Below are 221,723 nucleotides of genomic sequence, written 5' to 3'. Positions count from 1 at the left end.
TCATTGTACTTACATAAATACAATATCAACCTATTAAGTATCCTCCTCCCTTCCTTTTTTTTTTTTTTTTTTTTTTGAGGTAGGGTTTCATTCTTCTAGCCCAGGCTGACCTGGAGTTCACTATGTATTTTTAGGGTGGCCTCGAAATCATGGTGCTCATCCTACCTCTGCCTCCCAAGTGCTGGGATTAAAGTCATGCGTCGTAACACCCAGCTCTAATTTATTCATTTATGAGAGAGAGAGAAACAGGCAGATAGAGTGAGAATGGGCACATCAGGGCCACTAGCCACTGCAAACAAATTTCAGATGCATGTACCACCTTGTGCGTCTGGCTTTATGTGGGTACTGGGGAAGTGAACTCAGATCCTTAGGCTTTGCAGACAAGTGCCTTAACTGCTGAGCCATCTCTCCAGCCTCCAATCTGCCTTTTTATTTATTTATTTTTTCGAGGTAGGGTCTCGCTGTCGCCTAGGCTGACCTGGAACTCACTATGTAGTCTCAGGCTGGCGTCAAACTCATGGCGATCCTTCTACCTCTGCCTCTGCTGAGTACTAGGATTAAAGATGTGTGCCACCTCACCCAGATTTTCATCCACTTAAATGTTTTTTTACTTTTAAAATATTTGTTATGCTTTTTAAATTTTTTATTTATTAGAGACACAGAGAGAGAGAATTGGCATGCCAGGGCCTTCAGTCACTGTACACGAACTCCAGATGCATGCACCACTTTGTGCATCTGGCCTATGTGGGTCTTGGGGAATTGAACTTGGACCCTTTGGCTTTGTAGGCAAGTGCCTTAACCACTAAACCATCCCTGTGGCCCAAAGTCAAAGTTTTATTTATTTTTCTTTTTTTTTCATTCGAGAGGGGGTGAGAGAGAGAAAATATGGGCATGCCAGGGCTTCCGGCCACTGCAAATGAACTCCAGATGCATGCACCACCGTATGCATCTGGCTTACGTGGGTCCTGGGGCATTGAACTTGGGTCCTTTGGCTTTGCAGGCAGGTGCCTTAACCATTAAGCCATCATCTCCATCCCTATTTATTTATTTGGCTTTTTTTTTCAAGTAGGGTCTCACTGTAGCTCAGGCTGGTGTGTATGGAGGTCAGAGGGCAACCTTGGGGCTTCTGTCCTTGCTGTTCACCTGTATGAGACACCTTCTCCTTTGTTCACCACTACAATAGCTCGCAACTTTGGGATTCTTCTGACTCTGCCTCCTATTGCTGCACAAATGACAAATGTTTAGGGTCTCAGACCACGCATTAATTGTATCTGGCTTCATGTGGGTTCATGGGATCTGAACCCTGATCATTAGGCCTGCACAGTAAGCTACTTTTTTTTTTTTTTTTTTTTTTTTTTTGAGGCAAGGTCACACACTAGCCCAGGCTGACCTGGAATTCACTTTGTAGTCTAAGGGTGGCCTCAAACTCATGGTGATCCTCCTGCCTCTGCCTCCCAAGTGCTGGGATTAAAAGCGTGTGCTACCATGCCTGGCTGTTTTTTTTTTTTTTTTTAGCTAGAGTCTAACTCTAGCTCAGGCTGACCTGGAATTCACTCTATAGTCTCAGGGTGGCCTCAAACTCATGGCAATCCTCTGCCTTGTAAGTGCTAGGATTAAAGGCATGAACCAACATGTCTGGATAGTTTTTTTTTGTTGTTGTTGTTGTTTTAATGAGAGAGATGGCTTAGAGGTTAAGGCATTTACCTGCAAAGTCTAAGGACCCAGGTTCAATTCTCTAGGTTCCATGTAAGCCAGATGTATAAGGGGGCACATGCATCTGGAGTTCATTTACCCATTTTCTCTCTCTCTCTCTCTCTCTTTATCCTCCCTCCCTCTGTCTCAAATAAATAAAAATAAAATAAATAAATGAGAGGGAGAGAGAATTGCCATACCAGGGCCTCCAGCTACTGATCGAACTCCAGGCACGTGTGTCACCTTGTACACATGCATCTGGCTTTTGTAGGACCTGGAGAGTTGAACATGGGTCCTTGGGCTTCTCAGACAAGTGCCTTAACTGCTAAACCATCTCTCTAGCCCACATTTCCCTCTTTTGGGATAGAGAGACTGAAGGAGATAGGACTGAGCTAAGACTGGGCTGGGCAGATAGAGATTAGTAAAGACAATGACTGTGTTATAGAACTACATGGAGGTGGACAGAGAGGGAGTCTGAGATAAAGAAATATGAACTTTGTGGTTCAGCGCCTGGAGCCAACTGGGGTTGTAGGAGCCACAGTTTTCTCCACTGAGCTGGCCAGTCTGGACTTCAAGCTTTGCTACACCACAGGGCCACAAGAGGGCGCTCTGAGCCCTCGTACAGCCCCAAGAACAATGTGAAGACCTGCAAACAAGGAAGTTAACACAAAGGAGTTAGGATACACAAGTCTAGCTGGACACTGGCCTCAGTAAAAGGATGACAACATGAAGCTTCACTCCCTGGTCCTGCCCAGCCTGGTACTCATCTATCCATGCCATCCCATGTGGTAGTATTGCAGCTACCCTCTTAGTCTGCTCTGCTTCACAGGGGATAGTCAGCAAGTTTCAGGACCTGCAGACCTGGATTCAAATCTCAGTTCTTACAGATCTAACCGAGTAGCCTGGTAATCTTGATTTCCCTGAGACTTGTAGTCATTATCTGATGAATGAGGATAAATATGTACTGCAGGGTAGTCCTGAAGAATACTGATAAGGGTGGAGGCCATCTGATCCACTGATAGGCTGTTTTAACTGGGTGGAACACTGACATCTGGAAACCAACAGGCATGTATTTATTTGCATCTGTATGTGTATGAGGGTGCCAAGGCCTCTTGCCACTACAAACACACACCCTGGACTCTTGTGCCACATTCTGCATCTATCTGGCTTAGGGTAGGTGGCTCAAGAACAGAACCTGGGTAAGCAGACTTTGCAAACAAGCACTTTTAACTGATGAGGCATTGTTTTCAGTCCAAAGCCAACAGATCTTTAACATTTCTTTTCTTTTTTTTGAGGTAGGGTCTCACTTTCGCCCAGGCTGACCTGGAGTTCACTATGGAGTCTCAGAGTAGTTTGGAATTCACGGCCATCCTCCTACCTCTGCGTCCTGAGTACTGGGATTAAAGGTTAGCACCACCATACCCAGCTTAAAAGATGTTTTTGTTGGGCGTGGTGGTGCACGCCTTTAATCCCAGCACTCAGGAGGCAGAGGTAGGAAGATTGCCATGTGTTTGAGGCCACCCTGAGACTCCATAGTGAATTCCAGGTCAGCCTGGGCTACAGTGAGACCCTACCTTGAAAAAAAAAAAAGGTTTTATTCATTTATTTGTGTGTGTGTGTGTGTGTGTGTGTGTGTGTGTGTGGTGGGTGTGTCATCTCTTGCCACTGCAATTGAACTCCAGATGTATGCTCCACTTTGTCCATCTGGCTTTATGTGGGTACTGGAGAATCAAATCTAGGTCAGCAGGCTTTGCAAGCAAGCACTTTTAAGCACTGAGCCATCTCTCCAGTGCTCAGCAGGCTATTTATTTATTTATTTATTTAATTTGAGAGCGACAGACAGAGAGAGAAAGAGGCAGATAGAGAGAATGGGTGCGTCAGGGCCTCCAGCCACTGCAAATGAACTCCAGATGCGTGTGCCCCCTTGTGCATCTGGCTAACGTGGGTCCTGGGGAATCAAGCCTCAAACTGGGATCCTTAGGCTTCACAGGCAAGCACTTAACTGCTAAGCCATTTCTCCAGCTTTATTTATTTATTTATGTTGCAGCAGGTTTATTTTTTATGTTATTTTATTAGCAACTTCTATGATTGTAAACAATATCCTATGGTAATGCCCTCTCTCTCCCCCCTTTGAAACTCCATTCTCCATCATATCCTCTCCCCCTCTCAATCAGTCTCTCTTATTTTGATGTCATGATCTTTTCCTCCTCTTATGATGGTCTTGTGTAGGTGGTGTCAGGCACTATGAGGTCATGGATATCCAGGCCATTTTGTGTCGGGGGAGCACGCTGTAAGGAGTCCTACCCTTCCTTTGGCTCTTAGATTCTTTCTGCCACCTTTTCTGCATTAGAACCTGAGCCTTGGAAGGTGTGATAGAGATATTGCAGTGCTGAGCACTCCTGTCACTTCTTTCCAGCACGCCTTCTGAGTCATCCCAAGGTCACTGCCATCTGAAAAGAGAAGATTCTCCACCAAAAGTGAGAGTAGCATTAATACAAGGGTATGAACACTAAGAGAAGTGCTTACTGGGCAGTTTGATAAGCATAATATATTCATTTAGCCAGACAGCAGCAGACGTTACACTCCTAGGGCTCATGACTGCCCCTGCTTTAAGTTTTCATTATCAGGGATGTATTCCCTCCCATGGAGCAGGCTTCCAGTCCAATTAGAGGGCAGTTGGTTTCCACTATGACAGATGTGCCACTATTGCACCCATTGGCTCACTTGGCCTGGCTGGCCAAATATAAGGCTTGTAGTGTCCACTGTTGAGTATCTTCACTGGTGTTTTCTCTCTCTCCCATTGAACTGCATGCCTACTGGCTTCTTCCAGCTTTCTGTCAGCTTTTCATGGAGGTTTTCAGTTCAGTTCCAGCAGGATTTCTCAGTGGCCTTGCAGCCCAAGTATGTGGAGTTTTCAGCACTAGGGTTTTACCATCTATTCCTCTATTCCTGGTGGGAAACCAAGGGCCTTGGCAACGGCCTGTAATGTTTTTGGGGCACCAGGGACCTCCCTGGCCAACAACTCACTGGAAGGTATCCCATCCCTGGCACTGAAAATTTTCTAGTAACAATCTATGGCTACTGAGAGTTCCATTGTCCAAAAAAGTAGGTTCCATATGGTTTATTTATATCCTCTTAGATTTTTTTTTTTTTTCCAAGGTAGGGTCTCACTCTGGCCCAGGCTGACCTGGAATTCACTATGTAGTCTCAGGGTGGCCTCGAACTCATGAAGATCCTCCTACCTCTGCCTCCCAAGTGCTGGGATTAAAGGTGTGTGCCACCATGCCCTGCTTTCCTTTTAGATTTTGATTAGCCCTCCCTTGCAGCAGGTTTTTATGCAGCTCTTACAAGAACCAGTGGACTCTCTACCACTGAATGGCACAAGCATTAAGCTGGAGAGACCAGAAGAGCTGACCTAAATACATACATATACTCATTTATACTTAAGGGACGATGTTCCAAGCAGTTGACACAACCAAATTAGCACTAGTGATGACTCCTCAAGGATCATTTCAGGGCTTATAGGGAGGATGGACAGATTTTTAGAAGATATTTGAAGCCATTCCAGTGTGGACTTAAAAAAAAAAATTGTTTATTTGAGAGAGAGAGAGAAGAGGCAGAAAGAAAGAGAGAATGGGCGCGCTGGGACCTGGAGCCACCACAAACAACTCCAGACACATGCACCCCTCGTACATCTAGCTTACCTGGGTCCTGGGGAATCGAATCAGGGTACTTAGGCTTCACAGGCAAACACCTTAACTGCAAAACCATTTCTCCAGCGGCCCCCTCCCTCCAGTATGGATTTTAGGAGCATCTCATACCCTGTGGGGATAGGTCAGAGGAAGCAGGAAAGGTATTGGGAAGGTACTGCAGTTCAGGAGAAGTAATCCATAGTATTCAGGCCCTGGGGAAAGGTTTGGTGCTGTGCATTCCTGTGCATAGAGTGGATAGAGGGGGAGCAAGAATTTGGGAGTGGTTTGAAACCATTGTGCAGTTGTACACAGAGGACCTGGAGAAATGTCTGGAAGTCAGTCAGTGGTGAAATATGGGCAGGAAGGTAAGAGGGAGGGTCCGGGGTTATCTGGTTCAGTAGGTCCTCCTAGATAGAACCTCAGACCACCCAGAGGAAAAGATGTCCTAAAAGGAGGTAGAGGAGGAGCAACCAGAAGGAAAGAAGACAGAAAAATTCCTCTCCAAGAAGGGGTGTCAACCGGGTCAGTGGGGCAAGTCCTGGACAAACCCCAGGAAGGCCCGGGGTGGTTAAGGGAGCAGGTAGTTGCTTGCGAGAGCTGAAAGTGAGAACAAATCCTAAGCGTTTGTGTTTCTTCCTGGCCTCCTGGAGTCAGAGCTCTTTATGTGAAATATCGGGGGTCCTCCTGGGTATGGAGCCACCGACCAAGGCTCTGAAGGCAACCGAGCATGGGGCCCCCTTTAGAGCTCCACGTTGGGGAGCATCCCCTTTGTGGAGGCTCCATGTGACTGCGTCTAGAGGCAGGGAGTGGCCATGCCCTGAGGGTGCGGGTGACCGGGCCCGGGTCACGGTCCTCTGGGCCGCGGCTTTCCGTTGCTCGGGATGCACGCGTTTAGGCGGGCCCCGATGCCCTGAGCCCGGGTCTTCCGGGGTTTTAGTTTTTGGAGCCTGGAGGCCGCGGGCAGCCCCCGGCGCCCAGCCCTGGTCCCCTGCGCGGCGCGCGCGGTGGCGATCCGGTGGCGATCGGGTGGCGAATGACGTGGCGTGGGCGGAGCCTGAGCGGCCGGGCGCCGGCGGCGGCAGCGCGAGCGAGCATCCTGGCAGCGCCCGGGTCGCCGGGAGGTAACCGGCGGGGTCGCGGGCCGGCGGGCGGGCGGGCGGGCGGGCGGGCGGGCGCGGGCGCCGCGCGGGGTCCGGGCCGGTCCGGTGGGCTGCAGGCCGCACGGTGCGCGGCCGACGCCGGCGGAGGCCGCCGCGTGCCGCAGATGCGGGCCGGAAACGGCGCGGGGCGGCCGGCAGGGCGGGGGAGCCGCCGCCGGGGACGGGGACGCGGACGCCGACGCCGGATCGCGGAGAGCCCGAGTGAGCGTGTGAGTGTGAGAGCGAGCGCGACGGCCGGACGTGGCTGTGAGCACGCAGGAGCCTGCGTGTGCAAGGGGACGGGGTGTGAAAGAGGGGAAACCCCCGGCTGCGAGGCCCTGGGCGTGCGGGCGACTGAACGTGCAAGCCCCCCGGTGCGGGGCTGCCGTGTGGTCCAGGAAGCCTGGGAGGTGCGGCTGCCGCTCGGTGTGGGACCCCGCGGGGGCTGGGCACCGTGGAGACTGAGTGTAAGACCTGGAGACTTGAGTCTCCAAGCGGGCACGATGGCTCCAACCTTTGATCCCCAGCACTCAGGAGCCCGGGGAAGGAGGAATTCTGGAGTTCGAGGCCACCCTGAGACTACATAGCGAGCTCCAGATCAGCCTGAGCTACAGTGAGACCGTACCTCGGGGAAAACAATTTTTTTTTAAAGACAGCCTTCCGGAGGTTGAGACTATGTGAGGCTCAGGGAGCTACTCCCACGATGAGACCTTGATTGTGAAAAAAAGAACCTGTGATGTGTGTGTGAAACATTCTGAAAATGCTTAACTGAGTGCTAAGCCAAATGTCTGGTCACCATGTTGTATAATTATGATGGGCAGTATGTATAGAAATCAACATCTAATCTAAGGTGGTGTCTTAGAGTACCTCTGGTGAGCCCTAGACTATGTTCTTGGTGCCACAGTTAAAAAGAATCGGTTTCTTAGCCGGGCGTGGTGGCGCACGCCTTTAATCCCAGCACTTGGGAGGCAGAGGTAGGAGGATGGCCGAGAGTTCGAGGCCACCCTGAGACTACATAGTGAATTCCAGGTCAGCCTGAGCCAGAGTGAGACACTACCTCCAAAAACCACCAAAAAAAAAAAAAAAAAAAAGAAAGAAAAAGAATCGGTTTCTGGGCTGGAGAGATGGCTTCGTGGTTAAGGTTCTTGCCTGCAAAGCTAAAGGACTTCAGTTCAATCCCCCAGGACCCACGTTAGGCAGATGCACAAGGTGGCACATGCAGCCCTGGTGTACCTATTCTCACACTCTCCCTCTCTCAAATAAATAAATAATCAGTTTCTGCTTTAGGGGAGAAACCTCAGCCGTGGCCAGTTAGTCTAGCGGGCTTTTTTTTATTTTTTTGTGCCTTATTTCTGAGAGCTACTTCCTGCTTTGAAGATTTCAGAGGAGCGGACATAAAGTTTGCAACTGCTTCCTGAGGTCATACTTTTACCTGTTTGACTGGTGAGGCATATCAGGAAACTGCCCAGTCTGCATTACTGTGGTCCCATTGTGGGATACTAATGACTTTTGCTTCCCAACTTTGGTCTCAGTCTGTTACTTGAATTGTTATATTTGATTTTCCTTCCTGGCGAGTAATGTGGAAATTCACAGTCCTGCTGGAGACATAACTCAATGGAACAGTACTGACTACTATTCACAAAACCCTGGCCTTTACTTCTAGCATCACAGATAAGAAAAGAAAGAATGGAAAAGGGGAAAAAGGAAAACCACAGTCCTGATTTTCTCCTACCTGCTTCATCTCTACTTCCTTATTTGAATGTGAACCTATTTCTTCTTCCTTTTTTTTTTTTCCTGGTTTTTTGAAGGAGGGTCTCACTCTAGTCCAGGCTGACCTGGAGTTCACTATGTAGTCTCAGGGTGGCCTCAAAATCATGATAATCCTACCTCTGCCTTCCAAGTGCTGGGATTAAAGGTGAGTGCCACCACGCCCGACTTAGACCTACTTCTTTTTTTTTTAAATTATGTTTTACTGACAGCTTCCATAATTGTAAACAATATTATTTCTTTTGTAAATTAATTATTTATTTATTTCATTAGAGAGAGAGAGAATGGACACACCAGGGCCTTCAGCCACTGCAAGGGAACTCCAGATGCATGTGCCATTTAGTGCATCTGCCTTTTGTGGGTACTGGAGAATCAAACAAGGGTCCTTAGGCTTCACAGGCAAGTGCCTTAACTGCTAAGCCATCTCTCCAGCCTCTATGTTATTTTATTTTATTTTTATTTGGATTTTTGAGGTAGGGTCTCACTCTGGCCCAGGCTGACCTGAAATTAACTATGTATTATTAACTATGGCCTTGAACTCATGGTGATACTCCTACCTCTGACTCCCAAGTGCTGGGATTAAAGTTGTGTGCCACCACGCCCAGCTATGTTAATATATTTTTTAAAATTTTAATTAAAAAAATTCTAATTTTATTTATTTGACAGAGAGAGAGAGAATGGGCATGCCAGGGCCTCCAGCCACTGCATACAAACTCTAGACACATGCGCCACCTTGTGCATCTGGCTAATGTGGGTCTTGGGGAATTGAACCTGGGTCCTTTGGCTATGCAGGCAAATGCCTTAACCACTAAGTGATCCCTCTGGCCCTCAAAGTTTATTTTATTTAAAAAAATAATTTTTTTGTTTATTTTTATTCATTTATTTGAGAGTGAGAGAGAGAGAGAGAGAGAGAGAGAGAGAGAGAGAGAGAGAATGAGTGCACCAGGACTTCCAGCCACTGCAAATGAACCCCAGATGCATGCGCCCCCTTGTGCATCTGGCTTATGTGGGTCCTGGGGAGTGGAGCCTCAAACTGGGGTCCTTAGGCTTCATAGGCAAGCACTTAACTGCTAAGCCATCTCTCCAGCCCTAGTTTAGTTTTTTTAATGATAACTTCCATGGTAATTCCCTCCCTTCCCCCACTTTCCCCTTTGGAACTCCACTCTCCATTATACTCTTTCTCCCTCTCAATCAATTTCTCTTTTATTTTGATGCCTCATCTTTTCCTCCTATTATGATAGTCTTGTGTAGGTAATGTCAGGTGCTATGAGGTTATGGATATCCAGACCATTTTGTGTTTGGAGGAGCACGTTGTAAGGAGTCCTACCCTTCCTTTGGCTCTTACATTCTTTTTGCCATCTCTCTGTGACAGAGATATTTCAGTGCTGAACACTCCTTTGTCACTTCTTCTCAGCACCATGGTGCCTTCTGAGTCATCCCAAGGTCACTGCCATCTGAGCCCAAAGAGCAGCTTCTCTAACTACAAGTGAGAATAGCATTAATATATGGGTATGAGTATGAACATTAAGAGAAGTGCTTACTGGGCAGTTTGGTGAGCATAGTATATACATTTAGCTAGACAGCAGTAGACATTACACCCGTAGGGCTCATGACTACCCCTGTTGTAGGTTTTCAGTATCAGGATGTATTCCTTCCATGGATCAGGCCTCCAGTCCAATTAGAGAGTGGTTGGTTTTGCCCATAACAGACGTGCCACTATTGCACCTGTTGGCTCATTTGGCCTGTTTGGCCAAATTCAAGGCTTGCATTGTCCACTGTTGAGTATCTCCACTGGTGATTTCTTTCTCTCCCATCGAACTGCATGCAACATAGCTTTCTCCAGCTTTCTATCAGCTGGTCTACATGAAGGAGGTTTTCAGCTCAGCTCCAGCAGGATTTCTCAGTAATCTTGCAGCCCAAGTATGTGGAGTCTTCAGCAATAGGGTCTTACCATCTATTCCTAGTGGGAAACCAAGAGCCTCGGTAATGGCCTGTAATGTTTTGGGGGAATCTGGGATCTCCCTGGCTAACAACTCACTGGAAGGTATCCCATCCCTAGCACTGAAAAATTTCTAGTAACAATCTATGGCTTCTAAGTGTTCCATTGTCCAAAAAAGTAGATTTATGTATGACTTATTTATATCCTCTTAGATTTTGATTAGCCATCCCTTGCCCTTTCCTTTTCTCAATCTCTTCACCTGACCTCACTAAGGCCCTTTCACCCCCATTAATCTGTCCTACTTACATATATACAATCCCATCCTATTAAGTCTCCCCCTCCCTCCCTTTCTAGTCCCTTTTTAGCTTACTGGCCTCTGCTACTTTGTTTTATTCTTATTCACATAGATGTCCTGTCATTTGTAGCTAGGATTCACAAATGAGAGAGAACATATGATATTTGGCTTTCTGGGCCTGGGTTACCTCACTAAGTATAATCGTTTCCAGATCCATCCTTTTTTTTTTTTTTTTTTTTGGTTTTTCAAGGTAGGGCCTAACTGTAGCCCAGGCTGACCTGGAATTCACTATGTAGTCTCAGGGTGGTGTCGAACTCACGGTGATCCTCCTACCTCTGCCTCCCGAGTGCTGGGATTAAAGGTGTGCGCCACCACGCCCGGCTTCCATCCATTTTCTTGCCAATTTCATAACTTCAGTTTTCTTTTATTTCTTTTGATTTTTTGAGGTAGGGTCTCCCTCTAGCCCAGGCTTACTTGGAATTCACTATGTAGTCTCAGGGTGGCCTCGAACTCATACGGATCCTCCTACCTCTGCCTCCCAAGTGCTGGGATTAAAGGTGTGCGCAACGATGTCCAGCTATATCTTCATTATTCTTTACTGCTGAGTAGAAATAAATGTGCAACATCTTCACTATCCACTCATCAGTTGACAGACATCTAGGCTGGTTCCATTTCCTAGTTATTGTGAATAGAGCAACAGTAAACATGGTTGAGCAAGTATCTCTAAGGTAGTGAGACAAGTCGTTAGGATATATGCCTAGGAATGCTATAGCTGGGTTATATGGTAGATCTATTTTTAGCTGTTTTAGGAACCTCCACACTGATTTCCACAATGGCTGGACCAGATTGCTTTCCTGCCAGCAGTGTAGAAGGGTTCCTCTTTTTTGGTATCCTTGTCAGCATTTATGGTCATTTGTTTTCATGATGGTAGCAATTCTGATAGGAGTGAGATGGAATCTCAACATAGTTTTAACCTGCATTTCTCTGATGGGTAGGGGGATGTAGAACATTGTTATAGATGCTTAAATGCCATATGTATTTCTTCTTTTGAGAACTCTCTAGTTCCATAGCCTTTTTTTTTTTGTTTTTGTTTTTGTTTTTTTGAGGTAGGGTCTTGCTCTAGCCCAGGCTGACCTAGAATTCACTATGTAGTCTCAGGGTGGCTTCAAACTACTTATGGCGATCCTCCTACCTCTGCCTCCTAAGTGCTGGGATTAAAGGCATGTGCCACCACGCCCAGCTCCATAGCCCACTTTTTAATGGGGTTGTTTGATTTCTTATTATATAACTTTTGAGTTCTTTGTATATCCTAGATATTAATCCTCTATCAGATGTGTAACTGGCAAAGATTTTCTCCCATTCTGTAGGTTGCCTCTTTGCTCTATTCACAGTGTCCTTTGCTGTACAAAATCCTTGTAATTTCATGAGGTCCCAGTGGTTGATCTGTGGTTTTATTTCTTGAGCAACTGGGGTTATATTTAGAAAGTCTTTACCAAGACCAGTATGTTGAAAGAGTTTCCCCTACTTTTTCCTCTAGCAGTTTCAGAGTTTCAGGTCTGATATTAAGGTCTTTGATCCATTTGAACTTAATTCTTGTGCATGGAGAGAGGTAAGGATCTATTTTCATCCTTCTACAGGTACATATCCAGTTTTCCCAGCAGCATTTGCTGGAAAGGCTGTCTTTTCTCCAATGAGTATTTTTGGCATTTTTATCGAACAGGCTGTAGCTACTTGGACTTACATCTGGGTCCTCTATTCTACTTCATTGATCTACATGTCTGCTTTTGTGCCAGTACCATGCTGTTTTTGTTACTATGGCTCTGTAATATAGGTTAAAATCAGGTATGGTGATACCACCAGCCTTATTTTTATTGCTCAAAATTGTTTTAGATATTCGAGATGTTTTGTGCTTACAAATGAATTTCTGGGCTGTTTTTTTCTATTTCTGTAAAGAATGCCATTGGAATTTTGATGGGGATTGCATCAAATGTGTAGATTGCTTTTGGTAAGATTGCCATTTTCACAATATTGATTCTTCTGATCCAGGAACAAAGGATGTCTTTCCTACTGCCTTCTGCAATTTTTGCTTGAGTGTTTTAAAGTTTTTGTTATAGAGATCCTTCACTTCCTTGATTAGATTTATTCCAGGGTACTTTATTTATTTATTTTATTTTATTTTTGTTGATTTTTGTTCATTTATTTGAGAGCGACAGACAAAAAGAGGCAGATAGAGAGAGAAAATAGGAATGCCAGGGCCTCCAGCCACTGCAAACGAACTCCAGATGCATGCGCCCCAAGTGTCTGTCAGCTCTAACAGTTTCCTGGTAGAGTCTTTAGGGTCCTTTACATATAGAATTATATCATCTGCAAATAATGATGACTTGATCTCTTCCTTTCCTTTTCCTTTTGTATCCTTTTATGTGTGTCTTATTGTTATTGCTAAGAGGTTTTTTTTTTTTTTTTTGTTTTCCAAGGTAGGATCTTGCTGTAGCCCAGGCTGACCTGGAATTCACTAGGTAGTCTCAGGGTGGCCTTGAACTCATGGCAATCCTCCTACCTCTGCCTCTGGAGTGCTGGTAATAAAGGCATGTGCCACCATGCCCGGCTTCCAGTACTAGATTAAATAAAAGCGGGATAGTAGACACTCTTGTCTTGTTCCTGATTTTAGTGGAAAAGATTCAAGTTTTTCTCCATTTAGTATTATGTTGGCTGTAGGTTTGTCATAAATAGCCTTTATTATGTTGAGCTATATTCCTTCTATTCCCAGTTTCTGTAGGAGTTTTATTTTATTTATTTATTTTTGCTTATTTTTTCTTATTTGAGAATGGCAGAGAGAGAGAGAAAGAGGCAGATAGAAAGAGAGAATGGGTGCGCCAGGGCTTCCAGCCACTGCAAACCGAACTCCAGACACGTGAGCCCCCTTGTGCATCTGGCTAACGTGGGTCCTAGAGAATCGAGCCTCGAACTGGGGTCCTCAGGTTTCACAGGCAAGCGCTTAACCACTAAGCCACCTCTCTAGTCCAGGAGTTTTATTATGAAGAGATTTGGGATTTTGTCAAATGCTTTTTCTGCATCAAATGAGATGATCATGTGATTTTTGTCTTTCAGTCCATTTATATAACATATTACATTTATTGATTTATATATGTTGAACCATCCCTGCATCTCTGGGATAAAGCCTACTTGGCCAGGGTGGATGATCTTTCTGATAGAGACATTGGGACACAATAAAGGCAGTCCTAAGAGGGAATTTATAGCTTTAAGTACCTATAGTAAGAAATTAGAAAGGTTGCAAGTAAACAACTTAATGCTTTACCTTTAGGCCTTGGAAAAAGAAGAACAAGGCAAACCAAAAATCAGTAGACAAGAAGAAATAATAAAGATTAGGGCAGAAATTAACGAAATAGAACCCCCCCCCCAAAAAAATCCAACAAATCAATGAAACAAAGGGTTGTTTCTTTGAAAGGATAAACAAGATTGAACCCGTAGCAAATCTGACCAAAAGAAAGAGAGAAGAGACACAAATTAATAAAATTAGAGATGAAAAAGGCAGCATCACAACAGATACCAGAGAAATTCAAAAATCATAGGGATATACTATAAGAACATATACTCCACTAAGTTTGAAAATCTGAAAGAAATGGATGATTTCCTTGATTTATATGTACGTTTTTGATATCACTTATTATTTTTTGTTGCAGAGATTAAATGGCCAATAAAACAGAAGGGGAACTGGTTCTTGTAATGAATTCATTCTCTTGGTACCTGACTGGTTTTTAATGAAACTGCTTATAGACGTGTGACTTTTGCTTATTTTGTGACAGGTGAGTATTGTTTCTCTGTTCTTTATTAGCTTTCTTTGGTCTTTGTGATCTATAGAAAGCAATATTAGGCAGGTGTGGTGGCGCACTACTTTAATCCCAGCACTTGGGAGGCAAAGGTAGAAGGATTGCCATGAGTTTGAGGCCACCCTGAGACTACACAGTGAGTTCCAAGTCAGCCTGGGCTAGAGTGAAACTCTACCTTGAAAAACCAAAAAAAAAAAAAAAAAAAAAAAAACCAACCAAAAAAAAGCCATGTTTAGTTATTTGCATATGATGTCAATATGATACTAATAAACAGTGGCTTACAAATTATCAGTTCTTTTAGTATCGCATATTATGGAACAATTATTATGTATTTGTATTACATTATGTCTCTAAAGAATAATTCTGGTAGCTGACCTGGAATTCATTCTGTAGTCTCAGGATGGCCTTGAACTCACATCAATTCTCCTATCTCTGCTGAGATGAAAGGCATGTGCCACCATGTCTAGCCTTATTTATTTATTTGCAAGTACAGAGAGAGAAAGAGAGACAGAGAGAGTAAGGGCATGTCAGGACCTTGTGCCTGCTACAAATGAACTCCAGATGCTTGCGCCACTTTGTGTATCTAGTTTTATGTGGATACTAGGGAATTCAGCCTGGGTCAGTAGGTTTTGCAAGTAAGTACCTTTAACTGCGGAGCCATCTCTTCAGTTCTACATTGAATGATTTAATAGAAATTTTCAACAGTGGTTTTAGAGATTTTAGTTTGTTAGAGACTGAAACTGGCAACTGTATCCGTATATTAATACCTCTTTATTATTGTAAAAAATTGAAGGCAAATAGTCATCAACTCAGAAGGGTGATTTGGAAGAATTTTGGTGACCAGAGATTCTCATCCCATTGTCACAAAGGATCTGCAGGTCTACTCTGGTGGACAAGATAGACAATGCCTCTCACACAGGTATGGACTCTTAGGGACATATGTAGTACTGTTGTGACTGATTAAATTCAAACGAATGCAAAACTATTAGCTGTTACCATAGTAGCTGTTTTTCTTTCTTTCATTCATTAGCTTTTACTTGTACATACAAGTACTGTGACAGAAAATGTCAAATGTTAATACCAGCCTGGCCTGTATACTGAGTTCTAGGACAGTGTGTGCGTGTGTGTGTGTGTGTGTGTGTGTGTGCGCGCGCGCGCGCGCGGATGCGCGCGCATGTGAGTATGCACTGCAGCTTTCTTTTGTTTTGTTCAGTTTACTTTGGTTTTGAAACATGGTCTTATTGCTTTGCTAAGGCTGGCCTTTAGATTATTCTGCATTGTTCTCTAGTGTGCGATTGTAGGTGCGCACTGAATTTATATGGTGCTGGGGATCAGACCTGCCCCTTCCTGCTTACAAGACAAGCTCTTCATCAATTCAGCTCCATTTTCAGACTGGCTTACTTTTGTTTTTGAGACAGAGAGAGAGGAAGAGAAAGAGAGAGGTTGAGAGAGAGGAAGAGAAAGAGAGAGATTGAGAGAGAGGGAGAGAGAGAGAGAATGGGCACACCCAGGCCTCTAGCCACTGCAAACAAACTCCAGTTACATGAGCCACCTTGTGCATCTGGCTTATGTGGGAACTGGAGAGTGGAACCTGGTTCCTTAGGCTTCACAGGCAAGTATCTTAACTGCTAAGCCATCTTTCCAGTCCCTGATTTACTGTTGATCCTTTGAGCAGAAGCTTATTTATATCTGTATATTTGAGGTAGATTTCTTATAGACTGTATGTTGGGATTTGCTTTTGTATACAATCTGACAAGGTCTTTTACTTGGTCTGTTTAGATCATTTATATAAAATGTAAACGGAAGTTGTATTAAAGTCTGCCATGTCACCTGGATGTGAGGATGCACACTTGTAATCCCAGTGGATGTAGAAGCAGGCAGATTGCTACAAATTCAAGGTCAGCCTGGTGTACAATGTGAGTTTCAGGCTGGCCAGGGCCATTTATTGTGACCCTGTCTCAAGAAACAAAAACAAAGCTGGCCGTGGTGGTGTACTTCTTTAATCCCAGCACTTGGGAGCTAGAGGTAGGAGGATCACCGTGAGTTCAAGCCACCCTGAGACTCCATAGTGAATTTCAGGTCAGCCTGGGCTAGAGTGAGACCCTACCTCAAAAAAACAAAAAAACAACAAACAAACAAACAAACAAAAGAAACAAAAACAAGTAATATGATCTTTGTTTCTTTTTCTGCTTACTTTGGGATTGTTTTTCATGATCCTGCTTTTTTGTTGTTTGTTTTTCAAGGCAGGGTCTCTAACCCAGGCTGGCCTGGAACTCACTGTAGTCCCAGGCTAATCTTGAACTCACACTGATCCTCCTACTTCTGCCTCCCAGTGCTGGAGTCAAAGGTGTGTGTCACCATGCCTGGCTTTTTCTTATTTTGAGATAGGGGCTTGTTGTGTTACTTAGGGCTCAAGTGAACCTCCTGCCTCAGGATTTGGAATAGCTGTGACCACAGGCATGTGCCAATGCATGTGGCTCTCCATCTTACTTTAAATAAATTTTTTGTTTATTTACTTATATTTGAGAGCGACAGACATAGAAAGAGGCAGAGAGAGAGAGAATGGGTGCGCCAGGGCTTCCAGCCACTGCAAAAAACTCCAGACGCATGCACCCCCTTGTGCATCTGGCTAACGTGGGTCCTGAGGTACCAAGCCTTGAACCGGGGTTGTTAGGCTTCACAGGCAAGCGCTTAACTGCTAAGCTATGTCTCTAGCCCTGTACTTACTTTATTTATTTATTTATTTAATTTTTTTAATTTTCGAGGTAGGGTCTCACTCTGGTCCAGGCTGACCTGGAATTAACTGTCATCTCAGGGTGGCCTTGAACTCATGGCAATCCTCCTACCTGTGCCTCCCGAGTGCTGGGATTAAAGGTGTGCACCACCATGCCCGGCTCCTGTACTTGCTTTAAATTGATGTTGCCAGCATCTGGGTGATCTCTTGAGTCTGGTCCTGTTTATTACCTTGCCTCTTGAGGATGGGTTGTTTTTCTTTTCTTTTCTGTTTTGTTGTGTTGTGTTTTGGTTTTTCAAGGTAGGGTCTCGCTCTAGCCCAGGCTGACCTGGAATTCACTTTGTAGTCTCAGGGTGGTCTTGAACTCTACCTGTGATCCTTCTGCCTCTGGGTTTAAAGGCATGTGCCACCATTCCCAGTGATGGATTGTTTTTCTCCCTCTGTTTGTTTGCTTGTTTTGCTTGTAATTTGCTGATTGGCAGGCATGGTAGGTAAACCAGCAGAGAACTAAAGTATAAAGAAGTTACTTTGCACAGTGGGTTTGTTTGTTTGTTTCTTTCTTTTTTTTTTTTTTTTTTTTTTTTTGCAGGGTTGTTGGTAGAGGAGCTTGGATCAGTTATTTAGGAGAATTGTGTTTTGTTGTTGCTGTTGATGCTATGGTTGCCCTAGGTAACCCTGCTTCCAATTCCTCTGGTGTTTGCTTGTGCTTGGGGTTGGTTTGTTGCGCTGGAGACGTTGAGAGTTTGTGCTCTATGCTCAGCTGCAGCTCTCCTCAGTGCCTAGGCCGCCACACTCTTGGTGGCACGTTGTTGTTCCTGGGTGCTTGTGAACCTTACATTAGGGTCAGGGGAGGTCTCTGTTGTCCTGGCAACACACACCTGTCTGTAATCCTGTTACTTCAAAGGCCGAGGCAGAAGCAGAATTGCCACAAGTTAGAGACCAGCCTGGTCTACATAACGAGTTCTAGGACAGCCAGGGCTACAGAATAAGACAGTGTTTCAAGCAAACAACATGCTTAAAATCTTCTTATCCACCTATAATAGCCTTTTTTCCCTACTGCCACAGTGAGCCAAACCTTGTATTTCTTCTCGTGCTTGTTTTTCCTTCAAGTTCAGTCTAGTTGGGTGTCTTTAACTTCAGTTTTCTGATAGCTTCAAGAAAAATTATGGTTTTATAGTCAAACAGTTTTTTCTTATAACTGAAATAAGAACAATGGTTTCCCCAGCTTTCTGTAGCCCAAGTGGACGTTAGCAGCTGAGAGCTTCCCATCTCTCGCTAAGGTTAATGTCCAATTGAAATGGACCTCTCTCACTCTTCTTTCCTCCTGGTGTTAAGGAAACCTTCACGTTTTATTGAAAAGTTTCATATTGTCTAGTTTGTTACTCAGAAGAGGTTAAGGAGACTGAGAAGAACTTCTGGGGCTGTGAAGAAGGCTCAAGCACTCAAAGTGCTTGTTTGTACACCTGTGGCCTGGGTTCACTTCCCAAGCCACCTATGTAAGCCAGACACAAAACGTGGCACAAGTGTCTTATATTCCCTCACAGGGGCAATAGGCTACACACACACACACACACACACACACACACTGCAAACAAATAAGTAATTAAAAAAATAAAAAGAGAAACTGGCTGGGTGTGGTGGCGCATGCCTTCGATCCCAGCACTCGGGAGGCAGAGGTAGGAGTTTCAGGAGGATGGATAGCTATGAGTTCGAGGCCAGCCTGAGACTACAGGGTCAGTTCCAGGTAAGCCTGGGCTAGAGTGGGACCCGACCTGGGGCTAGGGGAGGGGCCCAGCTGCAGGCTGGAGAAGAGGGAGGCACATGTGACCTAACTGTGGGACTTCTCATCTTCCGTCTTTCTCATGGTGATGCTGCTGTGTTGTCCACTTGTTCTGTGAGGACTTGCTCCATGTCTGTGCCAGGTTTATTCATGGCTGTGTCTCAGACACTGTAGGTGCTGGGCCGGTTTTGTAGGATCATGTGAGTTGAGGTTTCATAGAGAGGAGAGGTACGTAGTGGCTTTGGGGTTTTGTGGCCATCTGCTCTGATGGAACTTGCTGTGTTTGCTTTGCAACTCTGCTGTTGAGCACAAACAGATAGGGACCTTCAATACTTGGGCCAAGATCAGGCTCCTAGTGACAGGTTTTGTTATTGAATGAAGAAAAAGAAGCCTCAGCTGTGGTCCCTTGTGCACGATTCTGCCTGTTTTCTCCGCTTGAAGGAGAAATCTTTCTTAAACTCTAACGTAGTCTTTGGCCCTCGATCAGGTGTTGGGACTCAGACGTCCTGAGGCTGTGACTGACTGTACCCTACCCCTCCACCACAGCTGGTAATAAGCCACATCAGGCACACTAGTACTGGGTTGTACATGTACCTTGTAGCCCCGGCTCCTCACTATCAACTGGATCAGATGCAATAGAGGAAGCTGAAGTGGTCACCAGGACCAGGCTTTGCTGCTTGTCTCTGTGTTGAGTGAGGAAGCAAAGGCAACCTGCGTCTCTTTGTGCCTGACTTTTACATGAGAATGTAGGCTCCCAGCTGTTTACTGGATTTTGTTCCCATAGAAGCCTGGGCTCACCTGACAGACACGTGAAAGCAAATATGCTCCCACATGCCTGCACAGAGGAGCCTGCATAGCTTTGTGCCAAGAGCGAAAGAGAAGTGCTGTCTGGAAGCCTAGCCTAGTTAAAGCAGGTGTAGGGAGGCTGGCGCAAGTCCCCTGAGGCCGGGAGAGGCTGCACATGGCCCACAAGAGCTTTTTCACTCGGGCTGAGCTCCAGAGTCTGGGAAGGTGCTGCAGGTGGGTAAGATGGGAACTGTGGAGATTTGAATCGGCCCTGGGATCTTTTCACCCTCAAGTAACTATGCTTTCTTTGCTCTGAGCTCCCTGAAGCCAGGATCTGTCACATTCATTCTTTTCTCTTGTCTGTTTGATCTGGCATATCCATTCTCTTTTATTTTTTTCCTTCCCTGTCTCCCTACCCTTTCTCTCCCTCCTTCCTTCCTTTCACCTTCTTCTCCCTTTCTTTTCTTTTCTTTTTTTTTTTTAGGGGGGGTCTCAACATAGGATCTTACTCTAGTCCAGGTTGTAGAATTCACTAGTCTCAGCGTGATTTAAAACTCCTGGCAATCCTCCTACCTCTGATTCCCAAATGCCCTTTTTTTTTTTTTCACTTTATTTTTGCGCATGCGGTGTGTGTGTTCTTATGTGTGTCCAAATTGTTAGAATCAGAATGTCTCCATTTTTTGAACTATGATCTCCATTTTACAATGTTTAAGCTTCTGGTTCCCAGAAGTGACATAGGCCATCTATCTAAATTGCAAATGAATGTCATTTCCCTGAAATGGCCCTAATCACCTAATTATCATGTCCCTGAGGTAGCCCAGGCCCCCTAGGCAAGGCTAAATTCCAATGACTTGCACTGCCCTGCTAAACATCTAGCCGGGAAGTGAGGTAGCTCCTGGCCTGCCTGGCCTAGAGCCCTTCCCAGTCAAGCCTGTCTCAGCTGTGGAGCTGAGTCTTTTGTTTCATTTTCCACTTTTTTCCTAACACACGTGTGTGCATGTGTGTGTAAAGCCAGAGGTCGCTACACCGCTATGCCTGGCTTTTTACGTGGGCACTGGGAATGTGGACTCAAGCCCTCGTGCTTGGGGGGCAAGTACTTTACCCACTGGATCATCTCTCTAACCCTTTTATTTATCTATTTATTTGAGAGAGAGGCAGATAGAGAATGGATACACCAGGATCTCTGGCCACTGCAAACGAACTACATGGGCCACCTTGTGCATCTGTCTTACGTGGGGCTACTGGGGAATCAAACGTGGGTCCTTAGGCTTCATAGGCGAGTGCCTTAACCGTCTTCATCTTTCCAGACTCAACCCTTTCTTTTTCTTTTCTTTTCTTTTCTTTTTTTTTTTTTTGAGGTAGGATCTCAACTCTAGCCCCAGGCTGACCTGGAATTCACTGTGGAGTCTCAGGGTGGCCTCGAACTCGCGGCAATCCTACCTCTGCCTCCCAAGTGCTGGGATTAAAGGCGTGCGCCACCACGCCCAGCACAACCCCTTTCTTTTTGAGACAGGGTCTCACTTTGTAGTTCAGGCTGGACTTTGAACCTGTGATCTCCTTATCTCAGCCTCCCTAGTATGGGATTACAGGTGTAAACCACCATGCATCTTCCTTGAGTGGAGGAAGGCTTCTGGAAAGATAATGTATTGATCCCATTCTTATCTCTGGAAGTTATTCTTGTGCCATTTAAGGACTGACTTCTGGGTAGTAATTACATGGCCCACCACACTCCTTCCCCTAGAAGATGAGGTAGGTCCAGCCTGACTCATGAGCCACACAGGAGTTGAGGGAGGGAGAAGGCCACTCTGGGTGCAGGCTCAAGGGAGTTGCTTGTCTTCTTCTGAAGGAACCTTCTTAGGTAGGTTAGTGTAGAATCCCACTTCCCTGGGCATGGTTCAACTCTAATTCAAAAGTGCTGTTTGTAAAGGTGGGGTGCGTGTGTATATACCCATTTCTCTACAGGATGTTTTCCAGTACCAAATCAGTGGTTCAGAGAAGCCTAGGGCTTTGGTTGCATAGCAAGCCTTCTGGGTTCTGTTCTGGGAGAACTCTTTGCGGCCTCATAGGGTAGTGAGGAGTATGCTGAGGAGGAAAGCAAATAAGCCACTGGCAAGTGAGCCCCAAGTCAGAGAGCCTCCGGGGTGTTCTTCCTCCCTCTAGGCTTCTAATCTTGTTACCTTTTTCTTTTGGTTACTTGGAAAAAGGAAGATGTTGACTCGGCAGGCAGCAATGAGAGGCAGTAAGGTGGCGGGTGCTGTGGACACGGTGGCATATCCGTGCATGTTTTCATTATGTTCTTCTTGGCCCAGTGTGCAGTACTGATACATTCTCTCTCCTTTTCCTTTTTTAAAATATATTTTATTTATTTGAGAGAGAGAAAGAGACAGAGAGAGAATGGCTGTGCTAGGGCCTCCAGCCGCTGTAAACGAACTCCAGACACATGCGCCCCCTTGTGCATCTGGCCTACGTGGGTCCTGGGGACTCAAACTTGGGTCCTTTGGCTTTGCAGGCAAATGCCTGCATCTCAGGCTCCCCTGGAACTCATGTTCCTACTGCCTTGACCTCTTGAGTACTGGAATTAGAGGGTGCTCTGCCACACCTGGCTGACTTGGACTCTTCTCTCAGCACGGTTTTAGCCCTTCCTTCCACTAATGAGTTTTCACTAATGAGTTTTGCCCACCTGAGAGTAGATGCAGACCTTCCCACACATGTGACTGAACACCGAGTGGTGAAGTCCCTTTTCATGTAGAGCTGAGTGGGCGGAACTGCTGTTGGAATAACAAGAGGTCTTTCAGACCAATGAGGGCTGCCTGTCTGCTGTGGTACTCTGATTTTCTTTGAAGGGTGTGCTTGTGGGTCTTGTTTTTTGTTTTGTTTTGTAGAGGGTCTCACTCCAGTCCAGACTGACCTGGAACTTACTCTGTGGTTACAGGCTGGCCTTGAACTCATGTGTTTATAGTTTTTTTTTTTTTTTGGACATATCTTTTTATTTATTCATAAGAGAGAGAGAGAGAATGGGTACTCCAGGGCCTCCAGCCACTGCTAGACAAACTCCAGTTGCATGACCACCTTGTGCATCTGGCTTACATAGGTCCTAGGGAATTGAATCTGGGTCTTTTGGCTTTGTAGGCAAATGCCTTAACCACTAAGCCATCTCTCCAGCCCATCTTTTTTTTTTTTGTTTGTTTGTTTGGTGTTTCAAGGTAGGGTCTCACTGTGGTCCAGGCTGACCTGGAATTAACTCTGTAGTCTCAGGGTGGCCTCGAACTCATGGCGATCCTCCTACCTCTGCCTCCCGAGTGCTGGGATTAAAAGCGTGCGCCACCACGCCTGGCTTTCCAGCCCATCTTATATGGGTTTTAAGTTGGTAAGAATAGAGCAAAACCAGAGAGAATTAGTGGCATGGCCAAACACACTGCCAGCCTAACCTAGGAAACAAGACAGGTCTTTTGTAGGAAGTTGAAGTTACCATTAGGTCAGGTTTGAGCTCTCATATATCTTTCTCAGGAGCAGTGGAGGTCTGACTACCTCCATTTCTCTTTGTTGTGTATTGGAATCTGAGACAAGCTTTATTGAATTGTATGTATAGATGCTGGTCAGGGAAGTTGGCCAGCCTTGAAGGGCTAAATCAGCCTCATTGGCTCCTGCTCTAGATTTGATACACTTGTTTTCTTTGCCAGGCCTCAGTAAACACAGGTGTCAAGGAACCATTTATAATGGAAGACAGGGAGCTTGGGAATCCCCCATCCACCTACCGCCTCCTGCCTGAGTCCAGCCAGCACCAGTTAAAAGAAGATGTCAGCTTATCACCTCAAGGGTCTCCAGAAACTATGCAGCTGAAAAAGGAGATCTCCCTGCTGAATGGGGTCAGCCTGGTGGTGGGCAACATGATTGGCTCAGGGATCTTTGTCTCGCCCAAGGGGGTGCTGAAGCACACCGCCTCCTATGGATTGTCACTAGTCGTGTGGACCATCGGCGGGCTCTTCTCGGTCGTGGGTGCCCTTTGTTATGCGGAGCTGGGGACCACCATCACCAAATCTGGAGCCAGCTATGCTTATATTCTAGAGGCCTTTGGGGGCTTCATTGCCTTCATCCGCCTGTGGTCCTCACTACTAATTGTTGAGCCTACCAGTCAGGCCATCATCGCCATTACCTTCGCCAACTACATCATCCAGCCCTCTTTCCCCACCTGTAACCCCCCCTATGTGGCCTGCCGTCTTCTTGCTGCTGCCTGCATATGTAAGTATGGGGGCAGGGTGGGGAGGATATGTGGGCGTTGGGTGTACTATATTAATTGTATGGCAGGGGAGACGGCATCTGATCCTTTTGTTTGTTTTTTTTTTTTTTTTTTTTTTAAGTTTCTATTTATTTATTAGAATGGGCATGCTAGGGCCTCTAACCACTGCAAATGAACTCCAGATGCATGTACCACCATGTGCATCTGGATTACATGGGACCTGGAGAGTCGAACCTGGGTCCTTAGGCTTCATAGGCAAGCACCTTAACTGCTAAGCCATCTATCTCTCCAGCCCAGTGTTTTTGTTTGTTTTGGAGACATGGTCTGTTCTGTAGCCCAGGTTGACCTGGAACTCACTTTAGCCCAGGCTAGTCTCAAACTCAGAGATCCTCCTACCTCAGCCTCCCTAGTGCTGGAATTAAAGGTGTGTGTCACCATGCCCAGCTCCTATCATCATTTTTTAAAAAATAATTTTTAGTTTTATTTATTTATTTGAAAGAGAGAAAGAGGGGGGGGGAAGAGAGAGAGAGAGTATGGGTGCGCCTGGGCCTCCAGCCACTGCAAACAAACTCCAGACACATGCGCCCCCTTGTGCATCTGGCTTACATGGGTCCTGGGGAATCAAACCTGTGTCCTTTGGCTTTGCAGGCAGGCGCCTTAACTGCTAAGCCATCTCTCCAGCCCCCCATCTTATCTTTTAAAAAAGTAATTTCTCCAGTTATTTGATCCTGAGAGATAAGTAAACATGAAGGATGTGGAGGGTAGTTCAGATCTGTTAATGTCTTTTGGGGCCTCATGTTCCTCTTAGCCATCCCATATTCCTGTTTCTGTTCTACATGACAGGTTGATTTATGTCTTGTCTTATCAGGTGCTTTGTTGTTGTTTTTTTTAAAATAACACATTATTATTTGTAGCAACTCAAGAAAGTCAGAGTTGGTTTTATTTTGTTTCATGGCTTTATTAGAAACCAGTTTAAAGGCTCCAGTGAGGAAGTGGGCTCTTTCTCTAGACAGCAGGGTTCTGAGGTCTACCCAGGTTCACAGGACACCCTCCTTCCTGCCTCTGCCACTCTTTGTGGCCTTTCTGAGTAGCAGGCACCACACCAAAATGGCCCTTTTCCATTGGTGTGTCAGATTTCTGTACACTGACTTTGTCAACAAGGTCTTGGCTGCTGCTACTGAGAGAAAGATAACTTCCCATCATGCATTTAGCTTTTGACAGCAGAGCCTGAGAGACTCCTGGGAATATCTTTTTATTTTCTTTACTCTCTTATGGGGTGGTTAAGAGGGATTCTCTGTGAAGTAACTGGAAGGAGTGAAGATTACTATGAATTTATCAAGCCGTGCAGAGCTAGTGCTTTAGCTACCCAGAGTTCCCTTTGTTCCTTAGCACTGTGCTGCCAGAAGTACCGTTCTTTCTTAATTCTGCTTGCGAAAACTTTGGCTGAATATGTGGTTTATCCACAGTGTTGAAAATAGACCTCTTGCAGAGCATGATGACAAACACCTTTAATCCCAGCCCTTGGGAGGCAGAGGTAGGAGGATCACTATGAGTCTGAGGCCACTCTGAGACTACATAGTCAATTCCAGGTCAGCCTGGGCTAGAGTGAAACCCTATCTCAAAAAAAGAAGACCTCTTTGGCTGTAGAGATGGCTCAGCGATTAAGGCACTTACTTGCCTGCAAAGCCTAACGACCCAGGTTCGATTCCCTAGTACCCACTTAAAGCCAGATGTACAAAGTGGCACATGCATCTGGAGTTAGTTTGTAGCAGCTGGAGGCCCTGGTGCACTCATTCTCTCCCTCTGTCTCTCTTTTCTCTGCTTGCAAAGAAATCAATAAAAATATAAAACAATAAAAAAATTTGACCAAGAGTACCTTGGAGTTAGCAGTAAAGTATTATACAGTATACCATGGCTCCTGACCTTAAGCCAAATAGTAAAGGTATCTCTGGGAGGAGGAAAGAATGTGAAAATTCAGCTATGTGTCTAATAGGCTTTGACCAGAGCTTCTGGCTTGAGGGTTTTTTTTTCTTTTTTCTTCCCCCGCCCCCCGCCCCACCCTGAGATGGGGTGTCACTGTAGCCCAGGCTGACCTGGAACTCACTCTATAGTCCCAGACTGGCCTCAAACTCACAGCAATCCTCCTACCTCTGCCTCCCAAGTACTGGGACTAAAGGCATGAGGCACCACACCCAGCTTTTTTTAAAAAATATTTTTATTTTAATTATTTATTTGTAAGCAGGGAGAGAGACAGAGACAGACCTACAGATGAATAGTGTGGTCTCACTGGGGCCACTGGCTGCTGCAAATTAACTTCAGTTGCATACGCCACTTTGTGCATCTGGCTTCATGTGGGTACTGGGGAGAGCCTGGGCTTGCAGGTTTTGCAAACAAGCACCTTTATCTTTCTAGCCCCTAACTGAGATCTTGTAAAGACAATAATTTTATGAGCCAAGCATGATGGCTCAAGCCTATAATCTTAGCCCTTTTTTGCATGAGGACACAAGTTTGAGGTTATCTTGGGCTATATAGCAAGTACCAGCCAGGGCTACATAGTGAGATCCTGTCTCTGAAAAACAAATTAGAATGCCTGCATATTTCTTAGGATAGAATTCTATAGTGGAAAGTGTATGTCTAAAGGAATGACCATTTCAGGGTTCCCTGCCCATCTCCTCTTCTTTATCCCCTCTCCCATGCATATAACTATTTCTTCAGTTGTTTATTTTTTAAATATTTTGTATTTATTTGTGTGTGTGAGAAAGAGGCATGGGCACACCAGGGCCTCTAGCCACTACAAACCAACTCTCGATACATGTACCACTTTGTGCATTTGGCTTACATGGGTCCTGGAGAATTGAACATGGGTTGTTAGGCATCCTAACCATCAAGCCATCGCTCCAGCTCCCATATAATGTTTTTTTTTGGGGGGGGGGTAGGGTCTCACTGTATCCCAGGCTGACCTGGAATTTACTTATGTGGTCTCAGGGTGGCCTCAAACTCATGGTGATCCCCCTACCCCTGCCTCCCAAGTGTTGGGATTAAAGGCGTACACCACCACACCTGGCTCTTTTTTTATTCCATATAACTTAAAAAAAATATATAATATATATATATGTGTGTATATATATATATATATATATATATATATATATTATATATATTTACTTATTTATTTGTTTATTTTATATGAGAGAGACAGAGAGGTAGATAGAATGGGAACACCAGGACCTCTAGCCTCTGCAGATGAACTCCAGATGCATGTGCCACCTTGTGTATCTGGCTTTACATGGGTACTGAAGAATTGAACCAGGGTTCTTAGGCTTTGTAGGTCAGTGCCTTAACCACTGAGCCATCACTCCAGCCTGCATGCATATAACTTTTATATTTTTTCCAATGCAGAGTCTCACTTTCTAGCCCCAGCTGACCTGGGATTCGCTATATCGTTTCAGGGTGGCCTCAAACTCACTGCAAGCCACCTGATTTTGCCTCCTGGGTGCCGAAATTAAAGGCATGTGTCTCCACTACACCTGGCTTCTTTTTTTTTTTTCTTTTGAGATAGGGTCTCGCTTTAGCCCTTGCTGACCTGGAGTTCACTATGTAGTCTCAGGGTGGCCTTGAATTCATGCGATCCTCCTACTTCTGCTTCTGGGATTAAAGGCATGTGTTACCATGCCCAGCTGCATATAACTTTTGACACACATATTTTTATTTTGATTTGTTAAGTCTTTTTTTCTCTCTCTCCTTTATGATTTTTCCCATGTTTTGTATTTAGAAAGCCCATCCTTTTATCAGGAACTCGACTTTTTGATTAAAGGAGTGACCTCACCTCTTACAAATGCAGCCATGGGTTTTCCTGGTCTCTAATTTGCCATGTACTTTTTTTTTTTTTTTTGGTTTTTCGAGGTAAGGTCTCATTCTAGCCCAGGCTGACCTGGAATTTACTATGGAGTCTCAGGGTGGCCTTGAGCCCACAGCGATCCTCCTACCTCTGCCTCCCAAGCGCTGGGATTAAAGGTATGTGCCACCACGCCCAGCTGTCATGTACTTTTACCCACATTTTCTGGGATTGGAATTCTTGCCCAACCCTTATTCTAGAATTCAGGTGGGAGAGCAGATGTCAGGCCAGGTCATAAAACTGAAGCTTAGAGAGGCTATCTACCATTCCCAAGTTCAGGTCACTCCACACCCATTCCTATCCAAACCTGATACTTCTCTTCTTTGTCTAACTGGCCAGCAATATTTTTAGCGAACTGGGATCCAGACTATGATACTTGATTTAACTGCAAAAGAATGCTGTTTCTGGATTTGTATATTAGCATATTTATTTATTTTTTTAATTTTTTGTTTTTTCAAGGTACCTTTGCCTCCTGAGTGCTAGGATTAAAGGCATGTGCCACCACACCCAGCTAGTACATTTACTTTTGAAGTTTTTTTTTCAGTCTTGTCGGTATTTAGCTTTAGATGGAGTTTACCACCAGCTTTGGGCTGCATTCCCAAGCAACCCGACTCCTGGAAGACCTGGACTGGCGTACTTGGGGGTCCCGCTACCAGTCTCCCACCATACCCAGGCCACACTGGTGGAAGTGCCCACTTACCCTCCCCATCACCTCCACCAGGGAAGTTTTTTTTTTTTTTTTTAAATTTATTCATTTTATTTATTTGAGAGAGAATGAGGAAGAGGCAGATAGAATAGGTGCGCCAGGACCTTCAGTCACTGCAAACGAACTCCAGATGCATGCGCCACATTGTGCATCTGGCTTACGTGAGTCCTGGGGAATTGAACCTGGGTCCTTTGGCTTTGTAGACAAGTGCCTTAACTACTAAGCCATTTCTCCAGCCCTGTTTTTGAAGTTTTGTCCTAGGAATCCTGCCTGTTAGGTAGACATTACTTGACTCCAGACACATGTGCCACTTTAAACATCTGGCTTTCTGTTGGTACTGGCAGGCTTTGCAAAAAAAAGCACCTTTAACCTTTTAACCCTTGAGCCATCTCCCCAGCCAAGGACTTTAAAATTTTTATTTTTATTTTTTTTAGGAGAGAGGCAGACAAAGGGAGAAAGAGGCAGAGAACAAGAGGGAGAGAGAGAGTCGTTACGCCAGAGCTTTTCAGCCAATGTGAATGAATTCTAGCCATGTACACCTGCTTGAGTGTATGTGCAACATTGCATGCTTGCATTACTTTTTTTTTTGTGTGTGTGTGTGTGTCTGGCTATCCATGGGACCTGGAGATTTGAACAAACATTCTTAGGCTTTACAGGCAAGCGCCTTAACCTCTAAGCCATCTCTCCAACCCTATTTGTTTGTTTTTGAGGTAGGGTCTCATTCTAGCCCAGGCTAACCTGGAATTCACTTGATAGTCCCAGACTGGCATTGAACTCACAGCTATCCTTCTACCTAAGCCTAGTGAATGTTGGGATTAAAGGTGTGTGTCACCATGCATGGCTAAGTTTTTTGTTTTTTTTTTTTTTTTTATTTTTACTGGGCTGGAGAGATGGCTTAGCAGTTAAGGTGCTTGCCTGCAAATCCTAATGACCTGGGTTTGATTCCCTAGTACCCATGTAAAGCCAGATGCACAGTAGCACATGCATCTGGAGTTTGCAGCAGCTAGAGCCCTGGCGTACCCATTCTTTCTCTGTCTCTCGTCTATCTATCTCTCTCTGCTTAGAAATGAATAAATAAAAATATTGAAAACCGCCACAACAAAACCTGTGCTATAATCCCAGTGTACTTGTAGTCAGAGACAGGAGAATTTCCCAGAAACAGCGAGGGGTGCTTCTTCAAAACCACATGGAAGACCAACCTGAACATTGTATTCTGACCTCTACATGTACTGTGGTGTATGTGTCTGGCACATCGTACACACTAAATAAACCTTAAATAAACCTTTTTTTATTTTAATATAATTTATTTATTTATTTGATACAGAGAAAGAGGCAGAGAGAGAGGGAGAGAATGAGCATGCCAGGGCCTTCAGCCACCGTAAGCGAACTCCAGATGCGTGCGCCCCCTTATGCATCTGGCTTATGTGGGTCCTGGAGAATCGAACTGGGATCCTTTGAATTTTGCAGGCAAACGCTTTATCCATCTCTCCAGCCAAAACCTTTTTGTTTTGTTTGTTTTTTCCAGGTAGTCCAGGCTGACCTATGATTCATTATGTAGCCTTGAACTCATGTCAGTCCTCCTCCCTCTGCCTCCCGAGTGCTGGGATTAAAGGCATGCGCCCCCACACCCAGCTAAACCATTTTTTTTAACGGGTGATCTAGTAGGACAAGTTAAAAAATGTTTTAGGGAACGCATTTCTTTGCTTCCGTATCACTGACTGTTCCTCAGTCTGTGATTTCTGGCCAGGGCCAAGGACGGTTCCTCAAGCTCCGGCTGTCATGTCTGCATTGGAGCTGGCAGGAAGGACAAAGGCACGCTTTCCCTTTAGAGATACTTCCTGAAATCTCATATGAAACATCTGCTCTCATCTTTAGGGCACACTTAGTTTCCTGGCCAGGTCTACCTGTGGTAGTAGCTGGGAAAAAGTCCTTTTGAGGTAGCCATGACTTTAACTAAAATTTCTATTAAGGAAAAAGGGGGAAACAGAAACTGAAAGATGACTGTAAGTCTCCGCCACAGAGTGATTTGGGGAAGTTGGTGCTGACTTGATGCTAGGTGTGAATCTGCAGTCAGATCTTAGCAACAGGTTCTCAGAAGGCCTGGGGACATGACTTAGTGGCAGAACACTTGCATAGTATGTATAAGGCTCTGGGTTTGATCCCCAGCACCACAAAACCAAACTGAAAACAAGCTTCCAGAGAGCCTTGAAGACCCCTGCTCACTGATGTTAGCCAGCTTGTCCATCACAGAAATAGACCAGAAGAAGGAAGTCTGGGAGGTTTGAATTGCGACTGTGGAATCTGAGCACCTTGCCTCTAGGCTTAGTTCACTTAGCTAGATGGGGTTTCGAGACCTGGGAGGCATGCAGGGGTGTGGATCAGGTGATAAAATTTTGCTTTTTTTTTTTTTTTTTTTCCTTTTGGTTTTTCAGGGTAGGGTCTCACTCTAGTCCAGGTTGACCTGACCTGGAATTCAGTCTGTATTCTCAGGGTGGCCCCCTACCTCTGCCTCCCGAGTGCTGGGATTAAAGGTGTGCACCACCTACCCAGCAAAATTTTGCTTCTTAATTAGAAGCTGGAAAGCAATCAAAGGCTTGGCCTCTCCTTGGTAGACTGTTCTCTGGCATAGTTGAGATGGTGACGCAGCTGGGTGCCTAGGGCCAGCCTCTAAGGAGATACTCACTCCGGGGTTCCAGGAAGGCTGGGTGTGGTGGCACAAACCTTTAATCCCAGCACTCAAGAAGCAGAGGTAGGAGGATTGCCATGAGTTTGAGGCCACCCTGAGACTACATTGAATTCCAGGTCAGCCTGAGCTATAGCAAGACCCTACCTTGATAAACCAAAAAGAAAACAAAATTATATATATAGATAGATAATACCGGGCACGGTGACGCTCATCTTTAATCTCAGCATTTGAGAGGCAGAGGTAGGAGGGTCACCTTGAATTCCAGGTCAGCCTGGACTAGAGCAAGACCCTACCTTGAACAACAAAAAATACCCCCCCCCCAAAATATATATATAATGTGTATGTATGGCTAGATAGACCGACAGACTGATTGACCAAAGAAAAAGTCTCTCTCCCTTCCTCTCCAGCTCTTTAGCCTCCCTCCCAGAGTCAGCCTTTCTGACCAGGTACTTTTCTATCTCTCCAGCTGGCCTTTTGGGCTGGGCTCCTCAGGGACTTCTGTGAAGATTGCCTTCATTGATTACTTTAGCACAGTCATTGAATTTCCACTGTGTGTTGTATTTACTTATGTGCAGAGAGGACAGAGCCTACAAGAAGTGGCACAACTCTGAGACCTAGTGCTTGGCATGTGGGCCAAGGAGTGAGTCTCATTCTCTTCCCCAACCTGAGGCTACAAACTCAGTGGGCCCAGCCAGGATATTATCAGTCTCTCCCTGTGGATGTCTGTTCTTTGTCTCTCTTCTTTTGTCCCCTTTTTCCATCTCTCTCCTTGTTTTTGTCTTTCTGTGTCCATTTTCTGTGCATTTCTTCGATTTTTCTGTGTCACAATGCAGGCCCTCTTGCTTTTGTTTCTTTTTGTAGTTTTGCTTCCTTCTTCCGCTTACTTGTGGCTTTTGTTCTGCTCTTACTAAGGGCTTCCCCTTACTGTGGGTCTTGACTCTTCGAGAAGCTTTCGACTGTGAGATTCATTCTTTTGGCATCCTGGCTCCATGTTCCTTAGCAGTAGACAGTGAGCAATGCTGTGAAGTGAGAATGTGAATGGGAGAGGGAACTCAGGGCCTGCCTGATATATTTGGGGAAGGTTTTCAGATGGACTGGGAGCTGAACTGGGTGTTGCTGGTGCCTGTGGCAGGAGGAGGGGAAGACATTTCTGTGTGTCCCTCATAGATAGGGAAGAGTCTGGCTAAGGGGGAGAGTGCAGAATGGGGAGAAGTACATGGAAGTGGCCTAGGGCATGAGCCTGAAGGGTTTGTGTTCCCATGAGAGATGCACATTTAAGTGTTACTTAGAGGTGCCCCTGTGTTCCTTCTTACTGTAGAAGCCCTTTTGTATTCTTCCGATGGTTATTTAGGGACAAAGTTGCCTCTGTTTTTAAGCCTGGATAACAGGTAACCATTGGTAAACTACAAGGCCCATATGTCGCTGTGCTAAGTGAAGAGCTGGAGCTGAAAGGACACAGGGCTGACTTGGACCTAGGAAGCCCTCAGGCAGGAATTGGGAAGTTTTGGGCCGGGCGTGGTGGCGCACGCCTTCAATCCCAGCCCTTGGGAGGTAGAGGTGGGAGGATCACATGAGTTGGAGGCCACCCTGAGACTACATAGAGAATTTCAGGTCAGCCTGGGGTAGAGTGATACCCTACCTTGAAAAATCAAGGCACAAAAGAAAAAGAATTGGGAAGTTTAGATAGGAATGGGAGTAAGGCAGTCATTTGAGCTTGGAAATGGTAGTCTTCCTGAGCCTCGGTTTACTCATCTATAAAATGGGAGTAAATATATCTGCATTTTAGGGAGCTGTGAGAATGATTGAGAATGTATATGAAATCATCAGGGACATAATAGACTTTTTTATACTTACATGCAAAAAATTGTCTCTAATCCTTTGGTCGACCTGTCATATGTATTGATATTTACCTTATTTATTGATGGTTCCCCTCTTGTCCCTACCGACTAATGTGCCTCTTGCAGAGTCTGAGTGGGGAAGAGAGGGTGAGGTGGTCATCCATTTTGGAGTTGGAGAAAATTTTCACAAATGGTTCTATCAGTCAGAACATAGGAATATGTGTTCCTACAAGCTTTGAATATCAGCAGTGTTGTGACATTCTTAGGTGCTTAGCTGGGGCCGGTGCCGGGTGTCTCCCTGTTTGCCTGTTCTGCTTATTACTGGAGGTCACTCCCTCTAACCTAGACAGGACGGGCAGAAGTAATGCTCTTTGTAGAGAGCTTGGAACTTGTGCCCTCAGCTCAAGCCTGCCAGTGATGTTGTGGTTTTCCTTCTAGGTCTGCTGACATTTGTGAACTGTGCCTATGTCAAGTGGGGCACACGTGTACAGGACACGTTCACTTATGCCAAGATCCTGGCGCTCATTGCCATCATTGTCATGAGCATTGTTAAACTGTGCCAGGGTAAGAGGGGCCTGAGGTGGGAAGAAGGGTGGATGTCTCCAGGAGTCCCTCTGGTTCCCCGAGGAGGACATGGAGACCGCTAGCTTTACTGCATGTTCCATGTCCATGCTAGAACATGTGCCAGTGAATGTCATCCTGGGCTTTGTGGGCCAGGCTGGCTTGGCCAACTGGACATGTCAGTCCCTTCTCAGGGCTTCTGTGGAGGCTGAGCGCATTGCAGGAAGCCAGCCAAAGGCCTAAGAGCTCTTGAAACTTGGGTCATAATTGGGTCACAAAAGTCCTCTGTGGGGATAGAGTGGCTCTTGATTTTGGTCTGTGACTGCTAGGCAGTGAATATGAAAACTTGGCTGTCCTGGAGAGGGGCAGTAGGGTATGTGGGTATGCTGGGCAGGGGCTGAGGTACTCAAATGCATGGCTGGTTGGCATCCTTTATTTTTAATCTTGGCTCATGTTCAGCATTCCTCCCAAAGCCAGCTCTCAGCGAATCGTTAGAATATGGGAAATTGGGAGTGTCTGGCCTACCTTGGCTTGCTTATTTATTTACTTAATTTCTTATTTTCTCTTGTGGTTGTGGTGCTAGAGATGGGACCAGGGCCTTGTGCATTGCACATGTTCTGCCACTCAGCTATATCGCCAGTCCTTTTTTCCTTTTCTTCTCTCTCTTTTTCTTTTTTTTCTTTTGTGGCAGGGTCTCACTCTAGCTGACCAGGACCTCACTTTGTAGCCCTAGGTTGGCCTCAGATTCATAGCTGTCCTCCTACCTCAGCTTCCCAAGTACTGGGACTAAAGGCATGTGCCACTATGCCTAGTTCTTTTTTTTAAAGACAGGGTCTCACTTTGGCTCAGTCTGACCTGGAACTTACCCTGTAGCCCAGGCTGTCCTCGAACTCACAGCCATACTACTTTAGCCTTCCAAGTGCTAGGATTATAGGTATCCTCCACCACATCCAGCCAGCCCTCAATTTTTCTGAGATACACTTTCTATACATATTACAGGCTGGCTTTTAATTCATCATGTAGCCTAGGGCAGGCTTGAGTTTATGACCTTACTGCCACAGGCTCCTGAGTGCTGGGATTACAGTCATGTACCTCCATACCCACCTACAGATTGGTTCTTGAAAGCTTTTCATTTCTGGATCAGAACAGATTGACAGTGAGGGTGACAGGCCGCAGGTATAGCCCCTCATTTAACAGTGTTTACAGTCACCTGGGGAGCCAAGCCCTTCATCTCAGATGACACTCTGGCTTTATTTATTTATTGGTGCTGAGGATCAAACCCAGGGCTTCCTGCATGCTAGAAATTGCTTTGCCACTGAGCTACACACTCGGCCCAGAGCCATTGTATGAAGTGCTATAATCTGGACCTTTTGTGCACCCGAGTGTATTCAGCCATCTGAATGGCCCTGAATCTCAGGAGCCAGATTGGGTGTTGAGGAATCCTTCCTCCAAGTGTGAGCCTCAGAGCACCACTGCTGGACACAGTGACTGATAGCCCTGGAGAATAGGGGTCTGTATTTACCTTCTCCTTGCACAACCATCCAGCCCTTTTTACCACGTTGAGAGCTGGAGCCAGGTTTTCTTCAGGTGGGTGAGGACAAACTCCCCAGGGTGTTTAAATCAGATGGCAGTTGGGTGGCTGTCTCCTGAGCTTTCAGGCCTGTGGTCTCTAGAAGCTCCAGGGATGATAATCAGTGCCTTGGCCTGTGGTGGCAGGCGCTCTGAAGGGTGAGGTTAGCCCAGAGAGAGATAAGAAGAGTCCCTATAGTCCTGATTCCAGCCCCAGGCAACCACCCCCATTGCAAGTAGATTAGCAGAATTTTTTCTACCAGACTGATAAACCCCCATGACCAAAATGGTGTAGGATTGGCACCTTCTGCTTGAAGTTAATTCTGTTAGTGGAAAACGAGTCCTTTGTGCAAAATGATTAGTGATAAGAGAAATTGGAAGAAGAGGATGGGTCAAGTACTTGCCGTGCAAGCTTGAGGCCCCGCATTTGGATCCCTAGCACCCACATGCATGCTAGGTGGTATGATCGCCACTTACAAACCCAGCTAGGTAGAAGGTGGAGACAGGATACCAGGGCAAGCAGGCTTGCTAGAGTAGCTTGATTTGCAAGCTTCTGGTGGACAGTAAGCAAGGAAGACAGTTGACATGGATCTGCAGCCTCCATCTCTACAAACTGGTACACATGCGTCCACACGCATGCACACACACACACAGAAGAGCTGTGGCCTGCTGTGAAGTCACTTGCAGGAAATGGCAATTCCTTAGGGTCTTGGAAGGAATGTTGTCACATCTGAGTGCAGCGAGAAGTGCCTGTGTTTTTCTGAGATCATCCAGTTGTACCTAAGCAACTTAAGCTCACCTGGGGTGGGGGGTGGTTATGGGTGGTAAAGTGCAGGGAGTTGGTGGTTATTGTTCCTTTGGTATTAAATGATGTTTTTCTTTCTCCCCCCTGTTGTTTTTCCTTCGTTTTGTTGTCTGTCCTTCTATCATCCTCTCCTTTTTTTTCTGTTTTCATTTTCCCTTTTTAAATTCTTTCTTTGTATCTTTCTCCTGCATAAACCCTCCATCGCTCGTCTCCACTGTTCCTTCCCGCCATTTCCTTCTCCTTGAGCCCCATTTTCTTTTGCTCCCACAGGACACACTGAGAACTTTAAAGATGCCTTTAAGGATTCCTCCTGGGACGTGGGAAACCTCTCTCTTGCCCTCTTCTCTGCCCTCTTCTCTTACTCAGGTTGGGACACCCTTAATTTTGTAACAGAAGAAATCAAAAACCCAGAAAGGTAAAGGCGAGATCACACTCTCCCGCTTGGCTGGAACTCTAGATAGTGGACACACCCGCCTCTTCCCGCACCTCCTCCCTCTGCCTCTACCCGCTCCCCTGCTCCAGTTAGGAGAGATGGGGGCTTGGATGGGAGTGAGTGAATGTAGGAAGGCCCCTGGCTCTCACTCTCATGTCCTTCACTCTGGAGAGGCCCTGTGTCCTTCCTAAAGAAGTCTTCAGTTGGCAGCAGCACCAGCTGGGGCTCAGGTGGCAGGACCTTGCGCTGAGGAGCCTGTGCTGCTTTTGGCCTTCCAGGTCCCCAGCCTGGCCTCTGGTACGCAGAGGACACCACTCCTTGCATTTGTCCTGAGATCATAGATGCGGGAAGGCAGTAAAACCCCATGTGACTCATTGGGCCTCCTGTGGTGAGGATAACATATTATCATGAGCTGTCTTCCCAAGTAAAGTGCTCTTCTTCCTCATGAGGAAGAGCCCAGGGGCATAGGATGTCTATTTACCTAGGGCACAAGGGGAAGAGGAGCCCACTTCAGAGACCTGATGGGCAGTGAACTGTTCAAATGTTAGGAAAATTCCTGTGGGTACTTGATTCCCAGGAGAAGTTGGTTCTAGGTAGTCCTGTCTCACTTGTCCTGACAGAAATTTGCCCTTGGCCATTGGAATTTCTATGCCAATTGTGACACTCATCTACATCCTGACCAACGTGGCTTATTACACAGTACTGAGCATTTCAGATGTTCTTAACAGTGCCGCTGTGGCTGTGGTAAGTCTCTTGGGATCTTCCTTTGTTCCTGATCCTCATCTGATATTTCCTTCCTTGAATGGTCCTCTCTCTTATCTGCAGCTTCTCTAGTTCTGCAATATGCAGGATGGGTCTAGGACAGAGGGTGGTCAGTCTGCAGTCACTGTCTGGATTATGACATCTTGTCCTGTACTGAATGCTCCTGCTGTGTTTTCTCCTTAGACGTTTGCTGACCAGACATTTGGCATGTTCAGCTGGACCATCCCCATTGCTGTTGCCCTGTCCTGCTTTGGAGGTCTCAATGCATCTATTTTTGCTTCATCAAGGTACTTTGGCTTTGGTGACAGTAGGCTGTAACCTCTCTCCCTCCTCCCCCCCTTTTTCTTTCTGTCTCTCAGGGTCTTGCTACATTAGCCTAGGGTGGCCTGAAACTGACTGTGTAGCTCAAGATGTCCTCAAACTTCTGATTCCCTTGCCTCAGCTTCCTCGGTGCTGGGATGACAAGTATGTGCCCTACACCTGGTCTGACAGGTTTTTCTTTTCTTTTTTTTTTTTTTTTGAGGGGGTGGGGTGAGCAGAGGACAATGTCTTACCGTGTAGTCCTGTCTGACCTGGTACCTTGGTACATTATATGTAGCCCATACTGGCCTCAAATTCATGGCACCCTTCCTGCCTCAGCCTCCCAGGTGAAAACCTAGCTAACATAATAACTTTATTTATTTTTAAAATTTTTATTTATTTGAGAGAAAGTGAGAGAGGAGACAGAGAGAGAATATGAATGGACATACCAGGGCCTCCAGCCACTGCAAACGAACTCCAGATGCATGTGCCACCTTGTGCATCTGGCTTACATGGGTACTGGAGAATTGAACCTGGATCCTTATGTTTCTCAGGCAAGTGCCTTAACCACTAAACCATCTCTCCAGTTCCCATAATAACTTGAAAAAATTAAAAAAATTTTTTTCTTTCTGCTTATTTGCAAGCAGAGAATGAGAGAGATAGAGAGAAGAGAGACAGACAGAGAATGGGCACGCCAGACCTATAGCCCCTGCAAATGAACTCCAGATGCATGTGTCCCTTGTGCATCTTGCTTACATGGGTCCTGGGGAATTAACCTGGGTCCTGTGGCTTTGCAGGCAAATGCCTTAATTGCTAAGCCAGCTCTCCAGCCCCTTAAAATTTTTTTATTTACTTGAAAAAGAGAGGGTGTGTCAGGATCTTTAGCCACTGTAAATGAACTCCATACATATGTGCCACCTTGTGTATCTGGCTTACATGAGTCCTGGGGGATTAAACCTAGGTCCTTTGGCTTTACTGGCAATGCCTTAATCACTAAGCCATCTCTCTAGCCCCATAATGACTTGTTTTTGGAGGTAGGGTCTCTCTCTAGCTCAGGCTGACCTGGTGACCTGGAACTCACTATGTATTCACAGGCTGGCCTCAAACTCATGGTGATCCTCTTACCCCTGCCTCCCATGTGCTGGGATTAAAGGCGTGTGCCATCATACCTGTTTTTTTGTTTTGTTTTGTTTTGTTTTGTTTTTTTGAGGTAGGGTCTCTTTCTAACCAAGACTGACCTGGGATTCACTATGTGGTCTCAGGGTGGCCCTGTACTCAAGGCAATCCTCCTACCTCTGCCTCCCAAATTCTGGGATTATAGGCATACACCACCATGCCTGGCTCCATAATGACTTAAAAAAATTTTTTTTTAAAAATGTTTAGAGAGAGCAAGACAGACAGAGGGAGACACACAGAGAAAAAAATTGGCACACTGGGGTCTCAGCCACTGAAATTGAACTCCAGATGCTTGTGCCACCTAGTGGGCATGTGTGACCTTGTGCTTACCTCACCTTTGTGTGTCTGGCTTATGTGGGATCTGGAGAGTTGAACATGGGTCCTTAGGCTTTGTAGGCAAGCATCTTAACCACCAACTCATCTCTCTAGCCTCATAGTAGCTTTTTTTTTTTTTTTTGAGGTAGTATTTCACTCTAATGCAGGCTGATCTGGAATTCACTATGTAGTCTCAGGGTGGCCTCGAACTCTTGGTGATCCTCCTACCTCTGCCTCCTGAGTGCCCCATAGTAACTTTTTAAAGAAGGGCTGTGTGTAATCCCAGCTGAGACAGTAGGATCATGAGTTTGAGGTCAACCTGGGCTACATAATGTAACCCTGTCTCAAAAGAAAAGAAATGCCATGTGGTAGCTGTGAGTCTGTAACATGACAGAGCGGATGGGGGATGGATTAGAGTCCTAGAGATGATGGCAGGGTGCAGCATCTGTGGGATGTTGTTGAGGTATCAGTGGTTGAGAAGTGGAAGAACTGGGGGGGGAGATGGTGGATGGTATTGCTGAAGGATGGGTGATCAGTGTGTAGAAAAGTCAGTGAAGCAGTCTTGGGTAGTGGTGAGTTGCTAATAGTTAAAGAAGATGGTGAAGCCGGGCGTGGTGGCACACACCTTTAATCCCAGCACTTGGGAGGCAGAGGTGGGAGGATCACTGTGAGTTCGAGGCCACCCTGATACTCCATAGTTAATTCCAAGTCAGGTATTATAAGTAGTGGTCTGGAAATGCATGGAGCTTGAGAGACCATTCCTTCCTTTTTTCTGGGTCTCTGAGCTTACTTTGAGAGAGTAATGTGGCTGAATAAAAAGATGCTACTGACAAATTTCATATACTTTACAGGTTGTTTTTTGTGGGCTCCCGTGAGGGCCACCTCCCGGACCTTCTGTCTATGATCCACATGGAGCGCTTTACACCTGTCCCTGCTCTGTTGTTCAATGTAAGTTCTACTGGGAGAGTATGGGGCTTGGCATGGCTGTGTAGGGATCCTTCTAATGTGTACAAAATGTTCGTGGTTTTTTTTTCAAGGTAGGGTCCCACCCTAGCTCAGGCTGAACCTGGAACTCACTCTAGCCCCAGGCTGGTCTTGAACTCACTGCTCAGCATCCCAAGTGCAGGGATCAAAGGTGTGCACCAGCAAAAGTGTTTTTTGTTTTTTTTTTAATATACTTTATTTATTTATTTGAGAGAGAGAGAAAGAGGGAAAGAGAGAATGGGCATGCCAGTGCCTCCAGCCACTACAAACAAACTCCACATGTTTGTGCCCACTTGTACATCTGGCTTATATGGGTCCTAGAGCGTCAAACCAGGATCATTTGGTTTTGCGGGCAAATGCCTTAACTGCTAAACCATCTCTCCATCCTTTTTTTTTTTCCTTTTAATATTTGAGAGAGGGGGAGAAAATAGGCATGCTAGAGCCTTCAATCACTGCAAACTCCAGATATATGTGCCTCCTTGTACATCTAGCTTAATGTGGGTACTTAGGGATGGAACCTGGGACCTTATGCTTTTGTTTGTTTGTTTGAAGTAAGGTCTCATTCTTGCCTAGGATGACCTGGAATTCACTATGTAGTCTCAGGGTGGCCTTGAGCTCACACCAATCCTCCTATCTCTGCCTCCTGAGTGCTGGGACTAAAGGTGTGCACCACCACTCCTGGCCGCAAGGTGTTCTTTAATATTATTATTCCAAGATTTGAAGAATAGTTCATTACATTTTTTTTTGTAGCGCTAGGGATGGAACCCAGCGTTACTTATGCGTGTTAGGAAGCATTCCAATACTGAGTTATATATTTACAGTCTACTATTCTCTCCCACTTACAGACAGGGCCTTTCTATGTAGGCCAGGCTGGCTTTGAGCTTGAGATCCTCCTGCCTCAGCCTCCTGTCTGCAGAATGGGCTCCTTTTGTTTTAATCCTGTGTTGGTAACTTGGAATGAAAAGATGGGGAGAATTGTATATTCTTGAAATTTAAGCAAGTCTGACCTTGACCTAGGACTCTCTCCCATGACTCCTATTCTGTTGGATTCTTTCATGCTAGAATGCAAATGTTGCCATACATCTCAGGGGACATTGATCCATCTTACTTCCTCCCTTGCAAAAGCCCCAGATCGCTGAGGTTCTGGCGGCATTTCTTCCATTTGTATGGCAGGTGGTCGGGATCCAGATGTAAGGAGCCCCCAGGGCAGCAGTGATTCGTGTGTGTGTGTGTGTGTGTGTGTGTGTGTGTGTGTGTGTTTGTGTGTGTTGGCGGGAGTGGGGAGGTTCACTGAAGATACCGTGTTGAGGCTGCACCAGATCTAACCAACTGTAAAATGGTGGCATGTCTGCTCACTTCTCTTCCCTGTCACCTTTGCCACAGTGCACCATGACGCTCATCTACCTCATTGTGGAGGATGTTTTCAAGCTCATCAACTATTTCAGCTTCAGCTACTGGTTCTTCGTGGGCCTGTCTGTTGTTGGCCAGCTCTACCTTCGCTGGAAGAAACCAGATTGGCCCCGACCTCTCAAGGTCAGCACATATTTTTCTTTAAAATACTTACTTGTATTTATTTATTTTGTGTTTTCAAGGTAGGGGTTCACTGTAGCCCAGGCTGACCTGGAATTCACTTTGTCACTATGTAGTATCAGGGTGGCCTTGAGGTCACAGCGATCCTCCTACCTCTGCCTCCCAAGCACTGGGACTAAAGGCGTGTTCCCCATGCCTGACTTTTTCTTTTTTTTTCTTTTTGAGGTAAGGTCTCACTGTAGCTCAGGCTGATCTGGATTTTGCTATGGTAGCCTTGAACTCATGGTGATCCTCTTACCCCTGCCTCCCAAGTGTTGGGATTAAAGGCATGCACCACCATACCCAGCTCCATGCCTAGCGTTTTTGAAAAACAAACAAACGAACAAACAAAAAACAAAAAACTGTATTTATTTATTTGTTTGAAAGAGAAAAAAGAGGCAGTTAGAGAATGAGAATGGGCACACCTGCACCTCTAGCCACTGTAAAAGAACTCCAGACGCATGCCCCACCTTCTGCATCTGGCTTTACGTGGGTGTTAGAGAATAGAACCCAGGTCGTTAGGCTTTGTAGGCAAGTGCCTTAACTGCTGAGCATCATTTTTCCAGTCCCTCCCCTGCTTTTTTTTTTTTTTTAATATTTTTTGCTCATTTATTTATTTATTTATTTGAGAGCGACAGCCACAGGGAGAAAGACAGATAGAGGGAGAGAGAGAGAATGGGAGCGCCAGGGCTTCCAGCCTCTGCAGACGAACTCCAGACGTGTGCGCCCCCTTGTGCATCTGGCTAACGTGGGACCTGGGGAACCCAGCCTTGAACCGGGGTCCTTAGGCTTCACAGGCAAGCGCTTAACCGTTAAGCCATCTCTCCAGCCTCCTCCCCCGCTTTTTGTTTGCGACAGCACCTCATGCAGCCCAGCCTGGTCTTGAGCTTACTGTGTAGCTGAGGATGGCTTAAGATCAGCAGCTCTGGGTGGAGTAGGTGGTGGTCCTCTTCTTGCCCCTGTCCCATTCCTTCATCCCACCCTGCTTAATCTCATCTCCTTCCATTTCAGCTGAGCCTGTTTTTTCCCATTGTGTTCTGCATATGCTCTGTGTTTCTGGTGATTGTGCCCCTCTTCAGTGACACCATCAATTCCCTCATTGGCATTGGGATTGCCCTTTCTGGGGTCCCAGTCTACTTCATGGGTGTGTACCTGCCAGAGTCCCGGAGGCCACTCTTTATTCGAAATGCTCTGGGTGAGTTTCTCTGTCCCCTTCGGTACTGGCTGTACACACACACTCACAGGTGCCTCCAAAGGCTGACAACTCCCCTCCCTATTGTGATTTGCTAGAGAGTAAGATCTGACCATCCCCATACTTCTCTTTTTATCGTGACACCATCACATTAGCTATAATTTACACACTATCTTTTTTTGGCTTTTCAAGGTAAGTTCCCACTCTAGCCTAGGAATTCACTGTGTAGTCTCAGGCTGGCCTCACGCTATCCTCCTGCCTGTGCCTCTGCCTCGTCAGGGCTGGGATTAAAGGCATGCACCACCACACCCAGTTTAAGCAGTATATATAGTGTGACCCACCTGGGCAGAAAAGAAGTCATGCCTCAGGCTCTGGCTGGGTGGCCAGGTTTGTTGGGAGTGAGGGCTGGCAAAGGCCAGGCTTAGTGTGCCCAAGAGATAAATTGGAAGGGAATCACAGAAATAGCCTTCAGCCTTCTCGTGTTCAGGTTGGTACTGTACTTCAATGTGGGTGTTAAATCCTTGCTTCTCTTATTTTCATTTAGCTACTGTCACCAGAGTCATCCAGAAGCTTTGCTTTTGCGTCCTGACTGAGCTAGATGTAGCTGAAGAGAAAAAGATTGAGAGGAAAACTGACTAGAGGACAGAAGGACATTCCCTGAAGCCTGGAAGGCTGTGGCTACAGCCTCCAAAGTCCAACTCCTAACCCTCTGAATTAAAGGCACCCATGGGCCACATTCTGTAAGGGAGCTCAGGGCCAGTGCTCACTCATTGGTAAGCTATGGAAGGATACTCAGGGATCAGGCCAGCCTGAAGATGGGGTGCTCTGTGGGGAGGGAGGTTTGAGGACAGGGGAGTGGTGTAGTTTGTTCCTGGTGGGTAGGTGTAGTCCCGACACTGACTTGGCAAGCTGCAGTGGGAAAGGAGTCCTACCTAGGTTAATAGCTAAGGCTCGTGTTCACAGCTATTGCAGCTTGAACCGGGAGAGACTCCACAGGGAGGCTCTAACCAAATCCAACCACCTGAAACTTTAAGCCTGAAATGCACCATTTCTTCTTGTGGATCAAAATTCTCGCCTGGGGAGAGTATTGTATTCCCTTTTTTATTTGTTGGGTGGCATGAACAAGACATTATTGAACTGCTGCATCCTCTCTTTCCTGAACTCCTGGAAAGGAAAACCATTCCTAGCCTTGGAGCTTCACCCTCAAGCAAACAAACTTGAGAAATCTTTTCAGGATTTCAGCTGTGCCCACTGCAGGTCCTTTCCCGCTCATTTGCAGTGTGTCTGTATAGCCAGATCTCACTGTGTTCACATTAACCGTCTCCTTGAGAACTGCCTACCTGTCTAACTTTGCTTAGATCATATTTGCACGTATGAGTGAAATCCTTAGGAAAGGAGGTGAGCCTCTGGTGAGTTAGTCTTGGCCACCAAATTGCATCCTTTCTAGCTGGAGCCATGGTGCTATTGTGGAGGCTATGGTCCTGAAAGAAGGCTGGGAAAACCTTGCTTGAAAGGGAATAGCTCTCTGCTACCTGTACATGCTGTTGCTACCATCAAAATCCAAATCCTGTTCCGTTATTTATTTATATTTAATCTAGGACACCATTAACAGTTGTGTGTCTACAAGATTCAATAATTGTGTTTAAAAAAAAAAACAACTCAAAATGCTGGGCATGGTGGCACATGCCTTTAATCTCAGCACTTGGGAGGCAGAGGTAGGAGGATCACTATGTGTTGAGGCCAGCCTGGGACTACAAAGTGAGTTCCAGGTTCAGCCTGGGCTACAGTGAGACTCTACCTTGAAAAACAAAACAAAATACCCAACCTCAAATTACCTTAGCTAAGTGTGGTGGTGCACATGTATAATCTCAGCACTTGGGAAGCTGAGGCAGAATGACTGGAAATTTGACCTGAGCTACATAGTGAGTTCCAGGCCACCCTGGACTATACATCAGGACATTGCCAAAAACAATAAGAAACTCCAAAATTGAATGTGAACCTGCCCAGAGCTATCTCAGTATGGTGGTAGGTCCAATTCCAACAACAGGTTTTTATGCTCAGTTTCACACAATCTTCTCTTGACTTACCCATGAAGGTGAAGCTTAAGGATTTTTAGAGCTGGGCATGGTGGCACACACCTGTAATTCGATCTCTTGGGAGGCTGAGGCAGGAGGACTGCTGAAAGTTCAGAGCCAGCCTGAACTGCTTAGTGAGTATTAGACTAGCCAGTCTTACATAAGAGCCTGACTCAAAACTAAAAAACAAAGGACTTTTTTCCCCCATTTTTCTTTTTTCAAGGTAGGTTCTCGCTCCAGCCCAGGTTGACCTAAAGTTTACTGTGTAGTCTCAGGGTGGCTTCGAATTCATGGCAATCTTACCTTTGCCTCCCAAGTGGTGGGATTAAAGGCATGCACCACCACACCTGGCAAAACAAAACAAATACATATATACATACACCTATATAGAGTAGCCTGGCTCAGGTCCAGCAAGGACAGATGAAAAATTTCATGAGTCACAAGTCTGGTAATACATTTTGAAGGATAATGCTATTTTATTGAGACCTTAAGTCTTTGTTCTAGCTAGTATGAACTTTAAGAGGGCTGAAATGCTCTGGAAGTGGATCATGAGTTTTCAATTGTCAGTGAATCTCATGGACCTGAGTCATCAAATAGCTTGTTCTCTGTAACGGCCTGTTGTGCAAACTTAAGCAAGCCCACCGCAGTGCTGGCAATAGTCATTTTTCTTTCCTTGAAACCTGCCACTAGGCTGCATTCGCTCTTCTGTCCCCGCCACCAGGCTCTGTTTACATCCTGAACCACCTTGGTGTGGGCCATGGGGTAGTGACACTTCTCTTCTGCCTGTCTTTCCTTGTCCAAGGTGTGGTGGGCCCGGTCTCAAGAAGTGCTTTGTACTTGATAATCTTTTATTTTCTCCTTGTGGAATTAGTGACTGCAAAAGTGTGGAAGCAACTATTTCTGGTGCTCAGGTTTGGCCTAATCAGATCTTCATTCAAGAACAGGAAGGCCACATTGGATTGCACAACTATTCCGCAATGCCCCCAGACACTGTCATATTGGGCATAAAAAAATCTATTTGTCTTGCCACATACCCCACGGATATCTTGTTTTTGGGTTTTGGAATTGGTCACTAGTAAAGACAAAAGCTGAGGCAACCTCATCTTCTAGCCACTTTTCTTAACCAAATTGGCTGTAGTTGCAAAAGGGCAATCTTGGATGTTACTTGTTCAATAAAGATTTTGGGGACTTGGTCACGGTGGCTCACACTTTTAAGAAGTTGTGGTAGGAGCCGGGTGTGGTGGTTCACACCTTTAATCCCAGCACTCGGGAGCAGAGGTAGGAGAATCGCCGTGAGTTCAAGGCCATCCTAAGACTACATAGTGAATTCCAGGTCAGCCTGAGCTAGAGTGAGACCCTACCTCGAAAAACAAAACAAAAAAAATTGAGGCAGGGTTGGAGGGATGGTTTAGTGGCTAAGGCATTTGCCTGTGAAGCCTAAGGACCCAGGTTTGATTCTTCAGGTCCCATGTAAGCCAGATGTACATGATGTCACATGTATCTGGAGTTCGTTTGCAGTGGCTAGAGGTGCTGGCATGCCCATTCTTACCCTCTCTAATAAATAAAAAAAATCTTACAAAAAAAAGTTATGAGTTCAAGGCCAGCTTGGGCTAGATAGAGTGAGTTCCAGGTTAGCCTGGGCTAAAGGTAGACTGTGCCTCAAAAATAAATACTGATTTAGGGAAAAATGATCCGTTTGGGCCAAGTCATGCAACTGGGACATGAGGGGACATTCCTACTGTCATGGGTTTGGGGATTTGTAGAGCAAATTCCTCCCAGATGACAAGCAATCTTATACAAAGGCTGACTTGCCTAAGCTATATAAACATGATTAATGTCTCAGCCAAGCTGGCACCCATCTCAAGGCTCCTCTGGTGCTAATCCTTTAAGCAGTGTGTGCTTGACTGGGAGGGTCCCTGACTTTGGCTCCAGGTTTTCTCTGCCTGATAACCAAGTAATCCTAGGAATTTGCTGCCCTCCAGTGGTTTCTGGGAGAAGCAAGCACCTCACAGCAGGTTACCCTAGTACAGTATTTGCCTACTGAGCCATGCTATCCTCATTACTGGACTGTGACAGCATTCTTTCCCTCTGAGCTGAGCACAGCTTCTCATAGGAACCCTTATGTGGGACGGAAGCCAGACTTTCTACAGAACTCAAGCTTCATAGTGGAATTCCTTCCCACCAGGGTTTTGTCTCCTTAAATCCATCTCCTGGTGTGCTAATCCTGTTTGCATAGTTTGTACCCCTTTTGCAGTGGGTAGTTTGTGAAGCTGTTGGCCTTTATTGTTGATAACCTAACAGTGAGCATGTTATATTGCCAGATTGGCTTTTAATCCTGCTTATATGCCTAAACAAGACCAAGATGACCAGATTTTAAGATACCACATTGCTGCTTATTATTTACAACACACAGTTGTACCTTTGAGGGTACTCAGAATTCAAAAACTGGTAAATTTTGCTAGTGTAGTGGTTTATGTCTTTAATCCCAGAACTCAAGAGGCCAAGGTAGGAGGACTGCTGTGAGTTCCAAGGCCAGCCTGAGACTACAGTGAATTACAGGTCAGCCTGGGCTAAAGCGAGACCCTACCTCAGGAAAACACCACAAAAAAAACCCGATAGTATTAATACTTTAATTAGCTACAGTAGTAGAGTCTGAATATAAAGGGTCTTCATACCTTGGCAGGCTTAATAACTCCATGTAGACAGGAACTAATGTAGGCAAAGACTTACAAAATAGACATAATGTGGAAAAAGAAAAAAAAAAAAAAGCAGGGCTTTTTAAATTTTAAGAGGTGGGAAGGAAACATCTTCATGTTCAAATCACTTTCTCATGTGACCAAACTGTCACAAAACAAGAGGGGATTTGTTGAAGGTTCTGAATGTTGTTTCCTTAGACCTGTGCACACTGTCTGCTATGGCAATTACTGGACACATGAAGCTAAATTAAATTCAGCAAGGCGTGGTGGCTCACATCTGAAATACCAGCACGTGGGAGACTGAGGCATGTGTCTGTGGCAAATTTGAGGCCAGTCTGGGCTAGAATGACACCATCTCAAAAACACCAAAATAAGGGCCAGAGAGATGGCTCAGCCATGAAAGGCGTTTGCTCATGAAGCCTGATGGCCGAGGTTCCCCAACACCCATGTAAAACGAGATACACAAAGTGGCACATGGGTCTGCAGTTCATTTGTAGTGGCAAGAGGCCCTGGTGCACCCATTTTCTCTACCTCTCTCTGCTTGCAAACAAGGAAATAAAAAATATTTTTAGCCAGGCATGGTGGTGCACGCCTTTAATTCCAGCTCTTGGGAAGCAAAGGAAGGAGGATTGCCGTGAGTTCAAGGCCACCCTGAGACTACAATAGTGAATTTCAGGTCAGCCTGGGGTAGAGTGAGACCCTAACTCGAAAAACCAAAAAGAAAAAAATTATTATTTTTTAAATACAGAACACCAGCCAGGTGTGGTGGCACATGTCTTTAATCTCAGCACTCAGGAGGCAGAGGTAGGAGGATGGCTGTGAGACTACCTAGTGAATTGCAAGTCAGCATGGCCTAGAGTGAGTCACCTCTTCAAAGAAGAAAACACAAAAATAAGTGTAACACTAGAACAAACATAAGCTTAAGAGTTAAGGTATCTGGAGTATGAAGGTACAGGGAGCTTACAAGAGATACAAGTTCTGGTAATAAAATTGGTTCTGATGACAGTACAATTGGCCCTCCATATACGTGGGTTCTGTGTCCAGGTAATCAACTTTTGTCTATATTGATTATGTACACTTACTAAAAATCATTTCCCAAATAGCATAAACAACTTACATTTTATAATTTGATGATCAAAATACATACATATGTATAGATTACATGCACATACTGAGTCTCTATATAAGGAGCTTGAAAGTGTATGGGTCTGGTATCCATAGTTCTGGACCCAATCACTCACAAAGCACAGGAGACAACTATAATTTTTGAGTGAGTTGTGAATAATAAACAGTTCTCAGCAGAAGTTATCTTTGGGATATGCTTATTTTTCTTCCCTTGCCTTAATCAGCACATAAAGTTAATAGTGAAACTCAGTTTCACTCACGTCCCTTTTCTGTGAAGAAAACTCCCAAGTTGATAATCAGATTTTAAAATGTCTTAAAGGAATTGCTTGCATTCACGTTAAAAGCTGGTTTTGAGCTAGATGTGGTAGCACACCCACCTTTAATCCCAGCACTTGGGAGGCAGAGGTAAGAGGATCATTGTGAGTTTGAGGCCACCCTATCAAATTTACATAGTAAATTCCATGTCAACCTGAGCTAGAGTGAAACCCTACCTCAAGAAAGAAAAAAAAGTTGTTTTGGGGGCTGGCGAGATGGCAGTTAAAGGCACTTGCTTGCAAAGCCTGGGCTCCATTCCCTGGCACCCATGCACTAAGTGGCACATACATGTGGAATTCATTTGCAGTGGCAGGAAGCCCTGATGCACCTATACTTAACTGTCTTCCTCTTTCTGTCTCTTTTTTTCCAAGGTAGGGTCTCACTCCAGCTCAGGATGACCTAGAATTCACTATGTAGTCTCAGGGTGGCCTTGAGCTCACAGCGATCCTCCTGCCTCTGCTTCCCAAGTGTTGGGAGCTCCTGTCTTTTTTTTAGGGGGGGGGGTTGTTGAGGTAGGGTCTCACTCTAGCCCAGGCTGACCTGGAATTCACTATGTAGTGTCAGGGTGGCCTTGAACTCCTACCTCTGCCTCCTGAGTGCTGGGATCAAAGGCGTGTGTGCACCACCACACCTGACTCTGTCTCTCTTAAATATACATATGTATAAATAAATTTTTTAGTTTTTTTCGAGGTAGGCTCTCACTCTAGCTCAGACTCACCTGAAATTCAGTATGTAGTCTCAAGGTGGCAATCCTCCTACACCTGCCTCCTAAGTGCTAGGATTAAGGGCATGTGCCACCACGCTCAGCTCTTTAAATATTTTTAAAAGCCAGTTTTTACTGGGCTGGAGAGATGGCTTAGTGGTTAAGGTGCTTGCCCGCAAAGCCAAAGGATCCCAGTTCAACTCCCCAGGACCCACGTAAGCCAGATGCACGAAGGGGGGGGGCATGCATGTGGAGTTTGTTTGCAGTGGCTGGTGGTGGCCCTTGGTGTGCCCATTCTCTCTCAAATAACAAACAAATATATTAAAAAAGAAATTTAAAAAATTAGTTTTTATTAAGAAGATCATATTCACACACTGTTCCTCGGGATCACTGCCAAAGGAGAAGAGCAATCTTTACAACCATTATCACAGCCCCAAACAAGAAAACCCCACAGCTCAGATTCTAGTTTCTGCCTAATAGCCACTGCTGTCCAGGCTGTGGTACTGCAAGGGACCCACTGTTGCCATTCTAGATGGCCTCTATCAAAGGGAACAAGCTTTCACTAGAGGCAGGCATTTCTGGTGGTAGAAGTAAAACCTTACTGCTGATGAGACGAAACAGGAACCTCTCCCCACACTTCTCCCTCAGGCCTGAGCACAGGAGAAGCAGGATACCAGGAAAAATGCCTGTGTTGGAAGTGAAAGGAATTTTTATTCATAGCATATATTTTTTTTTTTCACGCTGTAGGATCACTTACTGCTCAACTGTTTTGTTTTTATGAGGCAGGGTCTTACTCTTTAGTCCAAGCTGGCCCAGCTTATATCTATATATGCAGCCCAGACTGGCTTTGAGTTTTAGTGATCCTCCTGCTTCAGTCTTCTAAGTACTGGGATTACAGGCATGAACCAGCATGCCCACCTTCATTGGCCACTTTTCATTGAGGCCAAGGAGCCTTGCTGTGAGTGGAAGAGACTCCTTGAACTTAAACTCTCATTGTGCTGAGATGTTAGTTTTTCCTTCCACATGTTCAGTTAGAAATCCTAACCTGTGGGCATCACAAGACCATCAGTCTGAATCCAGATCATGGGGATTGTCATAGCCAAACTCTTTCTGTACATCGGAAGGGTACTTGCTCCATACTAGTCGTCTGCTGCCTCCTTCCTCCTCACTGAGGCTGTTGTATTCTTCAGAGTCTGGAAGGAAATAAGATTTGTTATTTTTGGGCTGGGCCAATGGCTTAGTGGTTAAGGTGTTTGCCTGTGAAGCCTAAGGACCATGGTTTGATTCCCCAGGACCCATGTAAGCTCGTTTGCAGTGGCTAGAGCCCCTGGTGTGCCCATCCTCTCTTTCAATAAATAAGAATACATTAAAAAAAAAGTCTCGGGCTGGAGAGATTGCTTAGTGGTTAAGGCATTTGCCTGCAAAGCCTAGGGACCCAGGTTTAATTCTCCAGGTCCCATGTAAGCCAGATGCACATGGTGGTGCATACATCTGGAGTTTATTTGCAATGGCTAGAGGCCCTGGCATGCCCATTCTCACTCACTATCTCTCTCTATCTCTAATAAGTAAAAATAAATAAACAAACATCTTTTTAAAAAGTCTCAAAAAGATGTTATTTTGTTCAATAAAATAATTGCTCAATAAAATTTATAATATAGAAGTTTTATTGCAATCACATTCTTGCCATCTATTCTAAATCCCTTAATACTGTACTATTGTCATGTATACGTGTTTATGTTGATGAGTGTGCATGTTTCACTCAGGCGTTAACACTGGTTTACCTTCCTCTACTCCGGGTCCATCTCTCACTTGAACCCAGAGTCCGCTGTTTGGACTAGTCTAGCTAACCACCTTGCCCCCTGGATCCTCTGTCTACCTAAGTGCTAGAATTACAGGCAGGTTATCATGCCCATTTGGCATTTATGTGGGTGCCGGGAGGTATGAACTGCAGCCCTCACGCTTTCATGGCAAGCACTTTACTGAATGAATCACCCCCTCCACATTTGTGTGTGTTTTGGTTTTCCGAGGTAGGGTCTCACTCTAGCTCAGGCTGACCTGGATTCACTATGTAGTCTCAGGCTGGCCTCAAATTCACAGTGATCCTCCTACCTCTGCCTCCTGAGTGCTGGGATTAAGGCGTGTGCCACCACGCCTGCCATCTTGTTTTTGAGGATGGCCTTGAACTCAGCAATTCTATCTTCGTCTCCCAAGTGTTGGGATTAAAGGTGTGCACCACCACACTCAGCAATATTTTTATTTATTTGCAAAAGAGTGAGCAATTGTGCAAAAACATGGGCGGCACCAAAGCCTCTTGCCACTGCAAATGAACTACAGATGCATGTGCCACTTTTGCATCTGACTTTATATGGGGACTGGGGAATCAAATCTGGACCAGGAAGCTTTGTAATCAAGTACCTTTAACAACTAAACCATCTCTCTACCTTTTTTTTTTTTTTTTTTTTTTTTTGAGACAGTCTAGGTATTCTAGGCTGTCCTGGAATTCACTGTCTTCATGCCTCAATTGCCTGAGTGCTGAGATTACAGGTGTGTTGCACCATATCTATATACTTTCTTTTCTTTTTTTAAAATATTTTTTTGTTCATTTATTTATTTATTTGAGAGCGACAGACACAGAGAGAAAGACAGATAGAGGGAGAGAATGGGCGCGCCAAGGCCTCCAGCCTCTGCAAACGAACTCCAGACGTGTGCACCCCCTTGTGCATCTGGCTAACGTGGGACCTGGGGAACCGAGCCTTGAACCGGGGTCCTTAGGCTTCACAGGAAAGCGCTTAACCGCCATCTCTCCAGCCCTCTTTTCTTTTTTCCCTTTGGTTTTTTGAGGGTCTCATTCTAGCCCAGGCTGACTTGGAATTCACCATGTAGTCTAAGGGTGGCCTCAAACTCACAGTGATTCTACTTCTGCCCTCCCCCCCCCCCGAGTATGGGATTAATGGCATGTGTCGTCATGCCTGGCAATACTTTCTTGGTGGGAGTAGAAAAAGGGACAAACAGCTAGACATTTTACTGAGTGCCAAACAATGAAGTTGGTTAGCACTACCTCATTTCCTAGAAGAAAGTAAAGCTCAGGGAACTTAAGTAGTTTGCCTTAAACTTGTACCTAGGCAGTGACAACTAAGGATCTGATCCCAGGTCTGACTGATACTACACTTCAGTTCCCTGGAAACACTGCTTAATGATAGAGAAGGAAGGCCAGGTGCAATACACCTATCAATTATGCCTTCATCCCAGTCTTGGATTGTGCCAGGACCTCCCAATCTTGGCTGCCACTTACCTCTGGAATCGTCTCCATCACTGCTCTCTTCCTCTGGGTACTCATTACGCCAATTATTCTCACTGTTCTCATCATCTTCATCTTCATCTTCACAAATGTCTTCTGGTTGCTGATCATCATTCACCTGCACATCTCAACAAAAACATGAGTTTAAGCCCCAAGCCTCTAAGATGATGCTAGCTTGGGAAGATTGAGGTGGAAAGGGCAGGCTAGGAGTTAGTTTGACTCTGCTTCACAAAACACTGTGTAAGCTTAGCCTATGAGGGGTGGTAATAGCCTTCCTTCACTCAGTTCAGTTCCAACAACACAGTCTAACTTCATCAGAGAAGAATGAAGAATAGTCAAGTTCCTGAAGGGCAGCTAATTGTGGGTGATGCCAAAGGTTAGGACCAAAACCTAAGAATTAGAGGTACAGGAAAGTGGGAGTAGAAACGACACAGTGGTCCCAGGCAGGTGCTTGACTACAAAACTGGTTACAGTGTAGAGCCAGGATGAAGTGCTTTCTTCACAATGTAGTGACAGGTTCTATCTCCGCTTTTCTCATGGATCATGTTAGAATTTAGGAATAATGGCATTGGGATATTCAGGAGGGTTTCTTTTTTAAGATACAATTAAAACTGCTTTTGTTCTCATTCATGTTAATGTCTGGTTTCATTTTATTTTATCATCATGAGCACTGACACACATTACTCCCAAGAACAGGATACTATAAACAGGTATATACTATGAACAAAACTTACCAATGTAGGTGATTTTTTTTCTCTCCAAATTCCATACATTAAATACAGGTTTCTAAAAGGCATTTAGAATAAATGTTTCCTTTTAAGCAAGAAGAATTAAGAACAATACTGACTATTTTAAAAAAGGAGTCTACAGCCAGGCACAGTGGCACAAAGGAGTCATACTCTGGTATGTGGCACATCACTGTAGCCCTAGCACCTGAGAGGCTGAAGCAGGAGGCTGCAAAGAGTTAAAGTCAACCTGGGCTACAAAGTGACACCCTGTCTCAAAAATAAGAGTGGAGCCCAAGGAAGCAAAGCACCCCATCCTCATGAACCCCCTCTCCTTACCAGCTCCCACTCCTGGCTGTAGGGCTGCACAGACAGGATGTTCTCTATCCACCCTGACGCGGCCATCTCTATGCAGTAAATGTCGTACACGTAGTCATCGTACTTGGGCTCCTCCTGGTGCCTGACTCCTGGTCCATCCTCAGACACAGTCAGCCTCTCACGGATCAACTGTACAGAGTTGCAGAGGATCACATCCGGGTCAGAGGGCTGTAAAGAGAACAGATGGCACAGACGCGACGCCGGTGGTGCTACGGGGACAGAGAGGCCTGCCGGCGCTCTGCCGTCAGGATTCCTACCCTCCACGCACTACTGCTCTTTTTTCTTTTCTTCTTGAGGTAGAGTCTCACTCTAGCCCACACTGACCTAGAACTCACTTTGTAGCTCCAGGCTGGCCTCGAACTCACTGCATTCCTCCTACCTCTGCCTCCTGAATGCTGGGAATTAAAGACATGCGCCACCACACCTGGCACTACTAGTCTTTAACTAGCTGCAAAATTAAGAAATCAAGACTATCTTAAAAGGCCAGGTGTGGGGGCTCATGCCTTTTGTCCCAGCACTTAGAAGACTGAGATGGGAGGATCACCATGAGCTTAAGGCCAACCTGGAGCTAGAGTTCCAGGTCAGCATGGGTTCAAAAAGAAGTATAGTCCTTTTTCAGACACAACTCTACAAAATAGTTTCCTGTTCTTTTGTGCACTAGACAATCTTGCTTTGGTTCGAGCCTGCTTCTACAGGTCTCCTTTGAGTTCCTTTAATTCTCTTTCCTTAGGGACCCATAGATCCACAGCAGTACTTTTATGGCTGACCCTAAAATAAGCTGTCATTTTGTGGGACTTTGTAGCAGTTACCTTTTTGTTGCTGGACAAAACATCCAACCAGAAACAGCTTATGGGAGGGAAGGGTTTATTTTGGCTTACGGTTTTAAGAGGAAGTTCCCTCATGGCACGGAAGTGTGACAGACCAGATAGCCAAGGCATCACCTGGTGGGCTAGACTAATAAACTTCAAGGTCTGTCCCCAGTGACAACCCTCTTCCACTAGCTAGCTTAATTACAAACACATGAGGCTAACGGGGGCACTTAACATTCAAATTACTACAGGCCTGGTGACTCCTACTGCAATCCATCATTTTGGCTTGCTCTAACAGACATCCTGCTTTTAGTGACAAATTAGGCCCACTTATAATTTTTTGCTATAAAGAGTATTTTTTGTTGTTGTTGCTGCTGTTGTTTCAAGATGGGGTCTTGCTCTAACCCAGGCTGACCTGGAAGTCACTGCCTGGCAGTAAAATTCGTTTTCCTATCTCTGACTCTCAAATGCTGAGATTAAAGCCATGTGCCACCCAGTTTAGAGAGAATATCTTGAAAGGGAAAAAGTTCCAGAATAGAACTGGCTCAGTCTATATCTGGGTGCGGTGGCTCACGCCTTTAATCCCAGCACTAGGGAGGCAGAGGTAGAAGGATCACCATGAGTTTGAGGCCACCCTGAGACTACGTAGTTAATTCTAGGTCAGCCAGGCCACAGTGAGACCCTACCTCGAAAAAGAAAGAAAAAAGTGTTCTCATAAGACCTAATTAAAATTTTATATAACTTGTTCTAAGTTTAATGAAACTTGGGAAAGGTTCCGCTGGGCATGGTGGCACACGCCTTTAATCTTAGAAGGAAGAAGTAGGAGGATAGGAGGATCATGGTGAGTTTGAGGTCACCCTGAGACTACATAGTGAATTCCAAGTCAGCCTGGGCTAGAGCAAGACCCTACCTTAAAAAAAAAAAAAAGCTAATAAATTTGCATGAAAATAGAATAAACCTCCATTACTCTAGTTAGTTACTTTTGGTTGGGGCTAAACTGTCTGATCTCCCCCTGCCCCAACACTTACTGCTAAAGATAGAATCTGTGGCCTTTTACATGTTAGGGAAACTGAACATTGAGCTATACCCTCAAACCTTCATTTTACTTTTGGGTTGCTATGTTTTATTTTCAAATTTCCTATCATGAACATACATGCTTTCTTAACAGAATCTCTATTTTGTTGGCCTGGAACTCACTATTGTAGTCCATACTAACTTTTAACTCATGGCAATCCTACCTCAGGCTCCCAAATCTTAGGATTATAGGCATGAGCTCCCATGCCTGGCAGTAAAATTCATTTTCCTAAGTATTTTATTATTTATTTATTTGAGAGAGAAAGACATCAGAGAGGCACACCAGGGCCTCCAGCTACTGCAAACAGACTTCAGACACATGCGCCACCCTCAGCATCTGGCTTATGTGGATCCTAGGGAATCAAACCTGGGTCCTTTGGCTTTGTAGGCAAGGGCCTTAAAGGTTAAGCTGTCTCTTCAGCCCTAAAATTAATGTTTTATATACACAATATACCTTGATCATAGACCCCTCCCATTACCCTCTTTTGGACTCCCCTCCCCTAGAAAGATTATGTTTCCTTTTTAGTACTGCAGGGGATTAAACCTGGATCCTTTGGTTTTATAGGAAAGCACCTTAACTGCTAAGCCATCTCTCCAGCCTGGAATCAAAATTTAAAATGAGCAGGGCATGGTGGCATACACCTTTAATCCCAGCATCCAGGAGGCAGAGGTAGGAGGATTGCTGTGAGTTCAAGGCCACCCTGAGACTTCATAGGGAATTCCAGGTTAGTCTGGGCTACAGTGAGACTTTACCTTGAATACACACACACACACACACACACACACAAACACAAATTTTGAGGGTGGCCTCAAACTCTTGGCAATCCTACTACCTGTGCCTTCTGAGTGCTGGGATTAAAGACATGCGCCACCACACGGGCTAAAAATTTTTATTAAATTATTTATTTATTTATTTAATGCCAGAGAGAGAATTAGTACGCCAGGGCCTCCAGTCACTGCAGTCAAACTCCAGACGTATGCAATACCTTGTATGCTTGTGTCACAGTGTGTCTGGCTCATGTGGTACCTGGAGGGTCAATCATGGGGCCTCAAGCTTCACAGGCAAGCACCTTAACAGCTAAGCCATCTCTCTAGCCCTTAAAATATTTTTTAAGACAAGCTCTCATACCCAGACTAGTCTCAAACTCCAGGTAGAGCCAGGGCTACTCTTGAATTCTTGATCCTCTTACCTCTACCTTGCAAGTGCAAGACACCATGCCTGTCCAAAAGTCAAATTGTAATAAATGATCCCCCCCACCCTTGAGACAGGGTCTTGCTACATAGCTTAGGCTGGCCTGTAATGACCTTGTCACTGCCTTCATTGTCCTGGGGCAGGTATGTGCCACCACACCTAGCAGACCTCTACATTTTACATCTAAATTTGCCTCAAAACTTCCTATGTTACCCAGGTCTAGTTCCTTAATCTTTCTTTGATACATTTTCCCATCTGTTCCATATCTACTTTGCATCAGTGGTTCACAAACACATCTCGGAATGAAAGGCAGTGTCATTACAGTTACCTCCAGAGTGCAGAAAAGCACCTGACCCCCAATTCCTTACTGTACACTCAGCTTGCTGGACTCCAGCCACACTGGCCTTGCAAACACCAAACTGCATGATGGCCTTTGCAGGTTCTCTGCCTCTTCCCAAATTATCCCCAGTGCCCTGCATTCACTTTCATGTTTGCACATACACAGAAACAGTCTCACTCCATAGCCCAGGTTGACCTTCAGCGCCAAGAAATCCTCCTGCCTCAGCCTCCTCATCACACTTGACATATGAATGTCAGTTCTTCATTGCTGCATCCATATAATGTAACAATATGTGACAAAGAGAAGGCAGGAGCCGGGCGTGGTGGCACATGCCTTTAATCCCAGCACTTGGGAGGCAGAGGTAGGTGGAGCACCATGCGTTCAAGGCTACCCTGAGACTACTTAGTGAGTTCCAGGTCAGACTGGACTAGAGTGAGACCCTACTTAAAAAGAAAAAAAAGAGAGAGAAGGCGGGGCTGGAGGGATGGCTATGGCTTAGTGGTTAAGGCACTTGCCTGCAAAGCCAAAGGACCTAGGTTAGACTCCTCAGGACCCATGTAAGCCAGGTGCACAAGGGTGCGCACGCGTCTGAAGTTCCTATGCAGTGGCTGGTGCGCCTATTCTCTTTCTCTCTCTCTCTCTACCTGCCTATTTCTGTACCCCCCCTCAAATAAATAAAAAATAATAAAATATTTAACAAAAAGAGAGAAGGCGCTCACTGGACACATACAGTGAAAAACATCACAGGCGGTATGGTGCTGCATGTCTGTAATCCCAGCACTCAAGAGGCTGAGGCAGGACTGTCGTTGAGTTGGAGGCCAGTCTAATCTGCATAGGGAGTACCAGGTAGCAGAACTCTCTCAAACCAAACAGCAAGACCCAAATCGGGAAACTGAGGCCTTCCTGCTGGATAGACCATTCACCCCTAAGATGAAGCTGTGCACTATCTTAACTGTGTTGCTTTGCAAAGCCCCCAGCACTCTAGTTCGGAGACGCCCACCCACTCACACTGGGACGCTTACTTCGCAGCAGTCCGTGGCAGCGGCGTCCGGGTCTCCCTCTTCGTGGACCAGGTCCAACAACTGGAAGCCCGAGTCCCCGACGGCTTCTTCGTTCCCCGACGCGCACTCAGACTCCAGGCTGCCAGAGGTCCCTGAGGCCCGGTGGCTGGAGACGACCCGGTAGCGGCCCTCCTTCCTGAGCTCTCGAACCGAGGCGCGGGCATCGCGGCGGATGCGCTGCTGGCTGCTTCGGGGCGGGCACAGGGCGGCCCGCACGAGCGGCTGGATGGGCTCCTCCTGAGGGCCGGGCAGGAGAGGGGAGACGGCGCTCAGCATGGGTTTTCAAGGGGTTTGGGGATGTGGTTTCAGTGCAGCGGCTCCCAGATCCCTACCACCCAGACCCCATCCCGGCCCCATACCTGCGAGCGCACGGTAGCAACCAACTGGAAGACATTTTTCTCCGCCGCTCTCTCCGGACCCTCCGGCGTCTTCTGGGAGGACGACTCGACCTCGCCGCTCCGAAGGCGTTTGCAAGCCAGCACTAGAGCCTCGGCGGGCTCGGCGCTGCGCTTCCGCCTCACGCGCAGCACCGCAGCCCTGCCAGCCTCCATAGCGGCCGGCGCGGAGCACTGCGGGAAAGCGCCGGGTGCAGCCGGGAAAACCTTCCGTTCCGCCCGGCGCTCCGCCTCCCACCCCCCACCCCCCCGGCACGTGGTGCCGGCCCGCCGAGGTTCCGCCCCGCGCGCGGGCTGCGGCGGGGTAGCTGAGATGCTGTGCGGAGCTCTCCCTACCGTAAGCGGGTGAGCTCTCGGGCGTGCTGCGAAACTGGGGTGGTGGCCAGCGTCCCGTCCCGACCGCTCTCCTAGGGCTCGGGTGGGGGAGCCTAGGGTGGGTATATGCAGACCCTTTCAGAGTCCGCGGGAGGCCCCCCTCGGTCACCGGACACTGGCTTCCAGGTCAGCCCAGGCTCAGCTGTCTAGTTAGGTGATCGTCCTGACTCGGACCCTGGTGGAGCATTGACTTGGGGTCTAGGTCACAGCCCCGGCGCCTGGCGCCTCCCTTAACTCACAAAACCCTGGACCTCAGTCGTCGGCAGCTCCAGCCTTCGCACCCCAAACCCTAGCCCACCGTTCTGTGAATCAGGAATACACCACGTTGGACTCTGCCACCTCCCTAAGACAGCTGATTAAACTCTACATTTCTAAAAGTAATATGCTACTTAATTTTATCCCTCGCAGCATCACAGGAAAGAAAAGAATTCCAGTGACCAAAGTTGTTGTTTTTTTTTTTTTCTCCCTGGTACTGGAAATTGAACCTAGAGCCTCACACTTGATAGATATCCCAGTAGACCAAAGTTCTTTACTCGAGCCCTTTTTGTAGTACTGGGGATTGAACCTAGAGCCTTACAACTAGGCAAGCACATTACCACCATAGTATATCTCCAGCCCCCAAAAGAGGAAATACATTGGCGTGAATATATATATATTTTGTTTTTCAAGGTAGGGTGTTGCTCTAGCCCAGGCTGACCTGGAATTCACTATGTAGTCTCAGACTGGCCTCGAACACACAGTGATCCTGCAACCTCTCAGCCTCCTGAGTGGGATTAAAGGCCTACACCACACCGCCTGGCTTTTAAAATTTTTTTACTTGTGTGTTTATGGCCATTTCAGAGTCGCTTGCTACTAAATTCAGAACACCAGACACTTGCATCACTTATTGCATCCAGCTTTGTGTGGGTGGCTAGTGATTTGAACCCAGGCTAGCAAGCTTTGCAAGCAAGCACCTGTAACTGCTGATCCAACTCCCCAGCCCTTCAAATTTTACTTTTTTTAAAAAAAATGTTTTATTTATTCGAAAGAGAGAGAGAGAACGGTCACACCAGGGCCTCCAGCACTGTGAGAGCATCTGGCTTATGTGGGTCCTGGGGAATCAAGCTTGGGTCTTTTGGCTTTTCTGGCAAGTGCCTTAACTGCTAAGCTATCTCCCCATCCCAAATTTTACTTTTATGAACAATTTTTAAAAATCTTTATCTAGGGGCTGGGGAGATAGCTCAGTGGATAAAGCACTTGCCATGCAAGCAAGGCCTGAGTTTGGATTCCCACAGCACACATAAAGTCAGATGTGGCAGCACAGACATCTGTAATCCCAGCATTTGTATGGCAGTATGGGAAACCCACACAGAATCTGCAGGAGTTGGGAGCCAGCTAGCCCAGTGTATGAAGCAGTGAACAAGATTAATCAAACAAGGTGGAAGGCAAGAACCCATACCTGATGTCCTCCGACTTCCACACATGTGCCATGACATATGCCCACACGTATACATACACATGAATTTCTTTGTAAGATAGTTTTACTATGTAGCCCACGCAGGTCCTTCCAACTCACTCTGAGTTTGAGGCTAACCTGAGGGCTTCAGAGAAACTGAGGCCCTACATCAAGCATCCCCCTCCACAAAAGTACTACTATAATACTGTGTCTATTATGCTAATATTTATCTAGAACTATCAGAATCTAATGTGCTTTAGAATACTGTGTCTAACACTAGGCATGGTGACAAACACCTATAATAAAAATAAAGCCAATTTTTTAAATGTAAAATTTAAGCCAGGCATGCTGGCTCATGCCTTTAATCCCAGCATTCAGAAGTCAGAGGTAGTAGGATCAGTGTGAGTTTGAGGCCACCCTGAGACTACATAGTGAATTCCAGGTCAGCCTGGGCTAGAGTGAGATGCTACCTTGAAGAAACAAATGAAAAAAAGTAAAATTTAAAAGACAACTTTAGGGGTTATCCCCAGGAGCACTGTCCACCTGTTTTTCAGACAGGGTCTGTCCTTGGCCTTGAAACTCACCAAATTAGACCAGATTGGGGCTGGAGAGATGGCTTAGCGGTTAAGCGCTTGCCTGTGAAGCCTAAGGACCCCGGTTCGAGGCTCGGTTCCCCAGGTCCCACGTTAGCCAGATGCACAAGGGGGCACACGCGTCTGGAGTTCGTTTGCAGAGGCTGGAAGCCCTGGCGCGCCCATTCTCTCTCTCTTCCTCTATCTGTCTTTCTCTCTGCGTCTGTCGCTCGCAAATAAATAAATAAAAAATAAAAAAATATTTAAAAAAAAAATTAGACCAGATTGGCTACCTAGCAAGCTGCAGGGATCCTCCTGTCTCTACATCTCCAGTGCTCAATTTTATTTTTTCATTTTTATTTATTTATATATTTCAAAAATATTTTATTTTTGTTTATGTATTTGAAAGAGGGAAATAGGCAGAGAAAGAGAGAATGGGCAAGCCGCTGCAAACGAAATCCAGATGTGTGCGCCCTGTTGTGCATTTGGCTTATGTGGATCCTGGGGAATCGAACCTGGGTCTTTTGGCTTTACAGGCAAGTGCCTTAACCACTGAGCCATTTCTCTAGCCCTCAATTTTTAAAAATATTTTTTATGTATGTTAGGGAGAGAATGGGCATGCCAGGGACCCTTGCCATTGCAAACAAACTCCAGATGCATACCCCATCTGGCTTTATGTAGGTGCGGGGGAGTGGAACTAAGGCTGACAGGCTTTGTAAACAAGTGCCTTTAACCATTGAGCCATCTCCCATCACTCAATTAAAAAAAAAGAATGGTATTCCTATTTTTGAAATGTATTGTGTAGGCCTCCTTGATCCCATTTCCCCCCTTAATTCATGGGAGTAAGCAGTATCTTTATGGCTGTGATGCTGTTTAGTGTGTTTCCTGAAGAGCACTCTGTGTGTGTGTGTGTGTGTGTGTGTGTGTGTGTGTGTGTGTGTGTGTTTCATTTTGCATGCTGTCTATGTCATATAAATGGAATCTATTGTATGATTTGCTTACCCCTACAACAGTGTATTCCTGAGATTAACCATATGTGTTAATGGCTATGACTTACTATCTAGATGAAAATTTCCCTAGTTTGACTTATTTTAAGTACATGTTTAATATACTATGGTATCACCAATTCCATGTCTTCTTGCTGTCTTCCAACTAGCCCATTGCTTGGTTTTCTTGCTCTTTTCACCTGCCTTCACCTAAGAGCTGCTCCTAGATGAACCTTTGAGACTCATTTGACCCTGTTGGAATCTTTGAAGAGTACTAGTTTCCAGGAAGCTTTATACATTTATATTTTTTTTGTTATTTATTTATTTATTTGAGAGTGACAGACAGAGAGAGAAGGAGGCAGATAGAGAGAGAATGGGGGAGCCAGGTCCTGTAGCCACTGCAAATGAACTCCAGACATGCGCACCTCCTTGTGCATCTAGCTAATGTGGGTCCTGGGGAATTGAGCCTCGAACTGGGGACCTTAGGCTTCACGTGCAAGCGCTTAACTGCTAAGCCATCTCTCCAGCCCACTTTATACATTTTTAATGGGATTTTTATTTTGTTTTTGTTTGTTTTGAGATGTGTCTTACTGTGTAAACCAGGCTGGCATCAAACTTGAGATCTTTTTGCCTTAGCCTTCTAAGTGCTGGGATTAGAAGCATGTACTGTCTCACCAACATTTTTTTTTTAATGAAAGAGAGAGAATTGGCACACCAGGGCCTCTAGCTACTACAGTCAAACTCATGCATCATGTGATGTGCATGCATGACCTTGTGCATCTGGCTTGGACTCTAGGGAGTCGAACCTGGGTTCTTAGGCTTTGCAGACAAGCGCCTTAACTTCTAAACCATCTCGCTAGCCATGTCTTGCCAACTTTTGTTATAGTTTTTAAATTTTTTAAATATTTTTTGTATTTTAAAAATATATATATTTTTGAGAGAGTGAGTGTGAAAGAGAAAGTGAGGGAATATGGGCATGAAAGGACTTCTGGTCACTGCAAACAAGCTCCAGGTGCTTGTGCCACTTTACGCGGGTACCAGAGAATCAAACCCATGCTGTTAGGCTTTGCAGGCAAGCACCTTTAACTGCTGAGCCATTTCCCAAGATTTTTTTTTTTTTAGTGGCAATATGTCAGCATATGCAGTATGGCATTATGTGTGGCATACGTGCATGTGTGCGTTCTGTGTGCATACCTGTGGAGGCCAGAGGAGGATGTCAGGTGTTCTGTCACTCTTAGGTATTATTTACTTGAGATCAGCTTGCTCACTCAACCTGGATCTGCTGTTTGCCATCAGACTGGCCTCACCTGTTTGTGTGCCCCTCAGGACTGAGGTAATAGTACATGGCCCTATCCAACATTTTATTTACATGGGTGCTGGGGATCGAGCTCAGGCTGGCTCAGGCCCTCATGCTTGGGCAACAAGTGCTCTTACTTGCTGAGCCATCTTCCCATCCCCTGTAACAGTTGCGTAAATGTGTGTGTGTTTTCAGTTTTTTGGTAGAGTCTTGCTCTAGTCCAGGCTGACCTAGAATTCACTATGTAGTCTCAGGGTGGCCTCAAACTCACAGCCTCTTACCTCTCCCTCCAGAATGCTGGGATTAAAGGCATATGCCACTACACCCAGCTATTTTTTTAATTACTTTTTGTGAGAGCGAGACAGACAGACTGTGCACTCCATTGCCTCTAGCCACTGCAAACAAACTGCAGACACCTACACCACTATGTGCATCTGGTTTATGTGGATTTTGGGGAGTCAAGCCTGGGTCCTTAGGCTTTGCAGGCAAGTATGTGAACCGCTAAGCCATCTCTCCAGACCTTTTTTTTTTTCTTTTTTTCTTTTTTTGGGCAGAGTCTAACTGTAGTCCAGGCTGGCCTGGGACTCACTTTGTAGCCTAGGCTGGCCTTGAACTCATAATGGTCCTATCTTTGCCTCCACAGTACTGAGATTAAAGATGTGCACGAGGGCTGGAGAGATGGCTTAGTGGTTAAGCGCTTGTCTGTGAAGCCTAAGGACCCCGGTTCGAGGCTCAGTTCCCCAGGTCCCACGTTAGCCAGATGTACAAGGGGGCGCATGCGTCTGGAGTTCGTTTGCAGAGGCTGGAAGCCCTGGCGCACCCATTCTTTCTCTCTCCCTCTATCTGTCTTTCTCTGTCTGTCGTTCTAAAATAAATAAATTAAAAAATTAAAAAAAAAAAAGATGTGCATGACCATGCCCAGCCTTGTAGTACATACAGTTTTTGATAGCACATTTTGTATATAAAATCAATCGTTCTTGCTAGAAGTAATAAAAGGCTGATTAACAAATTCATTTCAGTGACTGACATTTTTGTCTATTTCCTCATTTTTTCCCCCCTTTTGTTTTCTTGTCTCCTGCCACCACTGTTGGGAATCATTGAATAGATTTCTGGGAACCAAACCCTGTTCCTAAGAAGTAAACTGCCAAGGCTACTTTCTGTCCAAACACCAAGGAGCCAGTTGGTACCATGAAGGTCTTCTGTGGGCGGGCCAACCCGACCACTGGCTCTGTGGAGTGGCTGGAGGAGGATGAGCACTACGATTGCCACCAGGAGATTGCCAGGTAACAAGGGTTGCGTCCCAGTCAGCTGCAGGTGTGTGGGGCTCAGCAATACCACTTGGTATCTGAAGATTTAGACATTAGTTTTTGGATACTGTAGTTCTAAACAGAAGAGAGAGGATTAGATTGTATCAGGACACTTGCTACAGCAATAAGGGAAGTGAGTTAGGGTAAAGGGGGATGGGTGGCAATTGTCATCTAAGCAGCGGTAGTAGAGATGGAAGGGGAAAAAGCGTGGAGGATGCTGGGTGTGGTGGGGTACACCTTTAATCCCAGCACTCAGGAGGCTAAGGTGGGAGGATCAGTATGAGTTGAAGGCCAACGTAGAGCTACAGGGTAAGGGCCAGGTCAGCCTGAGCTAGAGTGAGACCCTACTTTGAAAAACACAAAAATAAAACATTTTCAACAATAGTTTTTTCCTAGATTGAAAATGTCTTTGCTTTTTGTTTGTTTTTGTTTTTTGAGGTAAGGTTTCACTGTAGGTCAGGCTCACCTGGAATTCACTATGTAGTCTCAGGGTGACCTTGAACTCACAGCAGTCCTCCTACCTTCGCCTCCCAAGTGCTGGGATTCAAAGTGTGTGCTACCACGCCTGGCAAACTTCTTTATTCTTGACAAGATTGAGTTTATTATTCTCAGTCAGCATAGCAAAAGATTAGAAACCACATGAATATCTGTCAACAGGTTGGGTAAATTTATATCTCCACACAGTGGAGGACAATAGAACTATTAAAAAAAAAAAGAATGGTGAAGGGCTGGAGAGATGGCTTAGCTTGACTCTGTAGATCCCATGTCAGCCAGATGCACAAAGGTGAGGCAAGCGGGTCACACATGCCCACTAGGTGGCGCAAGAGTCTGAAGTTTGATTTTAGTGGCTGAGGCCCTGGTGCACCAATTATCTCTCCCTCTGTCTCTCTCTCTCTCTCTAAAATAAAATTAAAAAAAAAATTAGCCTGCCATGGTGGCGCATGCCTTTAATCCCAGTACTTGGGAGGCAGAAGTAGGAGGATTGCCATGAGTTTGAGGTCACCCTGAGAGCACATAGTGAATTCCATGTGAGCCTGGGCTAGAGCAAGGCCCTACCTTGAGAAACTAGAAAAAAAAAGCGGGTAGTGGGAAGTTAATATGATTAAAATATGTCAGATACAGGGATTGGAAAGATGGCTCAGCAGGTTAAGGTATTTACCTACAAAAGCTAAGGACCTAGGTTCAGTTCCCCAGAACTGACATGAAGCACAAGGTGTCACATGCACCTGGATTTCGTTTGCAGTGGCTAGAGGCTTTGTCATGCTCATATTCTCTCTCACAGATAAATATTTTAAATATTTTTGGTTTTTTCTTTTTAAAAATTATTTATTTGAGAGAGAGAGAGGGAGAGAGAGAGACAGACACAGATAGAGAATGGGTATGCCAGGGCATTTAGCCACTGCAAACAAACTCGAGATCCATGCACCTCCCTATATAGTCTCAGGGTGGTATTCAACTCGTGGCAATCCTCCTACCTCTGCCTGCCAAGTGCTGGAATTAAGTGTGTGCACCACCATGCCCAGCTCGGCCCAAATATACGCACGCGTGCACGCGCGCGTGTGTGTGTGTGTGTGTGTGTGTGTGTGTGTGTGTGTGTGTATACATACATATATATATGTGTGTATGTGTGTGTGTGTGTGTATATATATATATATTTATTTTGGTTTTTCAAAGTAGAGTCTCTCTCTAGACCAGGCTGACCTGGAATTCACTATGTAGTCTCAGGGTGGTCTCAAACTCATGGTGATTCTCCTACCTCTGCCTCCTGAGTACTGGGATTAAAGGCGTGCACCACCACACCGGGCTCCCCCAATATACATACATATATATATATATATATATATATATATATGCATGTGTGTGTGTGTGTGTATATATATATATATATGTATATATATATATATATATTTTTTTTTTTGGTGAGACCAAGTTTTATGGGGTAGAAAGAAAGAAAAAGAGGAAAGCTGGCATGCCAGGTCTGCAGCTGAGTTTGGGATCTCAAGATGCAGCCCCCCAAATTTTTATTTAATTATGAAAGAGAGGGGAAGGGGATGGCATACCAAGGCCTCTATCTAGCCACTACAGACAAATCCCAGACGTATGTGCCACTCTGTGGCTTACATGGGATCTGGGGAATCAAACCTGGGTCCTTAGGCTTTGCAGACAAGTACCTTAATTGCTAAGCCACCTCTCCCACCCTAAAATATGTATTTTTTTAAAATATGCCATATACATGTATGAAATAGTCAGAAGTGAAGTTTAAAAAGAAGCACTGGAGCTGGAGAGATTGCTTAGAGGTTAAGGCTATATAGCTCAGGTTAGTCTTGAACTCCCCATCCTCTTTCCTCAGCTTTCCAAGTGCTACTGAGGATTGCAGGCTTGGGCAAGAACACTCTGCTTTTTGTTTGTTTGTTTGTTTGTTTGTTTGTTTTTGTTTCTTCGAGATAGGGTCTCACTCTAGCCCAAGCTCTGCTATTAAAACATAAAAATAACTCTGGCCGGGCGTGGTGGCACATGCCTTTAATCCCAGCACTCAGGAGACAGAGGTAAGAGGATCACCATGAGTTTGAGGCCACCCTGAAATTACATAGCGTATTCCAGGTCAGCTTGGGCAAGAGTGAGACCCTACTTCAAAAAAAAAAAAAGAAAGAGAAAGAAAAAAAAATGTCGAGCGGGGGGGGGGGAATTAAAAGTGGATGGTAGCATGCTTGTTCCATCTAGTTGAAGAATTCATTTACATATGTGAATACTTTCATGTAGCAATGTGTCATTATTAACAAAGGTTTCTGATGTAACTTTTTTGATTTTAGGTCATCCTATGCAGATATGCTACATGATAAAGACAGAGTAAGTATGTGGAAACGTGTATACATTGTGAAATGATTAAATCAAGTTTGTTAACGTGTCTGTCACTTTCAGATGAGAACCTTCAAAATCTGCTCTCAATAGTGTTCAAGTATATATTATTATTTAACTATAGTCAGCATGTTGTACCATAGATCTCCAGAACTTGCTTATCCTGTGTGTCTGAAACTTTGTCCCCTTTGACCCAAACCCACTCATCTTCTAGTATTCACCATTCTCTGTACTTCTATGAGCTCAGGGTCTTTTTTTTTTATTTAAGATTCTGCATATGATTCACATCATGTTATATTTGTTTCTCTGTCTGGCTTATTTCATTTAACATACTGCCCCTTAGGCCCATCAGTGTTAGCACACTGACAACATTCACTTCATTTTCTTTTTTTAAAAAATGTATATTTGTTTATTTTTATTTATTTATTTGAGAGCAACAGAAAGAGAAAGAGGCAGAGAGAGAGAGGGAGAGAGAATGGGCATGCCAGGGCCTCCAGCCTCTGCAGACAAACTCCAGATGCATGCACCCCCTTGTGCATCTGGCTAACATGGGTCCTGGGGAATCAAGCCTCAAAGCGGGGTCCTTAGGCTTCACAGGCAAGCGCTTAGCTGCTAAGCCATCTCTCCAGCCCTAATTTTTTTTTTTTTTATTAACAACTTCCATGATTGTAAACAATATCCCATGGTAATGCCCTCCCTTCCCCCCTTTCCCCTTTGAAACTCCATTCTCCATCATATCCCCTCCCCCTCTCAATCAGACTCTCTTTTATTTTGATGTCATGATCTTTTCCTCCTATTGTGATGGTCTTGTGTAGGTAGTGTCAGGCACTGTGAGGTCATGGGTATCCAGGCCATTTTGTATCTGGGGGGACATTTCCTTCATTTTCAAGGTTGCTTGGCATTTCCATTTAGGAAATTTATTTTCTTTATTCATTTGTTCATATTAATGCTACCATTGATCTGTGACCTGGGTGGGGGGGGATATGTGGATCTTGCTTACTTAGTTTTATTTGCCAGGCATGATGATGCACATCTTTTTTTAAAAAACTATTTTAGGGCTGGAGAGATGGCTTAGCGGTTAAGCGCTTGCCTGTGAAGCCTAAGGACCCCAGTTCGAGGCTCGGTTCCCCAGGTCCCACGTTAGCCAGATGCACAAGGGGGCGCACGCGTCTGGAGTTCGTTTGCAGTGGCTGGAAGCCCTGGCGCGCCCATTCTCTCTCTCTCCCTCTATGTGTCTTTCTCTCTGTGTCTGTAGCTCTCAAATAAATAAATAAATAATGAATGACAACAAAAAAAAATTAAAAAAGACTATTTTGTTTATTTATTTGAGAGAAAGAGGCAGATAGAAGCAAAGAATGGGCACTCCAGGGCCTCCGGCCACTGCAGCGAACTCCAGATGCATGCTCCACCTTGTGCATCTGGCTTATGTGGGTACTGGGGAATCAATCCTAGGTTCTTAGGCTTCATAGGCAAATGCCATAACCACTAAGCCATCTCTCTAGCGCCTTACGTAGTTTCAAAATGAATATAGTATACCAGGAAAAATTCTTCTTTGTTTTTTTTTCTTTTTTTCTGGCCTAAACCTCTCAGCAGTCCTACTTCTGCCTCCCAAGTGCTGGGACTAATGGCTTCTGCCATCTTTTGTTGGGAGTTCCTCAGAATCATTTTTATGCTATAGATCAGATTATATCACTCTATTATTTGAAGTCTTCCAGTACCTTCCCATTGGGTTTAGGATAAAGCCTAAACTCTTTTTAATTTTTTTTTGTTTGTTTGTTTCAGAGAGAGAGAGAGAGAATTGGAATACCAAGAGTTCAGACGCTGCAATTGAACCCCAGACACTTGCGCCACCCAGTGGGCATATGCGAACTTGTGCTTGCCTCCCCTTTGTGTCTGGCTAGTGTGGGATCTGGAGAGTTGAACATGGGTCCTTAGGCTTTGCAGGCCAGTACCTTAACCACCAAGCCATCTCTCCAGCCCAGAAAAATTCTTTATGAGTACATAAAATCATATTTCTGGAGAACACATATTGCAGAGCACATCTGGCCTTCATTACATCATTACTTCTCAGGTTTTCTGTTTCACATTTGTGTGTTATTTGAGGATTTTTTGTTCTTTTGAAGTAGGGTCTCATTCTAGCTCAGGCTGACCTGGAATTCACTATGTGGTCTCAGGGTGGCCTTGAACCCATGGTGATCCTCCTACCTCTGCCTCCCAAGTGCTGAGATTAAAGGCGTGCGCCACCATGCCTGGCTTAAAAAAATTTTTTTTTTTGTTTTTATTTTTATTTATTTATTTGAAAGCAACAGACAGAGAAAGAGGCAAATAGAAAGAAATAGAGAGAATGGGCATGCCAGGGCCTCTAGCCACTGCAAACGAACTCCAGATGCGTGTGCCCTCTTGTGCATTTGGCTAATGTGTGTCCTGGGGAAAGGAGCCTCGAACTAGGGTCCTTAGGCTTCACAGGCAAGCGCTTAACTACTAAGCCATCTCTCTAGCCCTTTTTTTGTCTTTTGAGGTAGAGTCTCACTCTAGCCCAGGCTGACCTGGAATTTACTATGTAGTCTCAGGGTGGCCTTGAACTCACTGCGATTCTCCGACCACTGCCTGGGATTAAAGGCACGCACCACCATGCCCAGCTTGAGGATATTTTATTGTTATTGTTACTGGTGGTGGTCATTGTTTTGTCTTTTTGTTTGTTTGTTTGAATTGTAGACTAGTAGTTCTGATTTTAAGATGGTTAGCAACCAGGAATTTTTTAGCCTTGAAGAAGGGGAAAATATGAACAAGGATGTTTCATAATGAAATAAATTTTTTTTTTTTTTTTTTTTTTTTTATTTTTTTTTTTTTTTTTTTTTTATTTTATTTTTTTATTTTTTTATTTTTTTATTTTATTTTATTTTTTTTTTTTGAGCTGTATCTTTTTTTTTTTTTTTTTTTTAATTTTTATTAACATTTTCCATGATTATAAAATATATCCCATGGTAATTCCCTCCCTCCCCACCCCCACACTTTCCCGTTTGAAATTCCATTCTCAATCATATTACCTCCCCATTACAATCATTGTAATTACATATATACAATATCAACCTATTAAGTATCCTCCTCCCTTCCTTTCTCCACCCTTTATGTCTCCTTTTCAACTTACTGGCCTCTGCTACTAAGTATTTTCATTCTCACACAGAAGCCCAGTCATCTGTAGCTAGGATCCCCATATGAGGGAGAACATGTGGCGCTTGGCTTTCTGGGCCTGGGTTACCTGACTTAGTATAATACTTTCCAGGTCCATCCATTTTTCTGCAAATTTCATAACTTCATTTTTCTTAACCGCTGAGTAGAACTCCATTGTATAAATGTACCACATCTTCATTATCCACTCATCTGTTGAGGGACATCTAGGCTGGTTCCATTTCCCAGCTATTATAAATTGAGCAGCAATAAACATGGTTGAGCATGTACTTCTAAGGAAATGAGATGAGTCCTTTGGATATATGCCTAGGAGTGCTATAGCTGGGTCATATGGTAGATCAATCTCTAGCTGCTTTAGGAACCTCCACACTGTTTTCCACAATGGCTGGACCAGATTGCATTCCCACCAGCAGTGCAGAAGGGTTCCTTTTTTTCCACATCCCCGCCAACATTTATGATCATTTGTTTTCATGATGGTGGCCAATCTGACAGGAGTGAGATGGAATCTCAATGTAGTTTTAATCTGCATTTCCCTGATGACTAGTGACGTAGAACATTTTTTTAGGTGCTTATATGCCATTCGTATTTCTTCCTTTGAGAACTCTCTATTTAGCTCCTTAGCCCATTTTTTGATTGGCCTGTTTGATTCCTTATTAGTTAACTTTTTGAGTTCTTTGTATATCCTAGATATTAATCCTTTATCAGATATATAGCTGGCGAAGATTTTTTCCCATTCTGTAGGTTGCCTCTTTGCTTTTTTCACTGTGTCCTTTGCGGTGCAAAATCTTTGTAATTTCATTAGGTCCCAGTGGTTAATCTGTGGTTTTATTGCCTGAGCAATTGGGGTTGTATTTAGAAAGTCTTTGCCAAGACCAATATGTTGGAGGGTTTCCCCTACTTTTTCCTCTAGCAGTTTCAAAGTTTCCGGTCTGATGTTAAGGTCTTTAATCCATTTGGACTTAATTCTTGTGCATGGCGAGAGAGAAGAATCTATTTTCATCCTTCTGCAGATATTTATCCAGTTTTCAAAACACCATTTGTTGAAGAGGCTGTCTCTTCTCCAATGAGTATTTTTGGCATTTTTATCGAATATCAGGTGGCTATAGCTACTTGGGCTTACATCTGGGTCCTCTATTCTGTTCCACTGATCTACATGTCTGTTTTTGTGCCAGTACCATGCTGTTTTTGTTACTATGGCTCTGTAGTATAGGTTAAAATCAGGTATGGTGATACCACCAGCCTCTTTTTTGTTGCTCAGTATTATTTTAGATATTCGAGGTTTTTTATGATTCCAAATGAATTTTTGGATTGTTTTTTCTATTTCCATGAAGAAAGCCTTTGGAATTTTGATAGGGATTGCATTAAATGTGTAGATTGCTTTAGGTAAGATTGCCATTTTCACGATATTGATTCTCCCAAGCCAGGAACAAGGGATGTTTCTCCACTTTCTAGTGTCTTCTGCAATTTCTCGCTTGAGTGTCTTAAAGTTCTCATTGTATAGATTCTTTACTTCCTTAGTTAGGTTTATTCCAAGGTATTTTATTTTTTTTGATGCAATTGTGAATGGGAGTGATTCTCTGATTTCATCCTCTGTGTGTTTGTTGTTAGCATATATGAAGGCTACTGATTTCTGTGTATTTATTTTGTATCCTGCTACATTGCTGTAGGTTTTGATTAGCTCTAACAGCTTGCTAGTAGAGTCTTTAGGGTCCTTTATGTATAGAATCATGTCATCTGCAAATAGTGATAACTTGATTTCTTCCTTTCCAATTTGTATCCCTTTTATGTGTGTCTCTTGCCTTATTGCTATGGCTAAGACTTCCAAAACTATATTAAATAGAAGTGGAGACAGTGGACACCCTTGTCTTGTTCCTGATTTTAGTGGAAAAGCTTCCAGTTTTTCCCCATTTAGTAATATGTTGGCTGTAGGCTTGTCATAAATAGCCTTTATTATATTGAGATATGTTCCTTCTATTCCCAGTCTCTGTAGGACTTTTATCATGAAGGGATGTTGGATTTTGTCAAATGCTTTCTCTGCATCTAATGAGATGATCATGTGATTTTTGTCCTTCAACCCATTTATGTAATGTATTACATTTATAGATTTGCGTATGTTGAACCATCCCTGCATCTCTGGGATAAAGCCTACTTGGTCAGGGTGAATGATCTTTTTGATATACTCTTGTATTCTGTTTGCCAATATTTTGTTGAGAATTTTTGCATCTATGTTCATGAGGGAGATTGGTCTGTAATTTTCTTTTTTTGTTCTATCTTTGCCTGGTTTTGGTATCAGGGTGATGCTGGCCTCATAGAAGGAGTTTGGTAGGATTCCTTCTTTTTCTATTTCCTGGAAAAGCTTAAGAAGCAATGGTGTTAGCTCTTCCTTAAAAGTCTGGTAAAATTCAGCAGTGAATCCATCCGGGCCTGGGCTTTTTTTAGTTGGGAGATTATTGATAACTGCTCGGATCTCCATGTTTGTTATAGGTCTATTTAAGTGATTAATCTCATTTTGATTTAATTTAGGTAGGTCATATAGATCAAGGAAATCATCCATTTCTTTCAGATTTTCATACTTTGTGGAGTATATGCTTTTATAGTATGTCCCTATAATTTTTTGAATTTCTCTGGAATCTGTTGTGATGTTACCTTGTTCATCTCTGATTTTATTAATTTGTGTCTCTTCTCTCTTTCTTTTGGTCAGATTTGCTAAGGGTTTATCAATCTTGTTTATCCTTTCAAAGAACCAACTCTTTGTTTCATTAATTCTTTGGATTGTTCTTTTTGTTTCTATTTCATTAATTTCTGCCCTAATCTTTATTATTTCTTCCCGTCTACTACTTTTTGGTTTGCCTTGTTCTTCTTTTTCCAAGGCTTTAAGGCGAAGCATTAGGTCGTTTACTTGCGACCTTTCTAATTTCTTAATATAGGCACTTAAGGCTATAAATTTACCTCTTAGAACTGCCTTCATTGTGTCCCAGAGATTTTGGTATGTTGTGTTCTCATTATCATTTGACTCTATAAATTTTTTGATTTCCTTTTTGATTTCTTCATTGACCCACTCATCATTTAGTAGTGTATTGTTTAGCTTCCATGATTTTGTGTATGCTCTATAGCCTTTCTTGCTACTGATTTGTAGTTTAATTCCATTGTGGTCAGATAGAATGCAAGGAATTATTTCAATTTTCCTGAATTTGTTAAGATTTGCTTTGTGTCCTAATATATGGTCTATTTTAGAGAATGTTCCATGTGCTGCTGAAAAGAATGTATATTCTGCAGCCTTTGGATGAAATGTCCTGTATATATCTGTTAGGTCCATATCTTCTATGACCTCATTTAGTCCAGATGCCTCTCTGTTTATTCTTTCCCTGGATGACCTGTCAATTGATGAGAGTGGGGTGTTAAAGTCACCCACCACCACCGTGTTTGGTGTTATCTGTGACCTTAGTTCTAATAGTGTTTGTTTGACGAATTTGGGAGCCCCCATGTTAGGTGCATATATGTTTAGGATTGTAATGTCCTCCTGTTGGAGTGTGCCCTTAATCAATATAAAGTGACCTTCCTTATCTTTTTTGACTAACTTCGGACTAAAGTCCACCCTGTCTGATATTAGGATAGCAACCCCTGCTTGTTTTCTAGGCCCATTTGCTTGAAACACCGTCTTCCAACCTTTCACCCTAAGATAATGTCTATCCTTTGTAGAAAGGTGAGTTTCTTGAAGACAACAAATTGTAGGATCCTGCTTTTTAACCCAGTCTGCAAATCTATGTCTTTTCGTTGGGGCATTGAGACCGTTGATATTAAGAGATATTATTGAAAGGTGTGTATTTATGTTTGCCATTTGTGTGTGTGTGTGTGTGTTACTTGTTCTACCTGTGCTCTCTTCTGTTAACTGGTATTTGAGTATGGCTGGTTTTTTCTAGGTTCCTTATATGTGTGCTTTTCCTTTTGTTCAGCATGGAGGATTCTATCAAGTATTTTCTGTAGAGCTGGTTTTGTCTTCAGATATTCCTTTAACCTGCTTTTGTCATGGAATGTCTTTATTTCTCCATCTATTTGGATGGATAACTTTGCAGGATAAAGTAACCTTGGTTGACAGTTGTTATCTTTCAGAACTTGGAATATATCACTCCAGGCCCTTCTGGCTTTAAAAGTTTGTGTTGAATAATCTGCTGTAATCCTGATGGGCTTGCTTTTGTAGGTAACTTGATTTTTCTCTCTAACTGCTTTCAATATTTTTTCTTTGGTTTGTGTGTTTGGAAGTTTGAGTATAATGTGGCGAGGAGAGTTTCTTTCTGGGTTTTGTCTGGCTGGGGTTCTAAAGGCTTCCTGTATCTGTATTGGCACCTCTTTCCCAATTTGGGGAAAATTTTCCTCTATGATTTTGTTGAAGATGCCTACTATGCCTCTGGAGTGGAATTCTTCTCCTTCTACTATGCCCTGAATTCTTATATTGGATCTTTTCATAGTGTCCCGAATATCTTGAAATTCCCACTCGTACTTTTCTATAAGTTTGTCTTTCTCTTTGTTGGACTGCATTAGGTCTGCCACCTGATCTTCTAGCTTAGATATTCTGTCCTCTCCCTCATCCATCCTACTGGTGAGATTTTCTACAGAGTTTTTTATTTCATTAACTGTGTTCTTCATTGCTAATAATTCTGACTGGTTTTTCTTTATTATTTCTATTTCTCTATTTATGTCTTGTATTGCCTTCTTTATTTCATTAAATTGGTGTCCTGCCTCTTCTTTGATTCCTTTGATTTCCTCTTTGATTTCCTCTTTGATTTCTTCTTTGGTTGTATTCATGTGTTCTTTGACCTCTTTGAACATATTTATAATTATTCTTTTGAACTCTTTCTCAGGCATTTCCTCTAACTCTTTCTCACTGGAGGACATTTCTGATGCATTAATACTTTTAGGTGGATTTATATCGTCTTGCTTTTTAGTGTTTCTTGTGTTATAATGTATATATTTTTGCATCTTGGATTAAGTTAATGCTTGGATTTTCTAGCTAGCTGTGTATTCTTAGCTGTATCAATTGATTTGGTGTAAAATATTTTCAGGGTAGGACCTTAAGGTATTAGGTGTGGCTCTTAAGACTCTCAGAGTATCTACAAAGATGTTCTTAGGGGTTGAGTTTCCCTGCTATAGGAGTATTCAAGCAGGCTGAGTGGAATAATATACTGGTAGATTCTAAAATTTAGCTAAACACTGTACCCATTCCATCAACAACAGCCCCGAGTATGTATGCAAGAGTAGTTATTATAATGACCAGATCCTCTATCAACAAAGAGGTTTAGATTTCTGGTCTGTTGAGGTATCCAAGTCAGCTTGTGACCAGGTGAGACCCTTCCCTGGTGCAATCCCAGTTACCTTGGGTGATTGTGGTCTCAGTCAAGTTGCTGCCTGGGTCGTCGGGCTGCTGTTCTGATTTCTGGAGCTGGGCACTTGCTTTTCCTACGGGGCAAACTGAGCCGCTGCCGCCTCTGCAGCTGTTGTAGGTGTCTCCGCCGGAGCCCCCACCACTGCTGAAGCTGCCGTTGTCGTGTCCACCGCTGCTGCTCACCCCGAAGCCACTGCTGTCCTGGGTCCGCTGCTGCTGGGGCCACTGGTACCGGTGCTGGAGCCGCTGAAGTTGCTGCCAAATTCTGCTCCTGCTTGGGTCCCGCCGTCAGCCCAAGTTGGCGTGGCCGGGTCCCGGGCCGCTGCTGTGTTCGCTGGAGCTGGGTTCAGGCGGCAGGGGAGGGGAGGGAGCCGCGGCTGTTCTGGTTGTATCGTGTGCTTTTACCTCGCGGTCTGCTCCTCCCTCCGTTGCTCGCTGCCGCTCTCCCCTCACGTTTCCCGAGTTGCGGAGAGCGCGGTGTGAGGGGAAAATCCCGCACCTGGCTTGTCCTGCGGCTCGAGTCGAGAGACCGGCGGTTTTCTGCCGCTCCGCGGTTGCGGCGGGTAGCTGAGCCGCCCCGGAGCCGCTGTTCCCGGCTGTGCAGGCTCTGGATGCTCTATAACTCTTCCACTTCTCCGCTGCCGCCTCAACTTCCTATACACCTCACTTTTTAGTAAAAGTGTGTATTTTGCTGAGTTTATTTTGGTCTTTCCCCCCCAGGCTGTTTTGGCGTGGTACCTACGCCGCCATCTTAACCGGAAGTCCCGAAATAAATATTTTTTAAAAAAGATAGCACAGTGTTCTTACTTGAAGAGTAAAATAGAGCCAGACATAGTGCCACGTGCCTGTAATCTTGGCACTTAGCTGAGAGTAAGATCACACATTGGAGGCCAGATTGGGCTATGAGACCCTGTCAGAAAATTCTAACTCAGGCTGGCCTGGAATTAAGTCTTTGGCTGGCCTCGAACTTATAGCTATCCTCCTACCTCAGCCTCCCAAGCACTGGGATTAAAGGCATGTGCCACCACGCCTGGCTGAAGTCTAGGATTTCTAGAACTCAGAAGCTGGCAAAGGGCCTATAGACTGGGACTCTCACCTCCATAAGGGATTGATGCTTGGGTGATAGCCCTGCTCTGAGGGGCCAGAGAAAAAGAGCCTCCTAACGGGGATGGTGGGAGATGTGGAGCTGGAAACAACTGCTGTTCTGGAGGAGCTAGACCAGAGTAGCATTCCTACAGCAGGAAGCAAGCTTTGCCCTGCTCCTACCTGCCGGGCCCCTCTCATTTCCACTGTCGGCCATACCTGATACCTGGAAAGCAGAATAGAAGAGTAAGTGTGAAAGAGAGGGCTTGCCCTACATTAAGGCAACAATCTCGGATTCTTGTAGTACCAGTCTAGCTCTGCTGGTGAGAACTGTTCATGTAGGAGCTTGAAAAGGCCAGAGGGCCCTGGCTTAAACTGGTGCTGCTAGCCATGACTCTCAAACTCTACAAAACTCTATGAAGCACTTCTTCATTCAGTTATGATAACTGATGTGAAATGACGGCTATTTCTTCCTTTCTTGTAGAATGTAAAATATTACGAGGGTATCCGCGCTGCTGTTAGCAGAGTGAAAGACAGAGGACAGAAGGCCTTGGTTCTTGACATTGGCACTGGCACTGGACTCCTGTCAATGATGGCAGTCACAGCAGGTGCTGACTTTTGCTATGCCATTGAGGTAAGGTATAGTATCTGGTTGTTTTTTGTTTTTTTAAGTTTTAATTTATTTATTTGCATGTTTGTGTATGCATGTGTCAGGGTCTTTTCCCATTACATGGGTGGCTGGGAAATTGAACTTGGGCCAGCTGCTTTGAAACAAGGACTCTTAACTGTTAAACCATCTCCCCAACCCACTTAAAAAATATTTTATTTATTTATTTGAGAGAAGGAGAGAGATAAAGAGAGAATGGGCATGCCAGGGCTGCCAGCCACTGCAAATGAACTGCAGACGCATGTTCCACCCTGTGTATCTGGCTTATGTGGGTCCTGGGAAATCGAACCTGGGTCATTTGGCTTTGCAGGGAAGCATCTTAACCACTAAGTCATCTCTCCAGCCCCCACTATTTTTTTATTTTTTAAGACAGGCTCTCTTGTAGCTCAGGCTGACCTTAAACTTACTATGTAGCCAAGGTTGTCCTTGAACTTCTAATCCTCCTGCTTCCATCATCCAAGTGCTAGGGATTGCAGGCCAACATCACCATGCTCAGCTTCAAGCTGGGTTTGATTTGGCAGGGGTGGGGGCCGCAAGGGAGGGTTCAGGCTTGCCTGTGACTACTAGATAGGTGTGTGGCTGAGCATGGTCATGGGTGGGAAAGGGAAGATGGCTGTGAGGGAAGGGTATAGTGCTCTACATTCTGGAGGGTCCTAAGTACTATAGGAAAATAAAGACTGTGTTCTGCTAGAAGTAGGGGCCTGGAACAGTTTTGAGCATAAAAGTGACCTGTTCATACATATAACATTGTTACAATCTTACCTGTGGAGAGTAAGCTACACGTCTCCATGTTTGTGGGACCTTGCTACTCTGTCCTGTCTGTGATGTGGGCATGGCACACTGCCTTACTACATAGTGCAGTGTCCTCTTCTGTATTCTTTGCTCAGCCTGATTTGTGATGGTAACTTTTTTTTTTAAACTCATGGGGTTCCCCCCTCTTGGTTTTCCCTTTCTTTGTTTATTTTTATTTATTTATTTGAGAGCCACAGACAGACAGAGAAAGAGGCAGAGAGACAGAGAATGGGCACACCAGGGCCTCCAGCCACTGCAAACAAACTTCAGAAACTCCAGACGCGTGCGCCCCCTTGTGCATCTGGCTAACGTGGGTCCTGGGGAATTGAGTCTAGAACCGGGGTCCTTAGGCCTCACAGGCAAGTGCTTAACCGCTAAGCCATCTCTCCAGCCTGTGATGATAACTTTTGACAGAACCTTAAACTTGAGTCTTCATCTCTCTTTTGGTAGTAGTGGGGAGGTATGTTGAGACAGGGTCTCTCACTCTGTATCCCAAGCTACCTTGGAACTCACTCTGTAACTCATGTTGATTTTGGAATTCAGAATTATCCTGCCTAAGCCCTCCAAATTCTGGGATTACAGGTGTGATTTACCACACTCAACTCTGAATCTCATTTTTCTTTTTTTTTTTCTTTTTTTGTTTTTGAGGTAGGGTCTCACTCTAGCTCAGGCTGACCTGAAATTCACTATGTAGTCTCAAGGTGGCCTTGAACTCAGGGCAATCCTCCTACCTCTGCCTCCCGAGTGCTGGGATTAAAGGCATGTGCCACCACGCCTGGCTGAATCTCATTTTTGGGGGGAGGGAGATTCTGAGGTAGGGTCTCACTGTAGTCCAGGCTGACCTGGAACTCACTCTGTACTCCTAGGCTAGTCTTGAACTCACAGCAGTCCTCCTACCTCTGCTCCCAAGTGCTAGGATTAAAGGCAAACACTATCATATCCAGCTGAATCTCATCCTTTTTTTTTTTTTTTAAGTATTTTTATTTATTAATTTGCAAGCAGAGAGAGAGAAGAGAGACAGAGAGAATGGGTACACCAGGTCCTCTAGCCACTGCACACAAACTCCAAAGGCATGTACCACTTTGTGCATCTGGCTTTATGCGGGCACTGGGAAATCAAACCCGGGTCATTAGGCTTTGGAAGCAAGCACATTAACCATTGAGCAATCTCTTTAGCCCTGAATCTGATCCTTTTATGCTCATTTGCATGGCACCCATTTGGGGAATAAAACATTTTGAAATCTTGGGACTAGATTGCTGACCTTGAGCAGGTATATTTTTTAACTTATTATGGATTTTTTTTTTTTTTTTTTTTGGCTGTGCTGTCCAGGTTTTTAAGCCTATGGCTGATGCTGCTGTGAAGATTGTGGAGAAGAATGGCTTCAGTGATAAGATTAAAGTTATCAACAAGCATTCCACGGAAGTGACTGTTGGGCCAGGTAAGAGCTATGCATCCTGCATGGAGGGCTTAACTTGCCCTTATGAGAGTGGAAAAGGAGGGTTCCAGCTACTCAGCACAAATCTGGTACTGTACATGATGGCTTTAACTGTAAGCACTTGGCTTTTCTACTAGTTAAAAACAAGTCAGCCACGTGTAAACCAGAGCTAATCCAATGTAACAGCAGCCACACAAAGGATAGCACTTTTTCCTTTAAACATATTAGAATTCTTTTTAAAAAATATTTTATTTTTATTTATTAGTGAGAGGGAGTGATAATAGATGTGCCAGGGCTTCCAGCCACTGCAGTTGAACTCCAGACACGTGTGCCACCTCATGCATCTGGCTTATGTGGCATCTGAAGGATTGAATTGAGGTCCTTAGGCTTTGTGGGCAAGTGCCTTAACCGCTAAACCATCTCTCCAGTCCCGTGGAATTCTTTTTTTTTTTTTTTAATATTTAATTTAATTAATTTATTTATTTTTGGTTTTTCAAGATAGGGTCTCGCTCTAGCCCAGGAATTCACTATGTAGCTTCAGGGTGACCTTGAATTCATGGTGATCCTCCTACCTCTGCCTCCTGAGTGCTGGGATTAAAGGCGTGCGCCACCACACCCGGCTATTTTACTTATTTATTTGAGAGAGAGAGAGACAAAAAAAAAGAAGCAGGTAGAGAGAGAGCGATAGAGAAAGAAGCAAAGAGAGAGAGAGAGAGAGAATGGGCATGCTAGGGCCTATAGCCCTGCAAATGAACTCCAGATACATGCACCACCTTGTGCATCTGGCTTAAGTGGGTTCTGGGGAATTGAACCTGGGTCCTTTGGCTTTGCAGGCAAGAACTTTAATCACTCTCCATCTCTCCAGCCCTGTGGAATTTTTAAGTAGAACAGTTTAGGTGCAACCTAAGGTAGCAACAAAGGGTGTTTTTTTTTTAATTTTTTTTTTTTTGTTCATCTTTATTTATTTATTTGAGAGCGACAGAGAGAGAGAGAAAGGGGCAGATAGAGAGAGAATGGGCACACCCTCCAGCCACTGCAAACAAACTCCAGATGTGTGCGCCCCCTTGTGCATCAGGCTAACGTGGGACCTGGGGAATCAAGCCTCGAACTGGGGTCTTTAGGCTTTACAGGCAAGTGCTTAACTGCTAAGCCATCTCTCTAGCCCAACAAAGAGGTTTTATAGTCAAGAGTGTGACTGAAATGGCTAGATTTCACATGCCCTGTCATACTTGAAGAGTTGGGGGATTTCGGGGAAAGCTGTGGTTGGTTATAGATATCACCAGTAAGCATCTACTTAAAGTCAATACTTTATTTTATCTTTTTGCTTTTGTTTGTTTATTTTCAGGCAGGGTCTCAGTCTAGCCCAAGCTGGCCTGGAGCTCACTATGTAGCCTCAGAGTATCTCTCTGATCACAAATGAAATAAAAATATTAAAAAAATTAATTGGATTAGCCAGGCATGGTGACATATGCCTCTAATCCCAGCACTCAGGAGGCAGAGGTAGGAGGATCACTGTGAGTTCAGGGCCAGCCTAGGACTGCTGAGTGAGTTTCAGGTCAGCCTGGACTAGAGTGAGACTCTACCTGGGGACCCCACCAAATATAAATATATATGAAATAGTGCTAAAGTTTGGGTTGGAGAGATGGCTTAGCAGATAAGGCAATTCCCCAGGACCCACATAAAGAGATACACGTGGTGGTGCATGTGTCTGGAGTTTGTTTGCAGTAGCTGAAGGCCTGGCATACCCATTTTCTTTCTCTCTATTTGTCTGTTTCTCTTTCTCAAATAAATAAAAAAAATTTTAAAGAGAGAGGGATAGAAGGGCTGGAGATATGGCTTAGTCATCAAGGTGCTTGCTTGCCTGCGAAGCCAAAGGACCCAGGTTTAATACTCCAGTACTCATGTAAGACAGATGTACAAGGTGGCTCATGCATCTGGAGATAGTGTGCAGAGGCTGGAGGCCTGGTGTACCCATTCATTCTCACTCTCTGCCGCTTTCTCTGTCTCTGAAATAAATAAATAAAGATAAAATATTAAAAAGAAAAAGTTTAAAAAAATATTGCTGAAATTCTTTTAAATAGCATCAGTTAAATGCTGACATCTAAAAAAGAAAATAAAGTGAGTCTATTCAAAAGGAACTCACTATCTTACTGCTCACACCTTGGTACTTAGTAGTACCCTATCTCGTTGCCCAAGCCTGAAAGAAGGCAGGCAGTCATCTTTATGTGTCCCTCTGTCTTCATTTCCTGCTTTTTCAGCACTATTGATTGTACTTCCCGAGTATCTTTTCCTCATCTCCCCTACCCTGTCATAGCTCAAGTTCTCTTATCTTACCCAGGCTATTACCACTGTTGCCCTGGGCTGGGGAGATGGTTCCATGCTTAAAGGCACTTGCTTGCAAAGCCTGCTGGTCTGGGTTTGATTCCCCAGTACCCATGCAAAGCCAAAATCGTCTGGTGTTTGTCTACAGCAGCAAGGAACGTTGACCCTCCCCCGCCCTCCCACCCCCACACACATGCAAATAAATAAATATTGGAAAAAAACAACAAGCTGTTGCCCTAACTACAGGCCCATAAACCTACAGCACTTCCCCCCCTCCCCCACCCACCTCAAGATAGGGTCTCGTTCTAGCCCAGGCTGACCTGGAATTTACTATGTAATCTCAGGCTGGCCTCCAATTCACAGCAATCTTCCTACCTCTCCCTCCCAAGTGCTGGGATTAAAGGTGCGTGTTATAACACTCAGCCTAGAGCATTCCCCCCCCCCACCCCGTTTTCTGAAGTAGGGTCTCACGCTAGCTCAGGCTGACCTGGAATTCACTATGTAGTCTCAGGGTGGCCTCGAACTCTTGTCGATCCTCCTACCTCTGTCTGGGATTAAAGTGCTGAGATTAAAGGCATGTGCCACCATGCCTGGCTCTTTTTTTTTTTTTTTTTTAAGTTTTTGTTTTTATTTATTTATTAGGGAGAGGGAGAGAATGGGTGAGCCAGGGCCTCTAGCTACTGCAAATGAACTCCAGACGTGTGTACCACTATGTGCATGTGGCTTACACAGGACCTGGAGAATCAAACCTGGGTCCTTAACTGCTAAGCCATCTTTCCAGCCCTAGGGCATTCTTTTTGCTAGGAATTTTTTTTTTTTTTTTTCCAAGGTAGGGTCTCGCTCTGGCTCAGGCTGACCTGGATTCACTATGTAGTCTCAGGGTGGCCTCAAACTCATAGCAGTTCTTCTACCTCTGCCTCCCAAGTGCTGGGATTAAAGGCGTGTGTTGCCACGCCCGGCTAGGAATTTTTTTTTTTGAACGTGATCATGCTGCCTTTTCTAATTAAAATGCTTCAAGGTCCCCATCTAAAATCAGAAGTCCCTTTGCAGCACCTTCTCATCTGCTGCTGTCTTTGTCTTCTCTCTTGCCATTTGACCCACCACCTACACCAGACACATGGGGGTTGTTTTTCAACCCCAGTGCCTTTGCCCCCATCCTTCGTCAAGGAGTGCTTTTTCCCTTGTAGCCCGTCTAACCCACTCTAGTCACACTTGTCTTGATCGAAGCAAGATCAAAAGTATAACATACCAGCAAAGGGTCTCGTATCTCATGCCACCTTCAGCATCGCTCTCCCTTTGCCCTCACTACTTTTTGTAATTATCACCTCTAAATAACCGAAAATTCTGTTAATAGTTTGCACACTTCTTACCTTCCCAACATTGTATGATTTTAGGGGACAAAATGGATGTTTCATTCTCAGCTTGGCTGAGCACCTAACAGTTTCCCAAGCACTTTTTGACAGTAGCACAATGCTTTCGGGGTTCATCCACATTGTTCTGTGTCTCTAGAGTTCACTGGATGTCTCTGGAGGAACCCTTTGTTGTCTGTACTACAGTTCATTCAGACAGTTCATTTCTGATACTGTTTTTAAGAAATATTTTCCCATTGGCCCTGAATCAAGGCCGGCAGTTGGCTGAAGCTGTTGGTTTCAAGCAGGAGCCTAAAGAAATGTCTTCCTATGGTCTGTTGGCCATTTCAGAAATTTGGAAATGCAATGGTCAATTCATTAGAAAGAAACACCTGGCTGGGTGTGGTCACCCATCTCTGTGATCCAGCACTTGTAAGGCTGAGGCAGGGATTGAGAGTTTGAGGATCGTCTGGGCTATATACTGAGACCCTGCCTCAGCAAAATAGCCAAAGAAACAACAGAGTTGTGGGTGATAAATGTGGGTCAATAAATTAAAGTTTAATTTTATTTATTTGCAAGCAGAGAGAGATAGAAGTGAGAGGGAGAGAGGGAGAGAGAGAGAAGAAAGGAAGGGCATGCTAGGGCCGCTAGCTGCTGCAAATAAACTTGAATGCATGCTAAAAAAAGAAAAGTATTTTCCATTTGTTTATCAGAGATAGAGAAAAAACAGAAAGAAAGAATGAGCATAGGTGTACCAAGGCCTCTAGCCACTGCAAACAAACTCCAGATACATGTGCCACTTTGTGCATCTGGCTTTATGTGGGAACTGGGGAATCGAATCCATGCTGTTAGGCTTTTAGGCTTTGTTAGCAAGTGTCTTTAACTACTGAGCTATCTCTCTAGTCCCTGATAGTGGTGTTTTTTCTTTCTTTTTTTTAGGTTTTTTTTTTTTTTTCAAGGTAAGGTCTTACTCTAGCTCAGGCTAACCTAAATCTTGTACTGTAGTCATAGGCTGGCCTTGAACTCACACCAATCCTCTTACCTCTGCCTCCAAAGTGCTAAGATTAAAGGTGTACACCACTAAGTCCAGCCTGTTTTTATTTTTAAATTGTATTTTCACTTTATTGTATTCTAATGGTTTGCTCTACTAGTTATATTTCTTCAATTAAATAATAGATTCCATGGACAAGTTCTTTATTTTTCTTTCTCCCACAGTACTTAGCCTAGCTGGCACAGAAAAAAATTATTAACTTCTTTTTTTTCAAAAATTTTTTAAAACTTATTTATTTGAGAGCCACAGACAGAGAGAGAAAGAGGCAGAGAGAGAGAGAGAGAATGGGCACACCAGGGCCTCCAGCCACTGCAAATGAACTCCAGACTCATGCCTGGGGAATCAAGCCTCGAACCAGGGTCCTTAGGCTTCACAGGCAAATGCTTAACCACTAAGCCATCTCTCCAGCCCTTTTTCCAAATTTTTATTAACAACTTCCATGATTATAAAAAATACCCCATGGTAATAACCTACCTCCCCCCCACACTTACCCCTTTGAAACTCCACTCTCCATCATATCCCCTCCCCATCTCAATCAGTCTCTCTTTTAATTTTGGTGTCATGATCTTTTCCTCCTCTTATGATGGTCTTGTGCAGGTAGTGTCAGGCACTGTGAGGCCATGGATATCCAGGCCATTTTGTGTCTGGAAGGAGCACGTTGTATGGAGTCCTACCCGTTTTTTGGTTCTTACATTCTTTCCGCCACCTCTTCCTTATTAGACCCTGAGCCTTGGAAGGTGTAATAGAGATATTACAGTACTGAGCACTGCGGTCAGTTCTTTCCAGCACCATGATACCTTCTGAGCCTTCCCAAGGTCACTGCCATCTGAAAAGAGAAGGTTCTCTACCAAAAGTGAGAGTAGCATTAATATAAGAGTATGAACATTAAGAGAAGTGCTTACTGGGCAGTTTGATAAGCACAGTATATAAATTTAGCCAGACAGCAGCAGATGTTATACCTCTAGGGCTCATGACTACCCCTATTTTAAGTTTTCCATATTAGGGATGAATTCCCTCTCATGGAGCGGGCCTCCAGTCCAAATTGAGGGCAGTTGGTTTCCACCATGATAGACTGCCACTATTGTACCCATTGGCTCATTTGGTGTGGCCGGCCAAATATAAGGCTTGCAGAGGCCACTGTTGAGTATCTTCACTGGTGATTTCTCTTTCTCCCATGGAACTGCATGCAGAATGGCTTCTTCCAGCTTTCTGTCAGCTGGTCTACATGGGGGAGGTTTTCAGCTCAGCTCCAGTAGGATTTCTCAGTGGCCTTGCAGCCCAAGTATATGGAGTCTTCAGCAATAGGGTCTTACCATCTATTCCTGGTGGGAAGCCAAGGGCCTCGGCAATGGCCTATAATGTTTTGAGGACATCATGGACCTCCCTGGCCAACAACTCACTGTGAGGTATCCCATCCCTGGCACTGAAAATTTTCTAGCAACATCCTATGGCTTCTGAGTGTTTCATTGTTCAAAAAAGTTGGATTCCATATGATTTATTTATATATTATTAACTTCTTGCTATTTTTTAAAATTTTTATTAGCATTTTCCATGATTATAAAAAAAATATCCCATGGTAATTCCCTCCCTCTCCCCACACTTTCCCCTTTGAAATTACATTCTCCATCATATTACCTCCCCATCTCAATCATTGTACTTACATATATACAATATCAACCTATTGAGTACCCTCCTCCCTTCCTTTCTCTTCCCTTTATGTCTCCGTTTTAACTTATTGGCCTCTGCTACTAAGTATTTTCATTCTTGGGCTGGAGAGATGGCTTAGCGGTTAAAGCGCTTGCCTGTGAAGCCTAAGGACCTCGGTTCTAGGCTCGGTTCCCCAGGTCCCATGTTGGCCAGATGCACAAGGGGGCGCACGCGTCTGGAGTTTGTTTGCAGTGGCTGGAGGCCCTGGCGCGCCCATTCTCTCTCTCTCCCTCTATCTGTCTTTCTCTCTGTGTCTGTCGCTCTCAAATAAATAAATAAAAATTTTTAAAAAATAGTATTTTCATTCTCATGCAGAAGCCCAATCATCTGTAGCTAGGATCCACATATGAGAGAGAACATGTGGCACTTGGCTTAACTTCTTGCTATTTTTGAAGCCTTTTTAAAATTAATTTATTTGCTACAAGAAAGAGAATAATGGGTGGCTGTCTTTTTGTTATTGTTATTATTTATTATTATTATTATTATTATTAAGGGGGTGAGGTAGGGTCTCACTATAGCCCAAGCTGACGTGGAATTCACTATGTAGTCTCAGAGTGGCCTGGAACTTGTGGCAGTCCTCCTATCTCTGCCTCCCAAGTGGTGGGATTAAAGGTGTGCACCACCATTTTTATTTTTATTTATTTGAGAGAAAGGGGCAGATGGAGAGAGTGGGAGAATTGGGTGTGCCAGGGCCTCTAGCTTCTACAAACAAACTCCAGATGCATGTGCCACCTGTCCATCTTACTTACATGGGTACTGGGGAATTGAACCTGGGTCCTTTGGCTTTGTTAAGGCAGGTGCCTTAACCACTAAGCCATTTCTCCAGGCTGTTTTGTTTTGTTTTTTAAAGCAGGATCTTACTCTGTATCCAGACTGGCCTTGAACTCATGGAGATCCTCCTCCCAAGTGCTGGGATTATAAGCATTGAGCTACTATGGCCAAACAGAGTTTTTTTTTTTTTTTCTTTCATAAAATATTTATTGCATACCACCTATATGCTAAGATTTATGTTAAAGACTTTGGTTCATTTTTCTAAGTGGAATAAGCCAAGCACAGAAAGACAAATATATCATGATTGCATCATACAAAGAACCAAAAAAAAAAAAAAAAATTAGTCTCTTGCAAATAGAGAAAAAGAATGGTAGTTACCCGGGAAATTGATTGCTTGAAGGGAAGATGTTTGTTAAAAGATACATTACTACAGAGAAAAAGAATAAGTTAGAGAAAAAGAATAAGTTCTTTAAATTTTATTCTATAACATGGTGACTATAACAGAGTTTGTTATATATCTCTGTTTTACTTCCTACTGACATGGAGCCCAAGTGTGCTTCACAGGAAAGGTACTTTTTTACCTTTGCTGTTCTGGTCCTCGTTTTATAGTTGAGGCAACTGATGGTCAGACCCAAGGCCTCAGGCTGGGTAGTGGGATCCAGGCCAGGTCTGTAGAACTCCAGACTCAATTGCTCCTTTTTTAAAAAGTTAAATATTTTATTTATTTATTAGAGAGAGAGAGAGAGAGAGAGAGAATATGAATATGGGCACACCAGGGCCTCTAGCTGCTGCAAATGAACTCCAGACACATGAGCCCACCTTGTGTATCTGGCTTATATGGGTCCTGGGGACCTGAACCTGGGTCCTGTGGCCTTGCAGGCAAGTGCCTTAACCACTAAGCCCCTCAGTTGCTCCTTCCTATGCCCATCTCTGAACAACTGTTCTTTTGTTTTGTTTTGTTTTGTTTTTGTTTTTTTGAGGTAGGGTCTCACTCTAGCCCAGGCTCACCTGGAATTCACTATGGAATCTCAGGGTGGCCTTGAACTCACGGTGATCCTCCTACCTCTGCCTGGCAAGTGCTGGGATTAAAGGCGTGGGCCACCACGCCCAACTCTACTGTTCTTCTTTTCTAGTATCAACTGTGAGACTTTTCCTCTGTTTAGGGAAGATGAGTGGGCTTTGTCAAATTGTAATTCATGAGCCTTTAGAAATGTTTACAGTCAATTTTCCATGATGAATAGCCAATTCCAAAGTGTATTTTCTCTCTTGACTCATTAAGAATTATAATTATAGAAGTGACATTACATTATGAAGGGGTAGAAAGCAGTTAAGCAGCCTCCAAAACCTACTTTGCTAAGGCAGCTGCTATTTGGGAGATTATTTGGTGGCCAGACAGCAGCTTAATTAAGAAGATTGAGTAGAAGGAATCTGGCGCTTCTTAATCATGGATCGCAATCTTGGCAGGCTTGTTGAACTCACGGTGGCTGCAGGGTTATCAGACAAGCTCCTTCTCTTGCTTTGCTTTTCTCTCCTTTCTGTAGCCTAGAAGTATTGGGAATACCCACGTTCAGTTTTTGAGTTCTGAATATATTTTGTTAGTAAGCATGGGAAATCTTTCTATATATTTGACCTATGTTTTTCTTTGTAACTATATATTCCCCCCCCCTCCATTTTTTATTCTTATTTTTTGGGTGTTTATAGTGTTCTGATGATTTTTCCAAGTCCCCTCTTGTAGTCTAAACACAGATTAAAAGAGGAAGTGTAGAGAGCACCCATTTTTCTTGATCTTATTGTCATTTTGCCATACATTACCCATTATATTTACAGACTATTTTTGCTGAACCATTGGAAAGTCAATCGCAGAGATAATATTCAGCTATTTCCATCTATGTATCTGTTTTCAATGGCATGACCTTTTGGCCAGGTACCTTTCATATATTTACCATAAATACTTTTCCGAGTCCGTTGTTTACTGCTGATCTCTTTTGTGTCTCGTGTTTTTCAGACGGTGACATGCCGTGCCGTGCCAACATCCTGGTCACAGAGCTATTTGACACAGAACTAATTGGGGAGGGAGCACTGCCCTCTTACGAACATGCTCATAGGCATCTTGTGCAGGTACTGGGCCCAGGGTCTCCATTGGGAGCACTGCCACCAGCATGGCCCTCTGCTGCTCCATGCTCAGCACGGCCTGCATTATCTACGCAGACACCCTGGGTATCCCTCCATTCCTGGCTCGTGAGGCATTAGTGCTGTGGTAGAGGAGCTTTTCCTTGTACTTCCCTGTTCTAGCAGCTGTGAGGATCCTCTTCACCGCTGGGTCTCCAGGGCCTGGCGGGTGGACTAGAGGATGCGGAGTGGAAGAAGAAAATAATAAGGAAGGTAGGGCCCCCAAACAAGCAGCTAGAGCCACGGTCACGGAAGGAGGGTGGTTTGTGGTGCCTGGTGAAGCCAGCAGGCCAGGGCACATGTGAGTGGGGTTGAGCTCTGCAGTGAGAAGGTTCTGGTCCTATGGTGCCAGGCTAGAGCTCTGCAGAACGGACGCTGTGAGCCCAGGCCCAGGATGGCTCCTTGGTTGGAAGATGTGGACTCACTTCCAAGTCCCTGGGAGTTCATCAGCATGGTGATAATTTGGATCCGTTTTTAAAGTATTTAATAGTATCTGGTAGCTAGGATTTTTAAACCATCCTAGTACTCAATAGGCTGAGACAAGAGGACTTCAAGTTTGAGGTCAGCCTGAACTATGTGACTAAATAACACCCAGCCTGGTGTGATGTTTAATCCCAGCACTCAGGAGGCAGAGGTAGGAGGATCACTATGAGTTTAAAGCTACCCTGGGACTGTAGAGTGAGTTCTAGAAAACAACAACAAAAATAAAAATCATTTTAGGCATAATATGTATTCTTTTTGTTCCCCAAAGGTCGTAGGGCTGAAAAACCCATTATCCTGACAGTGGGAAGGGTTAGTTGACAAATTGGCCCAATACGAAAGGCCTTTGATCAATAGGAATTACCAAAATAACTGGATTTGTTATTGTTGCTTTTTGTTTTGTTTGTTTTTGCTATAAACCTAGGAAAATTGTGAGGCAGTACCTCACAAAGCAACTGTCTATGCCCAGCTGGTAGAGTCCCGAAGGATGTGGTCATGGAACAAGCTGTTTCCTGTTCGTGTTCAGACCAGCCTGGGAGAGCGGGTCATCACTCCCCCATCAGAACTGGAGCGGTGCCCAGGTGCGCCCTCTGTGTATGACGTTCAGCTGAACCAGGTGTCATCTGCTGACTTCACTGTCCTCAGTGATGTGCTGCCTATGTTCAGGTACCAAGGAAGCTCCCTGGGTGACAGTCCTTCCAGACATTTAGAGGAATTTGGGTTTTTAGAACATTTTTTTTGTATGGAAAGGAAAGCTAGCTGAGTCTTTTCTGGCCAAGTACCGTTGTTGATGAGGTCACCATAGAAGCTTAGCAGTGCATTGTATCAGGCTAAATTAAGTTCCTTTCCTGAATATTCTTCCACAGTGTGGACTTCAGCAAGCAAGTCAGTAGCTCAGCAGCCTACCATAGCAGGCAGTTTGAACCTCTGGCATCGGGCCAAGCTCAGGTGGTTCTCTCCTGGTGGGACATTGAAATGGACCCTGAAGGGAAGATCAAGTGCACCATGGCACCCTTTTGGGCACATCCGGACCCGCAGGGACTCCAGGTAAGAGGCAAGGCTAAACATATTTTCATGTGGGTCAGGAAACTTGTCTGTTTTCTCTTCTGTTGGCCCCTAGATCACAGTAATTTTAGAGACAGAAGTAACTCTCAAAGACAAAGAAGAGTTTTACTTTCAGGGGAAAAGTAAACACACTGGGCTGGGAATGTGGCTCAGGGGGAGGCACTATGCTATCTGCATGATCTCTAGCACTATAAAGAAAAGTTATAATAAAATATAAGGAGTTGGGATGATGGCTTAGTGGTTAAAGGCACTTGCTTCGAAAGCCTGTTGGCCTGAGTTCAATTCCCTAGAACCTATGTAAAGCCAGATGCACAAAATGGTACATACATCTGGAATTTCTTTGCAGGGGCAAGAGGCCCTGGCATACCCATACTCACATACACATACACACAAAATCTCTGCTCACAAATGAATAAATAAAAGAATTTTTAAAAATATATAAAATTAGGGGCTGGGGAAATGGCTCAGTGGTTAAACATGCTTGCTTACAAAGCTTGCTGACCTGGGTTTCGTTTCAGAGCCTACATAAGGTAGATGCAAAAGTGGCTGGTGCTCATTTGCAGTGGAAGAGGCCCTGGTGCACCCATTCACACATGTGTACACCCTGCTCACACAAAGAAAAAAATTTATTTTTTAATTTGAAAGAGAGATGCAGATAGGGAGAGAGAGAAAGAGAATGGGTATGTCAGGGCCTCCAGCTGCTGCAAATGAACTCCAGACACATGTGTCACCTTGTACATCTGGCTTTATGTGGGTCCTGGGGACTTGAACCTGGGTCCTTTGGCTTTGCAGGCAGGTACGCTAACCGCTAAGCCGTCTCTCAGCCCTCTTTTCAGAAACCATTCAAAAAAAATGAGGAGGCATAGTCTAGTTGTAGGACAGCAGCTCCCTCAGTGTAAGTTCATAATCAGCACGGGTACTCCGCGAGCAGCAGTGAAGTCTTCGTGAGTGAGTCCTGTCACTTGCCCTCATGCTGGCATGCCGCTCTCTCACGCCTTCCTGCCACAGAACATTCTAGGGCGCTCACATCGGCTCGGAACAGAGGACTGTAGATGCACTTTCTGCAGCTCAAAATCTCCCTTCTTCTACTCATTGGAAAGTGAACTTATATATATATGTGTGTGTGTGTGTGTTCATATATATATATAGAAAGAGGGCTGGGTGTGGTGGTGCACTCCTTTAATCCCAGCTCTAGGGAGGTAGAGGTAGGAGGATCGCCATGAGTTAGAGGCCACCCTCAGACTACATTGGTGAATTCCAGGTCAGTGTGACCTAGAGTAAAACCCTACCTAGAAAAAGAAAAAGAAAAAAAAAAGAACTATAAAAAGAAGAAGAAGAAGTCAGGTGTGGTGGCACATGCCTTTAATTCCAGCACTTGGGAGGCAGAGGTAGGAGGATCACTGTGAGTTCAAGGCCACCCTGAGACTACATAGTGAATTTCAGTCAGCCTGGGCTAGAGTGAGAGCCTACCTTGTAAAAAAATAAAGAAAGAAAGAAAGAAAAACAAAACAGTGTAAAGTAAAGGCCACCTGCAAGAACTATCTAAGCCATTAGCCCATGTCCTTTCAGGGAACAGGGTAGTTCTGTAGTCACTGAGGTTGAACAATCTACAGGGTACAGAGTGTATTGCTACTTTCCTTTTTGGTAACAAGGATTAAATCTAGGGCCTTAAGTATGCTGGGCGAGCACACTACCACCACTGAATTATACCCCTTGTCCCTTCCTCCTTTTTGAGACCAGATCTTGCCATTAGCTCAGGCCAGCGCTGAAACGTGCTGTCACCCACCGCGCGCTGAGATTACAGGCATGTGCTACCGTGCCCAGCTGCCAGCCCATTTTCAACTTTTTTTTTTTTTTTTTTTTAAGAGAGGTGAATTAGTTACCTTTTTCTTTGTTGAGGAAAAATGCCTGAGAAATCAATTTCAGGGGGAAGGGCTTATTTCCATTTACAGTTTGACGTTACAGTCCATGGCAGGGAAAGAAAGCATGGTAGCAAGAGTGTGTCGCAGGTGATCCTGTTTGGTGAGTAGTCAGGAGGCAGAGGCCAGGGGACACTGTCACTCAGCCAGTTCAGACCCCCCAGCCTGTTGAACGGCACTCCTCACAACTCGTGAGCCTTCCTGTCTCATTTAACCCTGTCTTGATCATTCTTCACAGGCGTTCCCAGGTCACCCCAGGTTCCATGACGTTGACAGTGTGAACCATCAGGCAGGGTCTCATGTATCCCAGGTTAGCCTTCAAGTTGCTGTGTAGCAGAAGATGATCTTTTTCTTTTTTGTTTGTTTTCTGTTTTGTTTTGTTTTGTTTGAGGTAGGGTCTCACTTTAGCTCAGGCTGACCTGGAATTTACTATGTAGCCTGATCCTCCTACCTCTGCCTCCCAAGTGCTGGGATTAAAGGCGTGCGCCACCATGCCCGGCCAGAGGATGATCTTTAATTTCCCATCCTTTTGGCTTCCACCTCCCAAGTGCTGTGACCATGGCTGTGCACCACTACTTCCGGTTTTTGTGCCAGGTCTCAAACCTAGGGCTTCTTGAAATATGTTAAGCAATGATAATACCAACTGAACTCCGTTCTCATTGCTTTTTTGTGTTTTTGGTCTTGATCTTCTGATCACCTCCTGCCACTATCTCCCAAGTACTGGGGTTACAGGTGTGCACCACCATGCCCAGCTGTGACCATAGTTAAGTTCTTTTTTATGGGCTTTGTTCTCTTTTGAGATAAGATCTCAAGTAGCCCGGGATGACCTTGAATTTGTTATGTAATTGTGGGTGACCTTGAACTCCATCTTTCAAGTGCTGGGATTATTCAGGCACTATACCCTTTAACTTTTAATTTTTTAGCTTATTTTTTGTTTTTTCAAGGGAGGGTCCCGCTCTAGCCCAGGCTGGCCTGGAATTCACTGTGTATTCTCAGGGTGGCCTTGAACTCATGGCAATCCTCCTACCTCAGCCTCCCGAGTGCTGAGACTAAAGGCGTGTGCCACCACACCGGCTTTTTTTCTTTAATGTTTAGTTTTTTTGGTTTTTCAAGGTAGGGTCTTCTGTAGTCCAGGCTGACCTGGAATTCACTATATAGTCTCAGGGTGGCCTTGAACTCACAGCGATCCTCCTACCTTTGCTTCCCAAGTTCTGTGCCACCATGCCTAGTTCTAACTTTTATTTTGAGACAAGGTTTTACTAAGTTGGCCTGGCTGGTCTTGAAGTCACTCTGTTGTGGGCAGGCCTGAACTTTGAGTCTTCCTGCCTCCCAAGTAGCTGGGAATACAGGCCTATACCACCAGCTCCAGCTTCTTGGTATGTCTTGTTGATTCAAGAAGCAAAAATTTGTAGCAGCTCTCCTACCCTGGCCCCTGGCTTACTGTTTATTGTTATTATTAATTATTATTATTATTATTATTTATTTGGAGAGAGGGAAGGTGGGAAGGTGAGTGGGCCAGGGCATCCTGACACAGAGCACAGAGAGACTTGGCTAGAATTCAGAAGAAAGGGAATTGAACCCAGGCCATCGGGCTTTGCAAGCAGTCTCTTCAGCCCTTTTTCTATTTTTATTTATTTGCATGTGTGTGTGTGTGTATGTGTATGGTTGCCAGATGTGGAGGTCAGAGGACAGAGGACATCCTGAAAGTGTTTCTCCTCCTCGTCCACCCTTTTTTTTTTTCTAGCTCAGGCTGACCTGGACTTCAATTTGTAGTCTCAGGTTGGCCTCAAATTCATGGCAACCATCCTACCTCTGCCTCCCAAGTGCTGGGATTAAAGGCGTGCATCACCACACCCAGCCTTTTTTTTTTTTTTTTTTGTCGTCCACCTTCTTATTTATTTGCATGTGTGTGTGTGTGTAGGTGCACTGGGGTCTCATCACTGCAAATGAATCCCCATTGAACTTTATGTGAGTGGCTGGATATTTGAACCTGGGCCAGCAAACTTTGTAAGCAAGCACCTTTAACAACTAACCCATCTCCCCATCCCCTAGTGATAACTGTTATACTGTTCGGTATTTAAAAGCTGAATTAATCTCTGTGACGACTTCACAAAACTACGTTGATCCCATTTAGCTTATCTTACCTTGGGACAGGTTCTGCCACTAGCTCTTTATGAAGACTTGGAAAAGCCAGGCATGGTGGCACATGCCTTTAATCCCAGCACTCGGGAGGCAGAGGTAGGAGGATTGCCATGAGTTTGAGGCCACCCTGAGAATACACAGTGAATTCCAGGTCAGCCTGGGCTAGAACAAGACCCTGTGTGAAAAACCAAAAAAAAATTCCGCAGTACCCATGTAAAGCCAGATGCATAGAGTGGTGCATGTACCGAGTCCATTTGCAGTGGCAGGAGACCTGGTGCGCCCCTCCTATCTCTCTCCGTCTCTGTCTCTCACAAATAATAAATAAATTCTAAAAAGAAAAGGAATTATGGGAAGACATGTTGACAGGGCAGTACTGCAGAGCGCACAGGGTTAGGGAAGCTTCTGGTTTTAGATAAATTTGGATAGTGTGAGAAAGAATAATAAGTATATCAGAATCTATTTGTTCTCAGAACATATCTGGTTGGATTATTGCTCTTTAGCTGTCATATCCAAACAGACATCTTAGGTAGTAGGTAGGTGATGTCTCAGACAAGTGGGGCAGGCCTTTTTTTCATTTGCTTTTATGCTTTTAGTCTCATAACACTCAGTTTCTTTAGTTCCTAAAGATTAACAAAGAGAAAAAAAAAACACAGGTAGTTATCACATCAGAGTTGAGCTAGGCATCTACTTTTTTTCCACTTCAAAAATAGGGTCTTGTTTGTAGCAAGATAACCCAAACTTAGCTGGTGTTAAACTCGTGATCCTTCTGCCTCAACTTCCTGAGTGCTGGGATTACAGGTGTGCACCATCACAACCAGTTTATGCAGTCCTTTTTTTTTTTTTCCAAAAAAGAAAAAAAAACCCTTTTTGACCAGGTGTGGTGACACATGTGAGTTTAAGACCAGCCTAGGTCTGCAGAGTGAGTTCTAGGTCAGCCTGGGCTAGAATGAGACCCTACCTCAAAAAGAAAAAGAAAGAAAGAAAGAAAAAAGCCTTGTTGTTACCAGCATTTAATATTCAGTGTCACTACCCACAGCTACCAGTCCCATGCCATAGCTTCTCTGTGCTTTTGTCTTGGGATCCAAGTTGATACATTGGTCCTTGGTCTAGAGTAAAAATCTGATGTGTAGATACACAGTGCCTGTTTAGGGTGTGGCCGAGTTTGCTTCATCACTACAACAGAGTGCATCCTTGGGAAGCTCCATGGTGGCAGGGGAAAGCATGGCATGAGCAGAGACTGGGCATCACCTCTCCCACAGCAGGTAGAAGACACCAGCAAGGGAGTGAGCTGGACTCTGGCAAGTGGGAGCTGGCTTGAATGCCCCTAAGCCTGCAATTTTTATACATGTATAAAATGCATTTTGATCATAATTCCCTCTCATTGCCTTCTCTTGACCTTCCCCCTCTATCCCTCTTCCACTGATCCCTTCTTTCCAGCTAGTTCCTTATCTACCTTGATGTCTTTATAGTACAGTTTCTTATTTATTTATGTGAGAGAGAGAAAGAAGCAGATAGAGAGAGAACACATACACCAGGCTCCAGACACATGAACTACCTTGTGCCTCTGGCTTGTGTGTGTCCTGGGGAATCACACCTGGGTACTTTGGCTTTGCAGGCAAGTGCCTTAACTGCCCAGCCATCTCTCCAGCCCCAGTTTCTTTTTAATTTTTTTCTTTTAAAAGATATTTCAAATATTTATTTATTTATTTATTAAATTTTATTTATTTGGGAGAGAGAGAGAAAGAAAGAGGTGGGGTGTGGGGGTGGGAGAGAATGGACATGACAGGGCCTCTAGCCACTGTAAACAAATTCCAGATGTATGTGCCACCTTGTGCAGCTGGCTTATCTGGGTCCTGGGGAAATGAACCTGGGTCCTTTGGCTTTGAAGGCAAGTGCCTGGACCACTAAGCCATATTTCTAGTCCCCTTTCTTTCTTTCTTTCTTTCTTTCTTTCTTTCTTTCTTTCTTTCTGTCTGTCTGTCTGTCTGTCTCTGCCTCTCTCTCTCTCTCTCTCTCTTTCTTTCTTTCTTTCTTTTTCTTTTTTCTCACTCTAGCCCAGGCTGACCTGGAACTCACTATGTAGTCTCAGGGTGGCCTTGAACTCATAGTGATCCTCCTACCTCTGCCTCCTGAGTGCTGGGAGTAAAGGCGTGCGCCACCATGCCCGGCTTCCTTTTTTGTTTTAAATTTTAATTTATTTTTTTTTTATTTATTTGAGAGAGAAAGAGAAAGAAAGAGAGAAAAAATGTTTTGTTTTATTTATTTATTTTTGTTTGTCAAGGCAGGGTCTCTCTCTAGCTCAGCCTGACCTGGAATTTACTATGTAGTCTCAGGGTGGCCTCAAACTCACAGCAATCCTACCTCTGCCTCCCAAGTGCTGGGATTAAAGATGTGCGCCACCACGCCCAGCTAGAATCTTTTATTTTCCACCGCAAACGAACTCTAGTCGCATGTCCCACCTTGTGCATCTGGCTTACATGGGTCCTGGGAATGGAACCTGGGTCCTTTGGTTTTTCATGTAAGTGCCTTAACTGCTAAGCCATCTCTCCAGCCTTCTTCTTTTTTTTTTTTTTTTTTTTTAACTTTTTGCAGTAGGATCTTGCTCAAGCCCAGGCTAAACTGACATTCACTCTGTAGTCTTTTTTTTTGTTTGCTTTTGAGGTAGAGTTTAGTCCAGGCTGAACTGGAATTCACCATGTAGTCTCAAGGTGGCCTTGAACTCATGGTGATCCTCCTACCTCAGCCTACCAAGTGCTGAGACTAAAGGTGTGTGCCACCACACCCAGCCTAACTTTTTTTTAAATGCCAGCACCTTATTTGAAAAAAAGAAACTTATAGGTTATAAGAATAATGTACCTCCTTTTCTAAAACAGAAGTGTGTAAAAATTCACATGTAGTCCTTATATCCTAAATAACTACCTTTCTTGGATCTCTTTTCAAATGTGAATTCATGCCAATGCTTTCTAGCCTTTCTCATGGTGTATTATAGTCTGTCATTTTAAATAGCTGTGAGTATTCTATATAAGGACTCATTGGTCCATTTTTGAGGTAGACATTTGTGTTGGTTCCAGTTTTGTTAGTATAAATAATTCTGGAATGTACATATATTTATGTGCATATGGTTTCTTTTTTAATTCTTTTTTCTTATTAACAGCTTCCATGATTGTAGACAATATCCCATGGTAATGCCCTCCATTCCCCAACTTTTCCCTTTGAAACTCCATTCTCCACCATATCCCCTCAATCAGTTTCTCAATCAGTCTCTCTTTTATTTTAATGTCATGATCTTTTCCTCCTATTATAATGGTCTTATATAGGTACTGTCAGGCACTGTGAGGTCATGGTTATCCAGGCCATTTTGTGTCTAGGGGGAGCACGTTGTAAGGACTCCTACCCTTCCTTTGGCTCTTACATTCTTTCTGCCACCTCTTCTGCATTAGACCCTGAGCCTTGGAAGGTGTGATAGAGATATTGCAGTGCTGAGCCCTCCTGTCACTTCTTTCCAGCACCATGATGCCTTGTGAGTCATCCCAAGGTCACTGCCATCTGAAAAGAGAAGATTCTCTACCAAAAGTGAGAGTAGCATTAATATAAGGGTATGACATTAACAGAAGTGCTTACCAGGCAGTTTGATCAGCATAGTATATACATTTAGCCAGACAGCAGCAGACGTTACTCCCCTAGGGCTCATGACTACCCCTGTTTTAAGTTTTCAGTATCAGGGATGTATTCCCTCCCATGGAGCGGGCCTCCAGACCAATTAGAGGGCAGCTGGTTTCTACCATGACAGATGTGCCACTATTGTACTTGTTGGCTTATTTGGCCTGGCTGGCCAAACTCAAGGCTTACAGTGTCCACTGTGGAGTATCTTCACTGGTGATTTCTCTTTCTCCCATTGAACTGCATGCCTAATGGCTTCTTCCAGCTTTCTGTCAGCTGGTCTACACGGAGGAGGTTATCAGCTCAGTTCCAGCAGGATTTCTCAGTGGCCTTGCAGCCCAAGTATGTGGAGTTTTCAGCAGTAGGGTCTTACCATCTATTCCTGGTGGGAAACCAAGAGCCTCGGCAATGACCTTGTTTTTCTTATTCTTTATGTAGGATTTGTAGTAAGAACTAACAATTTAGTGAAGGGTTCATTGGGACTCAGGTATGGCTCGGTTTGATGCATGGGGGTGGTGAAGAACTTTCAAATACACTGTAAACTATGTTTCACAATTTAGAATATTCAAGTTCTTTCAAAACACCACTTAATTTAAAGGATTAACAACAACAACAACAACCAAAAAAAAACCTTTATGTGTGTTTTTCTCCACTTCTTGATTTGAAAAATCTACTGGGTAAGCAAAGTGCACAGTGATGTTATTACCATACTTCACTTCAGCTTGCCTCATTTGCTTTGTCTCTCCATTCTCTCTTCCTTCTTGCCTCTTCCTTTCATTTCTAATTGCACACACGTACAGTTTACTCCTAAATCACTTAACAGTCTGTTTCAGATATTTGATACTTTACTCTTTACTACTTCATGTAAAACTATTTTCAGTGGGGCATGACGGTGCACATCTCAGCACTCGGGAGGCTGAGGTACGAGGGTCTCTGTGAGTTCGAGGTCAGCCTGAGACTACAGAGTGCATTCCAGCTCAGCCTGGGCTAGAGCAAGACCCTACCTTGAAAAAACAAAAGTAAATAAAACCATTTTCAACATAAGCAAAATACCATAGTCACACCTAACACAATTAACACCAATTCCATAATATCATGTAACATGGTTAAAAATAAAATTTCCTGCCAGGAGTGGTGGCACACGCCTTTAATCCCAGCACTCAGAGGCAGAGGTAGGAGGATTGCCATGAGTTCAAGGCCACCCTGAGACTACATGGTGAATTCCAGGTCAGCCTGGACTAGAGCGAGACCGTACTTCAAAAAAACCAAAACAATAAAAATAAAATAAAATTTCCTTAATTGTTGCCACATGTCTTCTTTAATAGCTTGTTTCCCCAGTCTAAGATCCAGTTAGATTTTATGCATTGTTTGTGTGCTTTGAAACCACTTAGGAGACAAAAGGAGATTCTGAGTCTGTCAAAGCCGTGTAATTGTGCTCTTCAGAGAGGGTTTCCTCCAGACCACTAGGTTAGCCTTGGTTGAGAGCCAGGAAATTTTTTCTTCAAATGAAATCTGACTCCTAGCTCAACAGACTGAAGGCAGAGCATTAGTGCTGCTCTGCGGGTAGACAGGAGCCTGTCCCCTGTCCCCTCTTCTGAGCCATTCCAGAAGACCCCTCCCCTTGACTACATTTGTCTTCCTAAATTGATTCTGGCAAGCTTTCGGACCTCTGGCTTCTCTGATTAGAAGAATTTGTCCTTATCTTTAGGGCCATAGTAGCCAAGTGTCTATGCCATCACGCTGGTAGTTGGATTGGCTTTGGGCCGCTGGATTAGAAGCATTACTATTGTAGCTTGGTGATCGCTGGCTGTGCTCTTCATTTCAGTGGCGGGATCACTGGATGCAGTGTGTGTACTTCCTGCCACAAGAGAAGCCTGTTGTACAGGGCACCCCCTGCTGCCTGGTAGCCCACCACGATGATTACTGTGTATGGTACAGCCTTCAGGGACCCAGGTATTCCTGTGCCTTATGGGGGTGGAAGACGGGGCCTTGATGACTGCAATTAATGTAAATTTCCCATGTACAGACCTTGTAGAGACTCAGTGGGCAAATTTGTATTGGAACAGAATAAAATCAGAGTAAAAAAAAAAAATTTTTATTTTCTTTTTTTAGCTTTTCTTGAGGTAGGGTATTGCTCTAGCACAGGCTGACCTGGCTAGTACTCACTCTGTAGTCCCAGACTGGCCTTGAACTCAACGACAATCCTACCTCTGCCTCCCCACTGCTGGGATTAAAGGCACATGCCACCGTGCCTGGCATAAACTTACTTTTTGTTCTGTTTTGTTTGGTAAGCAAAAGATTTAATTTTTTAAAATTTATAAGCTAGGCGTGGTGGTGCACACCATTATTCCTAGGACTTGGGAGGCAGAGGTAGGAGGATTGCTGTTAGTTCAAGGCCAGCCTGGGACTACAGAGTGAGTTCTAGGTCAGCCTGAGCTAGAGTGAGACTGTACCTTGGGAAAAAAAAAAATTATTTATGCTGGGTATGATGGTATACACTTTTAATCCCAGCATGAGAGGCCATGATAGGAGAATCACTGTGAGTTCCAGGCCAGCCTGAAGCTACATAGTGAATTTCAGGTCAGCCTAGGCTAGACCCAGATCCTACCTCAAAAAAAATAAAATGTGTGTGTGTGTGTGTCTGTGTGTGTGTGTGTCTGTGTCTGTATATGGGCACGCCAGGGCCTCTTGCTGCTGCAAACAACTTGCCACTTTTTGTGCCTGGCTTTATGTGGGTGTCTTAGAAGTTGAACCTAGACCCGCAGGCTTTGCAAGCAAGTATCTTTAAGTGCTGAGCCATCTTCCCAGCCCAGAGCAAAAGATTTCGAGAAGACACATCAATGCCCGTTTGTGTGCACTCAGAATAGGCTGTCATGGGTTTTTGAGTATCACTTAAAGCAGATATGAGAAAGTATATGTGGTGGTGCACACCTGTAACCCAGCACTCAGGAGCTGGTGGCAAGAGCACCAGAAGCTCAAGACCATTCTCAGCTACATAGTGAGTTCGTAGCCTGGGACACATGAGGTTCTGTCTCAAAAGAAAAGAAACAGAAGGAGATAGGTATATGAGCAAAGTATCAAGTCAGAGGGCTGTGTAACCACCAGTGCCTATTTGAGAGCTGGTGTCCAGACTCATGCTCCCTGGCACATGACAGGTCGTTTTTAATTGTGTCTGCCTTTTCATCTCCCACCCCAGCCCTGATGAGAATGAGAGAGTCCACCAGATGCGCCCTGTATGTGACTGCCAGGCTCACCTGCTCTGGAACAGACCTAGGTTTGGGGAGATCAATGATCAGGACAGAACTGATCAGTATGCTCAAGCCCTGAGAACAGTAAGTGCCTTTCCCCTTGGGTGTGGGTCCAGCCCTCTGCTTGTGATTGGCTAATTATATTGTCTGCCTTCCGTCAATGAATGCCTTCAGTTGGATTTATCTGGAATAGGTGCTAAAGAGCTTGTTCTGGATTTCTAAGAAGCTTGTTCTTGGCTCCTGTGCAAACTCTCTAGGGTGTTCTCTGTTTCCATAAGCACTCCCCTGGGAACCTTCCTCTAGTTGTGCAGGATGCCTTTGTTTTTGGTCACAACGATGGGTGTGGGTGAGCCCAGTGACTTCAGTCATACCCCCCTTTTCATCTGTTGCATCTTTCTAAAATGTTCTAGCCAGGCGGGGGGAGGGGGGGGGCGCACACCTTTAATCCTAGCTCTTGGGAGGCAGAGGTAGGAGGATGTCTGTGGAGTTCGAGGTCACCCTGAGACTAATTCCAGGTCAGCCTGAGCTAGAGTGAGACCCTACCTCGAAAAATCCAGGAAAAAAACAACTAAAATGTTCTAAAATGTAAATTTGACCATGGAACTCTCTAGCCTAAAAACCTTTGTTCTTGTTGCCTGTAGCAGAGGGCTGAACCTTGGGTTCCCAGGTAGGGTTTTGGGAGGGGTCTTCTGGCCTTCGTAGAATTGTGTACAGAAATATGTGTGCAAATGCATTCATTTTGTGAGAAAGAAGGAAATGAGCTGTCTGAAGATCATCACCAAGGGATCTATGACCCATAAAGGCACTCTTGTTTTGAGGAATTACTCGGAGCACATGGGCCAGATGTTAAGAGTTGGGTTCTTTTATAAGTGGAGCAAACCTTAAGCTAGGCTTTCTGGTTGATCTGAAGAGGGTCTTTTTGGCAATGGGTACTAGTGGGGTGATTGGGGATAAATCAGTTACTTTTTCATTTTTGGTTTTTCAAGTTAGGGTCTCACTCTAGCCCAGGCTGGTCTGGAATTCACTCTGTAGTCTCAGGGTGGCCTCAAACTCATGATGATCCTCCTACCTCTGCCTCCCGAGTGCTGGGATTAAAGGCATGCGCCACGATGTCCAGCTCCTCAGTTACTTTTTCATTGCTGGGACAAGGTACCTGACTAGAAACAACTTATGGAAGAAAAGAATTCCAGAGGATACATCAGTCGATCATGGTATGGCAGGAGCAGGCAACCATTGTCACGTGGTCACATCAGCAGGAGGGAAGGAGAGACAGAGATTGAACAAAACATGCAGGCCAGGCTGTATTATTACCTCAAGGCCCAACCCAGTATCACATTTCCTCCAACAAGGCTCCACCTGTTAAAAGTTCCACAGCCTTCCCAAATAGCTAGGGACCAAGCGTTCAAGTACACCGGCCTGTGGAGGGGAGAGGGCGTTATACATCCAAACCATCACAGAGCGCCAGTACTGGTGACTGCATGGGCCCAGAAGGCAGGCATGGCCGAGCGTACGGCAGGCGTGGCACTGGGGAGGTGGGAGGAGATCAGATTGACTCCAGAGTCTAGGTGGAGTATGGAAGAAGGAGGCATTTCTGTCAGTCTGCCAGGAGGAAGCTCCTGGTGAACTGAAGCCACCTGGGCCGACCTGCTCTCTACCCACAGGTGCTGACAGCAGACAGCGTCTGTCTTTGTGTCAGCGACGGCAGTCTGCTCTCCATGCTGGCCCATCACTTCGGGGCGGAGCAGGTACTGGGCACATGCCTTTCTCTCAGCTCCATGCGAGTTGTTCCGTTCTCTTATGTTTCACTTAGTCTCTCTTTTGTATTGTTGTTTTCCCCTTTTGTGTCACAGCGCGTGTGCTGCCGTGCGTGCGTTTGTGCGCGTGCAGGTATGTGTGCCACAGTGCACCATGGAGGCCAAAGGGCACCCTTGGGTGTCCATGCCTTGCCTTCCACCTCGTTCAGGGCAAGGTCTCTTGCTCGCTGTTGGGCACGACAGGTTCCCAGGCACCCTGCTCTCGGCGCCCCCTGTCTTGCTGCAGGAGTACTGCGGCTGCGGAGGCATGCTGCTTTGTCTAGTTTTGCTCGAATCTTTGGGATCTGAACTCAGGTACTCGTGCTTGTGTGCCAAGTGGTTTTACCCACTGAGCCATCTCCTCTGCCCATGTTTTTCACTTAAAAAAGAAAACACGCACACACACTTTTTTATTTATTTGTTTGCAAGTAGAGAGAGAGGGGAGGGGAAGGAGGAAGAGAGAGAGAGAGAGAGATGGGCACACTAGGGCCTTTTGGCACTACAAATGAACGCTGATGCATGTGCCACTTTGCTGGAGAACTGAACCCAGGCCATCAGGCTTTGCAAGCAGTCACCTTTAACTGCTGAGCCATCTCTTCAGCCCTGATTTTTGCTTTTTAAAGATCAGCTTACGTTTTTTTAAATTTACTTATTTTATTACAATCATGGAAGTTGTTAATTATTTTTTAAAAATTAAAAAGATTAAAAAATTATTTATTTTAGAGAAAGAAAGAAGGGGGAGAGAATATGGGCATGCCAGGGCCTCTTGCCATTGCAAATAAACTTCAGACATGTGAACCACTTATTGCATCTGGCTTTGTGTGATTCCTGGGGAATTGAACCCAGGCTGGCAGACTTTGCAAGCAAGTGCCTTGAACCCCTGAGCTATCTCCTCAGCCCCTAAGATAAACCCTTGAGTTGGTGCAGTGCCTGCTCCCAGCAGGTGATTCTGTGACGAGAGCCCTTGGCAAATGCAGCTGTTGTCTGTGGGTGGAGTGGCCTTCGTTTGGGGCCAGAGGGATTTTACTGTTTCTGTGTGTGGTCAAAAGTCAGGCAATGGCCAGTGCCACATCACTGCAGCTCAGGGTTCTGAGTCAGCCACTTTGCCAGGGTCAGTACCCAGTGTAGGCACTGTCCCAGGGGGGTTGTTTACATAAATTTGAGTATTTTCTCCTTCCAGGGCATCTTTCATAGCTCATCTCCTGGTGTTCTCTTTAGGTATTTACAGTTGAGAGTTCAGCAGCTTCCCATAAACTGATGAAAAAGGTAAGTGACAGTTGTTACTGAATTAACCAAGTGACCTGTGAAGCCTCTTTTCCTGAGTTTGCGATGGATGGTTGCGTTTGCAGCAATAATATTGAAATAGAGGAGCTGGCAGAGCAGCCGCTGCATTGAGATCTCTGCTTTGTGGCTGTCTCCTGCCTGGAGAACTGGCCTGGAAGTTCTTGTGAGCTGGCATCCGCTTAGAAGGAGATGTTGCCGGGCATGGTGGCACATGCCTTTAAGGAGGCAGAGATAGGAGGATCTCTGTAAGCTCAAGGCTAGCCTGGGACTACAGAGTGAGTTCCAGGTCAGCCTGGGCTAGAGTGAGACCATACCTTGAAAAAACAAAAACAACAACAAAAGAAGTAGTGCATGTTTGCCCTTTGCTTTGGTTTTTGTGGTTTAAGATGTTTCCGTTTTTGTTTGTCTGTTTCACTTAAAGCTAAGAAAACTAACATCTGTAGTCGTAGAACTGAGTGATTTTTTTCCCTCAGCATCACTGCCCGGGGAAGTCTCTGCTGGCAGCAGAGGGCACTTCTCATTCCCTGGCAATGATTCGTTTGATTTCCTCTCTGGAAGGTGACTACAAGACTGGTGCCAGGTCCTGCCTGCCGGAAATGTCTTTTGTTCTTGACCTTGCCCATGGTCTGTAGGAAGCCCTTTGGGAGGAGTTTTCACAAGCAGATGAAGTGGTGCTTTAGAGCCATTTACCCAGAAAACAGCAGAGAAGGCAACTGTGAGAGGTGTTCGGTTTTTCTCTCATTTTGTTTGTGATGCTGGAGATTTAACCCATGTCTCCAGCACGTGAGACAGACACTATTCAGTGGACTTTGCCTTCAAGTAGGAAGTGGTTGTTTTCTAAACTGGTCCAAATGCTGCTTTTTCTTCCCCCTAAGATCTTCAAGGCTAACCACTTGGAAGACAAAATTAGTATCATTGAGAAACGGCCTGAGTCGCTAACATCTGCAGACCTGGAGGGGAAGAAGGTGAGTAGCTCACCCTGATCCCTGGGCCTCGCAGTATGCGCTGTCTCCCATGTCACCTGCCAGCTGAGACCTTACCACAATGAGCTGGGTGAGGCATTTGTGAGCATACAGCTGCATTGGGGCTCCCACGCCTCTCTGACAAAGATGGAATAGTTTGTTGGGATTAAGGAGCATGGTGTAGATTCTCTTCATTTTCCCTGTACAGTTTTTTTCCCTTCACCCCATCTTTGAAGGCTTCCTCCAGCTCACATCCTCCCGCCATAATCGCTGTCTGACTGGGACCCTTGGAGTTACCAAGCACCATCTCCTTACACACTTCCACTCCTCTTTAGACTGCTCTTACCTTTTTGGCTGCTGCTTCCGAGTTGCCTTTGTGGGGGTGTCCTCCCCTCAGTTCCTGTTCCTCCCTCATGCTCTTCCTTTACACTGGCCCTGCGTCCCTTTTCCCTCCCATCGTGTCTCCTTTCCCTGGAGTCCTGTCTCTTCTCGCGTGTGAACCAGGGACTGGGAGCTTCGCTGTCGGCAGACCTCTTCTCTTTTTGGATGCAGATCTCATGTCCAGCTGCCAACCTGTTGATCACCTTTCCTTGAAAATTCTAGAAACTGGACTCTGGCTTCTGTTTCTATATATTTGCCCTTTCTGGACATTTTTGCAGAAGTAAAATAGCACTTGCTATCTGTGATTTTATTTGATTTTTTTGCATCAGGTTTCTGTCTGAGCATAAGATTCTTTTAGGTTCTCTGTGTTGTGGGATATGTGGGTATTTTGTTCCTTTTTATTTAATCTAATTTAATTTATTTATTTATTTTTGGTTTGTCAAGGTAGGTTCTTGTTTGTTAGTTTTTCAAGGTAGGGTCTCACTCTAGCCCAGGCTAACCTGAAATTTACTATGTAGTCTCAGGCTGGCCTTGAACTCGCAGCGATTCTCATACCTCTGTCTCCCAAGTGCTGAGATTAAAGGCTTGCGTCACACACCCGGCTTATTTTGTTCCTTGTAATGTTAAATAATGTTCCATTATATAGTTGTGCTACACTTTCTGTTCAGCTGGTGGTGAGTTTTTGGATTGTTTCTAGGTTTTGACTATTTTGAATAAGTCTGCTATGAATATTGGTGTAGAAATCTTTTTTTAAGATGTGTCTTCAGGTACCTAGACCTGGAATTACTAAGTCATGTGATAGTTATGCTTAACTTCTTAAGAAACTTCTGGCTAGGTGTGGTGACACATGCCTTTAGTCCCAGCACTTGGGAAGCAGAGGTAGGAGAATCGTGAGTTCGGGGCCACCCTGAGACTACATAGTAAATTTCAGGTCAGCCTGGACTACATCGAGACCCTACCTCAAAATAAAACAAACAAACAACAACAAAAAACAAAACAAAACCCTACATCCCTCGTATGCTATGGAAGGTTTGTTTTAGCTATTTACAAGTCTTGTTTGAATATCTGTTCAAGTCTATTGCCCATTTTCCCTTAGACAGTTTAAAAAATAACAGCTTGAGATACAATTCACATGGTATACGATTCACTTATTTAAAGTGGTCAGTTCAGTTAGTTTGTATTTAGTAAGGTCATGCAACCATCACCAGATTAATTTTAGGACTTTCTTTTTTTTTAAGAATTTATTTTTATTTTTATTTATTTATTTATTTGAGAGCAACAGACACAGAGAGAAAGACAGATAGAGGGAGAGAGAATGGGCGCGCCAGGGCTTCCAGCCTCTGCAAACGAACTCCAGACGCGTGCGCCCCCTTGTGCATCTGGCTAACGTGGGACCTGGGGAACCGAGCCTCGAACCAGGGTCCTTAGGCTTCACTGGCAAGCGCTTAACCGCTAAGCCATCTCTCCAGCCCAGGACTTTCTTATCAAACTTTTTTTTCCCCCATTTTTGGAGGTAGGGTTTCACTGTAGCTTAGGCTAACCTGGAATTCACTGTATAGTTAGGGTGGCCTCGAACTCACAGCAGTCCTCCTACCCCTGTCTCCCAAGTGCTTGGAATAAGGCGTGTGCCACCATGCCTGGCTTGTTCCTATTTTTTGTTATTATAAATAGTGCTACTATGAGCATGAAGGTACAAGTTATTCCCCCGCCCCCTTTAGATGAGGGTTTGGAAGATAAAGTTGTCATTCATTTCTCTAGTGTGCTGGCCAGGCTCCAGGTCCCTCTGTTGAGTGGAAGTGATAAGCTATTACTGGCAGGGATGAAGGGCGGGAAAGTATTCAGAGTCCCCCCTGTTCTGGCTTTCATCTCCCCTGCTTACCATCCAGTGGGGTTTTGGCCCTAGGGAGCCTTCTCGGATTGTCCCAGTTTCCTTCCCTTTCTGTACTTGGGCTGAATGTTGTAGCACTCACCTGAGGCACCCTGTGCACAGGTCCACCTGCAGAGCTGTCCCCATGTACTTCATGGGGCTCAGAAGGATTTATTTAATTTTTTATTTATTTATTTTTTTTTCCAAAGCAAGGTTTCAGTCTAGTCCAGGCTGACCTGGAACTTAGTCTATAGTCCCAGGCTGGCCTTAAACTCACAGTAGTCCTCCTACCTCTGCCTCCTGAGTGCTGGGATGAAAAGCTCACAGCACAACGCCTGGCTTACTCAAATTCCGAATTGACCCTGCCCATCCCTCTGGCTTTTCTGACTCCTAGGATGCATCTGTTTGTTTATTCACATGTCTCCTGAGCCTATGCTTTGTCAAGCACATGCTCCCAGTGTCCCCAGCTGTGTGGTATTCAAGCCCAGTGGCTTTGATGCGGAGTTCAAGCAGTGCTGATAACACTGGGGTGAGGCAGCTTTAAATGTGGATTGGCAGGTACCATTCTGGAAGCTCTTCCTGGATTCCCTGTATGCATTCCTTGTGTCTTTCACATGAGAACCACTCCTACCCTTGCCTGTGATTATCTTTTCCTCTTCAACAGAGGGCAGGACTTTTGTCTTTTTCTTTGTATCTTCAGGGGCAGGTACCAAGCAGGCATGCTCATTTGTTGAATGAGTGAGTGAGTGAGTGAATGAATGAATGAATAAGTAAGTAAATAAATGGCCTGCCACTTCTGTGTTCCTGTGGAACTGCTTCACTGGCCGGCTGAGCACTTCTGACATTTAGATCCTCCTTCCTACCCTGGTTGCTAGGTCTCCCTCCTCCTGGGCGAGCCTTTCTTCACCACCAGCCTGCTACCATGGCACAACCTGTACTTCTGGTATGTCCGCACCGCCGTAGACCAGCACCTGGCACCTGGCGCCATTGTGATGCCCCAGAGTGCCTCATTGCACGCTGTGATCGTGGAGTTCAAGGTGAGCCACCCAGAGGGCTTTGCAAAACACTAACACGGCAGGAGGGTGGGTTTAGAGACCATGAGTGCGGACGGCGTGACTTGGGCTTGGTGGTGTGGGCTGGGCCTCGTTTTTCTGTATCAGCACAGTACTGAATAGAGGAAGCTTGAGTTTTTTTTTTTTTTTAAACATTAGTTTGATATATGAAATGGAAATGTCTTTGTTGTCATTTTACAATTACAGCTTATCAGAATAATTAAAAAAATATAAGTGAAGAGTTTCAGAGGACATGCTGTGCTGCGCTGTGCTCTGGTTAAGAGCAGGGCTGTAGTTAAAGCATCCTGAGATGGAAGTGAGCTTTATGCATGGAGAAACTGAAAAGCTTCATTTTAATTTTCTCATCAAAGCAGAACCACAGTCAAAAAGTCATTTTGGGAAAGGCATTTTTTATTAAAAGGATTTTGAAGTGCTTTTTAACTGAAATGGAGAATGAATCACATGCTGTATTTCTTTTCTAAGAATGGCTCCGTTGGTAGCCTGGTGGCCCCATCACTTAATTTCTGGGCATTTCTTCTGTTATTTACTTGATGAGATTTCCACGTGAATTGTGGTTCTCGTGGCTAAAGAGTGGTCATAGAGAAGCATACACTTTTCCAGACACATGTCCCAAGAGGCAGCAGATGGGAGATAGACAGCCACAGTATGCTTCTGGATCCTCATGCACTGTTAACGGGCACTAAGCACTGGAGAGCTGCCTACAGATTATCTCCCAAAGAATATTGCTAAGGCTGGGTGTGGTGGTGTATACCTTTAATCCCAGTGCTCAGGAGGCTTCAGAAGTAGGAGGATTGCTGTGAGTGTGAGGCCACCCTGAGACTACATAGTGAACTCCAGGTCAGCCTGGGCTAGGATGAGACCCTACCTCAAAAAAAAAAAAAAAAAAAAAAAATTGCTAAAGTTGATCTGGATACGAAGCACAGAACTTCACCGTGGAGGCTCTCGCTGCGGAGCTTAAAGGAGAAGTCTTGGTAGCATGTTAGTTTGCAGGTTTCTGTACTAGTCTGTTACACGAACCACCTTTTTGGTCTCCGTCCCTTCAGCCCTAGCTGCAGGAATATCAAGTTATGCCTCTGGTTCTTGCTGGCCCTTTGTCCCTGCTTATTCATGGCGCCATGCTTCCTTGTGGCCCAGGTGAGTGAAGTCAGGGATATTCCTTCCTCAGGACCTGTGGCGGATCCGGAGCCCTTGTGGTGACTGTGAAGGCTTCGACGTGCACATCATGGATGACATGATTAAGGTAGGCAGCCCCCCGCCCCCGCCACCAGGTCTTGTGGGGTAGGCCTGTAACAACTACTACTCTGAAGCTGAGACATGATGATTGAAAGTTCAAGACTAGCACAACTGACTTAGCAACTCTATCTCAAAAAAAAATTTTTTTTTTTTTTTTGCTTTTTCAAGGTAGGGTCTCACTCTAGCCCAGGCTGACCTGGAATTCACTATGGAGTCTCAGGGTGGCCTCGAACTCACAGCAATCCTCCTACCTCTGCCTCCAGAGTGCTGAGATTAATGGTGCGCGCCACTCGCCTGGCTTGTCTCAAATTTTTTTAAAAAAGAGGATTTGGCACTGAGGATTTAGCTCAGTGGTAGAGGACTTGCTTAGCATATACAAGGTCCTAGGTTCAATTCCCAGTACCACTAAAAAATAAAAGGTGGGCTGGGAAGATGGTTTAGTGGTTAAGGCACTTGGTCTCTCTCTCTCTCTCTCTCTCTCTCTCTCTTTCTCTCAAGTAAATAAAAAATAAAAGGAAAGGGCTGGAGAGATGGCTTAGTGGTTAAGGCGCTTGCCTGCAAAACCTAAGGACCCAGGTTCTATTCTTCAGGTTCCAAGTAAGCCAGATGCACATGGTGGCGCTTGTGTCTGGAGTTTGTTTGCAGTGGCTAGAGGCCCTGACGTGCCTCTCTTTCTCTCTCCCTCCCACCCCCCTCTCTGTCTCTAATAAATAAATTCAAAAACAAATAAATAAAAGGTAAGGCCAAAGCTCTCAGCACTGTTCCACCCATCATAGGCCTCTGACAGGGACCTGGCCCAGGCAGTGTATAGAGAGCTTTTCTCTTCAGGGCAGGGAGGCTAGTGCTGCTGTGTGGCTTGGTCCACCGTGATTGTTAACCTGAGAACGATCCTGTGGTACCAGCCCCATTCTTCACCCCTGCTGTAACTCTTGAATTGGAAACTTGAGCTAGGACCTGAATGTTGCTGCAGCATTAGAGCTGCTTCTGTTGGCGTCAGCAGCCTGTTTTCTGTTGAGACAGCCTTTCTACAAGGTGATCTGGCCTCGAACTCACATTGATCCTCCTACCTCTGCCTCCTGAGTGCTGGGATCAAAGGCCTGTGCTACCACGCCTGATGGCTTGTAAATGTTTTTTAAGTAAATCCCATGGGTATTTTCCATTTGTGTCACACCTCCACAGCAGACCACCGACTGTCCATTCTCCTCGACATCTTTGTGCTGAGGCACCTACTCTGGGTGCCTCTGCCACCCCTGGCCACTCATCAGGCTCCTTCCTGGCTCACTCCCACTCTTCCATGCTCCGGGGTGTCACATGTGCTGGGTCTCCCTCAGGCCCCTGCTCCTCAGTCTGCACAACCTGGCTTGCCAGTCTGGTGTGTGGTCTGTGGGTGCAGTCCAGACAGCTGCTAGCTGCTGGGTGCCATCAGGCAATTTGGCTCTCATGTTTCTCCAGGCCCACCCCTCCCTTTCTAGACCTGGTGTCCTCCCTGCAGGCCCCGTCTTCCCTTGCAGTTATTAGGTTGACAGGGAGCCCCCCACCCAGGTGTGCCTCCACTGCTGTCCACCCTGTCTTTGTCCCTCTGGGCTATGGCTCTGACCCTGCCACCCCCACCCTTCCTCCACAGGGATCCCAAGGAAACATAGATCCTAAATGTGGCTATTCCCCCTGTTGCAGTCCGGTTCACATTGCTGGTAGAAATCACCCAACCAAGAGCAGCTTCTGGGAAAAAGAGATTTATTTTGGCTTATAGGCTCGAGGGGAAGCTCCACGATGGCAGGGGAAAACAATGACATGAGCAGAGGGTGGACATCACCCCCTGGCCAACATAAGGTGGACTACAGCAACAGGAGGGTGTGCCAAACACTGGCATGGGGAAACTGGCTATAAAGCCCTTAAGCCCACCCCCAACAATACACTCCCTCCAGGAGGCATTAATTCCCAAATATCCATCAGCTGGGAACCTAGCATTCAGAACACCTAAGTTTATGGGGGACACCTGAATCAAACCACCACACCCCCACAGGAAGGACCCACCGAGCCCTGCAGGGTTGTTCTGGGCTGTCCCTGCTTCCCCCGCGTGGCTCTTGTCCACAGTTCACCTCCAGCCCTTTGACCTTAGCTCCCTGCCTTGAGTCATCTCCTCCACACAGCCTCCCTGTGCCCTGCACCTTGCTTATTCCCACCAGGCACCAGTTCTTTTCTCCAGCGCTGGGCTGGCGAGTTTACGGGCCTGTCTCTGAGCCTCCATCAGGATATAGGGTTGAAGTGCTCGGTATCAGTGAGCGCCATGTACACATTTGGTCCTCAGAATAGGTCAAGAGTAGGCATTGTCATTCCCATTTAAAAAGGAAGAAAGTGAGGCCTGAAGAAGTAAAGTGGCCCTTTGATGAGTGGGCGGGAAGGGGAGAAGCAGGCTACTATGACCAGGCACTATGAACACATGCTGCCCCATGTGACTGCCGTCTCCCTAGGGCCCTGGGCCAAGGAAGTGAGATTATCTGTGGCTTGCTGCGGTTCATCTCTATAGCCCCCCAAATTCCCTCCTCTAGCGGGCCCTGGATTTCCGGGAGAGCAAGGAGGCGGAGCCCCACCCCCTGTGGGAGTACCCCTGCCGCAGCCTCTCCGAGCCCCAGCGGATCCTGACCTTTGATTTTCAGCAGCCGGTCCCCCAGCAGCCCCTACGTGCTGCAGGCTCCATGGAGCTAAGGAGGTGAGTGGAGGCTGTGGAAGTGGGAGAGTTACTATCCACATGGTGAAGCTCTGCTGGTCTAGACACTTCTCTGGCCACCCTGTATCCTCCCTCTGCTTCTCATCTTCGCATGGTGGCAGGTTTCATGGTATCTAGGCATGTGCTGGGGGAAGGGGGGGAGCTGCAGCGGGTCTTGCTTGTCTCCACCTGAGGCCCTCGTGTTTGATCACAGCTGCAGAATAACGTGAATTTGGTTGCTATGGCTACCCACTGGCCCATTTTCCTGGACACTCTTGGGAATTAAAGCAGGTCAGGATTGGTGAGGCTGCTTGCTGCAAGACATGGGAGACGCCATAGATCCAGTTCCCTTCACAGAGGAGCCCCACCTCCTGCCTAGTGGAGCTAAGTACAGAGCTCCTCGGCCTTCTGCATCAGAGACAGGCAAGACACATGCCACTGCCTAGTGAATCTTCAGTGTCAAGGTGGCAGCCTGCGTCTCAGCCTGTGGGGCCATGCAGCCCTGGCCTCCTCTCAGTGCTTGGTCAGGTCATGAAGAGCAGCAGAGTTCAGAGCCATGGCTGTTCTGGCCCAGCCTTTTCTGCGTAGACTTCAGTTAGGTGGGCCTGGAATGCTGGAAGCTCCTGCCTGGGTGGGGTAGGAGTGGTAAAGAAACGAGCTTTGGGGAAAGCAGAGAGAAGTCCTGGCTGAACACACGTCTCCATATAACTATCTATCTGGGCCCTATCTTCCTTCCCAGGCCTGGGAAGACCCACGGAGCCGTCTTGTGGATGGAATACCACCTGACCCCAGACAGCACGGTCAGCACTGGCCTCCTAGAGCCTGCAGCAGACAAGGTAGCGCTGTAGGGCTGGAGAGGTGGCTCAGAACTTAAGAGGACAAGCACGTTGGCCTGAGGAGGCCTGAGAGACTGCTCAAGTTTGATCCCAGGACCCATATAAATAGCTAGGAGTAGCCTTGTGCATCTGGTAATCCCCATCCTGTAGGGGAGCAGAGATCCAAAAATCTTCAGAGCTTGCACAAAAAAGAATCCAGCTTCTGGATCAGTGAGAGACTCCAGCTCAAATAAGACTGGGTGAAAGAGCAATGGAGTGGGACGCTCGACTTTCCATTTTAGCCACTGTAGACGAGTTCAGCCTGACACGGGCAAGCTTATAGAGTGAGTGCCTTGTGGGCATATACGCATGCATACACCACTCCCTCTCTCACACAAGTTGAGAGGGAGAGAGAGAAAGAGAAAAAGAAAAGGTAGTAAGTACTGTGGGCATCAAGCCTAGAGTGTGTGCCAACCCTAGGGAAGGTCCACACCTGTGCTGTGAGCATTCTTAAGTTCTTCAGGCCAGAAGCCCTAGTGGCCACTTTTCAGTGTGAGCTGCCTGTTCTAGAGGTGGGTCAGGAGGACGGCCTGAGTGCCAGGATTCTCACCTCCTTTTGCTGCTCATCCTGCAGGGGGACTGCTGCTGGAACCCTCACTGCAAGCAGGCCGTGTACTTCCTCAACACCACCCTGGATCACAGCATGCCACAGGATGGCCCTCAGGCAGTCAGCTACACTGTGGAGTTTCAGCCCCATACTGGAGATGTTACCATGGAATTCAGGCCTGTAGACACCCTGAACTGACCCTTCTTTGTTGAGAAATAAAGTCTCTGAATGGCTTATGACTCGCTGGGGAATGAAGGCTGAGGCGCATGTGTCTTTGCAGGGACCTGCTTGGCATCCACAGAGAGACCTCTTCTATCTATGTCAGTGCCAGGAGTGGCAGACAGCTTGATTTGGAGCTGAGAAAGGACTAGGGAGACCCGTGTATGGTGTGATGGTTCAGGAAGGTCTAGAGCAGTGATGTCTTCTGCTCTGCCTGGAAGAGAACTGATAGAGTAGCTGACAGAGCTCATCTGCCCTGTCTGCTTTCTAGGAACTTCCTGGTCCCTGGTCACCCAAGAGGGCCTTCTTGGGCAGTCCCTAGGTCTTGATTACCCTAGTCCCTAGTGGATGGAACCTTGACTGACAAGACAAGGGTTTCTGGCCTTTTGCTTGCAGAGTAGCTTCACTAAGCCATATTCATAAGCATCTGGACACCAGGAAAGAGGCTTCCCCAAAGAGGGGGTGAGGGGTAGCCATTGGGAAAAGTAGCCAGGAGGTGTAACCTTTCCCTGTAAGCCCACTTGTATCTATCCCAAGGCCCCTGCCATGACCCTCCCTAGCCTTGCTGCAGCAGGGACACCTCCCTGGATGTTCCCTGGACATGTTCCCCGGATGGCTATGGCCTTGTCCTCTCCACTTCCCCCACCCCATGCCACCACTTTTTTGCTGCCAACCTCTCAGTTCTTAAAGGATTTGGGAGACACCCAGTAGGAGACCCCAGACGGCCTGGACTCCTAGCACATGTGGACTTTGTTCCAGAGTCAGCCAGCCTCGAGCTGCCCAGCCCCTGGCTTGAATCAGCAGCCCTCTGCCCCAGCTTGTCTCAAATAAATAGAGAACACCAGCCTTGAGCCTCACAGTTTTATTTTCTCCTCATTCTCCATCCTTCCTGTCAGCACCATAAAGGAAAAATCCACCTCTGTTTTCAATATTTTTTTTTTATCACATGTAAAGATTGTTTTTCTTCTAGGGAAGAATCGTCTGGATATAATTTGATAATTTTTTTTTTTTTTTTTACCAAAACCTTAGGTGTCTTACCATATAAAACCCCTAATGTCCCATGAGGATACAATACAGAAAAAAAATACAGAAATTAAAAAACGTTTTTCTTTTTTTTAAAACAGTATTTCTAAATCTCAGCAAGTTAATACAATAGTTAAAAAGCATCAAGATTAATATTCATACTTAAAACTCAAGGTGGTTTTGGACAAATGAGAATGAATGTTCCTAAGCTGACCCCACCTACCCAGGGCTTCCTTGAGGTGGGCCTGGCGCAGGCAGAACCTTGGTTTAGGATCTGGGGGACCCCTATGACCACCCCTTCACAGGCCTTAGATGCCACAGAATCTGAGATCCTGGCAGTATGTTACTTCCTTTAAAAAACTGAAGTAGAAAGGCCTGGCTGTGCACAAGCCCTGAGTCCACAGGCAAACCACTATAAAGTGTGTGGTGGATGGCCAAGACCTCAGTGCCAAGGGAGGTGTAGGGGAGCTGGGAAACAGGCTGTTCCTCCACTGGACTCCTGGACCTGACTGGGCACAGGGGCAACCTTGTGATGACAGAAGATGACTGAGGCACAGGGCGGTGTGAGTTGCCTAAGGCCGCCCTGGAAGTTGGGAGGGGGAGAGGCATGTGGCTCTGACTCCACAGGGTCTGCCCTCACCCTCGGGCAGTAGCTCTGGAGTCTGGTTTCAGGGCTCTGGCCTCTGCTACTCTCCCTGTGTGCACAGCAGCACAGGTTGAGGAATTGGGCCTGCCCATCGGAGCCCAGTGTGTAGGAGGAGACCTGGCTGTTCCCATGAGTGAGGAGCCTTCTACTCCACGAGGCCTCCTCAGGGCCCTGGGAGGTCAGACCCTTGGAGGAGGACAAAGCAGAGAGCACAGCAGGGCTGTCTTAGCCGAGAGCAGCTCTTTCTTGGGTCTGAACAGTGGAACGTGGGGTGAGGCCAGGAGGTCTAGGCAGACCAATGTCACCATTGATGAATGTCCTAGTGCCAAGCTGCCTAGGCTTTGAGGGATCAGCCCAGCACATCCTGGTGTCTGGCTGGATGTGTGTCCCACCTCTTGGTCTCTCGCTGCTCAGTGGGTGACAAGGCACAGCTTCAGTGTACAAGCACTGAGAGGTCCCAACAGCAGGGTCCTGGTGTTCCCTCCATCCTCACCAGGGCAAAGCGGGCTTTGAGGAGACCAGTGGGCTTGTCAAAAACAGTCCCTCAGGTTGGAGCTCGGCACCTTGAAACAGACGCTTTCCATATGTAGCTGGGGATGAGCCCCTCTGAAGGCAAGTGAGCAGAGGCCATGCCGCCTTAGGGGTCCTGAGCAGCTCCAGGCCTCCACCACACACCTGGGCCAGATGGACGGTGGGCTGCAAGCCGGTTCCACCTTGCTGAGCCTGGAGCTGGCCCTGGTTGCATGGTGGCAAGAGTGGCTGTGTGTGCCTGGATACTATCTAGAATCACCCCCACCCTGCTCTAGATAAACATTGATTGTTGGCCTGGCTACCCCAGCCTGCACATTAGAAAAGGACAAATCACCCCTTGGCTTCCTGTTCCTTTGTCCAGGGTCCCCTCCCCAATGTGACATTGGCTGAAATAAATGATATTAAGGAGAGTGGGCCTGGGAGGCCAGAGCCACAGCCCCACCTGGGGGCAGGCAGATGGTTCCTGAGCTCAGCCGTACATGGATGAGGCAAGTCCCCAGTAAGGACGGGACCCAAGGGGCCCGGCAGAAAGGAGAGGACATGTTGGCTTGGATAGAAGAGAAGAAGTTACAAACTTGTCATTTTCAAAATCAGGACCCCACCCACCCCTGTATGTTGTGAGTCCCCTTCATGTAAAAAAGTGCTGCCCTCTTCTTGGATTTCCTGTTATGGCTCTGCAGACCAGGCCAGTCTCTCACGGGAGCTGCTGGGGTGGCCAGAGCCAGCTGGACCCTAATGTGTGAGCTGGGGAAGAGCAAAATTCCACCCAGTGACTTGCAGACCCTTGAAAGTGAAGGGTGATTTTGTTTTTAACTTTTTCTGTTTTCTTTTTGAAATGTCATCGCCCTTGAATGCAAGACGCTGGGAAGAGCCCTGGGTTGGCAGCTCACAGCAGCCCTCACGCCCCCACAGTGAGCCTTCCAGGCTGGAGGCGAAGAGCTGGTGGCTGTGCCCAGAAAGTGCTTCTTTGGCTGGTTCTGATTGTGTTTGGAGTTTGGCCTTGGGTGAGGCCCGAGCAAGGGGTCTGGGTGCTACAGCATGGCACATGGCATGCGGGCAGCGTGCATGCGAGGGTGCAGGCATGCGAGACAACATTGGCAGCAGACAAAAGTAATGAACCCTGGACGAAGCTTGAGAAGAGATACAAAGAGTACATAAACCCGGTCCTCATACTAATGCTCGGGTTACAAACTAGGTTGTGCTGTGTGGATCTGTAGAAAATCACGATTGGAAAGAATGGCACTGGTTAGGCAGCCAAGGGTTCCCAGGCTGGCCTGAGTCCTCTGTCATCAGAGACAGCCCGGAGGTGCAGAGTAGCCTGGCCGCCATGCTCCCTGGGACTGACCATGGCTCCTTCCCTCTCCCCTGCCCTCCTCCCCCCAGCACTGGGCTCCAAAGAGGAGACGCAGCCCAGGGATGGGCTGCAACTCAAAGAGCTGGCAGAGGGTCCCATTGCTTGGGTGCCGGTGGCGTGGCTGGTCTACGCCTCCTCCTCCCCTGCAGACACCATCAGCCGCATGGCCACAGGGAGGTGGTCAGTCAGGCCTGACAGCTGGGTGATAAAACTGAACTCTTCGACCTCCTGCATAGGACAGAGAGAAGCATCCTGATTAGACCCAAAGGGAGGATGTCCTGCAAAGGATGTCCCGGGGGCAGGTGGTGGCAGCCTGGGGGTCCAGAAATGGGGTCTTGGGCTAGGATGTGCAAAGTGGGTACCCAGAGAGTCCTCCGTCAGTGGAAATGGTGGCTCTTATTTGAACTGAGGGTGGGGTTCAGAGGGAGCCCAGTGCTTTGGAGGCCTACGGCGACTTCAGACTTACGGCTTTCCAGTCAGGGCACAGCCCCTCCTCGGCGTGCAGGATGTAGTCGATGCGCCGGCCGTTTCCCTTCAGCAAGTCCTTCCGCCCCTTCTGTCCGGCTCCAGGGCTTTTGCTGGTGGGGAAGGCCAGGTACTCCCTGCGGCCTTCCTCACTCTCCAGGACCCTGTTAGGCAAATAGGAAGCAAGGTGAGCCCCCACACCAGCCCTGCTTCATGGAGCCATGGTCTCCACAAAACAAGGAGGGTCAGGTGACACCAAGCCTCTGGGTTTAAGATCTTTCCTGTGACTTCGCTAAGGGCCCAGGTTTGGAGGGAAGCCCAGGTATAGCCTTTGAGTTCGTGGCGAGCAGGGCTCCCCAGGGTCTGTGACAGGCAGTCTACTGCAGACTGGTCAGCCCTCACTTTCCCTTTCTTAACTCAGAAATTTAGATGTGCCACTCCTGGTTGTGGCCAGGCTGGGGACACGACTCTCCCAATCCTCTCTTCTGCTCTGAGCCAGTAAGGATGGGATCTTTGCCATGAGCCTCAGGGACCCTCTTTGAGGAAGCCTTGGCTGCCCACCTCAAGACTACTATTTCAGCTTAGCAGGATGCTAAGGGAGGACCCAGATTGCACTGGAGGTCTTAGCTCTTTTGTGGGTCTATCTGTCCCTAAGCAGTGGTGTTACCCAGTTTATGCCTCCAAACTTCTGAGCCTCCATTCCCTCTGTAAAATGAAAATGGGAGCTGTGACCCTCAGATGCCTCAGTGAAGAGCAGGTTCAGGTCAGAGTGCCAGGTAGTTAATGCTGGAGTCAGTTGGGCACAGGGAGAGACCAGGCTGGCAAACATGGCTGGCTGTAAGTTTTTTTTTTTTATCTGCCTTAAGATAAATAACACTAATGACATTAAGAACATTGTAATGGCTCAGAGATATAATCCATTACTGTTCTTTGCTTTTGATAATTAATTCCAGCATTAATGATCTAAGAGTTATTGATAATCATTTTTAATCATCTCATAAAAAGATAATTTTCTCAGCATAGGATGATGTTTCAAATTTAGTCTATAATCTAATTAATTGGCTCAAATAAGCTACAAGGAACCATGGCCAAAAGTGCAGTCTTGGGCTGTGAATTATAAATTGGTTCTGCTGTTGGCCTTTTATAAGTCTCACTGGGCTCAAGGATGAAACTGGGCTAGTGTTACCCACTTGAGAATGATCAGCTTGTGTTTTCGTGTGCCCAGTTGGAGAGAACTGGCTGCTGGTTGCCTTCCTTCTGTGGACTCCTTACCTAGTGGCTCTGGTGCAGGGCTTGGGTCTCAGCCTGGCCCTGAAAAGTTCTGTTCCTTTTCCTATACCAGCCGGGCCCCAACCAGACTAGGCTCGAGGCGTGATGCAGTGAGTCCAGACTCTGACTGCTGGCTTAGGAATAGTCAAGGCCAGTCCTAGGGTTTGAGGGCCGTGACAGCCTCCGTCTAGTTGCTACCTCTCCTGCAGCAGACTGACAGGTTCTTGCTACACAGGAGCCCTCAGTGGCATGAGTGAGCTAGCTCTTAGGGCTCTTGCCATCTCTCGTCTCTCTGCCACCTAAAGGCTCCATGCCTCATGCAGACCTGGAACCTGGTTGGCGGCACCCCATTCTTGCCCGCTGCTCTGTGGACACTTACTTTTGAAGATTGTCAGGGGTGCACACATCCTCATCATGGAGGCCGTTCGTGTCCAGCAGAGTACCTGAGGACAAGGAGGACAGTTGTCACCTCAAGGCCCACCAGCCTTGAAGAAGTCACTTTCAAGGGGCGGGGCATGAGTGGGTTACACCAGGACTTTTGAGGGCCCCGGGACTGGGGCAGGTACCTTCAGCAGTGGGCCTTGGACTTAGGTCCTGCTGGTTTGTCCTTAGCTCGTGGGGACCCCAGCCCCTTGCTAGCCCCTCCCTCCCCAGCTCACCGATGGCCCAAGGCTTCTCCTCGCCAGGCCCCAGGCGGCAGGGGTCCTTGTAGCGTGTAAACAGGGAGTGCTGCTGCTCCAGCTTGTCATCTGTGTGGAGGGAGGAGAGCTGCTGTGTGGCTGGCTAGCACCTGGCCAGAGGGGCCTGCTTGCCCTTGGCTTCTGCCAACTTCTTCTACCACATGATGCCACCAGGTCCATGCCTCTTTTATTTTTTATTTATTTTATTTTATTTTTGTTTTTTTACGGTAGGGCCTCACTCTAGCCCAGGCTGACCTGTAATTCACCATGGAGTCTCAGGGTGACCTAGAACTCACGGTGATCCTCCTACCTCTGCCTCCCAAGTGCTGGGATTAAAGGCGTGCACCACCACGCCCAGCAGATCCCTGCCTCTTTGATAGCCACCTTGGGTGTGTTCTGTGGTCCCAAGGTTGGTCTGCAGGTTCATCTGCCCCTGGTCTCTGTCTCCTTAAGCATGCTTCTCAACGTGCACTCTGGCCTTTAGCTTCTCTCTGCCCGAGGACAGCCGGGCTCAAGGCCTTCACAGATTCTGGTGCCTGGCTGTCAGGGAAGAGTGGACCATGGGCTTGGAGAGAAACCTGGGGTTCCTGTTTGTCTTACCACTTAACTAGGCCACAGTCTTCCTTTGAACCCCCCCCCCACCCGGGGGAACAGCACTGAGTGAAGCCTGCCTGGTGGGATCCCCCACTAGAAAGCCTCTTTCTGAGTGTGCTGTGCTGGGAGCACGCAGCATGTGGAATTAGCCGCACGCACGTGACCGTGACAGGGAAACCACAGGGCCCTAAGCCTGGGCCGGAGCTGCTATGTTGGAGGCAACAGCTTCACTGCCCCACACAGCTAGAGTGGAAAAAGCACTCCTTTCTCCTTGGCTACTGTGTGTTCTGTGGTGGGGGTAGCATGCTCCCTGCACACCCTGGAGTTGCCATGCTTGTCAAGAGATGCCTTTCTGGTCACAAACAGGTTGAAATAGCTGTCACCTGCTGTAACCAGGTGAGATGTCTAGGTTCCTACCATCACTGAGTTTGAGGCCCCAAGCTCAGACCCTAAATCCTACCCCATCGTTACTCTCCCATGGGATCTGCTGCCCCTGCATTAGTGATAGAATCCGTGTGAGGCTTCCGGGCCAAGGAGGCTTAAAGTTGCCCTGACCCCAGGAGGTCTTTCTAGGAGCGATTATGTAAAGCTTTATGGGTGATAACTTTTGGTCTTTTTGCCCAAGAGGTTTTTAAAATTTTTACTTTAACTGATTATTTTGAGGAATGGTCATACTCTAACCCAGGCTGACCCTGAATTCACTGTAGCCCAGGTTGGCCTTGAATTTATGGCAGTCCTCCTACCTCAGCCTCCTATGTGCTGGGATTACAGTGAGCTTCTATATCTGCCTGGCTTTAATTAATTGAGACATGGTCTGTATGTAATCCTGGCTGACCTGGAACTTGTTTGTGTAGACCAGTGTGATCTCACATTTATAGGCATCCTTTTGTCTCTGCCTCCTAAATTGGGATTACAAGCATGTACCACCACACTGGCTTAGCCTAGAAGATGAAGCAAGTTGTCAGCCAACTCTTGCTTAGTCTGTTAGAGGCTAAGGCCTCCCTTGTCTCAGGTTCATTTTTAGGGTTTCCAGCAAGGGGCCTGTGGGCTTCAGAGGCAGAGCATGAGCTCTTCACTGCTGTGATTTCTGGGAGGCAGAGACATTATAGTCTTACTAAATCTCCCACACTGAGGAGGGCTTGGTGCACACACATGAGGGGAAGTTCTTTAGGCTGCCTACACCTAGTCTTTCTGGCTGTGCATGGAGCCCACATTCTGCCCAGAACAGTAGCACAGCCTCACCAGAGGAGCAGTTGTCAAAGTTCAGATCTCCGCAGACGATATCAAATGCCACCAGCTCCTCGGGGTTGGCTGTGCTGGACGAGGAGGTAGATTTTCGGAAATCAGCCAGCCAGTCCTGAAGCAGGTCCAGCTGCTGGCACCGGATGGCACTGTCCTCTGCCAGGAGAAGAACAAAGACAGGATGTGATGCTTGCCCTGGGCCCCAGCTGGAATCCAGGCATTGATCCCATCACCAGAAGGCTCCGGGCTGCGACCTACCTGGTGGGGCATGCAGGTGTGTGCAGGCGACATATCCGACAATTCTTTGGTCCTGAGGTGTGCTTCCCACCTGCACCTGGTGGGAGAGGAGGTGTCAGCGCTGCCACATACAGTCATCACTGCTCTAAGAGCAAAGGGACCCTGGCAACATCCACTGCCCTCTGGGTCAAGCTTTCACCTCCTATGTGCCAGGCTCCTGGCTAGACTTAGGCCCAGCTTAGAACAGGGCATGTCCTGCTTCTAGGGGCTTCTGGCTTGGTTCTGGGAGCAAATATGTAAAAAAAATTTCAGCCTATGGTATTGCACACCTGACAGCAATCTGTACAAAGCTAGATGGGAAGCCTTTAATCTCAGCACTCGGGAGGCAGAGGCAGGAGAATTGCCATGAGTTCAAGGCTACCCTGAGACTACACAGTGAATTCAGGTCAGCCTGGGTTAGAGCAAGACCATACTTGGAAAAAACAAAACAAACAAACAAACAACAACAAAGCCTAATTGGAGAAAATATACAAAATACAGCCACAGCCAAGTTTCTCCTCAGTCCTTGCCATCTCTGAACAACTGGAGTATCTACCTACATGACTTTTGTTGGTTTTTAGACAGTGTCTTGCTCTGTGGCTTTAGTTGGCCTGGAACTTGACATGTAAGTCAGATTGGCCTTGAACTTGTACAGATCCTCCTGAGTTGTATGATCACAGGCCTGTGCCACTCTGCCTAGCTTGGCCTTCGTTTCTTTGTAAACTCTACCAGCACTTTCCTCTGCTCCCTGAGCTCCACTCTCCAACTGACCTCCCTGTGGTGCCCCTCCCACCTGAAATGAGGCCATTGTTCTTTGGTGTTGGTCCAGCCTCCCTCTGCGGAGAGGGCCATGGATGTGGACCCTCTGGTGCCTCACTTCCACCGGCTGCTCCCCCAAGCCTCCTGCTGCTACCAGTCTGTGCTTGCCGGGCTTGAGCTGTGCAGTCTCTGATTCATCTGCTTTAAACGTCATGGTCTCCTGCAGCCCCTCAGTCTTAAATGAGAGCTGTGGCCTGTGTTCTCCTGGCTCTGGGCCACTGTCTCTTCAGACCATCCCTCGTTCCTTTACAGCAGCCTCTTTGCTCCTCTGTGCTTCCATCCCCCCTTGATGTGTCCCCTTCATTTCTGAAGGGAGAGTTGCAAAGGGTGAACCTACCCAACCAGGTGGCCCAGGAAGACCCAGGCTGGCTTCATCTCCTTTGTACATCACAAAGACAACTCATAGCAGCCCCTCTCCCAGGTTAACGCCAGTGCTGTGGCCCTGGAGGTGAGGATGGCCACAGAGACCCCACCACCACCTGAGGGCTCTGCTGACCACAGCCCAGCCCCTGAGGGTCTCCAGGGATTACTGTAGCCACCTGTCCCTGGAGGCCTTTCTTGGCAGCACATCCTCTGTTGTGAGTTGAGCCACACTCTGCAGACTTCCTTAATCCATTCCAGCTGGATTTCCTGTGATGCTAAGACCCCAGATCCCCAAACTTCCCCAGAAAGCTAGGCCACAGAGGCCAAGCCACTTGTTCTAGCCATCAGCTGAGGGTATAGCAGCCACCTCGTAAGTCACCTGGTCTTGAGCCGTGGCCAGCATGTGTCTCTCCTTTTGCTGCTAATGTTGAGTTTCTTCTCCTCCTTGTCTGGCATTTTCAGCAATCCCTTCTAGCTTCCCACAACTGCTCGCCTCTTTCCTAGCCTGAAAGCCTATCTTCTCTTCCCTAAGTGCCTGAAGGTTGGATGTCTGGCTGTTTGATACTGGGCTCTACAACTGGATTTGGGGCTATTTCAGCTTGTTTTGTTTAATTAATTTTTTTAAAATTATTTATTTATTTATTTGAGAGTGACAGACACAGAAAGACAGATAGAAGAAGAGAGAGAGAATGGGCGCGCCAGGGCTTCCAGCCTCTGCAAACGAACTCCAGACGCGTGAGCCCCCTTGTGCATCTGGCTAACGTGGGGTCTGGGGAACCGAGCCTTGAACCGGAGTCCTTAGGCTTCACAGGCAAGTGCTTAACCGCTAAGCCATCTCTCCAGTCCATTGTTTAATTAATTTTTGATGTAGGATCTCACTCTAGTCCAGACTAACCTGGAACTCACTCTAGTCCCAGGCTGGCCTTGAACTCACAGTGATCCTCATAACCCTGCCTTCAGTGTGCTGGGGTGAACGTTGTGTACTGCCAGCCCAATTGTTTTTTGTTGTTGTTGTTTGTTTTGTTTTTGAGAAGGGCTGGCTTCAAACTCATTTTGTAGTTGAGGATTACCTTGAACTCCTGATTCTTCTGCCTTCACCTCCTAAGTGCTGGGATCATAGGCATATGCCAACATACCTAGCTTGGGACGATGTGTAGACTCAAGTGCTGCTCATTTACTTCTTGTCCGTGTACTAGATCCAGAGCACAAGACCTTGTGAAACCATAAACCAGGGATGTGTCTCATTGTAAAAGCATGTTTCTAAAACCATGCTGCTCACAAGGGGCACATGATGGCGCTGTCACCCTCGTGTTCCTTAGGCAGTGTTTCTCCATGTCAGTCTCTAGCCATGAACATTCAGCTTAGCGCTTCCTCACGCAAAATGTGTGTCATTTCATAGATGCATATGCGGAGGCCCAGAGAAACTGTGTTATTGGCCACAGGTTATCATCACGAGATAGGCAAGGTGGGTTTAGGTGAGACCTCTTGGCCACCACACCAGTTCACTGCTTTCTGAGCTGCTGGTGTCTCTGCCAGGCTTCTCATGGGCCACCCACTTTAGTCTTCATATATGAGCCTCTCTGTCATTCAGCATTTAGTGTCACATGTCCTGTGCTGAGTCCAGTGGGTGCAGGAAGCCATCGCACTGGGCCCTGCTGCCAAGGGGAAGGGACCTGTCCTAGGGAAATCACCGCCACAGCAAGGCCATGGCTGGCTCTCGGGCACCCCCTCTCCCTCTTAACCGGCGTGTGATCTCGCCAGCATCCACTTTATTATTTGCTGGGACTTATTGATTCCTGGCTGGTGTCCTCAGGAGCTGCATAGTCTGTGTGTTTCTCTTGCAAAAACAAACAATCACACTGAGAGGTTGGGCCTTTTAGTCCTGGTGGGAAAAGACTGTCAATAACAAAGGTGCTCGGAATTAGCTGTGTGGTTCTGAAACCAAGGGGATTCCAGTCTTTCCTTTACACAGTCCCATTTCTGAAGTCCTGCTGCGGAAACCAGGAAGACAGGGCCTGGGCAAGGGAGGAAAGAGAGGAAGGGACCAGCGGCAATGCTCTTGTACTCTCCTGGACCCTCTCCAGCTGGGCCTGACTCTAAAGCCACATTGATTTCCCTCCTTCATGGTAGGAGGATGGTCATATTCTGGGTCAAAAAAGGTGCGCTGGGGGCTGCTGTGTGCCAACATAAAGCTTTGCTCTCAAGGGCAATATCCGATGAGACAAGCAGGCCACTACACAGTGGCACACAGGAATGAGCCCACAAAGCGAAGCACTGACTTCTGCTTGGCAGGGCCAAGATCAGCAGAATATGGAGCATGGAACCCTCAGGGTGGCCCAGCAGGGCTGAGCGTGGGCTGTGGGAGAGAAGACCTGGAGGTGGCAGGGGTGGTAAAGGGAGTCAGACCTAAGAAGAGAGACGGAAACCCTGTTGGAAGAGGTTGGACTGCTACATTCAGAGTAGGCAGATGCAGAGTAATGGAACCTGGGCAAAGACAGTGGCGTCAGGAACAGGGTGGAGCCAGGGTTGTTTGAGAGCGAAATGAAGAGTCTGGGTGGGCACAAAACATAGTAAAGGAGGTCCCTACTGGCTTCGGGATAGGGAACATGGGAGAGGGAAGCTGGGGCAGATGCTGAGCTTGGTTCAGGAATGGACAAGTGTGTCCAGGAGTCAGTCAGACACAGGTTGGGACTCTGGAGAGCAATCTGGGCTGGGACAAAGCTGGCAGTGATCAGCAAGGGCAGAATTAGAGACTCGGGAGTCACAGGCTGGCTATGGGAGGCCCTGGGAAGTAAAGTTGGCTATGTGAGCTTGCCTCAACTCTCAGCTGTGGGAAATGTGGCAGGTTGGTGCTGCCAGACCTGCCAAGGTATTGAAAGAAGTTGCAAACTGGGCTTCATGTGAAAGCTTGATGCATGCATATTGGCCAATTTTTAAAAATTTTTTGAATGGCATGGACCAACTTAAGCATATTTGAAGCCCAGGAGGTAGAGGGAGAGTGACAAATAAATAAATAATAAATCCAGGAAAGGAAAAGCTACCCCAAAGAGATAGTTGTTGACCTCAGGACTGTGGTCAGGGTACCAAATGGGAAGGGAGGTCAGGAGGGGACACACAGATTGACGTGCACAGCAGTGGACTGAGGATGGAGGAGCAGCTACAACAGGATGGGGAGAGAGGACATGCTCTCCCACCTTGAACTTATCAACTTATCCCCTTTGTCCCCAGATGTCATTCTGTCTAGAGACAAAAATATATCCACAGTACAGAACGCCAACGAAGTCTACGCAAGAATAAAAAGGCTGGAACTGTTTGTCAAAGGAGCTGATTCAACTGCTGTGTTTCTGGCTGTGAATGAAGAGCCAGGAGCTCTAACTCTGGCCGGGAAGAGCCACATGGAAGACACTAGATGTCCCAGGGTGGTGTGCGGAGGCCCTTGAGAGCTTCTCCTGGCTCCAGCAGGCTCACTGCCAGCAGGTGCTAGGGTCACACACCAGCATTTTCCTGGCTAGGCTGGGCTTGGCAGTGGCTTCAGGTAGGAAACTGAGAAGTGAGGGAAACCTGGCCTGGGCCTCTGTGCCTAGTCCTCTCTACTGAGCAGGTGCTTTGTCAGCTGAAGGGAAGAGAAGCCGCACCCATAGCAGCTGCTGCCTCCAGGGCCAGAAAGCCCTGTTCTTCATCCCCTGGCCAAAAGACTTCAAAAAACTCAGGAAGCACTCACAGTGGCTTTTCGATAAAGAACAAAAAGTCAACACTGAGCATCTCAGGCTCAGTGGAAGATAATGCGTAGTGACCAAATTGCCATGGTCTAAAAACTACTCCAATTGCATCCAAATTAGCACAAATAATTATGATTCACTTAATTAGTGACTATGGATGCAAAACCATGGGCTGATGGGCAGAGAGCCTGGCATGGCAGCTGCTGACTGCCTGGAGGGAGGCTGTCCTGCCTAATAAAGCTGGTGGCCTCGGTGTCTGGTGGTGGTCATTGGCCTGGGGACCTGCAAGTCCTTTCTGCTGGCCTATACCCTTGTTCTGCGCTGGCCTCTGCTATGTGTGAATGGAGAGGGACTGCCTTCTCTCATCCTGGCCACTGTTGTCACACACAGTACAAGAACAGAGGCCCTAAGTGCCCCCAGGCCCACACTGGGCACTCTTACCTTGTCCCTACTTTACAGATGGGGAAATTGACATAGGAACTAGCCCAGGTCACCCAGCCTGAGCCCTAAGCCTTGGCTCTTCCTTGTTCGTATGTCTGTCTATTTGTCCCTGGAAGACCCTCTGGTTCAGTTCCATGGGAAGGCCTATCTGCTTCCCACTTCAGCCTTCCAAGGAAATGAGGAGTCCCAGGTTGTGATCCACTTTCCCAAGTAGTTTGTGGCCCTCAGGTCATGCTGGGGAGTCCTACCTTGAGAAACAGAGCTCCCTTAGAGGCCAGGGCGTCGAAGCTGCACCCATTGGGGTAACAGTGATAGGCCACATCCATGACAGGGTAGCGGCTGGCAAACAAGAGGCCGCTGTTGAGACACTTGAAGTTACAGCAGCCATAGCAGCCATACACCCCGACGTCATACAGGACGTACTCGAAGTAGCCATGCAGCTGCTCTTTCAACTTGGCAGCTGCCCGCTTGTCAAACACCTCCTGCAGGCACAGGAAGTCCAGATTGGCCGGGAAGAAGGCCGAGACCTCATGGTCAAAGGCCTCATCAGGGTGCCGCCTCCTGCGAGCTGCTGCCTTCTTCACCACCGAGGTCTTGTACAGGAGCTTGCTGTTGGTGCCTGGCTCCCCACTGCTACTGCCGTCCGGCCCGGCTCGCGCCTTCACCAGGGACTCCCTGGAGGCTGAGGGGCTGCCCAGGCTCCCCGAATCCCCATCTCGCTGATTGTGGTTGGGTGTTTGGCCCCTTGGGGTCCCCCCGGCCCCATTCCTGGCTTGGTTCCCTGCAGCAGGGTCCTCGGCTTCAGGTGGCCGGCCCCCCTCATCACCACCAATTCTCACAATGCAAGCATCCTCAAGGTTGCCGTCGGCTGGGTCCCCAGAAGCAGGTCCATTGGCTGCCTCCTCGCTGGGGTGACGCACGCAATCGCCCTTGTATTCCACAGAAGCTGTCCTCTTAATGCTCCCGGGGACAGTCCTGGCCCCACTGTCATTGCCCTGTGGTGACACCAGGCTGCTGAAGCTGGCTGCACTGATGGAGGTGTTGGTGGGGGAATCTATGTAGATTTTGATCTGGGGCCGGGCAGCCCCATTACGGATTCTCTGCCCAATCTCTTTGGCCCGTGCTTGGGTGTTGGAAAGGTTGTTGCACCTGGCTATTGAGTCAGGGAGGAGGCAGACATTGGCAGTGGCAAAGCAGAAGCTTTTGCCAACCCCTGTGCCCTTCCATTCACGGAGTAAGGCTGTCCCACCGGCTGAGCTCTTGTCCTCCAGCCGGGAGTAGATGTAGGGCCGCCGGGCAGACTGCAGTGGGGACCAGAAGAGGAACCCGAGGAAAGCAAAGGGCAGTGCGGCCACAATCAGGGCCAGGTAGATGGGTGTAGATAGAATGGTGCAGAAGAGCTGGCGTTTCTCAATGGTGGTGGGCTTGAAGGAGGCCACCAGCTGGTCTGTAAGCCAGTAACATGGGAAGATGAGAGCCCAGGACACAGCGTGCAGGGCAGACAGACAGCTATTGGGAAAGGGAGTCGTGTACAAAACCATCGCAGCTTACTGGGCACTGTGGCCAGCCCTACTACATGTTGTCTGATGCAGCCACGGCACTTTTCTGGGCAGGGGTGGGAAAGTTGCGCTGGGAGAGCCTGGAGGATGGGTCAGTCACCTCCTGGCAAGATTGGAATCTGGGTGGTCAGTGGCAAGTGTCCTCCAGCCAGTCATGGTTCATCTCAGGGGGCAGAGCTAGGTCACTAAGGCCTGTTAAGAACCTATAGAAACAGAAAGAAAATGGCTTTTAGTGAGCTTTAGGGGAGTCAGGCAGGTACTCAGGCTCACAGGAAGTGTCTGGGGCCAGGAGAAGGCCCCAGCATACCTCATTTGCATGCTTTTGTTTTTCGGAGTCAATTGCTTGATGACATGACTCTTCCTAACTGACTTTCTTGATTCTGTAGCCCACTTTCTGGAAAAATGTTTTTTAGAGGGGCAGTTGTGTGGGTACAAAGTGAGCATGTTGGGATCCTAGAATGCACCTGGGCTGACACTGGCTGGAAGCAGCCTGAAGCCCTTTGGGAACCAGCAGTGTGTTTAAAATGGCCCAGGGTCAGGGGAGCTGCAAACATGGTCACTTGCCACTCAGTGCCAACTAGGTCAGGATAGAGAAAAGTGACCAGGGAGTCCGGGGATGAGGACAGGGAAGCTGGCTGGGGCTGAGGGCAGGGCAGCCTCACCCACATGCAGCTCACTCTGGCCATGGCCTTGCTTAACTGAGCAACAGATCAAGGTCTATGCTCCACCCTCACTGTGTCCTAGCAAAACCCCAGTCTGCCAGGATCCTGGAAGTTTCTAGAATGAGCAATCACCCAGCTACAGGGACTCTGACAGTCCTGGGACTTTAAAGAAAAGGTCCTTGTGGCTATGTGGGTCTGGGCCAAGGCTTTAGTAGCTCTCTTGCAGGGCTCTAAGATATAGCCCTAGGCAAGGCCTGCAGCCACCTGAATACATCCTCCCTGTGTCCTTGTCCCAGGCTGTATGTACTGAGCCACAGTGGGTCGCAGAGCAGGCCCGCAGAGGCTGCCAGGTGCATTTATTGTGCTGAGGCCCTACCAATAAAGACAAGCCTCTGTGTTTACCTGGCCTTCAGGGAGTCACACTGCTCATTCTTTGGGGAACTCCTGGAAAAATGATCTGCTATTTTGGTTACCAGATCAACTGGGGTATTCGGTTCAGCTCATTTTCACAGACCCTGCCCTGCCTCTGCCCTAGTACCTCAATGGATCTGGACCCAAGGGCCCATCATTATTTATTTATTTTTGTTTTTTTCAGGGCAGGGTCTCAATCTAGTGCAGGCTGCCCTGGAACTCACGCTGTAGCTCCAGGCTGACCTCAAACTCATGGCAATCCTCCTAGGTTCCCAAGTGCTGAGATTAAAAGACATGTACCACCATGCTCGACTCCCAAGAGGCCCATTATTTATACTGGCTGAATACGCTCTCCCCCATCCTGAAGCTCTGGTCACCCAAGCCAAGAACCTGAGAATTGTGTGGATGGATGCCACAGCGGGTGGCTGTAGGGACATCTCAGATCCACAGCCCTGCCCTGCTTCACTGCTCACAGGTCCTCACCCCGAGGCTTTTCATCCCTCCGCTTCTGGCCTGCCTCACCATAAGACAGATCAGAGAAGAGGATCCTTTACCTGGCCCTCACCCAGGTGAGTTAGGTACCTCCACTGAGGGCTTCTGTCCTTTTTAACAGTAGCCTGGTCTCTATAGTTCTGTATCACCAATGCTTTGGAATTTATCCACCTTCCCAGTAGACTATGAGTTTCTGGAATGAAAAAATTGCACAAGAGCCCCAGAGAGTAGTCCCTGGATGGCAGTGACAAGCGTTCCAAAGATGTATCCAATGCATGGAGGTCCACAGTGATGCTTCCGGCCCGAAAGGAGGCAGCCATTTCCCCCTAGTCTCATGGTGATACCATGGACAGGTCCAAGGGTCCTGCAGCCACCATCCCCAGGATTAAGGAGACCAGGGCTTCAAGACCAAAAAGAAGCTTAAGCTGATAGCTGTATCTGATTCTGACAAATGCAGAACACAGGGATGTTGCTCAAAGAGAATCACATTGAAGCCAACACTGGAAGGTCCCAGTTTGGAGCTCAGATATACCAACACAAACCATAGTCAAGTGAGGGCAACTCAGGGAAATCCACAGCTGATGTTGGTAGCCCAGTGCTCAGAGGGGCTGCGGGTGGCCAGGGTCTTCTTATGACTGCCACCTAGCTTGGGAGAGTCATCTGTTCATTCTTTAAACTTCCAGCTATTTACTACCCAGAGGACACCAGCCTGAAGCCTAAGCAGCAACACACTTGTTCTTGGACATGGAGGAGTAGGTCATTCATTAACTGGCTCACAGTCCTCAATATGGAACAGGCAAAATCTCTCCTGGCTGTGTGGAAAACTGAACATAGAACAACCTCTTTCTGATGGGCTCGCTGGGGTGAAGGCAGAACCTACAGGCCCTGTCTCTGCAGGAGGAAGAGAGGTGGGATGGGGTCTCCCAAACTATCTCAGATACCAGTGCTGTCTAAAGTCTCCAGGACCTAGGGGGAGAGCCAAGGCCAGACTCTCAGGGCCACCTGGATGTCACATCACAGTCTTAAGTAGGCCCATTCCCAGGTCTCTCATCCCTTCAACCTTATCCGAGCTCCTGCCCAACCCTGGTACTGTCCTCTTTTCCAGTCTCAGCTATAGCCCCAAAACCTCCGTGCAGTGCTAGAAGGATCTACCCAATCTCTGTTTATTGTCTCCCCCTCTCTTTCTTGCCCTCCCTACTGGTGATTGTCTTAAGGGTTGAAGTCCAGTCCTCCAGCTTCTGCCTGGGCCTTTTATGGTCCTGGTTTGGACCCCCTCCCCCCTCACGCCCTGGCTGTAGCAAGAAGTTTCAGCTGCCAGCTGTTGGCTAGCTGGCCCCTTTGCACCTGCCTGAAACTCCCTTCCTGTCTCCAGTCATCTCCACACCCTCAGGGCTAGCCTAGATGACTCCTCTTCAATGGGGTTCTTCCTTGACCCTGTACAAAACTAATTTGTGACCCCAGTCCTGCTCCCCACTGGGTGGTCACCTGGCTGGGAGCTGGGGCTACTTACTCCACAGGACTACCTCTCCACGAGCTCCATCAAGACCAGGCTTGTTTGTGGCTGAGCCCCCATTGTGGATTGTGGCCCCTGGGTGTGGGCAGAGAACTAACAAATGAAGAAACAGCCTAATGAAGGATAAGCAGATTATTGACCAAGTGTGAGGTGGGGCAGTCCTCTCAGAGCTCAGTACCCTGCATTAGGGGGTCAGGCTTGACCTACAAGCAGTGGCCTGGGCTGTGTGAGGTAAGCCTTGGCTATAACGACACCTTTGGAGGAAGGATCAGAAAGGTCTGTCCTGTTTGCATCATGCAGCCCTCAAAGCACCATGGGGCTGTGTTCACACAGTGGCCAAAGCTCTCCTGTGAGTCAGAGGTGGATGAGGCCTCACTTCAAAGGGTTCCTCAAACATTCTGTCATCCTGGGTGGCTCAGCGGAAAGGCTGGCCAATCCAGCTGGGATCAGCTATTGGCTGGGATAAGACTGGAGGGGATATGGGGGCGCAATCCATCTTCATCTGCCTCTTGTTCCCTTCACTCCTGCAGCGACTCTCGATATCCTTCTGAGGAAGTCTCCCTGCAGTGGTTGGGTGAGGCCAATCTTGACTTTCTGCCTCTCCTGGGCTGGGCATAAGCATTGCTTTGGTCCCAGTTCAGGAGGGGATACTAGCTGAGGTGGCTGGAAGCCCCAGAGGCTGGTGACAGCACTGCCATTCCAGTGATCCTCTAAGAGGTAGCGGCCGAGGGCCTCCAGGCCTTTTCTGCTGCCACCCCAGGCCCCCCACAGCCACCCTGAGTCGCCTGTCCAAATCTCTTCATGGCCTCTGTGGCTGGGATGCTCGGAGCAGGAGAAGATCTCTCGGGTGTTGCCACCTCCCTGCCCCGCATCCAGTCCCTGCTACACACAGACGCTACTGCGACAGTAGACACAGAAGGGACTGCCACCAATGCGCCTGCTTCCAAAGCTCTGTGGTTAATTATTTTGTCTAAGGGAAATGAAAGGAGGGTAAACAAACAGCACACATTAATTAGTCTGATCTACACATTCCCTGAGAAAGAGGAGTGCCGCAGTTAAACACGAGAGGCTGGCAACTTCCCGGAGAGCCCTCAAGACCCTCAGATGGACGGCTGTGACAGGATGTGGCTTTGCCAGACTTGGACAGCGCAAGCAGGTGCTCAGCCACACCCCACCTGTTTTCTCTCCCCCTTCCCACTGCTGTCTCAGGGGACCAAAGCCCCTGGATGTGCCCTGCTGCCCAGGCGGGCTTGGGAAAAGGACTGCCTTCTCCTCTTCCATGTCCTAAATGTGGCAGCTCTTTTTCCATTTGCATGTGATGCTTGCATGCATGTGCATGTCTGGGTATGCCAGTCTCTTGTAGCTGTAAACAAATGCCCATCCAGCTTTACATTGGTGGGTGAGGAGTTGAATCCCAGGTCATTAGGCTTTGCAAGCAAGCACTTTTTTTTTTTTTTTTTTTTTTTTGAGGCAAGCCCAACAGACTGGCCTTTTCTTTTTTTCTGAGGTAGGGGACTGGCCTTTTTTTTTTTTTTTTTTTTATGCGAGGAGGAGGGGCCTCCAGCCGCTGCACTTGAACTCCACATGCATATGCCCCCTTGTGAGCATGTACGACCTTGCATGCTTGTTACCACTGTGTGTCTAGCTTACGTGGAACCTGGAGAGTAGAACATGAGTCCTTAGGCTTTGCAGGCAAGCATCTTAACTGCTAAGCCATCTCTCCAGCCTCAAGCAAGCACTTTTGACCAATGAGCCATCTCCCTAGCCCCTATGATCTAGAAACTTTGCCAGCATGAAGCCCACCACAAACTCCCTGATGGGTGTCAACAAGCCCCTCCCCGATCATGTGTGCTGAGCTTCTGCATCACAACCTTTCAGACTAGATGATTCTTTCCTGGCCAGTAGTCACCCCTGGTAGGTCTCCTTTGCAAATCCTAGGTCTAGGGGCCAGGCGTGGTGGCACACACACTTAATCGCAGCACTAGGGAGGCAGAAGGAGTAGGAACGCCATGAGTTTGAGACCATCCTGAGACTACATAGTGAATTCCAGGTCAGTCTGAGCTAGAGTGAGACCCTACCTCAAAAAAAAAAAAAAAAAAAAATCCTAGGTCTAGGATTACCAGAAGACATATCCCTTCCCCCAATACTGTGGTTTCCAGGGATGAGCTGGTGTTCTGGACACTCAAGTCCTCAGGGATCTTTGCAGGCCCTACGAGCAGTCAGGGTGGGGAGCTACATAGTGTCCCATGCCTCTCTATCCTAGACATAGAGATTAACTTCACTCTGCACCTGGTGCTCAGCCTGAGCTCAGGAGTCAAGCTGGTGTGAGCGACATTTGGCACTAATCATGACATGGGGTGAACAGCGCCTTACCTCTAAGACTGCCATGAAGGCTAAAGGAAACCAGGCTGGTGGCCTGGCCAGCCCTGTTTCCTTCCTTTCCCCTTCTCCCTTTCTTCCCTGAGGCTACCCCGCATGATTTCTCTCCCTATCCCGTAGTCTCTGCACTGTTATAGGATGTGGCCTGAGCTCACCAATGGGACTTCAAGGGTCCTGACTAAACCAGAGTGTCTTGAGAATCCTCAGAAATACCACCTACTGTTTGGAGGGAGCCACAGCTATCACTAACTTGTTCCTCTTCCCTAGAGTAAGAACTGGGCTGGGCTGTAGAACCAGGATGTACAGAGGGGACAGAGAGCTTCATGGTTCACAGACTGACCCAGTTGGGAGGCGAACTTGACCTAGGGACATTTAAGAACCCCAAAACAACCCTGAGTCCATGTGGAAGAGGAAGAAGTGGACAAGTCCTGAGCAAGTCCCTGGAGATTGCAGCCCCAACCATTTCTGGGTCGTGTGAGGCACTGACAACCGCAGCTCCACAATGAGGTGAGGCCTCTCCTACCACTCAGCCTGTCAATCCTGAACACATCGGACTCTAGTCTGTGACCTGTGGGCACCGCAGCATGGGCAGGGGTCTGAGCTGAGCCAAAACCACTGGCATGAGGGCTCAGGTGGCTGATCTGCCCACATCCTCAAGAACAGTCCTGTCTTGGCAAGCAACAGGAAGCAAGGCTGATGACATCAGGTGGCGAATGACACAGGGACTGCCTGAGAGACGGACCTTGCCAGCATACTGGTACACAGAACCTGCCTGCATCATAACTCCAGAGCAGACTGTGGTGGATGCTAACTTTGAATTTGGATTTCCTCTGCAGTGGGAAAGTGAACAACCCGGATCGGCTCTGCTGGGCAAAGCAAGCCCCGACTTCTCTCTGAAAGCCTATGCCATCCATCTTGGAAGGATCGAGCTTTGGGAAGTTGAGTGTTGGGAGTTACCCATTTGGGGTCTGGGCTGGGACTTGTCCCTCCTTTACTACCCTGTCCTCTACCCTGCTGAGCCCTCTCCTACTACAGGCTAGGAGTCCAGGAGCAAAAGGTCCTCCTCCAAGTCCTCTTTGTGTCTAAACAGGAGCTGGACCAAGCCCCAGGTTTCTTCAGGAAAGGCCTGTGGATTGCTCCAATCCAATTACCTGGAATGTGCCTGCATGCGCCAGCGGCTGTGAGATCAGGCCGGCCCATTCTGCCTAGATGCTGCTGTGGAGGAGTTGGCATGGCAACATGAGCTCTGAGCTGCTGAAACTTGGAGTCAGCTCATCACTGGGAGGACAGAAAGACTGACGAGAGACAGATGCTTTTCTGCGTAGGGGAAGGTGTTGAGCAAACCCAGGCTAATTAATCATTGAGAGCTTTGTTCTAGACAGAATTAGGATGTGGGGTCCAACATGAATACATGGGCTATAGCAGTGACCCCCACAGATATAGGTGTGCCAGGTAAATGCCTCTTCAGCCTTCTTGACTCACAGCACTCCTCACTCCACCTACACCTCCTACCTGCTCCAGTCCATGCGAACAACCCAAGCCAGACCAAACAGTACCACAGACCCCCGACCCAGAGTGGAACCATTCTAAGCTCTCCCTGCGATTCTTACCAGTTGCTGTAGGAAAGGAGCCGGTATTTTTTTGAGATAAAAGGATTGCACCTGAGGCTTCTGGAACCTTCCTTGGGAGTGAATCCTATTCAAAGAAAAACAAACATTAGGGTTAGAAGGAAAAAGGCCACGTCCTTATGACATATTTGAGCTCTGATTTCCCTGTGTCTGAAGCCACACAAATTATAGACTTTCTAATTAAGGAGTCAGCAAATCTCCTCTTGGCTCTAGTCACTTTAAATTAGGTTTCTGTCTCTTGTCACAAAAGATATTTTGGCCTGGTCTACAGTAAAACTCTACCTCGAAAAACCAAAAAAAAAAAAAAAAATTGACTTATCTATGTAACCAGGTTATGCGATCTGTTTCCTGTATTACCCCACAGCTGCCCACTGGGCAGAGTCACTCCCCCAGAATCCTAAGGGGCTCTATGGGGCCCCTGTGCTTCATGGCACTCACTGGAGACAGAAGTGCAGACATACAGACATGGCAAGCACAAAAATCTTGTGGCAGGCATGCAGAGTCAGGAGTTCTGCAGGAGTGGATATTGGGCCAGTTGCTTGCAGGATGCTCTGAACTTTAGTTTCCTTATTTGTTAAATTTGGATGAAAGTACCCCAAGCTGGATATGGGCAGCACACATTCAAGACTTCATGCAGTCTGCCTCCTCTCTGCATTCCCGTGCACCACACTACTACCGTGAGCCTCTTGCTGCAAAGGCCCTCCAGGGGGCTGGGCTTTAGCACATGCTTAGCATCTGCAAAGCCCTGAGTTTGTTTCCCAGCACAGAACAAAAATGTCCTTTGATCGCCATGAGTTCAAGGCCACCCTGAGGCTACATAGTGAATTCCAGGTCAGCCTGAGCTAGAGTGAGACCCTACCTCAAAAACCAAAAAAAAAAAAAAAAAAAAAAAAGAAAAGAAATATAGTTGGAGTCTTCAAAGTTTCCTTGTGGGGCTGGTTGTCCTTACAAAGAGACACCTGCTCTCCTGGATAAAGGGCGATGATAATGTGGGAGGTGTCTAGACCTGGCTCCTGGCAGGACTCAGAGCTGTTTGTTGTGGGCTGTGGGTTCAAGTCATGTTCTCTGCAAAAACCAAGTACAGGGGCTAGAGAGACGGCTTAGTAGTTAAGGTGTTTGCCTAAAAAGCCTAAGAATCCTGGTTCGACTCTCCAGGACCCACATAAGCCAGATGCACAAGGTGGCACATGCATATGGAGTTTGTTTGCAGTGGTTGGAGGCCCTGGCATACCCATTCATTCTCTCTCTCTCAAATAAATAAATAAAATATATTTTTTAAAAAAACCAAGTACAGGCCAGAGGTCCATAAAATTTTCAAAAAGAAATTTTCCACCAGAGCTATTAACACATCCTGTGGTTTCTGAGTATAGGAGCGGGCAGCCAGCAGCTCTGAGTGGGTTCTTTCCACCAGCCAGCATGGGCATTTCCAGGGCAGAATTCAGAAAGTTCAAATGAAGCCAACCAGTGGATGTTTGAAAAGTAAATCCAAGCTAGATCAGTAGAGTAAGGGCTCTGGGTGCCTACCCAAGCAATCTGGCCATTCTCTTCTCTACTGCCTGCTACTCCAGATTCCTCCATTGGTGACCACCAAAATGTACTGTTAAAAAGAAGGCTGGCTGGGCATGCCTTTAATCCCAGCACTTGAGAGGCAGAGGTAGGATTTTCTGGTCTGAGGCTGGGTCTCACTCCGCACTGAGAGTTGAGGCCCTTTGCCCTGGTCCTTTCTGGAGACTTCTGACCCCAGATCACTGCTAAACATGGGAGCTTCCTCTGCACATGCCACTATGGAAGCCCTAGGCTCCAAGAAAACCAGCCAGAACCCCATTCCCTTGAGAAAGGGCTGGAGCAAGGTGTGTTTGCATGGGAAGTCCTCTAACCAGGCTATGTGCCCTGTCGCCTGCATCCAGTTTATAAAATGGGCAGGGATTTGAGAATTGCTGGAGCTTATTGCTAGGATGCTAAGACTTAGAGCTCTGCTTAAGACTGCAAGTCAGTCAATTGTGGACATCAACAATGCGGGGAAGGAGACTGGGTGGGGATCTGTGGTGCTCCAAGTTCCTGCTAAATACTACCACCAAGCTTCTTCTGGGCGGTGGATTCTAATTATTCTTGCCCCTCTGCTGGTGATGACCCTGTCTACATCTGCCTGATTTTTGCTGTTATTTTTATTTAAAAAATTTATTTTTAGCCAGGCATGGTGCCGCACGCCTTTAGTCCCAGCACTTGGGAGGCAGAGGTAGGAGAATCTCCGTGAGTTCGAGGCCACCCTGAGACACCATAGTGAATTCCAGGTCAGCCTGGGCTAGAGTGAGACCCTACCTCAAAAAACAAGACAAGGGCTGGAGAGATGGCTTAGCGGTTAAGCGCTTGCCTGTGAAGCCTAAGGACCCCGGTTCGAGGCTCGGTTCCCCAGGTCCCACGTTAGCCAGATGCACAAGGGGGCGCACGCGTCTGGAGTTCGTTTGCAGTGGCTGGAAGCCCTGGCGCGCCCATTCTCTCTCTCTCCCTCTATCTGTCTTTCTCTCTATGTCTGTCGCTTTCAAATAAATAAATAAAAAATGAACAAAAAAAAATTTAAAAAAAGGCATATACACTTAAAAGGATTTAAAAAAAAACAATTTTTTTAAAATTAATTTATGAAAGAAGAGGGGGATGGAAGGGGGAGAGAATGGGCATATCAGGGCCTCCAGCCACTGCAAACGAACTCCAGACACATGCACCACCTTGTGCATCTGGCTTACATATATAAGTCCTGGGGAACTGAATCTGGGTCCTTCAGCTTTGCAGGCAAGTACCTTAACCTCTAAGTCATCTCTCCAGCCCATATTTGTTTATTTATTTATTTTTATTTTAGCATATTTTATTCATTTATTTATTTGAGAGACAGAAAGAAGCAGAGAGGGAAAGAGGGAATGGGCATGCCAGGACCTCCAGCCACTGCAAACAAACTTCAGAATGTGCTCCCTTGTGCATCTGGTTTATGTGGGTCCCGGAGAATGGAACAGGGATCCTTTGGCTTTGCAGGCAAATGCCTAAACTGCTAAGCCATCTCTCCAGCCCATTTTTGTTTATTTTTTGAGATAGGGTCTTGCTGGTCTGGAATTTACTATGCTGTCTAGGCCAGCCTCCAACATCATCTATCACCTTGCTTCAGTCTGCCAAGTGCTGGGATTACAGGTGTGAGTCACCACACAGGCACTTAAATCCTGAACTTTTGAAAGATGATCCAGGAGGTCTCTAGGCCCTAGTTTTGCCAGCTAAGTAAGTCTACTTGGGTTGTTCTTGTAGACAGTGACACATCGTCTCTCAGCAGTGACTACTGAAAGAGATAAGATGCTATTCTAGGGTCAAGCCGAGGTAAATTTGTCTCGTTTGTTTGTTTGTTTTGAGGCAAGCCCAACAGACTGACCCCCACCCTTGTTTTTGAGAGAACAAGAGAGAAAGAGAGACAGAAATGGCATGCCAGGGCTTCCAGCCACTGTAATCAGATATATGTAAACTCAAGACGTATGTGCCACCTTGTGCACATATGTGACCTTGTGTGCTTGTGTCATTTTGTGTGTCTGGTTTATGTGGGATCTGGAGAGTCATACATGGGTCCTTAGGCTTCACAGGTAAGTGGCTTAACTGCTAAGCCACCTCTCCAGTCCAAATTTTATTTACATTCTCTCCAAGCCAAGGCCAGGACCCTTGCCTCCAGAGAGCTATGAACAGTAGGCACTGAGGAATTTTGAAGATTGTACTTCCTAGTCCAATTGTGAGACAGAGCACTTAATAGCAGTTGTGAGAAGTTCTGGAGCTTTCTCCTTTGTCAAATCAACTGACAGTATTTGAAATGCTGACTGCTCCATTAGCCAGATCCTCAACTAACTCACATGTCATTGGAAGAAGAAGAACAACAACAAAAAAAAAAAAACCAGCCAGGCGTGGTGGCGTACACCTTTAATCCCAGCTCTCGGGAGGCAGAGGTAGGAGGATGGCCATTAGTTCAAGGCCACCCTAATTCTACATAATGAATTCCAGATCAGCTTGGACTAGAGTGAGACCTTACCTCAAAAACCAAAACAACAACAACAACAAAACCTTTTTGTAGCTAAGGATGACCTTGAACTTCTGATCCTCCTGCCTCTTCCTCCTGAGTGCTGAGATTACAGGTGGTGAGTTTACTGTACATTTTATATACAGTTTATATAATTTATATAATCAGTTTTATATAAGCAGTTTATATAATGCCGGGGATCAGACCCAGACCCAGGGATTCATGCATGCTAAGTGAACACTCTACCAAATTTTTTTGCGGCAAGCCTAACAGACTAGTTCTTTTTTTTTTTTAATGAGAGAGAGAGAGAAAGAGATGGTGTGCCAGGGCCTCCAGCCACTGTATCAAACTCCAGATGCCTGTACCATGCACACATCACCCTGTGCATATGGCTTCCATGGGATCTGGGGAGTCGAACATGGGTCATTAGGCTTTGTAGACAAGTGCCTTAACCACTAAGCCATCTCTCCAGCCCTCTACCAAACTTTTGATTATAATCATATGGCATTAGCCTCTCTACCCTGGCTGGTGGAAGAAGGTTTCTGGTTTGCTGTATAATCAGCCCACTAGCTTGATGCCAAAATCCAGTCTTATTGAGTAACAGCCTTTGGTTTCCAGAACTATAGCCAGATCTATTTCTCTCTCATTCTCTCTCTCTCTTTTTGAGGCAGGGTCTCACTCTAGCCCAGGCTGACCTGGAACTCACTCTGTAGTCCCAGGCTGGCCTCAAACTCACAGTGATCCTCCTATCACTGCTTCCTACGTGCTGAGATTAAAGACGTGTGTCACCATGCTCAGCCAGATCTATCTTTTGACTACACTGTCTTCATCTCTGTTTTGATGGTGGTAATGATGTTCCTGTATCCTGACTCCAGGCCAGGTGGAAGGCTCAATTGCACCTCTTCCAAGTGGAAACTGACTGCTTTATACCTAGGTCCTCAGGGACCATGAGACATTGGGGCTGCTGAGCCTTAATCTTTTAATTGTCAGTGGAAACAGGTTACTCAGAGAGGCAGTTGCTTTGGTGACATGCCAGAAAGCAAATCCACAGATACAGAAAAGCAAATTGGAGTGAATGGAAAGCTCTGTGAAGAGTTGGTGTGAGGAGTTGGTCCAGGGGCCAAGCCAGGCCTACAGGAGATAGATAGGAAGTAGCGTCCAGTCCTCCCAGATGGACGCATGTTGAGTCAGGCGCAACGGTCTGTGCTCCATGCTTGGAAGTCACAACCAAGATGCTGGGTGTGGTCAGGTACTGCAGGGTCATGCTATCAGACAGGGAGCAGAGTTAGGTCAGGGCAGTTAAACAGGGAGGTAGGTTGCCACAGTCAGATACGACTGCTCCTCACCTGAGACATTCTGATGGCAATCTGTGTACTCTAGAGGGTTACAGGGTGGTAGGTGTTGGGTGGAGCAAGCAGTGAGCAAGGGAGAGGTGAGTGGAGTAGAGGGACAGATAGGGAGCTGAGAGTGAACATGAGGGGGATGGAGCTACTCAGGAAGTCCTACCCGCCAGGGCCACACCCTCAGACCACAGTGATCACCTGCCTGCAGGTGAGCAGGAGGTACAGGGAGGAACACTTGTATACTGTGAGCCTGAGAGGAAGTCCCATGTAGTTTCTCCTAGCTGGTTTGTTTAGCTCAAAGACACGTGGTCAAGACAGTACCCCCCACCCTGTAGCTCAGGCCAGCCTACACAATCCTTCCCATTCACAACATGCTGGGAGTGTCTGCGGCCTGCTCTCTGGCTGGCTGAGTGACTGGATAGCAATCCAGTTATATAGGCTTTGCCCCCATACTCAGAGAGAAGCTGAGAACCATGCCTTACTGGCCTTCCTGGTAAGTTTTGGGAAGAAAATCTCCAAGAAGAGCTCAGCACTAATACAAACACAGTCCAGGCAATCTCAACCAGATCAGCTTTAAGTAATAGGCCCAGGAAGTGTGGTGGTACACACCTTCCAACACTAGGGAGGTGGAGGCAGGAGGGTTGCTGGACAGCATTGGCTACATAGTAGTGAGAGCTTTTTTCAAATGCATAAATAACAACAAAATAGGTCTAGGTGCCAGATGTGGTGGTGCACATCTTTAAACCCAGTAAGAGGATTACAGTAGTTTGAGGCCAACCTGGAACTCAAGAGCGAGTTCCAGGTTAGCCTGGGCTACAGTGAAAGCCTGCCTCCAAACAATAAACAAAAAAGAAATAGGTCCAGGGGTTAGGTATGTGACACACTGGTAAAGTGCTTAGCATGCTCAAGGTCTTAGGTTCAATCCTTAGCAAACTGGAAGGAGGAAAGGCAGGGTGGGAAGAAAGGAAAGAGGAAGGGAGGAAGGAAGGGAGGGAGAGGTGTGTGGATGTGTGATGTGTGGGCACACTAGTGTCTCTTGCTGCTGCAGCTTTTTAAGTGAATGTCTGAGGAATTGAACCTGGGCTGGCAGGCTTTGCAAGCCTAGTGCCTTTAACCACTGAGCCATCTATCTCCCCACACCCTTTTAATTCTTTCTCTGGGATGAATCCAAGAAAATTAGTAAATGTTAAAACTTTTGATAAATATTGCCAAACTGTTTTCCACCAATGTTGTGCCAGTTTACCAACTGTTTGAGAATGTTTATTTCACAATATCCTTACCAACTCTGAGTTTTGGAGTCAAATTTTGTTTTTGGGTCATTTGGTGGTCAGTGACATCGGGTTACATTTTCCAGGATACTTAACTTGTATCTCTTCCCTCAGTGCTTTCCCTGTGTTTTTTTTTTTTTAAATACTTTATTGTTATTTATTTAACAGAGAAAGAGGGAGAGAGGGAGAGAGAGAGAATGGGTGCACCAGGGCCTCCAGCCACAGCAAATGAACTCCAAATGCATGTGTCACCTTGTGCATCTGGCTAACGTGGGTCCTGGGGAATTGAACCTGGGTTCTTTGGCTTTGCAAGCAAATGTCTTAACCGCTAAGCCATCCCTCCAGCCCTCCCTGTGTGCTTTTTAAGTTCACATTTTCTCCAGATAGGGAAGTGTAGCCACATCTCCTTTGTGCAGCACTATACAGGAGGGCATAAACTGCTTACTCCAGAGGTGTCAAACTTTTAAAAATTATTTATTTATTTGTGTGTGCACATGTGTGTGTGAGGGCACACCAGGTTTCTTGCCACTGCAAATGAACAGTAGGTAGCATTGTCATTTTGGTGCATCTAGCTTTACATGGATACTGGGGAGTCAAATCTGGGCCATCAGACTTTGCAAGCAAGCACCTTTAACTGCTGAGCCATCTCCCCAGCTCATTTTAAACTTTTTTTTTTTTTTTTTTTGAGGTAGGGTCTCACTTTAGTCCAGGCTGACCTGGAATTCATTCTATAGTCTCAGGCTGGCCTTGAACTCACGGCAATCCTCCTACCTCTGCCTCCTAAGTGCTGGGATTAAGGGCATGTGCCACCATCCCCGGTTTTTCATTTTAAACGTTTTAGTGGAGTAGCAGAACCCTTTCTTGAACATTCTCACTCTGCACCTTATCTAAAAATACTAGCAAGTAGCCCATGTCCAGGCATGGTTGCAGGCTGTGGCAGAATAATCACTGTGAGTCAGTCTGGGCTACATATGGAGACCCTTCCCAAAAAGGGGGGGGGGGAGAAAGCAACAAAAACAAAATAAGTAGCTATGAAAGGAGGCCTCCCATGGTTCCAGAAGCCTGTCTTACCTGAGGGGCTGCTTGGAATTTGTTTCCCTTCCCTCTGGAAAAGGGGATGTCAAAGCAGTCAGGACCTGAAAGAAGATGAGCAATTCACAGAGGGGCCAGGAACAATCTCTGGGAAGTCAACCACCAGCACAGAACAGGTGAGCCCGGTACAAAGACCGAAGAGCCTCATCAGCGCTGGAGGCGTTGCCACACCCTCGCCGTCGCCAGGCGGTGGGTGTGAGTCCCCACTATCGGGGCTGACCAAGTGCAGCCCAAGTGGAAGAGGGCGGGGCTTACGGGAACGAGAGCGGGAGGAGGGTTGACAGGTGGAAAGGGCTGCGGTGAGAAGAACGTTCCCTGCACGCGGAGGGCTGGACCCAGGCCCGTCTGCCCAGTGCAGGTTGAGCCCTGGGGCGGGCTGGGTTTGATCTGGTGGGTGACGCCAGAGCAGTCAGAGCGCTCCCCAGGAGCTCGGTGTAAAGCAGACGGAGGACCGTGGCTGCTCCGACGAGACTGGGCTCGGGGAAGAACCAGAGGGTTTGCAGCACATAAGAAAGAGGGAGGCTATTAAAGTCGGCGGAAGGAGTGCTCGACGGGGACATTTCGCGAACCCACTGGTGGCTTCCAAGGTGACAGAACAGCACTTGCACTCCTTCCTACAGGATCCCAACACTCTTGCTGCCCCAGCCCAGGGATCCTGGTCCAGAGCCCTAGAGACATTGCTCTCTCCCTGCTGTGGGCCCTGCCCCTGGCCCTCTGGCCCCGCCCCGTCACCGACCACGCCCCGGCTTCCCGGGCTGTCCAGGATCTTTAGCTCTCGCCTTCCTGTCCCGCCCAGCACTGAAGGGCCTCACAATCCTGTTCTGGGCTTTCTGACCTTGGTCTCCATCTATCTCTCAAACTCAGCGCCGTCGCCCCAACCAGCGCAGCCGGTGAGGCTTTCCTTGGGCTTCTCACTTTGTCAAAATAGTTTCACTGCCCTACCCAGAGTCCTCCTATCCACTCATCTCCACCTTAGGGTCCCTCCGACTCATACCTCGTCCTCTATGCATCTGAAATCTGAGTCCTAGTCCTAGTCCATTCTGGGTCCCCTGGCCAGACATTGCAGAAGCACCCACTGGCAAGAGTGCCACCTCTCCCAGCAACCATCCGTTGGCTCCCTTCTGGTGAGGAGCCAATTAGAGAAGTCGTGGGCTCCAGGGAGACCTGGTTTTAGTTCAAGTAGGCTGTCTAGCAGCTGAGGTCCAGGGCAAGTCATTGAGCCTCTGAGCCTCCAGCACCCCTTCCTCTGGAACAGTGGGGACAATGAAGGATCTTGGAGGACCTTGGCCAGAGTGGCAAGAAGGAAACTGGGGCACCACCACTACTCAGTGTTCCCCAGGGAGTTCTAATTTCTATGTGGCACTCTGGCTTTTTTCCTAAGAGGTAAGTACCTGGCACCCCTTACCTGGGAAGTCCAGCTTGTTGGGAATTCAGAGTATGGCTTGCTGACCTGGCTTCCAAGCGAGAACCTGATCCCTGTCCTGGGATGTCGTGCCTCCTTACCTATGGTAGGTCTACCACAGGCTAGCAAGCTTCTGGAATGGACATAAAGGAGGCCTTTATGTCCCTCCTCAGCCATCCTGGCCTGTGTGACTTCCACTGCCCCCTCTCCAAATGGGGAGGACATCACCCTGTCTCTCAGTAAAAGTTAAGCAGTTTTTGGCCTCTGATAATTCCCAAACGTCCCCCTAACAGCTGCATAGCTCCCTCACCCCTTGCCAAACTCTTCTGAAAATCCTCTATATGTTTCTTCAGAATAAAATTTAAATGACAGGAACTGACTATTTAGGGAGGGGTTCCTGACGGGAAATGGAATCTTGGCAACCTTGATATTAGAGGCCCTTTTCTTTTTCAAAAAAAAAGAAAAAAAACATGTCAGATCATTGATATTCTGAGCTAAACCTGGTTTTGAAATATGCTCTCCACAGTCCATTCACAAATGACAGCCTTTCTCCCTCTTTGAAAATAAGATCACATCAAGTCAGGTATTAGAAGTGGGAAAAATCTAGTCAGAGCCTCCCTCTGCAGTTACACGTCTCAATATACTCCCAGGTGAGTATAATCAGCTCCCAACCACAACCCAGCTCAGCAGCATCGTTCAAAACGCACCGGTTGGAAACGGCGAAACAGAAGGACCTTTCATCCCAGGCTGAGATCCTTCTCAGGCTGCACTGCTCTCCTGGCTCCAGAAGCTGGCTGTGCCTGGCCGCAGTCAGGACCTCTGGCTTAAATAGGCAGTGAGAGAGGGGCAGGGCAGGCCTGGGGGCGGGGATGGAAAGTGGGCCATTTACCTAGCACAGCAAACCAGTGTTCACAGACTCATCAGTGGTCTAGGCACGCGCCTGCCTGCCTGCCTGCCTGCCTGTCCACAAGCCCCTAGACCGCAGACCAGCACCTAAAATGACCCCAATGGATGTGTGGCTGCAAGACCAGGTCCTGGATTCTCCACGTGTGGTCAGATTCCTAGATGCCTGTGCCTCTCCTGGATAACAGAACCAGCTGTGGAGTGGAATGGGCCTGCTCCCCAGAACAACTAGGAGCTTCGTCAAGTATCTCCAAGCTTCAGTTTCAACTTTCTTGAAATGAGGATAACACTGACTTAATAGCTACAGAAACAGTGCATGCAAAGAGGCTGGCACCTCAGGAGGCTGGTTTATTTAGCCACATGGTGAAAGTGGAGCCAGCAACCTTCAATGAGACTCAAGGCCAATGTTGCACAGGCCTCCATCTGAGCATCAGTCAGATTCCATATAGATCTGAGTCCACCCAGCCTCATGCTTCAGTGCAATCTGGGTGTGAGGATGGGGAGCAGCTACTGGCCTCAGCCCAGGGCCCACAACACTAAAGCACAGGGAGGGGCAGGCACACTCAGATATCCTCTGTGCATTTGGCTGAGGACTGAGTGCGTGCGGAGTGTGCAGAATGCTCCAAGGCAGTTGCTGGACAGGAGCTGCCCCTTCAAACCTCACAGGTCTCCAAGGAACACTGTGAGGAGCTGAGTGTCTTACTTGGTCGACTTCCAATGAATGGGGGAGTGGCCCTATTTCAGCAAAGACTAGAAAAGCAATCGTTCACTTGTCATTTTCATGCTTGTAAGATTTTCTACCCTTGAAGTGGAAGTAAATTTGTTAATAAATTATTGGAGTCACATACAAGATCTTGTCCTTAAGGAAAGTATTTATTTTGAGTTTGGTTTTAAAATTGTTAACTCGGCCAGTCATGGTGGTGCATGCCTTTAATCCCAGCACTCAGGAGGCAGAGGTAGGAGGACTGGCGGTGAGTTCAAAGCCAGTGTGAGAATGCATAGTGAGTTCCAGGTCAGCCTAGGCTGGAGTGAGACCCTACCTGAAAATCAAAAAACAGACAAACAAACAAACAAAAGAATCCCAATAAAGTTAATTTCTTTGCCTGCCAGCAAATCAGAGGACGTGGGTTTCACTGGAATCAGAAGGGAAGTCAACTTTGTCATACAGTCTTATGAAGGTGAAGGTGAAGCTATGATATATGTGAGCTCATCTACTCATCATTAATTGCCTTGTGTATTTGGGTCTGTCACCTTTTCTGGTATTTGAACTACAAAGGCAGGAGATGCACAAGGAAGGAGCATATGATTCAGACACCAGCCTGAGTTCAAATCCTATTATGACCAGCGCTTCTCTGAAGCTACCTTGGGTTTCTCCCACTTTATCAGATTGTTGGGAAAATGAGAAGATATAATATTGAGGAAAACTCTTAGCAGGTGTCTAGTTATCTATTGCCTATTTTGGAAAGGTAATTCTACAAGGAATATGGGATGGGAAGGAGGGCAAAGCAAAGAAGGCCAGTGCAGGAGCTGAAGGAGAGAGATGGCAGAACCAATACAGGTATAATAAGAGAGAGAGAGAGAGAGAGAGAGAGGGGTTCATGTGTGGAAGTCCTAACTCTCCGTGTGACTATTTTTGGAGATAAGGAAGCTAAATGAGATTATATGGCTTGGTCCCTAATCAGATAAAATTAGAGTCCCTTAAAGAAAAAAGACACTCCAGAACATTCACACCCAGGAAAGGGCATGTGTGAAAGCTCATGGAGAAGGCAGCTGTCTATAAGCCAGGAAGAAAGACCTCATCAGGGGCTGGAGAGATGGCTGAGTGGCTGAGGGTGCTTGCTTGCAAAGCCTGAAAGCCCAGGCTCAAATTCCCAGAACCTACATAAAGCCAGATGCACGGGGTGGCACATGCATCTGGAGTTTGTTTGCAGTGGCAGGAGGCCCTGGCAAGCCTATTCTTAGTCTCAGTCTTTCTCCTCACAAATAAATAAATCAATTTAAAAAAATTTTTGTTTATTATTCATTTATTTGAGAGTGACAGACAGAGAAAGAGGGAGAGAGAGAGAGAGAAAATGGGCGCGCCAGGGCTTCTTGCCACTGCAAACGAACTCCAGATGCGTGCTCCCCCTTGTGCATCTGGCTAATGTGGGTCCTGGGGAATCGAGCCTCGAACCAGGGTCCTTAGGCTTCACAGGCAAGTGCTTAACCACTAAGCCATCTCCCTAGCCCAAATAAATCAATTTTTAAAGAAATAGTTTTTGTTGTTGTTTTTCGAGGTAGGGTTTCACTCTAGCCCAGGCTGACCTGGAATTCACTAGGTAGACTCAGTGTGGTGTTGAACTCACAGTGATCCTCCTACCTCTGCCTCCCAAGGGCTGGGATTAAAGGCATGTGCCACCATGCCCGGCTAAAGAAATATTTTTATTTATTCATCGAGACAGGGAGAAAGAGAGAAAAAGAGTATGCAAATGTCAGGGCCTCCTGCTATTGCAAATGAGCTCCATATGCACACATCGCTCTGGCAGAATCAAACCTGGGCTGTCAGGGTTTGTAAGAATGTTTCTTTAACCACTAAGCCATCTCTCCAGCCCAAATAAATTTTGTTTTTATTTTTTTGAGCCAAGGGTCTTGCTCTAGCCCAGACTGACCTGAAATTCACTATGTAGTCTCAGGTTGGCCTTGAACTCACAGTGATCCTTCTATCCCTGCCTCCCTAGTGCTGGGATTCAAGACATGTGCCACCATGCCAGGCTAAAATATTTTTTAAAAAGCTCTCATCAGAGCTGGAGAGATGACTTAGTGGTTAAGGCGCTTGCTTGAGAAGCCTAAGGACCCAGGTTTGATTCCCTAGAATACATGTTAGCCAGGTGTATGTCTTGAAATTTTTGCAAGTGGCTAGAGGCCCTGGCATGCCTATTCTCTCCCTCCCGCTTTCCTAAATAAGTGAATTAAAATATTATTTATTGTTTTAAAATATTTATTTATTTATTTGCAAGCAGAGAGAGAGAGATAGAGAGAATAGACATGCCAGGGTCTCTAGCCACTTCAAAGAACTCCAGATGCATGTGCTCTCTTGTACATCTGGCTTACGTGGGTACTGGGGAATTGAACCTGGGTCCTTTGGCTTTGCAGGCAAGTGCCTTAACCACTAAGCTATCCCTCCAATCCTATTTATTGGTTTTTTTTTTTTTTGAGGTAGGGTCTCACTCTAGCCCAGGCAAGCTCTCATAAGAATCAGCTAGAACCTTGATCGCAGATGTTCAGTCTTCAGGACTATGAGAAAATAATGTTCAGTTAGTTTAGCCCACCCAGTGTGTGGTATCTGATGACAGTCTAAGCAGACTAGTACAAATGGGTAGGATTAAGGGATAGTTAGGTATCATGGAAGGACAGCAGGACTGAATTCTGAGGTCTCCCTGTTCAGGCAACTATGAATGGTAGAGTTGCTCCCTGGCCATGGGTAGGGTGGGTATTGTGTAACACTTATGTGGGTGTGTGCAGGTGGCAATAGGACTCCGAATTAAGGTCTGGGTCGGAGCAGGAACTGGAGATTATTAGAGTGTAGATGAAGTCTTGGGAGTGGCAACGTTTAATTGTATCATTTATTGTTTCTTCTTCAATTAGTTCATTTTAATTCTAATCTCTCATTACATAAGATGGCTTTTGTCTTTTATATCTTTATAAAAAGGAAGAAATCCTCCTTTGCTTTTAAAAAGCATAATTGTGCACAAATTCCTCCTGATTTCTGTAAGACTTTGTCTTTTTTTACTTGTTCAGACCAAGTCTTACTTAGGAGCATAACAGATACGTGTGGTTAGAACTGCACTTTTCCCCTGAGATTCATTGTGTCAATATCTGTGGCATTAGTTCTCTTGTCATTCTTATCCGGTTTCAAGAAAGCTTATTTCCCATCACTTCAACTTGTTGGATAATTTATAACTGAGAACTTTAACCAGCAAAAGCTCATTTATTTTCCTCAGAGTTAAGTTGAAAGTCATCATGTGTATTCTTTAGTTCCAGGCTGAGCTGTTTGTTTTGTTTTTTTAAATCCCTGGAAGCTTGTCTTGTATTATTTTCCCCCTTCCTGATGTTTCCTTCATTGTATGTGGTATCCCATTCATCTTTCTGTCTATGTTCATTTCAGGGCTGTTTCCCATTTTCTACCTCTCAAATCAGTTATTAGCTCCTCTTTTTTCTTTGTCTACATTTCTGGTTTGATGTCTTATTTGTCCTCAACATCACTGACTCTTTTGTTCTATTGTTTCAGCTTTTGCCTGTTACTTCTTTCAGGTGTATCTCAATTATTTTATGCTCTGATATGTTTCTATTAGTATTTTTTTTGGATTACTTATTTCTTTTTAAGTAGTTATTACCCAGCTCATCCTATTTGTGCCTCAGGCCTTTCATATCCTGTCTTTTGCTTATTTTATTTTGTGTTTGGAAATACAGTCTCACTCTGCAGCCCAGGCTATCCTGGAACTCATGGTAATCCTCTTACTTCACCCTCCCAAGTGCTGAGATTATGGTGTGCATTGCTGTGCCTGGCTCAGATTCCATCATTTAAAAGCTAATGGAATTGACATTTATTAAAGGCCTACTGTGTGCATACACCGTTGCTCATCACTTAGCACTCGTGACTACCTGCTTCCCTTCCAAGTTCAGGGCAGCAGCATTTAGATGTCTTCAGTTAGAATTGCTTTGGAGAAGCTTCTGATTAATTCCTTTGCTCTCTCCTGTCCCCAAAAGAATTGAAATAACTTTAACATATCCTATGTATAATATCACTCTCCTTTCTCCCTCCTTCCTTCTCCCTCTCAAAGGGAATTAGGACTACAAGAAAATAAAGACAGAAAAACCCAGAGGTATCCAGGAAGAGTGAGAGAGAGAGAGTGAAGTGAGGGCCTCTATATTCTAAATGTAACCTCAAGTGGGCATGGGCACGTGTCTTGTGACTGAGGTTTAGCCTATTGATTTTTGTTAGTGGTGTGGAAATAACCCTTTGTTTAAGTCTCTGCTTGAATGGCTATAGCACAGAAGAGGCCTCTGGGGAGTGACTCACTCTGCCATCCCCCTGAGTGAGTGGGAAATGCTTCCCCTCAATGGGGATGGAACGGAAAAGGGTGAGATATTCAGGTGATGGTGTGGGCAGGCTGAGCGTAGTAAACAGTGTAATGCTCCCCCCGCCCCCCCCACCTTATCCCCATCAGTATTGAGTGAGCAACTAATTGGTTGTGTGTTTTCTGTTTTCTGAATCAGAGATTCTCCCTGTTTGAAGGGCAAGTGGAATGTGGTTGAGAGGAAGGTTTGGGCCCTCTGTTCCCACAGAACTCCAGAGTGGCCTCATTTCACACTTCTAGGGAGCCAGGTTTCCAAATGACAGATTGATTGCTGTATGGGTGGTTACCAAAAAAGAATCCATTTTATTAGCTGTTTGTCTTGCAAAGTGAAATCGTTATTAAAAACCTTATCAAAATGACATCGTCCCAGGGATTAGAATGTGTCTTCCAGCTCTGAGGGAAGGTCTCAGTCTCATAGGTAAAGAGTCTTCATGTCATAGTCCAGCCCAAGCCCCTAAGAGATAGGTCAGCTCAGGCCCCAGCTGCCTGGCCCAGCCTCAGCTCCGTGGGTTGGGAGCTTGGAGCAGTAGCTGAGAACTAATGGATGTCTCCAAACCTCAAACTGGTACCTTAATTGTTGTCTTCCTTCTAACATGAGGAACAACAAAAATCTAGAGATTCATATATAAGACAGACCATGTATAGGTAACCTTTGCCTTTTCTATTTGAGGAGGAAATAGGTAACATCCCACTTATTCATTTTTTAGGTTAAAAATGAGGAACTAGGGCTGGAGAGATGGCTTAGCAGTTAAGGCTCTTGCCTGCAAAGCCAAAGGACTTCGGTTCAATTCCCAAAGATCCACATTAGCCAAATGCACAAGGTGGCACATGCATATGGAGTTTGTTTGCAGTGGCTGAAGGCCTTGGCTCACACACACTCTCTCTGTGTCTTTCTGTCTCTCAAACAAAATAAAAATAATAAAATATTTTTTAAATGAGGAACTATGTTAAGCACTTAAAAAGTTTTCTTTTGGGGGGCTAAAGAGATGGCTTAGTGGTTAAGGCACTTGCCTGTGAAGCCTAAGGACCCAGGTTCAATTCCCCAGTACCCACATAAGCCAGATGCACAAGGTAGTGCATACATCTGGAGTTCATATGCAGTGGCTAGAGGCCCTGGCATGCTCATTATTCTGTCTCTATCTGCCTAAGACAATAAATAAAAATAAAAAGTAGCTGGGCTTGTTGGCTTATGCCTTTAATCCCAGCACTCGGGAGGCAGAGGTAGGAGGATCGCCGAGGGTTGGAGGCTACCCTGACTACATAGTGAATTCCAGGTCAGCCTGGACTAGAGTGAAACCCTACCTCAAAAAAAAAAAAAAAAAAAAAAAAAAAAGCCGGGCGTGGTGGCGCACGCCTTTAATCCCAGCACTCGGGAGGCAGAGGTAGGAGGATCACCGAGAGTTCGAGGCCACCCTGAGAGTACATAGTGAATTCCAGGTCAGCCTGAGCCAGAGTGAGACCCTACCTCAAAAAAAAAAAAAAAGTATTTGGGGGCTGGAGAGATGGCTTAGTGGTGAAGGCACTAGCATGCAAAGCCAAAGGACCTAGGTTCGATTCCCCAGGACTGACATAAGCCAGATAAACAAGGTGGCTCATGTGTCTGGAATTTGTCTGCCGCATCTGGAGGTCCTGGCATGCCCTTATTTTTCTTCCCTTTCTCTCCATCCCTCTTTCAATAAATAAGTCAAAATAAGAATATTAAAAAACAAAGCAAACAAACAAACAAAAAACACCTTGAGGTATATGTCTTCAACACAGGTCCCCTAGCAACAACAAAAAGTATTTGGTTTCTTGTGGCTAGGAGTGCAGATCAATGGTAGAGCATTCACTTAGTGTGGGTGGGGTGGGTTAGATCTTCAGTGCCTCAAGACAAAACAAAAATTGTGATTTCCAGCTGCGGTCACTAAGCGGAGAGAAACTGAGACTGAAAGTTACTAAGAGAAGTCAGGGCATTGAGTGCTGCCCCTATTGCCTCTCATCCACATCCAGCCCCCAGCCTAGGCTGGCTGTCCATTCCCTTCAGCAACTGACTCTATCTTTGGCCCCTACTTCATTCTTAGTCTTTCTTGTCCAGTGTCAAAGGCAATGGCTCCCTGCAACTGAGTGCATTTCCAGTCCTTGCTCTCTTTCCCAGCAGTCACCCCCTACCAAGACCACCTCACTTCTTACTTGCACATGTACATGAGGCTGCATCTGGCCCCTGCCATCAATGCATGTCCAAACCCACCATCCCCACTACCTCAGTTCCCAGTTCCTTCTGCCCTTGGCCACCACTCATAAGCTACTCCCTCCACCAGACCTCACCTTATGATCAGGTTCTCTCCCCTCTAGCCTCATGTCTGCCCCTCTCTACCTCCCACTGACTCCTTCGTGGTCTCAACCTCTAGTCCTATTCTTTTCTAGAACACATCATGCTCTTCACGCTCCCATGTCTGCACATATGCTGTCCCATGTCTAGAACGCCCTTTCTAGGTGGTCCACTTGGCATCCATCCTCCAAGGCTCATCTCTAAGGCTGTCAGCCCTTCTCAGTCTTATCCTCAAGCTTTGTACTGGAGCTTAGAGCGTGAGTACAATGTACGGGGCCCAGTCCTTGAGAAACACTTGGTACAGTTGATACAGTGGTGTCTAGCCAGGCTGGTATGCCAGTCACCAAAAAGGTTCAATTCTTTCCTGTACATAGCAGGACCACAGAGAGAACTGTGAGCAACTGCCCGACTGTCTGAACCAGTACATCACTTGGGCTTCTTGTCATCAATGAGGACTGCAGAAATGGAGCCTTGAAGGTTAAAGACTTGTGTGAGCTCAGCATTGACAGCCTGCTGGGATCACTGTCATCAACATCAACAATATTTTGGGGGCACCTACTGTGTGCTAGGCTAAGAACTTTGCATGTGTACTTTCTAGTTTTAAAGCCTGGGAAAGTTGGATAATATTGTTGCCATTTGCAGTGAAAAACACTGAGGCCTACTGTGGGTTTTGGGCTTAAGCAGCTTCTCCAGAGTCAAGCAGCTGAGGCTGGCAAAGCCTAGACTTTGTGGGTAAGACTTATTCAGGACCCCATACTGGTTAGAAATTTGACCTTCTAAAATTGCTAGTGCATATGGGGCAGCCTCAGGCAAGGGAGGAAAGACCCCAGGGGAGTGGGAAAGCTTACTAGCTACACCCCCCCTCTTCTTTGTCACCCTGGTCTGTCACAGAGGGATTTAAAGTGGATGCTTCCATCATTTGTCCTTAATCCTCGAGTGTGAACAGGTCTAGCAACTGTTGTCCTGGGTGTCTCGTCAAACAGCAGGAGGAAGAAGGCTTGGAATGTGTAAATTAGGTAGGGTTACTTAATGCTGTGGGCTGAGATGGGAAGGGACAAGTCCTTTAGCCTTGCTCTCTATACCCCATCCACTGTGCGCACTCAAGATAGCATGACCTTTCAATATACTGTAGAGCATACTTCCATCTGAACCGCACTTGTTACCCCCAGGAAGATCCATGCCCTGTGCCCACTCTTCCCCCAGCTCACTCTTCAACAATCCAGTCCTCGCCTACTTGTTCTCAGAGCCCTTGTCTTGTCTTCCTATGATCTTGCCAGGGGCCCTGCTCTCCCCGTGTGGGCCCTTCCGCAGCCCAGGACTACTACCTTGCCTGGCTAACGCCTCCTTCAGTTTCAGCTAAAGATCCTCTTTCTTAGGAAGGCCATCCAAGGATAAGATGTGTCATGGCTGGGACATATGTTCCCGGTCAAGTAGTCCTTGCCACCTGCAGATAGGCAAGGCAGAAAGTAGGTATGTGCCTCAAACATACACCTCTAAAGGGGGGTGCACCATCTTATTCTGGGATATGTGGGTCTTCTGGGGGAGAAGGAATCATTCAAGGACAGTTTCCAGGGCTATGGCCACATGAATCCCTGTTGAAGATCCTGCCATGAACACCCATCTCAGGACAGGCAGACAAAGGAAAAAAAAAAAGGATCAAGGACAGAATCTTGGGCCTCACCCATTTTTGTCTTGGTGAAGAAAGAGGAGCCAAAAAGAGCACTGGGAAAGGGGGAAGATTGCAGGGAAGGTGGCTAAAATGTAGCACTGTTTTTTTTTCCTCTTTTCACTTAGAATAGCTGGAAAAAGAGGGCCTGCGTGGCAGTCCCTGGGATGAGAGAAACATGTGTCAAAGCTGTAGCTGAATTCCTCATTCTATTTTTTGTCTCCCCACACTACCTCTTTGAGCCCCAAGGAGGGAGACTGGCCTGAGGTGGCCTGGGCAGGCGTCTCCAAGGCACATGTGGCCAGCCCTTGTTTCCTTCTCCAGAAACCACCAAAACACTGCCTATTCACTTCTCTAGACCAGAAATAAATGTATCAGATTTATGTCTCAGACAGACTTGAGGGATGTGAACATAAAATCACCTCACAAATTGCTTTTGTTTCCTTTTTTTTCAGTTCAAAGTTGTGTTTTCATTCCCATTAATTACATTAAAATTGGACAATAATTAATGTTCTTAAAATAGAGTCTCTATATTCCCAAGTTTAGAAAGAAAAACCACCTAGGAATGAAAAAAAATTGGCCATATGTGAAATGCCATTCCATTAGCCACAGAATCTTTTATGAGCCTCAGCGGGGAGCGCCTGTCAAGTGGGATTTGCGGCAAAGCACACCATGGTGGATGGAGTCTGTGGTTGCTTTTCATTCTGTCCCCCTTCAAGTCAAGGAAGCCTTTGACATTCGTGGCCAGGAGCATTGGGGGTTCGCCAACCCCTAATTACATTTCTTTTTTTAAATATTGATAAACAGTCTCTCTGTTGACTCAAACATTTGAAAACACTGAGCCTGTAGTTGTTGGCTCTGAACAAAGAGAGCAAAATCCTAGGCCTCCTCTGGCCAAGCCTCTCCCTCCTCCTCTGGGTTCTCAGACTCACATTCAAAGGCTGAATCCAAAGTCCCTCTGGGTGAGGGTGAGGGAGGGTCAGTTCAGGATTCAAAATCAAGCCTGGCCAGCTGCAACATGAGGCCACACTTTCCTTAGATGGGGACTGCTGGCCTCTCTTACCACCCAGCTCATTCTCTGGGCTCCAAGTGGAGGTTAGGGTAGGAGAGGTAAAAGGAGCCATCCTCTAACTTCTACTGTTCCTCTGCCTGAGGCCCTGTTGCACATCTGGTCACCATTTTGTTCTGCTTATGAATGAATGAAGGTCCAGCCCCGGCAAGCCATAGATGTAAACAGAATAATCCTGCTATACACACCCCACAACACATCTACTGCCTGGGTTGGAGGGGGATGGGAACTGGAAGGGATCCCTTTGAGTCCCATGGACTCCTGAAAAGAGTGCCATCTACCCCACTATGTAGATGGTGAAAAAAGGGCCTTCTGGCACCCTTTCCCCGTCTGGAGGCAGTACATACAGTGCAGGTAAGTATGTGGTGGTCTTTCTGCTGACTGGCCATTCTCCCTAAATGACTCAGAATCAATTATCCATTTCTTGCTTGCACTACCAGGTTCCCATGTCCTCATTGATTGCAAGACTTAGCCAGTGGCCAGGTATTGACATTGCTTATTAGTGACCACGCCCAGAGAACAGCCTCTGTTATAAATGCAGCACATCAGTGACATCAGGACAAACCAGAGTCCTGCATCATCTCATGGCTGAGGCCAAATTAGCCAGGGCCCAGCTCCTCCTCCCTGAGCCTCCTGTTCCTCAGGCACCAGTATGGATGTCACCACCCCTTCCATGCATACCACAGTATAGGTCACCTACTACTGTTTTATAGATGAAGGCACAGAGGCCCCAAAGAATGAAGAAGCATCCTGCCTAAGATCACAGTGCAAGATCTGGGATTTGAACCCAGATATATCGATTCTTAAACCAATGTTATTTTCAACTCACCATGTCATAGAGCCTCCTTCCTAGGCCTACTTTCTGCCTTTGACAAATGGTCTCTTGAAAGAGCCACTCTCAAATCCATGTATTAAGGGTTATAGTATCAGAAGTAAGGAGCTAAGGCTCTGTGGAGGCACCAGCAACCATGGTGTGTTTTTTGGGAGGGGTGTAGGGAGGTGGTTTATGAGACATGGTCTCACTCTATCCCAGACTGACCTAGAACTCACTCTGTAGCCAAGAACTCACAGCGATTCTCCTACCTCCCAAGTGCTGTGGTGACAGGTGTAAGCCACCATGCCTGGCTCCATGGTGCTTCTTGCTGAGTCCTGTCAGCTCTGTTGGACTGTCCCCTTTACTTGAGGGACCTTATCAGTACGACCCATTTGGGCTGAAATGTTAAAAGATGATTATGGATTAGCTTTGTGACCATCAGGCCTTTCTGCTATATCCCAGGAAATGGACCTAACCCTGTTACAGAGTAAATCAGACATAATGGGCTCCTAATTCAATGTGGTAGCTTTAAGTAACATTTATCAAGGTACAGAAGCTACTCTGGGGGTTAGATGACAACTGTGGTGGTTGAATTAGAGTCAGATAAGAAGACGCAGCTTGTACTTTTGTTTTGTTTTGTTTTTCGAGGTAGGGTCTCACTCTGGTCCAGGCTGACCTGGAATTCACTATGTAGTCTCAGGGTGGCTTCGAACTCATGGTGATTCTCCAACCTGTGCCTCCTGAGCGCTGGGATTACAGGCGTGCGCCACCACACCCACCTAGCTTGTACTTTTTGACAGCTTTCTAAAAGTTAAGTGGAAGAGATGAACTTTTTCAGTACTATATACTACAAATACACCAACTCAGAGCCCAGTCCCAGATAAGAGCATTTTTCAGATTGGCCATGCCTATACACACAGGCTCATTTTGCCATGTTGATGTCCCATAAATCTGACAAAGGTGCCTACACATCTGGAAAACTGTTCTGCTCAAGGCTGAACCTTAACTGGACATGGTGGCTCACGCCTATAACCTGAAGGAGCTGAGGAAGGAGAACCACCCTGAGTTCAGACCAGCCTGGGCTACAGACTGAGACCCTGTCTCAAAACACCAAAACAGAGGGATGGTACTACCATGGGATACTTTTTATAATCATGGAAAATGTTAATAAAAATTGAGAATAAAATAAAATAAAACAGCATTTTCTGCTTCAAAAAAACAAAACAAAACAAAACACCAAAACAGGGATGAGGAGATGGCTTAGTGGTTAAGGTGCTTGCCTGCAAAGCCTAAGAACCCATGTTCCATTCCCAGATCTCACATAAACCAGACGTACAAGGCGACGCATGCTCAAGGTCACACATGTACACAAGATGGCACGGACATCTGGAGTTTGAGTACAGTGGCTGGAGGTCCTGACGAGCCAATTCTCTCTTGCTCGCTCTCTCATAAAAAAGTCAGTCTGTTAGGCTTGCCTCAAAAGAAAAAAAAAAAAAAACACCAACCCCACCCACTTAATCAAAATCAACTCCCCAAAACTGAAGGTGGGGGCTCAGCTCCTGTGTGGGATCTGAACTCAGGGGATCACCCCCTTGTGTGTCTGAGCAGGTGCACATGGTACACTCTGGCCAACTCTGAGTGGAAGAGTATCTTCTAATTGAAAAACTGGGGAGAGGGGTCACAGAGGCCAAATGATAAATTATTGGGTGATTGGGATTAACCTGTTTCTTTTGTAATTGACTGAACTTCTGAGTTGGCATCCCTGTCTCCTGCCTTCAGAGCATTGCCAGGTTTCACTCTGTGAAGTACTGGGACCCAGAGCTGAGTCTCAGAAACTCAGTTTAGCCCTGCCTGCCACCATCTGTATCAGGACGGAAGATCAGAAGAGGAAGAGCCCATCTTTAGGCTTAGGGAAGCTACTGGGATGTGTGGAGAAGGGGATTTGCAGTAGGCAGAGCACAGAGGCAGACTGGAGAGGTGTGGCCTCCTGGACCTCTGTGTTCTCCCATTGGCTATATTCACTGGGCTCCATTCTACATCAACAGCAGTGCTGGGCACTGAACAGACAGAGGGTGTGATCCTTGCAACCCTCCTGCATCACACAGACAGTGGCACAGGTCAGTCTTGACTGAGGAACTCCGGACAGAGGTTGCTATAACCGGGGCTAGAATTCTGGTGTGTTATGTTCCAAGCCATGTTTATTTTCCACTGCTTTCCTGTGTCTCACCTATTATCTTCCCCAGTCCACATGTGGAGTTACCACTGCTGAGCTGGAGGTGTCGGGACAGGGGTACTTTAACATATGTCTGACCTAGCTGCTCTTGGAGCATTTGGACTAGTTCCTAGCAGCCAGTCACCAGCGGCGTCTTGAGTCAATCAATGTCTTTAGTTTGTGTTGCATAACAGTAGAAATGTCCAGCAGGAAGGAGGACATACGGGGCCTGACTTTGGGCAGTTGGTGGTAGAAGTGGAATAGGAAGTGACCAGGGTGGGGTATAGAACACAGCAGAGGCCATGGGGTAAGGAGATGCTGTCCTGAGTGTGTTAGGCTCAGGCCCTGGGGACAGGCAGGCTGGGAGGGAGTAAAGAGCAGACCAAGCAGCCTCTGGGGTTCAAGGTTCCATATAGACCCTGGCACTACATGTCCATCCTCCTAGGATCCAGGCTTACAAGGCTAGTGCACAGTCTTCGTATTGCCTGAGAGCTTGTGGGTGGTATTTTAGTCAGGAGGGGGTTCACAGGATTAAGCAGGCTGCCAAGCCAGGCAGAAACTTTAAGAGTAGCAAAGGCCATTTAAGCCACTTCCCCCAAAAATCTTTAGAGTTCCAGCAAGGCGAGCATGGCAAAGGGTTAGGACATGGGCAGGCCCAGTTCATACTTACTCTCCTGGCTCCATGTCTAGCCATGCTGCCCCATAGCAAGGCCAGGCCAGGCCCAGACACTTCCCTGCAAACTCACAGAGGAGGAGCCACAAAGAGGAAACAGTTTTCCACAGATTCCACTCGTCTGACTGCCAGCCTCCTTCATCAGGACACGCCTCCTTCTATACCCTCCTCCCCCCACCCAATAGGCTTGAGACTCTCCTCTGCCCCTCAGGTCTGGCTAGTGGCTTCTTCTATCTGCCACGGTCCCTTTCAGATTCTAGTTTCCCTACCAACTCTCACAATTGGCCCAGTCTAATTCCTAGATAAATTCCCAATCCTATCGTGTTTATAATGGTTCTGCTTTCTCTATATTGAACCCTGAGTGGTAGGCATCCCACCTCTCCAGGCTCCAGTTTCTCTCCCTTGTAAAATGAGGTGGCGTAAAGGGGCCTTCATCCAGTTGCCAAGAGCTACTAGCTTGGCATGGGTTCTGTGGAGATTTAACTGGACGTAATCAGGGAGTAAGTGCCAGGTTACAGTCATGGCACAGCTGGGCTTTTCACCTTGACACCAGCTGGAGGAGTCCCACTGAGCAGGCACACCACGGCCAGAGGACCCATTTATTTAGGTGGGGAAAGGAGTAGGGTCTTTTTCTAATGGTCCGATTGGTAGTGACTGGTTATAAGGTGCAGCGGGTTGCTTCGACTGAGTGTCTGAGACACCAGTGGGTCAGAGCCCTTCCTTACTGAATGCTGTATCTCAGCCAGGAGTGTGACCCTTAAGCAGAATGCCATTCCACTGGGAAGCCAGTGTGTGCTCAGCTAGCTTCCAGGAAGGTGCAGAGAAAGGCGAGAATGGTTCATGGGGACTGAGATGTGCTCTGCTGATTTGCTGGAGAGGCACTGTTCCTAGGATGAGGATGAGGTAGTTTTGTCTCTTGAGTCTATAAAGTGGATTTGTGGATGCTGTGCCAGGGTGCAGCACACACAGCCCTAAGTCCCTCCGGCCCCAGCACTTTTGCTCCTCCTATATAACACTCTGCCCTCAGATGTCCATGAAACTCATTATTTAGTGCTCTACTCAAATGTTACTCCTTAGAACAGCCTTCCTTGGCTACCCTACATGAACACTGCCCCTTTCGTCAGCCTCTGTCCCCTTCGCTGCTTCATTTCTCCTTCCAGAACAACATCACTTACTACCTCATGCATCTCCATGTTGTGTTTCTTCTACTGGAACATAGAACTGCATGGGCTTTAGACCCTCCACAGCAGGATTGTCTGCTTTGCTCACTGTTGGACGAGTGGCACCCAGAACAGTGCCTGGCTCAGAGAAGACAGCGATAGAAATGAATTGCAGGTCCAAACTGACCTCTAATGAAGAACAGTGGCCTGCCCTGACCTCTACCTTCATCTTCATTCGTGCGTGACAACGCTGCAGACGGTGCCTCAGCCCCAGAAGCAGGCCACTCTCAGCATCAGGAAGGGCAGTTTGATCAATTATGTACTCCACAGGAGTTCTTAGCATCCAGGGGTTTTCCAGTCTTTTCTTCTAATCATTCCTCTTGATCATGGGATCTGTAACTATTTTGGAAGTAGATTTGCTGTGATTAAATTCTTTCTTAGCCTAATCCTTTATGGAAAACAAAAGTTTTAAATGAAGTGAATTAGATGGATTTGCTGAGGTTTGACTGTTTGCACAATGATTTTACCCGGACTTATTTCAAAACCAGAGCTCTGAAGAGTATTCAGATGACTGAGGGGAGCAAATCTCCATCCTTACTGGGTTCCTGTGACTACAGCGTGGTTGCACACACAGGAGTCACAGGTCCAATGCTCTTGAGAAGAGCTGTCACAAAGCCTATGCACTTGACATGCATGCCAAGGCCTGGCAGGCTTCAGTGTGGCTGTGATGCGGAATTACAGCCTTGATTTTGTTGTTATTTTCTTCTGGGATCCCTACAGGCCACAGCTTAGCAACTGCAAAGGTTAATGTGGAGAGGTTGAGGTGCAATGAAGCTCTGGCAATCAACCCTTAGAAGTAGAATTGGAGGGAAATGCCAGGGGACATGGTATGTCACAGGTACTGTCCTTCCACTATTGGGCTTGTGACACCTGAATAGTGCCTATTTCAGAACAGACCCATCACAAAATGGTTGCAGGTTATAGGTCAAATATGACCTCATAAAGAGCCGTGGCCATGCTGGCCTCACCTCTACGTCGGTCTTCATTCATGCGTGACGGTGCTGAAGACAAGGTTCAGTAGCAGTGAAACCCTTGTTTCACTACCCTCCTTGCGGACTGCAATCTAGAGACTGATGATGGTACATGGCCCTCATTCAGCAGGGGCTTGCCCCTGGAGTTATTGTCTGCTCAACAAGATTTAGTGACAGCTAACACAGGTGAAGAACATTCCTCACGCCAGACACAGTGCCACATAGTTAGCCCACCTAATTCTCAACTCCTGTCACTGTCTGAGAAACCTTTTAGCACTTTAAAAAAATAATTGTAGGGCTGGAGAGATGGCTTAGCAGTTAAGGCTAAGTTTGCTGGCAAAGCCAAAGGCTCCCAGTTCGACTCTCTAGGACCCACGTAAGCCAGATGCACAAGGGACTCATGCATCTGGAGTTCATTTGCAGTGACTGGAGGCTCTGGCACACCCATTTCTCTCTCTCTCTCTCTCAAATAAAAAAAAATATATTTTAAAAAATAATTTGTATATTATTTGTACAAAATAAGAGCTGGGTGTGGTGACACATGCCTTTAACCCCAGCACTCTTTAGGAGGCAGAGATAGGAGACTAGTTGTAAGTTTGAGGCCAGCCTGAAACTACAGAGTAAGTTCCAGATCAGCCTAGAACTCTCATCTTGAAAAAAGCAAAAATAAAACAAACATATTTGTACAAAATAATGGTTTGACAACATGTATACAATATACTTCTGTCTTAGTCACCCTTCCACCTGCTTTTGACCCTCCTCCCACTGTTCCCCACCACTAGCACTGGAAGTTTTTTTCATCAGTTTGAATACCCAAGCATCTGACACTAAGAGCTTATGTTCCTAACCAGTCTGCCAATCCTCTCATGGGGCCTGTTTGATGATTCATTTCTTATTCTATATCCAGGGACAATGATGCATAAAGCAGAATAAAAAGGGGCTATTATGATATCACTATTTGCCATTTATCTAAATTAGATAATAAATCATGGAGCTACTTGAAACAATATACATGTCAACCTCCCGAACATTCAGTTATCACTTAATACCATTTGATGATGTCTGCGATATAATTAGCATTTTCTTGTAGAAAGTATGATATGTGTATGAAATGGAAAAGTGAAGGAGAAAATAAACTTAACCTGCCCTAATCCTTGGGAAGGGGGCTCATGGCGAGGGCTGGTGTGTGGATGGATGCTCATTCCTGGCCATCTTCCAGACTGTTCTCTGGCTAGGGGAGCAGTGGCAATGGCAGTAACAAGCAAAGCTCAGCGATGCTGTGGAGCTCCAAATAACTTCCCTGCCATCCGCTAGTCTTAGCATAATTGGGCATCTGCCATTGGCATCTCCAGATGTTCGCCTTTATCAGACATTGATGCAGTTCAGGGTTTTCATTGAGAGCCTTGTAAAAAGCTCGAGCTGGTTGGGGACGTTTATTGTTCATTTTATTTGAGTTCCTTATCATGTGCAAAATGTTCCAGGCACCATTAGGAGACACAAAAGACTCAGAAAACACAGTTTCAGGGGGCGGAAGCTCACCGTAGCATGGAGGAGACATGGCCACCAACATTTACAAATATTTGCTGAACACAATCAACTGGCAGGAATGAAAGTTGCTCTCAGCAGCATATCAGGGCACAGGGTGGGGGTAGAGGCTAAAGACTGATTGCTTGCCTGGGAAAGTCTTCTAAAATCAGATGGGCATTCCAGGCTGTTCACTCATTAATGTCTCCAGATTACTACTCAGATAGACTGGACAGTAGCCAGAAACTTGCCCAGGAGAATATTAAAGGGGATTCACATCTGGTTTGAGGTGAGCATTTGAGGTCTCCATAGAAGTGCATTATAGTTATTGCTTAACCATTAATGTAGCTTGGCAAGAGGCACTGATTTATCCATAGGTTGCTAGGGGCAATTAGGGAAAACCCAACATAGGCAATAAGAACTGGCCCCATCCATATACAAAATTCATACCTGAGACATCATAGAAGGACAGGCCACATTGCTAATGAGCATAAATTAATGTTATCTTCTTTGGATAAGGATAATTTGAGTGATCAATAACCTCTTTTGGAAGACTGCTCTGAGTATTTCTTTCTTAAAAATAATTTCATTTACTCTTCTTTTTTTATCAAAAAGGATTAGTAGAAGCTTGTAACAGAAGATATTACAGTGAGGTTATAAAAATAGAAGTGGGGAATGGAAACTAAATTCTTAAAAGAGAATATAAAGTTTCTTACCATGCTGGCCAATATTAAGTTTGTAACTAAGTTCTAAATTTATCTTTGAGCTTCCTGGACTCCAAGGCAAAAAGGAGAAGTATCACCAATTAGATAGCTCCAGCAACTAACAAGGACAAAGCATGCTAACCAGGGATATTGAGTTGTTTGTGAACTTATAAAAGAGAATGAAGGATAACTTCAGGGAAATGGAGGAGAGATTTAAAAAATATTCAGAAAAGATTGATTTGGAAATTTTTGTTAAGAAGCAAAGCCTGGATGGGGATAGATACACTCATTATCTGGGTAAGCCTGGGACAGCGCTCAGTCACTCAGCTTATTGCTGAATGAATGAGTCACTTTGGGTGGCCCCTTGTCATGAGTCAAGGTTACTGACCTGGATCTTAGTATTTGCAGCATCTACTCTGCCCTATGCCAGAGGCTGTGTTCTATTTCTCTGACCTGACCAGGCAGTTCCTGGTATGTCTGACACCTAAAGAATTCAGTCATATCTGTCTCCCTGCGTTGATGGCTCCAGAAAGCCAAGAATACCACTCCTAGTACCCCTGGATGTCTGCTTGGGACTTGTCACTACTTACTTAGTATGGATGATCATGGCTCACAAACTAAAAAGCAGGAATAGTATTCATAAAATGACAAATGCCATTTGCACCTCAATGGGAGCATTTTTGGAGTGCTTGATGATATTAATTAAATCTGCCATCATTTTTCATAGCAAACACTTCAGTGGACCTGTTCAGTAGCTGGGCAGTTATAAAGTGTCCACTGAGTGAGTACTATGATACTGGCCTTGCATTTAGAAGGACCTATCATGACCTTTTCTATGGTTTGCTCCCTCAAGGGCTCTATTCAGATGGCTACGTCAGGCTCACAGGGGTCCTGTGGGGGCTGGCTGGACCTTAATGGGGCAGTACAGAAAGGACCCTCAATGATACTGCTACCTGTCCCTAGGCATCCTCCCACAAGCTTTAAGAATGGACAGATGAGCTGAGAGTGGTGGGCCATGCCTTTAATCCCAGAGTTTGAGAGGCAGAGGTAGGAGGATATTCATGAGTTCAAGGCCAGCCCGAGACTACATAGTGAGTGCCAGGTCAGCCAGGGCTACAGTGAGACCCTATCTTAAAAAGAAAAAAAAAAAGGTGAAAGGATGAACAGAGGGCATGGACAGGGCAGGGAGACAGGAGGACTGAGCTAGAGCTAATGATAGCAATCTGGGCAGGCCACAGCAGTTGAGCTTGGGAGGGTGGACAATGATGGTGATAATGAGCAAAAGGAGTCTCACACCTGCAGTGGAATATCAACGACCAGCATGTGGAGCATCCTTGCGAAGCCAGGTCACTAAAGCAAGCCCCAGCTTTATTGCTGTTTTTTTTTTTTTTTTTTTTTCTTTTGGCTTTTCAAGGTAGGGTTTCACTCTCGTCCAGGCTGAATTGGAATTCACTATGTACTCAAGGTCACCTCCAACTCATGGTAATCCTTCTACCTCTATCTCTGCCCCCCAAGTGCTAGGATTCAAGGCATATGCCATCATGCCCAGCTACTGATGTTTTTTTTTGGGGGGGGTTCAAGGTAGGGTCTCACTCTAGCTCAGGCTGACCTGGAATTTACGATGTAGTATCAGGGTGGCCTCAAACTCACAGCCATCCTCCTACCTCTACCTCCCAAGGACTGCGATTAAAGGCGTGCACCACCACACCCGGCTTTTGCTGTGTGTTCTTTTTTTTTTGTTCTCAAAATATTTTTTTAGTTTTTTTTCCTTTTCATATTTTTTATTAACATTTTCCATGATTATAAAAAATATCCCATGGTAATACCCTGCCTGCTCCCCACACTTTCCCCTTTGAAATTCCATTCTCCATAATATTACCTCCCAATCACAATCATTGTACTTACATATATACAATACCAACCTATTAAGTACCCTCCTCCCTTCCTTTCTCTTCCCTTTATGTCTCCTTTTTAACTTACTGGCCTCTGCTACTAAGTATTTTCCTTGTCATGCAGAAGCCCAATCATCTGGAGCTAGGATCCACATATGAGAGAGAACATGTGGCACTTGGATTTCTGGGTCTGGGTTACCTCACTTAGTATAATCCTTTCCAGATCCATCCACTTTTCTGCAAATTTCATAACTTCATTTTTCTTTACCGCTGAGTAGAACTCCATTGTATAAATGTGCCACATCTTCATTATACACTCATCAGTTGAGGGACATCTAGGCTGGTTCCATTTCCCAGTTATTATGAATTGAGCAGCAATAAACATGGTTGAGCACGTACTTCTAAGGAAATGAGATGAGTCCTTAGGATATATGCCTAGGAGTGCTACAGCTGAGTCATATGTCAGATCAATCTTTAGCTGTTTTAGGAACCTCCACACTGATTTCCACAATGGCTGGACCAGATTGCATTCCCACCAGCAGTGTAGAAGGGTTCCTCTTTTTCCACAACCCCACCAACATTTATGATCATTTGTTTTCATGATGGTAGCCAATCTGACAACAGTGAGATGGGATCTCAACGTAGTTTTAATCTGCATTTCCCTGATGACTAGTGACGTAGAACATCTTTTTAGATGCTTATATGCCATTCGTATTTCTTCCTTTGAGAACTCTCTATTTAGCTCCATAGCCCATTTTTGATTGGCTTGTTTGATTCCTTATTATTTAACTTTTTGAGTTCTTTGTGTATCCTAGATATTAATCCTTTATCAGATATATAGCTGGCGAAGATTTTTTCCCATTCTGTAGGTTGCCTCTTTGCTTTATTCACTGTGTCCTTTGCAGTGCAAAATCTTTGTAATTTCATGAGATCCCAGTGATTAATCTGTGGTTTTATTGCCTGAGCAATTGGGGTTATATTCAGAAAGTCTTTGCCAAGACCAATATGTTGAAGGGTTTCCCCTACTTTTTCCTCTAGCAGTTTCAGAGTGTCAGGTCTGACGTTAAGGTCTTTAATCCATTTGGACTTAATTTTTGTGCATGGAGAGAGAGAATAATCTATTTTCATCCTTCTACAGATCTATATCCAGTTTTCCCAACACCATTTGCTGAAGAGGCTGTCTTTTCTCCAATGATTATTTTGGCATTTTTATTGAATATCAAATGGCTATAGCTACCTGGACTTACATCTGGGTCCTCTATTATGTTCTACTGATCGACATGTCTGTTTTTGTGCCAGTACCACGCTGTTTTTGTTACTATGGCTCTATAGTATAAGTTAAAATCAGGCATGGTGATACCACCAGCCTTATTTTTGTTGCTCAGTATTATTTTAGATATTCGAGAATTTTTGTGATTCCAAATGAATTTTGGTTTGTTTTTTTCTGCTCATTTATTTTTAAAAAAATATTTATTTACAAACAGAGAGATAAAGAGAAGAGAGACAGAATGGGCATGCCAGGACCTCCAGCCACTGTAAACAAATTCCAGATGTATGCACCACCTTATGCATCTGGCTTTACATGAACAGTGGGGAATCAAACTCAGGTTGTTAAGCTTTGTAGGCAAGTGCCTTAACCACTAAGCCATCTCTCCAGCTTTTGCCTCATTACTCAAAAAGGGTTTTACCTATCTTAACTAGTCAGCAATGTGAGTGTTCCACCTGTATCACAGCCTTTCCACTATTGGTCATAACTCACTTTTTGCCAATGTAGAAGATAAAATAGTCTTTCCTTTGATCTTTACAAGCAATTGATATCTTTTAAGGATGCACATTTTTACTTATGTATTTTGAGAGAGAGAGAGAGAGAGAGAGAGAGAGAGAGAGAGAGAGAGAGAGAGAGAGAGAGAGAGGGAGAGGGAGAGAATGGGTGTGCCAAGACCTCCAGATACTGCAAATGAACTCTAGACATATGCACCACTTGGTGCATCTGGGAAATCAAACCAGGGTCATTAGCCTTTGAAGACCAGTGCCTAAACAGCTGAGCCATCGCTTCACTCCCCTGCCTTTCTTGGGGGGGGGGGGCTGACCTGGAGCTCACTCTGTAGTTCCAGGCTGGCCCTGAGCTCACAGAGATCCTCCTACCTCTGCTTCCCGAGCACTGGGATTAAAGGCGTGCGCCACCAAGCCCAGCAACAGCTGTGTTTTGTCCTTGAAAATGGAGCTCCCTCCTTGCCCTGTGGCACCAATGGAAAGTGAATATGATCCCCTGAGGATCCCCGGACAGTGGGATGACCATCAGAAGTGCTGAGGACTAGGAGGAGGCCCCAGTCAAGGTGATACATGTGTTTGGGGCATTAGAATTTGGCTAGGCCCTGGTCCAGAAGAGAGAGGCTGAGATGGGATGGTGGAAGGAAGGACAAAAGCAGTTCTGCTTCATGACACAGCAGCTGGAAACATAGACGTAGACCTTGAATGCCAGACCAGGAGGTAGGAGGCCAGAGAGGGTCATTACAAAAGGGAGCTTGTGAGTGGCTCAGGGGCATTTGCTGAGAAGAAACTTGCGGAGACCATGCTATGAGGAGGGCCCTAATCCACAGCCCACAGATAATGGAAGGAGCAGGAAGGAAGCATGCAGGGAAGGTGCAGTCCAGGAGGCTACGGAGGCCAAGGCAAGAGGGAGACAGCAGTGCTCAGTCACGTGGGATCAGGGCAGACCTAGTCTTTTCCTGGGAAAGGAATAAGGAGGGGAGGGCATGGAGTGTGGATTAGGAGGAATGAGTGGGTGATGAGGACTGTCAAGGTTTCCCCGCAGCAGGCTGTTAGCTGCTTCAAGTGCCCAGTGGGCAATGAATAGCGCCAACGCACATTGCCATTTCTGGTTGCCAAGCACGATCCTTGAGAGTGGCAGGGAGGAAGCCCCAAGCCAGCCTAGCAGCCCTGGGGACCCACAAGTGACCAAACTGTCTGTCACCAAGTAGAGAAGGTTAAGATGAGGAAACTCAGCAGTGTCTAGCCACATCTACCTAAACAGAGCTATGAATCCAGGATAAGCAGAAAGCAGTCTGAAGCATCAAGCTGGCTGCCACAGGACCTCTAATTCTAGCAGGCTTGCTTTGGAAGGAAAAACCTCGCTCACCACCTGCCTGCTTGATTTAGCACACAGTTCTGATAAACATTGGTACCTAGTTCCATTAAAAAAATAATAAACCAAGCCCAAACGAAAAACCACAAGGCAAATGGCTCTGCAAATCTCATATGTTCAGGATCATCCTAGTGAGGAGCTGGCCATGCTCCCAGCCCCCACTCACACCCATCACCCATGATCCCTATGTTTTTGTAATAAAGATTCACGACTCAACAAGATACTATAAAGTACTATCCCACCTTCATTGCTTAAGAAGGCACAGCCCAATTGGGTGTGGTAGGCCACACCTTTAATTCCAGCACTCAGGAAGCAGAGGTAGGAGGATCACCGTGAGTTTGAGGCCACCCTGAGACTACAGAGACTACATAGTGAATGCCAGGTCAGCCTGGGCTAGAGGGAGACCCTACCTCAAAAAAAAAAAAAAAAAAAAGGGGGGGCTGGAAAGATTGCATAGTGGTTAAGGCACATGCCTGCAAAGCCTAAGAACCCAGGTTCAATTCTCCAGGTCCCATGTAAGCCAGATGCACATGGTAGTGCATGCATCTGAAGTTCGTTTGCAGAGGCTAGAGGCCCTGGTGTGCCCATTCTCTCTCTCTGTTGGTTTCTAATAAAAAAATACAAATAAATCTTAAAAAAAAAACAACTGGCGAAATAAGCAAGGGTGATGTTTTCCCATGAACTGGATACCAGCACAAAGGGGAAGGAGATCAATGCAGAAAAAAATCAACTCCTACCAAATCAGAGAGCCAGAGCCTCAGAGGCCCCCAACACCTCAGCACTGAAGCAGACCAAAAATGAACCCAACATGGCTCAGGGAAATCTTGCGGAAGAGGGGGCGGAAAGAATGTCAGAGTTACATGTTGGGTCATGATTTTCAGAGACATTTATCATACTAATAACTGGGGGCTAACTCCACAATGCACGACCCATTTTCAATAATAAGGAGGGTCTAATGGGAGGGGGTAGATCACAGATGAGCCTAAATAATGGTACCAAACTGCCTGTATTTACTGAAAAGAAAACTAATAAATTAAATTAAAAAAAAAATCTTAAAAAAAATAAGATAAAAATAAAAGAAGGTAGGGCCAGAATGATGTATGCCAAGAAATTATGCTACTACAAACATACTTTGTTTTTTTTCCTTAAAAAAAACCTTTATTTGTTTGACAGAGGGAGAGAGAAAGAGGCAGATAGAGAGAGAGAATGGTGTGCCAGGGCCTCTAGCCACTGTAGACAAACTCCAGATTATGCGCCCCCTTGTGCATCTGGCTAACATGGGTCCTAGGGAATTGAACCCGGGTCCTTAGGCTTTGCAGGCAAATGCCTTAACCACTATGAAATCTCTCCAGCCCAAACACACTTTCTTAAACTCACTAACTTCCTAACAGTCCTACACGATACTATTACCTTTGTCACTTCATAGCAGTGGAAACAGCAGTAGTAGAAGTAGTTACCTCAGCTCACACTGCTAATGTTGTTTCACCCTTGGCTGGCCTCTAGTCCTTGGTGAGTGAACATGAGGAATGCTCACTTTATTTGTTTGTTTATTTTGAGACAGAGTCTCACTATGTTCTCCAGGCTGTCCCTGACCTCCCGAGCTCAAGTGATGGTCCTGTCTCAGCCTCTCAGGTAGTGGGGACTGCAGGTGTGTGTCACTGCGCTAGTGGAATGCCTGTTCTAAAACAGGTGAGTGCAGCTTTGCTGGGTCCACAGAGCCTGCACTTGGGCAAGGCTCTTTCCTAGAGTGGTGGTGATGGATATCACTATGCTAGCAGCTCACTGTGGAGCCCTATGTACCTGCCTTGGTCTCCATGGCTTTGTCACTCTGAAGGATGGGTGGTGGCGGTGGGGAGAGGGGGGAAGGGCAAGCCCTCTTCTGTATCTAGGATGTAAATCACCTCTTTTCATGGCAAGAACATAAGCTGTGAAGTCCTTGCAGTGGAAAACAAATGGCTCCAATATCTCCATATGGAAATGGCTGGCTCACCTGGAAAGTAGTTTTGTTGAACCTATCCTCCAAGGGAAATTACTTTCAGAAGATTTTGATGATGACAGACTAGTTTTCATTCCTTAATCATTCAGAAGAACACATCCATTTCAGTTTATTTCACAGAGTGGAAAATCATTGCAATTTTTCCTGGGTAAAGGTCAAACTATAAAAAGATAACTCGACTCAGAGAATTCCAGGCTAGTCACAGAACATGGCTACACATTAAGAGAAATCCAAAAAAAGGATTTAATCCTCTTTATTTCCCCTATGTGTGTTGAATTCCTGAACCTCCCCCTTCAACCCAAGACTAAGAAGTAGACCTGGATGCAGTTCAGACTCTGAGAAGGGCACTGGCATGGGCACACTAAGGACAGCCTCTGCTCTGGCCCCTTCTCCACCTGGCCACCTGACTGTATTTCCCAGAATCTTATAGAGCTTTGCTATACATGGACTTAGGTGACCTGTGAAGTCTTTTCCACTGGAAGATAAACAAGTAACTGTGAGATACCCATCGCAAGGACATTTTTAAAGGGCACTTGGCAATTTAACAGCTTTTGTGAAGCAGAGCAAGTGGTAGGAGGATGGTAGTATATTTCAAAAACACTTAAGCACTTGGAGAAATGCTTTAGTGTCTTTGGGAAGATAAGGAACGGCCATGCTCCTCTACCTTATCAAATCAAGGCTTCATCCACGCTCCACACTTGTAGGGTAGGCTGGCTGGTTTCCCCCACATTGGCCACTCAGTGATGGACAGACATAGAGGTGCACAGTGGTTGGGAGATGGACTGAGATCTGTTCCTGGGTCTGCTAGCCTGGTTTCTTAGAGTGAATGTCTCTGGGTTTGGGGATACTCCAAGTTCCACAGGTGGGAGCTGACCTTCATTTCCTGAAGAAACAGAAGGAATGGCATGTATAGCAGAAAAACCAGAGATTGAAGAGCGTCCAGTAACAGAAGCCCTGAGAATGAATGAAATCAACAGGGACTATGAAGAATGAGACAAAAGAGGGCCAGGCAAAAGTCCTTAGAATTGGGCTGGAGAAATGGCTCCATGGTTAAGGCACTTGCCTGCAAAGCCTAACAACCTAGGTTCTATTCCCCAGTACACATGTAAAGCCAGATGCAGCAGCTGGAGGCTCATTCTCTCTCTATGTGTCTCTCTTCTCTGTATTTTTCTTTGCTGACAAATAAAATAAAATAAAAGCTCATAGAATTACGGGCATTTGAGCTTGAAATAGAACAAGTCCAAGGAATGGGCAGATGAGTGACTGGGAGAGCAGAGCGAGGGGACACTGTGATGGGAATTAGCAGGGGTGGGGCAGCAGTGAGAGGCCTTTGTGGCCAGTGCATTAAGCCGAGGGTGCAGCTGAGAGCGCTCCTACTCCATTAGCAGTGGGAAGCATCAGCTGAGGCTTGAGTCCGCTGGGCAACTTTGCAGCTGGTTGGTTTTCCTGGCCAGAAGGTCCAAGGGGACTTCCCAGAGGTACCCAGGAGTTCTTGTGGACACTATCTTGCTTTAATTTTCTTCCTGCTAGGTCTTTTTAATTTTATTTAATTTTTTAATTTAGGTATCCTGAAAAGGGTAATCATGACTGCTATGTTTATCTTATTCTAATTTTGACTTTAAGAAATATAACAGATGTTTATTTTAAATGTTAACATGAGGTTCTATTTTACTCTCCTTATATTCTTTAAATGAAGAGCCTCATTTAAAAGGATGTACAAATTACATGTAATTTGCAGAGTCTTAGAGAGTCTACCTCTTTGGCTTTTCTTTTTAGGTCACAAGAGACCTGTCTTAGACCATTAGGTATTTAATGTGACATGCTCTGCTTTGCAAAGTGAAAGAGAAAGGGCAGTTTCTGGCTCAGATACAAACAGCTTTGCCCCCGAATGTGTCCAGCAGCCTAATTCAGTATTAAAGCTCTGAAATGATTGATTATCCATTAGGGAAGCTATTTAAAGAGTTCATCACAGCAGATTCAAACTGACAACATCTGTGCTGCAAGTGCATCAAGGCGAGGCCAGGCGGAACTAAATGGAGCTATGGATTCCTTCTTCCATGTGATGCTGGTATCAGGCCTTCATTAAGGAAAGTTATAGGTTGCTGTGGTCACTGTGCCTAGAGATCAGGCAGGTGCCAGCCACTTCCTGTTGGGTAGGCCAGACCAAGTCAGGGAGAATTATTGGTAGTGAATGAAAATGGTCTTGCAATATGGCTCACAGCCAGCCCCTTTCTCCCATTCTACACCTAGGCTCCCTGAACTCCATGCCTCCATGCCTTTAGCCAGCCCCTTCCCATCTCCCAGTCCTTAGAGTCTCCAACCCTGAGATGCTCCAGGCTCACGTCCCCCCCCCCACTCTCTTTCACAAATCATTGCAGCTTTGCACCTGGGTTTGTTGCACTCCTTCCTGCCCTCCCTCCCATGTAGCCTGTTGCTGACAAACTTTACAAAGTCCAAGTCTAAGGCTGCTATCATTTTCTTCTAACCTTGGCAGATTTCCTGTTAACAGCACTACCCAACTGTCCTCTAATTCTGCCTTGTCCTTGTATGCTTAGCAAACAGTTTGCCTTGGCAGGCTCACCAGGAAGCACTAACACAGCTAAAGCCAGGCATTTTCTGGAGCTTTCATTTCAGAAGTTGTGTGTGTAGGTAGGTGTGTCTCGGGTTGGTGTTCAACAGTTTCCAGGCTGAAGTTATTGTTGTACATGCCAAAAGGAACAGCCTCTGGGCGTCAGAGCCCAGGCAATATGCCATATATTCCAGGGTACTTTGATTGGTTTTACAGCCTCCCTTGATCAAGTCAAAACGGAATGCCTGGCCCTGGAGGATGCCTCAGGACCACTGACAGGTGGGGAGAGAGTACCAAGGCCGGGCCCTGCAACTTCCCCTTGGGACAACGTTGACAGTTTCTCCTAGCTTCTGAGTTTCCTGGAAAATTGTTGAGGTTTCTCTCTGGGTTTATTTCTTCCCTTTCTACTGGGTCCTGCCTTCTCCACTTCCTTGCACACACTGACAACACTACATAGGCTCAAGAAATCCAGTCTAGGACAGTTGCATGGCTGAGATGAGAGAGGCAAGACTGATTGAGAGCTCCTTACTTCCTCCCAAGCCACCTTTCCAGGCTATGCAGGGTTGCTAAGAAGTTTCCAGACTCCATGGAGAAACCATTAGAACAAAGCTCCCTCAATTTTTCTGTTACTCTTCCCTTATATTCAAGCTTCCATAACAAGCCACTTGGGAGGCATTTGTTTGTGGGGACTTGAACTTAGGAAAAATTGTGTTTTTAAAGGCCTCTGGTCTGTTTTTGTTTGTGTTCATGCTACAAATGCCAATAATTGGGGGAAGAGATGGGCTTCCCTTCCCCTCTTTGGCCTCTAGAAAGCTTAGAACCCAATGCAAGGCCTATAGCTTGCTAGGCAAAGACCATGGCATTTCTTGAGATCCCTGAGCCCATCTTCCTAACTATGAATTTTGGGTTTTGCTATATCACGCAGCTCCTTTTTAGGTGGCCCAAATGCTATGAGGTACAAGGTAAAGTATAAACAAATAAACACATGTAGTTGTGGGGGTGTGGTGTCAGACAGGCCTGTCTGCTAGTTATCAGGTCAGGACATTTGCCAAGATATAACTACTCTAAATCATAATTTATTCATCCTGGTGTGTGTGTGTGTGTGTGTGTGTGTGTGTGTGTGTGTGTGTGCACATGTGTGTGCACACACAGCATAGGATTCTTAAGGAGAAATACAATAAGCACGTGCTTTGTACATATCAGCCAATAAATAAATGGTAGGCAGTCATAACAATTGTTTATAAAATCACATTGTTCTCAAGAAACTTCCCTACTATGTGATAGGATCTCCATTCCCCTTCTTCCTTCCTGTCCTGTGCTGGCTGGCTGTCAGCTAAGATGCATTTCTGGGCTGTTTGGTTTCACACAAGTATTGGCAGCTCAGAGCTAGGTGTGAGTTCAAGGCCACCCTAAGACTACATGGTGAATTCCAGGTTAGCCTGGCTACAGCGAGACCCTACCTCATAAAACAGAAAACACAAAATAAAAAAAAATAATAAAACACAAAACAACACAGCAACAAAAGCCAGGCATAATGGCGCACACCTTTAATTCCAATACTTGGGAGGCAGAGATAGGATGATTGCAGTGAGTTCAAGGCCACCCTGTGACTACATAGTGAATTCCAGGCCAGTCTGGGCTAGAGTGAGACCCTATCTCAAAAAACAAAACAAAAAAGTGGGCTAGAGAGATGGCTTAGTGGTTAATGTGTTTGCCTGTGAAGCCTAAGGACCCAGGTTTGATTCCCCAGTACTTACGTAAACCTGATGTATGCATCTGGAATTCATTTGCAACGGCTGGAGGCCCTGGCATTCCCGTTTTCTCTCTCTTTCCCTCTCTCTCTTGTTCATAAATAAATAAATAATTTTTTAAAAAGCACTGGCATCTCAACACAGATGGTGTGGAGCAACAGAGAGGCCAGTGGGATGCTTACTGAGCACTGACCCAGCAGATGGATATACAATCTAAACATCAACTACAGGGCCAGGCATGGTGGCACATTCCTGTAGTCTCAGATACTTGGAAGGATGAGGCAGGAGGATTATATGAGCTCAGGAGTTTATGACTAGCTTGGTTTGGGAAATGAGCACCTACTTAGCTGGAGGAAACCTAAATTCTATGTAAACTGAGCCTTCATAGAATGAGAAAAGGATTGTGGAAAGGAGATGGGTGATGAGTAATTTGACTAAGACGATGCAAATCTAGGCCTTTGAATACTTTAAATATAACCTTCTGATATAAAAAGCATTGCACTAAGTTTGTTAAAGCTGAGATCTTTCCTAGGGTGAGAGACTCACTTTCCTGATAGAGACATGTTTGCCAAAAGGCAAGCAGAGAAGGCACAGAGCAACATGGCATCACACTCCCCTGTAGGCAGCTAAGGAGGATTTGATGCATTTTGTAGTCTATACCAGCAGCCCATATGCCATGTGTCACCATGTAAATACAGTTCAGAATCATGGGGGGGGGGGCAAGGTCATTCGAAAGGAGAGGTGGTTTAGAAGGGTCTTTATTTTATTATTTTATTTATTATTTATTTGAGAGCCACAGGCAGAGAGAAATAGAGAGAGAGGGAGAGAGAGAGAATGGGCGCACCAGGACCTCCAGCCACTGAAACGAACTCCAGATGCATGCTTCACCTTATGCATCTGGCTTATGTGGATCCTGGGGAATTGAGCCTCGTACCAGGGTCCTTAGGCTTCACAGGCAAGTGCTTAACCACTAAGCCATCTCTCCAGCCCTCTTTTATTATTTTGAAAGTCAACCTGCCTCTGGATCTGTCCATCTTGTGTGTGCCAGACAGGCCAGAACCATAGTCTTGAGCTAGTGTGAGGATGAACCTAAAGCTGGATTTCCTTGTCTTTTGTTTATGTGTTTGAAACAGGTCTTGTTGTATAGTATAGGATGGTTTTGAACTTGTGTCTTCCTTTCAACTTCCTGAAATCTGGGATTACAGATGTATATCACCATGCTCAGCTTCTTCCTTAACATTTGAGGGATGAGTCCAGAGCAGAAAGCCATTACCAATTCTGGGTCTATAAAGGGCTTGCTGGGTGCATCTTCCTTGAATATAGAGAGGCATGGTTGGAGACAGGATGCTGGGGATGGGGTCAAGGGCAGGGTGGAGCCAAGGAAACCAGGCTAAATGGAGATGATATGACGTGGGGTCAAATCTAGGCCCAGAGCAGGTCCCAGAATGTGTATTTGTGGGACGTGACCTCAGAGGTGAAAAGAGCAATGAAGTGGGGCGTGGCTAGGAGATAGAGCAATCATTTGGCAGCATCATTTAGTCCTGCTTTTAAAAAAAGAAAATCTGGCTGGGGAGAGGGCTTAGCAGTTAAGGCATTTGTCTGTGAAGCCTGACAGCCTGGGTTTAATTCTCCAGTATCCATGTAAAGCCAAATGCACATCCATCTGGAGTTTGTCTGCAGTAGCTGGAGGCCCTGGTGGGCCTATTCTATCTTTCTCTCTATCTCTCGCTGTTTGCAAATAAATAAATAAATAAATAAGTAGTTGACACTAAAAAAAAAAAAAGGAAGAAAAAGCTAAATAAAAGAAGGACAGAAAGAAGAAAAGAAAGAAAGAGAGAAAGAAAGAAGATCTTGGCTGGGTGTGGTGGCACATGCCTTTAGTTCCAGCACTCAGTAGGCAGAGAGGCAGGAGGACCACTGTAAGTTTGAGGCCAGCCTGGGACTGCAGAGTGAATTCCAGGTCAGCCTGAGCCTACCTTGAAAAATAAAACAAAACAAACAACAACAACAAAAATTCATCCCCCCCCCCCAGTATCCCTGACTCCTCTAACACTGGTTTAGGATGGGGCAGGTAGGGCTTGAAGGATGGTGCAAGGTTGGCAACCCCCTTGAGTGAGGGTCTCACTGCAGGAACTGACTGAAGTTCTTGAACAGACTAAAAAAGCAGCAGACTAAAGATTTTGGATAAGGTACCAGAATTCCTTCGTTGGGCATTAGGCAGTACAAGAGGACTGGTCAATGTCTAGGTAACCAGAGAGCTCCTGCTCTATTACCCACAGGCAGCAATCTGTTTCCCAGATGTGGGGACAATATCCTTTTAAAGAATAGCCTAAGGGAACGGATAGGATGAGGCTACATTCTTAATTTCTTTCAATATCAATTAACTATAAAAATCCTGTTACCTATACCTTGCACCTCTAGAGTTTTGGAGTGAGAAAAATTACATTACAAAGCAGATGCTCTTTTTTTTTTTTTCAAGGTAGGGTTTCACTCTTGTCCAGGCTGACCTGGGATTCACCATATAGTCTCAGGGTGGCCTCGAACTCATGGCAACCCTGCAACCCTCCTACCTCTGCCTCCCAAGTGCTGGGATTAAAGGTGTGCACCACCAAGCCTGGCTCCAGATCCTCAGTTTTAATAACAGTATCTTCTTTCCCTTCCCATGGGAGATAGAGTCAAAGACGACCAGAGGCTCTTCTCCATCCCTGAGTCCAGCACAGATACCCAATGCCCAACTTCCACTTATCCCATGTAATGATGAACATAATGACAGTCACAGTGAAGCATGAGTCCTAAAATAACTATAATGGCACTAAATATAAAGGCAGCAACAGAGTGAAGAAAGAGGAGACTTTGGGGCCAGACTACCTGGGTCATAGCCCTACCCCACCTCTTACTGTGGGACTGCAGAGTTACTTTCCTACATTTTTCCTGGACTCTCTCATCTACATACAGAAGATTAGAGTAATGGATTATTGGAATGAGTTTAGAAGAGTGCCTGGCACAAGCCAGTGTCCATACCTGCTATTACTAACTATGCTTATTGCTGTCAGTTACTGTTACTGTTCTTATTCCTGATTTCATTACTATAGGCACTGTTATGGTTTGAATATGAAATGTCCCCACAGAGTCATGTGTTGAACAGTTGGTCCCCAGCCAGTGGCACTGTTTTGGGAGGCTCTGGACACTTTAGGATACTGTGCTTAGTTGCAGGAAGTACATCCTAGGAAAGTGATTTTGCACAGTTTACAACTGTCCTCAGTGCCTTCCTCTGCCATGAGGTGAAGAACGGCCTCTGCCTTACTCCGGCCACAACAATTTCTGCCTAAGCACATGGGGCTAAGCAACCACGAACCCTCTAAAACCATGAGTCTAAGTCCACAATTGCTCTCTTGTTGTTTATGGCAGGAATTGGTTCACAGCAATGCAAAAGGAACTAACACAAGCACCAAAGCCTTTTCATGTAAATGTAATTTGAATCTCATAATCTTTTTTTTTTTTTTTTTTTTTTTTTTTGAAGTAGGGTCTTGCTCTCTAGCCTAGGCTGACCTGAAATTCACTTTGTAGTCTCAGGCTGGCCTCAAACTCAGTGATCCTCCTACCTCTGCCAGCCGAGTACTGGGATTAAAGGCGGCGCCACCATGCCTGGTGCATCTCATAATCTTATAGAGGAAAAGGTATTATTATTACCCCACTTTGCAAATGAGGCTCAGAGAGGTTGAGGAACTTTCCCAAAGATACCCAGCCTGCTGTGTAATCTATATGCTTCTCTACTTGACCAGTCTTGGTAGGGCTTAAAAGGGATGTTTCACCACTGCCTGATAGTCCTCCCATTATCCCTGCCTAGCAGGGAGGGAAATTTTATGCCTCTATTAATGCATGGTGATAAGGACCAGGTGAGTTAAGTGGCTCCCAGAAGAGCCTTCCAGCTAAGCTGCTTTTCAGCCAGCCGATCAGGACTACTCTTCAAAATCACAGTTTAACCATCCATTGTTCTGTGCATTGAGGCAGCTGCCCCGCAGGCCAGTCCACTTGGTGCTGACACAATGATTAATAAGAATATTCTGTGTTCGAGTGAGGCCTCTTAGCCAAGGCTTTGCAAGCATTAATTAAGCTTTGTGGTGGTGACTCAGCTAGGTGGGGGGTCCTAGGCCCACTTTATGTGTCTCCAGCTGGTGCAAAAAAGGACTGGATTGCTCTCTCAGCCAGCCATGGTCTTCAGCCCAGCCAGGCCCAGTGGGTGTTTCTCATCTATGGCCATGGTCATTTGCAGAACAGAGTTCCCTCTTGTCCTTCCACTCATAATAATCAGCACCCCAGAAGCCATTTCCCATTTGTTTCAGGACCAAGCCAACAGCCCAACCTGCTGCCCACATGCTGGCTCACCTGCCCTAATTAGGCGATATACCTCAGTAGATCAGCACTGGCTGCATCTGTACAGGGGCCTCTGGATTCAGGCCTACCCCTATGCCACCATCTGTACTGCAGCCCGCATCCTTCCCTCATCTGCTTCATCCACATTCTCAGATCTGCCCTCATCCATCTGCCATCTACTTGCCGTGGCTCTGACTGCTTAGTGTTTGCGGGAAGGTGGGCAGAAGCTCTGTAACTCATGATTAAGAGCATAGGCCACTACTCAAGCATAGGGAAAGCCACAAAAGGGAGGGACATGGTTGCCGGTGTGCTTTGGCATGATAGAACAAGAAGATACGCAGGTGGGGTGAAGGATCGGGAGACCAGGGCCTGAGGAAGGGCAAAGGAGGCATGACTATGAGACAGGAGGTAGGCATGGGTGGACTTCCAGCATGGCTGTGGCCATGAAGTAGAGAGAAAGGCTTTGAATGGTGCTTGGAAAGTAGCTGGGCAGTGATTATCTGGATATAGGATGGAGAAAAAGAGGCTTGGACAAAGCTCTTCCTGGTCCTTATACTTCCTGGTCCACCCACGTGATTCTGAGTTCAATCCCCAGAATCTACATAAAAAGCTAGATATGGATGTGCATGCCTGTAGTCCCAGCTACAGGAGGGAGGAGAGAAGAGAAGCACTCAGGCTCACTGGTCAGTCAGTCTAGCCAAAAAATGGCACAAGCTTGAGGTTCAGGGAGAGTCTGTTTTGGAAATAGAGCAGAAGAGTGATACAGGACACTGAACACCCTCCTCTGCCCTCTTCATGCATAAACATCCACATACGCACACGTGTGCACACAGTTTCATCACATATACTATGCATGCTTATGCCAGAAAAGACGTCGAGTCCTTGCCTAGCATGCATGAAGGCCTGGGTTTCACCTCCAGCATCCCATAAAATGGGGTGTGATGATGCACACCTGTAATCCCAACATGGGTGGAGACAGGAGACAGGAGAATGAGAATTCAAGTCATGCTTGGCTATATATTGAGTCCAGCCTGGGCTACATAGAGCCTTATCTCCAAAGAAATACACTTGGATTTATAACTTCTGAAATTAAAATAGTAAGGTGCAAAATTCCTCAGCATCACTAAACTCCATCAGAAATTCTCAACAAGAGGTGAATTTAATCTGTGTGAGGAAGGACATCTATTTAGATTTTGCAGAGGCCCTCCAGAATCAGAGTAAGCTTCTCCCTTTGTCCAGAATCATGGAAGCCATAGATGATGGCCTTGGTCCTTATTTGAGGTTAGGTTAGGTGCTAAAAACCTGGCAGAAGGATGGGATCCCTGAAAATACGGAGCTAGCAGAGTGTGCAAGAGACAGAGGAAAGGAAAGGGCTCAAAGGAGGACAACAATTTTGCCATTGTTGAAAAAAGTAAGGCCTAGCTGTTTGGGAGTTCTGGGCAGGGGAGAACTGTTGGAGAGGAAGTCTACCTCCTACTCAGGGGTTCCTCTACAGTCTGGTGCTTCTGGGATTTGTGGGGGGGGGGCAGGCGGGCCGGTGGCGGGGGGGGAGGGGAGAAGGAAATTTCATCATTGGCCATAGATCTGAGATAGCTGCAACTTGCTTCCTGTGTAGTTTTGAAAATTTTCTCCTCCAGGGTACACTGGTATCCCCCTGCTTTCCCCAGAGACTGCTTGAGTCTGGCTAGGCTGCACTACCCCATTAAAAAGATAGAGAGGGCTGGAGAAGATGGCTTAGCATTTAAGGCGTTTGCCTGCGAAGCCAAAGGACCCTGGTTCGGTTCCCCAGGACCCACATGGCCAGATGCACACGGCAGGGGGCATGCATCTGGAGTTCGTTTGTAGTGGTTGGAGGCCCTGGCATGCCCATTCTCTCTTTCACTCTCTGTCTCTCTCAAATAAATAAATAAATATATTTAAAATGAGAGAGAGAGAGAGAGAGTTTGAGTAAAGATCTCAGAGATCCCTGTCAGCTCAAAAAGCCCATCTCTTTGAAGAGGACTGATTTCCTTCAGCATTTTACTTGTAAACAGCCCTACCCTGCTTTCTAGGATTTTAGTTAGAGTCATTAACAGAGGGTTTCACAATCATGTTCAATGTTATTAGCTCATGGATTTTTACAACTGGTATTGGGATCTCCCCATCACCCCATCATGAGGAAATAGGAAGTGAAGTGATTGATTCAAGTGATATCAGAGCCAAGATTTTTGTTGTTGTTGTTTTGTTTTTGAGGTAGAGTTTTACTCTAGTACAGGCTGACCTGGAATTTACTATGTAGTCTCAGGGTGGCCTTGAACTCATGGTGATCCACCTACCTCTGCCTCCAGAGTGCTGGGCTTAAAGGCGTGCGCCACCATGTCGGCTTAGAGCCAAGATTTTGACTCAGGTTTTCTGATCTCCTTGTTTCCTCCTTTATGGCACAAGAGAGATTTCAAAGATCACCTGGTCATCCTTCTCCTGTGACCTGGCTCCACAAGACTGAAGACTTTTCCTGCACTTCTGCAGCGTGTTACCAGCGAACCAGGTTTGGCCTTCCTCCCTAGGGAGTTTTATTCCATACCCAGACCTCTGCTTCAGACTTAATCAAGTGCCTTGACTTATTTATCAACTGGCAGGACATGGTTGCAGGGTCCAGGCACCCTGAACATGGGAGGGAAGACTGCTTACAGATGGGGCTAGTTGTGGAAACCTGTGTGGCAACTCCAGAGCCTGGCAGTGGCAGAAGGGTACTGTAGGAACCGTTGTGCTGCTATCAACTCATGGCAGCAGCCACAGCTAACCGCAAGAATTTTTTTTTTAATTGTTAGCACTGCCAGGAGGCAGGATGAGTGAATCTGCAGGCTAAGAGGTCGGTGGGATACTCCACAAGCAATATGGCCTAGGCCAGCCCTGGATGGGACGAGGTGGTAAAGGCATGGAGAACAAGAAGTTCCACTGTAAGAGAGGGAGAGGTACAACATTCAGGAGGGCAGCCCCCTGGTTTACCAGCCCTTCTCCCCTGTACACGGCTGCAGGGAAGTCAATCATATGGCTGTCTCTAGCTCTTACCACAGAACCTATTATGTGAGGGGCGCTCAGAGAAGGCTGAATGAGTGGGCTTGATCAAAAAGGAATTGGGATTACTGCTACTCACTGTGATTTCCCCAAGGAAAATAAACTTCACACTTAAGACAGAACAAAGGTGGAAACATAACAGAACTTCTATTTTAGCTCAGCTTGTCTATTGCAATATTAATCCTGTTCACTTTTGCAAAGTGCACAGCTTAGTTTGAAATAAGATCTTTACGTGATTGCACAACTAGTCAATAGATTTGCCCAGTATCTGATGAGACCAGGCATATTCAGGTGGCATGGCCATAGGCATTTGCCCAATATCCACAAAGGTTTAAAGCCTAACCAGACCGCATGGATGTTAGACATGAGTACCCCCAGGAGAATGAGTATTGATAACTTCGCTCTATCTTTGATGACCCCCCTTTTTTTCTAGGTAGGGTCTTACTCTAGCCCAGGCATACCTGGAACTCACCCTGTAGTTGAAGGCTAGCCTCGAGCTCACAGCAACCCTCCTACCTCTGCCTCCCAAGTGCTGGGATTAAGGCATGTACCACATACTTGGCAACAACTCCTTTTTTAATTTTAATTGTTTATTTACAAGCAGAGAGACAGAGAATGGACATGCCAGGGCTTCCAGGCACTGCAAACTAACTCCAGATACATGCGCCCCCTGTGCATCTGGCTTTACGTGGGTAGTGGAGACTCAAACCTGGTTCCGTGGGTCCTGGGCAATGAAACCCAGGTTGTTAGGCTTTCCAGGCAACCACCTTAACCACTAAGCCATTTCTTTAGCTCCACTACAAATCTTTTTTTTTTTTTTAATTTTTATTAACATTTTCCATGATTATAAAATATATCCCATGGTAATTCCCTCCCTCCCCACCCCCACACTTTCCCGTTTGAAATTCCATTCTCCATCATATTACCTCCCCATTACAATCATTGTAATTACATATATACAATATCAACCTATTAAGTATCCTCCTCCCTTCCTTTCTCCACCCTTTATGTCTCCTTTTCAACTTACTGGCCTCTGCTACTAAGTATTTTCATTCTCACACAGAAGCCCAGTCATCTGTAGCTAGGATCCCCATATGAGAGAGAACATGTGGCGCTTGGCTTTCTGGGCCTGGGTTACCTGACTTAGTATAATACTTTCCAGGTCCATCCATTTTTCTGCAAATTTCATAACTTCATTTTTCTTTACCGCTGAGTAGAACTCCATTGTATAAATGTACCACATCTTCATTATCCACTCATCTGTTGAGGGACATCTAGGCTGGTTCCATTTCCCAGCTATTATAAATTGAGCAGCAATAAACATGGTTGAGCATGTACTTCTAAGGAAATGAGATGAGTCCTTTGGATATATGCCTAGGAGTGCTATAGCTGGGTCATATGGTAGATCAATCTCTAGCTGCTTTCGGAACCTCCACACTGTTTTCCACAATGGCTGGACCAGATTGCATTCCCACCAGCAGTGCAGAAGGGTTCCTTTTTTTCCACATCCCCGCCAACATTTATGATCATTTGTTTTCATGATGGTGGCCAATCTGACAGGAGTGAGATGGAATCTCAATGTAGTTTTAATCTGCATTTCCCTGATGACTAGTGACGTAGAACATTTTTTTAGATGCTTATATGCCATTCGTATTTCTTCCTTTGAGAACTCTCTATTTAGCTCCTTAGCCCAACAACTCCTTTTTTTTTTTTTTTGGTTTTTGAGGTAGGGTCTCATTCTAGCTCAGGTTGACCTGGAATTCACTATGTAGTCTCAGGGTGGGCTCGAACTCATGGCAATCCTCCTCCTTCTGCCTCCCGAGTGCTGGGATTAAAGGCGTGAGCCACCACACCCAGCTCAATAACTCCATTCTTTTTTTAAAAAAAAATATTTATTTTAATAATTTATTTATTTGAGAGAGAAAGAGAGCAAAAGGGAGAGGGAGAGAATGGGCATGCCAGGGCCTCCAGCCACTACAAATTAATTCCAGACACATGCACCCCCTTGTGCATGTGGCTTATGTAGGTCCTGGGGAATTGAACCTGGGTCCTTTGGCTTTGCAGGCAAGCACCTTAACCACTAAGCCATCCCTCCAGCCCAGTAATCCCATTCTTTATGTCCTTCTGAGGACTGGACACGAAGAAGAGTCAGGAAAGAGTGGTGTGCTGGCTGACCCAGGTCATACTGACAGTTCCTGACTATGCAGAGAAGCTCCAGTGGGTCTCCCCATGGCAGCAGGAGGCTAACCCCTGATCAATCTAGCAATTTGCCTATTGCTTGGCTCCCATACAAGTGACTCATTGATGGAAGTTGCCAGGGGTTACTACTGAACATTTGAGAGAGACATGCTCCAAAAAGCTGTGAAACAATGAAAAGCCCTTAGCAATTGATTTAAAATCAATATGGTGAGGAAATAACACCCAAAATAGAAATATCCTCAAGAGGCTAAGAGACAGATCTACATTTCTCATTGTTGTTTCTATCACTGAACTCATTTTCAAACTATGGGCACACATTTAAATCTTTCATATACATTCAGCCTGAACCCTGGGCTGCTGGAGTTTATCAATAACAGAAATAAAAATAAGGGTGGGCTCAAGGGAAGGATCAGAAATAGAAATAAAAAAAAAACTATGGCTGGTCTAGCTAGCCATCTTGGTCCAGGGATCCTGCCTCCATCACCTGAGTGCTGGGATTATAGGCAGGCTGACATACTCTGCCTGGCATTTATGAGGATGTTAGGGATCTGAACTTGGGTCCTCATGTTTGTGTGACAAGCACTTTATCCACTGAGCCCTCTCCCCAGCCCTCTTCCAAGTTCTTTAAATTTCCTTATTAAGTTCTGTATCAATTCATATATTGATACAATTATTCCCACTTTATAGATGAGAAGGTTGAGGCATCCTAGGTTCACTCAGCAAGCAACTTTCTAGGTTGAGACTTAACTCAGATCTGTGTGATTTCAAAGAAGCCTAGCTTCCTATTTCTCTGTACCATCACACTTGCAGATAGAGGAAGAGCTGGGAGAATTAGTGAGTGCTCTGAATGAAAAAGTCAAGACTTGAAAATATCTAAATGCCCTGGGTAGCACTGTCCAACATAACTTTCTAACAATGATGGAAATGCTTGTTTCTACATCTGTCCAGTATGGTAGCCGCTAGTCACACATGAATATCAGTCACTTCACATGTGGCTTATGTGAATACCATATTGAACTGCATAACCCTAGAGCTATGGGTAGAAGTCAGCAGGATAATTCTGGGGCAGGGGCTGTGCAACACCCTTCATCTGGGTTTTAAGAGTGGGATGGAAAACTGAAAATGACTGGGGGGTGCCGGTGCCATGTGAATAGTCACATCCAAATGTGGGAGCTAAAACATTAAATCAGGGAAAGGGAGGAGGGAGGATGTGGGTAGGACAGAAGGGAGAGGAGGGGCTTGGAAAGCGGGGGCAGGTACAACATGGGTTCACCTGAGGATCCCCTTGTTCCCCAAGCACAAGGCCCAGAAATGCAAAGGGAAGAAGAGGCCTTCAGAGAGAGAGGAGGGCTCACGGGTAGTTTTCAGTTTTGCCAAAAAAGGAAATCACCTTTCAATCCTTCTGCCAGGATCTCTAGACTTTTCCATGAGCTGGTGTCCACCTTCACCCACATCCATTTCCTTGTTTGCTTTGGAGCATCTGAGCGGCCAGCCTATGTCTCATCCCGGGAGCCGGAAAATAAACATCACCGTGGAGACAAACTCACTTGACTCCACTTACAGCAGCTAATGGCCCAAGATTTTCCAGCTTAAAGGCCCTTTTGCTTCTGGGAGCATTGCTGGAGAAGATTTGGCCATGGAAAAAAAGGCATTAGGAAGCAGCAGGCAATAAACTGTGCATGATCAAAAAAGACCAGGACTGATGCTTGATGGGTGGGTTTGGAGGCAACACTTCTAATAGAAGAGACACACTAGCTTCCTAAAACAACCACCTGGACTCTGACAACATTCCTCCTCCCCTGCAGATCTAAGGGAAGCAGGCATAGCAACAGCAGGATCTGGCTGGCTTGATCTAGACAGGACTTCCTGCTTACACTTTCAAGGGGAGGGAGGGAGGTAGCATTAGTTATCCTTTTGTCCACAGATGATCTTGAGTCTGGACTTTAAAGATCAGGAGATGGACAGCAGAAATGGTCGCTGAAAGCAAAGACCTTCTTAGGAAGTTGTACTAGGAAGTGGACATCTAACTCCTGCTTTTGGGATCTGACCATGGAAGAGAAAGGTTTGATTGCAAGAGGCAATGCCCAAGGCCCCCATGTTGTAGCCTGGCCCCCTGGGTCTGGACTATGGGTTAGAAGGATTACAACTGGTCCCTGGCCTGGAGAAGAGAGGCGGACATGGACCCAGATGACTATTCATACCAGTGTGCACAGAACTCAGAAAAGGCCATGACCATCAGGTTCTGGTGTCTGGGAACTATGTCACATCAAGAATAGCAGCAGGAAAATAAAACCTTTTTTTAAATAATAAGAGGGGCTAGGAATATAGTTAACTGGGTAGAGTGCCTGCTCAGCATGCACAAAGCCCTGAATTCAATCCCAGTACCACATAAAACTGGGTGTAGTGATGTATGACTTTAATCTTAGCATTTGGGAGGTTGAGACATGGAAGATCAAGATCACCCTCAGCTATATGTTATAGGCCAGCCTGGAGCTAAGTGAGCTATTTCCTTCCCCCATCTCCAAAATAAGAAAATAAAAAATTAACAGTAGAGGGCAGGGGTTGTAAGTTAGTGGTAGGACACATGTGTAGCATGACACAAAGCCCTAGATTCAATCTTCAACACTGCTCCCCTCCATATCAAAAAGAAAAAAAAAATGGGAAAAAAATTCCAGAAGACAATGTTGACTGAGGCCAAAACAGGCCAGTCTGTCTAAGCCAGGCGAGGGTCCCCATAATGTAACCATACCTCGCTGTCCTGGAATGATACTTTCTGATGGCTGTACACCGTGTTTAAAAGACAGGGAGCTGGGTGTGGTGGTGCAGGCCTTTAATCCCAGCACTTGGGAGGCAGAGGTAGGAGGATTGCTGTGAGTTCCAGGCCACCCTGAGACTACATAGTGAATTCCAGGTTAGCCTGGGCTAGAGCGAGACCCTACCTTGAAAAAACCAAAAACAAAAACAAAAACAAGACAGGGGGGCTGGAGAGATGGCTTAGCGGTTAAGTGCTTGCCTGTGAAGCCTAAGGAACCAGGTTCAAGGCTCAATTCTCCAGGACCCACATTAGCCAGATGCACAAGGGGGCGCATGCGTCTGGAGTTCATTTGTAGAGGCTGGAAGCCCTGGTGCGCCCATTCTCTCTCTCTTTCTCTACCTGCCTTTTTCTCTCTGTGTCTGTCACTGTCAAATAAATAAATAAATAAATTTATTAAAAAAAAAAAAAAACAAGACAGGGTAGGGCTGGAGAGATGGCTTAGCAGCTAAGGCACTTTCCTGCGAAGCCAAAGGACCCAGATTCGACTCTCCAAAACCCACATAAGCCAGATGCACAAGGTGGCATATTCATGTGGAGTTTAATTGCAGTGGCTACAGGCCCTGGTATGCCCATTATCCTTCTCTCTCTCTCTCTCTTTGTTTCATAAAATTTAAAAAAAAGTGTGTGGGGGGGGGCTGTAGGGATGGCTTAGCAGTTAAGGTGTTTTCCTGCAAAGCCAAAGGACTCAGGTTTGATTGCCCAGGACCTGTTAGCCAGATGCACAAGGGGGCACACACATCTGGAGTTTGTTTGCAGTGGCTGGAGGCCCCGGTGTGCCATTCTCTCTGTCTTTCTCTGTCAAATAAATAAATATATAAAAACAAAATATTTTTTTAAAAAGGCAGGGTAGACTGAGTGAGGTTATAGATCACTAGGTCACTGTAGGGATATGGATCTAGAGTCAGTCCTGGCCCAAGGTACCTGGAGGTGGGATGTATGCAAACCCCAGATATGGACTGGATTGTTGGTGACTGGGCTTCAGAGTGTGCAAAGGCAAGGCCTGTCAGCCTTCTTGCTGGGCTCAGTGGGAATTAGTCCAGTGAAGCCTCCTGCTAGATGCAAGAAAGCTCAGTATAATCAGAGCTTCCAGACAAGGAACCAGTCAGAGCTGCAGGAAGGCTGCTTAGCACTCTTTGCTTCAGCAATGTGGTTCTGAAATTTCCAGTAAGCCTCTGGGCCATGACCTAGAAACCTTGGTGCTAGACTGCATTTCCTGAAAGATCTGGGTAGGCCCAAGGGACTAGGCCTCAAAGCTCCTGCACAGATTCTAAAAGCACAGCTGTTTCTTTCTCAGTAAGAGCTTGGGCACATAGTGGACATCACAGGCCTTTCTCTTGAGCCTACAGTGTGTCATGATCAGAAGTGGCCAAGCTGAGAAGGAATGAGCCATGTGGCCAGGCTGACATTGGCCATTCCTAGTTATCCTTGTCAGCAATGAGTCATTTTCCATGTTCTTTGCCAAATGAAGGACTTGAGGACTGTGGTGGTTTGACTCTGGTGTCCCCCATTCAGGTGTTCTGAATGCTAGGTTCCCAGCTGATGTAGACTTGGGAATTAATGCCTCCTGGAGGCAGTGTATTTTTTGGGGTGGGCTTATGAGTATTAGAGTCAGTGTTTTCTTACCAGTGTTGGGCACACTCTCATGTTGCTATTGTCCACCTGATGTTGGCCAGGGGGTGATGTCCACTCTATGCTCATGCCATTGTTTTGCCTTGCCATCATTGGAGCCTCGCCTTGAGTCTGCAAGCCAAAATAAACCTTTTTCCCCACAGGTTGCTCTTGGTTGGGTGATTTCTGGCAGCAATGCAAACATGACTGCAATGGTATAGTTGGTACCAGGAATGGGGTTGCCACTATATACTTGACTTGTGGTTTTGGCCTTCTGGAGCTGATTTTCAAGAGAAATATGGAAGGATTTGAAACCTGGGCTTAAGAGACACCTTGCAGTGCTGTAAGTACAGCTTGATGGATTCTTCTGGTCAGAGCTGCAAGACCTGAATGCAGTAAGATCTATGGACTGTGAGGTTTGGTTTATGAGGATAAAAAGGAGCCTTGTCCGGACTGAGCTAGAGGCAATTTGTGTGACAGGCTTGCAGTTGTGCCTGTGTCCTGAGAATTTTTGCAGGGTTGTTTTGCATAGAAATGGACTGGTGTGAGCAGAGGGATATGGCACAGAAAGAAATATTTAGGCCAAATCTGCTGCCTGTTCAGCTGAAATTATATGAGAGATTACAACCTTTGAGACTGGGCCAATTTACCTGCTCTGGGACAATGGGAAGAATATAGACTCTTTTGAAGGGGCCTGAGTGCGCAAGGAGTGTCCTGTTCTTCAAAGTCTGCTTTATTCCCCCCTGGATTAACAAATTGGTACCCTACCTGTTATTGTGGAGTATAAGAAACGCAGGAAAGAGAGGGTCATTGAATTTGCAACATGGTCTTGTGTTTTGGAAATGGCCATAGGAAGTGTGTAGCAGGTTTGCTGGATTGCTTACATGGAGACCCAATAAAGTCATGAGGATGAACCATGGGTAGCAGTGGAGACCCACTGGAGATGCTGGAACCACAAGATGGCTGCTAAGGGAAGCTGCTGGCCCTGGATGAAGTTTTCTTGGTCTGTGAGTAGCCTAACTGGAGGGGTAGAACTCCAGAGGCTTGTTGCTGGTTAGAATTATTAGACTTGGAGACTTTTCACTGACTAGAGTTGTTGGACTTGGAACTACAGAGTTTGATGCTTGCCCTGTTTAAATCTTGAATTGGTTGAATATTTCTTTGCTATGCCCAGTGCCATCTTTTGCAGTATGAGTGTTTATTCTGTGCATTCATGGGTTTGGGGGGGATTTTTTTGGTATTATGGCTCAGTTAAAAGACTGAATTATGGGGATATTTGAACATCATTAGGATTGATAAAAAATGTGGGGACTTTGAAAGTTGTCCTGAATGCATTGCATTTTACATCATGTATGGATAACAGTTTATGGGGACCAAAGGTGGAATGTGGTGGTTTGATTCAGGTCCCCCATAAGCTTAGGTATTCTGAATGCTAGGTTCCAAGCTGATGGAGATTTGGGAATTAATGCCTCCTGGAGGTGGTGTATTGTTGGGGGTGAGTTTATGGGTATTATAGCCAGTATTCCCTTACCAGTGTTGGGCACACTTTCCAGTTGCTATTTTCTACCTGATGTTGGCCAGGGGGTGATGTCTTCCCTCTGCTCATGCCATTGTTTTCTCTTGCCATTGAGGAGTTTCTCCTCAAGTCTGTAAGCCAAAAATAAACCTTCCCCCCCCCCACAAGCTGATCTTGCTTGGGTGATTTCTGGCAGCAGTGCAAACCTGACTGCATCAAGGACCAAGGGAGGAACCTGATCCTAGGACCAACTAATGGGTTCTGTCTTAGGCAAGAAGAATAAAGTTAGATCTCCAGTGATGAAAAGAACATAAACTGGGGCCAGGAGTCCAACATGAGTGCAGAGGAGGCAGCACCCATGATTAGCTTTGCTCTGACATCCCCAAGCACTGTCCCCCACTTTCCCCAGACCCTGACATCAATGTATATCCCTTGCAATGGTTTGAACTTTCCCACAAAAAACCTTATATTGGGGATATGGTTCACTCGTTATAAGAGCTTACTTGCAAAGCCTGCCAGCCAAGGTTTGATTCCCCAGTAACCACATAAAGTCAGATGCACAAAGTGCACAAAGATGCACTTGCATCTGAAGTTCATTTGTAAGAGGCTCTGGTGTGCCCATTCATTCTCATTTTCATTCTCTTTTTCTCTCTCTCTCTTTGTAAATAAATTTTTATATATTGGTTTTTCAAAGTAGGGTCTCACTCTAGCCCAGGCTAACCTGGAACTCACTCTGTAGTCCCAGGCTGGCCTCGAACTCATAGCGATCCTTCCGAGTGCCAGGATTAAAGGTGTGCACCACCATGCCTGGCCAAATAAAAAACATTTCTTAAACTTATATTGAAATTTAATCCTCATTGTGAGGTAGTAAGAGGGTAGAAATTCAATCCAAATAAGGTGTTTGGATATGGGACCTTTGGGAGGTAACTAAGTGAGGCCATAAGGTAGGGTCTTAATCCAATGGAACTGTGGCTTTGGGGGACTTTAATAAAAGATTTGTATGGGTATGGGGGTCATACCAGGATCTCTTGTTGCTTGCTATAAATGAACTTCAGACACATATGCCACTTTGCATCCAGCTTTATGTGGGTACTAAGAAATTGAACCCAGGCCAGCAGTTTGCAAGCAATCACTTTTAATCACTGAGCCATCCTCTTCCCAACCCCGGGACTGTGGCTTTTTAAGAAAAAATAAAACCTAAGCTAGACTGGCTATCTTGCCATGTGATGCCTTGTGCTGCTTGAGACTCTACACAAGGTCCTCACTAATAAGGACTTCACCAGATGTGGCTATCTGATTTTGAATTTTCCTGCCTTCAGAACTATAAGCCAAATACACCTTTATTCTTCATAAATTCTCCATCTGTGGTATTTAGTTACAGCAACATAAAAGGGACTAACCCATCACTCTATCTCCCCCTTTTCTTGCCACTCTAATCACAACACCTCTACCTCTCCAGGAATGCATATGAATATTTTCCAGAGATAACACACAAGCCTCCAGAAAGCCCACCACGGTTCCCTTCTGTGAGTCTTTGTAGCAGATGCTTTTCCTGCCTCCCTAGTCACGCTTTTTATTGACTGCAATGTCAGGACTATGGGTTGTGATTCTGTGGTGAGAATCAATTTCATGGACGTCAATAAACTAAGAAGAGGATTAATTCAGAGTCCGAGGCTGAGCATAGCAGCTATTTTGGGTCAAGTCCACATTTCATTCCTGAATGGACTCTGGCTCATCCATCCCCCAGCACCTCATCCGGTTTCCCAGACTTCAGTACCGTGCACTGAATTTGGCCATGTGCCTAGGAAGAAACCCTGAAATATTTTTCAATTTTGCATCACCCTCCACTTCACTGTTACTGTAAAAACAACACCAAAGAGAATTTGGAAACATCATGTAGAATCCACATCACTCTGGTAACTCTTATTCTATTTGGCTTTCCCCTTCAATCTGGGTCCATGTGCATAATGGCTGCACCAGGACACTCTCTTTATGGTCTATTTATTCAATTAATGTTACATGCATCTCTATGTGGCCTTTGAGCCTTTGAGAGCATCATTTCCAGTGACTGCGGAATGTCGTGTCAAGTGGGTAGACATGTATTATTTAATCATTTGCCTTCTGTGCACGTGGTTGCTAGAAGTCAGGTCATCTGTCCTGATTTTGGCTCATAACGCCCAGTTGTCAGTCCCAGTGCAGAGAGGGGGCATATTCAGAGGCATTTATTCATGAAACATTTATTAACTGTTAGCCAAAGTCAAGGCACCACACCAGTGCAAAGATGGGGTTTAAAGGAGTAAGAAAATGTGGTCCTCAGTACCCAGTTGCTTGAGTCTGACTGAGGCAAGGAGGCAGGCCCCTAGGTCTCACCTAATGGAAGGGCTGCTTACTTCTATGGAAGTTATGACAGGCTGTTTTTGTGAAAACGGGCTCTCAAGTAATTGGGACTTGTCTGTTACATATTAGTGCCTGCCCATTGTTACTGATGATAAAGCAATAAAGTTTTAGAGTAATTTAATTAAAAATGAGTGGGCTAGAGAGATGGCTTAGTGGTTTAAGCACTTGCCTGTGAAGCCTAAGGACCCTGTTTCAAGGCTCCATTCCTCAGTACCCATGTAAGCTAGATGCATAAGGTAGTGCACGCATCTGGAATTTGCTTGCGGCACCTGGAGGCCCCAGTGTGCTCACTCTCTCTTTCCTTGCCTCTTTCTCTGTTTGTCTGTCACTCTCAAATCAATAAATAAAAATTAAAAATAAAAGAGCCAGGCATGGTGGCACATGCCTTTAATCTCAGCACTCAGGAGGCAGAGGTAGGAGGATCGCCATGAGTTTGAGGCTACCCTGAGATTACATAGTGAATTCCAGGTCAGCCTGAGCTAGAGTGAAACCCTACCTTGAAAAACAAAACAAAACAAAAACAAACAAACAACAAAAAAAAGAATAACCCAAGATCCAGGGGACTTTTCCTACAATCACATCAATTGCAGACAAAATTAGTACCTTTGGCTGGGCGTGGTGGCACATGCCTTTAATTCCAGCACTCAGGAGGCAGAGGTAGGAGGATCTCCATGAGTTCGAGGCCACCCTGAGACTCCGTAGTGAATTCCAGGTCAGCCTGGGCCAGAGTGAGACCCTAGCTCAAAAAACAAACAAACAAACAAAAAATTAGTACCTTTGGATGTTTCCTAGGTGAGAGGGGAAGGGATATATACTTGTAGCTGTCCTACCAGGAGTTGTACAAAACCAGGAGCCTTTTCCTACATGTATTCCCTATTATCATGTACCAGAGCACAAGTAGGGAGACTGAAAACCACTGTGTAATGTGAAAATAACAGCTGCTGTTTACTGAGCTCCTATTGCAAGGCAGATACATAGTAAGCTCTTTACTTAAGAAACATGACTTTTAAAAATATTTTTATTTTTGTTTATTTATTTGAGAGAGAGGAGAGAGAGAGAGGGAGAGCAAGAGGGAGAATGGGTACCTCAGGGCCTCCAGCCACTGCAAACAAACTCTAGACACAAGCACCACTTTGTGTATCTGGCTTATGTGGGATTCTAACCTGGGTCCTTCAGCTTTACCAGCAAATGCCTTAAACCACTAAGCAATTTCCCCAGCCCAGAAACATGACTTTTGTTTCAAGTTTTTCTCTGGTAGGTAATATTTTCTTCATTTTTAAGAAGAGAAGGTTATGAATTAGAAAAGTCAAGAGACTTTCTAGAGGTTACTTAGCAACATCTCTTCTTCAAACCCAGATAGCTGTATAGGATTTCATGAAGCCATTTTCCCAAAGAGTGGTCTGTCTTACATACATTTGCCTTTCAAAATAAGATGGTTAACTGGATAGCATGCCAGATCTAGGAAAATGAGAAAAATTATATGCAATAATTTTAGAAAGCTCTCAAAGTAATTTACATTCCAATGAGAGTATTACTTTGAGCTGAAATTGATAAGAATATATGTTTAGAATTAGTAGTTAAGTTTACTTTTGAACTTTCAAGTGATTGTACCTTGTAGTTACAAAAACCTTTAAATTAACATACCACATTAATGAGCTAAAAATCTGGTCTCACCCCTACTCATTTTACTGGTAGATTAAAACCCTTAGAGTATTTACAGGCTGTGTTCTGCCCTAAGAACTCAGTAGGCCATACCACAAACTATTGGCCAGCAGATCTCAGTGGCGAGGTAGACTCTGTCCTTTGAACTAGCAGCTGGATATATATGTGGTGGGCAGAAGAAAACCCAAGGAGTCCAGGGTTAAATCACCAGTGCTAGAGCATTTTTCAAAATTCAACCTTGTTGCTTTTCATGATTACTTCAATAACCTAGTTCATAATCCTGTAAGTCAGAGAGAGCCATAGTTGCATTTTTGGATGGCATAGAGTGGGTGATGATTTATTCTGATTCATTCGTGGGAACCTTCTTTTCCACCTGACTGGGAATGCCTAAATGTTCCCATCACCACCCACGGGGGCATCCCTGCCTGCCGCTCAACCTCTCTGCCCTACCGTCAGGTGCTTAAAGGGGTCTGACCGAAAGCAGATCACCATTCTTGCCCATCTATGGAGTGCTGTTTTGTCTACAGGCGAATGTACACCCTTGGGGCTGGGGGTGAATTCAGGAGTCTTTGGCATGTAGAGGAAAGGTACTTCCTTGTACAAGAGTGGGTGAAGTCACCAGGAGCATAGGCAGAGGGCAAAGCAAGGGAACCTGAATACGTCTTATCAGACATAACTGAATACGTCTATCAGAACAAATATGCTTGAGCTGCTAATGGAGGAAGCAAGCATAGGAAAGAAATAATAAGACATGGGAAAAGAGCTGCAAGAATGCAATGTCCAGCATCAAAGAAAACAGGGAGCAAGCAGGGAGACCTGGCCATGCCATGAGGCCCACACTATGCAGGATGCTGGAACTCCTGTCTACTGCCCTTGTTCACTGTATCTTATTTAATCTTCTATGAATATGCTTCTTCAAATATTGAAAATTCTAACCTATGATATCAGAATGTGTCTTCTACCATCTTTTTTAAAAATCTCATTTAAAAAGTCATAGAACAGGGGCCAGAGAGATGGCTCAACAGTTAAGGCACTTGTCTGCAAAGTCTAACGACCTAGGTTTGATTCCCTAGTACCCAAGTAAAGCCAGATCCACGAAGTGGTAAGTGCATCTGGAGTTTGTTTGTAGCAGCTGGAGGCTCTGGCATGCCCATTCTCTCTGTCTCTTTTCTATCTCTGCTTGCAAATAAATAAATAAAAATCATTTTTTAAAGTCATAGAATAATACAGGACCAGCAAACACCATGGAAGAAAAAGTGGAAAGAAAAAATTTAAATATCTAGATTTCCAACCTTTGTGAATACCAAATATTATCAATTAGGTGTATTTCTTTCAGTGGCATTTTAGTAGTTTAGGGATTCTAAATTGTAATTTTAATTATACTATGTAAAATTTGTACTAAATTTAACATTTACACCATAAGACTCAGTCTATGGCAATCTCTTAAAACATGGCAAAAATCATTCAAACATCAAAGGCAGTACCACCTTTTAGATTCAACTTTGATTTTATTATTCCTTTCTATTTTTATATATGTTTTGGCTACTTAATGTCAAGTTCTGAGTAGTATGTAAATTTATGCCCACCACTGTCATTTGGCCAGCTTCCTGTATTTCTTGTAACAGATTTTCCTCACGTATTTTGATGTTAAAGTACTGAGTGTACAAATGTTCAGAACAGTTATGCCTTCACAATTGCTTCTATGAATATAAAATTACCCTTTTATCCTGCTTGACGCTACTTATTGCCTTAAATTGTGCTTTGTCTGATAGAGCCACTCACGCTTGCTCTTTTGTTTGCATTTACCTGCTATAGCTTTGTCTACCCAGGAGCTATTTTATTTCAGGTGAGTCTCTTGTATTAATTGAATCTAGGAGCCTTTGTCTTCTACCAGGGGAATGTTAAATGCTTATACTTATTGTCATAACTATTCCGGGTGGCCTCTTGACATTGTGTTTTGTGTTTTCTACATATCCTTTCTTTTCTGACTTTTGAGCTGTAGCTGATGATTTCTTTTCTGCACTGATGTGGAAGGGAGACATCTTGTTTCTCACTCCACTGATTTGCCTTCTATTGCGTCCAATGAGTGTTTTAATTTGTTTCTGTGTTTGGTTTCTAAGCAGCTCTGCTTATCTCAGCCTGCCCTTCTCATCTCCCTTAGTAGAGGCAGCCTCCTTTGCAAAATGGCTTTAAAAGCTCTATGTTGATTTTTCTTTGTTTGCTAACTGAGAAGAGAGTCCTGTGTGCCTGGAGTGGGAAAGTGGCAGACCACTCTGGGGAGGTGCTCCAGTGCTGCCTGAGAGATGAGGGGCCACATGCCCTCACCAGAGGTTGTGTGCATTTGGCAATGCTGGGCAGTGACAAGGCAAGAAGTGTCATTATCACTCCCTATGTGTGGAAGCCCCTTTTTAGGCTTTGCTGGCCCTTGAGTGAGAAAAACAGCTCTCGTGGATCTGGTCCCAGCTGGTGAAGATAAGCCCTGATGGGGACAGGGTGTTGGGGACTTGATCTGGCTCTTGCCTAGACAGGTAGCTCAGGGAATATCAGTCTAGGTGTGAAATTTCCTGAGTACACAAATTAATTTGAAAGGTCCTTTTAAAGACTTGTAAATGGAATTTCACTAAGGGCTTTTTGGTGTCTCGATTTGTCGATTATTTTTACAAGGTGCAACAATATCATATATGAGAACTCTCTACAGTGCAATTAGCAGCTTGAAATGATTTGTTTAAATTTCAACACCAGCATTATTTAATCTATTAGGATGATTGCTCTTCTGACTCTCCTATCACAGAGGAGTCAATTCTGGTGAGGTTACTGCCACTCCCATGGAGGGTTGGAGCCAGGTAAAGGTAGAGTAGACGTTAGCTGGGTTGGGTACAACCTGCTCCGTGCCTAAGACTCTAGAGGGAAGCACAAGCCAGGCAGGACCTTGTCTTCTAGGGACCCTGAGAAGCAGGGGTAGAATTGGCCTGCCACCAGTGACCCTCTGCCTGACAGGGCCAAGGTTTCCAAGAGTGACCCCAGGGATAGGCTCCAGGTAGAGACTTGCTGGTGAGAAGGGGCTAGAAGAGCCCATGTAGTAGTTAAGTGGTGGAGCCAGCCTGGCTTCTCATGAGGACAGTGAAGCCAACAGCCCCTCAGGAGAGCTAGCCCATTTCCACAGGACACCAGAAGCTTGTTGCCTCACAACACTGAATTTCTCTGGAACCAGAATCTTGGCTGGGATCACTTGGAAGCATTTTAGCCAGAATTAAGAGGTAGCTTCACCATGGTCTAGACAAGCAGGTGCCAAGGAGGCCTTGGGGCTTGGACAAAGCCAGGTTTGTCCCTAGAGATCAAAATCATCACTCTAACCTCTGTGCTGCTTCTGTGCTGCTCGAGCCTACATGGTGAGGATGGCCACTGCCAAGCCCTCAGAGCACCAGATTAGGAAACTGAGGTCCAGAGATGAAGATGATATATCCAGGGTTACTCAACAGACCAACCCGAATTTCTTACAGCATCTCAAAACAGTCCTATGAGTTGAGTTTTTCCCTCTTTCTATTTGTGTAGGTGTAAACCCTCTAACTCAGGTGTTAATATTTAGACCCAACACACTCACACACACACAACCATATGTGTGTGTGCGCACGTTCGTGTGTGTATGTATGTTGCCTTTGGCAGAATTAGTCACTTTGTGTTTCAAGTGCTCTCTGCCCATTATACCACTCATGATTATACCACTTATCTTGCTGCACTGTAATTATCTGTCTCTGTCCTTGCAGAGCTGAGTACCTATAAGAAGAAATTGTGGCTGTACTTTATACACTGTAGTCACATAATAGATTTTGTTACATGAATGTTGATGAATTCCTAACTCTCTACTCTCTATATATAGTTACCATGACTTGGTCCTATTCAATGTATAGTTCCTTTATGACAGAAATACTAATTACCCTATTTGGTTATTACAAATTATATACATGTGACAAATTATTATACTGTACCTCATAAATATGTATATTATGTATCAATTAAAATAAATGAATAACAAATAATACTTCTACAATCAATTAATTTTAGGGGTAGGAGTGTGGCTCAGTGGTAGCCATTCTTGCCTAGCATGTAGGAGGCCCTGAGTTCAATCTCCAGTATTGCAAAACAAAACAAGGGCTGAAGAGATGGCTTAGTGGTTAAGGCACTTGCCTTCAAAGCCAAAGGACCTCTGTTCAATTCCCCAGTATCCATGTAAGCCAGATGCACAAGGTGGCGCATGCATCTGGAGTTCATTTCCAGTGGCTGGAAGCCCTGGCAGTCTATTCTCTCTCTCTCTCTCTCTCTCTCTCATTCTACCTCTTTCTCTCTCTCAAATAAATAAATAAAAATTAAAACTATATAGAAAAACAAAACAAAATCAATTAATTATATTCATTTAGATTTTTTTTTTTTTGAGGCAGGGTTTCACTCTAGCCTAAACTAACCTGAAACTCACTCTGTAGTCCAGGCTGTACTCAAACTCATGATGATCCTCTGACCTCAGCCTTTTGAGAGCTGGGATTAAAGTTTTGAGCTACCACACTCAGTGACAAATCAATTAATTTTACTTAATTAATTAATTTATTTGAGAGAGAGAAAGGAGGAGAGTGAGAGAGAGAAAGAGAATGGACGCGCCAGGGCATTCAGCTGCTGCAAACAAATTTCCAGATGCTTGCATCCCCTTGTGCATCTGGCTTACATGGGTCCTGGAGAATTGAAACAGTATCCTTTGGCTTTGCAGGCAAATGCCTTAACAGCTAAGCCATCTCTCCAGCCTTACAAATCAATTAATTTTAAATTAAGTTCTTCAGAAGATTAACTGAAAAACCACCTAGTTCACCAATATCATGCTTATGAGAAGTGTGGCTGCTTAGATATTACTGCATTGTGTTTTCCCTTGTGGATGCTCTAATGGCAGACAAAGGGTACCAAGATTTTTTTTTCCTCTTTCTGTCTTTTACCCATTCCCTCCTTTCCTTCCCTTCCTTCCCCACTCCATTTTTCTCAGACAGGGTCTTGCTATGTAATTAAGGCTGGCCTTGAACTCTGATCCTTCTGCCTCCTACTTTTACCTCCTGAGTGCTGGAATTACAGGTTTTTACCACCACACCCAAATCAAGGTTGTTAGTATTTATAAGATCCCAATATGTTTTATATCTTGGTCTAAATTATTATTGGAAATATCTAGGAGGGCATCATGAGATGACTATATTCGTTTTCATGTTTCCTCCACTATAGTTCTCTTGTTTTTGGTTTTTTGTTTTTTCAGTGCTAAGGACCAAAACCAGGGTCTTGTGCTTGCTAGACTATCCTACTCTACACTATAATCCTTGTTCTGCTTAAGAGCTAACTCTCAAGGCTGGAGAGATGGCTCAGTGGTTAAAGGTGCTTGCTTGCAAAACTTGACAGCCCAGGTTCAATTCTCCAGTACCCATGTAAAGCCAGATGCACAAAGTGGTACATGCATCTGAGTTTGTTTGAAACAGCTAGAGGCACTGGAGTGCCCAATGTCTCTCCCTCTCTCTAATAAATAAATACATAGATACATGAATAAAATATTTAAAAATGAACCCTCTTAGAGCAGGGATTGTGCCTTATTCACACCTATCTCTCTGACTTGTCATGGAGCTTATCACATAATAAAAGCTAGGCATATGAGTAAGCTGTAAGCACTTGCTGAGCATGAACCTCCAAGAATTGGTATGCCAGAGCGTTGGTGTCAGAATGATCAGGCAATACGGACTTGGCTGCTACTGCTGCCATGGAAAAACTAACCATAAGCCTTCCTTTCTTATGCCCAGCTATTCCAAACATCCATGCTTTTATTATTCATCTAATTTCCCAACCTGATTTTGTTTATCAGAGGTTACCATTCAAACCTGTGGCATTCATCATGTGTAGACACACATTATTGCTGGAGTCAACAGCCTGTTGGGGCCATAACATTCTATTACCTAATTGTTGTCCTTTCTCCACAGTGATACATTTATTTGTAAATGCTAGGGACTTATCACTAAACAACTTGGCAAAGTCTTTGTGGCCTTGCCACCCCTGTATTTAGCCTTCAATACTATGGAGGGTGTCTAGAATCCTAGCATGACTTTTCAAAGACAACACAGTGAGGCACTATGATCTCTTTCATCTTCTATCACCTTGTCCATCAAACCACTCCTTTACTCATCAAGGAACTCTCTCATAGCCGTGTAAGTCTCCCTTGCCCCCGGCCCTGCCACCCTGCATCCTCCACAGAACTGCAGGTGCCTCTTGGAAGAAGTGCTATATCCCTGTCCTTCTCCCTTCCTGCCTTTGTTTTCCATTGTTATTATAAGTGTAGCCATGGAGAAAAATCTTGTGCAGATTGTGACTGCAGCCATTAGAAAAGATAGATTTTTCTTCTAACCAGCATAAGGAGAATGAAATTTGGTTTCCAGCCCCTGCTGCCTATAGGGGAAAAGGAAGAATGAATTTAAGATGGCAAATCTTGAAAAATCTTTTGTGAAACAAGCTCTCTGAATGGGAGGTGCCACTGACTGGTGGGTGTTGTGAGATTTGCAATGACCTTGACTTAGATCCTCACGGCACTCTGGCAACCATTTGGAGGAGGGCATCATTGAGGAATCATGAACTAAATGACAACACTGCCTGCCTTGCAGAGTGCAGGGGAAGTGCCTCAGCCCAGGGAGCAAGCATTCTGCCTTCGCCCTCAGAGAAAGTCCTCCTGAGCTTGGTGCTTGGGGCTGGGCACTGCAGCTGTGCTTGGCATCTGTGCTTCTTGGCAGCCTCTGATGCCTTCCACTTGACACAGGCAGCAGCCCATGCAGCAGACCTCCTATCTTGTGTAGGGCTTTTGTGAAGATCCAATGAGAGAAGAGCCCATGTAAGCCTAGAATCCTAGCACTTGGAAGGTGGAGGATAAGGCAGGAGGATCAGGAGTTCCAGGCCAACCTCAGTTACATAGGGGACTTGAGGCCAGCTGCATTAAGTGAGAGCCTGTCTTTTGAAAAAAATATTTTTTTTTATTTATTTGAGAGACAGAGAAAGAAGCACATAGAAGGAGAGTAAGTATGGGCATGCCAAGACCTTCTGCCATGGCAAACAAACTCCAGACATGTGCCACGTTGTGTATCTGGCTTTACTTGGGCACTAGGGAATCTAACCCAGACTGTCAGTCTTTGCAAGCAAATTCTTTTAATTGCTGAGCCATCTCTCTAGCCCTGAGAATCTGAATTAAAAACAAAAACAAAAAAAAAACAAAAGAAAAAGCCATAAACATTCTTTGAAAAACGAAGAGCACAAGTAGGAATGTTGGAGGATGGTGCTGTTTGGCTATAGTCTTCGCAACTCTGGCTTTGGGCTTGGTAAGCATGCTCAGCATGGTCACAAATGCCTGCTTCCAGTGGGATGCTCCAAGCTGCTGAGTCCAGATTTCATTTTAGTTTTTGTTTTGCTTTGTTTTTTTGAGGTAGGGTCTCATCTCTAGTCCAGGTTGACCTGGAATTCACTATGTAGTCTCAGGGTGGCCTTGAGCTCACTGCAGTCCTCCTACCTCTGCTTCCAAGTGCTGGGATTAAAGGCTTGTGCCACCACGCGTGGCTCAGATTTCTTTTTTACTATTATTATTATTTTATTTTTTAAAAATAGTTTTCATTTTTATTTATTTGACAGAGACAGAAAGAATGGGTGTGTCCGGGCCTGAAGCCACTGCAAATGAACTCCAGACACATGCACCACCTTGTGTATCTGGCTTACATAGGTCCTGGGGAATTGAACCTGGGTCCTTTGACTTTGCAGGCAAGTGCCTTAACTACTAAGCCATCCCTTCAGACTCAGATTTATTTATTTTTTTTTTTTTTTTGAGGTAAGGTCTCACTCTGGCCCAGACTGACCTGGAACTAACTATGTAGTCTCAGGGTGGCCTTGATTTCATGGCAATCCTCCTACCTCTGCCTCCCGAGTGCTGGGATTAAAGGCATGTGCCACCATGCCTGGCTGGATTTCTTTTTAAAAATATTTTAAAATATATTTTATTCATTTATTTATTTGAGAGAGAGAGAGAGAGAGACAGAGAAAGAGAGGGAGGGGGAGAGAGGGAGAGAAGGGGTATGCCAGGGCCTCCAGCCACTGCAAATGAACTCCAGATGCATGTGCCCTCTTGTGCATCTGGCTTATGTGGGTCCTAGAGAATCAAACTGGGATCCTTTGACTTTGCAGGCAGATGCCTTATCTGCTAAGCCATATCTCTAGCCCTAAAATATTTCATTTTTATTTGTTTGAGATAGAAAAAGAAAGGTGAAGATATAGAGAAAGAGAGAGAAAGGAAGAGAGAATGGGCATGCCAGGGCCTCTAGCCACTGCAAACGAACTCTAGATGCATGCACTATATTGTGCATCTACCTTATGTGGGTCCTAGAGAATCGAACCTGGGTCCTTAGGCTTCACAGACAAGTGCCTTAACCTCTAAGCAATTTCTCCAGCCTGAGTTCAGATTTCTGTGAAAACATTTGGTTCTCTAACACTTGTTATTCAGATGTTTGAGACTTTCCAAATGTGTACTTCCTATAGAAACTCCTGTGTACTTCAGTGCCTCCAGATCACACCATTGGCATTCCTATCCCCCGTTAGTTTGATCACCCCTTCTCTCTACCTTTCCTTTAATTTCAGAGACTTTCCATATTGTACTCACCCTTGAAACCAAACAGAACTCTCTACAAGTGAACCACAAGTTATTTTTCCTTCCTTCAAGGAGCTATGGGTTCCTTCTGATATTAAACCAGAGAGAGGCAGTGATCCTATAGTCAAGAGAAGTTTCTTCAGCCTAATTGCTTGGTTGGGGGTTCTGATCATGCCTCTTACTATCTTCATGATCTTGAGCAAGTTACTCAGTCCCTGAACACTGCTTTTTCTCACCTTAAAATACAGACAATAATAGTTGTCTTTTATACATCTACAGTGATGAATACAATGCCTGATTCACTGTAATAATTCAGTAAACAAGGGGTAGCATTATGCTAAAGCATTTGATATTACCTTGTATTTTGTCATGGCAGCATAAGAAAAATTGGTTTTATAGTACCACATGAGGATAATGAGACTCATAAAGGTTAATGTGCTTGCCTAAGGCCACATTTTTGGTAGAGAAATGCAACTCAGGCTCAAGTGTGGCTTAGTGGGATCCATGGCTTTCCCACTGTCATAGCCAAACTGCCTTACTCATGTGGCCTCATGCAGTCACTTCAGCCTTTGTTCCTTGGTTCACTCTGCATGTGAGCACCTCTTCTCTCTACAGCCAGACCCTAAACTTCTCTTGAATAACATCTCAAAGTACTCCTACAGGGCTGGAGAGATGGCTTAGTGGTTAATACACTTGCCTACAAAGCCTAAGGACCCAGGTTCGATTCTCCAAGTCCTACGTAAGCCAGATGCACAAGGTGGTGCATGAGCCTGGAGTTCGTTGGCAATGGTTAGAGGCCCTGGTGCACCTATTCTCTCTCTTTCTCTCCCCCTTTATGTTTAATAAATAAAAATTTTTAAAAATATTCCTACAATTCAGCATTTGTTGAGCAAATAAAAGAGTAATGAACACATGTACTTCAAGACCTGGCTATTTTCAAGGAACTTAGCATTGACACTTGGTTCCTGGAAATGGCCTTTCAAAAGAACCAGGGAACAGTCTTGCCCTTAGGCTCTTACAACTGAATCTGCTTATCACACATTGACCCATGAAATCTGATCATATTGATCACTAACACATTTCCCCACACTTCCTGTGGGAGCAGTGGGAATGTTGTCTGTCAATATGCTCTATTATCATAAGTTTTCATGGAGCTTCATGTATTTTTCTTTGTTCATTCCTTGTTCCCTCCTCTGTCTTTCTTCCTCCCTTCTTCCTTCTTTCTTTCCTCCCTCCTTCCTTTTTTCTTTGTTCCTTTTTATTTATTTTAGCAGGTTCTTATACTGTTGCCCAGGCTAGCCTGGAACCAATAGCAATCCTCCCATATCAATCTTCTTCTGAATACTGGAATTACATATGTGAGACACCATACCAGGCTCATATACATTTCTTTGGTCCAAAAGGTGAATTTTCAGAAGACAAGATGGTCAAGGACAGTAACACTGAGTAGTGGATGGATGCACGGTCAGCCCAGGAAGCAAAAGGACATGGCACTGGAGCTCTGATTTCCAGGCTTATGTCCCTTCTCTTCTGAAGCAAAACTGCTTGTCAAGTGCTCTAAATACCATAGTGAAAATGTCAGAACTTTAGGCTAAACATAGTGGAGAACAATGCCCACTTTGCTGCTTGCCTCATTATTGTACAGAAAGAAGTTTACTGGACAGAGAAAAATATGAAAATTGTGTAGCATATACTCAAAGATACCAAGACCTGAATTTTGGCATAGACATACTTAATTGGGTGAAACTGTCCTTTCAGGACCCTCAGGGATTGAGTAAGCATGGGAAATAAAGCTGTGAACTTGTTGAAAAGGCTCTGGAGGTTCTGAACAGAAAATTCTCTAAGAACAGAAAGTTGTCTATTAAGGGAGACATGAAGTCCCATTTAGTAACAGCTACCATTTATTGAATGCCTATGTGCCAAGTATTTTACTTATATTATCTAATTTCTGTCACACCACAACCTTCAAGGTACTGTTATCTCCACTTTACAAAAGAACTAAGCCTCTTGACCAAGACCACTGTCATAGTAGAACAGTCTTGACTGTGGGTATGTTTGACTCCTATCCAGGAATTTCCCCCCACAGAACAAGGCTCTTCTTATTCCACTGAGGAACCGTGGAGTCCGAGAGGCGAAGAGCTCTTGAGTCATCTGGTATAAACATCCTCTCTCTCAACTCATTAGCAGAAGTCAAGACTTATGCATGATGCACTTAAATAATTTGTTTATTCATTGTATGTTTATGTAAATGGCTTGAAAATTTTCCTCAGCATCATTAGCCACCAGAAAACAGAGGCCATATCCCAATAACTCATCACTTATATTTAGCAAGTATTTTCAATTTGTTTTAACTACTAATAATTCTTTTGTTTGATTTATCTGAAAATTTTCTGCTTGTTCTCTTTCTTGTTGTTCCAAGATTCTATATGCTTCCATTAGTAACAAGAGTTAATATTCATTAAAGGTTAAGTGTAGATCAGTTAGTGTTCTAAGTAATTTCACTTATAACCTAGGAGGCAGGCTATTACTGCTCTCATGTTACAAATGGTGTAAAGGAAGTTTAAGATCACACAGCCTGAACAGTATACTCAGGTTTTAATCTCAGGCTGATTGATTACAGAATCTACTTTGCTAGATACCCCAGTGTATAAAGGAAATTTCTCCCAAAAGGGTAAGCCCTTCTATAACAGGGCTATCCCCTGCAAGTATAACATGGCTACAAATACAAGCTACATGTATAATTAATTCATATATGTATTCATATATGTATAGTTTTTGTGTTGCTGGGGTTTGAACTCAGAACCTCGCACATGCTAGGTAAATACCACTAAACGACAACCTCCCAATACTCATATATGATTGCACATTTTTCTAAAAGATACATTCAAGATGTTTTTAAAATCAAGTGAAATTAATTTTAGTAGCATATTTTAATTCAGTATGTCCAAAATATTATTTCAACTTGGTCATATTTCAAATTCTCAATAGCTATCTAGTGGCTACCATATTAGATAAAGACAGACTTTTTACCTTTTTTTTGAGGTAGGTTCTCACTCTAGCCCAGGCTGACCTAGAATTCACTATGTAGTCTCAGGGTGGCATCGAACTCATGGTGATCCTCCTACCTCTGCCTTCTGAGAACTGGGATTAAAGGTGTGCAACACCATGCCTGGCTTACATTTTCGATCTTATAACTGTTTTCTGCTTCAACTTTAAATTAAGGTTTTGGTTTAAGTTGGATCAAAGAAGGCTATACTAGTGGAAATATGCCCTTTGGATAATTTAGGGAATGGAACAGTAGTTTATGATAATGAAAAGAACAGTTAAAGCTGGGAATTGTGGCTCATGCCTTTAACCCCAGCACTTGAGAGACTGCAACAAGAGGATCTCCATGAGGTTGAGGCCAGCCTAGGGAGGGAGGAAGAGAATGGGTGTGTCAGGGCCTCTATCCACTGTAAACTCCAGAAGCATGTCTTACCTTGTGTATCTGGCTATTGTGGGGACTGGGGGAATTGAATCTGGGTCCTTAGGCTTCATAGGCAAACATCTTACCCACTATGCAATCTCTGCAGCCCTATTTCCTTTTTTATATTGGATGAAAATCTTGACAATATATGCGTTCTGAAGGCTATGTCCAGGATTTAAACTATTTCCTAATTTTGTTAGCAAAGGAGATGGTGCTCAGCTCTAGGCATGGCTTCTTAGAGACCCTACAAATGGCCTCTTATTACATGCTGTTCTGATGCTGGGGAGAGTTAATTAATGACTCTAAATAAGAAAACAATCAAATCTGTCTATGGTCCTATGAGTCAGAGCAGACCCAGATGGGGAGCTGGGTCCTTGACCTCCAAATGCCTTAGGGAACCACAATAGAAGCCTTCAAGCCTTGTACCAGAGTGCTACAAAGCATCAGCCTAGAAGGGAATCACTCAGAAAAGGAATGGAGATCCAGCCTGATATGCAGCATTTTCTCAAGAGGCAAGACCTTCTCTCTGAGAGTTGTACAGACCAATGCCTAGGGAAAAGAGAAAAAGCCCAAGTCTATTCCTTGCTGCCTTCTTTAGACATCCAAAGTTACAAGGTACCAAAGGGAGAGCTACTGGGCAGAAGTTCCTGTGTGTATAGCAAGATGGAGGCAGCTGAAACTTCCAGTCTAGGAAGACCAAAGCATGTGGCATAATGTTCACCAAATTCCATTTCCATTCTAGCCACCTTCATAAATCCAACAGCTATATGAAGGCAGAACATTAGCTGTGGTGGCATGAGGACAGGAAATGGGATGCTTCTCTAATACTGGCTGAGTCCCACAACAATGAAGCATTTTATTTAGGTGTCAGAAGCACTGCTGTGAAAATAGGTAGGGCTCCATTTCTTTGGCTCTGTATGCACTCATTGTTAAAATAGCCTTCTCATGTTTTTTTTTTCCTTTTCCCCTTAATTACTTACTTTCTTCTTCTTCTTCTTCTTCTTCTTCTTCTTCTTCTTCTTTTTCTTTTTCTTTTTTTTTCTTTCTTTTTTTTTTTTTTTTGGTTTCTTGAGGTAGGGTATTGCTGTAGCCCAGGATAACCTGGAATTCACTTGGTAGTGTCAGAGTTGCCTTGAATTCATGGTGATCCTCCTACCTCTGCCTCCCAAGTGCTGGGATTAAAGGCATGTACCACCACGCCCATACTCTCTTATTATCAGCTTGTAATTCTTTAAATAGGGATTGCTGGTGTGTTCATTCAAAGCGATGTAGCAAGAGCCTCCAGAGCTCTGCTTTCTCCTTTCCAGTCTGTAACCACCTTTAGGGATGTGGGGATGGTTTTGTTTGGAGGAGATTTTAGCCTAGACTGACTTGGAACTCATTCTGTAGCCTAGACTGGCTTCCCCATTACTTTCTTAAAAAGGAAAAAAACAAACAAACAAACTACTTTGTTGGCATCCAGGCTTGAATTCCTGTGATTTTTTCCACTCTAGAAAGAAAACCTCAGGTCATTATAGTGACTTCTTTGGTAATCCATGTACAGATAAGCCTTTTACCAGGACAAGACAAAGAATGGCAGTGCCTTTACTGAACTTGAAAGGACTATGTTATTTGTGTCTGCATCCCAGTTTGTCTTCAATCTTACTCCTTACATAGGGCATCTCAAGACTTCAATTTTGCTTCTATAATGGCAGTAATAAAGGAAATGTGGCAGGAATGGGATTTCAGACTTTAAGAGATCCAGGTAGAGCCCTTCTATGTGACCTTGGGCAGGACCTTTTCCTCTCAAAGCTTCATTTGTTCATCTTTTTTAAAAAAAATTATCTGTGTATGTGTGCACACATATGTGCATGTTTAAGGATCTCTTGCCATTGTAAAGGAATGCCAGACAAATGTGCCACTTTGTGTACTGGGGAATTGAACCGTAGCCAGCAGGCTTTGAAAGCAAGTGCCTTTAACCACTGAGCAATATCACCAGCTTCTTATTTTCTTATCTAGAAAGTTGGAATAACACCACCACCTTTTTCATAGGATTGACAGGATTAAATACATTCTTGCGTGTGAAGAGACTGATTTAGAAAGTGTTTCCTCTTATTATCAGCTTGTAATTCTTTAAATAGGGATTACTGGTGTGTTCATTCAAAGCAATGAAGTAAGAGCCTCTAGAGCTCTGCTTTCTCCTATTCCAGTCTGTAACCACCTTTAGGGAAATCTTCACACAGGCCGTGGCCCTCAGCTCTCTTCTGTTCTATGCCTTCCCACCAGGCCGGCTGTGGCCAGTGCTCCAGAACCTTGGACAGCTCCTCTCTTGGGCCACTTTGAGTCTACTTATAACAGAAGGACAGGAGTAACCTAAGAAATTTTGCCTGATTGGTTGCATTAGAGCAGGGATTTAGGAATTCCAGGAACTTGCCGGTGGAGATGGCTCAGAAGTTAAAAAGGAACCCCAGGGGCTGCAGTCTCACTTCCAGAATGTATGCTGCCAGTGGTATGCTCTGATTCTTCAACATGTCCAGCCCTCCTGGAAATTTCTAAGGAAACTCTTCTCAAAAAGCCATAACCTCAGGCTGGGCATGGTGGCGCAGACCTTTAATCCTAGCACTCGGGAGGCAGAGATAGGAGGACTGCTGTGAGTTCGAGGCCACCTCAAGAATCCATAGTGAATTCCAGGTCAGCCTGGGCTAGAGTGAGACCCTGCCTTGAAAAACAAAAACAAAAACAAAAAAGAAAAGAAAAAAAGCCATAACCTCATGCATAAGATTTACTGAAATGTAAAGTCCTTTTCTTCTTCCCTATGAACTTCAAGGATTCTTGAGCCCCCCTGCCCCCAACAAACCACCACCCACATCTCCCTGTATCTACTGATATTTAATTTGTTTGGTTGCAGTACAAGGATTAAACACTCGTAATTAACCTCAAGCAGAAGTAATAATGTATGAGCATGGAAATGTTTTACAAGACAAAGATTTAGGTATGAATTAAAAGAAACATAAAATAATGTTATTGCCTGCAGCTGATGATCTCTAATCAGGATAAGCAGGTAGTTCAGTCTATGAAGCAATTTAGCTCTTCACTCTCCACTGCAGAACACCACACACTATATGCAGCCACCTTCTGAACAGGCAAGGAAGAAATTAAGTCCTATTTTTACTTTATGATACTGAGTCACGTAATTCAATGCAAATCACATGAATTCCAAAGTAAGAACAATACCAGGTATTTTAATACCTCCTTTCCTTTGAGCAGCTCTAACAATTTTGTGACAGTGTGAAATCCCTTCAGAATAACTTCGGTAGAAGAGACACATGTCACCAAATAGCCATTTAGGATTGGATGTGTCTCATCCATCTCCCACACTACCATTATTAGGCCTGGAAGAACCAGCACTCACCAGCTTTTTATATTTTGCAATAGCCTCCAGATTAAGCCACATAGTCATTGAGGAAAATAAGATTTGGCTTTGAAAAATGTGTTATTGACTAATTTAATAATAAAGAAGAGAAGGTTAAAAAGTGTAATAAGGGGTTGAAGAGATGGCTTAGCAATTAAGGTGCTTGCCTATGAAGCTTAAGGACCCATGTTCGGTTCCCCAGTAACCACGTAAGCCAGATGCACAAAGTGGTGCTATGCACCTGGAGTTTGTTTGCAGTGGCTGGAGGCCCTGGGCAAACTCATTCTTTCTCCCTAACTCCTCCTCTCTCTCACTCTCTCTCCCATTACAAACAAAACACACAAATAGAAAACAAACATCAAAACAACAACAAGAACATCAAGTCAGGATTCTAAATGTAGACAGAAAATTAACACAAAGGTTTTCAAGACCTAGTCAGTGTCTGCACTCAGGAAGCCAGTGAGTTAGCTGCCTAATTGTCCCTTGGTCTGACTTCTTCCCAGAAGAGGTCGCTGTGAACGCTGGTAATAGGTACTTGGGACTAGACCAGGCAGGCTTGGCTAGCTGGTGGCCCTAGCCTAGACCCTTTTTCTACGGAAAGGAGATTATTTCAAAGCTAGGCGACATATTTGGCATAAAAGTGCTGTGAAACTGGGATTGATTGCTGGGAGGAGACAGGTCAGGGTTTACCTTCTAGGAACATTAAGGCAAGGTCTCACTATGTAGTCCAGACTGGCCTCAAACTTGTGGTCTCCCAAGTACTGAAATTACAGGCATGCCTGGCTCTCACCTAGTATTTCTAAGATGCCATCTGTGACTGCCAGTAACTCTAGCTCCACAACCCTTCTAGACATGGAGGCCAAAGTGACAAAAGTCGCCTTGCCACACATTCTTGTACTCACATCCTAAAGTACTCTGGCAGCCTGTGGCTGTGGTCAAGCAGAATTCTAGTCAACAAGGCAGCTCATTGAAGCAAGATAAAGTGTCTGAGGTGACGAGAATGGCAGAGCACTGGAGAGAATATCAGGGTCAGACTTAGGGCCCGAGATTGATGAAGAGGGTTCCACATTCCTTTGAAGTCTCACTGGCTGGGACACATAACCTGTCATGCAGGCTAAGACCCAAGGCAGCCTAAAGCTGCTTCTATCCTGAAGGCAGCCACTTTGAACCCTAAATCGGTGCTGTGGTCTTGCTATCCCCCACATCCAAGCCTAGCAATAGTGGCTCCTCTTCTCTCTCTCTTCCTCCCTCCCTCTGTCCCTCCTTCCCTCTACTATATGCTCCAGCTCACCATGGCATACACATGAACACTGGAGCACACGGGCACATTCACCCAAGTCATGCACATTCGCGCTCACACCGGCCCACACTGTCATTGATGCAAACATTCCAGCCACAGAAAGAACCAAATTTGACCTAATATAGCTGATGAGGCGTGGGGGTGGGTGGGTCCCTGGCCCGCTCTTGTAACCTCTGCTCCCTCCTGTACGGTGGAGCGCCTGCCTGCCTCTATCCTCGTAGTCACAAGTCCTGGTCTTGGTGGACACCCGCATCCTGGGATCAGGGCCGGCAGCAGGGGTAGTGGGGGTAGAGTAGGGTGTGAGGCACAGTAATCCTAGCCCAGCACAGCCGCCTCTTCCCTCGGGATTTTCCATCCCGACTTGCGCAGGCCCGCGAAGAGCGAGCGCGCTTTGTCTTTTGCTCGGCTCCTGGCACGTTTCCGCCGAACCTACCCGTGCCGCGCCCGAGGCCCCCCTCCCTCAGCCGCGCCCCTCGCCCAGCCAGCAGTGCACGCTCGCCCGCCCGCCAGTGCGGCGACCGACCGCCGCTTTTGTCCTCCCGCGGATGCCTGAGCAGAGCTCTAAAGCCGAGCACCCAGGAGCATCCACTGCACGCCGCCGCCGGGGACCTGAACCCCGCGGCTAGATTTGGGGCGCGCTCCGCACCCCAGCTAAGCATCCCTTGAGGATGCTGACGCCGGGGATATCATGCCTGGAACTGCGAGTTGCTGGAGAGGGGATACCCACCTGGTCCTACCCCTCACGTGCCCATCTGAAGCAAGGAGCCCTGGTCCCCGGGGCGTGGCAAGCCAGGGATGGTGTGGCTTTATACGGCCCAGAGCCTGGATCTAGATGGAGAGGGCCTGGGAGATAAAACCTGGGTGGGGAGGTGTCCCTCGGACCCTTGCTGCCTCCTTCCTATCCCCACCCAAGTCACTCATCAGACCTTAGGTGCAGCTGGAGCACGGAGGAACCCCGAGTATCTGTCAGTGCTTTCCTTTATGGGAGACTCTGAGCAGGTTGGGGAGGGGTCTTCCAGCCTTCCTCCCAATCTCCATCTCTCTCTTTCAAAAAAAAAAAAAAAAAAAAAAAAACACCAAAACCCCAAAAAACAAAAAAAAAAAACAGGAGGATACAAGTGGTAGGGGAAGAGTCCCCAGTTTATCCACATCTCCCACCTTCCTTCTCACCCTAGGCTGCAGGGCAGGGGATGGGGAAGGGTCTCCATTACAACTTGAATCCCAGGAGGGTCTGAGTGGAGGGGAGGAGTCCCGCGGTCTCATCCATCACATCCAAAACCCTTTTGTAGCACACTCAAGCAAGCCGGGCTATTGTAAGGAGGGGTCCCCCGGCCTCCAAACCTCTTAGCCCAGAACACTCCCTTCCATCTTCAGTAATCCAAGCAGTCTCGACTTCAGGCACAGGGGAAGGGAGGTTCCATGCTCTCCCAGAAGAAATGGAGAGAGGGTCTCCCCGCACGCCCCCACCCCCAGCCTTCGTCCTTACACACAAGAAACTGCTCCACCATACAACAAAATCTAACCTAAGCTGCTCCGACCTCAGGCGTCCGGGGAGCCACGGGGAGGCTCCCCGCGGTCAGTCAGCAAAGCTCTCCGGGACAGATGGTGTGGAGTGAGGTGAGGACACGTCCCGTCAAGTCCCCAGGTCCCTGGCCTCGGATATCCCCGCCTGAATACAACAAAAGCGAATCTTGCAGCCCCTACCTCGGACGGCTAGCGGAGGACGGTGAGCTCCCGGCAGCACTTCTCGCGGGGCTCCTCCCGGCCGGACGGCCAGGGCTTCCAGGCGGCAGAGGCTTCGCGGCGACGGCGGCGGCTGAGTCCGCGGCTCTCGCGTCCCGAGCCTCGCTAGGACTCAGCACCTGGAGCGGCGAACAGCTCCGCGCCTCATCCCTCTGACCCCGCCTTCCCCGCGCCGCCGCAGCCAATGGCGAGCCTGGCCCCGCCCAGGTGGCTGCCCATTGGGAGGGACTGTTCCCTGTCCCCCTGGCCCCGCCCGCGGGTTCCCGGGTAGCCTAGAGCAAGACCGTGATCTCCAGAGATAGCCGGAGTTTTCGCACGGCCTTCTGGGACTTGTAGTCTCTTGCGAGCGCGGAGTGGGCTTCCGCCGAGGGGGTTGGTAAGCAGAGAGGAACTGCATTTCCCAGGGTGCATGGAAGACACGGAGGCGCGGAGGAGGGCGGGAGGACTTGTTTCCATAGCAAAGACGGCCCAGTGGGAATGGATGGCAGGCAAGTGGGACAGGCCCCGCGACCCTTGAAGGATCATGCGTGACCTTTCCATTCCCGTCACCCTCCCCACCACCTCTGTTCCCATTTCGGAGCCATGGGCTTCCCTATCTAGGCAAAGAGGCAACGACCCATTCCCGCTCCCACACCAGGCGGTGGCAGGGCAAACGGGGGTGGGGGGTGTGTGAGCAGCTTTGGTTCTTACCCAGCAAAGGTGAAGAAGGACGGAGACCTTTCCATCGCGTTCGGAACTTTATCTCCTGTGTCTCAATCTTGTCATAGCTGAGCGCTTAACTTTTGGTCACATCCCTTGGGCCACCAAGACCTTTCTGTCTTGTCTTATTCTTGCCACCTGCATAGCTCAGCATCTTCCTCAAGGTATCCGGATAGAGGGCGCTACTCCTGCTTAAAATCCTTCGCAGGCTTCCCCACAGCCGCTGGAATGAAGCCCAAATTCCTCAGCACAGCTGGAAAGGCCTTTGAAGAACTGGACTCCACCTTCTGCATCATTCTGAACTTTGGAAACTAGGAAACCTCAAACACTCTTTTTCTCTTACCTCTTTTTTTTCTTACCCTTTGCCCTCAGCTAATTCCTCAATGCTCTTCAAGCCCCAACTTCGGTGCTGTTGGACAGCTCTGCCCTGTGTTGCACATCCCGTCTTGTGTTTGAGCACTACTCTTTACTTCCCTTAACTTACTTGCAAGTTTACATACCTACCTTCCTCCTTAATTGAAGATCCACAGAGCAGAGGCCTATACTATTCATGCTTACAGTTCAGCGTCTATAGCATCTGCCACATTGTAGGTATTCAATAGATACTGAGTTATGCATATAGGAATTTATTCAAAATGAACAAGGTTTCACCAAACTTCATTCAGATACACTTACAAAATCCTGCTTTCCTAAGGTTGGGCATTTCTCACTGTTGGAGATATTCAGCTAGAAGAAATGTTTATGCCACTCATAATATTAGGATTAGTTGGGGGTTTTGCTGGAATGCTCTGTGGTCCTTCCACTCCTATGATGCTACAGATTAATATTTATGCCTGTTATTTCTGTCAATTCTCCCCTAAATGTCATCAGTTCTTCATGTTCCTCTATTTGTAGCTGTTGGCCCTACTTTCTGTGCCTAAATGCCCTGCCTCCCACTCCTTTTTCTGGGAAAGAACTTCTGTCCCTGTTACTTATAAAGTAAGAGACACAGCCTGAGGTCCCTGTCCTCTCAACTTTCTAGAGACTCAGCATTATAGGCCCCAGTGGTGTGCTAGTTAGAATTTTTCCTAAACCTTCACTGAAGTTTCTGGTACTGACTAGATGGTTCAGTTAATCCTCCCCATGTTACAGAAGTATGGTGTATGTCAATTAAGGCATTATTCTCAGAATATGAGTGTAACTAATTTATACAAGTATAATTAATTAGTAGTGGAAAAGGAACAAACTCTGAGAGAAGTAAGCCTGTCATCCTTGCACTGAAAATAGCTGGGCAGTGAATGTTAAGAGGGAAGAATGAGTAAAATGGGTGGTAGAGAAGAACTAATGGGACTTCTAAGAGACTTGACAGAGGGGTTTTGATCCTGGCTAAATCATGGAGGCCATTATAACTGGGTGAACAGATGGGGCCTCATTACTGAGGATGAGAAAACTGCAAGGAGCAGAGGGAAATAAGTAGGATGTGTTGATTCTTAGTAGATTCACAGAGAACAGAGGGTGTTGGGAAAGCAGGTAGGACTATGCCCTAAGGTGGGCACAGCAAGGAATCAGCAGAAAGCTACCAAAGAAGGTCTTGAGAACCAGAGCTCAAACTCTCTAAAGGTCAGTGTAGCCCTTAAGAAGTAGTGCTAGGGCAAGAGAGCAACTCAGTAGCAGAGGATTTGCCTTCTATGCATGAGGCCCCACATTTAATTCCCATCGCTACTCATTCCCTCCTACCCCCAAAAAGTAATGCATACTAGTTTTCAGGAACTTGTTACTAATAGGAAAAAGTCAAGGTTCCTTGAGTCTCCCAGTACTCAGGGTCTAAAATAGAATCTTCCCAGACAACTAGAGTCAAGAATTCAGGTTCTAGTCCTGATTCTGTTTCTGATTAGATGGGTATCCCTGGGATGGACCTATTTCTTAAGCTGTAAAATGCTGCTTACTGGAGCTGGACCTGATGGTGCACATCTTTAATCCCAGCACTTGGGAGGCAGAGGTAGAAGGATCACCAAGAGTTCAAGGACAGCCCAAGACTACAGATTGGTCAGCTGGGCTACAGTGAGACCCTACCTCAAAAAACAAATGAACAAACAAACAAAATACTGCTTACTAGTGTTGGGGAGATAATAAGCTAAAAAGGGGAGAGGTGGGAAAATTGAAACCCATTTATATGTCATGGTCTCATACAAACTACCTTCTTGCAGTTTGCTTATCGGAACATGCTGTAAAGGATAGACAAAATGATGTATGCAGGGTATCTCATGAGTGTTAAGCCTCAACAAATGTTGGTCTGTTTCCATCTTGTATTCTGAGATATTGCTTTGACTGAATAATCAGTGGGAATCTGAGTTTGACTCCCCATTCCCGCTTTTAATGCTTGTATGATTTGGTCAGGATATTTAACTTTTAATCCCCTGCATCTCAGTTTTCTCATTTGAGAAATGGAAATGATACCTTGGAATTGAGAAGATTAGATGAGCTAAAGTTGGCTAACACATGGAAAAAAATACTTGATATATTTGGATTGTCATTTTCAGGGGTGGTTTTAGGGCATAGAATTCTAAAGGAATGGAATTCTCAATGCCTAGAAGCTAGAGTTATAGAAGATTCCAGGAGAATATTGTGTTAGCTTTCACATTCTTTTTAAATTTTTATTTGTTTATGAGAGAGAGGGGGGTGGAGGGAGGGAAAAAGAATGGGTGTGCCAGGGCCTCTGGTCACTGAAAATGAACTCCAGTTGCATGCGTTCCTTGTGCATCTGGCTTATGTGGGTCCTGGGAAAGTGAACCTGGCTCCTTTGGCTTTTCAGGCAAGTGCCTTAACCACTAAAGCTATTTTTTTCTAGCCCCAGCTTCCACCTTCTTAAAGGAAGAAAAGAGACCTTAGTGAAATTTTATGGTCTTTTAATTAAGGAGAGCATTAACTAGAATGAGGAGTTTCAGTCACTGAGGGGTTGCAGTTGACCAGGGCTGGGTTGGTCCTAAAATGTCTTGTATAAGTAGGTTGAGGTCTAACTTTACTACAAAGGTAACAGTGGCTTTTAAGATGCTGTACATTTTGGAAAAGTCTAGGGGTTGTGTGAAGAATGACTGAGAGAAGGTGATGGTGGAGTGTGGATTAAGAAGCAGCTGTGGTGATCTGACACAGCATGTACATGAATAGTGGATAGTTTTATATTTATTTATCTATTTATTTATTTGTATGTGTGTGTATGTGTGTGTGACAGAGAGAGAGAGAGGCAGATAGAGTGAGAGAAAGGAAGAATGGGTTCACCAGGGCCTTCGGCCACTGAAACTGAACTCCAGACACATGTGTCACCCTGTGCATCTGGTTTTCATGGATCCTGTGGAATTGAACCACGGTCCTTTGGCTTTGTAGGTATGTGCCTTAACCACTAAGCAATCTATCTCTCCAGCCCTGAATGGTGGATCTTAACTATGTTAGAGTGGTGAATATGCAGAGGACTTTGGAGTTTTTGCTGTTTGTTTGTTTTTTCTAAAGCAAGGTCTTATTATGGTGTCCAAGCTTGGCTCATATTTGTGATCTTCCTGCCTCTACCTAAATGCAGAGAACTTTGTGAGGAGCTGAGGGCATAGGAGAGTGACCAGTCAGAGATAAGACCCAGGTTTTTGCCTTGGGAGACTAGATGGATAGAGGGTGGTGATCTTCTTTGAGATGTGGGATAGTGGAGCATAGTTTAGACAAAAAAAGAAAAATGTGAAGTTGAATTGAATGTAATGGTAAGTCCAGATGAGATGCCTTGGATGTGGTATGGAGCTTATGAGAAAGGTCTGATGTAGTGATACGGTGATTATTAACTTACCAGCATGTAAGTCATCATTAAAGCTGTGGGGATAAATTAAATTCTTCTCTAGAGATGGTCAAAGAGAAGACCCAAACTCCTTGGGACATATCAACATTTAAAGAACAACCAGAGGAAGAGGATTCCAGGAGGAAATGAAAGAACAGCCAGAGAGACTGAGAGAAAATCAGAATGGCATGCCACAGAAGCCAAATGGAGGAAGTGGGGTGCCATAGAGCATCAAGATCCATGAAGCCAAGGTCTAGAAAAACAAAAACACTAAATTTAGCAATGAAGAGGCCACTGGTGACCTTAGAGTGGTTTTTTGTTTGTTTGGTTTGGTTTGTAGTAGTATTGTCTTACTCTAGCCCAGGCTTAGCTGGAATTTACTATGTATGTGTAGTCTCAGGGTGGCCCCAAACTCATAGTGATCCTCCTACCTTTGCTTCCCAAGTGCTGGGATTAAAGGTGTATGTTGCCATGTCTAGCAAGTGTTCTTTATTTAAAGGCAGGGTCTCACTCTAGCACAGGCTGACTTGGAACTTACTCTGTAGCCTACTCAGGCCTTGAATTCATAGTGATCCTTCTACCTTAGCCATCTGAATGCTGGGATCAAAGGCATGCACCACCACTCCCAGCCATAACTGGTGACCTTAGAAAAAGTATATTTATTGGCATAGCAGAGACATAAGTCAGAGTGAATGAAAGATTTGACTTGCGTTAGAGGGCTCAGCACCTCATCCATGTTGCTTGTCTTCACTTAACTTCTTCCTTTTTGTTTTTGTTTTTCGTAGTCTCAGGCTGGCCTCAAACTCGCAGAAATCCTCTACCTCTGTCTCCTGAGGGCTGGGAGTAAGGGTGTGCACCACCACACACTTAGTTTCTCTTGAAGAGGAGGAGGGAAAAAAGCAGGAGTGGAGGGATAAGTTTGTTCTGAGTTAGGAAAAACTACAATGTTTAACAAGGCAAAAAGGGAGACATCAGGAGAGGAACAGTTAGGGATAAAGAAGGATGAGAGATTGCAGGATGGAGTGAAGTCAGCAAGAGGGTGGGAGAGTTCAGGGTGAGGAACACATGATCTTTTCCTATATGATGGAAGGGAAGAAGGGAAGCACGGTGTGGGGGGGGGAGTTAGAGATGTCCATGTGCAGTAAGAAGTTAGGAGGTGGGCTGGGCTCAGGAAATTAAGGAAGGTCACACTGGATGGACATTTGTGCTTCTTTGATATTTCAAGCAAGGATGTTACTCAGGGGTACTCATTAGGAGGAGATGTAATGGGACAGGAAATTTGGAGAAGGAAAAGATTAACAAGGCTTCTGTGGAAAAAAAGAAAAATATAGAAATCCTCAGAGTTTCCAGGGCACTGATGAGGGTCTGCAGAGATTAAAGACCATGGTCTCGTGGGGATATGTCTTTGGAGGTGTGAACTTTCTCCAGCCTCCCACTAATGTGGTGATGGGATTTAGTGATAAAGAGAGGGGGGAAGCTGCAGTCCATCCAGAGGAAGGTGAAGCAGGGAGGGAGTAGACAGATCTGGTCAGTGAGGTTCTTGATGGAATGAGAGAACAAATGCAGTCATGGAAAGAAAGCTCCTGGAGGGCAGACAGTGTTGGTCACAGGCAGACTGGTTCTGAGCAGGGGCAGGGCAGTGTGGGTATACCAGACTGAGGTGATGGTGGAATTGAAAGGCAAGTTTGTCTGATAGGTTTTTCACAAAGTCTTCCACAAACATGGTTCCTTTGAAGGAGAGAAGACCTCTGAGACCTCCACTCCAAACTGTACAGTGAGTGGAAAGTTAAATGATGGCAGGGAGTATCGATGAGGTACAGAACTCTCTAGCACAAGTGTCACAAAAACTAAGAGATTGGGTACTAAGAGGAAGTCCTCTTATCTAATGTTTGTGGGGTGAGGAGAAAGAGAAGCAGTGAGCTCTCTCAGACATTTTCACGGAACTATTGTGTCAATATCATCTACACATGACCAGTTTTATACACACCTAAATGGCAGAATGTCTAGCCATGCAATTAACCAAACCAAAATGAAAGTCTACGCTTCATGGTGCAGTTGTATCAACCAAATTCAATGGTAGTGATTCCTGTAATTTATATTTTGCTATAGTTTGCAGATTTAAGTATGTGCATGTCAACTAGAAAATGTGTTTAAGAAACAAATTTGAATATTTTTTTCAAATTTCATTTCTT

General features: G+C 45.9%; 4 protein-coding genes and 1 non-coding gene across 11 annotated transcripts; 3 read left to right on the top strand and 2 right to left on the bottom strand.

Annotated features, from left to right (window-relative positions):
- The first annotated feature begins 6,433 nt into the window (after positions 1–6,433).
- Positions 6,434–43,841, top strand: Slc7a6 (solute carrier family 7 member 6). Of its 3 annotated transcripts, none has more exons than XM_045141772.1 (12): positions 6,434–6,505; positions 14,226–14,348; positions 15,166–15,291; positions 23,353–23,911; positions 33,473–33,598; positions 36,240–36,384; positions 37,023–37,146; positions 37,348–37,451; positions 39,807–39,903; positions 41,323–41,472; positions 42,520–42,703; positions 43,245–43,841. In XM_045141772.1, exons 3-12 carry the CDS (start codon positions 15,277–15,279, stop codon positions 43,337–43,339), a joined length of 1,599 nt encoding a protein of 532 aa, XP_044997707.1. In that variant the 5' UTR covers positions 6,434–6,505; positions 14,226–14,348; positions 15,166–15,276; the 3' UTR covers positions 43,340–43,841. The 3 variants fall into 3 exon arrangements, with proteins under 3 accessions (XP_044997707.1, XP_044997708.1, XP_044997709.1); XM_045141773.1 differs by lacking the exon at positions 6,434–6,505 and adding an exon at positions 6,694–6,753; XM_045141774.1 differs by lacking the exons at positions 6,434–6,505; positions 14,226–14,348; positions 15,166–15,291 and adding an exon at positions 19,769–19,906.
- A 6,106-nt stretch (positions 43,842–49,947) lies between these two features.
- Slc7a6os (solute carrier family 7 member 6 opposite strand) lies at positions 49,948–59,051 on the bottom strand. 3 transcript variants are annotated; one of them, XM_045141926.1, is made up of 6 exons: positions 58,851–59,051; positions 58,453–58,728; positions 53,977–54,183; positions 52,907–53,030; positions 50,660–50,807; positions 49,948–50,300 (listed from the first exon to the last, which is right to left on the bottom strand). In XM_045141926.1, the coding sequence occupies exons 1-5, from the start codon at positions 59,040–59,042 to the stop codon at positions 50,680–50,682; spliced, it is 927 nt and encodes a 308-aa protein (XP_044997861.1). In that variant the 5' UTR covers positions 59,043–59,051; the 3' UTR covers positions 49,948–50,300; positions 50,660–50,679. The 3 variants fall into 3 exon arrangements, with proteins under 3 accessions (XP_044997861.1, XP_004661721.1, XP_044997862.1); XM_004661664.2 differs by having other exon boundaries at positions 49,948–50,807; XM_045141927.1 differs by having other exon boundaries at positions 49,948–50,807; positions 53,977–54,144.
- A 96-nt stretch (positions 59,052–59,147) lies between these two features.
- Positions 59,148–115,101, top strand: Prmt7 (protein arginine methyltransferase 7). The gene is made up of 18 exons (XM_004661663.2): positions 59,148–59,231; positions 64,657–64,834; positions 67,669–67,705; positions 77,851–78,000; positions 80,155–80,263; positions 89,466–89,578; positions 90,534–90,775; positions 90,976–91,156; positions 100,721–100,848; positions 102,092–102,227; positions 103,805–103,888; positions 105,155–105,202; positions 106,096–106,185; positions 109,306–109,467; positions 110,669–110,743; positions 113,286–113,446; positions 114,183–114,279; positions 114,893–115,101. The coding sequence occupies exons 2-18, from the start codon at positions 64,740–64,742 to the stop codon at positions 115,061–115,063; spliced, it is 2,079 nt and encodes a 692-aa protein (XP_004661720.2). The 5' UTR covers positions 59,148–59,231; positions 64,657–64,739; the 3' UTR covers positions 115,064–115,101.
- On the top strand, positions 84,189–84,325 carry LOC123457843. Its single transcript, XR_006635204.1, has one exon. It is a non-coding gene; the product is annotated as a small nucleolar RNA SNORA2/SNORA34 family (small nucleolar RNA).
- Positions 115,102–115,931: 830 nt separating the features above from the next.
- On the bottom strand, positions 115,932–215,122 carry Smpd3 (sphingomyelin phosphodiesterase 3). Of its 3 annotated transcripts, none has more exons than XM_004661662.2 (10): positions 215,001–215,122; positions 144,872–144,936; positions 137,133–137,217; positions 128,755–130,268; positions 123,147–123,222; positions 122,889–123,044; positions 121,032–121,121; positions 120,752–120,815; positions 119,105–119,267; positions 115,932–118,866 (listed from the first exon to the last, which is right to left on the bottom strand). In XM_004661662.2, exons 4-10 carry the CDS (start codon positions 130,045–130,047, stop codon positions 118,765–118,767), a joined length of 1,944 nt encoding a protein of 647 aa, XP_004661719.1. In that variant the 5' UTR covers positions 130,048–130,268; positions 137,133–137,217; positions 144,872–144,936; positions 215,001–215,122; the 3' UTR covers positions 115,932–118,764. The 3 variants fall into 3 exon arrangements, with proteins under 3 accessions (XP_004661719.1, XP_045005687.1, XP_045005694.1); XM_045149752.1 differs by lacking the exon at positions 215,001–215,122 and adding an exon at positions 147,002–147,086; XM_045149759.1 differs by lacking the exon at positions 215,001–215,122 and adding an exon at positions 146,298–146,393.
- Between the last annotated feature and the right edge of the window lie 6,601 nt (positions 215,123–221,723).

The sequence above is a fragment of the Jaculus jaculus genome, chromosome 1 (assembly GCF_020740685.1).
Source record: "Jaculus jaculus isolate mJacJac1 chromosome 1, mJacJac1.mat.Y.cur, whole genome shotgun sequence".
NCBI classification, from domain to species: Eukaryota; Metazoa; Chordata; class Mammalia; order Rodentia; family Dipodidae; genus Jaculus; species Jaculus jaculus.
The sequence above is the reverse complement of the archived record's forward strand: the minus strand, read 5'-3'. Positions and strand labels throughout refer to the sequence as shown.

Bases quoted from the DNA above. Each gene is read 5' to 3' on its own strand.
- Slc7a6 (XM_045141772.1), top strand. The intron at 33,599-36,239 runs GTAAGAGGGGCC...TTGCTCCCACAG, and splicing joins CATTGTTAAACTGTGCCAGG to GACACACTGAGAACTTTAAA. The intron at 42,704-43,244 runs GTGAGTTTCTCT...ATTTTCATTTAG, and splicing joins CTTTATTCGAAATGCTCTGG to CTACTGTCACCAGAGTCATC.
- Smpd3 (XM_004661662.2), bottom strand. From the start codon at position 130,047: ATGGTTTTGTACACGACTCCCTTTCCCAATAGCTGTCTGTCTGCCCTG. The intron at 123,223-128,754 runs GTAGGACTCCCC...CTCTCCCACCAG, and splicing joins AGGGAGCTCTGTTTCTCAAG to GTGCAGGTGGGAAGCACACC. The intron at 123,045-123,146 runs GTAGGTCGCAGC...TTCTCCTGGCAG, and splicing joins ACACCTGCATGCCCCACCAG to AGGACAGTGCCATCCGGTGC.
- Slc7a6os (XM_004661664.2), bottom strand. From the start codon at position 59,042: ATGGAGGCTGGCAGGGCTGCGGTGCTGCGCGTGAGGCGGAAGCGCAGC. The intron at 54,184-58,452 runs GTAAGCGTCCCA...TTCTCTTTACAG, and splicing joins CTGCCACGGACTGCTGCGAA to CCCTCTGACCCGGATGTGAT. The intron at 50,808-52,906 runs GTAAGTGGCAGC...ATTTCCTTCCAG, and splicing joins TGATGGAGACGATTCCAGAG to ACTCTGAAGAATACAACAGC.
- Prmt7 (XM_004661663.2), top strand. From the start codon at position 64,740: ATGAAGGTCTTCTGTGGGCGGGCCAACCCGACCACTGGCTCTGTGGAG. The intron at 80,264-89,465 runs GTAAGAGCTATG...CGTGTTTTTCAG, and splicing joins GGAAGTGACTGTTGGGCCAG to ACGGTGACATGCCGTGCCGT. The intron at 113,447-114,182 runs GTGAGTGGAGGC...CTTCCTTCCCAG, and splicing joins GGCTCCATGGAGCTAAGGAG to GCCTGGGAAGACCCACGGAG.